The 247572-nt window shown below is 39.9% G+C and overlaps 5 protein-coding genes, 2 non-coding genes and 1 pseudogene across 15 annotated transcripts in view; 4 read left to right on the top strand and 4 right to left on the bottom strand.

Annotated features, from left to right (window-relative positions):
* Nucleotides 1-23216: 23216 nt before the first annotated feature.
* Nucleotides 23217-111405, top strand: FAM169A (family with sequence similarity 169 member A). Of its 2 annotated transcripts, none has more exons than XM_025389123.1 (13): nt 23217-23298; nt 48908-49042; nt 50095-50194; nt 51200-51285; nt 55628-55799; nt 76700-76879; nt 85067-85195; nt 85743-85855; nt 88738-88777; nt 89328-89478; nt 94075-94231; nt 106078-106281; nt 107192-111405. In XM_025389123.1, exons 2-13 carry the CDS (start codon nt 48911-48913, stop codon nt 107735-107737), a joined length of 2010 nt encoding a protein of 669 aa, XP_025244908.1. In that variant the 5' UTR covers nt 23217-23298; nt 48908-48910; the 3' UTR covers nt 107738-111405. The 2 variants fall into 2 exon arrangements, with proteins under 2 accessions (XP_025244908.1, XP_025244909.1); XM_025389124.1 differs by lacking the exon at nt 23217-23298 and adding an exon at nt 23667-23901.
* LOC112626135 lies at nt 90169-91217 on the bottom strand (annotated as a pseudogene).
* On the bottom strand, nt 109049-122470 carry NSA2 (NSA2, ribosome biogenesis homolog). 3 transcript variants are annotated; one of them, XM_025389126.1, is made up of 6 exons: nt 122097-122318; nt 120053-120240; nt 119807-119957; nt 118345-118524; nt 115085-115277; nt 112204-112508 (listed from the first exon to the last, which is right to left on the bottom strand). In XM_025389126.1, the coding sequence occupies exons 1-6, from the start codon at nt 122097-122099 to the stop codon at nt 112441-112443; spliced, it is 783 nt and encodes a 260-aa protein (XP_025244911.1). In that variant the 5' UTR covers nt 122100-122318; the 3' UTR covers nt 112204-112440. The 3 variants fall into 3 exon arrangements, with proteins under 3 accessions (XP_025244913.1, XP_025244911.1, XP_025244912.1); XM_025389128.1 differs by lacking the exon at nt 115085-115277 and having other exon boundaries at nt 109049-112508; nt 122097-122470; XM_025389127.1 differs by lacking the exons at nt 112204-112508; nt 115085-115277 and adding an exon at nt 116655-116835 and having other exon boundaries at nt 122097-122470.
* On the bottom strand, nt 109746-109849 carry LOC112627183. The gene has a single exon (XR_003120048.1). It is a non-coding gene; the product is annotated as a U6 spliceosomal RNA (small nuclear RNA).
* GFM2 (G elongation factor mitochondrial 2) lies at nt 122089-170172 on the top strand. Of its 3 annotated transcripts, XM_025389120.1 has the most exons (22): nt 122089-122524; nt 124308-124423; nt 125655-125741; nt 128384-128468; nt 129948-130005; nt 130428-130525; nt 139341-139466; nt 140165-140253; nt 143112-143200; nt 144734-144794; nt 145044-145223; nt 149288-149368; nt 150764-150912; nt 152258-152398; nt 152483-152582; nt 154220-154409; nt 158377-158453; nt 161017-161155; nt 165269-165448; nt 165635-165750; nt 168785-168967; nt 169598-170172. In XM_025389120.1, the coding sequence occupies exons 2-22, from the start codon at nt 124352-124354 to the stop codon at nt 169724-169726; spliced, it is 2430 nt and encodes an 809-aa protein (XP_025244905.1). In that variant the 5' UTR covers nt 122089-122524; nt 124308-124351; the 3' UTR covers nt 169727-170172. The 3 variants fall into 3 exon arrangements, with proteins under 3 accessions (XP_025244905.1, XP_025244906.1, XP_025244907.1); XM_025389121.1 differs by lacking the exon at nt 124308-124423; XM_025389122.1 differs by lacking the exons at nt 124308-124423; nt 152258-152398.
* On the top strand, nt 166187-166289 carry LOC112627201. Its single transcript, XR_003120061.1, has one exon. It is a non-coding gene; the product is annotated as a U6 spliceosomal RNA (small nuclear RNA).
* On the bottom strand, nt 170091-196858 carry HEXB (hexosaminidase subunit beta). Its single transcript, XM_025389125.1, has 14 exons — nt 196456-196858; nt 192770-192915; nt 188660-188725; nt 185914-185960; nt 185548-185658; nt 179831-179932; nt 177637-177766; nt 175606-175786; nt 174632-174718; nt 172977-173049; nt 172375-172549; nt 170846-170936; nt 170620-170724; nt 170091-170256 (listed from the first exon to the last, which is right to left on the bottom strand). Exons 1-14 carry the CDS (start codon nt 196752-196754, stop codon nt 170199-170201), a joined length of 1671 nt encoding a protein of 556 aa, XP_025244910.1. The 5' UTR covers nt 196755-196858; the 3' UTR covers nt 170091-170198.
* Nucleotides 196859-240293: 43435 nt separating this feature from the next.
* The window catches only part of ENC1 (ectodermal-neural cortex 1), a 14034-nt gene continuing 6755 nt past the window's right edge, over nt 240294-247572 (top strand). Inside the window, exons 1-3 of one of the 4 annotated variants that reach the window (XM_025387011.1) lie at nt 240345-241465; nt 244064-244202; nt 245243-247057. In XM_025387011.1, coding sequence (XP_025242796.1) covers nt 245256-247025 — 1770 coding nt within the window. In that variant the 5' untranslated portion in view covers nt 240345-241465; nt 244064-244202; nt 245243-245255 and the 3' untranslated portion in view covers nt 247026-247057. Of the gene's footprint in view, nt 241466-244063; nt 244203-244631; nt 247058-247572 lie in introns of those variants that run through there. The other 3 variants (XM_025387010.1, XM_025387013.1, XM_025387012.1) reach the window with 3 other exon arrangements.

The following is a 247572-nucleotide window of genomic DNA, read 5'->3' as shown; positions in this document are numbered from 1 at the left end:
AAAAAAAAAAAAAAAAAAAAAAAAAGGGGGGGGAGAAAGAGTAAACATACCCCACACCCCCCCAACACACAAACATATATGTGAATGTATAAATAAATAGACACAGTATATTACAGACATTAGATAGGTCGTCCATAAATATATCAAATATATACGTAATTATATACCCAAACAATTGCTTAGTTTATTCCTATGTGATGTGTATATACATATACATACGTATATGTATATAACCCATACATATATGTGTAAACCAAAAAGTGACTGAGGCAAATAATCGATTTAAAGGTTTATTTTGTCAAGGTTGAGGACACACCCAGGAAGAGGAAACACAAGTCACAGTAGCATCTGTGTCCTGTGCTTTGTCTCACAAAACAAAAAATAAAAATAACCCAATAGAAAAATGGGCAAAGGAAGGCTGGGCACGGCGGCTCATGCCTGTAATCCCAGCACTTTGGGAGGCCGAGACGGGCGGATCATGAGGTCAGGAGATCGAGACCATCCTGGCTAACACGGTGAAACCCTGTCTCTACTAAAAATACAAAAAACTAGCCGGGCGAGGCGGCGGGCGCCTGTAGTCCCAGCTACTCGGGAGGCTGAGGCAGGAGAATGGCGTGAACCCGGGAGGCGGAGCTTGCAGTGAGGCGAGATCGCGCCACTGCACTCCAGCCTGGGCGACAGAGCGAGACTCTGTCTCAAAAAAAAAAAAAAAAAAAAAGAAAAGAAAAGAAAAGCAAAATGGGCAAATGATATGAAAAGAAGAGGAAACCCTCAAAAGAGGGTTTGGAGGACTTCAACATTTAAAGGGGAAATAGCGAGCAGGAAGGGAACGAGGAAAGGGGGAAAAGCGGCAAAGGGTAGGTAATGAGGCAAGCAGTCATATTCTTGTGAGGCCTTTTTTTAGCACCCAGTGAATCTACATTTTACATGTGAAAGAAAAGGAGTCACGGAAAAGGCAATTATGCATTTGACTTGTACTCAGATCTACAGTTTACATAAGACAAAGTAAGCATGTGAAATTACGGCTATCTGGGAACTAAAGGAAAGCAGTTTTTGTGTGACTCAGGTCCCAAGCTTAACTTTCCCTTTGGCATGGTGAGCTGGGGGGTCCCAAGATTTTATGTATACATATATGTAACATGTATTATATACATATGTATATAATTTACATACACACTGTATATAGAGAGGAACAGAGAGAGACAGAGACAGCGAGGTGGATAGATTGGATGGATACCTCTCCAAGTATCAACAGTGGCTCCTACTGTTCCCCGGACTGGCACTCTGCCCCTTCCCAAATTTCCACCTTCTGAAATGCTGCTCATTCTTCAAAGCTGCGTTCAAATCCTGGTTTCTCCATGAAGCCTCCCCATTCCCACCCTCCTCGCCAGTGTTAATCTCCTCAGTGTACCCATACACTTTGTTTCTTCCACTTTGTCATTTCTTTCTGCCCTGTTTTATCTCTAATTCTTTGTACCTCTTAACTAGACTGAAACAACTTTGAGGGTAAGAGCCATTTCCCAGCCATTTAAAAAAAAATCCCACAGCTCTAGCACAAGGCTTTGCATGTCATTGATTCTCAATAAATAATCACTGAATGAAAGTCATTCAGAAAAACTTTAAGATAGAAACCTTTTTTAAGCTATAATTTCCTTTTACCCTCTGTTGATGTTACCTAACAGAAATCTACAACTTTTTCCTAATTTCATTATACTTAAAATTTAAAAACCTCAGAATAACTGCATGCCAAAAAAAAAAAAATCTTATTTTCCCAAACAGTGTTGTGTGATGTCTTACATATTGGCATCTACATTGTGGAATTTCAACCTTGTCTGCCCATAGTAATCACCTGGACAATTTTTTTAAAATACCGTTCCCAGAGCCACCACTTCCGCAAAATCTCAATTAAGATTTTGGATCACTCCAGGTGTGGTGGCTCACGCCTGTAATCCCAGCTCTTTGGGGAGCCAAGGCATCACCTAAGGTCATCAGTTCGAGACCAACCTGGCCAACATGGTGAAATCCCATCTCTACTAAAAATACAAAATTAGGGCCAAGTACGAGAGCTCACACCTGTAATCCCAGCACTTTGAGAGGTTGAGGCAGGAAGATCATGAGGTCACGAGTTTGAGACCAGCCTGGCCAACATGGTGAAACCCCATCTCTACTAAAAATACAAAAATTAGCTGAGCGTGGTGGTGGGTGCCTGTAATCCCAGCTACTCAGGAGGCTGAGGCAGGAGAATTGCTTGAACCCAGAGGCAGAGGTTGCAGTGAGCTGAGATCTTGCCACTGCACTCCAGCCTTGGGGACAGAGCAAGACTCCGTCTTGGGGAAAAAAAAAAATTAGCCAGGCTTGGTGGCACACGCCAGTAACCCCAGCTACTCTGGAGGCTGAGGCAGGAGAATTGCTTCAACCTGAGAGGTGGAGGTTGCAGTGAGCCAAGATTGCACCATTGCACTTCAGCCTGGGCAACATGAGTGAAACTCCATCTCAAAAAAAATAAAAATAAAAATAAAAATAAAAAAATTTGGATCAATTATTCTGAGGTACATACAGCCTAGGCTTTTTTTCCAAAATGGAGTCTCACTCTTATCGCCCAGGCTGGAGTACAATGGCGCGATCTTGGCTCACTGCAACCTCTGCCTACCAGGTTCAAGCTATTCTCCTAACTTAGCCTCCTGGGTAGCTGAGATTATAGGCACCTGCCACCATGCTTAGCTAATTTTTTTTGAGATGGAGTCTCAATCTGTCGCCTAGGCTGGAGTGCAGTGGTGCAATCTCAGTTCACTGCAACCTCTGCCCTGCCACACGGGGTTCAAGCAATTTTCCTGCTAAGCCTCCCAAGTAGCTGGGATTTTAGGCATCCACCACCATGCTCGGCTAATTTCTGTATTTTTAGTAGAGACAGGGTTTCGCCCTGTTGGCCAGGCTGTACTCGAACTCCTGACCTAAGGTGATCTCCCCGCCTCAGCCTCCCAAAGTGCTAGGATTACAGGCGTGAGCCACCACACCAGGCCAATCTTCTTTTATTTTTAGTAGAGATGGCTTTCACCATGTTGACCAGGCTGGTCTTGAACTCCCGACCTCAGGTGATATGCCTGCCTCAGCCTCCCAAAGTGCTAGGATTACAGGAGTGAGCCACCTCGTCCGGCCAAGATATTTATTTATTTATTTGAGATAGGGTATCCCTCTGTCACCCAGGCTGGAGTGCAGTGGTGCGATCAGAGCTCACTGCAGCCTCATAGTCTTGGGGTCATGCCATCTTCCTGCCTCAGCCTCCTGAGTGCTGGGACTACAGGCATGTGCCACCAAACCTGGCTAATTTTTTTTTTTTTTTTTTTTCTGGTAGAGACAGGGGTCTCACTGTGTTGCCAAGGATGGTCTCAAACTCCTTGGCTCAAACAATCCTTCTGCCTTGGCCTCCCAAAATGCTGGGGTTATAGGCATGCGGAATTGCACCCTGCCCTAGATCCTTACTTTAAAAGTTTCTCAGGTAATATTAGCATGCAGCAGGGTTGAAGTTTTACTGATCTAGTTCACTGACTTATGCTTCATGGGCAATTAATCCTTTACCACAGAGAGATCAAAGACTTTGCAGGAGTTCACTTGAGATCCAATCTCACTTGGCCATCTGGCTGACTCTCTGGGTCCTACTCATTTCCACCAAAATTCAAGCAATGTAAACATCTCCCCACACCCACATCAGGAACATTAATCTTACTTTACTTTTGCACCTTTTTTTTTTTTAAAACAAATTACAAGCTTTGTCAGTTTGCTTTTACAGTTTACTACAAATGTCTTTTAATAGTTCTTCAACTTTATTGTTTAATTTAAAAAAATAGTGGGCCGGGCACGATGGCTCATGCCTGTAATCCCAGCACGTTGGGAGGCCGAGGCGGGTGGATCACAAGGTCAGGAGTTCAATACTAGCCTGGCCAAGATGGTGAAACTCCTTCTCTACTAAAAATACAAAAAAATTAGCCGGGCATGGTGGTGGGCACCTGTAATCCCAGCCACTCGGGAGGCTGAGGCAGAGAATTGCTTGAACCTGGGAGGCGGAGGTTGCAGTGAGCCGAGATTGCGCCACTGCGCTCCAGCCTGGGCGACAGAGCAAGTCTCCTCTCAAAAAAAACAAAAACAAAAACAAAAAAGTTAATCAATGGAAGGCACTAAATTAACAGAGTAAAAGAAAACAAGATAATCTTGATTGACACAGAAAAAAAATTTGACAAAAACCAATATCCTTTAATAACAAAAACACCAAAAAATAAGATAGAAGGGAACTTTCTCGGCCTAATAAAGGGCATCTGTGAAAAACCCACATCCAACATCATACTTAATGATTAAAGACTGAAAGCTTTTCCCCTAAGATCAGGAACAAAACAAGGATGTTTTCTCTCATCATTTCTATTCAACATTGTACTGGATGTTCTAGCCAGGGCAATTAGGCAAGCAAAAGAAATAAAAGCAATCAAGATTGGAAAGGAGAAAGTAAATTTCTATTTGAGGTGTCATGATCTTGTACCTAGAAAACTCTAAAGAATCTGCAAACAAATTATGAGTGCTGATAAACAATTTAATCAATGTTTCCTCTCCATGCCATAGACATACTATGTTTTGTTGTCTCAGTTTCTCACCAGCGATAAAGAGTTTTGATAAAGATAGACCTGTATTGCTTATTTTAAAATTCTTTGGTCCCATTCCTGATTTCCTGGATTGGAATCTCATTACCAATAATGATATGCAATATATAAAAATGTTAACACAAAAGTTGGAAATGGATTAGAAAGAGGCAAGACTGGGTAGTGGAATTATGGGATGGGTGGTTTGTATTTTGTTGATTATATTTTTCTCATTTTCCATGCTTAACATACAGTCCTTTTACACTAAGAAAAATCTTAATAGGTTTTTGGTTAAGAAACTTATGACACATAACACATAATATGCAGTGAATACATTTTTGTTTTGATTTGTTTTTTGAGACAGGGTCTTACTCTGTCACCCAGGCTAGAGTGCAGTGGCACGATCACAGCCCACTGCAGCCTTGACTTCCCGGGCTCAAGCTAACCTCCCACCTCAGCCTCCTGAGCAGCTGGGACCACAGGCATGCACCACCATGCCCGGCTAATGTTTTTTAAATTTTTTTGTAGAGACAGGGTCTCCCTGTGTTGCCCAGGCAGTGAGAGAGAAGACTCAGGTCTCTGCATTTTTGATACTGAAGCTTGAGAACCAGGGCAAACTGGAGAGACCAAGGAAGCCTGCCCCACACTGAAGGCCTGGTTCCACTCCATCCCCACCCCAGCACTAATCCATTCCACTGTAGCATTTTCAGATCAAGGCCAGGATGAAAAATTGAGAGACATTGTGTATTGTTTCAGCCTTGATATAGGGGAAGCAAAAGAGTCCCTTCTCTAAGCCTTGGCAGAACATGCCTTTCCCAGTGGGTTGTGTCTTTGTTTGAGCTGAAAGTTCATCTTTGTTCCTGTCTCTCATTTTGGCTCCTTTCCAATATAAAAGAATCCAAATGCTTTGTTTGATCTTTTTTTAAGTCATCCTTGTCAATTTGGAGTATTCAATTTCACAGGTTTTGTTTTTTTGTTTGATTTTTGTTTTCTGAAGTTGGAGTAAAGTGGTCTTTGCTTTATATATATTTTTTCTCCAACATCGATTGCTTCCATTGATTGCTTCCATATGCAAATTTTTACTTTGAAAGCATTTTTAGTTCCAGCATTATCTACAGTACAGAATTTAGCTGTTAATCAAATTCCTCATTTAGGCAACTAAACTGACAAAAAGAAAGCCAAGCAGTAATGTTGCTACTTTCTGCTTTGCAATATTTTTCCAAATTAGTAAATGAAGCTGGTGGTAGAGGAGTGGGGGAATGGGAGGGGCAGGAAGATGAATGGCGGTAGGCAGTTGGGATGATAATGGCTCTCTACCTTTAGCAAACACTTACAGGTATAAATACTACATATGTTTTGACTAACTGAGTGTATAACAATGCCACCAAAAACCAAAATAATGTACTGAAATTAATTTTCAATCATAATGAGTTATGTCTTGTTATGGGGCCCTATAAAAGATGATCCCACATTATCTTGAATCTGCCTGCCAGTGTCAAACCTAATGCAGTTAGGGTCACATTAGCATAGAACTTTGTTTCGATTAGAAAAGGTACTTCCTCTGGGCAGGCAGATTAGGAAATGGCACCTCTTCCTCCGAGTGATGAAGCCTAAGAGTTAGGACACTTGGCTTAGCATGCAGAACCTGGGCAGGTTTTCAGCCTTTTCTGGTGCTCTCTCTGGTATGTGTGTGACCTTGTGTGAGGCCCTGCTGTGTGTGGAGGCCTCAGAACAAGGACAATATGGCATGTGTTCCCAGGATGTCCCTTCATCCATGAACTGACTCTGTGGGGAGCACGGGGCAAGCATTAAAGTCCAGAGACTAATTTATTCCATGATTAACAGGGCAGAGGCCTTTACCCAGCTGGGCAGGAAAAGGACCTACTCTGCCTGTCTTGGATCTGTCCCTACCCTTTGATCATGGATACCTTAGCTCTTGAGAACTGCATATTTGGCACAAACATCTCCATCTAAACTCCTGCTCTAAGAGACTTGACCAAATGCTGACATGGTTTTAGCATTCTAAGGCCGTGTGCCTGGGATGACCTGGTCCACCTTGAGTTCCAGTCTGGCAAAGCTCAAGGCTGCCAAAAGAATTTACCATTTGTTCCAGCAACACCTGGTCACGGGTCCTTCACATCCCTTTCTCAGAGTATTTATTTGAAAAAACTTCCTTTGTCATAGATGTGTATCTTCTACAGCTCAGGAGTGTCTTTGTCAAGGATCTGAAAGCCCATTCCTTTGAATGTTATGAAGAAGGATAAGGCCTCTGTCTCCCAGACTCTGAGGGAGGGTAGAAACCTAACTTGGGTAATGCCAGTTGGCAGACCCAGATGGCCTAATTACATGGATATTGATCCTATCTCACTTCCCCACTTTTTGTAACATTTCACTTCTGTGACGCTACAGGGGCCAGGCTCACTCCTCTTCCCTACTCCCGCATTTTCTAACACACCTCTGTGTAACTCACAGTTGAACTTAGCTGTTTCCCCTTCCACAGTTAATTACTGAAGAAAATGTCTTTGCTGTCTTCAACTAGTGTCCAGCTTTATCTTTTTTTTTTTTTTTTTTTTTTGAGATGAAGTTTTGCTCTTGTTGCCCAGGCTAGAGTGCAATGGTGTAATCTCAGCTCACTGCAACCTCTGCCTCCCAGGTTCAAGCGATTCTCCTGCCTCAGCCTCCTGCGTAGCTGGGATTATAGGCGTGAGCCACCACGCCCAGCTAATTTTTTATATTTTTAGTAGAAACTGGGTTTCACCATGTTGGCCAGGCTAGTCTTGAACTCCTGACCTCAGGTGATCCACCCACCTTGGCCTGCCAAAGTTCTGGGATTCCAGGCGTGAGCCACTGCAACCGGCCCCAGGTTTATCTTTGACAGTTCTTCTAGCAAGTCCTTAGCCTGCATCTTTCGATAAAGTAATATAACCTGCTATAACTTATGTTATAGCACACATATTGTACCATGTTGGTACCTAGTTTCTCCAAGTATAATATTTGATCACTGGGCTGGGCATGGTGGCTCACACCTGTAATCCCAGCACTTTGGGAGGCTGAAGTGAGAGGATCCCTTGAGCCTAGGAGTTTGAGACTAGCCTGGGCAACACAGGGAGATCCTGTCTCTATAAAAAATAAAAAAATAAAAAATTAGCCGGCCATAGTGGTGCATGCCTGTGGTCCCAGTTGCTCAGGAGGCTGAGGTGGGAGGATAGCTTGAGCTCAGGAGGTCAAGGCTGTAGTGGGCTGTGATCGTGCCCCTGCACTCTAGCCTGGGTGACAGAGTGAGACCCTGTCTCAAAAAAACAAACCAAAACAAAAATTTAATCACTGCATATTATGTGTTATAAGTTTCTTAACCAAAAACCTATTAAGATTTTTCTTAGTGTAAAAGGACTGTATGTTAAGCATGGAAAATGAGAAAAATATAATCAACAAAATACAAACCACCCATCCAATAATTCCACTACCCAGTCTTGCCTCTTTCTAATCCATTTCCAACTTTTGTGTTAACATTTTTATATATTGCATATTATTATGGTCTAAATATTCTGTGAATATATCTGTATGATTAAGCATAATTTTAAAAGCAAAAGTGGGATCATAATTTTTAAACAGATGCCTTTTCTACTTAACATTTTCCCATGTCATTAAATATTCTTCAGAAATGTGATTTAAAGATTATACAACATTCCATTGTATGGATTTACCAACATTTATTTAACAACTCTATTACTGTAGGATTCCCCCTTCCTTTCCCCACTAACAATATTTTCCCATTACAGACAGTATTGAAATAGTCTTGTAAGCAAGTTTTTGGGCTTATCCTTAGTTATTTCTTTGGATGAATTCAGAAGGGAGCATTTAACTCCACTGATGACTCACCTCTGTCTCTTGGCTTCTGTGCTATCACACTCTCCCTTGTCTCTCTGGCCATGCTGTTTCTCCTGCAGGATCTTCTGTGGTCCCTATAAGATTTTGGCTGGACCTGTGTTTCTTCCCCCCATTCTCTCTAAATAAGCTCACTCATTCCAAGGCTTCACTTACCATGCCTATGCTGATATCTCCTGATCTATATACCTTAAGTCTACATATTTCCCCTGAAGTCCTGAAGATCTCACTATTTTAGATGTCCCCACTTGGATGTCTTACAAGCACATAAAAACTCAACATAGACAAAATGGAACTCATAATTTTACTCTCCAAATCATTATCTGCAGTGATTGCTATTTGAGTAAACACCACCATTATTTACCCAGTGGCTCAAGTCAGGAACCTGATAGTCTTGCTTGCCTTCTCTATTATATTGCTTGTTTTGCCAGACCCTATTGATTCTACTTTCCACCTTTGAGCTCTAGAATCTATTTACTTCTCTTCATCCTCACTGTCTCCTCTAGATCAGACTGTCATCTCTTTGCTAATGCAAATGTAGTCCTGTCCTCTGAAATTTAAACTCCTTAAATGGTGATACGGTTTGGCTGTGTCCCCACCCAAATCTCATTTGAATTGTAACTCCCACAATTCCCAAATGTTGTGGGAGAAACCAGGTGGGAAGTGATTAAATTAGTGATTAGGAAACACCTGCACTGTTCTTGTGATAGTGAATGAGTCTCAGGAGATCTGATGGTTTTAAAATTGGGAGTTTCTCTGCACAAGCTCTCTCTTTGCCTGCTGCCATCCATGTAAGACATGACTTGCTCCTCCTTGCCTTCCACCATGATTGTGAGGCCTCCCCAGCCACGTGGAAATGTAAGTCCATTAAACATCTTTCTTTCATAAAATGCCCAGTCCTGGGTATGTCTTTATCAGCAGTGTGAAAACAAACTAATACAAATGGCTTCCCATTACCTTTGGGCCTGGGTCCATACTCCTTACCATGGCTGAACAGGAGTTTTTTAAGAATAACAGGTCCTGCCTATTTCTGCAGCTTTATTTTTTCATACCCAACACTCTACTATAAGCCATTGTTTCATAGGTCAACTTCTTGTTGGCTCTGCCTGTTCCATTGTTACATGACCACATCACAGGATATATCTAGTATGGTGTCTGGCATAACAGACATTTCAAAGGATGTGTTGAGTTAATAAATACATAAATATTGGGTGAGAGAGTGTTAATATATTTTCCAGAAGCTACATGTATACTGATTGAAAAACAGTATAGTTAAGTCTAGAATCTAGTCTCCAAAATCTAGAGTATTTCAGAAGAGTCCAATTCCTGTTCCACAGCCTTGGATTAATTTCTTTACTTCTCTAAGCTTCAGTTTCCTCATGTGTTAAATGAGGATCATAGTATCTACATCAAGCCGATATTGTGGGCATTAAATAAGATAACTTAAGTATGGTATTTAGTATAATGTCTAGCATATAAATGTTTGGTAAATGAAATCCAGCAACAATGGCAATGATGATCATGATACATTGCATCCAGACAGGTGTTCCACTTTCTGCCAAACTGTTACAGCGTATACATGTTCCAATATGCTTTGCAAGTTGCTATTAGTAATTTTTATAAAATGTCCCCTGTTGTCTGCAAAAATATAGGTGAAAATTTTATATTTCTTTTATGAATACCTGTGGGGAAAAGAAAGAGAGATCAGACTGTTACTGTGTCTATATAGAAAGAAGTAGACATAAGAGACTCCATTTTGTTCTGTATTTGAGATGCTGTTAATCTGTAACCCTACCCCCAACCCTGTCCTTGCAAGAGATATGTGCTGTGGTGACTCAAGGTTTAATGGATTTGGGGCTGTGCAGGGTGTGCTTTGTTAAACAAGTGCCTGAAGGCAGTATGCTTGTGAAAAGTCATCACCATTCTCTTAATCTCAAGTACCCAGGGACACATACACTGCGGAAGGTCGGAAGGTCGCAGGGACCTCTGACTAGGAAAGCTAGGTATTGTCCAAGTTTCTCCCCATGTGATAGTCTGAAATATGGCCTCGTGGGAAGGGAAAGACCTGATCGTCCCCCAGCCTGACACCCATGAAGGGTCTGTGACTGAGGAGGATTAGTATAAGAGGAAAGAAGGCCTCTTAGCAGTTGAGATAGAGAAAGGCATCTGTCTCCTGCGCATCCCTGGGCAAGGGAACGTCTAGGTGTAAAACCCAAGATCCTATGTTCTGTTTATGAGATGGGAGAAAACTGCCTTAGGGCTGAGGGTGGGACTTGCTAGCAGCAATGCTGCTCTATGTGCACTAAAAAGGTTTATGGAGATATCAAGGCACAGCACTTTTTCTTAAACTTATGTCACAGAGATCTTTATTCATAGGTCTTACTGCTGACCTTCTCCCTACTACGATCCTATTATCCTGCCACTTCCCTTTTTCCAAGATGGTAAAGATAATGATCAATAAATACTGAGGGAACTCAGAGACCAGTGCTGGCACGGGTCCTCTGTATGCTGAGTGCCTGTCCACTGGGCCCACTTTTTCTTTCTCTATACTTTGTCTCTGTGTCTCATTTCTTTTCTCAAATCTCTCGTTCCACCTAAGGAGAAACACCCACAGGTGTGGAGGGGCAGGCCACCCCTTCAAATAGCAATATGCCTATTATTAAATACCCTTTTTTTGAGAGAGAGAGAGAGAGAGAGTTTCACTCTGTTGATGAGGCTGGAGTGCAGTGGCATGATCTCAGCTCACTGCAACCTCTGCCTACCGGGCACAAGTGATTCTCCTGCCTCAGCCTCCTGAGTATCTGAGATTACAGGTGCCCGCCACCACACCCAGCTAATTTTTGTATTTTTAGCAGAGACGGGGTTTCACCCTGTTGGCTAGGATGGTCTCAAACTCCTGACCTCAAGTGATCTGCCCGACTTGGCCTCCCAAAGTGCTGGATTACAGGTGTGAGTCACCGCACTGAGCCTAGACATTCTTGTATTTGTACATTTTGGCTTTCTTTTAAAAAAATGTTTCAGTGGCATCATTCAGTGACATGCACATAACTTTTCTTTTCTTAAGTATTTCTTTGGATAAGTTTCCAGGAGTGGTATTATAGGAAATTTATCCATATTTTCATTACTTTTGATATGTACGCCAGGTTGCTGCCTATAAAACATGGACTAAATATTTTAATTTTAGAGTCCCTCTCTACATCCTGATTCTTCTACTTGTTTTAACTAAAAATGCAAAATTTAATTACGTTTTTCTGTGTATTTGTTTTTCTTTTTCAAATTTTATTTTAGATTCAGAGGGTATATGTGCAGGTTCATTACATGGGTAAATTGCATGATACTGAAGTATGGGGTACAAATGATTCTGTCACCCAAGTACTGAGTTTTGTACCCAATAGTTAGTTTTTCAATCTTTGCTCCCTCTCTCTCTCCCCCAAGAAGTCCCCAGTTTCTATTGTTGCCATTTGTATGTCCATGAGTACCTAATGGTTAGCTTCCACTTATAAGTGAGAATATGTGGTATTTGGTTTTCTTTTTTTCTTTCCTTATTTTTTTTTGAGACTGAGTCTCGCTCTATCGCCCAGGCTGGAGTGCAGTGGCACAGTCTCGGCTCACTGCAACCTCCACCTCCCAGGTTCAAGCAATTCTCCTGCCTCAGCCTCCCAAGGAGCTGGGATTACAGGAGCCTGCCACCACGCCCAGTTAATTTTTGTATTTTTGGTAGAGACAGGGTTTTACCATATTGGCCAGGCTGGTCTCAAACTCCTGACCTCAAATGATCCGCCCACCTCAGCCTCCCAAAGTGCTGGGATTACAGGCGTGAGCCACCACAGCCGGCCAAAGGATGGTAAATATATATGGTATAGTAAACATACTCTAGAAGTATTCTTTTTTTCTAGCTATATGAAAGTGACAGTGTTTAACTTTGAGAATTAGTTAGGATTGCCTTTGTTGGTAAGTAACAGAGAAGACGAGGTGAGAAGCCTGGAATTGGTGTCGCAGCCATATAACATCACCATTGCCCTAGGTTCCCATGTCTTGGCTCGAGCATATTAATACATGGATTTCATTCTCATGATCAGCTCATGGTTCCAGTGTGGCTGCTCTGCTCCCAGACTTAAGTCTTCCTTCCAGACAGGAAGAAGGGAAAAGTACAAATGCTTGAAAAAAGATAAAGGTATATGCTAATTGAGTCTGCCCTCTTTTACCAGAAAATAAAAGCTTTCTTGGAAGCCATATCTAATAATCTTCTGCTTACATTTTGTTGGCCAAAATGACCATATGGCTATCCCAGCTACTAGAAGAGTCTGAGGGAGGAAAAGAGTTTTAGTGGGGCACATTGCCACCATGAACAAAATTCGGTTTGTCCTAAAGAAAGAAGAGAATGGATATTAATTAAGCAACTTTCAGTACCTACCATGGATGTAAATATGTATGTGATTTTTCATTAATAATATGAAAAATTGCACATTTTATTTCTTTTAAATCCAAACTAAACTTACCAAATTCTCTGCCCTTCTACCACATATTAAGGCAAATCAAGCCGCATAACAAATGCAACTGGGCTTCTCAAACTTATTTCTCTTTTCTTCAGGTTCTTTTTTCACCCTGGGGCACAGTATCACTCAGGAATTTGAAATCTGCAGTCATAGTAGTGTTTGACCAATAAAACTCAGTCAAAACACTGCTTTTAATTCTGAAAGCATTCCTGTGACATGTTTTCTTACATACCAAAGGAAGAAATCAAGCATTCTAGGATAGGTGTCCCTTTTTGTCTTTTAGTGCCTGCAGGGAAGATTGTCTTTCTCCATTGCCACGGCTGATATTATTAGTTAACTAGTTAACGGATTGGCTAATAGTTTCAATCTAGAAATCCCTGGGCTACTTCAGTTATTAAAATGTTCTCCTATGGCTCACGCTTGTAATCCCAGCACTTTGGGAGGCCGAGGTGGGTGGATCATAAGGTCAGGAGTTTGAGACCAGCCTGACCAACATGGTGAAACCCCGTCTCTACTAAAATTACAAAAAATTAGCCGGGCATAGTGGTGCGTGCCTGTAATCCCAGCTACTCAGGAGGCTGAGGCAGGATAATTGCTTGAACCTAAGAGGCGGAGATTGCAGTGAGCAGAGATCACGCTGCTGCACGCCAGCCTGGATGATAGAGTGGGACTCTGTCTCAAAAAAAAAAAAATTCTCCCTGTGATTTTTTGTATTTAAAACATATGATGCATTCCAAATCTACCCATTTATGCCGAGACCAGCTCAGTCGGGGAGACCCTAGCCCAGGGGCGCTAGAAGAATTAAAGACACACACACAGAAATATAGAGGTGTGAAGTGGGAAATCAGGGGTCTCACAGCCTTCAGAGCTGAGAGCTTCGAACAGAGATTTACCCACACGTTTATTGACAGCAAGCCAGTGATAAGCATTGTTTCTATAGATTATAGATTAACTAAAAGTATTCCTTACGGGAAACAAAGGGATGGGCCGAAATAAAGGGGTGGGCTCTGGATAGTTATCTGTAGCAGGAGCATGTCCAGGCACAGGTTGCTCATGCTGTCGTTTGTGGTTTAAGAATGCTTTTAAGCAGTTTTCTGCCCTGGGCGGGCCAGGTGTTCCTTGCCCTCATTCCGGTAAACCCACAACCTTCCAGCGTGGGCGTCACAGCCATCACAAATATGTCACAGTGCTGCAGAAATTTTGTTTATGGCCAGTTTTGGGGCCAGTTTATGGCCAGATTTTGGGGGGGGCCTGTTCCCAACACATTTATGTCTTACTGGAGGATCAAAGATGATGATGAATCTTTCTGAGGAAACGTGTCTTTTCCAGGCACTAAATAAACATTACGAAAACTTGTAATTATGCCCTGGAAGTGGGGGGCGGGACTTGGAGAGCAATTACACTTAAATGATGTAAAAATGAAAAATGTGCTTTTCAAAAACCAACAGATTATAAAATTTTGCTTAGTATATACTAGAGGAAGTTTTTACAAGTTCTATTGCCAACTAAGGGTTTAATTCTTCCTTCCTGTCTGGGAAAATACGAGATCTAAGAAATTATTTAAACTTGAAAGTATAGGATATTTGGTATGTTTTAGGCCTTCAAAAGCAAAATCTATCCATATGGCATAGAATTTTGTCCACGTTTAAGGCAGTATGGAATTCTGGCTAAGGGAGTATGCTCTTGAGCCAACATGCTAGGATTACTATCTGTGTGACCAAGGGCAAATTGCTTAGCTTCTCTGTGTGCCTCAAGGCTCCTCTTAGGTAAACTGGGGGTAACAGTGTATACCTGGAAGGATGGTAAGAGAACTAAGTGAATTAATTTCCATAAAGAAGTCTGTAGAGTGCCTGGCAATTTGTTAGCTGTCAAAAATATCAGTTACGATTTTAGCTATTAAGAATTCCTCTTCCCCAGTGCAACGAAAGAGCTCTTTTCTGGGTCATGTGTATTAGTAACCTCCAAAATCCAGGGTTGTGGCAAGCTTTTTCTACTTAAGATGGTTCCACTCCTCTTTAAACATAGAGGAAAAATGCAATGAGAACGAACTCTTAACATGTTTCCTTTGCTAATAACAAAGTAATAATTAAAGCAAGCATTGCAACAACAAAAACCAAAGCAATAATCCTTTTACTCTAAAAACCATTCAGGCAAAAGCCTCAAAGCGTATTTCAAAATATTGTGGTAAAAATTTTTTCAGCATATACTAATCTGATAAAAGCTCATTTTTTTAGTTGTTGTTCTTTGCCTGTAACAGGACCAGCTGCAGACAAAACCCCTCAGACACCGAGATAGTGAAGGGAGTGGCTTTAATCAGCTGGGAGCATCGGCAGGCTAGCGTCTTAAAATCCGAGCTCGTCAGATGCTCAACTTCTGTCCCTTTTAAGGGCTCACAACTCTAAAGGGGTCCACGTGAGAGGGTCATGATCGATTGAGCAAGCCAGGGGGTATGTGACAGGGGCTGCAAGCACCGGTGGTCAGAGTGAAACAGAACAGAACGGGAAGTTTCACAATGTCTTTCCATAGAATGTCTGGAATCTATAGCTAACAACAGTTGCTAGGTCAGAGGTCCAATTTTTACTACTAGGCTTAGGTCAGGCAGGCCCAGCCCTGGTTTTGGGTCTGGTTCTAGGTGCTGCACTACCTGTCTTTAGGTTCACTTCTCTTTCCTTTTCTGAGTATAAAACAATATGAGAGGGTCTCTCTCTTCCCTCATTTGCCCCCTGTGAGACTCTCACTTTTTATTAGTGGGAGTTCTCACTCTCACTTTCGCTATTTATGTCTTCTTGTGCAATATATTGATAGTGATTCATATAGTACACTTGTGCTGAAGCATTCTGGTGAACGAAGGTAGCGATGAGGCTTTTTATCATTTGAAGAAGTACACGTAACAAACAAGGGAGCAGTAAGCAGGTTCCTATTACTATTATAACCCTTATTATAAGAGTTTTAAATCCTCCTAGTGCTGGGAACTGCCTTCTAAACATAGCTTCAGGATCGAATCCATGCTACACTTGTATGGGTACATGTGCCAGTTTTGTCATATTTCTAACTATGTCTTTAAATACTTGCCTTTGATTATCTATGTGAAGACAGTAATTAGTAAGGTTAAATTTCTTATAGACCTCTCTTTCAGCTGCTAGCAAGTAGTCGAGAGCCAATCTATTTTGATAGATAGCATTTCTTATCTGAGTTTCTTGCCGCATCAGAATAGTCAAGGCTTGACCAGTTTTATTAGCGATGATTTCTAAAACAGCTTGCAACTGTATGATTCGGCTGAGCATGTAAATGGGGGTCTGGTATCCCCATGAGCCGTCTTGTGTCTAAGTGGCAGGCCTATAGTATTGTATAATTTTCTTAGGGGGCTATTCATTATTTTTCAGTTTGTTTATAGCTATGCTTTTCTTTTTGCGGGAAGCATAGACAGGGAAGCCGAGGAGTTCACATGTTTTTTATGGGCAGTAGAAAGAAAGATGGTTTAATAGTGCCAATAACACAACTACCTGTCCACTGGTCAGGCAGCTTAGCGTAGGTTCTATGTCCACATATCCAGCATAGCCCAGTGGGGCCGTCTAGTCCCAGTGGGATTCTGGGTGGGCCTAAATGGTCTGCAATTTTGGAAATTTACTGAATGGATTTTTATCTGTATGGTTTGAACTCCACCATGTATTTGTTTTTGTGGTACTATTATACAGTTTTTGTCCTAGGCAACTAAGTCATTCTATAGAATGAGTGAATTATTTCCTTTTTCTAGCTATGCAATATTGTCCAATAATTGAGACTTTTAGAACCTAGAAATGATCAGGGTGATTCTTTAGGGCCGGGAATTCATCAGGAACTGGGTCAGGAGGCACTAATTCTTGGGCTTCTTATGACCATTGATCTTCTATTATAGTTCTTTCACAAACATAACATTTAGAGACTGAGCTACATACCTTGAATAGAATAGCATTATACAAACAAGTTTCTTTTAGAGTCCTGGTACACTTATAATAACCATAAAATAATAGGACTGTAGCACTCTTTTGTCCTACCTCAGTGACTTGATGTGTATACTGGGAACAGTCCTCAATCTGAGGAAGGTCAGTTGAGGTCCTTACTGTACAAGTCCACATTTTAAGGAAAATGAGTCTCGAGATGAGTTTCCTCATGCTTCCGCTGTGCGTGGACCAGTCAGCTTCCAGGTGTGACTGGAGCAGGGCTTGTCATCTTTTTCAGAGTCACTTTGCAGGGGTTCGTGAAGCTGCTCCCATCCACGTACAGCTCCTAGTCTACTGATGTTTAAGGATGGTTTCAGAGGTTGGACCCACTAGAATAAACTGAGTCTAATACTTCTACACAGTTATGTTTAATTGGGCTCTCTGATACCAGGAGTAAGGTGGCCGGGTTTAGGGTGAGGCAAATTTTAATGGTTATGCAGGGATTTTCACAGAGCAAGCTTTGGTATCTAGTTAGCCTAGCACTCATTAGCTAATGATGTCCTTTGGTATTTATTAAAGTCACCACAGCATGGGGGGACTTTATGTTTACATTTGGCCTAAGAGTTAGCTTATCTGCTTCTTGTGCTAACAGGGCTGTTGCTGCCAGGCCCTTAGATATGGGGGCCAGCTTTTGGAAGCGCTGTCTAGTTGTTTTGAGAGATAGGCCACTGGTCTTGGCCAGGGCCCTACAGTCTGGGTTAAAACTCCAACTGCCATTTTTTTTTGACACATAGAGTGTAAAAAGTTTTGTCAGGTCAGGTAGCCCCAGGGCTAGGGCCGACCTGAGTTTTTCTTTTAAGTCATGAAAAGCTTGTTGCTGTTGGTTGAAATAGATGTAGTTTATCTAATTTATATTTTTATTGACTGTCATCTACCAAAATACTGACTTAAATCCTGTAACTATTTGATTTCAAGCTTTAAATTGATCTGGTATTCCTTGCAGGGCTCCAATTGCATCTAAATAGATGTGAGAGTCGAAAGACCCATAAGGAGCTTCTCTCGCTTTACTATGTCTTATTTTTTTTCTTCCTCTGGTTGATGAAATGCCAGGGTGAAAGGGATAGCCAAATGGACTAAAGCACAAGTGCCACTCTAGTTATTCGGCAGAGTGCTCAGTAAAGGTCCACCACAATACCACCACACATCCGCTCAGGGATGAACAAGGGCTGACAGATTGATAAGCTCTTGAAAATTCTTAAGCTCACTGCATCCCTTCAGGTCTCCAAGGAATGCTAAGTTTCCTCCCTCTTGTGAGAGACACGAAGTGAACTTAGTGTTGGGACATGGAAGCTGGATGGCCCTCGGGGGCTGACCTGCGGGGTGCTGGACTTTGGGATATAGCAGAGAGGGAGCTTGGCATGACTTATTACTCCAGGCTGTAGAATCCTGGAAAAGAGCTACCATGGAACCCATGCTTAGTCAACTGGAGGACCGTCTTAGTGCAAAGGGGATAATCTGGGCCTCTGGCCTGCCATGTGCACAAGCATAATAATTGCTTTTGTTGAACGTGCAGATGGAATATTTGATCCATTTCAACCAGGCATTTGCATATTGATATGTCTTTTTTTTTTTATTATTATTATACTTTAAGTTCTAGGGTACATGTGCACAACGTGCAGGTTTGTTACATATGTATACATGTGCCATGATGGTGTGCTGCACCCATTAACTCGTCATTTACATTCGGTATATCTCCTAATTCTATCCCTCGCCCATCCCTTCTCCTCACAATAGGCTCCGGTATGCTGTCTTAATTACCAAACTTTGTTTTAAGTTTTTAACTTCTATGATCCTCTAGTAAAATGAAAGTTTCCTTTAGCACCTATTTTTATTAGTTTTTAGACCAAAGAAAGTTAAACACCATTTTGTATTTAATAATGCTTCTTGTATGATTTTTATACTAGATAAGCTAAATTTTACCTTTATATTAGTGTGTTATTAATGTTAAACTTAATTTTAATAAAATCTTATAGACATATTTATCTAATTTTTAATGTTTGACCATAAGGTAAGATTTTATAGACTCTTTTTAACCTTTTATAATTTTTGTTAAAGAGCAGGTTGGTGCTTTAAGAAAAACCTGTTGCGTTTTTACTTTAATGTCCAGTTCACAGAAAAACTGGATGATACCTTTTTAACTTTAGCTAATATGCTTACACACAGAATTTTCCTTACAATTAACCTTTTAAAACTTGCTTAAACTTTCAAAACAATAATTTTTTTTAACCTTTTAGTGTAGGTAAAAATCCATATTCTTATGCCTCCTTATAATCTTTTTACCAAAGGTATATTTTACTTTTCTTACACATCTTGCACATAAACTGTTTCTTCAATAGTACTCAGGAGACCTTATTACTTTTAAATTATACAACATTTTTTGCATAAATTTTTTATGACTTTTTTCCTTTCACGACTTTTGCAGACAATTCTTCAACATGTCTCAACTTTCTGACTTATTACAAACATTTCTTTCTTTAAACAACCAGTTAATTTATTTCAGGACAAGAATTTACCATATAACACTCTTATTACATAAGTTCTGCCTCTCCCCCCTTTTTTTTCCTTTTTTTCCTTTTTTTTTTTTTTTTTTGAAGAAAACCTTTCCTTTTTTTTTTTTTTTTATAAAGCGAACTTTCTTTATATCTGTGGACTAGACTGTCTAAGGCCACAAGATTAGAAGTTACTGTAATACATGTTACACTGTTAACTTTTAGCAAACTTTACTTTGTTGAAAACCTTGTAAGTTTGGTATTTCAATTATCCTTTCTTATTAATAAGACGTTGTTTAAATTAACTTAGAATTGGTATAGACGGCTTTTAAAGGAATAGGGTACACTGTTTTTTTCTTAACTATTTGTATATTTCTTTCTTTCTCTTTTTCTTTCTCTCTTTGACTTTCTGTCTCTCTCTCTCTGACTTTCCTTTTGCCTTTGTCTCTTTCTCTTTCTGCCTCTCTGTCTCTCTCTCTCTTTTCTTGACTCCTTCTTTGTCTCTCTGTCTCTTCCTCTCTGTCTTTTCCTCTCTCTCTCTCTGCTGGTCTTTCCTTGCCTCTGCCAGCTGCTTATGCTGCTGTTCTCTTAACTACTGCGGCGGGGAAGGGGGTCTAAAATCAGCTGTAACTGTCTATGTACAGAAACTTGTCTGGGTGCTTTGGCTTACAGGTTACCTTGTGCCATACCTTTGAAAGAAGGGACCGGTCTAGGCTTCCTTCTGATGGTCAATCCACCTCTCATGCTGGCCAGTCTATTTCACACAAAGTTCTAAGTTTTCCTGGTGTCATAGTAACACCGTAATCTTCCTTAAATCCTTTCTTGAAATTTTTCAACATAGTTCCTAGTGGGGTGGGCTTACTTTGTGCCTGACCCATGTCTCCTTGAGACAAAACACCCCCCACACACACACTACAAAACACAGAATGGGTAAAAAGGGCACACACACTGTTACAGTTTACATCAAACCAGAATCAAAACCAAAATCAGAGTATCAAGAAATCCAAGCCAGGTCAAAACCAAAACCAAAGTATCAAGCAACCCAAGTCAAGTCAAAAACAAAAACCAAAGTGTCGGTAAAGGCACACCATGGGTGATCAGGCCACGCTTCCACTCAAATGGAGTAGGCAAGTTCCCAAGACCAGTCCTGTCAAGCAATTCAAACCAAGTCAAAACCAAAACCAAAGTGCTGATAAAGGCACGCCATGGGTGATCAGGCCACGCTTCCACTCGAGTGGGCAAGTTCCAAAGACCAGTCCTGTCAAACAATTCAAACCAAGTCAAAACCAAAACCAAAATCCCGATAAAGGCACGCCATGGTTGATCAGGCCACACTTCCACTCAAATGGAGTGGGCAAGTTCCAAAGACTAGTCTTACCAAGTTTCAGAAGTCCAGACTCCAAGTGCCAGTTCCTTCCTGGTGTTCAGCCACTGCATTGATCCTCCACGGGGGCCTGCCACACACTGCTCTGGCGAGGCGTCCCACCGGGGCAAATGCCTACCTGGGAGCGCTCTCAGGATCTGCGTCGCTCCGGCTGGTTGGAGTCCCCGGCAGGGATGTTCCACAGGGCAGGCTTAAGCCGCCTAAGGAGCTGCCTTGACCATCCGTTAATCACCTCGATTCCCAGTCAGGGAACCAAGAAATGTAGCGAGATGAGCCGCAGACAAAACCCCTCAGACACCGATAGTGAAGGGAGTGGCTTTAATCAGCTGGGAGCATCGGCAGGCTAGCGTCTTAAAATCTGAGCTTGTCAGGTGCTCAACTTCTGTCCCTTTTAAGGGCTCACAACTCTAAGGGTGTCTGCGAGAGAGGGTCGTGATCGATTGAGCAAGCCAGGGGGTACATCACGGAGGATGCGAGCACCAGTGGTCAGTGTGAAACAGAACAGAACGGGAGGTTTCACAATGTCTTTCCATACAATGTATGGAATCTATAGGTAACAACAGTTGCTAGGTCAGGGGTCGAATTTTAACTACTAGGCTTAGGTCAGGCAGGCCGAGGCCTGGTTTTGGGTCTGGTTCCTAGGTGCCAGGCTACCTGCCTTTAGTTTCTCTTGTCTTTCCTTTTCTGAGTATAAAACAATATAAAACAATATGAGAGGGTCTCTCTCTTCCCTCATACCCACTAACATAAGCAAAACTTATCTCAGCCAAAGAGAGAAGTCAATGGTGATTTAAAAAGAAAAAAACAAAAACTCTCAAAAATAGTGTCATGTTGCAAGTAGGGAAAAGAGAATCAGGCTGGGCGTGGTGGCTCACACCTGTAATCCTAGCACTTTGGTAGGCCTAGGCAGGCAGATCACTTGAGCTCAGGAGTTCAGGACCAGCCTGGGCAGCATGGCGAAACTCCGTCTCTACAAAATTTAGTGGTATGCGTTGGTGTGCACCTGTAGTCCCAGCTACTCCGGAGGCTGACGCCAGAGAATAGCTTGAGCTTGGGAAGCGGAGGTTGCAGAAATTGCAGGTTGTAGAGGTGGAAGTTGTAGAGACCGCGCCATTGCATTCCAGCCTGCCTAGGCTGTGGGAGTGAAACCCTGTCTCAAATTAAAAAAAAAAAAAAAATTGGACTTTTTTTTTTTTATAGGGCTGGGTGAATGTAGTTCTGTCTCCTACCAGAGTAGCCAGACATTTGGGAGCCAGGCCTCCCTGATTCAGGCACAAATACCCGCACACTTCTTAGACAATAGCTAAGAGTTAATCATACCCAGGCATTTCAAATATTATAAACAAGTTGTACTGGTTAGCTTTACAGTAAGGCCTGAGGCTTCAACATCTGTAGGGTATAGTCTGGTAGCCAAAAAAAGCTTCCCCAAATGGCAATTGTTTGGGATTACCCTGGGGACTCCTACTTACATATAGCTGTAGAAATGTAAATACAAGTCATATAATTTCATCCATCACTGGCTATAGGTAGAACCCAACTATCCAAAATTTCTGCTCTATTAAATCTAATTCATTACGTTTCATTAAAATGGTAAATGATGTGTAATAGTCAAGATTTTGGCTAATTAAATATTATACAAATGAAACAATAGATTCTTACATGGCAGAAAAGCCTATTTTTTTTTTTTTAAATCAGGGTCAAATATATCTGTATCAACAAGTATTCTTTGAAGTATTTTTTGATCTTGCTAATTTTGCTAATCATTAGGAAACTCGTGAAAGTTGGTATTGTGATTGTTAAATATTTCCCAGGAATGAAAGAAGCAATTTCCCACTTTTCTGGATGAGCTGAACATAATGCTACGGTTCTTGCATAATGAGTAAAAGAAAGTCTTGACATTAATACATACAATATTGTTTCTCAATACATTTATTAAATACATTAGACTACAATATGCATTACCTTAAAGTCAATATATCATGTTTTAAATGCAGGAGGGCTAATTTTTTCAGTAGGAATGTGTAATTAGCAAAGGCGCAAGAGGCCATATGACAGTAGAATAGCGCTGGCAGAGGCAGGGGAGGAAAGCCGGATGGAACCCTGCTATCTTTCTGGGTCAGGGTTAGTCTGTACCGGTTAAACGGTGAAAGAGAAAAGGTCAGCGCAGGAATTTGGTATTTTCCTGACATCTCCAGATGCAAGTCCGGACTCTAGGACTTCTCTAGACTGTGAAAGCAGACCACGATTCTTCCTTGCACGCACCTAAGTGGCAGTAGGTTTAGGATGAAGGTGGCGGGGCGGAGGCCGGCGGTCCTCACCCGTGCCCTCTGCACCCCTGTCCCGAGGTCGGGATGGCCGCGCCCACTCTGGGTAAATTTCAGGAGGGCCTGCGCTGGGCTGGAGAGCTCCGCCTGGATAAGCGAACAGAATCCTGCGAAGGTCGGCATTAAAGGAATACGCAAAATCAGCGTTGTAGCCCCCGCGGCTTAACCGCATCTATTTTTATATCTAAGCCAAGGTGACTCTTTAATACCAGGCCATCGCCCTGAGCTGGGCGTCGCGCTGCCGGGTGACGGCGGCCGGGGCGGGGAGAGGGGGCGCGGGTGGCTAGGCGGGGGCCGCGTGGCACCCCCGGGCTGGCCAAGGCCGCACCTGCCGGCCGGCGCTTGAGAGCCTGGGCTGGAGGGAGGCAGGGCGGCGTCGCCGGCTCTGAGGAGGGGCCGCTCCGCGCGGGCGGGTGGGGGGATTCGCCGGGGGCGCGGGCGCGGAGCGGAAGCGAAGGCTGGAGGCGCTGCGGCGCTAGTGCGTCACGTCGTCGGAGGGCACGGTGGGCCGCGGCCGACCCGCGACGAGGAGCCGGGCGTCCGGGGCGAGCGGGAGGCGGCCGCACCAGTCCTGGCAGCCGCACCAACCCTGGCAGGCGCGAGCGGTGCGGCCCGGGACCGGCCGGAGGTCGCCAGCGAGCAGCCGCCGGCTCCATTCATTCGCGCGGCTCCGCCTCCTTTCCCGGGCTCTTCCAGCGGCTCCCGGGGCGCGTCTGAGGTGAGTGCGCTCCCTATCCCCGGCGCGGACGTGGGGTGAGGCCGAGGCGGTCGCGCCAGGCCCTCGCCCCCGCCGGCGCCAGTCCCACGGACACCGAGCGGCGACGCGGGACACCAGCTGTGAATGGCCCCTTGGGGCTGGGCCTGGCGCAGACCAGTGCGGGCCGCCTGGATCCGGGGCTCGCGTCCAGCTGGCGGCGGTCTGCGGGAATCCTGTAGGGCGTGTGGCGCCCCCAGGTGCGCTGGCCTCCGCCTCGGCGCCACCATTTTGTGTGAGGGAATGCTGGTCTTCTCCCCTCGCCTCTGCCGCGGGCCAGTTCGCAGCTGCGGCTGGCCGCCCCCTCCCCTCGTCCTCTCCCCACCTGGATGCTTGGCGTGCGCGCTGATTGCTTTGGCTTGGGGAGACGCGGACTCGGGGAGGTGTGGAACTTCAGCGTTTAGACTCGGTTCACGCGACCAGGTGGCCTCCAGAGATGCTCTGACCGTCTTCCCTTACCTGTAACTACTTTTGGAATAGATACTGTATGATTCTCTTTCCTCTAGAATGCAGGTCGTTGCAGTTTTGTCCTAATTGTGTTCTCAGCTCTCCATTATGCCATTTTTCAAGAGGCCTATGCCTTAGGAGGTAAAGCCTTGAACCCTGGGTGGTTTATGGCTCGGGGGTCTGGATTACACTGACTCCCATGACTGTCCTTGGGGAGAAAGGATGAAGCATTTCACTGGCTTTTCAGCGTCTGGGAAGCGGCGTGGGTATCGTATCGGGGTGGATTCGAAAATAACCACCTGATGCAGGTCACCTTTCCCCGCTGGGAGAGCAGTTCTTAACGTAAATTAAAACGGTGTGTACGGATTTTTTGTGGAGTTGGAACTGGAGGGACATATTTCTAAAACATTTCCAGAAGGGAAACTTTTCATTGTGATTCTCAGAGAACTGTGACACAGTTTGTCATTTTCAAGGTTCCTGAGAATTTGGGAAATATTTTAATTCGTTGGCTCCTCGCGAATTACTCTACTTACGAACTGAGCAGATTATACCCAAGCCATTTGTATTTTGTCATTGCATCACAGACAGGGATTACAATCGGGAATGCTGGCTGTTGCATAATGAACACATTTGGGCCCTGGAGGGAATTCACCGAAGTGGATCTGGGTTTGGTGTGCCATGCGATTTTATTTTTTACACAGGATGTACAGATAATCTTTGCAAACTACGTCCCTTATCCTACTATGAAGTGTTGACAAGAGGAAAGATTTTTAGTGACTAGTATGGACCAGACTAAATTTTTTAGTATTTTAGTTTTGCTTGTTTTGGAGGAAAGGCAAGGAATGAGAAGGCGAGAGGCACCTGGGAAAAGTCCGTTTGTCCTAACACTCGAAGCGCAAACAAAGATAAAACATGATCATCATAGTGGACTTTTCTCCTTAAATTAATGATAAGGATCTGTTTGGGGAACTTAGAAATAGCTTACGTGAATAGCAACGTTGACCTTCCACATGAATGACCATAAATTAAGATGTCTTACCTGTGGATTTTAGGTTCTAAAAGGCTTCAAATTAGTCTGACCTTTGAGATAGTATTCAAGTCATTACAAATGCTATCATTTATTTAATAAAGATGGAATATATATCCAACAAAGGATTTTGATTTGGAGAAAACTAATTAAGTGCTTTTGAGGAAAGATTTCCATGTCACCCTCCTTATTAAATTAAACTTTTCATTTTCTGTTTTGTTGAAAACTCCCACTAATTTTGTCTTCAAACAAGTGATTCCATATCGTGTACCATCTCTGGCAGAAATATCATGCTTCCCATTAAAGCTATGTTTGTTCTATAGGGAGAATTATGGAGGCAAGAAGAACCTTAGACATTTAGAGATGAGTCTTGGTTTAGGGAATTTAAGTAAGCAAAGCTTGCCTGCTAGGGATTGCGGGTGACCTGTCTGGACCTATCCTAGGCCTATGGGGGATGAGATTTTTTTTTTTTTTTTTCTAGCAAATAACAGCGCTGAGTCAAACACAACTCTTACACTTTTACATTGATTCTGTTATTATAAAAGTCAGAGAAGTTCACTGAATTGGTAAGATTGTATTTAATTGACTCCAGTTTGGAAGTGATCTTGGTGTGCTTTTTGCCTTTGAAGTTGCTTGAGATTTTGAACATTATTTTACCAATGGTTGAGAAATTGAAAACAAAAACCTAATATTTTTCTCTATTAGCTCCTGCCTAAATACTCCGTTTTAAGCCTTAAGCATATTATGTTCAGTCGTCTGCCTAAAAATTCAGTAAGATTTACTTTTTAAAGGTAAGTACAACATAAGAGAGTTGAGTATTCATGTAGAGGTTCCAACAGTATCTGTCTAGCTCACGCCTGTAATCCCAGCACTTTGGGAGGCCGAGGCGGGCGGATCACGAGGTCAGGAGATCGAGACCATCCTGGCTAATAGGGTGAAACCCCGTCTCTACTAAAAATACAAAAAATTAGCCGGGCGTGGTGGTGCGCGCCTGTAGTCCCAGCTACTCGGGAGGCTGAGGCAGGAGAATGGCGTGAACCCGGAAGGCGGAGCTTGCAGTGAACCAAGATCCCGCCACTGCACTCCAGCCTGGGCGACAAAGCGAGACTCCGTCTCAAAAAAAAAAAACAAAAAAACCCAAAAAACAGTATCTGTCAAGGATTCTGTATAAAGGATTGTTGGTTGGGTAGGAAGTTAAAACTTGTATGTTCCTTCCCCTGAGATTTTGTGATTCTAAGTGGAAAAAAGGAATTGTGTGATTATCGTATTTAAGATGATAGTCTTCTCCCATGCCATTATTTTTTGTATATTTAGCCCTGAAATTTAAGTTCTAAATTTGCTGTGCCTCAGCGGTAGTAGGAATATTTCACAATTGTTTCAGTGATAACAATAAAATCACCAAGGTAGAATTATTAAGGAAAAGGTGTGATGATTTAAAGATAGTGAAGGAAAAACTAGTAATTTATCAGATATCCTAGAATACTTATTAGACTCTTGGAGTTTTAGAGTTGGTATATGATACCTTAACGTTTACGTGCTCTGTATAGGGGACTACTCATCTATGCTAGCCTGTTTTTTAGGCTAGAATTGTGACTTGCCTAGATTCCTTCCACCCCCACATGTGTTCTTTTTTTTTTTTAAGAATACAGTTTTGGTTACTAATTGTTCCAGTGAAATGCTAGTTTTAGGCTAAACAAAGGTAGGTTTCATTTATTCCACAAACATTGAGTGTCTGTTGTGTGTTGTAGGGCACAAACAGGCCCTACTGTCATGGAGTCTATAGTTTAGTGAAGTATTGTGGATTACAATGTTAACAATTCCTTAAGGTCTAACTATACAAAGGTTTTTGAAAATACAAGTTGGGAACAAATTTAGCAAATTGCATATTTCAAAAAGTGCCAAGTTGCATGTTGTCACACTTTATTTGTAACTTCTCAGGTATAGAATTAGTTTAATTTGGAAAATTCATTCCAGTAGTCCTTGTAATGTGTACTGTTAGGCTGGGTACAAAAACATGAATGTGCAAAGTAATCTAGAAATTCAGTGTTAAAGATGAGACAAACATTAAGGAGATAATCCTGTCCTGTGAGTGAACTGAACAAAGTAATATGGGGCTTGCAGAGGAGGGCTGCGTTAATTCTGTCTGACTGACTCTGGAAGGGCTTTACAGAGGCGGTGACAGTTGAACTTGGTCTTGAACAATGGATGAGTGAGAACTTGTCAGAAGTTTTTGGGGATGTAGGATACGATGAGAGACAGTCCCAGCAAATGCTAAAGCGTAGAGTTATAACCGGTCCTGTTCTGAAAACAGGGAAGTCAGTTGATCTGGCCCAGGTCCCATGGTGGTTGGGGCCTGATTGTGAATGGATGTGTATGAGTTTTGCTCCATGGTGATGGGGAACCAATAATGGGTTTTCGAAGAAAGGAATGAACAGAATGGGGTTCTCTCTCTCTCTTTTTAGGAAGATCATTCCAATAGCAGTTTAAACACTGGATTGGAGTGGAGAAAAGATACGAGCCTTTATGATAATCTTGGCAAAGCCTTGAAGCAAAGCTGTGGCTGTGGAGGTGACAGAGGAGGGGCTAGAGTTGAGACACATCTGCTGAAGTAGAAAGGCAGTATTTGAGGTCGAAGGAGATGTGCTTCGGTGTCACACAGACTGGATTTAAGTCAGGGCACCAGGACTCTGCTGCCATGGTTGTGTAAATGAGGGATAGTTACTTAGGCTTGGCTTCTTTAGCTGTAAAATGAGTATGAGACATACTTTGCAAGCTTATTGAAATGGCCAGAAGTAGTGTATAAAGCTCATTGACTGACATGTGATATGCGCATAATGATAGTATCACCCAATTTTGTTAATGATGACAATGAAGAGTTGTGTTAAGGGAAAAGAATGACTGAGTGGAGGATGACTTCAACAGGTTTTAGCATACAACTGGGTAGGTGGTTGCTTTGTTAGTATAGAATGTGAGGAGAGGAAGAAGAGAGGATTGTAGAGGGAGAGAAGGTAACATTTTTTTTCTTTTGGAAGATGGAGTCCCTTTTTTTGTTTTTTGTTTTCTTTTTTTGGAAGATGGAGTCTCGCTCTGTTGCCCAGGTTAGAGTGCAGTGGTGCAATCTTGGCTCACTGCAACTTCTGTCTCCTAGGTTCAAGTGATTCTCCTTCCTCAGCCTCCTAAGTAGCTGGGATTACAGGTGTCCACCACCATGCCTGGCTGATTTTTGTATTTTTAGTAGAAACAGCATTTTACCATGTTGTCCAGGCTGGTCTTGAACTCCTGACCTCAAGTGATCTGCCAGCCTTGGCCTCCCAAAGTGCTGGGAGCCACCATGCCTGGTCAACTTTGGATATACTTTATTTAGGTTTGGGTTTCCTGAGGGAGAATCCAGGTAGAGGTATTGCGTGAACTGTTGCAAATATGAATCAGAGATCTAGGCAGATGATAGATAGTTGGGAGCTACCAGTGTATATATTTGGTAAATGGAGCCTCTAGACGGGATAAGATTTCTAAGTAAGAGCAAGTGGAATAACTGAGGCTTATAGTTAGGTGAAATATTGTGAATTAAAATGTTAAAAGGTTCCTTAAGTCCAAATGCACACAATTTTTGAAAATATGAATTGGAAACAAATCCATTTATTAGACTGTTTTTATTTTTGAAATGGAGCCTCACTCTGTCACCTAGGATGGAGTGAGTGGTACAATCTTGGCTCACCACAACCTCTGCCTCCGGGTTCAAGTGATTTTTAGTAGAGATGGGGTTTCACCCTGTTAGCCAGGATGGTGTCGATCTCCTGACCTCGTGATCCGCCCGCCTCGGCCTCCCAAAGTGCTGGGATTACAGGTGTGAGCCACTGGCCCTCGGCCTTATTTAGAAATCTTATTCTGTCTAGTGGTTCCATTTACCAAATATACACACTGGTAGCTCCCATATCTGTATTATCTGCCTAGATCCCTCTCCAGAAAGTCGGATTGTCCTGAGTGTCAAGGAAAGACAGAAACTTTTAAGTGACAGAAGGTGGTCAGTTTGGTGTAGTCTGTCATAAGGTCAAGAGAAGTAAGAATGAAAATAATCAGTTGAATTTGGAACTTGGAGGGTTATTGTAGATCTTATGAGTAGTAGCATTAATATAGTGATAAGGACAGAAGCCAATTTATTAATTCATAGAAGTGGAGAAAAAGTCAGTGAGTTTGACTTACTGTTATACAATGAAAGATAAAGTACTAAACCATACTAATAAAAGAATTTTGTAGTCTGAAAGCTTTTATACATGTATACCAGTGCTTTCAAGTTTGGATTGACTTGTGATGTACCTAATTAATTTATTCTGAGACTTCCATCAACAGTAGTTGCTACTCAGTGCAGTTCTACAGTTTAAGCCCATAGGCATAGGCTTGGATCCTGACTTTGCTGTTTCTAGCTGCCTGACTTTTATTAAGATACCGAATCCCTCCTGGCCTCAGTTTCCTCATCTGTAAGAGTGGTTATTACAGAATTCATCTCAAAATGTTGTTGACAGAATTACCTAAATGTGCTAATGTATTAATGGTGAGCTACTAATATTATTATCAGCGGAATTAGGATAGCTTTTAGTATCTAGTTCAGTGATCCTCATCTTCTTATCTTTTCTCCCTTTTATTATCTCTCTACACCCACCCCATGTACCATGTATGACACTTCATTGAGGTTCTCTTCTTTTCTAATAATGATGGGGTGTCGCCTTGTTGCCCAGGCTGGTCTTGATCTCCTGGCCTTAAGCAGTCCTTTCACCTCAGCTTCCCAAAGTGCTGGGATTATAGGCATGAGCTACCATGCTCAGCTGAGGTACATTTCAAAGCAGTAATTTACTTCCTTATTTTAAAAAAATCGTGATGTATCTGTCTCTCATCAATCAGAACTTTTGATTTATGTGAGATATAACCACAAGTTGAGTTGATAGAAATGTTAAAAATTAAGAAAACCTTCATTTTTTGTTAGTTTGTGTATTAATGTGAAGGAGATGTATGTTTTTTGGTTTTTGTTTTTTTGAGATGGAGTCTTGCTCTGTCGCCCAGGCTGGAGTGCAATGGCGCGATCTCAGCTCACTGTACCCTCCGCCTCCCAGGTTCAAGCAATTCTCCTGCCTCAGCCTCTTGAGTAGCTGAGATTACAGGCATGTGCTACCGTGCCTGGCTAATTTTTTATGTTTTTAGTAGAGACGGGTTTCGCCATGTTGGCCAGGCCGATCTCGAACTCCTGTTCTCAGATGATCCACATGCCTCGGCCTCCCAAAGTGTTGGGATTACAGGTGTGAGCCACCATGTCCAGCCTTGTTTTGTTTTTAAAAACTGAAAATAATTCATGTTAGCCCCCTCTATAGTTTTTATGGGTCCCAAACTAAGAGGCTGTCTTCTAATTTTAGATATGGTACTGTTCTCTATTAATTATTTATACTCATGAGTGGAAAATATAGCTAAATTTAGCAAAAAAGTACCCCAATTTTTTTTTACTTTTTAATTTTTCAACTTTTATTTTAGGTTCAGGAGTACATGTGTAGATTTGTTAAATGGGTGAATTGCATGTTGCTGGGGTTTGGTGTACAAAATGATTAGTCACTGAGGTAGTGTGCATAGTACCTGATAGGTAGCTTTTTGGCCCTTACACTCCTCCCACCCTCTACGTTCAAGTAAGCCCTGGTGTCTGTCGTTCCCTTCGTCGTGTTCATGTGTACTCAGCGTTTAGCTCCCATTTATAAGTGAGAACATGTGGTATTTGGTTTCTCTTCCTTTGTTAATTCCTTTAGGATAATAGCCTCCATCTGCATGCATCCATGTTGCAGCAAAGGACATGATGTTTTTGTTTATTTGTTTGTATTTTTGAGACAGAGTCTCGCACTGTCACCCAGGCTGGAGTACAGTGGCGCGATCTGGGCTCACTGCAACCTCTGCCTCCCAGCTTCAAGCGATTCTCCTACCTCAGCCTCCCAAGTAGCTGAGATTACAGGTGCCTGCCACCAAGCCCCCCTAATTTTTTTGTATTTTTAGTAGAGACAGGGTTTCATTATGTTGGTCAGGCTGGTCTCGAACTCCTGATCTCATGATCTGCCCTCCTTGGCCTCCAAAGTACTGGGATTACAGGCGTGAGCTGCTGGCCTTGTTCTCTTTTTTTTTTGGATTATGTAGTATTCCATGAAATACCCAAATTGTAGACATCTTGATATTTGGCTTTAGAATATAATATATATCTAAAAATACTTGAAGTTAATTTCAAACCATGAAAGAAGAAATAGAAGTGATTCTGAATAAATTTTGTTTGGAGAATACAATTTTTTTGTATCTGAGGGGTGGAAAAAAATGGCATACTGGCTTGGATAGACTCAAGGGAAGTTCTTGTGCCTGTGACAGTACTTACAATGGGCACAGAGAAGTTTCTCCTGTCTCTAGCTGGAAACATACCAACTGTAACTAACAGTATTCTTTGACTAGTTTGTTGGCTGGTCATGTTTTTATGCACTGTAATTAATCCATTTTTGGGTAGAATTCATTGTTGGAAAGTCCCAGTTCTTTTACCCTTTAAAGATATGCAAAATAAGTCTAAACTTCTAAACTTTTCATCAGCATATTGATTCTTCAAATATTTTACGGGTAGATTTTTTTTTTTTTTTTTTGAGACAAGGTCTGGCTCTATCACCCAGGCTGGAGTGCAGTGGTGCAGTCTAGTCTTGACTTACTGCAGCCTCTACCTCCCTACAACCTCTGCCTCCCGGACTCAAGCCATTCTCTCTCAGCCCCCTGAGTAACTGGGACTACAGGTGCATGCCACCACGGCCAGTAATTTTTTGTAGAGATGGCGTTTTGCCATGTTGCCCAGGCTGGTCTTGAACTTGTGAGCTCATTGGCTCTGCCCACCTTGGCTTCCCAAAGTGTTAGGATTACAGGTGTGAGCCACTATGCCCGGCCAAGGGTAGCTTTCTTTCCTCCCTTCCGCAGTGGGAATTTTTTCTCCCAATTTCAGTTCCTCATCTGGTGTACCATGGTTTCGAGATCTTTTGCCCTCTTGGCCTTCTCCGTTGGAGGCATTCCAGTTTTGCAGTGTGATTTTTTTTTTTTTTTTTTTTTTGAGGTAGAATCTTACTCTGTTGCCCAGGCTTGAGTTCTGTGGCGCCATCTCGGCTCACTGCAACCCTTGCCTCCAGGGTTCAAGCGATTCTCCTGCCTCAGTTTCCCGAGTAGCTGGGATTACAGGCACGTGCCACCATGCCAGGCTAATTTTTTTTTTTTTTTTTTGAGACGGGGTTTCGCTCTATCACCGAGACTGAAGTGCAGTGGTGCAATCTCAGCTCACTGCACACTCCGCCTCCCAGGTTCATGCCATTCTCCTGCCTCAGCCTCCCAAGTATCTGGAATTACAGGCGTCCGCCATCACACCTGGCTAATTTTTTTTTTTTTTTTTTTTTTTGTATTTTTAGTAGAGACGGGGTTTTACCATGTTAGCCAGGATGGTCTTGATCTCCCCAAGTGCTGGGATTACAGGCATGAGCCACCACACCTGGCCCTTTTTTTCCTTAAGATATGCCCCTTAGAAGGGAATAAAACACTGCAGATACTGTCTGATCCATGAAAAATGGAATATTTTTCCATCCCTGGATGGAAAATTTATTTCATCTTAAAAAAAACCTTGGTTATGGTTCATATTTAATCTAGTATCATCTAAATCTCAAGGTCTTCTTATTTGTCTCTGTCCTGCAATGAATAATTAAAAAACTATAGTGCAATGTAGTGAATTTTATTTTTCCCCTAGCTCTATTTTGGAGTAACTCATTAAAGAAATATTTGGACAAATAAAATAAAATACCTAGGAATAAACTTAACCAAGGAAGTAAAAGATCTCTACAATGAAAACTGTAAAACATTGATGCAAGAAATTGAAGAGGACATAAAAAATGGAAAGATATTTCATGTCCATATATTAGAAGAATCAATATTGTTGAAATGTTCATATTACCCAAAGCAATCTACAGATTCAGTGCAATTTCTATCAAAATACCAATGACATTCTTCACAGAAATAGAAAAAAAAAATCCTAAAATGTATGTGGAACCACAAAAGACCCAGAATAGCCAAACCTATCCTGAGTAAAAAGAACACAACTGAAGAAATCATATTATCTGACCTCAAATTATACTACAGAGCTGTAGTAATCAAAACAGCATGGTATCAGCGTAAAAACAGACATGTAGATCAATGGAACGGAATAGAGAACCCAGAAATAAATCTCTATACATCTACAGTGAACTCATTTTTGACAAAGGTAACAAGAACATATATTGGGGAAAGGAAAATCTCTTCAATAAATGGTGCTGGGAATACTGGATATCCATATGCAGAAGAATGAAACTAGACCTGTATCTCTTGCCATATACAAAAACCAAATCAAGAAGGACTAAAAACTGAATCTAAGATCTCAAACTATGAAACTGTTAACATAAAACATTGGGAAAACTCTCCAGGGCATAGGAGTGGGCAAAGATTACATGAGCAGTACTCCACAAGACAGGCAACCAAAGTAGAAATGGATAAGTGGGATCATGTCAAGTTAAAAAGCTTCTGCATAGCAAAGGAAACAACAAGGTGAAGAGACAACCCACAGAATGGGAGAAAATATCTGCAAACTGTCTATCTGACAGGGAATTAATAACCGGAATATATAAGGAACTCAAGACAACTCAGTAGTTGAAAACACATAATATTCTGATTAAAAAATGAGCCAAAGATCTGAGTAGATATTTCCTAAAAAAAAGACATACAAATGGCAAACTGGTATATGAAAAGATACTCAACATCATTGATCATCAGCAGAATGGAAATCAAAACTACAATGAGGCCAGGCACTGTGGCTCATGCCTACAGGGTGGCTGAGGTGGACAGACTGCTTGAGCTCAGGAATTCGAGACCAGCCTGGGCAACATGGTGAAACCCCATCTCTACAAAAACTACCAAAAAATTAGCTGAATGTGGTGGTGCATACCTGTGGTCCCAGCTACTTGGAAGGTTGAGGTAGGAGGATCTCTTGGGCCTAGGAGATTGAGGCTGCAGTGAGCAGGGATTGCATCACCACATTCCAGCCTGGACAACAGAGTAGACCCTGTCTCAAAAACAAAAGCAAAAACCAACAAAAAAACAAACTACAGGGAGATATCTCACCCCAGTTAAAATGGCTTTCATCCAAAAGACAGGCAATAACGAATGCTGGTGAGGATGTAGAGAAAATGGAACCCTCTTATACTGTTGATGGGAATGTAAATTACTATAACCACTATGGAGAACAGTTTAGAGGTTCCTTGCAATTTAAAAATAGAGCTACCATATAATCCAGCAATCCCACTGCTTGATATATACCCAAAAGAAAGAAATAAATCAGTATATCAAAGAGATTTCTGCACTCCCATGTTTATTGCAGCACTATTCATAATAGCTAAGATTTGAAAGCAACTTGAGTGTCAATCATCGAATGAATGGGTAAAGAAAATATAGTACATATACACAATAGAGTATTATTCAGACATAAAAAGGAATGAGATCCTATCATTTGCAACAACAGAGATGGAACTTGAGATCATTATGTTAAGTAAAATAAGCCAGGCACAGAAAGACAAACTTTGCATGCTCTCATTTATGGGAGCTAAAAACATTAAAACAATTAAATTCATGGAGATGGAGCATAGAGTGATGGTCACCAGAGGCTGGGAAGGGTAGTGGGTGGTCCAGGGAAGTGGGTCTGGTCAGTGGGTGCAAAAACATATTAGATTGAATGAAGAAGATCTAGCGCTTGATAGCTCAACATTGTGATGACAGTCAACAATTTATTCTACTTTTAAAAATAAAGTGTGATTGGATTGTTTGTGACACAAAGGATAAATGCTTCAGGTGATGGATGTGATTATTATTATTTTTGAGATAGAGTCTTGCTCTGTCACCCAGGCTGGAGTGTGGTGGTGCAGTCTTGGCTCACTGCAACCCCCGCCTCCCAGATTCAAGCAGTTCTTCTGCCTCAGCCTCTTGAGTAGTTAAGACTACAGGCATCCGCAACCATACCTGGCTAATTTTTTGTATTTTTAGTAGAGACGAGGTTTCACCATGTTAGCCAAGCTGGTCTTGAACTCCTAACCTCAGGTGATCTGCCCATCTTGGCCTTCCAAAGTGCTGGGATTAAAGGTGTGAGCCACTGTGCCTGACCTTATGTGATTATTTACCCTGATGTGATTATTATGCATTGTATCCTGGATCAAAATATCTCATGTACCCCATAAATATATACACTGTTATGTACCCACAAAAATTAAAAATAAAAGATATATTGGGTAGGCATTTTACTTCGTCAGTTGTTATATTTCCTATTTTTTTTTTTAACTTTAGCTTTAAAACACTTGACTTCATTTTTATTGTGTAGTAACCATTTAAAAATTCTGAAGAAGAGGGGTCACGGCGTTTAGATATAGAAAAGTCTGAAGAAACTTTATTGCAAGGTTTAAAAACAACTCCTAAGGAGTGACTGAATAATCTGGTTGTTATATTCTATAATTGTATTACACTTAGATACATCATGGATTTCGTTGGCCTTTTGTCTCGACCTTTAAACCTGGCCACCAGGTTAAACTCCTCTGGAGACAGATCGTGTAGGCTCATAGCTGAACTCGGCCACTTCCTAGCTGTGTGAACTTGGACAGCTTACTTAACCTCTCCACATCTGAGGCTCCTCATTCAGAAAGTGTGTATAGGAATACCTGATTCATAGGATCATTTCGAGGAATGAGATGTGTAGAGTGTTTCAACACAATGCAAGGTGCAAGATATGCAATCAGTAAATTTGGTGGTTCTCTTGTTATTATCATCAGAAAATACATTGTGAGTTTAAAAAAATGATTGTAAATGACATTTTGAGGTTATTATCCTTTTGTAAATTAAGACCTTTCTTCCTAGTTTCCATCTCCAGGTGAGCTGTAAGTGCTTGGAAGGAAAGTAATCAGTTGTAGACCTGTATGACAGTAATCAACTGTAGACCTGTAGATGGCTGATAGCTGATCATTTGGCTCATCCTAACTTTTTACCTGTGCTGAAAAAGTAGATTATTTCTCTCTGGAGTTCTGAGCCTGGTAGGAGAGACAGATGAAGAAAAATGAACATTATTATGTATTATGTATTGTTATGTGATAAGTATATTAAAAGATTTATGCACAAGGTACTTACCATAACAGTCCCTCAACTTGTCTCCCTTCATTTCTTCCTACCAATCCAATCTATATGTAGCTGTCAGATAATTTGTCTTAAAGAATAGCCTTGAATGTCTCTTCCATGCCCGAGGTCCCTTAATGGCCTGCTGCTTGTATACCAAGTGAGGTCTAAACTCTTTAATCTGGGATTCTTGGCCTGCTATGTTCTGTCCTTAATCTATTTCCTAGTACTTCCACCACCATTTGTCTTTATATACCTTAATTCTCTTGGTAAATCCAACTGCTTGCCATTCTTGATATACTTTCAGTCATCCATTCAGCATATTCTTTTTTTTTTTTTTGTGAGGCGGAGTCTCACACACACAAAAAAGAGGGCACGATCTCAGCTCACTGCAACCTCTGCCTCCTGGGTTCACGCCATTCTCCTGCCTCAGCCTCCCGAGTAGCTGGGACTACAGGTGCCCGCCACCATGCCCGGCCAATTTTTTGTATTTTTAGTAGAGATGGGGTTTCATCGTATTAGCCATGATGGTCTCGATCTCCTGACCTCATGATCCTCCCGCCTCAGCCTCTGAAAGTGCTGGGATTACAGGCGTGAGCCACCGCGCCCGGCCTCAGCATGTTTTTTTTTAGGGTCTTCCCCGCTATCTGCCTGTTGAAAGGCCGTCTGTTACTTTTTATCTAGCAGCATGTTCTTGTTCATCTGTGGCAGCTCTTCCTCCTAGCACCAGTGTGTGGTTTATTTATACAAACTTTTATTCAGTCATTCATTTATTTAGTAAATATGCTTTGAAGTTAAATAAGACTACTATCTCTTGTCCTTTCTTCCCTTGGGCCTGCTACCAATGAGAGGTAAGAATTGTACTGAATCTGGGTAAATAAGCCCACCTGAGTTTGCAAGAGAGTAGCATGAGCAGGTTAATGAGGCCGTGGCTCCAAGTACAGAGTTGGAGAGGCCCAAAAGGACAGAATTAGAGAATCTGTGGTTTAGAGGCTGACATTTTTCCAAATTGCTGAGATACTCTGCTACATAGTGGCAGCCCATGGTTATATTTCTTAGTTGTCTAGTGAAAATACTAGGGAGTTTGGTCGAGTAGTGGTGGGGATTGTGACTCAGCAGAATATTTCGCAAATGGTATGCCAAAATTAAGTGCCAAGTTTTGTTTTGTTTTTGCTTTTGATGTGAGTTAGACATGTTTCCTTTAAAATGAAAACATCAGTCTTCATTGTTCTAAATGCGACAAATCTCTGTGCTATTTTATGTTAAAAATATCTACAACAGTGAACATATAGTTTAGACTCCTGTTTTTAAAAATTGGTTGTATCCTGGAGGTTTACTATGTCCAACCCCTTTTAACTTTAATAAAGTCCCTGTATAGTCAGATACGTGGTAGAGAAGCTAGGATAATGTAAGGAATTTTATATTGTCAATGTTGAAATGGACACAGTTTTATGGTTTATTAATTTAAGTACTTATTTTACCTTTCCTGATCTTTGTACACTGCTGATTATATTTAGTAGTCTGGGTTGTGAAGTACCAGAGTTGCTGACACATTCCACAGGCAAATGTATTACTTTACTGTACTGTGGTATGTAGTAGAGTCATGTGGAAGCTTCAATTACAAGCCCATTTCTGTTTCTTTCTCTCTCAAATATCTATTAATTTATTGTTAGACTTCTGCAAATGTTTCAAGGCGTGTAAGTAGCATTCTCTATATCCTGCTCGTAGAATATAGATAGTAAGATAATGATTTATTATCCATTCTGGGTGTGGTAATTCAGTTTGTATTTTGTGTTCCAGCTGTTGAGCACCTTTGAAATAATCTTTTTTTTTTTTTGAGACGGAGTCTCGCTCTGTTGCCCAGGCTGGAGTGCAGTGGTGTGATCTCAGCTCACTGCAACCTCCGCCTCCCGGGTTCAAGCGATTTTCCTGCCTCGGCCTCCCCAGTAGCTGGGACTACAGGTGCCTGCTACCACGCCCGGCTAATTTTTGTATTTTTAGTAGAGATGGGGTTTTGCCATGTTGGCCAGGCTGGTCTCAAACTCATGACCTCAGGTAATCCACCCGCCTTGATTTCCCGAAGTGCGGGCTTACAGGCGTGAGCCACCGCTCCCGGCCTCTTTATGAGTTTCATTTCAGCCTTATGAGTCCTGCTTTGCCTCCCCAGGGTAGAACACTAAAAGTTCATATTCTGTCTGCCTTGGAATTAGGATGGAGGCATGTAACCCAAATTTTGCCTATCACATGTATCCAAGAGAGACTGCCCTGCAAAGTGAGCTACTGGAGGAAGGAGGCCGTAAGGGGATTTGACTTTCTTCTCTTGTGTTTCCTCCCTTGGGGCCCTCTCGTCTTCCTTCACCTTACCAGGAGTAATTACTGTTAACAGTATAATGTATCCTTCCAGACTTTGCTGTACAAACATATTAATCTTTTAAAAAACTTAGCTGGGTGTGGTGGCATGTGCCTGTAGTCTTAGCCATTCAGGAGGCTAATGTAAGAGGATTTTTGAGTCCAGAAGTTTGAGGCTATAGTGAGCTGTGGTCGTGCCACTGCACTGCAGCCTGGGTGACAGAGGGAGAGTCTGTCTCTAACAACAAACAAAAACAAAGCAAAAAACGAATGCAAGTAGGCATTTTTTCAAAAAAAGAAGTTGAGTGTTTTTGATGTTTGTTTTCCTGTTTTATGAATTTTCTATTCATGCCCTTTGTCTATTTATTTACATCTTAGCTTAAAAAAAAAACACTGCATTATTCGTCTGTATTAAGATATTAGATTGTATAAGTCATATTGGTTACAATTTCCTCTCAGTTTTTTCTTTTTAGATGCAAAAGTTTTGGGCAGGGTGCGGTGGCTCACACCTGTAATCCCAGCACTTTGGGAGGCCGAGGCGGGCAGATCACCTGAGGTCAGGAGTTCGAGACCAGCCTGACCAACATGGGGAAACCCCATCTCTACTAAAAATACAAAAAATATTAGCTGGGCATGGTGGCATGTGCCTATAATACCAGCTACTTGGGAGGCTGAGATGGGAGAGTTGCTTGAACTGGGGGACAAAGGCTGCAGCTAGCTGAGATCCCACTACTACACTCCAGCCTGGGCGATGGAGTGAGACTCTGTCTCAAAAAAAAAAAAAGTTTTGATTGATTTTTCAGTTATTGGTTGCAGCAGTTTATTCCTTTCTCAACCAGAAGGAATTTTCCTCTATGTGTTCTGTATGTTCAGGTAATTTGCCCATGGTTACACAGCTAGTAATCCAGTTTGGCTCAAGAACAAGCTCCCTTAACCAGTATTTTATACCACCTTTCACACACTCTCAAAATCCTTTGCAATATAGCTGGATTTTGCTTTTGAAGGCCTAAAACATGCCAAATACACAGTACTTTTCATGCTTAAATGATTTCTTATCCAGGAGCATTTTCCTGTACAGGAAGAGAGAATTAAACCTTGAGTTGGAGAGAATACTTGGAAGACTTCCTCTGACATATATTAAGCAATCTTTAATCATATTAGGGCTGCCTAAGGTGCTGTGCTTTCAGACATACCAATATAATGGAAAAAAATGGACATCGGAGTCGGACTGCCGGGTTCAAATACTAGCTCTGCTGCTTACTAGTGTGGCCTTGAACAAGTTACTCAGCCACTTTGTGTCTTTGTTTCCTTTTTGGCCAAGTGAAGAGAATTAAAACACCCACCTCATGGGTTTTTGATAAAAGTTACATCAGGTAATACACATGAAGTGTTCAGAATAGAACCTGGCACATAGTCCACTATCGGATTAGTGGTTATAACTTCAAAAGACGGTTTTGCTTCCTACTTGAAATAAGAAGAGCCAACAGGTATGAATCCCATTCAGCTTCCTGCTCCATTACCTAATTTATAGGCAGTCCTAACCCATCCATAATTAAATGTTTTTACTTTCCCAGAAAACAGAAAAGGATTGCTGAACAGTGTTGAGGCCCATCTGAGATTTTGATAGTTGTAGCAGTTATTTTTGTCATATTCAAAAACTCAGCTTTCATAGTAGAAAAAGGTGAGTGGTTAGAGGAATCTAGCATTTAGGACCTTGGGGCAGGAGCGATAGAAGAATAAGTAAGGTAAAGATGATGAACTGATGTAGTACAGGGCCCAGGTTAATTAGAGAAGGAAATGATGTTAGAAAACAGAAAGGCCGGGCGTGGTGGCTCAAGCCTGTAATCCCAGCACTTTGGGAGGCCGAGATCGGCACATCACGAGGTCAGCAGATCGAGACCATCCTGGCTAACCTGGTGAAACCCCGTCTCTACTAAAAAAATACAGAAAACTAGCCGGGCGAGGTGGCGGGCGCCTGTAGTCCCAGCTACTCGGGAGGCTGAGGCAGGAGAATGGTGTAAACCTGGGAGGTGGAGCTTGCAGTGAGCTGAGATCCGGCCACTGCACTCCAGCCTGGGCGACAGAGCAAGACTCCGTCTCAAAAAAAAAAAAAAAAAAAAAAGAAAGAAAACAGAAAAGGGAGGAAGCGAGAGGAATCATAATAAGGTTCAGAAATAAGGTTGAGAGCGTTGCTGATTATGTTGCCTGGATACCTAACCTATTCTCAGTGTTGGAGAGACAATTGTGAGAGGTAGGATCATGACTTGGATTGGTTGAGATAATTATTTTTTTTTGCTTGAGAATTCTTTCAGCTCTGTAGTGTACATATTTTTTTTTTGGATCTGCCTCTCCCCACAAAGCCCCGAAATAATAACAGTAACCTGTAAGAATCATGAAATAACTTAGGAGCTGAACATGTAGAATACGTTCCCCTCTTTGAAGAATATAGTTGGCATCCAGTAATCAACAATAAGTAGGGAAAAAATCACAATAATATAAATTTGTTTTCTAACTCTTTTCATTCTTAAGGGTATTCATTCTGTCAAATATATAATTTTTTTTGGAAAAAAGGAATTATTAAAAGGTAGATACAATATAGCAGATGCTGATGATCTTAGATCTCTTATATAAGAGGTCTTGGTATTATGTCTTTTATACAGCTTACCCTGGATTAATGAGCATACCATTTGCTTAATTTGTAAATTAGTTTGGACACTTTTTACACTTCGCTGTCCATTCTGTGTCAGTTTTTTGATGAGTTCACTTAAGGCTACATTAAGCTTTCTCATTCATGTAGAATCTAGTTAGGCCTTTTGGTTTATCTCATGGACAGAGCATAAAGTACTTGACAGAATTTGATCTGACAGCTTTACAGTTACGTAACATAGAACAGAAGCTTAAAAACAACAAAAAAGAGAAGCAAGGGATTTATCATAGCAACCTATATTTCTCTCTGGAACTTTACCACCCTTCCACTGCCTCTCTAAACTAGTAGCAGAACCACTGTTAGGCTAGCAGTTTACATAGTCTTAAATTAACCAAGACTCCAAAACAAACAAAAAAACAATTCCAAGCATTTAGAGGTGAGAAGGTCTTTAGGATTATCCTGTCCAGTTGCATCACGTTACCAATGAGAGTACAGAAGCCTAAAGAGGGTAAGTAACTTGCCTGTGGTCATAAAGCTAGTTAGTGGCAGAGCCGACCCCACAGCCTAGGTCACAGAATTACAGTTCTACTGCTCTTTCTGGTGTAATATGTGAATAGAATATTTAATGGTATCATTATATTTTACAAAAGAAAATGTTATGTAACCATGACAAATACTATATTTGATTTTGCATATTTAATAAAAAATAATTATATTTAAAAGTATATCTGATTGCCTGGGTTCATATTTCTTTAGCCTCACTAGTGGTATGATGTTAGTCAAGTCTCTTGAATTCCAAAACTGTTTCTTCATTTATCAAATGCGGCAGATAGGAGTTCTTTGTTATATAGTAAATGTGACAGTCTCTAAAGCCTGATAAAGGGATATTTCTCAGTAAATGTTACCTGCTGCTGTTGCTGATTTATAATAATAGTTTCTAATTCTTTCATCTTCCTTTAAATTCAAATAAAATTTAGCACTGAGAATGACTGGAAACAAAAGTAATGGATTTAAGAACAGATTTGCAAACATAAAAATATTTTAGAAGAGAGATATAGGTGTGTGTGTGTCTGGGCCTTTGGAATTAGGGAAGTGTTTTCTGTTTTTTTTAATATTAAAAGCTATGATGGATATAGTTGTTTTTAAACAGTGTTCAGAAATCACAATATCTAACTAAGGGGTTTCTCCCCTGGTGTTCTTCTGTATGCAAATATGAGGGTATCTAAATTGTCAGACTCCAGGACACAGGGTTGTTTTGTATTTAAATAACATTTTGTATATTAAAAAATAATCTTTGACAATAATAAAAATAAGCCCAGAAGTTATTTTTTCTGTTAAAAAACCCTACTTGAAAAAGAGAATGAAGAATCACTAATTTTTATTTTCATACTTTAGTGATGTTCTACTTGCCTTTGACCTGTAGTAGTGTCTTTTTGTATAGTGCTGTGTTTTCGAATGTGCTGACATACTATTGGCAATTTGGTAGATATCTTAAGATTATATGCAGGTGAACACTTCTAGGAAATTTAATGCTGATTAGGAAAATGTATAATCTAATATATCAAATTGGTGGTTTCATAGGTCTTAGTATTTTTCCCTTTATTGTTGCACGCAAGTCTTAATAGTTAAGGGTTAAAATGTTTCTAAAAAAGTGAGTTGAGATTCTGATACATGCTACAACGTGGACGAACCTTGTGACCATTATGCACAGTGACATAAATGTGACACAAAAGGACAGTTATCCTATAATTTCACTTAAATGTTCTTAGAATAATCCATTTCATAAACAGGAAGTAAAATAGAGGTTACCAGGGGCTGGTGGGAGGAAGGAATGGATAGTTACTGTTTAATGGGTACAGACCATGTTTAGGGTGATGAAAAAGTTCTGGAAATGGGTAGTGGTGCTGGTTGCACAACATTGTGAGTATACTGAACTGTATACTTAAAAATGGTTAAAATGGTAAATTTTGTTATGTATATTTTATCACAATTATAAAAGGGGAGCAGGGATGGGATGAGAGGAGTGCTTTTTTTTTTTTTAAGTGAATTGAGAAAAATATTAGATAGTGATATAGGCACTTGACACTCAGAAAAATGTTGATGGTGGTATGCAAATTATTGAAGTTTGGACAACACTGAGATAGAGGAAAGATCAGTGGACTTAGGGATACCTGTCCTGTGTTCCAGTCTCACCCCTGCCATGACCTAATAGGGTGGGCCTGTACACCACCCTTATATAAGGCCTGTTAGGGCCTCACACAGTGGCTTACACCTGTAATCACACTGGAGGCTGAGGCAGAAGGATCGCTTGAACCCAGGAGTTTGAGACCAGCCTGGGCAACGTAGGGAGACCTCGTCTCTATAAAAAAATACAAACTAGCTGGGTGTGATGGTGTGTGCTTGTGGTGTTAGCTACTTGGGAGGCTGAGGCCAAGACTTCTAAGACTATTTGCTACCCTAAAGTTCTCTGATTGTATGTTATGACTTTGGGTCCTTTATTTAGATGACCTAGTTTGCTTATTTAATAGAATTTTATCCTTTTCAGTGATCAAACTAAAATAAAATGCATATTTAGAATTTTAAATATGAAATTAGCATTTAAAATCTTCTAAGAACCATAGTATCATAGTAACAGTAGGTGAAAAAGAAATCACTTGTGAACTTGAACTTGCTATTCTATAAAACTCTTATGTCCATTTTGTATTCTTTATGCTGCCATATTATTTTTACATGGTTGTGATTGACCATGCTTTTATAGACAAAGTTTCTGGAAGCAGTCTTCAAATACAAATTTCCATTTCATGCTTTAGATTACAATTGCTTTTAGTAAATGAAAAATTTAAATGTGTTTCATCCATACTTTGTTTTGGTAGCTAATATTCAGGTGAATCTTTTGAATTGATTTAAGTGGAATGCTGTGACATTAATCCTCTTGAGCCTCATCTCGTCAATGATATGGTATAATAAATGTCTCAGTGCTTTACTTGGATATTTGAGTCTTTGATACAATTATTTGGACATTATATATTTGGGGTCTTCTCTGTAAGAGAAGAAAAACAGTTACTACGTTCTGTTTTCCTAGTCATACTTCTTTTATCCACTATTGACCATTTGTTTTGTGTTTATAATTTCATCTACAGTTTTAATCTTCATTGGAATTGTTAGATCTGACTGTAGAACATAATATTATATTTCCATAGTTTACTTTTACATATTGAATTTGATAGAAATACAAATATTTGCCCAAGCTAACGAAGAAGCTTCCTTCACAAATAGAGCTACTGTTTTATTTTGTGATCGTTTTCTAACTATAACATCTTACTTGCATAAGCTCCTGGTTGATCTCTCTTGAAATTCATAGGCTATTTAAAAGTTGACTGGAAATCTTGTGGTATTACTTCCAAATCATTTCACAAATTTTTCTTACCTTCTCTTTAATTTAGACATTTGCATTTACTAACAGTTGAAATGAATTTGTACTTTGTTTTTAAGTTTTGATTTTTAAAAATCAATTTGATTTAGAAGTGTACATTTTTATATAAAATTAGGCTCCCAACCATATGTACATCAAGTTTTAAAGTCCTTAGGACCTAAATTTCAGATTAGGGTAAAAATAGTTCCTCTTATCATCATCATATCTTCAAAATTCAGAAAAACATAATTATTAACTGTTATGGTATATGTCAATCCTGTGTCTTTTTTTGATGTTTCTCTCATATTTCCGTTAGATTTTCAGTTTCTTGCCTTCTAATATTTTTGTGATAAAATAAGTTTGAAGGTCATTTCAAAGAGGAAAGTAACTTTTAGTTGATCTTCTGCCTTCCCCTTTGTAAAACTGTTTTAAATAAAAATTGAAGAGGTTATTGGGTAAATGCAAACTAGGTAACTTTTAAAAGAAGATATTCTATACAACTTTATACTTCCTTTAAGAACTAATAGCGGCCGGGCGCGGTGGCTCAAGCCTGTAATCCCAGCACTTTGGGAGGCCGAGACGGGCGGATCACGAGGTCAGGAGATCGAGACCATCCTGGCTAACACGGTGAAACCCCGCCTCTACTAAAAAATACAAAAAACTAGCCGGGCAAGGTGGCGGGCGCCTGTAGTCCCAGCTACTCGGGAGGCTGAGAAAGGAGAATGGCGTAAACCCGGGAGGCGGAGCTTGCAGTGAGCTGAGATCCGGCCACTGCACTCCAGCCTGGGCGACAGAGNATTTTTTATTTTTTTGAGACGGAGTCTTGCTCTGTCACCCAGGCTGAATTGCAGTGGCGTGATCTTGGCTCACTGTGTACTCCATCTCCTGGGTTCAGGTGATTCTCCTGCCTCAGCCTCCTGAATACCTGGGACTACAGGCATGCTCCACGACGGCCAGCTAACTTTTTGTGTTTTTAGTAGAGACGTGGTTTCACTGTGTTAGCCAGGATGATCTCCATCTCCTGACCTCGTGGTCTGCCTGCCTCAGCCTCCCAAAGGGCTGGGATTACAGGTGTGAGCCACCGCGCCCCGCCCATATGTTTATTTTTTATTTAACTTTTTATCATGGAAATTTTTCTTTTCTTTTCTTTTTTTTTTGAGACAAGGTCCCACTCTGTTGCCCAGGCTGGCACGATCATACCTCACTGCGTCATCAAACTCCTGGGCTCAGGTAATTATCTCACCTCAGCCTCCTGAGTAGCTGGGACTACAGGCGCATACCACCATACCCAGCTAATTTTCATATTTTTTGTAGAGCCAGGGTCTCACTATGTTGCCCATGCTGGTCTCGATCTTCTGAGCTCAAGCGATCCATCCTCCTTGGCCTCCCAAAGTGCTGGGATTACAGGCATGAGCCACTGTGCCTGGCCTTGTCATGGAAATTTTCAGGAGTAAGCAAATCAGGATACCCTCTGCAATGCATTGACGTGTCTTTTAAGTAACTTTTAATTTATATTTTCTTTCCATCTTACTCTTTTTCTGTAAACTCCATGTCGTATATTTGGAAGAAACTGAGTTATTCTAAACTTGGTTGACTGCATACTTAAGGCATCATTTAACACATTTTTCTAATGGCTTGGTTAGATTTAGGTCCGATTTTCTTGTTGCATCACATCAGGATGCAGTAGGGTGTCTCACTTTTGGTAACATTAGTTAGCCTGGGTATATAGACCTAACAACAATGACCACCTATGTCTACCAGAAAACTCATGCGTGAGTGCTTATAGCAGCTTTATTCATAATTGCCAAATACTGGAAATAGCCAAATGTTCATCAACAGTAGAATGGGTAAATAAATTAACTGATAGATGCATCAGCATTCATGTTTCTCACGGAAGTAGTGTTGAGTGAAGAGAGTTAACACAGTAAAGAGCATACTGAATGATTTCAAATATAAGAAGTTCAAAATGAATAAGCAAATTAATGTCTCATTTAAAAATAAGATAGACGGATGAAATAATACTACCTATTAAAAAAGTCTTTTCCGCGCCAAATGAAGTGTCTCTATTATTACATACTCAATTTCCATAGGTATGTGCATTTCTGTATCTTGTTCCATTTGTTTATTCACGTGCCTGTATCACATTGTTTTAATTATAGAAGTTTTATAAGATGTTTTAATCTCTGACAGGGTGCATTCTTCTAGCTATTTTTGCTTGTCCTTTCAAATTAATTTTGTAATCAACTTTTCTTCAGGAAACAATAAAACCTTAAAGGTATTTCATTAGGATTGCATTAAATTAGTAGATTATCTTAGGGAGATCCGGTACCTTTATGATGCTGAAGCTTCCAAGAACATGGTTTTTCTTTCCTCTTGTTCACTTTCAGGAATGCTTTGTAGTTTTCCTCATACAGATTTTATACTGTTTCTGTTGTTGATTTTAAGCCTATTTTGATTTTTGCTGTTGTAAATGAGGTCTTCATCTCTATTTATACTTTTTTTTTTTCTATTTTTACTTTGCCTCCCCCCCGCCCCTTATTTCTTCTTACTGTTATGTTGTATATATGAAGACCTGGTTTCTGTATGCTAATTTTATGTCCTATTTTACTAAATTTTCTTGTTGTTTGGAATAGTTTTTTCATGGATTTTAAAAAATTTTTCAGTTATTATTTGCAAATAATAGATATGGCAGTAGCTTCACTTCTACCCTACTCCGACCCCGGTTATTATGCCTGTAATTGCTTTCTCTTGTCTAATTGCATTGATCATTGCTTACATAATGTTATATAGTAGTGGAGTCCTTGTTTTTCTAATCTTTAGTGTTAAAACCTTTAGTGTTTCCCCATTAAAGATCTGGCTTAAAAAACAAATAACGACAACAACAAAAAAAACCCAGCTATATAGGCCTGGCATAGTGGCTCAGTGTCTGTAATCCCAGCACTTTGGGAGGCCAAGGCAGAAGAATCTCTTGAGCCCAAGAGTTCAAGGTTGCATAGAACAACAATTGCACCAATGCCCTTGAGCCTGGGCCACAGAGCGAAACCCTATCTCAAAAAAAAAAAAAAAAAAAAAGCTATATATATGAGAAAAATAACTTATATACCATAACATTCATCTGTTGCAACCGTACAATTCAGTGATTTTTTTTTTTTGAGACACTCTTTCATCCAGGCTGGAGTACAGTGGTGCCGATCTTGGCTCACTGCAACCTCCACCTCCCGGGTTCAAGCGATTCTCCTGCCTCAGCCTCCCCAGTAGCTGGGATTACAGGCACCTGCCACCATGCCTGACTAATTTTTGTATTTTTAGTAGAGACGGGGTTTCGCTGTCTTGGCCAGGCTAGTCTTGAACTCCTGACCTCATGATCCACCTGCCTCAGCCCCCCAAAGTGCTGGGATTACAGATGTGAGCCACTGTCCCTGCGGTGATTTTTTAGATTTTTTGTTTGAAATTTATAGGGTTGTGCAGCTATCACCACAATCTAGAACATTTTCATTATTCCAAAAAGTTCCCTTGTGTCCTTTTACAGTGGCTTTTATGTTGAGTGGTTTATGAGAGTATATTTTATATGTGTATTTTTGTGTGTATGTACATATAAATATGTCCTATGCCTGTGTAACCATATTTATTGTTTAAGGAAGTATCTGTTAATTTATTTCATTGCCTGTTTTTAATACAAATGAATAATGTTTGAAAGTTTTCTTTTTGACATACATGGTTAAATCAGCAGGTTCAAGTTGTAGTCTGTGGGCATAGTGAAACAGAAGGATCTTGTTGCAACAAAATATGGCAACATTGTAGTAAAATTTATTTTCTGTGAGTAAAGGAAGATGGCATTTCATATTCTGAACCGTTTGTTCCATATTGTTTGTTAAAGAGGATGGCATTCCCTGTGGATATGCTGGAAAATTGCAGCCATGAGGAATTGGAAAATTCTGCTGAAGATTACATGTCAGATTTAAGGTGTGGGGACCCTGAAAATCCAGAGTGTTTTTCTCTTCTCAATATTACGGTAAGGTGTTCTGCAGTGATTGTCATCAATCTTTTCAGTCCAGTTTATACATGAAATAAATATCCTTTTTTAAAAAAATCCATTTTAAGTGTTAATCATTAATTTTTGAAATCTTTACAGAAATCTATTCAGTAAAATGGATAAATATTGATTGATCAGTTTTTAAAAAGGCAAACTCCACAGGTTATTGCTATTTGACTTTGTCTTTAAAATTATATGTGAGAAGTTCGCCAGTTTTGCTAAGACTGTTTACTATATTTGAGCTACTTCAGATTTACTTTAGATTTGGAATTTGTGAGTTTAGAAAATTTTTTAATTAAAAAATCAGCAAAATACTAAATTATGCATTTTTTGTGCCATGAATCTTTTCTTCCTTTTTCTAAAAAAGTAAAATCAAATTTTCTAGTCAGTAAATTATGATATTTTGTGATAGAAAGATCATTAGACTTGGAATCATTAGAGTTTCACTGTGAACTGTGGTGGACAAATTCCTTAACCTCTCTAGGCCTTGGATTTTTCTTCTGGAAATACTTAATTCTTGAGTCTTCCCCAGCACCAGTATTTTTATAATTCTCTGAATTGTAATGTTATCTCTAAATAGGGAATAAGTGTTGAATTAAGTGAAGGCAAAAAAAATTAAAGCATATTAATAGCATGTATCTTCCCAGAAAAATTAATTTACTTGACTGCTTTTTTTTTTTTAACTAGAAAATGGGATGTCTTCCTCAAGTAGTCTAAATAACAGATAATAGATTACAGTTGTTTTTTAATGACTTTGTGGGCCATATTATAGCTTTGGTTTTTATTCAGATATGTGACTAGAACATAATATTTATTGAAACAACTTTTCATATTTTCCCTAAGACAATAAAATTATTCCAAAAGGGAAGTCTATTTGATTTACTCTTTTTTTTAGAGACTAGAAATAATGTCTCCTGTAAAATAAAGTTAATTAAAATTAACATAGGAAAAGTTTACTACTTGATAAAATATTTTTTAAATGTATTTTCTTAACAGACTGTTCACTAATTTTTATTAATTCGTCATTTCAGATTCCTATTAGCCTGTCAAATGTAGGCTTTGTACCTCTTTACGGTGGAGATCAGACCCAGAAAATTCTTGCTCTCTTTGCACCTGAAGATTCACTGACAGGTCTCTTTTTGCTTAATTTTTATAAATTAAGAAATTTTCCTCCAAACTGTTAGAAACGTATTTAAAAGGTAGCTACATGAAGGAATTTGTTTTTTTAAAAAAAGTGTTTCAAATTGTAATTTTAGGAAAATGTAATTCTTAATTGCTTATAGCTAAATTTTCTCATACTGCTATAAAGAACTTCTTGAGACTGGGTAATTTATAACAAAAAGAGATTTAATTGACTCTCAGCCAGGCACGGTGGCTCATGCCTGAAATCCTGGCACTTTGGGAGGTTGAGGCGGGTGGATCACCTGAGGTCAGAAGTTCGAGACCAGCCTGACCACCATGGTGAAACCCCATCTCTACTAAAAATACAAAATTAGCTGGGTGTGGTAGTGTATGCCTGTAATCTCAGCTACTTTGGAGGCTGAGGCAGGGAGAATCGCTTGAACCCAAGAGGCAGAGGTTGCAGTGAGCCGAGATCACACCATTGCACTCTAGCCTGGGCAACAAGAGTGAAACTCCATCTCCAAAAAAAAAAAAGAAAAAAAAAATTAAAAATTGACTCACAGTTCCGCATGACTGGGGAGGCCACAGGAAACTTGCAATCATGGCAGAAGGGGAAGCAGGCACATCTTACATGGTGGCAGGCAAGATAGAGTGTGGGTGCACATGTGAAGGAGGAACAGTCAGACATTATAAAACCATCAGATCTCGTGATAATGGGGACCCCCATGCCGCCATGATCCAATCACCTCCCACCGAGTCCCTCCCGCCACATGTAGGAATTGTGGGGATTACAGTTCAAGATGAGATTTGGGTGGGGATGCAGCCGAACCATATCAATGAAATAAAATAAAAATGGTGTAAATGAGGCTATAAAGTACAATATTAGTATTTGGTAAGTTTTATATAGATATTCAAATATAAAGTATATGGATACTTTATAGTACAATGTGGCCTTATTAAGTCTAAAAGTGTACTTTAAAACTTAGATGTTAATGATTATTTATTCTTTTTTAGCTGTGGCACTTTACCTTGCTGATCAGTGGTGGGCTATTGATGATATTGTGAAAACATCTGTTCCTTCAAGAGAGGGGCTTAAGCAGGTAACAAGATCCTCTAATTTTGAGTGTTTCTTTTGAGGCCACTTCACAGTGTTTCCTGTAAACAGTGATAGTTTTTGAGCTCTTCCCTATTTAAAAATAATCAGGTTATGTTAAACTCTAGAATTTCATTCTTATGAAGAAGCCAGCATTCAGGTTGGGCTTCCTCTATTTTTATGTGATTCTGTAAGTATCTGAGATTGGGTGAGGAAGAATGAATACCTATGGATCAGTTGAGCTTTGGCTACCTTAAACCACTTTAGCTTCTGATTTTCTTATTTGTTAGAGGAGAAGCTAGTTCTCTTTATGTAATTGTTTAGCTTCTGTCTCTAGGAGAGACTGACCAGGAAACTTGTTTATTAGTAGGGCCTCCTCAGGTGGTCTATACAGTGTTCCTAACAGTGGAATGACCAGGTTCGGGAGAGAACAAGCTTCCAGCCTCTGCAGGGTTATAGTAGAAGCCAGCCAGCTGAAGAGTGTTGCAGGAAGGAAGCTGGTTTTCATGCCAGAGATGAAAGGGTTTAAGAGACATCTCTAGTGCTCTAGTTATTGGAGGATAAATAGGACAGGATGTGGAAAATCCATAGAAACCAAGATGTAACATATTTAAGGAGGCAGAGCATAATAAAATAATGATGAAATCTTTGGTGGCTGGAACAGTGAGATTTATAATATTGGAGAAATAGGAAACTGACTTGGTAGAAGTGCATTAGACTTTGCTTACTTAACAAGAATACTGACTTTTTGGAGAAGCAGTACGATTCATTAATTAAGTATAGAGTTTCTTGTTAATTAATCCTAAAAGAGACCCTTGATGAGGATCATGTTTTGTTTTTTTCTTTTTTTTGGGGTGGAGTTTCGCTCTCGTCTCACAGGCTGGAGTGCAGTGGTGCGATCTCGGCTCACCACAACCTCTGCCTCCTGGGTTCAAGCGATTCTCCTGCCTCAGTCTCCCAAGAAACTGGGATTACAGGCATGCGCCACCATGCCGGGCTAATTTTGTATTTTTAGTAGAGACGGAGTTTCTCCATGTTGGTCAGGCTGGTCTCGAACTCCTGACTTCAAGTGATCCACCCGCCTCGGCCTCCCAAAGTGCTGGGATTACAGGCATGAGCCACCACACCCGGCCAACAGGAGGATGAATTCAACAGAAATATTTATGTGTCTTGATATTCTTCCTTTAGAATACTTCTAGGATAAGCCAAGTCTGTTAAAAACTTGTCACATTCACAGGGTGCCAGCTACTGTTCATTTTTTTGTGGGCAGTTGAACCAATCAGAAGAAACAAGGAAAGCATATCAAGAAACTTTGATCGCGTTGCTCCAATTCACAATAAAGCAAAACTTGATGTTTGCTTAAAGGGGCAGTGGCAGCAGGAAAAAAAGAAACTGAAGAAACTTACAGGTTACTAGGGTGTTTTTATTTTCTTCCCTTTGAGTTGGGAACCTTGAAAGAGATGGGAGAATATGAGAATAACACACTTACTATTACTAAGTATTAGTAACTTTTGAATATTGCATTAATTCTTCAGTGGGTCTTAAGATTCCCAAAGTGGTAGGCCCATCTGCTGAAGGCTAGGAGAATGTGTATACCTGGTTATCTGCCAGTCTGATAAGAAACGTTGAACAAAACCGAAGGGGAGGAGGGAGTTAAATCCCTGCATAAAGCTGTAAAATTGGAGGAGTAGATAGTAATAAAGGAGTATAATTTGTTCTCAGAAACAGTTCTGATAGTGAAAGGAAGTATGTATGTCAAGAAAGTAAACATTTTGATGTGTTTTAACATGACCGAGGTTTGGCACATTACAGATAAGAAAATCAAAGGATGGAGAAGGAGAAGGGAGAATCTTAATATGATGGTATATTGTAGCTTTTCCTATTCAAGTGGAGAAACTATGAAACCTCCAGATATGGATTGGGAAAAGAGGAGGAGTCAAAACCAAAAATAAGACTACAGCTATTAGGACTTCTTCAGCCTTAGTTACCTTAGGGACAACATTCCCTTTCTTTTTTTTTTTTTTGACACAGACTGTTGCCCAGGCTGGAGTGCAGTGGCGTGATCTCGACTCACTGTAACCTCCACCTCCTGGGTTTGAGCAGTTCTCTTGCCTTAGCCTCCCGAGTAGCTGGGACTACAGGCGTGTGCTACCTTGCCCAGCTAATTTTTGTATTTTTAGTAGAGATGTGGTTTCGCCATGTTGGCCAGGCTGGTTTCGAACTCCTGACCTCAAGTGATCACCCGCCTTGGCCTCCCCCAGTGCTGGGATTACAGGTGTGAGCCACCACTCCTGGCCTCCATTCCCTCTTAAATAGAGAAATCAGTGAAGGGGAACTGCTATTCCAGTCAAATCCTGGCCAGTAAGGAAAAATTGGTTGGTAAAGTTACAGGAGGGTGTAACTATTTTTGTACTTAACAAACACTTGACTTGGAGCAAGTGGCTTTATTTTTATAAACCTCTGTGTACCTGGAACCTGATGCTCAATTATATGGAAGGGAGGTCCTCAATAGCATGCTGCAAAACGTTGTCCATTGTGTCCTTCATTTTGTCCGTGACTTAGAGGCATGCTTATCAATTCTGCATGTCACAGTGCTGAATGGAGGAGCTAATCTGTGAAGGGCAGATTGAAGAAGCAAAGAGGAAGATCTAACATAATAAAATTAAATAAGGAGAAATGTAATACCTATAGGTTCAAAAAGTTAACTGTACACCGTGAACACCAAACTGAAACAATAGTACATATGAAAAAGTATTGGGCTTTAGTTAATTAGGAGTAAAATCCAGATAAGCAAAAAAGCTAATGAAAACTTTGTTTATATAGAAAAGCCCCATTGTCTCAGCAGCACCTTCAAAATATCTTCATGAAATCCACATCCCAAACATGAAGAGAGATGTTACGGATATGGAGCAATTTCAAGAGAGAGGACTGAAATGGCAAGAGTATCCCAAATTGTGTTTGATTAGCCTTTTCCTTCATTTTTAACCATGTTTAATGTTGGTGTGAAATTTAGGGAAACATCATGGCTCTATCTTCAAATATTTATAGGCTGTGTGGCTGCACAATATCAAAATTAGTCTTTGAGAAATAGATTTCAGCTCTGAATAAGAAAGAATTGTTGTTGGTCAGACCTGTGGGTTCGGGGAAGGAATGGGTTGCCTTGGAAGCTATTGCTAGTCAGCTGCTATTTCCTGTGTTTGGTATGTGAGATCCCCTGCCTGGGGTATTTTTGAGAGTAGTATATGTATACGGTCAATCTTTTCTCTATTTACTAAACTAATTAGAGGCTGAATTTGTTTTCTTTTAAGAGACCTGGGGGAAAATAGGCTTATATACAGACCTTTTTTTTTTTGAGACACGGTCTCTCTCTGTCGCCCAGGCTGGAGTGCTGTGGTGCAATCACAGCTCACTGCAACCTCAACCTCTGCGCTCAAGTGATCCTCCCACTTTAGCCTCCTGAGTAGCTGGGACTACAGATGTGCACAGCCACACCCGGCTAATGTTTATATTTTTTTGTAGAGACCAGTGGGTTTTGCCATGTTGCCCGGGCTGATCTCAAACTCCTGAGCTCAAGTGATCCATCCACCTCAGCTTCCCAAAGTGCTGGGGTTACAGGCATGAGCCACCCCACTGGCCTGTGTATGAGGAACACCTCACTATTTGATATTGGAAAGTCCTGAGTGTTGGTGGGGTCCCTGTGACCATGTAGCCCTGTGTGTAGGAAGTGAGGCTCTGTTTCTGTTCTATTACTGCCCTAAGTATGTTTTTATTAGACTTTGGTGTCCCTGTCTTTGTTGACAGCAAAGATAGGGCTATTAAATGAACATTTTACCAGGAAAAGATGAGACACCTTTCTTTCCCAAGAGCATAATTGTGGCTTCCCTCACCAAATGATGTAATTGTTCTTAAAGTGTTCAGGGGATAACACTAAGCTGCCCTTTTTTTTAAAAAATGTGGAGACTGAAAAGCAGTTGAAGTAGTTTACTATAGTGAGGGCTGTGATTAGGGTTGGTAAGACCCTGGATCTGGGCAGCTGGAAGCAGAAAGAAGATGGCGAGTGCTGAAAGAGGTGCTAGGAATTGGTACGTTGGGGACCTGTTTTGCCCGATTAAGAATTTTGTTGAAAGGGAGTATTCTATGTATAATATGTGTCTGTGGAAATGGATTGTAATCTGTGTGAATGATTAGTCTCATCTCTGTGGTAATAAAATGTTTTGCAAATTGTTTTGAATGCATTCGAAGTGCTTTGAATGCCAGTATGAGGTATGGGAGCAGGGAGCAAAGTAAATAGCATCTTGTGATTGATGCATATTATAACTGCTGTGCCTGGTGTTTGACTCTCTTTGTAGGTGAGCACTCTTGGGGAGAGAGTGGTTCTGTATGTTCTGAATCGAATTATTTATAGAAAACAGGAAATGGAGAGAAATGAGATCCCATTCCTGTGTCATAGCAGTACTGATTATGCTAAGATTCTGTGGAAGAAAGGAGAGGCCATTGGGTTTTATTCAGTTAAGCCTACAGGTGAGTCTTTAAAAGTTATTTAAACTGTGTATTATGGAAATCTCCATTTTAGACCCCTCCAACTGTATCAATATCTCTGTTAAATTAATCTCTGGCATGCAAATTGAGGTGATTTTACTTAGTATTTCTTGGGAGTACTTTGATTCTACCATCCTGTGACCGTGAGGATTATTGGGAAAGTGTTTTGAAAAAACAAAATAAAAATAAACATTTGATCCTGAAGAAGATTTCTTTACATATATGGAGACACAATTGTATGTTGAGCCTCATATTTGTCTATCTTCTTGCGCTCACATTTCCAAAAGTTGTTGTTTACTTTGATTCCCATTGCTGTTACTGTTACAGGCTCCTTCTAAAACCCGTCTACCTGTGACCCAGATGCATAGCCTGTTTCTGCATAGCACACCTCATTCAGCCTGACATATGAAAGAGCAACTTGGCTAATTACCAAGAAAAACAAAATGCTTTAATATATTTAGTAAATACAAACAGCTTTGAAATTGTTACTCTAAAGTTTGGGTTTCTGATAGTAAGAGCCAACTATACCCTATCCTTAAAAAATAGTGCAACCTCATGCCTGCTTTACCTGTCCTCCCATTCATTCAGCTCCCTAGAGCAGCTGGAGCTGGGAAGCTCTAACCTAGTTACCTTGTGTGCACATACAACCCACACCTTGTTACCATCAAAGAACAAAGTCTGCCTTGTTCTGTACCTTGACCAAAAGACCTTTCGCAGAGAATACACTTAGTTTCTTTTTATTTCCTTTTCAGATTTTCCAAACTTAGCTCTTCTGGTCACATCCAGTCTAAAGATCCTACCAGATTAACTGCTGATCTGATGAACAGTTGTTTTTGACACCTTGATCCCATAATTAGTACACATTTGTGATGAGAATTAGTGCATATAGTTAGTTAAAGAAAGGTCATTTTTTCCCAAGAATGAAAAACTGATGTGCAGTTTAAAATGGTTTTTCTTTAGGTAAATGCTTTGGGTGCCCTTTATTGTCTTTGTTCTTGTATAAATTTGAAATAGAACCAGTAATTTTTGTAACTTCAGAAAAATACTGATTATACGTGAGGAAAAAGAGTGTTCAATGGAAATTTAGTGTGCATTGCAGAAAAGACATCACTTTGTTGTTTTTAAATGTTTTAATTTTTGGAGTTGGGGTGTGAATTAATTGTTTTAAGCTTTATTTTATATAAGGCAATTCCTGTGGGAATTGGAGGCTTTTTGTTCCTTACACTGGCTCCAGGGGAGTTTCCTACCTGAAACTACCTCGTAGACATTTGGAGCACAACTAGTTTATACTTTTTTATTGAGGGCTTCTTTCTATGAAAGACACATAAGTAAAAGGCACAGCCTTCCTATTTAGTATTTCTGATCAGTATTTAACTGCAGGAGTGTGCTCTTCTTATTATGCATGTTGAGGCTCCTTCCCCTCTGGCATCTGGCCTCTATTTCTGCTTATTCTGGTAGTTAACTATTTTATAGCCTCGGGTTTCCAGGTGCTACTGTATATGCCACTTTTAGTACCTTCCATACTTCTCTAATTGTCTTACATCTCTTTACTATTTATTTTAGTTATTTCCCCATTGTACCAGATAACAATGGAGTTAGGTGTGCTTATACTAGCCTTTGAATCAGTAGCCATTTAACTCAGGCTGGAAGTGTTTTTTCTACAAAGGAAACCTAAACATAATTATATATAAAGGATATATATATCCCATTTTTATGTATATAAAGGTATATTTATATAAAGTATATAAACATAAAGTATGTATTATATAAACATCTATTTCATATATACTGATATATGTAAAATACTTTTTTCTACACTGGTAGCAAAAAGATAAAATCTTTATTAAGAAGATTTGTAGTTGAATGAAAGTCTTGTGAAATAATTTATTATTTATGATTTTTAAAATTAAATAGCAAATAAGTTTATGGAGCTATTAGGACATAGAATAGCCTTGATAGAAAAAGGAGACTTTGTTTATGAGGTCAAATTCTATTACAGTACAATGAAATTCAAGAAACTATATAAATTCTTCTTTGCCTGAAATAAAGAGATCACTGTGAGACTGTTTTTTGGGTTAGGTAGATAGTTTTCTTATAAAGATATTTGCGTTTTTTTTTTTTTTTCCTACTGTTACTTTAATGTAATGAGCTCATTATTCTTTTAAGGTATATTTCATTTTTTCTCATTATTTATATGATTTTTTATATTTTCAAACAGTTCTCCAAAGCACCAGATGTTTCAAACTAGTCTTTCAAATGAAGTAAAAAAATTTTTTAAAATAAATTATGTTTATTTTGCAGTTGAAGGAAAGCTTCAGAAAATAGTTGGTTGGGATTCCTGAATTTATCTTAATTTATTGGTAAAATAAGTTTGTATTTATTTGACCAACAGTTGTTCACTTAATGTAATTGATTCTTTCATCAGATATTTTTGAAAAAGAACATAGAGTGAGATTGAAGGTATTGTCACGGCTTTCAAGTCATGGTTAATTCTTGAGATCTGTCCATATCTCATAATGTTTTTGGTTATGATGGCTGGTTCAAATCTGTGCTTAAGCTCTAGGGAGGATGCGGAACAAAGAGAAGCAAAATGATTTATGTCTTAACATATACCACACTCCTTACAAAGTCCAGGAAAGTGAAAGGATTCATAAGAAATTTGAAAATACACAGATTGAATATTTCTAATCTGAAAATTTGAAATCCAAAATGCTCCAAAATTTGAAACATTTTGAGCGCCAACAAGACCCTCACAAGAAATGCTTGTTGGGGCATTTCAGATTTTGGATGTTTGGATTAGGGTTGCCCAGCCAGTAAGGAAAATGCAAATATTCTGAAATTCTCCTCAAAATCTGAAATCCTGTCTGGTTCTCAGCATTTTGGGTAAGGGTTATTCAGTCTGTACCTTAGTTACTCTCTATTCTTTTTCATTTGCATACCTCAAGACTGCTGATGAGTTTGAGTTTGAAGAAATTATTAATGAAACAATTGGAACAGCTTTTTCAGGCAAGTCGATCTGTTCTTTGGAAACTTCCCTATTTAGTCTACTGTACAACTCAGAAATTAAGACAAAATCAAGTATTAGTATCAAAGAGATTTTGGGTTTTGTTATAGTATTGCCATTAACTTATAAGTTGTGTAACAGTCTTTTTTGGCTTTTACTTTTCTCCTTTTAATAAGGGAATTAGGCTTGACCACAGATGATCATTGAGACTTTTTTTGGCTCTAAAGTTTTCTGAATTCTGTAGTTAGAAGTGGGGACTATCTGTGGGCAGAAATCCTTGGTCTCAGGGCTGGCTTTCAAAAAAAAGTTGAATTTGAGAGAAAGGTAGGTAAGTTGAAAGACTATGATAGATAGTAAAGGAAGATTTATTTCTTGCAGTCTTGAGAAGATTCAGTAAGAGTAAATGCATGTAGTGTTTTGTCATCAAAGCCCCAGTGTATGACTCTGAGACATGATGCTATATAGGAATAAAGATTATTTCTCAATAGGCAAAATTAAGAAAATGCAAAACTCTTCGGCTACTTATTTATATATTAATATTTTGGGTCAAATGATTTTATGATTTATTCTTAGTAGGCTAATTTTCAGACTCGATTGTTTCAAGTTTGGGCGTTATCTTACTGTTATTCCTTACATACAGACTGTAAAAATTATGTATTCCCTGACTGTTAAAAAAGTAGATATGTGATAGTCATGATGACAGGTACATGGTCTATAGTGAACTGGGATATATGCAGTTTTTTTAAATAACATTTCTAAGGCGAGGAATTATTTAATGATAGTTCCTAATAATAAACACCCGTTGCATTGTATTTCTCATAATCTTCTGTGTCTATTGGCACCTTCCCCACAATCCACTTGGATAGTTAGTATTGTTTTCTGTAGTTGTCATTATTGCTGAGTGGGGTTAGACCACATTTTCACAGGATCCATAGTTAACAGTCCCTCTACTTTTCAAGTTTGGTTTTCATTATCCTTATCAGTTTTTTAGACTTCTAGCAACAGATCATGACTAGTAATAAAAGGTATTTGTTGAGCACATCATGCTAGACATTGGAGTTATAGTTACTTCTCTCTTTTCCTATATTATAGGTAGTTTTATAGTGATCTGTAATCTAAAGTCAAGTTGCAAGTTCCCCATCATCAAGGACTTCTCTTTCCTCTCTTTTTATGTTGTTCTGTGAGGGGGATTATTATCTAGGTAAATGGAATTATTTAGTTTTTCTAATATTGTACTGTTTACTTCTTCCTAATGACCATTAGATGAACAAAGTTGATACAGTAATTCTGGTAGAACACTCAATGCTACCACCTTAGGGAATAAATCATTAAGTGATCTTTATTTTATTTTCCATATTTCTTTTTTTTTTTTGAGACGGAGTCTCAGGCTGGTTGGAGTACAGTGGCGCGATCTTGGCTCACTGTAACCTCTGCCTCATAGGTTCAAGAGATTCTCTTGCCTCAGCCTCCTGAGTAGCTGGGGTTACAGGCATGTGCCATCACGCCTGGCTAATTTTGTGTTTTTCATAGAGACGAGGTTTCACCATGTTGGTCAGGCTCGTCTCCATCTCCTGACCTCAGATGATCTGTCTGCTTCGGGCTCCCAAAGTGCTGGGATTATAGGCGTGAGTCACCGCGCCTGGCCGAGCTTCTTTTAGAGGGTTAATTATTTTTTTGAGCCAGGGTCTTGCTCTGTTGCCCAGGCTGGAGTGCAGTTGTGCAATCATGGCTCACTGTAACCTCAACCTCCTGGACTCAATTGATTTCACTTCCCTTAGCCTCTCAAGTATTTTAGTTTTCTATTTAAGGAATGAAATCTTGCTATTACTTTTCTTTGTGCCTATGTTTGTATAACTTAATTCATAAAACATGGGCTTAGCAACAAATAGAGAATAGATCTGTGTCATAGGAAAATGGCAAATTATTGCCTATCTTGGATCTGCGTAGTGCCTTTCATTCACAAGAAACCATAGATGCTAAATCCACAGATACCTTTGTTTTATGGCATGGCACTAAAGATGAAAAGGAAAGCACTGATGAAAGATAATAGAAAATGTTCATGGTTGCAAAATCAGGTATTTTATAGTCTTTCCATATGAGTACTTCATGTGTAACAAAAACTTACCTGCAAAAATAGTTTATAAAAGGATGAAAACTGCAGAGAAAGCCTTTTTATGACATAGAGAGCGTAAAAGAAGAAAAAAATTGTTCTATACTGAGTTTTACAATAATTGCTATACTAAGTATTATGTAATATTTTTAGTTTATTCAGGACACTATTCAGAATTCATTGACCTCAGGCATAGAACTTTGTATTCAAAGTCTGTATAAGTCATACATGTATTCTTGCAAAGTTTTCTTACAATTTTACAGTGAAAATTTGGATGGCATGTTGAGTTTACATTGCTAGTGGTAGGCAGGGTATGGCTATAGTGCTAATGCTTTGGTTAAAGAGGGTGGGTTGAACACGTGCATCAGCCTCTACTCTCTCTTCCAACACCACCAGAATAACAAAGACATTTTTAAGCAGCATAAATCCCACATGACAAAGTGAGTAAGAGGGGAGTGTAACAGGAACAAAACTTTATAATCTTGGAAAAGGGTAGATTATGTAGTAACTGAATCCTAAGATGCCATTGCCAAAAGCAGAAAGCACCACATTTATATTGTAGAACCTTCAAAAGATTCAGTCATTATAACACTAGGTACTTCTGGGAGGTGGAGCTTTAGAAAAGGATTGGCTGAAAGTTCCTTCCCTAATGCAGCACAGCTGGGCCTCTGGGAAAAGACATGCTCCTGGGGCACATGAAGACTTTCAGGTATGGTGGCAACATTTGTGTTAGGGAATAAATTATCTTCCTTCTCCCATTGTATAAAATGAAGGTATATCTTTCATCAAACCTTTATCTTACTAATCTGGAGTTGTAAAAAGGTCTGAAAGTCCCTCTTTAATAAAAGAAAAGAGAAGGCAGGGAGAGGGCTCTAAATAGTTTTGTAGTAGTGTAAAAGTGACTGGATATAATTAGATGATATTCTTTTGTAAGTCAGGTGGCTTCTATTTCTTTGTTTTCAACAAAAATGAAAGAGGATTTAATTGAGTTGTGTTTAATAATGCCAGATTATTAAAGATAATTTTTTATAATAGATCACTGTGTGATATGTGGCACATAACTAAGGACACTTACATTGCTATAACGAAGGGTTTTCTGGTTCCTTCTTATTTGAACAAGGTTCTTAAGCACTTACATCTATAAAAATAAAAAAATAGGAGTAGGATTAATGCCCTGTCTCATTCTGGTAGTAAGTAATTCATGAACTCATAAACCAATTAAAAAATGATAAACTCCAGGCCAGGCGTGGTGGCTCACATCTGTAATTCCAGCACTTTGGGAGGCTAAGGCGGGCAGATCACCTGAGGTCAGGAGTTCAAGATGAGCCTGGACAACATGGTGAAACTCCATCTGTGCAAAAAAAAAATACAAAAATTAGCCGGGCATGATGGCGGGTACCTGTAATTCCCGCTACTCAGGAGGCTGAGGTGGGAGAATCACTTGAACCTGGGAGGCGGAGGTTGCAGTGAGCCGAGATTGCACCATTGCATTCCAGCCTGGGTGACAGAGTGAGACTCCATCTCAAAAAGAAATAAAAAGATAAGCTCCATCCATTTCATTAACAGGTGTATTTAAAATAGTTTTTTTTTTTTGCTTAGTAATTAGTTTTCCTGATATATATTTGTGTTTTGATTTGTTGTATACTAATATAATAATTATAATAATTCCAAATTTCTTTTGGATCAGTACTTACAGCATTAGGATCACAAGATATTTTTAAAATTTGTATTTATATACAGATACATTCTTGTAGAGAAAAATGATTGGATAATCAATAAACTTCCATGTGTAAAAATATTACATCAGGATAACATTCTGTGGAATAAATATCATAGAAATATTAGTGCAAGGAGAAGAAGAAACAGTGTAAAACCGTTTTAAGGAGTAGTTTGTTCAATGGATGGTAGCAGTTATCACACTGATTGCAGTTTCTAGAGTCCATTTGATACATATAAAGGAAGGATGTAATAGTTTTGTTTTCTTTAAGTTAATATGATTTATTAACTGCAGAGGGAAAAATGGTAAATTTACAGAGAGAAACCTGGCAGGTACCATGTTAACCAACAGATTATGGTTAACATCACTAGTAATAAGACATATCAACATCATGTACCCCATGATATATGATGTACTGAGAAGGATACAGTGTCATTCTGTAGCATTTTTGCCCAAAATTTATGATCTCAGTTCATTCATGAGAAAACATTAGACAAAGCCAAATTAGTAGAGTTATTCTATAAAGTAACTGACAATCTCCCATAGTATCAAGGTTATGAGTGACAAGGGGAGATGGAGGAGTTATCAAAGACCAGAGTTTAGGGAGATATTAAACTAAATGCAAGAAGGAATTATGGATTGGATTCTGAAACAGAAAAGAACATTAGTGGAATAATGTGTGAAATTTGAATAAGGTCTGTAGTTTAGCTGACAGTATTATAGCAGTGTTAATTTCCTGGTTTGGATAATAGTATTTTGGCTATGTAGGATGTTAACATTAGGGTGAAGGGTATATGGGAGCTCTTTGTAATACTTTTGGAACTTTTCTGTAAGTCTACAGTTATTTTAAAAATAAATAGTTTTTTAAAGTCAACAATATGTCAGAAATCACATTTTTTGTAATTATTGATTGAAACTTAGATGAAAATTTTAGATATCACAAGGATGTGTGAATATATGGCATTTCAAAATTATTTTAATGGCTACATGAGCAAAAATGTCTCCTTTGAGGAGTTTGACTAGGCCGAAAGAAAAAAACTAAAAATACCAGTATAAATGGTTCCCCTAGGAAAGGCTCCAGGCAGCTCATCCTGCTGTGAAGTCCATTGCCAGCAAACCCCACCATACACGCGGAGCTTCTAATTAGCTTTTCAATATCTCATTCTTAATTGTGAACAGATAGTCATAGGTAAGGAAGGTCACTGATGTGAAAAATGGCAATTAAAGCAAAAGAGAATAAAAGAGATTTGGAGGAGAAGACAATGCAAAAAATGTCCTTAAAATTTTTGGAAAAATTAGTCATTGCATTTATGAAATAAGAACAAGAATGTTCATAGAGCTCTTAGAAACTAAAAAAATCCAATACAAGGAACAAAGAGTTGAGGAGATTGATCAGAAAGGAACGCAGAAACAACAAAAAACAAACCCTAAATGATGGTAAATAGGAAGAAATGATAAAATTAGAGGGATTATTTAAATAATACATGTTTCAGAGGAGAGAACAAATTGGAGGAGAAAAAAATCAATGAAATAATTCGCGAACACAGTTCTACAGTTCTACAGTTCTACAGGAAATCCAGATTAAAAGGGCCCATTAAGCATCCATCACAATGAATTAAGATCCACCCATACCAAGATTATTGTGAAATTTCAGAGCATCTGGAATAGAGAAAACATTTTGAAAACCTCCATAAAGTAAGAGAATGATTTAGACAAAAGATCAAGAATCAAAATGTCACTAGAGTTCTCAACAGCAACATGAATACTAGAAGTGGAATACTGCCTTTAAGATACCAAGGGTAAAATGATTTCCAATGTATTTTGTGCCCAGTCAGATTATCAATAAAGAGTGAGAGTAAAAGAAGGAAACTTCTAGATTGTCAGTCATAAAACAATTTACCTCTCATGTACTACCCCTTTTCCAGAAGTGAGTAGAGTTTGTGCTCTACTAAGATAAAGTAAATCAAGAAGGAAAGATGGGATCAGGAAACTAAGAGAGAAAAGAGAGGAGATCCCAACATCACAGCTATGTCAGTTGTGGAGCTGCTCTCTGTTAAAACCACTAGCTTTATGTGGCTGTTTAGTTAAATTTTAAAATTCAGTTTCTTAGTCATGCTAGCCACATTTTAAGAGCTCAATGGCCACATGTGGCTAGTGGCTACTGCACTGGACAGAGTAGATAGAGAACTTCTCCATCATTGCAGAACGATCTTTTGGACGCTCCTTTTTCTAAAGATTGACTGATCTAGATTGGAGCACATCACAAAGCTTTGGGACGTTGATTTAAGAAGATAGAGCTGATAGAATACCTGATATGTTTGAACTTATTGGGGTAAGATTTACATAGTTACTTGAGACTTTCGAGGATAAGGGAGATAAGTAATAAATCGTATTAAGGGAAATCAAAAAGTGCAAGAATAAAGAAACATTCATGGTACACTATATGGCTCAGTGTCAAAAGCATTTATGTAGTCATAATGTAAATACTGAAAATTGATCTAACAAATTACAAATTACTATTTAGGGGTGTTGGGGTTTTTTGTATGGGAAATGTGTTTATGTTGGAGTTGAGATTGGGGTGTGTGAATGTATCTAAGAGCTAAATTCTCACCTTCCAAGTTCTAGCTGTCTATGCGTAAAATGGAAAAATCAAGAAATAGAAATCAAGAAGTATAGTAAGTTACTTAGATAAGTAGAAGTAAATACCAAAAATGTCAGCTAAATGACTTCAAAGTGGTTGCTTTTGGGTTGTAGAAAGTGTGTGCTTGTGTGTGTGTGTGTGTGTATCAGTAAAGTGGTCACAGAGCTGCTTTTTTTTTTTCCTTAAGTCTTATGTGACTATTGTATTCTAAACAATGTTATGGATAACTTTGATTAAAAACAAGAAGTATACATTTAAAAAAATGAGGCCATGTCTAGAGTGTAATCACTATCTACCACAAAACTGGCTGAACTTTATAAATCCTTCTTGACCTGGAATGATCAGGACTATCTGTTAAAGGGCTATGCTAACTAGAAAATTAATGGAAAATCTCATACAGTTATTAAAATAATACAAAACAAATCACTGGTTAATTCAGTGGAAGTTTTGTGACTGTTGGCCTATATCAAGAAGTATATAAAGTTGCAAATTTCTATAAATCACATACCGTATTTTAGTGTAGGTGATCTCAGAGAAAAAACACAATTGAGGTCGCTATCATTAGCCGCTATTTTTGAAGTACTCATTGTTATTTGGCTTCAGCTGTCAATTGCCTTGATCCGATTTGAAGACTTAATATTTTGGGGAAGAACAATCTAGTCAACAACTATTATAAGTCAGTTTAGCTCACTACTGAAGGGATTTATGACCAATAATACTAGGAAGTGTATTTCTGGTTTTTGTAATCTTCATTTGAGATAATTTGTAACGGAAGCATTTTTTCTTGTCCACATTTACTAGTCAGCTTTCCTTGTGGCTTCCAGACCTCTTACTAGGGGCTATATCCATGATCTTCTCTACCTTTTTGGACAGATTACTCACTTCCTGTTCACTAAAATTCAGATTTCTGGGCCTTTTAAGGTTATTTTAAGAAGTAACAAACATTGTGATGTAAAGCAATAAGGATTAACAGTATAACTAAAAGTGATACCCAGCTGAATTTTTTGTTGGGAGAGTGAGGTTTTATTTTAAGGACTTGAGTCTGTCTAGGTGTGATCCTTGTCTTTGGGAAATGTGCAAAGGTGTGTGAGAGTCCCATACTACTCTGTGGCTACCTGAAATGTATCATTGGGAAACGAGATGGCTGCTTTGTTTAGGTGAAGTTCTAGCTATCTAAACAACCACATGCTTGCCAATAAGCGTTCTGTTTATTCGAGAGAGAGAGTTGACTTTAGTGGAAACACAAAGATGATTCGTTGTGGGTTCAGCTCTCAAAGCACCAAAAATCTAGTGGATGAGACAAAAAAAATCACAACATCATAGTTGATAAGCTATATTATTAATCATAATTCAGTTTCATAAGTAATATATTTGAGATATCAACAATACCAGTCATTGAAGAGTGAGTAGTTAATTTTGCCTGGAGGAAGGTGTGACTGGGAAAGTGATATTTAAAAGTAGCTTTGAAGGGTGAGTAGGTTGTCAGTAAGAGAAGCGGGAAGGGAAAGAATATTCTTGGTAAACATATGAATGGAATATAAATATATGGAGAAGGCACAGAGTCATGAAAGTTTTGGGCATATTTGGAACTGTATCCTAAATAAGGTGGTGGGACTAACAAGTAGAAGTAGTGAAGATGGAGGTCCCACTGCAAAGGATCTTAAATGTCCTACTAAGAAGTGTGGCACTTTATTGGCCAGGAAGCTATCAAATAATTCTGTGTAGAAGTAACATGATTAAATATTTTTGGAGCACTTGGAAAATTGTATTTTAAAGTCAGGGAAGTCAATTAAAAGAGCTGTTTTACTAGTTCAGGTGAGTGAAGGACCAGAACTAGGAAAGCACCAGTAGGTGTGGAGCAGGGAACATCCGAGGGATAGTTTCAGGTGAACAGAGTGTGGTAACTCCATAGTGTGTAGGGAGGGAGAGGAGGAACTAGTGATGAATCTGAGTGGCTTTGGCTTGGGTGCTTAGGTATTGGTGGGAGGCTGTTAATTAAGATTGGGAACATAAAACAAGGAGTAGTTCGATAATACTTTAATTCACTTTTGACATAGGCATATGTGTCCCTAAGGCATATATAAGTAGACATAACATAGTTAGAAATGTAAGTTGGAGCACATGGAAGAGGTATAGATATTTATGTGGGCCCCGGAATACTTAAAGTAATTTTACAGCGTGGATGAGATCACTCAAAACTGTTGTATAAAGTGAGTGTATTTGTGAATATTGGTATGAGGAAATTACACTGAAAACAGCCTAAAGTAACCAAACATAACTGGAGGGGGTATCCTGGCTAAAGGTAGTCTCTCCTGAGATGTGACCACTGATGACCTGAGAGTTAACAAGGAAATGCCTATCTGCTGAGAGATAAGAGGAAAGTTAGCTGAGGCTGCTAGCTGTCCATAAAATATTTGTGGTTCGTTTTCTATATTCTAGTCATTGGCCAGAGCTGCCCAGTCAGGGATTCTATTTTCCAGTCTCTATATTACAACTACATGGGGCTGTGTGACTACTTCTCTACAAAATAATGAAAAAGATGATGCATGTGACTTTGCGTCGGGGTGGTTAAGATGCTTCCCTTTTCCTCATCTATACAGAGGACTTTGAAGATGTAAGGGATGAGGAAGCTACAGGATAAAAGGAACTTGGTGGCCCTGGTGAATGAACCACACTTCCCAGTATTTACATCCTTTATAGCCTGTTTGAATCTGGGCTGCCTCTATAACTTGCTTTAACCAGGAGAATGTATAACATTGTGCTCAGCCTTAAGAAGGCTGGCAGGTTCCGCTTTGGCACTCTTAGAAGCTAGTCACCCTGTAAGAAATACAACGACCTGGAGACCACTCTGAGGTGAGGAGACCCCAGCAGCTCCGTTGAAGAGAACTGAGGTTCTGGCTGACAAGTCCAACTCTTCTTCAAGCTGCAGCCAGCACAGACTGTCCCACTGTGAGAGTGAGGCTGTTGGGTCTTCTGACATCCCAGTGCCCTAGCTGATGCCATATGAGAGTTGTGATAAATAGGAAATAAATTTTTGTTCTAAGCCAGTATGTTTTGGGCTGGTTTTTAGTTCCTGTGTGATTGTGAGGAGGAAACCATCCACTTCCCAGGAACGTGAAACTTTTATTATGTTAAACATTCCAGGTTTGGTTTGTTACGGCAGCTAGCTTTGCCTTAACTAATGTATAGAGCATGAAGACTGTAATGAGAATACCTAGTGGTATATGACAAGGTTGCTCATCTGAGGATAATCCCATTGTCTGAAATTCACTTTATGTATGTCTTCAACGGAGACAGTCACACACTGATGGCTTCGTGAGGTGTTAAGTTTTAAGGGGAGAGGAGAGAAGGCATATTCCTGAGTGTACAAAGAATGAACGGTGAGTCTATGAGAAGCAGCAGCTACTCAGTTGTGGCAGAATATCTGTTCTTGAATTCAATACCTAGACCCTGAGTGGTGTCACTGAAATTTATTCATATATTAAAAAGTTGATCATAAGTGCCATATACATAGGGAAAGGGAGGTGGGGGAAGTGTGAGAAAGAGCAAGAAGAAGAAATTGAGAGATAGTTACAGATATTTTGTAAGCTCTGTCCTCTTAGAACTTACATTTTAGAAGAAGACATAGCAAGGAATGGACAAGTAGATGATATGCTGTCAGATGCTGTGAAGACAACCAAAGTAAATTAAAAGAATGGAATGTGTGGGATGGCAGGTACTCTTTTAAATAGAATAGTTAGGGGAAGTCTCTCTGAATGAAGTGGTAGAATAATGAGATCAGGAGAAGAAGTTTTCAGGCAAAGAACTGAAAATGCAGAAGCCCTGAAGCAGAAACAAGTTTGGGATATTTCAGAAATAGTAAGAGCAGTGTGGCCAGAGTATAGTGATTGATAGGGGTTAGGAGAGAGGCAGGGACTGTATCCTGAAAGGTTTTTTAGGCCAAAGAAAGAATTTGAATTTTATTCTGGAGGTGATGGGAAACTGTTGAAGGGTTTTGGGTATATGAGTAGCATCTGGTTTGTCTTTTATTTTTTTTATTTTTTATTTTTTTTTTTTGAAACGGAGTCTCACTCTGTTGCCCAGGCTGGAGTGCAGTGGCCTGATCTCAGCTCACTGCAAGCTCCGCCTCCCGGGTTCACGCCATTCTCCTGCCTCAGCCTCCCGAGTAGCTGGGACTACAGGCACCCGCCACCTCACCCGGCTAGTTTTTTTGTATTTTTTAGTAGAGACGGGGTTTCACCATGTTAGCCAGGATGGTCTCGATCTCCTGACCTCGTGATCCGCCCATCTCGGCCTCCCAAAGTGCTGGGATTACAGGTGTGAGCCACCGCGCCCGGCCTGGTTTGTCTTTTAAAAAGGCAACTCTGGCTGCTCTGTGGGAAACTGGGTGCAGGGGTTCTGGGTGCTGGAGAGATGGCAGGGTTAAGAGTTCGGCTAGCTAAGAGGCTATTGTAGAAGCCCTTGTGAGAGGTGATGGTAGCTTAGACAAGGGAGATGGGGTAAAGGTGGTAAGAAGTGATAATGTTTGAGATTAGTTATGAAGATATTGCTGCAGGATTTCTGATGGATTGTACGTGGGCTGTGAAGGAAGAGTCAAAGATTAGTTCCGAGAGTGGGCGAGTGGGGGTGAGATTTACTAAAAAATTGGTAAACTAGGTGGAGTAGGTTTTGGGGCTGTCTATGCAAAATCTGATTATAAATGGTTTATTGGGCCAGGCACAGTGGCTCACGCCTGTAATCCCAGCACTCTGGGAGGCGGAGGTGGGTGGATCCCCTGAGGTCAGGAGTTTGAGACCACCCTGATAAACATGGTGAAACCCCGCCTCTACTAAAAATACAAAAATTAGCCGGGTGTGGTGGCAAGTGAGTGTAATCCCAGCTACTTGGGAGACTGAGGCAGCAGAATTACTCGAACCCAGGAGGCGGAGGTTGCAGTGAGCTGAGATCTCGCCACTGCACTCCAGCCTGGGCAACAGAGTGAGACCCTATCTCAAAAAAAAAAAAAAAAAAAAACCTAGCTCTTAAATGATTTATTGGAGTCACTTGTAAGTTGATATTTTGTTTATTTACATTTTTAACAACTGAGATATTCATATACCATAGAAGTCACCCATTTAAAGTATAGTTCAGGCTGGGTGCGGTGACTAACTCCTCTAATCCCAGCACCTTGGGAGACTGAGGTGGGTGGATCACTTGAGGTCAGGAGTTTGAGGCCAGCCTGGCCAACATGGTGAAACCCCATCTTTACTAAAAATACAAAAAATTAGCTGGGCGTGGTGGTGCACACCTGTAATCACAGATGTTAGGGAGGCTGAGGCATGAGAACTGCTTGAACCCAGGAGATGGAGTTTGCAATGAGCCAAGATGGCACCAGTGCACTCCAGCCTGGGCAACAGAGTGAGACTCTGCCTCAAAAAAAAAAGATACATTTCAGTTTTTAAAAATACATTCACAGAATTATACAACTGTTACCACAGCTAATTTTAGATAATTTTCATCCCTCCACTAAAGAAACTCTACTCATTAACAGTCTTTCCCCATTTCCTCCCCACTTCTAGGCCCCAGCCCTCAACAACCACTAATCTATTTTACATAAATGGAATCGTGTAATATGTGAATTTTTGTGTCTGGCATCTCTTGCTTAGCATAATGTTTTTAAGTTTTATTCATATTGTAGTGTGTATCAGCACTTTATTCCTTTTTATGACCAAATATTACCTTGTATAGATATACCAGTTTTGTTATTTATCAGTTGATGAATAATAGTTTGGGGTGGTTTCTGTTTTTTGTCTTGTTGCTATTTTGAATAATGCTGATACGAACATTTGTATACAAGTTGTTGTTTGGACATGTCTTCACATCTCCTAGAGTGTGTATGTAGTTGTGGAATTGCTGGGTCATATGGTAACTGTTTCGCCTTTTGAGAAACTGCCAAACTATTCTTTCATAGACCTTGTTACATTCCCACTAGCAATGTGTGAGTTTGCAGTTTCTCCACATCTTAGCCAGCACTTGCTGTTTGTCATGTTGATTATAGTTTACCTAGCAGGTGTGAAGTGCCATTGTAATTTTGATCTGTGTTTTCCTAGTGGCTAAGAATGTTGAGCAGCTTTTCACATACTTATTGGCCATTTGTATATCTTCTTTGAATAGAAATATTTCAAATGATTTGCCTTCTTTTTACTTTGAGACTAGTCTTGCTCTGTCACCTAGGCTAGAGTGCAGTGGTGTAATCTCAGCTCACTGCAACCTGTGCCTCCTGGGTTCAAGTGATTCTCCTGCCTCAGCCTCTTGAGTAGCTGGGGTTATAGGTGTGCACCACCACGCCCAGCTAATTATTGTATTTTTAGTAGAGACGGGGTTTTGCCATGTTGGCCAGGCTGGTCTTGAACTCCTGACCACAGGTGATCCACCCGTCTTGGCCTCCCAAAGTGTTGAGATCTCAGGTGTGGGCCACCGTGCCTAGCCATCGTTTGCCATTTTTAATTGGGTTGTTTTAAAAAACATTTTCCCCAGCTTTATTGTGGTATAACTGACATACAGAAACCTGCCCATATTTAAAGTTTAAAATTGTGCTTTGGCGTACATATATATAACTGTGAAACCATCACCACAATCAAGATAATAAACATATCTGTAATCTTAAGTTCATCTATGCCCTTTTGTAATCTCTTCGTCCCTCCCGTTTGTTCCCGAGGAAACACTTTGCTGCCTGTTAGTGTAGATGAGCTTGCTTTTTCTAGGATTTTATATAAATAAGGACATACAGTATATACTTTTTCTGGCAGTTGGGTGGCAGGGGTGGGGTCTGGGTTCTTTCAGCACAATTTGAGATTCATCCAGTTATAATTCATAGACCATATAATTAACTTTTTTAGAGTGTGGAATTCAGTAACTTTTAGTATATTCATATATTTACACAGCTATCACCACTATCTAATTCCTGAACATTTTAATCACCTCAGAAAGAAGTCCTGTACTAACTGGCAGTCACTTACCGTTTCCCTTACCCCCCACAGTCCCTTGAAACTGCTAATCTAGTTTCAGTCTGGGTTGTCTTTTTATTTTTGAGTTGTAAGAGCCCTTTATACATGTTAGATACAAGACCCTTGTTAGATATATACTTTGGAAATGTTTTCTCCCATTCTGTGAGTTGTCTTACTTTCTTGATGGTGTTCTTGGAAGCCCAGAAGTTCTTAATTTTGATGAGGTCTAATGTATCTACTTTTTCTTTTGTCACTTGTGCTTTTGGTTTTATATCTAAGAAGGCTCTGCCTAACCCAAGGTGACAAAGGCTTGCACCTGTGTTTTATTCTAAGAATTTTAATAGTTTTAGATCTTATATTTAGGTTTAGAATCCATTTGCAGTTAAAATTTGTATGCGATTCAAGGAACCTCTGCCTCCTGGGTTCAAGTAATTCTGCTGCCTCAGCCTCCCAAGTAGCTGGGATTACACTCACTTGCCACAACACCCGGCTAATTTTTGTATTTTTACTAGAGGTGGGGTTTCACCATGTTTGTCAGGGTGGTCTCAAACTCCTGATGTCAGGGGATCCACTCGCCTCAGCCTCCCAGAGTGCTGGGACAGGCGTGAGCCACCGTGCCTGGCCCAATAAACCATTTATAATCAGATTTTGCATAGACAGCCCCAAAACCTACTCCACCTAGTTCTTTGTCAAGATTAGTTTGGCTCTTTGGGCTCCTTATTTTTATATGTCTTTAGGATGAATTTGACAATTTTTGCAAAACAGTTCACTAGGATTTTGAGTCTGTAGGTTGTTTTGGGAAATATTGACATTTTAGCAATATTAAGTTTTTAGATCTATGAACATGAGATGTCTTTCCATTTATTTTAGGTGTTCTCTAATTTCTTTTAACAGTGTTTGTAATCTCTATTTTACAAGTTTTGCATGTCTTTTGTTAAATTTATTATTTTTTGATGCTATTATGAATGAATTGTTTTCTTAATTCCATTTTTTGGATTGTTCATTGCTAATGTATAGAAATACAAATTATTTTTGTATATTGATCTCGTATCCTGCAACCTTGCTGAACTTATTAGTTTTAATGTTTTTTTTTTTTTTTTAAAGTGGATTCCTTAGAATTTTCTATATATAAGATCATGTTACCTGCAAATAAAGACTGTTTTGCATTTAGCTTCCTGATATTGAATGCCTTTTCTTTCTTTTTCTTGCCTAATTATTTTGGCTAGATCCTCTAGTACAATGTCAAAATGCAAGTGGTGAGAGTAAATATCCTTGTCTTTTTCCTGATCTTAGGAGGAAATACCCGGTGGTTTACCATTATCATGCTCTGTTTTTTTTTTTTGTAGATGCCCTGTATTTGAGGAAGTTGAGTATTTTTATCATGAAACGTTGGGTTTTGTCAAATGCTTTTTCTGCAGCTATTGAGATGATCAAGTAGCTTTTGTTTAATTACATTCAGATAAGCTCTTTCATTCTTGATTTTGAAGTCTCATGCTTTACAGAGGTTAAAGATAGGCATTAGTAGTCATCAGCGTTTGGATACATGGCAGAAGGCTTGGGAGTGAATAACAATACTCAGAGCACATAGAAAAGAGAAGGCTAAATATGGAATTCTGAGGAATATAAGCAATCTAACATGTACAATGCTATATTAAATGTAATCTGAGCTAGTAAATTTAATGAAAACTTTACCTAAGACAACAGGTTATAGTTTTTGCTTTACTAGATAAATCCACAGCTTTTGGTGGATCTTAAAAGTCCCTGATAATATGGAAAGTTTTTCTGCTCTTTATTTGATTGCATTTGTATGAGTCAGACCCTGGAGAGCAGAAGTATTAATATGCACAGTGTAGGAGAAGGAAGAGAACCGCATGATTTTCTAATTTTCTGAAAGGAACATGTACATGGCAAGTAAATAGTAGAAGAAATTTAAACTTTGTGAACGCATTGCTTGTTCTGTAAACTGGCCATTTTAACACTAGTCTGAGATGCTGGAATTTCCCTTTTCTCTACTAGAAGGAATGTTTCTGTGAAAATAGAAAAAAAAATCAATTTATGAGAAACTTTCTGCATATAAGTAGTATTCTTTTGCAAGGAGCCTGAAGCATGCAGAGTAATGAACAACCATAGATCCTCAGACTTTGTATTGAGAACTAGAACTAGACAGTGCTTTCTCTTCTCATTCATTTTTGCTTTGTACTTCAAACTTGACTACTACTACTTATAAAGTAATGTCTCTTAATTTTATGATGACTACTGTTGTTACTATGAAAATCCCTCAATTTCAAGGTATTAAAAACATAATGGTTGCGTTAGCTTGTTGATGAGACTGTTACCAGAAAGGGGTCCAAGAGAGGGTTTTTGGGTCTTGCACAAGAAAGAATTCAGGGCGAGTCCATAGAGTCAAGTGAAAACAAGTTAATTAGGAAAGTAAAGGAATAAAAGAATGGCTACTTTACAGACAGAGCAGCCCCAAGGGCCGCTGGTTGCCCATTTTTATGATTATTTCTTGATGATATGCTAAACAAGGGGGTGGATTAGTCATGCCTCCCATTTTTCAGACCATATTGGGTAACTTCCTGATGTTGCCATGGCATTTGTAAACTGTCATGGTACTAATGGGAGTGTAGCAGTGAGGACGACCAGAGGTCACTCTCATTACCATCTTGGTTTTGGTGAATTTTAGCCAGCTTCTTTGCTGCAACCTGTTTTATCAGCAAGGTATATATGACCTGCATCTTGTGCCAACCTCCTGTCTCATCCTGTGACTTTGAATGCCTTAACTGTCTGGGAATGCAACCCAGTAGGTCTCAGCCTCATTTTACCCAGCTCCTATTTAAGATGGAGTTGTGCTGGTTCAAACACCTCTGACAATATTACTTGTTAGATTCGTACAAGAAATCTAGACCCTTAGATATAGCCTAACTGTCAGCAGTTAAGATCTAAGTATATTGGCTGGGTGCAGTGGCTCACGCTAGCACTTTGGGAGGCCAAGGTGGGGCTGATCACCTGAGGTCAGGAGTACAAGACCAGCCTAGTCACCATGGTGAAACTCGTCTCTTCTAAAAATACAAAAATTAGCTGGGTGTAGTGGCGGGAGCCTGTAATCCCAGGTGCTTGGGAGGCTGAGGCAGGAGAATTGCTTGAATTCAGGAGGTGGAGGTTGCAGTGAGACAAAATTGCGCCATTGCACTCCAGCCTGGGTAACAAGAGTGAAATTTCATCTCAAAAAAAAAAAAAAAAAGAAAAAAGAAAATAAAAAGATGTAAGTATATTACCATATGCATTACCTATTCTAAATTTAAATTAGTTGGTAGTCTCGGAGATTGTTCCAGAAGGTTATGTAAGTAATCCAATTCAGTCATAAATAATTCAGATCACTTGGTTGAACTGAAGAAAAGTTGTTATATTGATCAACTCATTAAGTGATATAATTGGTAAGACAATTTGTGAGGTGTTTGACATTTTGTTTCTTGCTTGAACTGCATTATTGGAGTTACCCAAAATCATATGAATAATCTGAGAATAATAGATTATTTTATTTGAGGCAAAAATGATAGAATAATGACTGATAACTATGAATTCTAATATTAACAGGAAGTACGACACACCACCACGTTCCCTCAACTTGTAAACTACCTTGATATATTAAAGGAGTTAATACATGTATTGGAAGGGTCAAAACTCAGATATAGAGCAGGGTTCTTAAAAGACAAATCAGCATGGCTGTATAATAAGGAGAGAGATATATAGACACTACAAATTATTTCTCCTGTTTAACTTTAAACATACAAAATGTATTTAGCATTGTATCTACAGGAAATTATATCCATGTCTAAGACAAATGTTTCCAATTTGCCTCTATCTACAGTCCTCAAAAAATTGGAGAACTAATTCACTTCTTTACTATCATCAAGTAGATAAAAATGAATTGGTACTCATTAGGAACAATGTAGAGGGAAAATATAAAAAAATGAAATAAAATGCAGATCAGAGACATCCTCAAAGAAAAAAAAAGGATATCCAGGTACTAAGGTTGGAATGATAGGCTTGAAATACTCTTCAAATTTGAAATTTCAATAGTTGATGAGTTTTAAAGTTGCTTAAGTCTATAGACAGTGATGGTATATATAATACATATAATGAAATATGTATTTTGGAATATGGTACTGAGCTATTTGTCCTATGTTTGATGATACTACTAGCAAACATAAAATACATAGCTCCTTTCATTATTACGTGTATACATTATAATGTCTAATAGTAGCTGAAAAACACTTTATATTATAACGTTTATTATTTAACATTTTTTGATATGGGAAAAAAAGTAAACATTTTTAGAAAGACTGTTAACTCATGTCACTAGATGTATATGTATATTTTTAATGTGAAAAATTATTGGGTTTCTGTTCTTATTACTGCAGGAAGCATATGTGCCTCTTTTCTTACCCAAAGTTACCAACTGCCAGTTCTTGATACAATGTTTCTAAGAAAGAAATGCAGAGGTAAAGATTTTGGGCTTCACATGCTGGAGGACTTTGTTGATTCCTTTACAGAAGATGCACTTGGCTTGCGGTATCCGCTGTCTTCTCTCATGTACACAGGTAAATGGACTAAGTTAAAAAATGATAATCTTGTCTTTGTGTCACTTCTGACTTGTTTCTCCAGAATACTGTAAATGTGTATATATCAGTATCACATAAATTTGGAACCTTTGGCTCTCTAGAACTTAATTTTGCAAATATGCCCTTATGTATTTGTTCTCTGGGGTTTTGGTAGTCTTAAAAAACTTTAAATGTAATTCGTATACCATAAAATTGCTGGACACAGTGGCTCACACTTGTAATCTCAACACTTTGGGAGGCTGAGGCGGGCGGATCACCTGAGGTCAGGAGTTTGAGACTAGCCTGTCCAACATGATGAAACTCTGTCTTTACTAAAAATAAACAATTAGCCGGGCGTGGGGTGCGTGCCTGTCATCCCAGCTACTTGGGAGGCTGACGCAGGAGAATCGCTTGAATCCGGGAGACAGAGGTTGCAGTGAGCCGAGATCATGCCACTGCATTTCAGCCTGGGTAACAGAGCAGAACTCCATCTAAAAAAAAAAACCAAACCAAAAAAAAAAAAAACCATAATATTTGTCCTGTTAAAAGTGTATAATTCAGTGGTTTTTAGTATATTCATAGTTGTTCAATCATAGCCAGCAGTTCTAGAACATTCTTATCACCCCAAAAAGAAACCCTGTACCAATTAGCAGTCACTGTCCATTTCCCCTTCATCCTGTAGCAACCACTAATCTGTTTTCTGTCTCTGTGGATTTACTCATTCTGGACATTTTTCATATAAATGGAATCATACAGCGTGTGACTTTTTGTGTTTGTCTGCTTTCACTTAGCATGTTTTTAAGGTTCATTCATGTTGTAGCATAAATTATTATTTAATTTCTTTTTATGACTGAATAATATTCCATTGTATGGCTGTACCACAACTTGTTCTAAAGTGATTGCTCCATTTTACATTCCCATAAGCAATGTTATACGAGGGTTACCGTTTCTCTACATCTTCATCCTCATCAACGTTTGTTCTTATCTGTGTATTATAGCCCTCCACATCCTCACCAACATTTTTTATTATCTGTATATGTTATTACAGGCATCCTAGTGGATGTGCAGGGACATCTCATAGTTTTGCTTTGCTTTGATGTTGAACATCTTTTCATGTGCTTAATGGTCATTTGTATATCTTCTTTGGAGAAATCTGTTCAGATCCTTTGACCATTTTGGTCGAGGCGGGGGGGGGTGTTATTTGTTTATGGTAGCTTTTAAAATTAACAAAAATAAATTTCAGACATACAAAAAGGAATAAAGAAACTGGGAATGGTGGTGTATGCCTGTTATCTCAGTTACTCCAAAAGATGAGGTGGGAGGATTGCTTGAGTCTAGGAGTTTGAGACCAGTCTGGGCAACATAGTGAGACCTCACCTCAATTAAAAAAAAAAAAGTTTAAAGAGTAAGGCATTGGCTGGGCATGGTGGCTCATGCCTGTAATCCTAGCACTTTAGGAGCCCGAGGTGGGTGGATCTTTGAGCTTAGGAATTCGAGACCAGCCTGGACAACATGGTGTAAAACCCCATCCCTATAAAAAATTAGCTGGGTGTGGTGGCTTGTGCCTGTAGTCCTAGTGACTTGATGGACTGCAGTCCTGGTGACTTGAGGGGCTGGAGAATTGCTTGAGCCCAGGAGGTCGAAGCTGCAGTGAGCCGAGATTGTACCACTGCACTCCAGTCTGGGTGACAAATTGAGAGCTTATCTCAAAAAAATAAAAAGATATAAAAATAAGATATCAAATACTCATGTACTATGTCAGCATGTACTATCCAGGAGAAATGGCTTGTTGCCAATATGGTCGAAGCCTTCTGTGTACTTCTACCCAATTAGACTCATTTCCCTTCCCTGGGATGAGTACTGTACCTAGCTTGGCTTTATTTTTCTCATACATTTCTTAGACTTGTAATACATATGTGTGTATTCTCAAACAGTATATCAGGTTGCTTTATATATTTAAAAACTATAAATATGTACTGTATGAATTCTACAGTTTGCTTTCTTTACTCATCTTTATATTTGTGAGATTCATCCATATAGATTCATATAGTTCCATTTATTTTCAATGCTGTATTCCATTTTATGGACATATCACTTGGTGGTGATTTAAAACCATTAGTGGGTTTGGTTTTGCATTTGTGTAAAGGTATACAACTACTCAATGAGGTAAGATTTAATGCTGGATAGTGTTTAACCTAGAAACTCTTTTAAAGTATTATTTACTATTGATTTCAGTCTAACAGTAGACATTTATTTCCACTGAATATATTTTTATTCCAAACTTTCCGCACCTTCTTTAATATCAAAAGCAATCCAGAAAACAGGAACAAGTACTGAATTGGATGCCCATCTTGAATCATATTTTCTGTCTAAATCCATACATGAGAGTGGGATGGGCATTGTGTGCCCTTGGATAATCCTAAAATGCATTACCCCCTAATTAGTGCTTTACTGAATTTGAGGAGAGATGCAGAGACATCCACTGCAGGCAGAATCCATTAGTACTTACTCTCTTCTGTGATTTTAATGATAAATAAATTGAATACCAAATGATTTACAGATGATTATCAGCTAATTTCTGTCTTCCCATAAAGTCTTAGCACTTTGGGAGGCCGAGGCCGGCAGATCACTTGAGGCCAGGAGTTCAAGACCAGCCTGGCCAACATGGCGAAATTCCATCTCCATTAAAAATGCGAAAATTAGCTGGGCATGGTGGCACATATCTGTAATCCCAGCTACTCAGAAGGCTGAGTCACCAGATTTTGCTTGAGCCTGGGAGGCAGAATTTGTGGTGAGCCGAGATTGTGCTACTGCACTCCAACCTGGGTGACTGAGAGAGACTCTGTCTCAAGAAAAAAAAAAACCAGGCCTAGTGGTGTGCGCCTGTAGTCCCAGTTACTCGGGAGACTGAGGCAGCAGGATCACTTGAGTACAGGAGTTCAAGGCTCAGTGAGCCACTGCACTCCAGACTCAGGGAAAGAGTCAGATCCTGTTTCCAAAAAAAAAGGCAAATATCTATTAAGTTATAATTTATATACAATAACATGTACCAATTTTTAAGGGTACATTTTTGATGACTTCTGACAAACATATGGACCTTTGCTACTGTAGACACAATCTAGATAGATAATAACTTTGTTTCCAAAAGTTCCCTTTGTGCACTGTTATGCCCAGACCGTTTATTCCCCGAAGAAGACCACCAGAGTCCAGAGTCAAAGCTAAGCAGCAAGGATCTTTATTACAGGTTCGAACCTGGAACTCTCCCTCGCTCGCGAAACGAGACGGGCAGGAGAGCTCCCCCACTGAGCTCCGAGCAGTGTTATATAGTCTAAGAAAAGTGGGCATAGAGTTATTATACAAATCAGATATATGATTGGCTAGTGTTTGAACAAGGCGATTTGGCTAACTATGATTGGTTCCCGCCATTTCTGATATTTCGGTTCAACCTTTGAGGCGGGAGAGCAGGTTTATGGCAGCAAGAGTTTATCTTACTTAAACACGTCTTGTGACCTTGCCTCAGAACTTACAAAATCTCTGGTATGTGCAAAACAAAATCTCTGGTACGTGCAGAAAAACAGGTACTCACAGAACTTACGAAATCTCTGGTATGTGCAAAGATTAGAGAGCAGAACAAAAGGGTGTAGCGGGGGGGGGGGGCGCGGGTACACATCTATCTTTGTGTCCTTTCACACCAGTCCCCCAGCTTCCTTCCCTTCCAAACTCTCACTCCAGGCAAGCACTGATACGCTTTCTGTCAGTATCACTTAGATTTTTCTAGAGTTTCATGAAAAATGGAAATATGCGGTATCTATACTTCTGTATCTGGCATCTTATTTTTGAGGCTCATTGATGTTGCATGTCTCAGTACTTCATTCCTTTTTTAATTTTTTATTATTTTGCTGCGTATTGCTCACTTTCATTATACCACAATTTATTTGCCTGTTGATAGACATTTGGTTTTTTTCCTTTCTTGGCTATTACTAATAAAGCTGCATGAAAATGTCTTTGTATGATGGACATTTGTTTTCATTTGTTTGGAGCGAATACCTAAGAGTGTCATTACTGGGTTTTATGATTGTGTTTAACTTTGGGAAGTTGCAAACATTTTCTAAAGTAGTTATGTCATTTTGCATTCCCGTTAGTGTAAGTATATGGAAGTTCTGGTTGCTCTACATACTCACCAACACTAGATTTTGTCAATCTCTTTAATTGTAGTCATTCCTAGTAGTAAGTGGATAATGATATCTCACTCATTATGTGGTTTCAATTTGCATTTTTCTGAAGACTAAAGATTTTTGAGTATCTCTTCGTGTAATTATTGGATAATCATCTACCCTAAAAAAAGTGTAGAACAAGTGAGGTGTTTGTTCACATCTTTTGCTTATGTTGTATTGAATTGCTTGTCTTCTTATTGAGTTATGAGGTTTTTTTTTTGTTTTTTTTTTTGTGATGGAGTCTCGCTCTGTGCCCAGTCTGGAGTGCAGTGGCGCGATCTTGGCTCACTGCAAGCTCCGCCTCCCGAGTTCATACCATTCTCCCGTCTCAGCCTCCTGGGTAGCTGGGACTACAGGCGCCTGCCACCACGCTCGGCTAAATTTTTGTATTTTTTAGTAGAGATGGGGTTTCACCGTGTTAGCCAGGATGGTCTCTATCTCCTGACCCCGTGATCTGCCCGCATCGGCCTCCCAAAGTGCTGGGATTATAGGCGTGAACCACCGCGCCCAGCCGAGTTATGAGTTCTTAATGTATCCTGGATATGAGTTGTTATATGTGTGTATTGTTAATTGTTTCTCATGTCCTTTTCATTTTCTTAATGTTTTCTTTAGTCCATGTGCATTTTTTGCAAGTAAGTTTTGATATTTAAATGTTTAAATCTCCCATCCTACTATTTATTCTTTATTTGTCCCATTTGTTCTTTCTCCTTTTTTCTTTCCTTTTGGAAGTATTTATCAGTGTTCTATTTTATCTCAACAGTTGGTTTATTAGCCATGCCTTTTTGTTTTGTTTCGTGGCCTTGGTTTTCTCCAGCTTCTTCCTTCCTTTTAGTTTTGGAAACTAAACCCAGAATGTATGAGAAATATTTTCAAATATACAGGGAAAAAAATGATAGACTAGTGTCCTAATTTCTGTACCAAGTCTAGATTGAACAAATGTGAAGATTTTGCTGTATTAGTTTTAGTTTAAGAGAACTAAATACAGTGTTTATTGATTGTAATAAAAGAAGCAATTCATGTTCTCTTTGAACTCTTCCCTAAGACCATTCTCCTTTCTCCTTTCCTCCCCAGAGATAATTGCACTCCTGAAGTTAGTGTTTATTTTCCTACTTATTGTTTCATATTTATGTCTGTAAACATAATAAAATATTATTTAGTGTGCTTTCTTGTTTTTCAAACCACTTTTTGTTGTAAAAAATTATATATAATACCTTATTTGTAGGTGAACCGTTCAGTGGCTCTTATGCACAGTGTTTTGTACCCATCACCACTGTATATATCCAAAACTTTTCAATCATCCGCAACATCAACTTTCTCCCATTAAACAATTAACTCCCCTTTTCCCCTATCCCCATCTTCTGGTAGGTAACCTCTTCAATGCTTTCTGTCCCTATGAATTTGCCCATGCTAGCTACATCATCTAAATGGAATTATATACAATATTTGTTTTTCTGTGTCTGGGTTACTTCACTAAACATAATGTTTTTGCGGTCCATCATGTTGTAGCATATACAGTATCAAAATTCCATTACTTTTAATGGCTGGATAGTATTCCTTTGTTTGAATATACCGTATTTTGTCTGGCCATTCATCTATTGATGGACACTTAGGTTGTTTCTACCTTTTGGCTATTGTGAATAATGCTTCAATGAATGTTGGTGTACAGATACCTGTTTGAGTCTCTGCTTTCGTTTCTTTTGATGTATACCTGAGGGTGAAATTGGTGGGTCATACAGTAATTTTTTTTGAGGAACTGCCAAACTGTTTTCCACTGTGGCTGTACCTCCTCCTCCTAGGTTCAAGTGATTCTCCTGCCTCAGCCTCCTGAGTTAGCCACCACACGCAGCTAATTTTCTGTATTTTTAGTAGAGATGGCGTTTCACCATGTTGGTCAGGCTGGTCTTGAACTGCTAACCTCGTGGTCTGCCTACCTTGGCCTCCCAAAATGCTGAGATTATAGGCGTGAGCCACCACGCCCAAGCCTTGTTTAGTGTTTTCTTAAACTTCTTATATGTGGCATCATTTTGTTCATTTACTGGCCCAGATTTTTACTGAGCATTTTTAAAAGTGTTATCAATATTGATTTAGGTAGCCATAATTCATTTGTTTTAAATACTATATAGTATTTTTATTACATACATATTACAGTTTATTCATATATTTCCCTACTGTTTGACACTTAGGTTACATCCGGTCATCCTAGTTTAAAATTAGTCCTGTAATGAATATTATAAATGTTTTTTGCATTGGTACAGATGGCCCTCAACCTCTGATGGTTTGGCTTTTGATTTTATGATGGTACAAAAGTGATACTCATTCAGTAGAAACAGTCATTTGAATTTTGATCTTTCCCTGTGCTAATGATATGTGGTATGATACTGTCTTATGAAGCTGGGCAGTGGCTGCCAATCACAACTCCCAGTCAGCCAGGTTATCACAAGGGCAACCAACCAATACTCTACAGAGTACTGTATTCAATAAAGTATATGAAATGTTCAACAATGTATCATAAAATAGGCTTTGTGTTAGATGATTTTGCCAGGCTGTAGGCTGTAGGCTGTGTTCTGAACTGTAAGTGTTCAGAACACATTTAACATAAGTGAGGCTAAGCTATGATGTTTGGTAGGTTAGGTGTAGTGAATGCATTTTTGACTTAGTGGTATTTTCAATTTATGATGGGTTTATCAGAATGTAACCCCAGTGTAAGTCAGGGAGTATCGGTATAAGGAATTAGGGTTTTTACCTAGAAGTAGAATTGGATCATAAAGTTCTCTTCTACTTTACTGTTGCAAAATTATTGTCCCACCAGCAGAGTGTGTGTTTCCATTTCCCTTATTCTTCTTGGTGCTTGTCATCCCACAGGTGTAAAAATCATATCTTACCTTTCCTTGGCAGCTAGTGAGGTTTATCATCTTTATCTTTGTTTATTGACCACTCAGATTTCATTAGGTGTGAAACTCCTGTTCATAGTCTCTGTCAGTTTTTCTTTGGGATAACTGTCTTTTGAATTCAATTTCAGAAATTCTTTATATTTTCTGAGTACTACTCCTTTGTTTTACTCTAAATATCTCCTAATCTGTGTCTTTCTGGTATCATTTTCATGTAGAATGGTGCAGTTCAATACAGTAGTCACTAATTTAAATACAAGTTTAAGTTCAGTTTCTCAGTAGCCACATGTGGCTAGTGGCTACTGTATTGGACAGTACTGATAGTAGGACATGTCTGTCATCACAGAAAGTTCTGCTGCACAGTCCTGATACATTAGGTTTTAAATCTTAATAGATCATAATTTTTCATCATGGACTGTGATTTTTGTGTCTTTTGTAAGGAATCCATCTGGACCCTAATGTCCTAGAGGTATTTTCCTATGTTTTATTTTAAACATTTTGTTTTTCACATTAGGTCTTAGAATTTGTTTAGAATTTATGTTGATGTGAGGTCAGGATCTGACTTTATTGCTTTTTTACATGGATTTTTATTTCAGCACAATTATTTTAACAGTTTATCCATTCTTTGCTAAAATATAATGCTTTTTCTGTCATTTGGCAAGTTGTAGTGTATGTGTGGTTCTTTCCTAGTGGAGTTTCTTTGTTACTTATTTGTGGGTTTTTTGTTTGTTTGTTTTTTGGTATTTTTCTTCTCCTTCTCCCTCCTATCCCAGTCCGTTTATATATCCTTATGTCAGTACTAGGTTGTTTCAGTTACTATGGTTTTAAATACTCGGTTTCAAATACTTGGTACTTGTTTCAAATACTTGGTATCTACTTGGACAAGTCTCTGTCCTTATTTTTCTTCTTCAGAATTCAATTTATTTATAAATGAAACTACTGTATACTTGAGTTGTGTTGGTGGTGTTTTGGTATCAAGGTTATGCTAGCTCCATGAAGTGAGTTGGGAAGCTTACTTTTCATCTTCTGTTTTTCAAAACAATGGATATTTGGGATTTCTAGAAAATTCTGAATGTGTTTTTCAGCTTGCAAGCAATACTTTGAGAAGTACCCAGGAGACCATGAACTCCTTTGGGAAGTTGAAGGTGTTGGACACTGGTACCAGCGAATACCAGTCACCAGAGCATTACAAAGAGAAGCACTTAAAATTCCAGGTAAGAGTGTTTTCAGTTTGAGTTCAGTTTATGTATTTATTTTTGGTAACCTGTCCTTGCTGGCTTGTAAGTCCAGTTTAAAAAGCAGTGGCTAGTAATGGTTGTGTCTTGGAGTCCAGAGTAGTGGTGTATTATAATGTGATTGTTCTAGTAACAGACTCTTGTCTAAAGTTTGAATATTTGTGATGTATTAACTTTTGAGTCCCTAGTAACAAGAAGACCTAGAACAGCCCAGTAGGAATTGGTGGGTAAGAAATAAACATAGATTACTGAAATGGCATAGAATAGTCACCAGGGGGTCCAGAGTACCCCCTAATCTCATGCACTTCTCCCCAAAGCTACTAAGTACTTAAAACAACTATTTAACATTGTATATAACGGCAATGTTGCATTATAAGGTATTGGTGAAGAGAACATCTCACACCTAGATTTTTGTGACTCTTTCTGTCTAGGCTGCTCCTCAGAGCTGTTAGGAAAATTAGTACAATGTTACACTTAAAACCAAATACTGATTGGGTTACAGTTTTTAAAATTCCTCTATACACAGCAGTTTCTCAAAATGAACCTAAAAGACCTATGTCTGGAGAATATGGCCCTGCATATGTTCCAGAATATGAAGCAAGAACTGAAGACAATCAGTCTAGTGAGATGCAGCTAACTGTAGGTACACTGTCTGTATGTTTATTGTTGTAAATAATTTTTGTGTTTTTAAAAAATAGATTCAGTTTATATTTGAGTTTTAAATGTCATAGTTCATTCAACAAAGCTATGTAATTTCTACTGTGTTAGTTTTCCTGGCATCTTCTGTTAATATTACTAAAGACTTTAATTTTCTTTGAAAAATAATTTTAATGATGTTAAAAGTATTATGAGCTAATTAAAGGTAATTTAGGACAAACATAAAATAATATAGAAGAAAATAAAAATCTATAATCCCACTATTCAGATATAGCCACTGTTAAAATTTTTGCATATATATTTAATATTGCATATTATAAAGCATATATCTGTATATATTGTATTTTTGTTTTTATTCTCTTGGATTGCTTAACTGCTATTCTCCATTAATGTAATATTGGAAGCATTTTCTGTGGCATTAAATCATTAAAACATGATTGTTAAATAGTAGCACACTATTTATTCTATTATCTGTTTTATGTAACTATCATTATTTGTTTCCTTAACATAGGATCCTTAAATTTTTAACATTTTTAAATGACCCAGGAGCAAACACATTTATATATGAATCCTTGTGCATATGTAATTACTTCTCTTAACATACAAATTTCCAGAAGTGGAATTAGTAGGTGAAAGACTATGAAGTTGTTATGTAAAGTTCGAGGCTGTATATGCTAGGTCTTTGTAGAATGTAATGCACTTTGCAAATATTAGGTATCCTGAAAGTAGAAGGATAGGTCCCACTACCAAACTCCACAGGACTTACCGGGTCCTTTTCTAGAAGTGATGTTTTGTGGTACTTTATACTGCTTAAAATACAGGCCCGTTGATGGGACTCTAGCAGTCTAGGGTTTTGGGGGATGGCATTTATTGCAGTCATATTTTTGTACCTGTTTATTTGTATCTAAGTTTATTTTTGGTGAGTGTTGAATATGTCTATGTAAATGCAGAGGCATATTTTAGAAACAACTACTTTAGGGAATTATTTGTGCTTATTTTCTGTCTTAATTAGCATGAGAGTTGACTATTTGAGTAGAAAATTTGTTAATATTTTAAAGAATAACTATATATATAAGGAGTTAGATTTTTGGGAATTTTTTTCCTACTTTTGGAAATTCAAACTTGAAAATAAGCTCCTGTCCTATTGCAGTCCAAATTCCTCAGATATACACAGATTCATTTAGTACTGGCCAGTTATAAAATCAAGGAAAGTAGAAAATCTACTCTTCCTATAAATGTAATGAGAGCAATGATTTATTTTAATATTAAGCCAAATAATTTTAGATGTGTCACTTGAGTGAGAATATTTTACAGTGGTACTATATCATACAGTCGACAGCATAAATTAGATTTTAGAATCTAACCTATTTAAGATTTTAGAAATTCATATTCTTCATATTACTTTAATGTTTTAAATAGTTGAAGGAAAATGTTTGTTGTTTTAAACTATTTATGTTATATCTCTTTTTGTTAGTACCACAAATGGTTTAGTTTATTTCAACTACATGATTTATTCTTTAGGCGATGATGGTATTGTTATGTGCTTTTTCTTATTTTTATACATAAAACATTACATATATTTCTCTTATACTTTTTGCACCTTTTATTTATTCATCTTAATCTACATTTTAACCTTTTCTTGTTGAACTACAAGTTTCTTGAAGCAAGATTTTTGTCATATGATTTATCACAATTGCTCCCTTGCTTTTGTTCTATAAATTGAAGGCTGTGTGCCCACTATATTGTGGAGTTTTAGTGAGCATGTAATGGATGAACGAAGTAGTTTACTATGGCAAGCACTGGACATATAAAGATACAGTTCTTAGACATGGGAGAACTACATGGTCCATTGTTGGAAATATATAATATACTATAGCATAATAATTGTCTTATTATAGCAAGTAATTGGAGGTACATAGGAGAGGATGACTTTTAAAGGGTGGGTGGGAATTTTGTTAGGACATTCCAGAGGATAGCATGTGAAAAAGTTACAGAGGTGTAAAGGAAATGGCATGTTTGATATGAAAGAGGTATTTGGTATTGAATAGGTAGAGAATTTGTATTCTAAGCAGTGGTTGGCCATTAAAAGTTTTTTCTTGTTTTTTTTTCAGCAAAAAAATGGTACAGTTTGTGATTTGAAAGTATCACTTTGTCATCAGGGTGGAGGGGTGTAGACTGGATGTGATTAGAGCAAGGGATATGAGTGAGGAGGCTGTTGGAATAGTTGAAGTTCAAGAGAGTAAAGGCATAAACTAAAGCAATGGTAATACAAAGGACAGGGCAGTTTTGAGAGATTCTTCAGTTAAAATTGAAAGGCTTTGTGATTGATTAAATGTGGGTTAGGAAGAGGTCATTACTGACTCACTGTTTTCTGGCTAGAATGACTGACTGAATTGTCATTAAGCAAGATAGGGAATAATGTTGGGGAAAGATAAAGTTCATTTTGGGAATAATTGAGTGTGAAATTGGATGGGACATGCACTGGGAGATATTTCATTGGAAATAGAGCTTTGGAAATCAGGAAGAGAGTTTGGAGGCTTAAGTCGTATATTTGAATTCATCAATAAGCAGATACTGAAGTGTAAGCATAGCGAAGGGAGAGCATGTGGACTGAGCAGAGAAGGTGGCTGAGGACAGAACTAGGAGACACTAGTGGACACACTGTGACATATTAGATGACTTGCATATGTTCTCAGTCTTTTAAACTGAAGCTGAACTATAATCTTTTTATTTTTAAAGTAAATGTTCTTAACAAAAAGTGTTATTTGAAAAACATTTTACAAGTTTTTCTTTGAAACTGTAAATAGATCCATAGGGAGAAAAAATAGTCTAAAACTTTGGTTTTGACTCTATCTCTTTTTTAGATTGATTCTCTAAAAGATGCCTTTGCAAGCACTTCTGAAGGTAAGAAATTCAACTGATATATCAGTAAGTATTTGAGACACTTCACATTAGGGCAGTGTGTGTGTATATGCGTGCATGCGTGTGTGGTATGTCACCCTGAGTAAGTGAATACTTAACCAGCTCTAAAATCTAGGTTCTCATGCCACCACTGCCACTGATTTTGCTATGTGAACACTGAGTAAGCTATTGTACCTCTCTCTTTGTTATTTCCTTAGCTATAAAATAGGGATGGTAATGTCTATGTTGTTTGTTTTTCAAGATTATTGGGAGAGAATGCAAGTGAAATACAAAAACACTTTGCAAAGCCCAAGGTAACAGGGAAATGTGAGAAATTAATTCCACAGTTCATATAACTTGACAAAGTTATTATATAATTTAGATTATATAATAATCTAAATAATTTTCTTAGCCTGGTGTGAGAGGAGGGTGAACCTGTGTAATGTGGAGAATATGTGTAAACCAGTGTAGTTCTTGCATTTCTGTGTATTTTAATAGGTAGTCCTTTTAATATATAATCAACTAAGTGCAGTTTTGCTGTTTTTCTCCTCAGGTCATGAAAAAACATCAGTTTCCACTCGTACTCGAAGTAGTAATCTAAAGCGGCCAAAGATTGGAAAGCGGTTTCAGGATTCTGAATTTAGCAGTTCTCAAGGCGAAGATGAAAAGACCTCCCAGACTTCACCTACAGCTTCATTAAACAAGTAAATAATTGTTTATTTTACTCTCATTTTTTGTTTATTTGTACTTTCATATTAGTATTTAGCATTTAAGGTAGAGGCTATTTATTACATTATTTGTGTAGCAGGTTTGGTTTAGGAGGTAATATTTGAATTATCCATATTTAAATTCTTGTACAAGATTATTAGTTGTTTATCAGTGCTAAGTGTTACCTTGACAATGCTATTGGGAGAAGTTGCTAATAAGAGACTGGCATAAACTCACTTCATGTGTGAAAATCTAGGAGAATATCTAGCGATTATATTATCTCAAATTAGTCATTATCACCAATGCTCAATTTGATGGTATGGTTTTAAGTAATGCTGAGATTTAGTCAGTTTTTTCCCCCCCACATTCAGTTCTTTTATTTAATTTTCTAGTGGACAGTTTACATATCTCCCTCACGCTGTCTTTTAAGTTAGTGTGACAATTTTCCATAATAAACTGCTTAAAGAGAAGCTTTGGTCAAGAATGGAATGAAACTGCAAAAAAACAAAAACAAAAAACCATTGCTTTTAAAATACCAACTGTTTCACCAATTTTATATTCAAACAAAACCACACGGTGATATGTGTTTTTGTGTTTCCTTGGGGCTGGCTTCCTCGCCATCGTGCCATGGCGCAGCTGTGGTCAACCACAGTTTGTCATGCTGGATGGTGGAGGCTCACTCAGCTTCACATTATCCAGAGGGCCTTGAAATCCCAAATTGTCATGGCTCCATCGATGCCAGTAGTGCAATATTTGTGACAATCTTTCTTGTCCACCTCATAAATAGAGACTTGAGCGATGCTATTCTGGTGCAGCATCTCCAAAGCCATGTTGCAGCCCTCAGTCATGGCCCTCTTGTCCATATTGCAGAAGCATTCCATGGCAGACATGTTGCGTTGGATGCTCTGTTTTGGAATCTCTAACTTAGAGACAAAGGTCAGGCAGCCACAGTCATCGTAGTTACAGAGCATTGGTCAGCAGTCATGGCCAGCAGCCACGACACTGTTCTCTGAGATGAATGACACACTCAGGAGCAGCTGGAACTCCGTCTTCAGATTGAGACCTGCACACTTTTTGAGGCATCAGCAACAGACACGGTGCTGTCGTGGCTGGCCCAGGCCAGGTGGCTCCCACAGGCAGAGAAGCTGACCCCGTGGACCCAGCCACCAGTGCCACTGCCACCAAACTCTGACATCAGCTGCCCAAAAGGCATCTTGCTGTCCCAGGTCATGCTGCCTGGCTTTTCATCCACTTCTTTAATGTGGGAAGAAAACACAGTGTGTTTGAAGTCACATGATCCTGCTGCCAGCAAAACTTTGTTGGGATGCCAATCCAAGCTGAGGACTGTGGAGCGAATCAGCTTTTTAATGTGCTTGCTCACCCACCAGTCATTTTCAGACTCAAAGTAACAAACAGAAATGAGTTGTGCTTCACTTCCCACAGCAAATTTGTTCTCTGGAGGGGACCACTTCACAAAAGTAGCTGTGTGGTTAATTCTTAGGATCATCAGGGTTGGCTTCCAGACACCATCTTGCTGACTCCAGACATAGGCATTGTGGTCTGACCCACAAGTGACCACACGGTCGCTCTTGGGAGCCCCAGTCAGTACCTGTGATGTGTCCACTGTGCTCCTTGAGTTCATGAGCTTTCACCCACTGGTGTCCCTTCTTATAGATGTGCACTTCGTGATTATTGAGACTGAGGGCAATCTGAGTACGATCCCTGTTTCAGGCATGACAGTTGATTGGCTCTAGTAAAAACTGATGCAGTGACATTATTCTTAGTGTTTTCAAAGGAGAGAAAGCTGGGGTCGAGGCAGTCCAGACGGTCTCAGAGCAGAGGATTCGCAGACTCTGGGGAGTTGACGTGAACAGGCTCTAGTCAGTTTTAAAATACCCTCAGTTTTACTTTATTGATTCATTTTACTGGGCTATTGGATATAATTTGTAAATTAGTGATAACCATAAATAGTACAGTCAGTTCCTTCAGGAATTTAGTTGCTAGCTGAATCAACAGAACACTTGAGTCTCAACTTGTATCCTCTGTCTTTGAATCTTAAAGCAAGACTCTAACTTTTATAATAAAATTAGATTTCTGCCCTAACAGTTCTGCCAGCTGTTCCTGAGTCAACCATTTAGTTAATTCAAAACTTCGCCATTTTAACTGTCAAATTATTGTAGTCAAGTAGAGAATTCTGTAGCTATGCTTATCCTATTACGCAAATAATTTTAAATTTGAGTAATTAGGTTTGTAAATGTTTGTTTTGGTGAAAAATTTGTAATGTTAAAGATAGATATAAGGAAATATTTAAATCTAGTAATTAAAAAATGAATTTAGAAAACTGGTTTTCTCACTGAGCCATATTTTGATGTAGTACCCTTTTTAGAAGGGTAACAATGTATTTTAAATTGAGCCTCCCAAAATTATTGTGGAATTTTGTTTGCTTTTCATAAGCAGAACAGTAGGAGTTTACGCTTGACTGTTTGCTCAAACATATGAACAACAAAACATCATCTTAGCCCTCAAAGGATTGACTGCCTAGGGGTAAAGAGAGATACGAACACAGTTTAAGAGCACCGTAAGGTGGATTGTGATTGTACAATAATGGAAAGTGCAGAATGCTGTGGATACTGAGGAAAGAGTGTTAGATTCTAATTGAGGGAATGGAGAGATTTGGCATTTGGGCCTGGGCATCAAAGGTAAATAGAAACCCAACAAGTGGAGCTGAGACAGAAGACTTTCTAGTGTAAAGGTCCACCGACTATGGCCTGTAGGCCAAATCTGACCTGCCACCTGTTTTTGTAAATAAAATTTTATTGTAAGACATCCATGCTCATTAAGCTTATATATTTTAAATTAAGCATACATATATTTTAATATATTATTAAGCTTATATATTTTTAGTTATGTTTGCATTGGAATGGCAGAGTTGAATGGTTGGAACAGAGACCATATGGCCCACGATGCCTAAAGGAAAGGTTTGCTGATCCCTTTTCTACACCAAGGCTGAGAAGTAGAACTTTCTGCAGTGATGGAAATGTTTTGTATTTACACTGCCCGGTATAATAGCCATTAGCCAGTGTGCCCATTGAAGTATGGCTAGTGCAACTAAAGAACTGAATTGTTTCATTTAATTTTAATTTAAATGTAAAATAGTGAAGTGTGTCTCGTGGCTATTGTATCAGTACAGATTTCAACTAAAGCACTGACATGAGCAAAGGCACAAAGCTAGGAGGAATGTTACTAAGGATAATTGATGAATAAGGTAAATATAAGGGTCTAGGCTGGGCATGGTGGCTCATGCCTGTAATCCCAGCACTTTGGGAGGCCAAGGTGGGTGGATCACCTGAGGTCAAGAGTTCGAAACCAGCCTGGCCAACATGGCAAAACCCTGTCACTACTAAAAATACAAAAATTAGCCCGGCGTGGTGGCACACTTCTGCAATCCCAGCTACTCAGTAGGCTGAGGCAGGAGAATCGTTTGAACCCAGGAGGTAGAGGTTGCATTGAGCCGAGATCACACCACTACACTCCAGCCTAGATGACAGAGGGAGACCCTGCCTCAAAAACAAAAACAAACAAATATGTTAGGCTTTCAAAGAAGGTGCACTTTATTCACTGAGCTTATAGAGAACCACCAGAAGTTTCTGAGCTGGGCTATCACAGGTATAGATAATGTGCATTAGAAAGATAGCTCTGAAAGCCTTGATGAAGATGTACTGTAAGTCTGAAGATGAATTGGGAAGAAGTACAGTGCTCCAGAGAGAACTGGGACCTGAAGCAGAGCTGTGAAAATGGGCATAGAAAGTCAGGAATATATTTGAAAGGCAGCTTTGGAGTTAGAACTAAACCATATAGTGTGTTGTCCAAGGTCACATTTTTGAGAATGAAAGGAGCATTATTAATAATTATGCCAGTATCCATAATTATGGACAAAAGTCTGTAAACTGGGACTGCTCCAGGTAAACCAGGATATATGCTGATTCTAATAGAGTAAGATCCATGGTCCTTCAGTATAAATGAGGTTAAAAAAAAAAAAAGGTATGATACAGGCTGGGCGCGGTGACTTACGCCTGTAATCCCAGCACTTTGGGATGCTGAAATGGGTGGATCATGAGGTCAGGAGATGGAGACCATCCTGGCTAACATGGTGAAACCCTGTCTCTACTAAAAATACAAAAAATTAGCTGAGTGTGGTGGCACGCGCCTGTAGTCCCAGCTACTCGAGAGGCTGAGGCAGAAGAATTGCTTGAACCTGGGAGGTGGAGGGTTGCAGTGAGCCGAGATCGCGTCACTGCACTCCAGCCTAGGCAACAGAGTGAGACTTTGTCTCAAAAAAAAAAAAAAAAAAAAAAAAAAAAAAGATAAGATCCAATAAGATATGGATAGAATAAAAGAAGAAGGGTCTAGTTTACATAATTGAGAAGATGGTAATATTATAAGAGGATGAAGAGATTGGTTTTAGACTTGTAAAATCTGAAGTTGTTGACAACATAGTTGATTCTCTAAAATGTTACTTTAAGAAAGGACTTCTGAGATTTTATATTTATCCTTAATGAAACAAGTGAGAATGGTTTTCTTTTGTTTTTTAGATTGGAGTCCACTGCACGCCCATCAGAGAGCTCAGAAGAATTCCTGGAAGAAGAACCCGAACAGAGAGGGATTGAATTTGAGGATGAAAGCAGTGATAAAGATGCACGGCCAGCACTGGAAACGCCACCACAGCAAGAGAAGCAAGATGGTGAAAAGGTATGAGATCACTTACTCAGTAAAATGAAAATAAGTAAACTAAATTTTACCTTTCGTAATCATATATTGTTAGAAAAGTATACTGATATATTTTAGAGTCTTAGAAATTGTGTGTAGTGTTAAAAAGCATATATATATTAAGCAAGGTCAGGTACTACAGTTGGGGAGAGGATAAAATTACAAGGATAATTTAGTTTATAAAAGTTTGCACTTATAAAAATTTGAATTATATCAAAGATAAAATAGAAATGTTTAGTAAGATCTTTTGGTGCGTTTAAAATATAAGTTAATTTGTAGAATTAAACACACTTACTTACACAAATGATATAAGATCTACTCGTATAGAACCAGTTAAAATGCTTTCAGGTGCAATAAACCTTCAATGGCACCCCCATTTTAGTTAGAGAGCTAAGAATTACTAGTCCAGAAAAAAAAAATTTGATGACTATTGATCTCACAAATTTCTGGAAAAATAACTAAATTCATGTTTTTTAAACACTAGAAAAAAATATATAAACCCTTGGTAAATAAGTAAACTCTTCATCTGGGTTGATTTTTGCAGCTTTAAAGTATTTATCCCCAGCTTCTTTTTTTTTTTATCCATTTCCATGTTTTTCTTTAATGTCTTCCATCTTTTCCTTTCCACAGATTCCCTATTTCTTCTTTCATATGTTTCTTGAAAAACTCTTTCAGCTGTTTGCCAAGTCCAGCAGGCAGGTGAACAAGTGAAACTATAAATTACCGATTTTGTTGTCTTTTTCTTTTTGAGACGGAGTTTTGCTCTTTGCACCCAGGCTGGAGTGCAGTGGTGTGATCTTGGCTCACTGCAACCTCTGCTTCCTGGGTTCAAGTGATTCTCCTGCCTTAGCCTCCCAAGTAGCTGGGATTACAGGTGCCCCCCACCATGCCCAGCTAATTTTTGTATTTTTAGTAGAGACAGGGTTTCACCACTTTGGCCAGGCTGGTCTCGAACTCCTGATCTCAGGTGATCTGCCCGCCTCAGCCTCCCAAAAGTGCTGGGATTACAGGCGTGAGCAACCGTGCCCCACTAGTTTTGTTTTCTTAAGTTACTCTGATTTAGCTCCTGCTTCCTCTATTTCATGAAGTGACATGCTGTGTCAGCTCACTGCAGCCTCCACCTCCTGGGTTTAAGCAATTCTCCTGCCTCTGCCTCCCAAGTAGCTAGGATTACAGGTGCACCAACATGCCCGGCTAATTTGTGTGTGTGTGTGTGTGTGTGTGTGTGTGTGTGTGTGTGTGTGTGTTTTTGAGACAGAGTCTCGCTTTGTCCCGGGCTGGAGTGCAGTGGTGCCATCTTGGCTCACTGCAAGCTCCACCTTCCAGGTTCACGCCATTCTCCTGCCTCAGCCTCCCGAGTAGGTGGGACTACAGGCGCCCACCAACACGCCCGGCTAATTTTTTGTGTTTTTAATAGAGACGGGGTTTCACCGTGTTAGCCAGGATGGTCTTGATGATCTGACCTCGTGATCTGCCGAGACAGGGTTTCACCATGTTTGCCAGGCTGGTCTTGAACTCCTGATCCACTCGTCTCAGCCTCCCAAAGTGCTGAGATTACAGGCATGAGCCACCGTACCTGGCCTCATGAAATGATATTTTTATGTTTATTTTTGTAATATTTCTTTTTCCTTTTTTTTTTTTTTGAGACAAGAGTCTCGCTCTGTTGCCCAGGCTGGAGTGCAGTGGCACAGTCTTGGCTCACTGCAGCTGGGACTGCAGGTGCCCGCCACCACGTCCCGCTAATTTTTTGTGTTTTTAGTAGAGATGGGGTTTCACCGTGTTAGCCAAGATGGTCTCTATCTCCTGACCTCAATCTCAATGTGCCCACCTTGGCCTTCCAAAGTGCTGGGATTACAGGCGTGAGCCATCGCGCCCGGCCTATTTTAGTAATTTTGGGGAGCAGATGGGTGTTTGGTTACATCGATAAATTCATTAGTGGTGATTTCTGAGATTTTGGTGCGCCCGTCACCCAAGTAGTGTATACTATACCCAATGTGTAGTCTTTTATCCTCACCCCCCTCCTACCCTTTCCTGCAAGTCCCCAGAGTCCATTATATCACTCTTATGCCTTTGCATCCTCATAGCTTAGCTCCCACTTATGAGTGAGAACATACGATGTTTGGTTTTCCATTCCTGAGTTACTTCACTTAGAATAATGGTCTCCAACTCCATGCAGGTTGCTGTGAATGCCATTATTTCATTCATTTTTTATGACTGAGTAGTATTCCATGGTCTACATATACCCCCCTTTTTTTTTTTTTTTGAGATGGACTCTTGCTCTGTTGCTGGGCTGGAGTGCAGTGGCACGCTCTCAGCTCACTGTAACCTCCGACTCCCTGGTTCAAGTGATTCTCCTGTCTCAGCCTCCCGGATAGGTGGGATTACAGGCACACACCACCACACCCAGTTACTGTTTGTATTTGTAGTAGAGACGGGGTTTCACCATGTTGGCCAGGATGGTCTCGATCTCCTGACCTTCTGATCCGCCCACTTCAGCCTCCCAAAGTGCTGGGATTACAGGCCACCATGCCTGGCCTATATATACCACATTTTCTTTATCCACTCATTGGTTGGTGGGCATTTAGCCTGGTTCCATAGTTTTTGCAGTTGCAAATTGTGCTGCTATAAACATGCACGTGCAAGTGTCTTTTTGATATAATGACTTATTTTTTTCTGGGTAGATAGCCAGTAGTGGGCTTGCTGGATCAAATGGTAGTTCTACTTTTAGTTCTTTAAGGAATCTCCACACTGTTTTCCATAGTGGTTGTACTAGTTTAGTTCCAACCAGTTGTGTAAAAGTGTTCCCTTTTCACCATATCCACTCCAGCATCTGTTTTTTTTATTGTGGCCATACTTACAGGAGTAAGGTGGTATCAAATTGTGGTTTTGATTTGCATTTCCTTGATAATTAGTATATTAGGGTTCTCTAGAGGGATAGAACTAATAGGATAGATGTATATAAAGGGGACTTTATTAAGGAGTATAAACTCACATGATCACAGAGTCCCATAGTAGGCCATCTGCAAGGTGAGGAACAAGGAAGCAAGGAAGCCAGTCCGAGTCCCAAAGCTAAAGAACCTGGAGTCTGATGTTTGAGGGCAGGAAGCATCCAGCTCTGGAGAAAGATGTAGACTGGGAGCCTAAGCCAGTCTAATCTCTCCATGTTCTTCTGCCTGCTTTTTATTCTGGCCATGCTGGCAGCTGATTAGATGGTGCCCACCTGGATTGAGGGTGGGTTTGCCTCTCCAGTCCACTGACTCAAATGTTAATTTCTTTTGGTAACACCACCCTTACAGCCACACCCAGGATCAATACTTTGCATCCTTCAGTCCAATCAAGTTGACACTTAGTATTAACCATTACAAGTCTACCCCTTGTCAGCTTGAACCCATACACACTTCCTGAGATCATACATAGTCTTTAAATAAAGACAATAATGTAATAATTATGCCTAACACAATACAACTGTCATTCGTACAACTGGAAACCCCCAACCCAAATACTATTATGTAAAGTTAACACTTAATTGCTCATATGAAGTCAATAAATCTTATGTCACATGATGAAGGAAAAGGGAAATAAAATGAAGTTATTTTCTTATTACAAGTGTATACATGCGCAAACATGTTCTTAACCAAATAAGGAGGAAATACTCATGACAATTACAGTCATCATTTCTGCAGCTGGTCACGTGGTTGAAGCTGGTGTTGATGACTACCTTCTTCTGCTACCCATTCTGTATTCCCTTTGCCTTCAGCAAGCACTTTAGCAGGTTGTGTTTTTTTCCCTAGTGTAGTAACGCAAACCTTCATTCCTGAAGAGTCTGGGCCATTTGCAGTCTTGCCTGGATTGGGCTGTTGTAGTTTCCTATTGACCTTAATCACAGGGCATCGTAATACTAAGAGACACCCCAAGGGATCTCCTATATTCCATGCATACTCTTCCTTAACTCCATTGTGGAGTAGTAGACTGATTTCATCTTGATAGCCTGGGTCAGTCACCGTAGCCAACACTGTAGCTCCCTCAGCCTGTTGACTTTAGGAGGAGCCCAAAGTGTCCAGGTGGCAGTCTTAACTTCCAGTATAATGGAATCATTGTTGTGTCTCCTGGTGGCAGCATTCCTCTCTCTGGAACTAATACCTCTAGGCCAGCAGAACGTAATGTTATGGGGACAGGAAGCAAAAATTTTGCTAGTGGATCACTAGGGGTGAAGGTGAGTGAGGCCATTTCCACTTTTACTCCTGGATTCCTGGACCTGTGAATCCTGTCTATCAGAGAAACAGTACCATATACTGAAATGCTGATGCAGAGCCTACACAGCCTGCTAGAGACCTTTGCCTCAGCCCTGCATAGTATTATCACCTAGTTGGTGTTGTAATTGTGATTTCAAAAGGACATTCCACTGTTCTGTCAATCCAACTGCTTCAGGATGATGGGGAACATGGTAAGAACAGTGAATTCCCTGAGCATGAGCCCGCTGCCGCACTTCTTTAGCTGTAAATTGAGTGCCTTGTTCAGAGGCAATGCTGTGTGGAGTACCATGACGGATAAGGCATTCCGTGAGTCCATGGATGGTAGTCTTGGCAGAAGCACTGCATGCAGGATAGGCAAACTCATATCCAGAGTAGGTGTCTGTTCCAGTGAGGACAAACCTCTGCTTTTTCCATGATGGAAGAGGTCCAGTATAATCAACCTGCCACCAATTAACTGTTTGATCACCCTGAGGACTGTCATAAGGGCTTAGTGTTGGTCTGTGCTGCTGGCAAATTGGGCACTCAGCAGTGGCCGTAGCCAGGTCAGCCTTGGTGAGTAGAAGTCCATGTTGCTGAGCCCATGTGTAACCTCCATCCCTGCCACCATGGCCACTTTGTTCATGGACCCATTGGGGTGGCTGGGAAAGGAGGCTGAGTAGTGTCCACAGAACAAGTCATCCTACCCACTTGATTATTAAAATCCTCCTCTGCTGAGGTCACCGTTTGGTGAGCACTCACATGGGATACAAATATCTTCAGTTTTTTACCACTCAGAGAGGTCCATCCACATACCTCTTCCCCACATTTCTTTGTCACCAATTTTCCAATCATGCTTCTTTCAAATCCCTGACCATCATCCAAACCATTGGCTACAGCCTATGAATCAGTATATCGTCACACATCTGGCCATTTCTCCTTCCTCGCAAACTGCACAACTAGGTGCACTGCTCGAAGTTCTGCCCACTGGGAAGATTTTCCTTCACCAGTGCCCTTCAGGGATGTTCTAGAAAGGGGCTGTAGTGCTGCAGCTGTCCACTTTTGGGTGGTGCCTGCATATCATGTGGAACCATCTGTGAAACAGGCCCTAGTCTTCTCTTCCTCTGTCAACTGATTATAGGGAACTCCCCATGAGGCCATCGGTGCAGGCTGGGGAAAAGGAGGCAGAGTGGCAGGAGTGGAGACCATGGGCGTTTGAGCAACTTCCTCATGTAACTTACTTGTGTCTTCAGGACCTGCTCAAGCCCGATCACATATATACCACTTCAATTTGATGATGGAATGCTGCAGTGCATGACCCACTTTATGATTAGATGGGTCAGAAAGCACCCAGTTCATGATAGGCAGTTCAGGTCGCATGGTGACTTGATGACCCATAGTCAAACATTCAGTTTCTACCAAAGCCCCGTAACAGGCCAAGAACTGTCTCTCAACAGGAGAGCAGTTATCTGCAGAAGATGGCAGGGCTTTGCTCCAAATTCTTAGAGGCCTCCACTGTGATTCACCTATGGGGGCCTGTCAAAGGCTCCAAACAGTACTTGTCTCTCAAAAGGAGAGTAGTTATCTGCAGAAGATGGCAGGTCCTTGCTTCAAAATCCTAGAGGCCTCTTCTGTCATTCACCTATGGGGGCCTGCCAAAGGCTCCTAACAGCATCCCTATCTGCCACTGACACCTCAAGCACCATTGGATCTGCTGGATCATACAGCCCAAGTGGCAGAGCAGCTTGCACAGCAGCCTGGACCTGTCGCAGAGCCGTATCCTGTTCTGGAGCCTACTCAAAACTGGCAGCCTTTCGGGTCACTCGATAAATGAGTTGGAGTAACACAACCAAATGAGGAATTTGTTGCCTCCAAAATCCAAGTAGGCCAACTATGTGTTGTGCCTCTTTCTTGGCTGTAGTAGGGGCCAAATGCAGCATCTTACTCTTTACCTTAGAAGGAATATCTCCACAGGCCCCACACCACTGGACCCCTAGAAATTTTACTGAGGTAGAAGGTCCCTGAATTGTAGTCGGATTTATTTCCCATTCTCTGGCATGCAAATGTCCCACCAGTAAGTCAGTGTGCTTGCTACTTCTTGCTGACTGGATCCCATCAGCATAATGTCATCAATGTTATGGACCAGTGTGATAACTTGTGGAAGCAAAAAGCGATCAAGGTCTCTTTGAACAAGGTTATGTCACAAATGTGGAGAGTCGATATACCCCTGAGGTGGGACAGTAAAAGTATATTGCTGGCCTTGCCAGTGGAACACAAATTGCTTCTAGTGGGCCTTATGGACAGGAACAGAGAAAAAGGCATTTGGCAAATCAGTGGCTGCATACCAGGTACCAGGAGATGTGTTAATTTGCTCAAGCAATGAAACCACATCTGGTGCAGCAGCTACAACTGGAGTCACCACTTGGTTAAGCTTATGATAATCCACTGTCATTGTCCAAGATCCATCTGTCTTCTGCACAGACCAAATGAGAGAGTTGAACGGGGATGTGGTGGGAAGCACCACCCCTGCACTGTCCTTGATGTTGGCACTAATCTCCGCAGTGCCTCCAGGGATGTGATACTGTGTGTGTTTGACTATTTTTCTAGGTAGAGGCAACTCTAATGGTTTCCATTTGGCCTTTCTCACCATAATAGCCCTCACCCCACCAGTCAGGGATCCAATGTGGGGGCTCTGTGAGCTGCTAAGTATGTCTATACCAATTATGCATTCTGGCACTGGGGAAATGACCACAGGATGAGTCCGGGGACCCACTGGACCCACTGTAAGTCACACCTGAGCTAAAACTCCATTAGATTACCTGATCTTCATAAGTCCCTACTTTAACCACAATGACGTTTTGGGTCCCCTGGAATCAACGTCAGCTCAGAGCCAGTGTCCAGTAGTCCTCGAAATGTCTGATCATTTCCCTTTCCCCAGTGCACAGTTACCCTGGTCAAAGGCCAGAAGTCTCCTTGGGGAAGGATGGGAGAAAGATTCACAGCATAAATTGTCGGTATTGTAGTAGAGTCCTTCCTCAGGGGGCTTCATTCAAGGGGTTCTGGGTCTATAAAGTGGCTCAAGTCTGGAAATTGAGGGGCTGTGATTCTCTTGTTTTCTGTAATTCAAATTAGTCTTTTGTCCACTTGACCTGGAAGTTTTCCATTTATATGAATTAAGTAGGAATTCAGTAGGCTTCCTATCAATTCTACTTCTGGGAACACTGATTAATTAGCCAGTGCAAAAGCTCTACACAAGTCAGATTATTCTGATTGCTGCTTTGCCTCTGTGGTCCATTATGGTAGCTCGCCCACCCTGCATTTGATGGTTGAGTGCTCCCACTTGGCCCTTGCCACCTCTGGATCCAATTATCCCCATTGTATTTAAATTTTGTAGTTGAGTGACTGTGGTTCCCACTGTTAGATCTGGCATATAGAGAAGAGCAATCATAGAGCTCTTCAAAGATTCATGTGCTGCCCTCACAAATCTCTTTCACAAAGCATTGGTCAAGGGTATATCTTCTGGACCTTCTCAGCTGGGATGAGTAGGTCTAACGTGACTAATTCACTCCACCATCCCAATCTCCCTAAGCCTTTGGATCCCTTCCTCTACATTAAACCAAGGGAGATCAGGCATTTCTAGCTCGCTCAGAGTGAGCCATCTTTTAATCCGTATTTCAGCTAACCAAGCAATCAAGCTATTAGAACCTTTTTAAACTCCCTGAGCAGCAACATTAAATGCAGAGTCCCTGCTTAGTGGGCCCAAATCAATAAATTTAGCCTGATGCAACTCTGTGTTCCTTCCACCATCATCCCACACCCTTAACATCCATTCCCACACCTGTTCTCCAGATTCCTGCCTATATAAATTAGAAAACTCAGTGTTTTTCAAGTGTAGCACACCTCCTTGTGGGTTACACTCTGAACTTCACCTCTAGGGGGCCGCTGGGACTTTAGTCCTTATAGGTCTAGAAGCAAACAGGGCTGATTCTCCTCTCCTGAGGTAATGTTACCACTACTGGGGATGGTGAAGCTGTTTCTTCTGGCAAAAAGGCTCATCAGAGTTTATAAGCTCTGTGTCCCCAGCGTCATCAGGGTCCTCCTACATGTCCCCATTCCAAGTTGCAGGTTCCCATTCTTTTCCAATCAGGGCTCTCACTTTAACAGTAAACACCTGGCGAGGCTGTGCATGTGCCTTTCATTGCAGGTCAGCCACTCACAAGATAAGAGGTTGTGTCTGATTTTCCACAATTTCAGCTCTTTGTCTACAGGAGACAAGACTCTCACTCAGGGCTTTTGAAGTATCTGCTTTTGAAACCTGGAGTTAGAATCCCTGAGTTCATCATTGTTTTTCATCACTTTGTCCAGTGAACTTAGGAGCAGCCAACCAACTTCATTGTGTTCCTTGGTTCTCCACATATGGTCAAAGGTATTATGTGTAGAGTCACCAAACTTTTTCCCTCTCAGAAGCGGTGAATCAGGAGTGTCAAATGCATTTATTTTGCATAACTCTAAACAGTTCATGCCAAGGACTATCAGTGTTTGCCGTACTACTAGAAGTAGAGTCCTTAGCATTTTGGGGTCTGATCATATTAAGGAGCCATCTCCAGAAACCCACCGACAAAAGAACTCCATCCTTAATATTCTGTTCCTCTAGAACCACTCCTGGTACCAAAGTCTGTTAGGGTTCTCTAGAGGGACAGAACTAATAGGATAGGTGTATATATAAAGGGGAGTTTTTAAGGAATGTTAACTCGCACGATCACAAGGTCCCACAATAGGCTGTCTGCAAGCTGAGGAGCAAGGAAGCCAGTCTGAGTCCCGAAGCTGAAGAACCTGGAGTCCTGTGTTTGAGGGCAGGAAGCATCCAGCACAGGAGAAAGATGTAGGCTGGGAGGCTAAGCTAGTTTAATCTCTTCATGTTCTTCTGCCTGCTTTTTATTCTGGCCATGCTGGCAGCTGATTAGATGGTGCCCACCTGGACTGAGGGTGGGTTTGCCTCTTCCAGTCCACTGACTCAAATGTTAATTTCTTTTGGTAACACCACCTTTACAGCCACACCCAGGATCAGTACTTTGCATCCTTCAATCCAATCAAGTTGACAGTATTAGCCATCACAATTAGTGATGTTCAGCATTTTTCCATGTTTGTTGGCCATTTGTGTATCTTCTTTTGAGAATTGTCTATTCATGTTCGTATCCCACTTTTTGATAGGAAACTATATATATGCATGTGTGTGTGTGTGTGTATTGAGACATTCTCACTCTGTCACGCAGGCCGGAGTGCAGTGGCATGATCTCAGCTCACTGCAACCTCCATCTCCTGAGTTTAAGCGATTCTCATGCCATAGCCTCCTGAGTAGCTTGAATTACAGGCATGTGCCACCATGCCGGGCTAATTTTTGTATTTTCAGTAGAGATAGGGTTTTTGCCAATGTTGGCCACTCTGGTCTTGAACTCTGGACCTCAAGTGATCCGCTCCCCTCGGCCTCCCAAAGTGCTGGGATTACAGGTGTAAACCACTGTGCCTGGCTGGAAACTATATTTTTAAATGGCATTTTTATTGTAGAAAATTGAGAAAATGAAAAAAAGCACATATGGGAAGTTAAACCTCAAATTTTTTAAAAACAAGATTTGTATGCATCTAGACGTTTATGGAAATATGTATTTGTATTTGTGGGGGTTTTCTTTCACTTTTTTTTTTTTTTTTTTTGAGACAGAGTCTCGTTCTGTTGCCCAAGCTGGAATGTAGTGGCACAATCTCGGCTTAATTGCAACCTCTGCCTCCCGGGTTCAAGCAGTTCTCTGCCTCAGCCTCCCCAGTACCTGGGATTACAGGTGCCCGCCATCACACCCAGCTAATTTTTGTATTTTTAGTAGAGATGGGGTTTCACTATCTTGGCCAGGCTGGTCTTGAACTCCTGACCTCATGATCCACCTGCCTTGGCTTCCAAAGTGCTGGGATTACAGGTGTGAGCCACCACGCCTGTCCTTTTTTTCACTTTTAAAAAGTTAAGATTATATTGTACATACTTCATGGAACCTATTTCATCCAATAAGCCATATAGCAGTGCCAGTGACAACTTCCATTTTAATTTTTTTTTTTTAACCTGGGTTGATTATTCTCTCTTCCTGAGGTTCTCTGGTCTCCTGACTTCATAACACTACCGCACTTTGGTTTTTTGGTTTTTTTTTTTTTTTTTTTTTTTTTTTTTTTGAGACAGAGTCTCGCTCTGTCTCCTCTGGCTGGAGTGCAGTGGCACGATCTCTCTGGCTCACTGCTACCTCTGTATCCTGGGTTCAAGCTAATCTTCTGCCTCAGCCTCCCGAATAGCTGGGACTACAAGCGAGTGCTGCCACACCCGGCTAATTTTTATATTTTTAGTAGAGATGGAGTTTCACCATATTGGCCAGGCTGGTTTCTTGGTTTTTCTATCTCTGAAGTATTATTTTTATTTTTTGACTCTTCTCATACTTGCTTTTTCCAAAACCCTTATTGTGGACACACTGGAAAAAGTCCTTGATTTTCTGAACTTTGGTTCATGTTTTCTTTTTTGAAAATACATCCAATCTCATGACTTCAACTGTTTTATCTATGGGAATGACCAGTAACTCTAGACTTCTCTCTCTCTCCCACTCTGGTCATTTTTATGAGCTTTATATTACCTTCTGTGTGCACTCTATTCTGTGTATCATCTAGTATAATAAAATAAATATTATTTTATAGATGATTTTTATTTTAGAACAATTTGCTTTCTTACTATAGAAAAATTAAAATCCCTGATTTCTCTTTTGGAAAAATTTCCTTGATATGCTTTTAGGGGTCCTACACAATGCAGTCAAATCTATTTGTGAACACTTGAGTGCATCAGTTTTATAATTTTAATAATGGTAATAAAATTCCCTTTATTAGAATGTCAGGATTAGAAATACTTGACATTAAATATAAGTTAATCGATAAACTTTGGAAGAATTTTAGAAATTGGAGAGTTCATGTTATCAAATAGCATCTCCATACTTTAATGATATGCAAGGAGCAGGACTGTTCAGAAATGACCCTGGCGTTGACTGAGACTGGGACTCTCTCCTCCCAGCAAGCAGCAGCACCTAAACTGAACTTCCCATTAGACCGTTAGTGCTTCCTACGTCTGGCACAGTAAACTGTAATTTCCCATAGGACCCAAAGATTCCAGATGCTGAACAGCTGGTGTTATGTAAAGAACGGGCATCAAGTCTATACTCTGGTGCCTTTTTCCTGAAAAGGTTCTTCCCATGATTGCCCTATAAGAAGGAAGAACAAGAAGTGGGTAGGGTCTTTTCATTGAATCTCCGACCCACACTGTGTATCCACAGAGCATCCTGGTCCTGCGCTATCTTTCCTTAAGAGCAGTGGGAATATGGGGTACTCAGGATTATTTTATTTTGCTGATACTGCCTTATGAGTTTCCCTCTTCCCCCAATAAGACTGTTCTTTAACCCATGTTCTATAATGTAAACTTGAGTCTTGGTATAGGATAGGTAGGCACTGAGAAGGGACCCGTCATGCATGACAAATAAGTTAGTTTGTAATCATGTCCTTTTTTCCCCTCTTCTCATGGTGTAGGAATCTGAATTAGAGCCTATGAATGGTGAGATAATGGATGATTCTCTTAAGACCTCACTTATAACAGAAGAGGAAGACTCCACTAGTGAAATTTTAGATGAAGAATTAAAATTGCAGCCTTTTAATTCCAGTGAAGATTCTACAAATCTTGTTCCACTGGTGGTAGAATCTTCAAAACTCTCTGAGGCAGATGCACCAGATAAGGTAAGGGGGCGATGAGCTATTTTTTAATAAAGTATACCAATGTTGGTGACATTAGGGGGGAGGGTGCATGGTATACATATTTGTTTCCACCTTAACATGTACAGTGCTTTAGGAAGATTAACTTTTATAGTAGATTTGATATTATAAGAAAATGTAATCAGTAATATTCTATAAATTCAAATAATTATAAACATTCATATCTGATATGTGGTAACAAAATGAGTTTTATTACTTTTAATACTTTGTACTTAGGAAATGCTTAGAAAAATGGATAAAGCATTATTTACCAAATATTTGAGTACCTATATTGGTTATATAGTCTATGACTAAAACAGTAATTTATATTTGTGTTAATTAGGCAGACAGATTAAGTTAGTGGGGGAAAAAATCCTGGAGTATTTTAAAAGAAATTTAATTTTGTTACTTTTGAATATTACAGTTTACGGCTAAAAAACTGTTGTTTGGGATTATTTATTAGTGTCTCACCTAAGTAAAAGAATAAAACGTCCATTGCCCTATCAAACTTAAGTGTGGTGGCACAGTGAAGTCCCAAGGTATTTTTGGTTCTGGCTCCAGTAACACCAGGAAACTAAAAAAACTGAGTTGATTGATGATTTTGAAGAATCTTGATATGAAGTTTAATGTGTCTTAATTATAATTATTTCATTATATCCTCAAAGAACTTAGTGTATTAAAATTACCATGTGACACAATTTTGAAGAAATTGAGTTGTATTCAGAATATATACACCTTTAGCAGAACAGAAATTCCAAAAAATACATGATTTTGAGTAATGAATACTGAATTGTTTAAATTGTAGTTCAGTGTCATTGCATATTAGAGTCTGAGAAGAATTTATTTTTAGAACTGTATTACAAGTTTATTTATTGACTAGGTTTTTAATTTTCAGACCCCACGTATACCTGACTCAGAAATGTTGATGGATGAAGGCACATCTGATGTAAAGGGGCACACGGAAGAGAAACTGTCCCTACTTCCGAGAAAGAAAGCACACCTTGGGAGTTCAGATAATGTTGCTATGTCACACGAAGAACGATCTGATAGTGGTTTTCCAAACTCTGTGATAGCTGAATTTTCTGAAGAACCAGTCTCTGAGAACTTATCTCCCAATACTACTTCCTCATTGGAAGACCAGGGTGAGGAGGGGGTATCTGAGCCCCAGGAAACATCTACTGCTCTTCCTCAGAGTTCTTTGATAGAGGTTGAACTTGAAGATGTGCCATTTTCACAGAATGCAGGACAGAAGAACCAGTCAGAGGAGCAGTCTGAAGCATCTTCTGAGCAACTGGATCAGTTTACACAATCAGCAGAAAAAGCTGTTGATAGCAGCTCAGAGGAAATAGAAGTGGAAGTGCCTGTGGTAGACAGGCGGAATTTAAGAAGAAAGGCCAAAGGGCATAAAGGACCTGCTAAGAAGAAAGCTAAGCTGACCTGAAGGAAGAAGAAAAGTGGATGATAAACCCTCTTCTTTGTAACATAATTGTTTTTAAAATATGGTAATTAATAAACAGCATGGGGCACAGGACAAAAATTTCCAAAATTTCAATTTGAACTTATTTACTATGCAGTTTTTCGCTTCCCTTTAGAACGTAGAATTCACCATTCTTTTTAATTATTCAGGCTATTTTTGGTAAATGCAATTTTTTATTTTTATTAACCATGTTCCAATTTTGGAAACCAGATCTCATTATATTTTCTTTATCAGGTGGTACATCTGACCATTATTTCAAAAATATAATTAAAAAACTGAAAGTAGTAGGATTTCCATTACTTACAAGGATCACAGAAATCTTTTATACTAAGGGTTTTAATAGTAAAACTTGGTGAGGGTTCTAGAAGTTTTAAATTTCAAAACCAATCACCAATTTTTTAAAATGTAGGCATACCTAAACAGAAGTGTCAATAAATTAGAATAAATATAACTTCAAGTAAATGAGAGCACAAAAACAGAAACAAACTTACAGTCAAATGTTCATGAAGATATTTTGGTTCTGGCCTCTTAATCCTAGATATAATGCGTTTTTTTCCTTTGACTTCACTATGGAAAGGTACACATAAAATCTGTTTCTGATTCATTCTATCATCTGATGTTAACAGTACTGTCAGGGATTTAACTGTGGCATGTGGGGACTAATTATTTAAAATTTCATTTGAAGTATTAGTTTGCTATAATTTTTTGTCTGCATATGTGCAGATGCCTAGAAGTTTAGACTTCACTTTCACCTTTAATCAGGTAAAAATCACAACTACAATTTAGAGACATAGTTTAATTTGGACTTCTGGTCCTGATCAGACAGATAAATTAAGCTGGAGATTTTACTTTTATCCCAACCCAGTTAACATCTATATTTCAGAAGTGTGAGGCTCCTTCCTAAGGCATCTCCTTAAATCTTGCCACCTCCCTAATTCTACTACAGTCTTATTTCTATTCCCCCACAGCTTTCATCACTTCTCTAACTCATGGAGTGATTCGCCAATCAACAGATCCTCCTGCCTGCCGGCTTATGCCCTGGATGTCCATTTTTGGGTAGGTTTGGAGGTGCACTCCACAATGTTAGACCTATATGGCATGGGTAAAACTGCCTTGGGGAACTATGGTTACAAGGGCTTCAATCAAATTGGAAGAGGCTTCAGTCATCCTTTGATTTGTACTGAGTACTGGTTGCAAGCTGGCCTGTTAAGTGTATATTGTGTTGCCATAGCAAAGGCCTAGGAAAATTTGAAGAAAAAAACCCTGAACTGTTAATTTTTGTAATTTATTTAAAAATGAACAAAATGGTTATTAGAATCCAAAGAAAATCTAAAAACAATTCTACTCTTTGGAAATATTATGTGTACTCAAGTTTGCACTTAAGTTGGAGAATGTTTTGAGACCATTTAGATTGTTTTAAAAATAGCTTGATCTTGATCCTTACGCAAAAGAAACATTACGATTTGTATCATTATTTGAGATAGCTAAGGATCGATGTTGAAAGTTTATTCAGTCTATAGGAAAGCTGATGTCATGTCCATAAATTTTGTTTGGGGATGTTGGTATTTTTGATCTAATTAGTTAAAATCTTTTAGCAGACAAAATAGTAAACCCTCTTATTTGTGTTAGATTTTGAACACCTGTATTATCCTATATTTTCTTTAATTATTAGTCAGAGGTAAGCCAGATTATTTCATACTAAATGAAAATTAAAGTGCTTTGGCCATTTATTTTCTCAACAAATCTAATACTAAGTTTAAAAAAAAGTATGACTACTATTAGTTAATCTACCATTTATGCTGTTTTATACATTTTATGAGAAACTTCTGTCAACATCACAAAGGGAAATACTCTGTTAAGATTCAGTAAATGCTTAACCTTTACATTTTTCATTTCTTAGATTTGAAAACAACACTTTTAGATATTTTATTTTTACTTGGGTTTGTTTAAACTACTTTCTTTTTAAATTATTTTAAACATGGAACGCTTCATGAATTTGTGTGTCATCCTTGCACAGGGGCCATGCTAATTTTCCCTGTATTCCAATTTTAGTATATGTGCTGCTGAAGTGAGCAGTAAAAGACTTTCTTTAGGCAAGTGTAGTTTTTTAAAGATTGAGCTCACTGGCTCAACTCTTGATGTGTGAATATAGTTGAGTTTACAAAAAATGTTTAATCATATATGACCACTGGGGGCTAACAGTATAAACTTATTCTTGTTAAACTTGTTTGGGTTAAATAGTAAGTGAATTCTAAGCAATTTCTAAGGTTTTTGTTTAGCACACAAGAACACTTCTGTTACAGATGATCTCCGACATAAAATGTTATTTTGGGATTTATAGATTATAAAAGGAAAAATTAGATCACTTGGAAAAACCTAACTCATGTTCAGTAACTTGAGTATAGAATTTATACCACAGTTTATCTTCAATAAGGAACCTACATGAACTTAATCAGTTATCTGTAGTTTTTGCAAGGCATTAGAAAAAATTTCACAATTACAGGGGACTGAAAATGTGATTTCAACCAGCTAGTTGTTGAATGTCCAGTCACATTACACATAGTCCTTTGTGAACTTGTTTGTGAAGGAAGTTCACTTTCTGTGTACATACGTGTATATTTCCTTGTGTAATATAAAGCAGATGGTTATTAGCAGTATTTTAGTTCTTTCAAGTTATAAATTATTCAATTGCTAGACATCACAGAAATTAGTATATTTAAGAATTTATTATAAAGCTCCTCTACAACTTTTAAAGGTGAGAGGGTCTATTATGATTTTTTATAAAATCAAACAGCATGATTTAGAACGTCGGTCTTCTACTTAAATGTGTCTATATTCATGGTATTTCCATTCAGTGTAGATGGTAAGGAAAACATCTAGTCATTAAAGATTTACTTTTAGCAGACTCCAGAACACTACTTACAATGGGGTTTCAGTGACTAGAAATCTTGAAGGTTTATGATTGCATCAAATTGAGCCTGTACTAATATCTAAATATCTGCTCTTATGTTCTGCTTTATCCCTTGGGATTACCTTCTAAGGTTTGGTCACACCAGCAAACTGAAACAGATCTTAATGTAAATAAAGAATTTATACTAGTATTACTCATCTGTGTTACAGTATTTTGGAAAACGTTTCAGGTGTCATCTAGTCTTTCATGGGTGTGTTTAGTTACAAGTGTTATGCTTATGTTTTCATACTTAATATCAAGCTTTCTTTGTATCTTACAAGATAGTAATTTTGGTTCTAAAAAAACAAGCAAACTTCATTTTTGTAGTATCCAGAAATTACCTGGAGTCAATATTTTTATTCGCCTTGTAGGACTTGTGATCCACACATCACCCATTTATATTAGTGGCAAAATTATCCGCTAAAATCTAACTGTAAGAAAGGCTTACCTTCTGTCATCAAGTGATTGTATCATCCGGGATTGCCATTTCCAAGGAACTAGCCTTTCTTTTCCTAAGTGTCTGTATGTGTTCTAAAACTTCTAGTATATTTATAGAACTTAGAAAAAAATGTTACATTATTCAGAGTAGCAAGTCTTACTGGAATACTTATATTTGTTTTCCTTTTTCTTTTTTTTTTTTTAAGTTTAAAAGTAGTAATTAAACCTATATTTTGTGATTGTTTCCTGGTCTGTGTTTTGAAATTCTTTTCCTTCTGTTTTCCTCATGAAGATGTTTCAGATACTGAACTTGTTTAGACATTGAATGACTTTGTTAAAGGCACAATTAATCACATTGGTTGTACTCTGAAGACAGACTTCTTAAAAAAAAAATAAACAATTTAAAACAATGTGGTGATTATAGATTAATGTAATATACTGCCACCCTTAAAGCCACAACATATAACAGATCACAAAAGTGCTTTCACCAAGTTACAACCCTAAAACCTCACCTTCTTACATCATCTAAGTAACTGCAAATAAATTTCTCCTCAGGGAATCAGTGCAGTCTTCTTTTTCCTTTTAAAACTTAGCTGGAGTTACTTAAACTAATTCTTAATACCATTCTGAAAATATAAATATACTGTTTAGAATACAGAAAATGCTAAGAAAATACAAATACTTTAGTATTTTTTTTTCATTTTCATGAAATTCAAGTAGAAAATAGTGCCAAGTACATATTATTACACATGGTAGATGAAATGAAAATGTTTAGAATGTAATTCACTAGACCTTTTGCTGTACTGGATTCTCTAAGAGTTTTGAACTTTTAGTGTCTTCTCACATACTTTTAGTGTAAACACTGTAAACTTAACATCTGTATTAATGCTACCTTTTTTAGGATTAATGATTAATGAGGTAGAAGATACTTCAGTTAAATTCTCACATAATTGTGTATTAACCTTTCTGAAAGGCATTTTCAACGAACACTGTGGTGTTTTCAGGAAATTACCGAATACCCACGCACAAATGCAGATATTGATGAGGTAGGGTATTTGTATATTTGCTTTTTTTCAATCATTCAATTTTATGAACATGGGGTCTAGGCAGATTTCAAAATAAAGACCATTTATAAAACAGGACCATTTTACTGTTTACAATTTAATAAATCTCTTCATTGCAGACAGGTATGGCTGTTTGGTAGTATTCAGAAATATCACAGTAATGGCAGTTTTCTCAGTTGGTGTGTAGTCCTCGATAATTATATATGAAATTGCTGTCAAACCAGTAAGACTGCATTTATACATCCATCATTTTCAGGATTGTTGGTAACCTGGGCATATTTTCCTAAGGAAAACAAAACCAAAAAAGGGAAAAGGGAGGGTTGTTACCTAATAAAAATTAATTTTAAAGAATATTAACTTTTGCCCTTTTTTTTTTTCCCGTCTTAATACAGGGTTTCACTCTTATTCCCCAGGTTGCAGTGCGGTGGTGTGATCTCGGCTCACTGCAACCTTTGCCTCCTGGGCTCAAGCGATTCTCCTGACTCAGCCTTCTGAGTAGCTGGGACCACAGGCACACGCTACTGCCTGGCTAATTTTTTTGTTTTTGTATTTTGTAGAGATGGGGTTTTGCCATGTTGCCCAGGCTGGTCGCGAACTCCTGAGCTCAAATGATCTGCCTGCCTTGGCCTCCCAAAGTGCTGTGATTATAGGCGTGAGCCACTGTGCCCAACCATGCCTAAAATATCACTAATTACCACTTTTAATAAGTAAGAAATGAACCGTAAAGGATAAATGAGATTTTACAAAATTCAATCATTTAAGAACTTGAGTTCTGAATACAATTTTCATATAAATAGTGTTTTTGCAAATAATGGTCAGCTCCATGTTATTAGTACATTGCATTAACAGGCTTCTGTGGATTGACCTGAGCATTGTCACTTTTTCACATAATTATTCCCGCAAATTGTATCAAGTTTTAAATGAGTTTCAAGTCAAGGTAACAACGTATCTTAAAACTGAGGTCAGCTGACATGAAGTATAAGCCAATCACTGAAGAAGTTGTAGTGTGTATTCTTCCCTTTCAAAGAAGTTGGATCTGGTAGTTGGATCTGGTACTAAAGGTAGAAAACTAAGCAAATGAGGGCGTTTAAAATTAGTGCATGACACGTTTCTGTTTTATTACTGATCTATTGTGATTACACGTTTGTTGTATGCCTCCCTTCCTCTGCTCATGGTTAACTTATTCTATTTTTTTACAATTTTTTTTTTTAGTTACAACTTCGAAGGCATCTGCTTCCCTTGTAATAAACAACTTTTATTAAAAAGGATCAAAATATCTTAATTTTACTTATTTTTGAGACGGAGGCTTGCTCTGTCTCCCAGGCCGGAGTGCAGTGGCATGGTCTCAGCTCACTGCAAGCTCCAGGTTCAAGTGATTCTCCCGCCTCAGCCTCCCGAGTAGCCGGGATTACAGGCACTCACAACCATGCCTGGCTAATTCTTTTGTATTTTTAGTAGAGACGGGGTTTTGTCATGTTGACCAGGCTGGTCTCCAACTCCAGTCTCAAGTGAACTGCCTGCCTTGGACTCCCCAAGTGCTGGGATTACAGGTGTCAGCCACTGCGCCCGGATAGCAAGGGGGCTTTTTAAAGCCTGGAAGCTTCTACATGATTTCTGGGAGGTCAGGAGAATCCCATTAACAGAATGAACTAAACTGTGTTAAATCAGTTTCAATTATTATTATTATTACTTTTTGAGACAGAGTCTTGCTCTGTCATCCAGGCTGGAGTGCAATGGCACGACTGCAGCTCAGTGCAACCTCGGCCTCCCAGGTTCAAGCAATTCTCCTGCCTCAGCCACCCAAGCAGCTGGGATTACAGGCATGGGCCACCACACCTGGCTAATTTTTGTATTTTTAGTAGAGATGGGGTTTCACCATGCTGGCCAGGCTGGTCTTGAACTCCTGGCCGCAGATGATCTGTCTGCCTCAGCCTCCCAAAGTGCTGGGATTACAGGCTGAACCACCACTCCTGGCAGTTTCAATTAGTTATCAGTTTACCTGCATGGGACAGATAGTTCTATTTCTTTAAATTTAATAGGTATTTTCTCTTAATGTTAGCATGTAAATATAAGAAGTATTTCCATAATATTTGTAAACTTATGGCAAAAGAAATTTTTTCTTACAGAAAACATCTTAAGTCATTGGCTAATACTTCATGTCAGCTGACCTCACTTTTAAAATATGTTTGATATATGCCTCCCTTCCTCTGCTCATGGTTAATTCATTCTATTTTCTTAAAATATTTCTTAGTTATAACTTTGCATCTGCTTCCCTTATAATTAATAATTTTTATTAAAAAGGTTAAAAAAAATTTTTTTTTGAGATGGAGTCTTGCTCTATTTCCCAGTCTGGAGTGCAGTGGCACAATCTCAGCTCATTACAAACTCCGCCTCCTGAGTTCAAGTGATTCTCCTGCCTCAGCCTCCCAATGGCGGAGATTACAGGTGCTCGCCATCACACCCGGCCAATTTTTTTGTATTTTTAGTAGAGACGGGTTTTGCCATGTTGTCCAGGCTGGTTTCAAACTCCTGACCTTAGGTGATCCACCCCCTTCAGCCTCCCAAAGTGCTGGGATTACAGGCGTGAGCTGTTGCGCCTGGCCAAAAAGGATCAAAATAAATCTAACAATGTATTACACCTCATGTAACTAAAACCAGTAAGCTAAATTTTAAAACAATTGTATTTACTACTTTTTCTATAAAGTATTTTTTACTAAAGATTTACATCTGATTTACATTGTTTTAACTTAGCTCTACTGCATTAAAAAATTTTGCTGTGTATTTTAATACATCAACTTGAAGAGTATTTCTATTAGTACTGCAGAACAGCAACAGCCCTATATTCAAAAATTCACTTACCCCAAATAACTTTGCCTCCTTGCGTCACAAGGCCCAATTCGCTCACATTTACCTCAATGACAGTACCTTTGGTAATAACACCCAAAGTTGTATACAGTGGGGATGAGGGATTCTTCTTTACGCCAAGTATCGGTAGGCAAAAGGTGGCTTTCAGTTCAGGATGTGTTACATGGGCTTTCTTGAAACGCAAGCCCTAGTAAGTCAAACACAACATAAGAATGTTCACGTCCAAAATGTTAACAGTGATGAGTAGTGTTGTTTTTGCTTATCTTTTTCAACCATCTCCAAAAAACTATGGTTGCATAATGTCATCTTAAAGCAGCTAACAAAATATGTTTTACAGAGTAAAAACCTGATGGTTACAGTATAAATATGTGGGGCAAACACCCACACATATACTTAAGAATTTTTTTTTTTTTTTTTGAGACAGGGTCTTGCCCGGTTGCCCAGGCCAGAGTGCAGTGGCATGACTTGGCTCGCTGCATCCTGGGCTTCTTGGGCTCAAGACATCCTCCAACCTCAGGCTCCTGAGTAGCTGGGACTAGAGGCACGCACCACTATGCCTAGCTAATTTTTGCGTTTTGTTTTTTGTAGAGATGGGGTTTCGCCATGTTGCCTGCTGGTCTTGAACTCCTGGGCTCTCAACCTATCCACCCACCTCAGCCTCCCGAAGTGCTGGGATTCCAGGCCACCACAGCTAGCCTCCGAAAAGTTTTTTTTTTTGCCCTGAAACAGCTACCTAGCAACATCCTCAGATTTTTACTGTCTAGTCATCGACAGTTAGACTTACTAAGGACTTGATATATACCAGGCCACTATGCTAGCTCACAACTGGCTCACTTAAACACAATAACCTCACAACAAACACATCCCTCTCTCTCCTGTTTTTGAATGATGTAACAAGGAGCAGCAGGTTAAATGACTTGTTTCCAGATTAAATGGTGAGTGGTAAACAGAATCAAACCTAAATATCGTGATTCCAAGTCTTTATATACCTCAGCTACCTTCCATGATGAAAAAAGGAGTGGATTGTTAGCTTTCTTTAGGTTGATAGTAATATGAGACTGGAGAAGGCCCAGAGAGGTCTTTGTTACAGAAACTGGTTATGGAATCACCCAGTCACCTAATAGGGTCTTTTAGGGTGTAGTACTTCAAACATCACAACATTTTGCAGTCTTGATTTCTGCGTGTATGGGGATGGGGAGAAAACAACACTAAATCAGTTTCTTAGTAACAGATTCATTAATGAAGCTCTTAAGAAACTGACACCATTCAGGATGCCATCTGATTAATTCACAATGACAAATCTGTGAAACTACAGAAAACCTAGAGTAGCCTGACTTGTATATTCTCTCCCTGTAGAACTGGTAAGGCTACCAAAATATATTCAGAATATGAATATGAAACCAAAACAAGTCGATTCCATGATATAATCCAGAGGTGGGCAAACACTTTGTGTAAAGAACCCAAAAGGTAAACATTTTAGGCTTTGCCAGGCCATATGGCCTCTGTTACAACTGTTCAATTCTGGGGGTGGGGGTTATGCAATATGTAAATGAACAGGCATGGCTGTGTTCCATTAAAACTTTATTTACAGAAACAGGCTGTTTGCCAATATTTTAATCTATTAAAAATTACTCAGGTTGGCCGGGCGCGGTGGCTCATGCCTGTAATCCCAGCACTTTGGGAGGCTGAGGCGGGCAGATCACAGAGATAGAGACCATCTTGGCTAACATAGTGAAACCCCATCTCTACTAAAAATACAAAAAAAATAGCCAGGCATGGTGGCGGGCGCCTGTAGTCAGTCCCAGCTACCGCAGAGGCAGGAGAATGGCGAGAACCCAGGAGGCGGAGCTTGCAGTGAGCTGAGATCTCGCCACTGCACTCCAGCCTGGGCGACAGAAGGAGACTCCATCTCAAAAAAAAAAAACAAAAACAAAAACAAATAGGTTGAACACTAGGATTTGGGCATGTTGCAACTTTCTTCTCTCTGATACTTTGTTTTTTTGAGGCTGTGTATCTAACTGGGAGAATAGTTCAGTCTCTTTGAAGGGATTTTGCAAAAATACATCTTCAATTATGTTTCTCCCCAGGGGTGGGGAAGTTTGGGGTCATATTACTGTTGCTGCCTTCAACAGAAATTAAGCTATATTAAATTATCTTCCTTTTTTCAAAGATTTTTTCTTTTTTTTTTTTTGAGAGTCTTGCTCTGTCCCCCAGGCTGGAGTGCAGTGGTGTGATCTCTGCTCACTGCAAGCTCTGCCTCCCAGGTTCATGCCATTCTCCTGCCTCAGCCTCCCAGGTAGCTGGGACTACAGGCGCCCACCACCATGCCCGGCTAATTTTTTTGTATTTTTTTTTCATTAGAGACGGGATTTCAGTGTTAGCCAGGATGGTCTTGATCTCCTGACCTCGTGATCTGCCTGCCTCAGCTTCCCAAAGTGCTGGGATTACAGGCGTGAACCACCGCGCCTGGCTTTTCAATGATTTTCAAGAGCATTTGGTTACTTTCCTTACCAAACTGAAACTGACTCTTACAAAACAGTCCTAGTCAAGTTTTCGAACTGTTGTCAAAGACAAGAAGTGTTTTGAGACCTAGACAATATCGGACATATAGCAGATCACTAGTTGAATGAGGAAAATATGAAGAAAATGAAGATTCTAATATGTCATGTTTAAAAGTCAGAATTTACTGACAATGTCTTATGACACTTTTTTCAAATCTCTTACGAAGCTGAATATATATATATATATATATATATATATATATTTTTTTTTTTTTTTTGAGATGGATTTTTGCTCTTCTTGCCCAGGCTGGAGTGCAATGGTGTGATCTCGGCTCACTGCAACCTCTGCCTCCCAGGTTCAAGTGATTCTCCTGCCTCAGCCTCCCTAGTAGCTGGGATTACAGGCGCCCGCCACCACACCCAGATTACTTTTTGTATTTTTTAGTAGAGATACGGTTTCACTATGTTGGCCAGGCTGGTCTTGAACTCCTAACTTCAGGTGATTCACCCACCTCAGCCTCCCAAAGTGCTGGGATTCCAGGTGTGAGCCACCGCACCCGGCTAAAGATTCTTAACTAGTGGAAAAAGTACTAAATAACTTCTATCACTAACTTAAAATAACAAAAATAGCATAAAAATATCTTCCAATCTGTTCCACATCAATTTAAAGAATTTCAGGAAATTATAACGTTCTTTATCCGATTTAACAAAGTAAACTAATATTTCAGTCATTACACTCTTCCAAGGACTTACCATTGGCCTGATAAATCTTTCATATTTAGGTGGTTTTCTTGTAAAGCCATCTCCAACAAAGCACACTTTAGTAACCATCCTCTTCCATGCTTTCTTCTTTCTCTTTCCTGTTCGAACAACTTTTAATACTTCTGTTTCTCCCTGGGCACGTACTTTAGGCAGAGGGACTTCCCATTTTCCCTAAAAATATGCCACAGTTGAAAATTTACATTGTTATTAAAGGACAATGAGAATAAGTCAAGTATGTTTTAGTTGTACAAAGCAGTAGATCTATTTTTTTTTGCTTAACCATCATTGGCTCAACTGTTATTCTAGAGTTCTGTATTGTCTCCTCATAAGCTGCAAATTAAACAGAACAAGTTTATATATCATGGGTACATTAAATAAATGGCTGACTTAAGCTAAAAATCTTATTGCTGTGTTATGGGTGAGAAAATACCACCTGTAATGTGGTGGTAATTTTTTTTTTTTTTAGTTTATTTTTTTTTTATTTTTTGAGACGGAGTCTCACTCTGTTGCTCAGGCTGGAGTGCAGTGGTGCGATCTTGGCTCACTGCAACCTCTGCCTCCTGGGTACGAGCAATTCTCCTGTCTTACCCTCCCGAGTAGCTGGGACTACAGATACACACCACCACACCCAGCTAATTTTTGTATTTTTAGTAGAGGTGGGGTTTCACCATATGGTCAGGCTGGTCTTGAACTCCTGACCTCAGGTGATCCACCTGCCTCAGCTTCCCAAAGTGCTGGGATTACAGGCGTGAGCCACTGTGCCCAGTCGATGGTGACTTCTATAAGCAGTGTATGTGTTTACTAATGTTTAATAGCATAACAATGGACGAGTGTTTCCACCTCTTGTCTCTGTATTTCTTCCTGAAACGGATTTGTAGATTACATTAATAGTAAGACAAAGTCCTCACCAGATGTTTTATGCCTCCCTTGAGTGCAAATTCTATGAAAAAAACTGAAGTAGTGTAAGGCAGTAGAAAGAATTCTTTAAATATAGATACAGCATATTCTTTTATCTGGATTTCTGCTAATCTATTCACAGGTGTTTTAAAAAGCCACATTTTTTGTGATAACTCAGGGAGTTTTTCACCATTCTGCTTTTGAACCAATTTTGGCACTACAGGACAGCACAAATAAGAAGCATTTGTATTTTTCTTTATGACTGCATAGCACTGTGGATTTTCAAACAGGAAGACAAATATTGAATTTGAAATTCACTCCTTATCAGCTTTTTAATTTCATATGGCATTCTAATAATTTTTTTAAAACTTAAATTTTAGAACCTTATGATGGGAAAGCAAGTTTTTTTTATTACTAAATTTACAAAGACCTCAACATCTAAATAATGGGAATAGCTGTACGTCATGTTTGAAATTAAACCAAGAAACAAGAACCTCAAATTTGAATTTAAGTAATTCTCCTAAACAAAACAAAGACTTAAATTGTTATTGCTTACCGCCTTCTCTTTTCGTTTCTGTTTAATCATATTGGAAAGTACTTTAGCTCGAGATTGTCCCTCTCTGTCCAGCAGATAGGCAGGTACTGCTCCCTGTGGAGTCTTTTCATCATTCTTTTGTTTGGTGTTTCTCTTTTCATGCATCTTGATACTACCAAGAAGGAAAAAAGATTCAAAATTACCTGTTTTAATAATGATGACTCAAAAGATGTTAACTTGTTATGACAAATAAATGAGACCACTTACGTCTTTTTCATTTGTATTTTTTCAGCATGGCGCTGTTTATGGTAAAGCTTAGCCTTCAGACCAATCATTTTCTTTGCCTTCTTTGAACGTTCATGAGCCTCTCGACTTTCCTTCTTTCTCTTTTTCTCATGGTAATCCAAACGGTATCCATAGCGTTTACGGTGTAATTCAATATATTCGTTCTGTGGCTATAATGATGCAAGAAATGTTATTTTAGTTTTTAAAAGTACTGACAATTATTCTAAAATGCTTGCTTTTACACAGCATAAAGACCCTGTTTCATCCAAATGTTCACTTACTTGAATGATTATTGCACCATTAAGTCTATTCACATGATGTAAGTTAAATTTTGATCTTGAATGGTATGAGGCATCAGGGTTTACATTTGTAATAATCTCAGTAGGGAATGTTCCAAAATCTACTGGACCACAAAAGGGATGAACTGATTACAGGACCTTTTTTCCTTGATATAATTTGCTTTTTAAATAACATCTTCATTTCACATTAAAAAAATTTAAGTTAGTTTTATTGAAGCATAATTTACACACAGTAAAACCTGTTCTTTTTAGGCATACAGTTCTAAGTTTTTTTTTTCCCCCTTTTCTTTTTTGAGACAGAGTCTTGCTCTGTCACCCAGGCTGGAGTGCAGTGGTGTGATCTCTGCTCACTGCAAGCCCCGCCTCTCGGGTTCAAGCCATTCTCCAGCCTCAGCCTCCGGAGCAGCTGGGACTACAGGCGCGCCCGCCACCGCGCCAGGCTAATTTTTTGTATTTTTAGTGGCGATGGGGTTTCACAGTGGTCTCGATCTCCTGACCTCGTAATCCGCCCGCCTCAGCCTCCCAAAGTGCTGGGATTACAGGCGTGAGCCACCGCGCAGTTCTACGTTTTTACTAACTACATAGTTCGGTAACCACCACAATCAAAATAGAGAATTTCCATTTCCCCCTAAAATTCCCTATGTCACTTTGAAGTCAATCCTCTTTTCCAACCCTCAATTTGATACCTATCCCTAGTTTTGCCTTTCCCAGAGAGAAACAGGGATCAACAGTAGTACATAGCCTTTTGAATCTGGTTTGGGATTCACCCAATTTGTTGCAGGTATAGGTACTTCAATTCTGTTTATTGTTGAGTAGTATGCTATTGTATGGATATACCACTGTTTACCCACTGACCAGTTGATAGGTATCTGGGTTGTTCCCAGTTTTGGGTGATTACGAATAAATCTGCAATAAACTGCATGCAAGTCTTCATGTGGACATGTGTTTACTGCCAGACCATTTTCCAAAGTGCATTATTTTTCATTTCACCAGCAATGTATGGGATGCTTTTTGCATTTTAGACACGTTTTATTTTAAACACGAGACCAGGCGTGTCTATTCGTATTTTAAGGCTGCAAAAATAAAAATGATACAAAGCCAAGTCCGGCACAGAGAACAGTGTTAAGTAACAAATAGCAAGGCGTGCTGCTACCAATTGCTATCATATAAATTTTGCAGCAATCACATGAAGGGTGTATGGAATGCCACTTCGCAAAGAAACGCAAGATGATAGAGACGTAACAGAAAGAGCAAGGATCTGGCAGTTAGATCTGGGCCGTTAAGTCCGGCTTCGCAATTCATTAGCTGTCTGGTCTTCGGCAAGGACCCCTTCATTTTGACGCATTCAGTTTCCTTAACAGTAAAATGAAAGGGGTGGGATTAACATCTAAGATTGTACAAGGCACAACCATATTCCCATTAGGCTCTGGTGCTGATAACCACGCTTGTGGTGAAATCAGTAATTTTTAGGACTCTTAGCGGTGGAGCAAAAAGAAAAAGAGTAAAATCTTGCTCCAAAGCTTGTGTTCTGGCAAATACCCTCTGTGTCTCGAATGTGAAGTTGTTTTCACTCCTCAGAGCGTACCCCACGGAGTCCACCATCCTTTTCCCTTAGCAGTTTTCATTTCCGCCTACCACCGCTCACCCCCTGCCCCAGCGCCCCAGAGCCCTCAGGTCCCACTAACTCAAACGCTATATGTCGCGGGCGTCCGACGCATCCTCCTTACCATGGTGACGGCCGCAGGGCCGCCAGGAGCAGCCCCTGGGGTGCGAAAACGCTCTCAATTTTCGGGGCTCAAAGACCCACAAGCCCACGCCACGCAGGCCGGGACAGGAAAGGGTCGCCCTTTAAAACGGCCGAGTGAAGAGCAAGAACCACGCAGCGGTTCCGAGCCTCCGTTTTCCGCTTTTAGGCTAAGAGGACGGAAGTTGCTGGCAGGCGGCATTTGGCCGGTACACCGCCGGAAGTGTGGAGGTGTGGCTGCTTGAGGCGGCGGACCGGAAAAATCCTAGCTTCATTTCGTTTAGGTACAAGGCCGTTTGTCTAGGCTGGTGTGGAGACTTGAGGCCTTTGCAGACTTTGGCGCGGCTCGCGCCTCCTGCTTCAACAGCCCAGCGGTGACGAGCTGGCCTGCGGCACGCGGCCTAATACCAGGTGAGTACTGCTCCGAGCTGTGAGACATTGCACGCCTGTGACCCTGTCCCGCGCTGGGTATTGCTGACCTTCCAGGCTGCGACAGACACAGCCAGCCACGGAGGAGGACAACAAGGCCTCCGGACTCCCCTCGGTGTTCGCTCAATATGGAAGTTTTTCTCTATCATTCGGCGAGGGGGACTCATCTTTGTTCCGGTCACACTGTAATGTGTGCACGATTGTGAAGGATGCTGAAGAATGAAAACTTAGTGTACAGAAAAATAGAACTACTGGGCCTTTGCAACTGTTAGAAAAGACGAAGATAACATTCTGTTTTTTTGGAGGTACAGGACTGATTCCAGAAATTTCTGAGGCGTTTTGGTGCACCGCATCAAATGCTAAGTGAGTGGACTTGTATTTAGTGGCCCCCTAGAGGCCAAGAAGTAATTCACTACAAGAAAAAGTACGTCTGCTTGAATACACTGCCAATTTTACCCTTTTACTGCACAGTTGCAGAAGTTCCTTTAATTACTTCACAGCTTGTAACGTGATTCAGTTGATGAACAAAAAGAACTGTACCAAAAGAATACTTTCATTAATTCTTAGTGCTTGGATTTGAGGCAGTATTTTGTTTTTGTGGGTTTTTTTGAGACGGCATCTCGCCCAGTCGCCCAGGCTGGAGTGCAGGGGCGCGAGCTATGCTCACCGCAGCCTCGACCTCCCGGGATCAAGCGATCCTCCGAGTTCAGCCTCAAAAGTAGCGAGTTACAGGCTCGCGCCACCACGCCTGGCTAATTTTTGTATTTTTTGTAGAGACGAGGTTTCACTATGTTGCCCAGGCTGGTCTCGAACTCCTGGGTACAAGCTATCCACCCGCCTCGGCCTCCGAAAGTGTTGGGATTACAGGCGCGAGCCACAGCGCCCGGCTTTGAGGCAGTTTTTGTTTTGTTTTATTTTGAGACGGAGTTCCGCTCTTGTCGCCCAGGCGGGAGTGCAATGGCGCCATGTCATCTCCCTGCAACCTCTGCCTCCCGGGTTCAAGCGATTCTCCTGGTTCAGCCTCCCAAGTAGCTGGGATTATAGACGCCCACCACCACACCCGGCTAATTTTTTTGTATTTTTAGTAGAGACGGGGTTTCACCATGTTGGCCGGGCTGGTTTCAAACTCCTGACTTCAGGTGATCCACCCGCCTCGGCCTCCCAAAGTGGTGGAATTACAGGCATGAGCCACCGAGCCCGGCCTTTGAAGCAGTTTTTAAGGCTCCATTTTCTAAGGTGATATCATCATTCTCTTTAAAACCAGAAATAATAACTAGCATTTGTATATTTTAGGTACAGTACGTTATATAATCTCTTTGCCTGTAATGCACCCCTCCCCGCCGCCCCCCCCAACCCCCGAATTTCCTCCCTCATCTACTTCAGGTCTTTGCTTAAATGTCACTATTTGAATGAGGCCTTCCTTGATCTCTACTTCAGTTCTAACTGTCCCAATTCTTCTTTCCTGCTTAATTCTTCTCCACAGCACCTATCATCATAGGAGAGACTATGTATTGTATTTGTTACTTTTGTTTGTTGTCTCTATCCCCTGACTAGGATAGAGGCAGTATGAGGGCAGAGATTGTTGTCTTTTGTTCACTGCAGTAACGCTAATATCTAGAAAGCAGTGGGTAGACAGACACGTAGTAAATTCTTTTTGAATAAATGGGAAGGAATAGGCTTGGGCGGGGGAGGGCTGGGTTATGCAAATTATCTTTTTATTGACAACCACTGAGTTAAAGTAAGAAGAGGAAAATGTCTATTACAGTCGTAACTGTAGAGACTATGAGGCCCTGAACTTTGGCATTACCCATGAAGAGGGAATGGATTCAAGGCCGGGCATGGTGGCTCACGCCTGTAATCCCAGCACTTTGGGAGGCTGAGGCGGGCAGATCACTTGAGGTCAGGAGTTCATGACCAGTCTGGTCAATATGGCGAAACCCCGTCTCTACTAAAAATACAAAATTTAGCCAGGCGTGGTGGCACATGCCTGTAGTTCCAGCTACTCGGGAGGCTGAGACAGGAGAATCGCTTGAACCCAAGAGGCAGAGGTTGCAGGGAGCTGAGATCGAGCCACTGCATTCCCACCTGGGTGACCCTGTCTCAAAAAAAAAAAAAAAAAGGAAACAGATTCAAATATGTTTAGGAAATCAAATGAAAGTATTAGATGACTTTCTAAATAAGAGTAGTGAATGTTTCTTCGCTAAAATCCAGAAAAGAACAGACAGGAGTAGTAATGAGTTTTGACATATCTTAATAACATGGATCACACTGGTTTAACACAAGTGTGTCTAATCTTTTGGTTTCCCTGGGCCACACCGGAAGAAGAATTGTCTTGGGCCACACATAAAATACACTAATGGTAACTAACAATAGCTGATGAGCTAAAAAAACATCGCAAGAAAAAAAATCTCACAATATTTTAAGAAAGTTTACAAATTTGTGTTGGGCTGCATATAAAGCTATCGTGGGCCGCATGTGGCCTGCAGACCATGGGTTGGACAAGCTCGGTTTAACGTGATCTGTTTGTCTCCCCAGCACCCCCAGTCTCAGCTGCATCCTTAGATTTCTAATAGCTTTGATATTGTACTTGAAACGTAGTGAATATTTAGCAAATGTTTTTAAATTAAAGATGCTTAGTTTTTATAATCAGAGAGGAAGAGGACTTTTATATATTTTTTACATGATTCAGTTTTTACATGGTATGGTAGGAAAATCAGAATATACAAATGAACCAGTAAATTTTACTGCCAATTAGAAATTACCAAGTGTGGATTCTTAGTTTTTATACTTAATTCTATTCATTTACGTAACAATGCATTTTGGTTGATACAGTGTTTTGTAATTTCAATAAGTTGATTTCTAATGTATCTCCATGTCTTTCTTTAAACATTACATTAACAAAAAGGGACGTTTTAAGCCTAAGAACCATATTTCTCATATTTAATCAGAATTTCATTTTCTGAATGATGCATTGTATTTTTGGTAGCTAAAAATATCGTTCCAACTTTTTAAAAGTAATAGATTTTACCTTACATATGTCTAACTTACATATGCCTTGCTGACATGTAATACATAACTTTAGTTTTATAATTTTGTATATTTATTTTTTCAGACAATAACAGTTTGGAGGATCAAAATGTTGAGCAACTTGAGGATATGTGCAGTGAGTCATCAGACAATATCCAGTGTGCATATTAATGTAAGCATTTCTTATAAAATTAAATGTCCTTTAACAACCTCAGCTACTTTACTGCCTAAAATGCCCAGTATATCTCATCAGCTGTTGATTCCAGACTTAGTTGAGTCATAACCTTTGGAAATCTTCAAGCCAAACTAATTTGAAAGTAATTACCTTAATTTATTAAGAAATATGAGAGGAAATTACCTTAATTTAAAAGTAAAAGAACAGCTGTAGCTAAATGCTGGTCTCATGGAGTACTAAAATGCCAATTGTTTTTGAAGGAGGGTACAGTTTTATATCTAAGAATGTCATCACTTAATGTACATCTTTAACAGAAAATGTGCTTTGTAATGTTAAGTATCCATAGATTAAGACTTTTATGAAATAAAGTTTCTCTTAATATCGAAGTATAACATAATTGTACGATGGTTGATAAAACTACTTTTGGCTGTCTTCTGCAGAGCTGTTGGAAGCCAACTTCTTGGGCAGTCTGATATTTGTCCCAGGAACATTGTTTTAGTCTTTAAGCTCTGGTCTGACTCCTGAATCCTCTCCGAAACACTATAAATTATTTTATGAACTATCGCGTCTTCAGTATACTTCAGAGATATTAAACCTCAAACGTAATAATACCCCTTTTATCTAGTGCTAAGTGAAAGATTACTTTAAAGGTTGCTTGGGTTATTTCTTTTTATCTTCAGTGACTTAACAGGGAGTACAATAGTTTCCCCTTATTCATGGTTTTGCTATTAGCTGTTTCAGTTGGTCAAAGTCAACTGTGGTCTGAAAATTAAATGGAAAATTCCAGAAATAATTCATAAGTTTTAAATTGTGTGCCATTCTGAGTATTGTGATGAAATCTCATGACATCTCACTTAATCCCACCTGGGAGGTGAGTCATCCCTTTGCCCAGCATATCCATACTGTATACACTCCCCACCCATGAGTCAGTAGTCATCTGGGTTATCAGATTGTGGTATTGCCATGCTAGTGTTCAAGTAACCTTTATTTTACTTAATCATGGTCCCAGAGCACAAGAGTAGTGATGCTGGCAATTTGGATATGCCAAAGAGAAGCCATAAAGTGTTCCCTTTAAGTGAAAAGGTGAAAATTCTTGGCTTAATAAGGAAAAAAAAAAGTCATATGCTGAGGTTGCTAAGATCTATGATAGGAATGAATCTTCTATCCGTGAAATTGTGAAGAAAAAGACATTTTTGCTAGTTTTACTGTTGTACTTCAAACTGCAAAAGTTATGGTCACATAACATGATAAGAGGTTAGTTAAGATGGAAAAGCTATTCAATTTGTGGGCAGAAGACATGAACAGAAACATGTTCTGATGGACAGTAATTAGGTTCAGTACTATCGGAGGTTTCAGGCATCCACTGGGGGTCTTGGAATATACCCCCTGTGGATAGGGTATGACTGCTGTAGTGGAGAACCTGTAACCCTAAGAAGCCTTACCATTTGTCTACTGTTTTGTTTGTTTGTTTTTTTTTTGCTACTTTAAAATCACCTGAGCAGCCTTTTGAAGAAGATATATTTCTATATTCCATTTGTGATCTCATTAAGTGGCACAAGGAGTTACCCAGTTTTTCTTTAGTGCTTTGATTGCTGACACTTTCAGACTATGCACTCTGTGATAGACACTGGGTCTTATCCTGGTCATTATGCAGTGGAAATATTTTCTAAGGATAGTAGCATATTATTTCCAGAAACTTGGTAACTAACCTAGAAATTATATAGATAGCACAGATACGCAGTTCATGAAACAAAAAGCAGATTGTGATGGCCCTAAATCATTACATACACTAACAATTCCAACTATATTGGCAGCTATTAAATGTGTATCTAGTGGTCTGGGCATAAACTGAGGTGGAGAATATTCAGCCTCTACATGAGAACACGAGAAGGTTAGGTAAGCAGCTAAGATGGGGGAGGTAGGCTTGGCCTTAAGCAGACTTGCTCTAACTTAGTAATTCTCAGTTGAATGCTACATTGGAGACAACCTGGGAACCTTTTAAAATGCCGCTGCCCAGCTCCTCCAGTTCTTCTCTTCTCTCCCCACCCCTGTGTCTTCAAGAAGCTTTCCAGATGATTCTAATGTGTAACTACTATAATAAATCCTGAAAACAACTAATGGTTTTAGAGCTCATTGCCCCGCACAGACCTTTCAGCAGATGCAGAGGAAAACCAAGGTGTATCCTGGGTGAGATACCTTATTTAACCTTTCTGACTCGCTCAGCTTCTGACTTTTGGAACTTTGGGGTTGTGGTTCTCAAACTATAGCTATCAGAATCACCTGGAGAGCTGGTTTAAACAGATTGGCTGCATCCCCAAGAGTTTCTGATTCTCTTGTCTGGAGTGGAGCCTAAGCATGTGTTTCAAACAAGCCCTCAGCCCATGCTAATGCTGCAGGTTGAGGAGAACCATTGTTTTAAGGTCAGCCCAAAATAGCAAATCAGTATTAATTTTATCCTTATTCTTTCCCCTAGGATATATTTGGGTTGTCACTTTTTAAAAGAATTGGAGTTAATAAATTAGGACTACTTTAAAGCTATACAAAATAGTTTGTCTTCTGACAAAGCACAATTACAATGTTAAAACTGTAGTAAGTGATGCTAAAATAAAATTAATGTCATTTCTTTTTCTCTTTACTAGAATATATGCTGCTATAAAGTAAGAGCAAGTTTAAAAAGGTTAAAGCCACATGTGCCGCTTGGAAGAAATTACAGTTCCCTACCAGGTACAAATTTTAGATTCTTCTAATTTTATCTAAGCTGTTCGCTTTATCTCTTTTCTCTCTCTTGTTTGCAAGAATCTCTCTTATTAGGGTTCTGAAACCATTTTTTACTTCTTGGCTATTTCCTAGAGAGTATTAGGGGTGGGAATGTTCGGATAGGTGCCAGAAGGAAATACTAGTAGAGTTGTGCTCCTCATCTGAGGAACATGCGGATGAGCTGAGCAAAGGAAAGGATGGTGGCTTTAGTAGCTAGTTTGGAAGTTTTAACATGTGAATGTACTTGTAGAGTAGTCTTATGAAAAATTTTTTTCTAGTTTATTCCTTTTTTTTATGCAAGTGTTTTCTGTCAAGAGAGATTTACTAGAATAATTTATTTTGAGGATTGTTATAAGTAGTTTGGTTAAGTATTTGGGATTGTTTAGGTTAGATACATGGCATCAAAAGCTGGAAGGTGGAGGAGTTGACTTACTTTTGAATGTCCTTTCTGTGTTTGAAACAAGCAAGTGTATGGTAGACTCTGTGAAATTAGTTTAATTCTGTTGCTGTTCTCATTACTGTCTTTGTCAAGTGAGAATAATAGAATAAAAATACTGATTGGCTGTTGACTTACAAGGGAGGATTAATTTAATGGGCTACATTGTTGGTGTGTATCTAGGTCTCTATTTTGCTCATGTGAATTTGACTGTAGTAGTATAGATTATCTTTTGATCTTCAAACCACTATGAAGTTTCAAAAATAATATAAAATTCTCATTTTTGTATCATAGAAACATGGGAGAAATGGTTTAAATAACAGGAGGGTTTTAATTAAATTTATGAATATAACTGCCTTGTTTCTTTAGAATTAGTTCTTAATATTAGTAAACTATATGTTAAGCATAGAATAAGCCATATGGACTTTTTAATTTAAGAAATACTGCTTGGCCTTTCAAAAGTATTAAATTATTACAGCTTCTATTCAGTGAAACCTCCCAGGCTGTCTTTAAAGGTATTGTGTCCTGGGATTGCTGAGGAAGGCAAGTTCCACATTGTATAATAATTCATTATCAACTGACATAAGGATCACTCTTAGCTCTTCGAACCCTGGAAAAGGCAGGTTTATAGGACTGTGCATTTAAAAATTTTTCTTTGATTCAGGATCAGTGCCTTAAGATTATTATTGTGAGCATTTATTCTAATTCTATAGTTTTGTAAATGGAAGTGAAGTAGGTGGCAGAGATTGGGGTGAATCTGTATTTTTCTAAGGATATGATCTAGAACTTGATGTTTAAAACTTTTACCTTGTTGTATTGTCATCCATAGCTTTCCTTATACATTGCAAGGAAATAAATTTTAGTTTATTTTAGATTTATTTAGCTTGAATTTTACTTTACTTCATTTGGAATTACAGTATTTGCTTAAAGTTATTTTAAAGTCTTTCATTTATAAATTAAAGGAAAATTTCATAAATATAACAGTTCAATTTTAACTTTCTTTTCATTAGGCTTAATAGGAAATGATATCAAATCCCTTCATTCCATCATCAATCCTCCCATAGCTAAGTAAGTACTATCATTGATATCACACTTTTCCATAGACTGTCACGAAAATTTGCAGTTTTTCTCTGATGGACAAGAGTGAATGCTGTAATTTTTATGACTTTCTGCCCTAGCCAATTTTAAATAGATGTTGATAATGTATTTTAGCTATTTTTCTCAATTTAATGCTAAAATTTTTTAATGTAACAACAGCACACTTTTCATAGAATGAATATAAGATAGTCTCAGAATTGTAGGTTGTAGTTAGCCCTTTTGTTACTTAGCTATGTTGTCAGAGTAATGTGGATATACTCTAAATGTTTTCCATTTTTCTAGTTTTTACAGTTTTGTAAATTATAGAAATACCAGCTTTGAAATTTGAACAGCATATATACTTTGGTTTTACAATTTTAGTAATGTCTACCTTATTTTTTCCTTTTAAACAGAATCCGTAATATTGGAATTATGGCTCATATTGATGCAGGCAAAACTACCACCACAGAAAGAATACTGTACTATTCTGGATATACAAGATCACTGGGAGGTTAGAATGGATTCCTCCTCTTCCCACTCCCCATTAGCAAAAGCATCATTGGAAAATATTTTGATTAAGAAGTCAACCTACACACCTTGAATATGGCATAGAGCTACTGATGTCTAAACCACAACTTAAAGATAAGGTAGTTGCAATATCCACCAAAGGGTCTTCTTAGATTCAACTAAATATTCAGACTTATAAGACTATCATAGGCCCCATTTGACACTTATCTACTCAGAATGCAACAGGACAGGAACCATAGGTTGCCAACAGAGCAGCATTAGGTGTTTCTTTCTAGAAGAGTCCTTATAGCAGTCCCTGTAGCTACCTGGGAGCTATCTTCTTTGGCTGCCCCAGAGTAACAGATTAGGTGCAAGGTGACAAGATTCACAGGAGCCACCCTAGCTTAGAAGATTCATGCCCTATAGGAATGAGTATCTCTTGCTATAACTTCATAGGCATAGCTTCCAGGTGCCACATAAGGTACATGCCATAGCCAGGGAAGCACAGAGTTCTGTATCTCCATAAGGTACTTATATATATAATTCATTTGTAGTTCTTCGCAATTCAGATTTAGTTTACCAATCAGAAGTTATTTTTCCCATAAGATATATTGCCTAGGAATGTAGTTGACATACCTCTGTTATCTGGTTTCTAGAAGAAAAGAACCAAAAAAGGTAACCAGAAGTTAAATTCTCATGTCAAAGAGGAGAGGATTTTGTTAATCCTTAACCTAGTTATCTTTTGTTTTTTTAATTGTGGTTAAAAAAACATAAAATTTACCATCTTAACTATTTCTAAGTGTACAGTTCAGTAGTGTTAAATATATTCACATTATTGTGCAACCAGTCTTCAAAATGTTTTCATGTTACAAAATTGAAATTCTATACCCATTAAACAACTCCCATTTTCCCCTCTCCCCAGTCCCTTGCAACTACCCTTCTACTTTTTCTTCCTGACTTTGACTACTCTAGGTACCTCATATAAGTGGAATCATAAGTATTTGTCTTTCTATGACAGATTTATTTCACATAGCACAATGTCCTCAGGGTTCATCCATGTTGTAGCATGTGTCAAGATTCCTTTTTAATTTTTTAATTTTTTTTTTAGAGACAGGATCTTGCTCTGTTGCCCAGGCTGGAGTGCAGTGGCCCAGTCACAGCTCACTGCAGCCTTGAACTCTTGGGCACAAGAGATCCTCCTGCCTCAGCCTCCTGAGTAGCTGGGACTACAGGCAGGTGCTACCACACTTGGCTAACTTTTGTATTTTTGGTAGAGACAGGGCCTCAGTATGTTGCTCAGGCTAGTCTCAAACTGGGCTCAAGTGAAGATTCCTTTTATAAGGCTGAATAATATTCCATGTGTTTTTATTTATTTACTTCAAACTATTGCAGTTTACTATAACGAGAAGGAAATCAAGCTTTACAGTAATTATAGTCACTAAGCTGAAAAATCACCTACAAAAGTCATGGCAATAACTTATTTATAGTTAAAAAGGAGAATATCAAGACCTTGCTCTCATAGTAAGATAAACTAGACATGTACACAATCTTATGATGTCAAGAAACTGAATATATAAAAATAGAACCCACATAGAATGTTCTCTCTCTTTTTTATATACACACATTTTCTCTGTGATTGCCCTTAAGTTTATGTCCTTATCATAACTGGTTTATTATATTTATAATTAAAGATAAAGAATCTTAGACTTCATATTCTAAAAAGCAACTAGGTTAACAATTTTCTCCCCTAAGGCTTATTTTATTTTTTATTTCAATTGGCTTCTGGAGAACAGGTGGTTGGTTACATGAATAAGTTCTTTAGTGGCGGTTTCTGATATTTTGGTGCACCCGTTACCCAAGTAGTGTACACTGTACCTAATGTGTAGTCTTTTATCCCTCACTCCCCTCCCGCCCTTTCCCCTGAGTCCCCAAAGTTCATTGTATCATGCTAATGCCTTTGCATCCTCATAGCTTAGCTCCCACTTATGAGTGAGAACAAATGATGTTGGTTTTCCATTCCTGAGTTACTAAGAATAGTGGCCTCCAATTCCATCCAGGTAACATATACATATTTCTTTTGCTGTGTGGAAGCTTTTTAGTTTAGTTAAGTCCTGTCTACTTACCTTTGTTTTTGTTGCATTTGCTTTTGGGTTCTTGGTCATGAAGTCTTTGCCTAAGCCAATGTCTAGAAGGGTTTTTCCAATGATCTTTTCTAGAATTTTTATGGTTTCAGGTCTTAGATTTAAGTCTTTGATCCATCTTGAGTTGATTTTTGTATAAGGTGAGAGATGAGGATCCAGTTTCATTCTTCTACGTGTGGCTTGCCAATTATGCCAGCACAATTTGTTGAATAGGGTGTCCTTTCCCCACTATATGTTTTTGCTTGCTTTGTTGAAGATCAATTGGCTGTAAGTATTTGGCTTTACTTCTGGGTTCTCTATTCTATTTTATTGGACTGTGTGCCATTTTTACTTTTTTAGACGGAATCTCGCTCTGTTGCCCAGGGTGGAGTGCAGTGGTGCAGTCTCAGTTCACTGTAGCCTCTGCCTCCTGGGCTCAAGCAATTCTCCTGCCTCAGCCTCCGAAGTAGCTGGGACTATGGGTGCCCACCACCATGCCCAGCTATTTTTTTGAATTTTATTTTTAGTAGAGATGGGGTTTCACCATGTTGGCCAGGCTGGTCTCAAACTCCTGACCTCAAGTGATCTGCCCGCCTCGGCCTCCCAAAGTGCTGGGATTATAGGTGTGAGCTACCATGCCTGGCCCTATGTGCCTGTTTTTATGCCAGTACCATGCTGTTTTGGTGACTATGGCCTTGTAGTATAGTTTGAAGTTTGGTAATGTGATGCCTCCAGATTTGTTCTTTTTGCTTAGTCTTGCATTAGCTATGCAGACTCTTTTGGTTCCATATGAATTTTAGGATTTTTTTTTCTACTTCTGTGAAAAATGGTGGTATTTCGATGGGAATTGCATTGAATTTGTAGATTTCTTTTGGTAGTATGGTCATTTTCACAATATTGATTGTACCCATCCGTGAGCATGGGATGTGTTTCTATTTGTGTGTGTCATCTATGATTTCTTGCAACAGTATTTTGTAGTTTTCCTTGTAGAGGACTTTTATCTCCTTTGTTAAGTATATTCCTAAGTATTTTATTTTTATTTTTTTGCAGCTATTGTAAAAGGGGTTAAGTTGTTGATTTGACTCTCAGCTTGGTTGCTCTTGGTATATAGCAAGGCTACTGATTTGTGTACGTTAATTTTGTATCCTGAAACTTTGCTGAATTTATTTACCAGTTCTAGGAGCTTTTTGAATGAGTCTTTAGGGTTTTCTAGGTATACGTTCATATCATCAGCAAACAGTGACAGTTTCACTTCCTGTTTACCTATTTGGATGCCCTTTATTTCTTTCTCTTGCATGATTGCTCTGGCTAGGCCTTCCAGTACTATGTTGAACAGAAGTGGTGAAAGTGGGCCTTCTTGCCTTGTTCCAGTTCTCAGGGGGAATGCTTTCAACTTTTCCCTATTCAGTGTAATGTTGGCTGTGGGTTTGTCGTAGATGGCTTTCGTTACCTTAAAGTATGATGTCCCTTCTGTGCCAATTTTGCGGAGAGTTTTACTCATAGAGGGATGCTGGATTTTGTCAAATGCTTTTTCTGAGTCTATTGAGATGATCATGTGATTTTTGTTTTTAATTCTGTTTATATGGTGTATCACATTTATTGACTTGCAGATGTTAAACTATCCCTGCATTCCTGGTATGAAACCTACTTGATCATGGTGGATCATCTTTTTGGTATGCTGTTGGATTCAGTTAGCTAGCATTTTGTTGAGTATGTTTGCTTCTGTGTTCATCAGGGATATTGGTCTGTAGTTTTCCTTTTTTTGTTGTGTCTTTTCCTGCTTTTGGTATTAGGGTGATGCTGGCTTCTTAGAATGATTTAGGGAGGATTCCCTCTTTATCTGTGGAATAGCATCAATAGAATTGGTGCCAATTCTTTGAATGTGTGATAGAATTCAGCTGCAAATCCATCTGGTCCTAGACTTTTTTTGTTGGCAACTTGTTAATTACCATTTCCTTCTCACTGTTACTGGTCTGTTCAGAGTTTCTATTTCTTCCTGGTTTAATCTGGGAGGATTGTATATTTCCAGGAATTTATCCATCTCCTCTAGGTTTTCTAGTTTATGTGTGTAAAGGTGTTCATAGTAGCTTTGAATGATCTTTTGTATTTCTGTGGTATCAGTTGTAATATCCCCTGTTTTGTTTCTAATTGAACTTATTCGGATATTTTCTGTTCTTGATTAATCTCACTGTCTATCAATTTTATTTATCTTTTCAAACAACCAGCTTTTCGTTTCACTTTTGTATTTTTTGTTTGTTTTAATTTTGTTTAGTTCTGTGCTAATCTTGGTTATTTCAATTCTGCTGGGTTTGGGTTTGGTTTGTTATTGTTTCTCTAGTTCCTTGAGGTTTGACCTTAGAATGTCTGTCTGTGCTTTCAGACTTTTTGATGTAGGCATTTAATGCAATGAACTTTTCTCTTAGCTCCACCTTTGCTGTACCCTAGAGGTTTTGATAGGTTGCGTCACTATTATTGTTTAGTTCAAATAATTTTTTAATTTCCATTTTGATTTCATTGTTGACCCAGTGATCATTTGGGAGCAGGTTATTTAATTTCCATGTATTTCCATGGTTTTGAGGGTTCTTTTTGGAGTTGATTTCCAGTTTTATTCCACTATGATCTGGGGGAGTACTTGATATAATTTTGATTTTCTTAAATTTATTGAGACTTATTTTGTAGCCCGTCATGTGGTCTATCTTGGAGAATGTTCTACATGCTGATGAATAGAATATATATTCTTCAGTTGTTGGGAAGAATGTTCTATAAATATTTGTTAAGTCTGTTTGTTCTAGGATATAGTTTAAGTCCATTGTTTCTTTTTTTGTTTTTGAGATGGAGTCTGGCTGTGTCATCCAGCTTGGAGTGAAATGGTGCGATCTCAGCTCACTGCAACCTCCACCTCCCGAGTTCAAGCGATTCCCCTACCTCAGCCTCCCAAGTAGCTGGGATTATAGGCACCCACCATCATGCCTGGCTAATTTTTGTATGTTTTAGTAGACACAGGGTTTCACTGTGTTGGCCAGGCTGCTCTTGAACTCCTGACCCGGGTAATCCACGTGCCTCAGCCTCCCAAAGTGCTGAGATGACACGCATGAGCCACTGCGCCTGGCCAGTCCATTGTTTCTTTGTTGACTTTTTGTCTTGATGACCTGTCTAGTGCTGTTAGTAGAGTATTAAAGTCCCCCACTATTACTGTGTTGCTGTCTGTCTCATTTCTTAGGTCTAGTAGTAATTATTTTATAAATTTGGGAACTGCAATGTTTTTATGTGCATATATATTTAGGATTGTGGTATTTTCCTGTTGGACTAGTCTTTTTATCATTGTATAATATCGCTCTTTGTCTTTTTTAACTGCTGCTGCTTTAAAGTTTGTTTTGTCTGATATAAGAACAGTTATTCCTGCTCACTTTTGGTGTCCATTAGCATGGAATATCTTTTTCCCCCCTTTACCTAAGTTTATGTGAGTCTTTATGTATTAGGTGAGTCTCTTGAAGACAGCAGATACTTGGTGAACTCTTATCCCTTCTGCCATTCTTTGTCTTTTAAGTGGAATGTTTAGGTCACAATGTTAGTATTGAGATGTGAGGTTACTATTGTCACTATTTGTTGCCTGAATACCTTCTTTTTTTTATAGGTCCTGTGAGATTTATGCTTTAAGGAGGTTCTATTTTGGTGTATTTCGAGGATTTGTTTCAGGATTTAGAGCTCCTCTTAGTAGTTCTTGTAGTGCTGGCTTGCTAGTGGTGAATTCTCTCAGCATTTGGTTGTCTGAAAAAGACTGTATCTTTCCTTCATTTATGAAACTTAGTTTCTCTGGATACAAAATTCTTGGCTGGTAATTGTTTTGTTTAAGGAGGCTAAGATAGGACCCCAATTCCTACTAGCTGGTAGGATTTCTGCTAAGAAATCTGCTGTTAATCTGATAGGTTTTTCTTTATAGGTTACCTGATGCTTTTTCCCTACAGCTCTTAAAATTGTTTCCTGTCTTGACTTTAGGTAACCTGATGACTGTGTGCCTAAACGATGGTCTTTTTGTGATGAATTTCCTAGGTGTTCTTTGAGCTTCTGGTATTCGGATGTCTAGATCTCTAGCAAGGCCAGGGAGGTTTGCCTTGATTATTTACTCAAATACATTTTCCAAACTTTTAGATTTCTCTTCTTTCTTGGAAGCACCAGTTATTCTTAGGTTTGGTCGTTTCACATACTCCCAAACTTCTTAGAGGCTTTGTTCATTTTTTAAAAATTCTTTTTTCTTTGTCAGGTTGGGTTAATTCAAAAGCCTTGTCTTTGAACTCTGAAATTGTTTCTTCTTTTTTTGAGATGGAGTCTTGCTCTGTCACACAGGCTAAACTGCAGTGGTACAATCTTAGCTCACTGCAACCTCCACCTTCCGGGTTCAAGCAATTCTCCTGCCTCAGCCTCTCGAGTAGCTGGGATTATAGGCACCCACCATCATGCTTGACTAATTTTTGTATCTTTGTAGAGACAGGATTTCACCATGTTGGCCAGGCGGGTCTTGAACTCCTGACCACACGTGATCTGCCTGCCTTGGCCTCCCAAAGTGCTGGCATTACAGGCGTAAGCCACCGCACCTGGCCTTTGAAGTTGTTTCTTCTACTTTCTTAATTCTATTGCTGAGACTTTCCAGTGTATTTTGCATTTGTCTAAGTGTATCCTTCATTTCCAGAAGTTGTGATTGTTTATTTATGCTGGCTATTTCTCTGGAGATTTTTCCATTCATATCCTGTAATATTTAAACAATTTTTTTTTTTTTTGAGACGGAGTCTCGCTCTGTCGCCCAGGCTGGAGTGCAGTGGCCGGATCTCAGCTCACTGCAAGCTCCGCCTCCTGCGTTTACGCCATTCTCCTGCCTCAGCCTCCCAAGTAGCTGGGACTACAGGCGCCCACCACCTCGCCCGGCTAGTTTTTTGTATTTTTTAGTAGAGACGGGGTTTCACCGTGTTAGCCAGGGTGGCCTCGATCTCCTGACCTCGTGATCCGCCCGTCTCGGCCTCCCAAAGTGCTGGGATTACAGGCTTGAGCCACCGCGCCCGGCCAACAATTTTTTTAAGTTGGTATTCACCTTTCTCTGGTGCCTCCTTGAGTAGCTTAGTAATTGACCTTCTGAACTCTTTTCTGGCAGTTTAGATTTTGTCTTGGTTTGGATTCATTGCTAGTGAGCTAGTGTGATTTTTTTTGCGGGGGATTAAAGAACCTTGTTTTGTTATGTTATGAGAATTGTTTTTCTAATTCCTTCTCATTTGGGTAGACTATGTCAGAGTGAAGATCTGGCACTTAAGGGCTACTATTCAGATTCTTTTGTTTCACGGGGTGCTCCCTTGATGTGGGGCTCTCCCGCTTACCCTAAGGATGGGGCTTCCTGAGAGCCAGACTGCAGTGATTGTCCATGTGTTTTTGTACGGCTATCTTTTGAAGTTCTTTTCTAGTTCAGATCATAGCCTAAAAACTATCCAGGTTGTAGAACTTGCTGACCTAAGGTTGACTTCATTAGTCATATGAATAATCATAAAGATAATGTGAAATAAAGATCTTTATAATTGTGAAAAATCTTAGTACTGTGTAAGTGTTTTTAAAACTTACTGTCTCATTTAGAACTTACAGTTATTTGGTCTTTGTATCCTTAATGATATTATTTTCTTTGGCAGTGATGTTGGGAATAACTGACAGTAATACAATTATAGATATTAACATAGAGTTATATTTGAGTTTCTGTCAAATACATTTTTCTTGCTATTTCCTCCTCTGGTGTTTACATTATGTGTGTGTATACATATTAATACATACATGCACACACACACATATACATGGAGCAACTAGCTACCATTTTAGGGGTTTAATGCTGAAATAAATGATAGTATAAGGCCATGATAATGGTAAAGAACAACTTTTTTATTTCTTTTACTGTCTATAAATTTAATTAGAATAATATACGTAATTCAACTACAGAATTTTGCTGCAGAATTAATTTCAGTGAACTTTTTGGATAAAGTTCAGGGTAATTTTTTTGTGACTTTATACTGTAGAAGTTGTATGAGACTACTTGCACTTGTACAAATAAATCCCTTTTCTTTGGAAAATTTAGTAATGAGATGGGTTTGTAAAGGATAATTTAATATTGGATGAATTTTTTTCTCTATCTCATTCCATGTGGCTATCATTTATCATCTACTAGACTAGGTATTTTATATATATTGTCTCATTTCATCCTTATAACAACCCAGCAAGGATGACTTTATTAGCCTTATTTTACAAACTAGGTTAAGTAGTTTGCCTCAAGATCATAGAGTGCTAAGTGGTAAAGTTGGGATTTAAAGCTATGACTGTATTCTTTCACTGTACCACTCTGCCTCCTATCAAGGGATCAGGAGGGACGGACATCAGATAAAGAGGGGGTAATGATAGTTAAGCTATGTAAGAAATAAATGAAGTATATGGTTCAGTAAACTTAAAAGATTTTCATCTTGGTGAAAAATTACTTTTATGGCAAAATTACTAATCTAGCTGAAAAACTTTTTCTACCATGAGGATTTACTTATTGAAAGAGTAAAGGCTCTATTAAACCAAATATTTTAGGAAAAATTTTTCTTAAGGCAGATTAAACTGTGTCAGGTAGATATCGAGCACCAATAAAATACACTTGCTATTAAGACTAAATTTTATCATCTTTTTCCTGGCTAGATGTTGATGATGGAGACACTGTGACAGATTTCATGGCCCAAGAGCGAGAAAGAGGCATTACTATTCAATCAGCTGCTGTTACGTTTGATTGGAAGGGGTATAGAGTCAATCTAATTGATACACCAGGTATGGTACTATTGCAGTAATACAGAGATGCTGCATCATTTGGAGTTTTTTGTTGTATAGGGTTTTTGTTTTGCTTTTTATTGTGTAAAAAACATGTTACAAAATTTACCATCTTAACCATTTTTAAGTGCACAGTTTAGTAGTGTTAAGTATGATCACATTGCTGTGAAACAGATGTCCAGAACTTTTTTATCTTGCAGAAATGAAACTCTATTCATTGGACAACAGTTCCCTTTTGCCCCCTCTCTTCACCCTTGCTAACCACCGTCTACCTTGTATACCTATGAATTTGACTAGCTTAGATGCCTCATGTAAGTGGAATCATACAGTATCTGTCCTCTTGTGATTGGCTTATCTCATCTAGCATAAAGCCTTCAAATTTTCCCATATTGTAGCATGTGACAATGTGCTACAATAGCTTCTTTTTTATTCTGTATAGTATTCCATTGTATGTATATATCACATTTTGTTCATTCATACATCAGTGGACATTTGGGTTGTTTCCACCTTTTGTCTCCCAGTGCTGCTATGCATATGGGTGTGCAAATAGCTCTTTGAGACTCTGCTTTCAATACCTTTGGATATACACACACACACCCCCACCCCAGGAGTGAGATGTGAGATTGCTGGATCATATGATGGTTTTGTTTGTTTTGTTAAAAAGATTTTAGGCATTATACGTCTTATCTTTTTCTTAGGTCATGTGGACTTTACCTTGGAGGTTGAGCGCTGCCTAAGAGTGTTGGATGGTGCAGTGGCTATATTTGATGCTTCTGCTGGTGTAGAGGTAAATAATATTGCCAGAGTAAAGGGAAATAGAACAGCATGAGTTTTTAAAAAGTAGAATATATCAAATTTAGTTAACCGTAACCATCTATTTGGTAAGTTCATATAAATAAAATAATGGTAAAAGGAAATCAGAATTTAATATTGAGATGTAATCTATATGTGATCTCAGATACTTCATGGTAAAAGGAGAAATATGAAAACTAGTGTCAAGAACTTTGAAGGATCAGAGATTCTACCTTACTTTCGAGCTAACAAATTAGCCTGCCTTAGTTTCATGGATTCTGGCAGAAGACACTATGGTGTGAGATTGATTATACACTGTTATTTCTGTCACTATTTCCTAATAGTTCCACCTTTCTGTTGTTATAACTTTAGATAAATGTGACGCTTAATCATTCAAACAGATTGCATTACTTACAAGATTGAAATGTGCTTGAATAGGAAGTTTCTGAATTCATGAAGGAGACGGCACTTGTTTTAAACAATGGATGCGCTTTTAGCTGGCAGGTGGGATGGTGGAAGTTTTTTGTTTGTTTTGATTTGCAATATGTTTTTGTTCTTTGAAAATTTATTATATTCACCCCCTACCCCTCACATACACACCTCATCATACACAAAAATTAATTTGGAGTGTATCACAGTGTTAAGTTATGTATACATAGCTTCTAGAAGAAAAATATCTTTACAGCCTTGGGGTAGGTAGAAATTTCTTAGAGGACATAAGAAGCACGAAACATAAATAACAAAAGTCGATTCCTGGAACTTTATCAAAATTACAGCTGTTCATTAAAACAAAATTAAAAACACAAGGCATGGACTATGAGAAAATACTTGTAATGTTAGATAAACATATTATACAAATATTAAATTTCCCGAATGCAATAATAGTATTGATTATATAAGAGAATATGATCATTCTTGGAAAATAAATGAAATATTTACAGTACATATCTATAACCATGGATATGTATCCAGACTATATGAAGAACTATAAATCAATAATAACAACCCAGAAAAAAATGGACAAAAACCTGAATGGACACTTCACAAAAGAACACATGTGAATGACTAGTAAGCACATGAAAAGATGCATAATCTCATTAGTCATCAGGAAAATGCAAATTAAAATCACAGATTCAATTTCATACCCAAAAGAATGCTTATAATTAAAAAGAGTGATAGCAAATGTTGGTGAGAATATGGAGCAACTAGAAAATTTACACATTATTGATAAGACTGCAAAATAGAGGCCAGGCATGGTGGCTCACACCTGTAATCCCAGCACTTTGGGAGGCTGAGGCAGGTGGATTTGTTTGAGCCCAGGAGTTAGAGACCAGCCTGAGCAACATGGCAAAACCCCATCTCTACAAAATAAAAAAAAAAATATTAGCTCGGTGTGGTGGCGTGCACCTGTAGTTCCAACTACTCAGGAGTCTGAGATGGAAGAATTGCTTGAGCCCGGGGAGGTTGAGGCTGCAGTGAGCCTTGATCGCACGACTGCACTCCAGCCTGGGCAACAGAGTGAGACCCTGTCTCAAAAAAAAAACAAAAAACTGCAAAATAATGCAACTTCTTTGGAAGACTATTTGGAAGTTTGTTTATTTTATTTTATTTATTTTGAGACAGGAGTCTCACTGTTTGTCACCCAGGCTGGAATGCAGTGGTGCAATCTTGGCTCACTGTAACTTCTCTCTCCCAGGTTCAAGCGATTCTTGTGCCTCAGCTTCCCAAGTATCTGGGACTACAGGCGTGCACCACCACACCTAGCTAATTTTTATATTTTTAGTGGAGACAGAGTGGCCAGGCTGGTCTTGAACTCCTGACCTCAAGTGATCCACCTGCCTCAGCCTCCCGCAGTGTTGCGATTACAGGCATAAGCCACCGCACCCAGCGGAATTTTCTTATAAAGTTTAAATATACTTAAGCAGTTCTCCTCCTATATCTTTATCCAACAGAATGAAGACATTTGTCCACCAAAGACAGATTCAGAATGTTTATAGCAGCTAAATTCACAAGAGCTCCAAACTAGAAACAATCCAAGTGCATATCCACAGGTGGATAGGAAAACCAACTGGTACATTTATATAATTAAAAAGAACTGATACACCTAACAATGTGGATGAATGTTAAAAACATGTTGAACCAAAGAAGCCATGTTATTTTATATGAGGTTCAAGAGTAAGACACTGAAGCTGTGGTGACAGAAATCAGAACAGGTTGCTTATAGGAGACAGGGAGTAGAAAAATTTCAGGAATAATAGTGTTCTATGTCCTAATTGGGGTAATAATTACACAAACATACTTTTCTCAAAACGCATTGAGCTATATATACACTTACTATCTGTATTTTATTGTATATAAATTTTACCTAAAAAATAAACTGGCTTCTTTATAGTACACTGCTATATTTCTTTTACCTCAAAACAAGTATCTGAAATAATTAAGGCAAAATTCCTATTTCATAGATCAGAGACCTGACATTAAATAAGTGTCATATGACATTTACTAGGAAAAGTGAAGCCAAACAAAAAGTAGCTCTCCTGATTCTCAGTTAAGTTCACGTTCTGTGATTCTCAGTACCTCCTAGGTGTTAATTCTCTTTGTGTAGCCACCTAGTTCACCCAGAGTATTCTCAAGTGGTTTGAAGCACACTCCCCTTCACACTTCATCATGTTCTCGGCTGTGTTAACTTGATAGCTGAAGAGTGACCCTAGAAATATAAGTATCGTTGCACTAATTCTCTGCTAGAATAGGGCCCAATTTATCTGACAGTAGATTTTTGGATCTCTTCATTCCAGGTCTAGTAACATCGTAACTTTTGTTCAGTATGTATTTTTTTCCTCATATTTGCTTTAGGCCCAGACTCTCACAGTATGGAGGCAAGCTGATAAACACAATATACCTCGAATCTGTTTTTTAAACAAGATGGACAAAACTGGAGCGAGGTATTTAAAATGTGTTTCATTGGCTTATCAGAGTGAAACTACAATTTGAACTGTTAATGAACTATAGCTTAAATTTAGAAATAGCTGTTTTTTTTTTTAATTGTATTATAGTATATAAATATTCCATGGAATCCCAGTTTATTCCCATAAAAAAATTCAAAGCAGCTAATCCATAGGTTATGTAACAATTTGGGACTAATAGCTGATAGATGATGATGAATCCTGTTTCTAGTATAGAGAGACTGAATCATATTTCTAGGATGAAAGTGGCATCTTGATGATTCCACTGATTCTCTTTAGAACTGTATAGTATAGTCCCTATATTGCTGAAGGTATGGCACTTCCCATCATTGCTAAAGATAGAGAATAGAGAATTGTTTCCTGCACTGAAGGTGTTCTTCCTTATTCTCTGATTTTCTTAGCTACTGGGGAAGATACTCTCAATAAAGAACTGGAAGAAGAGAATGTAGATGCTGTAAGACCTGCATGTAGGGCAGAAGAGAGTTAATGCTGAAATGTAGTGGCCATAGTCAGAGACCATAGAGTGGTGGATACATTGTTCTGAGAACATAATTCAGAGAATCAAGAATATTTGAAAGATTTGGAGAAAACATGAAAGGGAGAAAATCAAGAATATTAAAAATTCTAGAACAAATGTGATAGGGAGAGATTGTGACCTGTGGTAGGAGAATGGCAGAAATGAAACAAACTATACCTCCCCTAAAACTACACGGTAATTAATATGCATTGTGTTTTTCTCCCTCTCTATAGTAATTCTGAGGCTGTTTGTTTAAAGGACCTTGTCTTGATTAATAACAGCCTAGGAACCTTTAAAATGTACTAGCCTCAAGTTCTGACCCTTTTCTGCTTGGAGTTCCTTGTGGTAGATGGAAGTACTTATTTATTGCCAGACAGTGCCTTTGGCAATGGGGAGGGAGATGACTGGATAATAGGCTGGTTCTGAAAAAAACACTGGGACTGGAATGACCTGCATGTATATATAAATCAGCCCATGTGCCAGAGATGGCATGTGTTCTAGAGGTAGCCAGCTGCAGTGTTAGCATAGAAATGAATAGCATAGCATACGATATGAAGAATGCCAAAGACTAGGCAGGCTCTTGGAAGAAAGCTGGTAGCTTTGTATGGTAGCAAACCTAGTAGCGGAAGAAAGAATCCGTAGCTTATCACAAATTTTGCACTGGAATCCCAACTACAATTTATTATCCATGTTACCTTGATCAATTCATTTAATCTTAATTGCAAAATATAGTTATATGAAGCTCACAATAATAATATCCTAAACAGCTCTGTGGCTGGATTAGGGTAATTTCTGATATCTGAAATTGACATAAAAGTTTATTCCAGACATTTTCCTATGGAAAACTGTTAAATAGTGAGCGTTAAGGAGAATAAAGTGGGTTAAAATTTTAGAAAACATTCTTAAAACCTGTAAGAGTTTTCTTTCCTCTTTTGATACCTTTGGTAAATAATTTTTAACCATGTTTTTAACTATAATTATTTTGCTTTCTATAGCTTTAAGTATGCAGTTGAAAGCATCAGAGAGAAGTTAAAGGCAAAGCCTTTGCTTTTACAGGTAAATTGGTTAATAGCATCAGCTTCTTCTCAGTTTCCTCATGAATTTATTTTGTGACAATGCATACATTTCCAAAGCTATCTCAAATCATTTTTTAAGAAGTTGGAGTATAAATAAAAATAGCCACAGATTATAGTAATGGTGATAATAGACATTTTGGGGAAAATGGTATAATTAGAAAAGACTTGTCATCAATGTAGTTTTCAGTGAGTGATCATTTAATAATGTTAATCTCACTCTGACTTACAGTTACCAATTGGTGAAGCCAAAACTTTCAAAGGAGTGGTGGATGTAGTAACGAAAGAAAAACTTCTTTGGAATAGCAATTCAAATGATGGAAGAGACTTTGAGAGAAAGCCCCTCTTGGAAATGAGTGATCCTGAATTGCTGAAGGAAACAACTGAAGCAAGGAATGCCTTAATTGAACAAGTAAAGTATAATGAATGATAAAATGAACACCAATGTGTGCACCACTCATCTTAAATAGAATATAGTCATACTTTAGCTTCTCTGGGGGATTGGTTACAGGACCTCCTGTGGATACCAAAATCTGCAGATGCTCAAGTCCCTGATATAAAATGATGTAGTATTTGCCTATAACCTATTCATGTCTTCCTCTATACTTTCAATCATTTCTAAATTACTTATAATACCTAATACAATGTAAATGCTGTGTGCCATTTTGTGTTCATCTCTCTCTCCCACTAATCATCTACCTGTCCCCCAAACTATTATTTCAGTATTTCTCTTTCATTTGCTTTTTTGCTGTTGTTGTTGAGACGGAGTCTAGCTCTGTGGCCTAGGCTGGAGTGCAGTGGCACGATCTCAGCTTACTGCCACGATCTCAGCTCACTGCAGCCTCTATCTCCCAGGTTCCAGCGATTCTCCTGCCTCAGCCTCCTGGGTAGCTGGGATTACAGGCATGTACCACCGCACCAAGCTAATTTTTTTTTTTTTGTATTTTTTAGTAGAGATGAGGTTTTATCATGTTGACCAGGCTGGTCTCGAACTCCTGACCGCAGGTGATCTGCCTGCCTCAGCCTCCCAAAGTGCTAGGATTACCAGCATGAGCCACTGCACCGGGCCTCGTTTGCTTTTCCTTATAGTTTACCATAAATCCTTAAAGAACTTAGGTTTACATGTTTTGAACTTTACATAACTGAAACGATACTGTTTGTATTTTATGACGTTGCTCAACATTGTTGGAACTTTATCCATGTTGCTATGTGTATAGTCTATTCATTTCAATCTTGTATATTGTTCTAACATATGATTTTACCACACTTTATTGGGTGTTCTCCTGTGGATGGGCTTTGAGGTTGTGCTGTTACAAACAATGTGGCTATGAACATTTTTGTATCTATCTCCTTGTGCACATGGGCAATAGTTTCTTTAGTATTAAACTAAGGAATAGCATTGCTAGGTCAAAGGATATGCATGTCTTTTACTTTTCACCAGATGTCAAATTATTTAGAAAATTTTAAAACCGTCAATTTTATAGTTGGTATATAGCTTTGGACCTCATCCACCTTTAAAATTATAATGGAAAATAGCAAGATTGTTAATATTTGTAATATTTATATTATATTGTTAGTATATATGGCAATAAGTAAACCTTAAATAAATTTCTTGAATATCATGGTAGAGAAAAATGTTGGAATCTGAGCCCTTGATTTTTCACTTCTAAATTGAATTGGTCTAAATAAATTCTATCAGCATTAATTTTTTTTTCACTCATCTTTTGTATGTAGTTTTTTTTTTTTGAAGTATAGTCACGTACTTCATGATGACATTTTAGTCAAGAACAGACCACATGAATGTTGACAGTGCTATAAGATTGTAATACCATATTTTCCTGTACCTTTTCTGTGTTGAGATACACAAATACTTACCGTTGTGTTACAATTGCCTACAGTATTCAATGCAGCAACATGCTATACGGATTTGTAGCCTAGGAGCAATAGACTATAGCCTTGGTGTAAAAGCAGGCGATACCGTCTAGGTTTCTAAGTACACTCTATGATGTTGGTAGAATGACGAAATTGCCTAACACCACATTTCTCCGAACTTATACCTGTCACTAACTGATGCCTGACTGTATGTAGTAATCATTGCAACTTTATCATTAACATAATAATTATTATTTTTGTTATTGAGTCAATGAGGGCCTACTATATGCTAGGTTAAGTGCTTTATGTATACTTTTTAATTTAATCTTCACAAGAACCTTATATTGTCTGCATTTTACAGGTGGGGAAACAGCAGCTTAAATGCTTAAATAAGTTGTCACACAGCTAATAAAGTGGCTGAGCTAGAATCTGAACCCAGGTTAATGTCAGTTTAGAGCTAAAGCTCTTACCTGCTTTGTTATACTGCTTTTTTAATTTGGGGAGCATAGAAAATATAAAAGTGGAACCGATGTTTATTAATAATTCATTCCTCTTTGAGTTTTTTTGTGTTGTTTTAATACAGAAGAACTATAAGAATAAACTTAAGAAGGATCTTGTAATCTAGTTGAGGGGCCAACACACACTTGCCCATATCTCATGGTCTTCTAGGGTGTGACAGGATGTGACAGAAATCTCAGAAAATCTGAGACTGTCAGTAGCTAATCATATGCTGATTATAAGAAGCACATAAGTATGTATACAATTTACAGAATAAGACTACTTCACACCCATTAGGATGCCTACTGTCAAAAACAGAAAATAGGTGTTGGCAAAGATGTGGAGAATTATAACCTTGTGCACTGTTGGTAGGAATGTAAATGTTGCACCCACTATGGAAAACAGTGTGGTGATTCCTCAAAAAATTAAATATGGAGTTACTATATTACCCAACATTTCCGCTTTTTGGGTATGTACTCAAAAGAATTGAAAACAGAGTCTCAAAGAGATATTTGCACATGCATGTTCCTAGCAGCATTCTTCAAAATAGCCAAAAGGTAGAAGCAACCCAAATCCATGGATCCAGAGTAATCAGATTCGGAGACAGAAAGTAGAATGGTAGTTGCTATGGGCTGGGGAAGGGCAGAGAGAATAGAATGTTGTTTAATTAATGTGTATGGAGTTTGTTTTGAAAGTTGAAAAGAGTTCTGGAGATTTATTGTGCAATAATGTGAAAGTACTTAACACTACTGAACTGTACAAGAGTACAATGGTCTGGGCGCAGTGGCTCACGCCTGTAATCCCAGCACTTTGGGAGGCTGAGGGAGGTGAATCACGAGCTCAGGAGTTCGAGACCAGCCTGACCAACATGGTGAAACTCCGTCTCTACTAAAAATACAGAAAAGCCACGCGTGGTGGTGCACGCCTGTAATCCTAGCTACTCAGGAGGCTGAAGCAGGAGAATTGCTTGAGCCCAGGAGGCAGAAGTTGCAGTGAGCTGAGATTGCACCATTGTACTCCAGCCTAGGTGACAGAACCAGCCTCCATATCCAAAAAAAAAAGCACAATGGCAATTTTTATGTTCTATATATTTTGCCACAATTTAAAATTTTCCTTTAAATTAGTGAATAAGATTAATGTGGAATAGAATCAACTTCCAATATTGAAGGTGTACAGTAATAATAGCTAATACTTATTATACACTAGTATATATTCTTAAAGCATAATTTGAATTGGTTATTTAATCCTTATAACAGCCTCAAGAAGTGGATACTACTCTGTGAGTTACGGAGGCAGAGAGGTGAAGTAACTTGACCAAAATTTGGACACGCTAGTAAGTGGTGGAACCATTTCTAGGTAGTCCGATTCCAGAAGTTGAGCTTAACCATCACATATAATGCTTTCCAGAAGGATGGTTAGGTACATTTCTGCTATACTTAATCCTGTTAACAGTGTGGTTTTTTTACCAAGTTTGAATGTTTTGCTCCCTTGTACTGTTAACACGCTTTTGAAGCTGTTTTATTAATTTGTCAGCTGAATGATCCCATTTCGTATAGGCGGATGGTTATGAAAAGAATGTGAAATAGACTATTGCATTTTTATTATTGAAATATTGCCTATGCCTCCCTTCCCTAATATAAATGTATTTCTTCAGTGCAGAATTACAGCAACATTAATTCTTTTAGTTTGACAGACTTGGGAGATCTGGTGAACATTCAGATATTAGAGGAAAACCAGATGAAACTTTTTTATAATCTAAAACCTCCAAATTTATCTTAAAAAGGCCAATCCATTGTATGTACTTTCATTGTAAGTTGCACATTTTCTTTGATTTGAGCACACTGATAGCACTTAATTAAGATGCTTTATCAGGCTCTGACTTTCTGTGAAGTTAGGAAACTCCTAATAGTATCTTTAGTTTTCCATTTCCTTTCCTTTCAAAGAAAAACATTTTTCTTTATCTCGTTAGAAGAAGTGAAGAGTTGCTTGGCCTGGATAAGGTAGCTGTCTTGAAATATTTGAATATTATCTGTTTATGGGGTTTGGACAAGTTAATAGTTATGAAGATAAATGCAAGTTATAGAACTCTAGAACCTTTCTTTATAGGTTGCAGATTTGGATGATGAATTTGCTGACTTGGTTTTAGAAGAATTTAGTGAAAATTTTGATTTGTTACCAGCTGAAAAGGTAAATTTTATTATTCAATAGCTTTGGCAAAATGTTACTAATTGGATGTAGTTTGATTTCTCTGCCTTTGATGTGTGTGCATTTTTTTTTAAACTTTGCATATTGTTAGAAAGCGGTAAGTTTTAAGTTGGGAGAAACATTAAGTTAAAGTCACTACTAATACAATACTTAATGGCAGTGATTTATTAGTTTCACACATACTTTACAAAATTAAAAATTGAATCTGTTTAACTTCTATTGAGTCAGCATCAGTTAACTACTCATTCTCTGTAGTCTTTTCATCCTGATAATTCCTCTAAGGATGTTAAGGGAAATCACAGAAAGTTTGTATTAAAATTTACTGTTGTTTCAGGCTACTACAATGATCATTTTTCTCAGAGCATTGTTTTCTGAATCTTTTTAAATTTTTTATTGAAACTTATTACAGTTCTTTGTTTTTGTCTTTTGACATACAGTAAGCCAGAGAAGAGGCAATTAAAATATTGATAGTAATTGAATTATGACAGATTTCTTGAAGGAAACGCTGTTTTGTTCTGCCAGGGACATTCCCCATGAATTTGGCGAATTTACTCTTTATTTTTCTTTATGAAACGTAAGAATTGCCAAGCAAAGTGTTTCTAAGTAATAATCTGTAAAATTAGCCAAAGATGAGCCTAGCAAATTCACTTAGTATTCATTAGAGTAATTAAAAACACAAGAGCCGAAACATATTTTTGAGCCACTCATAAGTTAGAATGAAAGTGATTTTTTCTTTTGAATGAAATGTCAGTTTTGAAACTGTTTATTTTTGGATGTTTAAATGTGATATTTATTGTACCCTATCTTCACATAGCATGATTTCTGTTTTCAGAGAGCTCACAATCTAAAGTAGGATTGACCCACCAATAATACCTTGCAAACACACTCAAGCTTTTCTGGTTTTTTGAAATCTTTCTAAAAATTTTCCTACTTGGATTTCTCATTTTTCCATTGGATTTTGTTTAATATGGATTTAATTTAATTGAAGAAATGGTAACTCAGATTTATATATTTTATTTATGACCAGTTTCTCTGTTAGACTATCAAGGTTAAATCATAAGTATGTTAATTAATTTAGTCAAGAAATATTTTTGAGCACCTATTATAACCACTTTTCTCATTTCTGGGGATTTAGCAGTATTTCCAGGGGTAATGCTCATATAGATTTTACATTCTAGTGAATGGGAGACAGATAAACTAATAAATATCTAACATGCCGGGTACTGATTAGTGTTAAAAAGAAAAACTAGGCCAACAAAATGATGGAGGTGTGGTGAGGAGTGCTGTGTACATGGCTGGTTAGAGAAAACCTCTAATTTTGAGCTTCTGGCCAAGACCAGAACACAAAATAAATGCTCATTTGTATCTGCTTTGTAGCTACAGACTGCAATACATAGAGTGACACTAGCTCAGACAGCAGTGCCTGTGCTTTGTGGAAGTGCCCTGAAAAACAAAGGGATACAGCCCTTGTTAGATGCTGTTACTGTGTACTTGCCTTCACCTGAAGAGCGTAACTATGAATTTCTGTAAGTATGCAGTCACATATATTAAAATTCTATAGCTTTGAAGAAACAAGTAGGCAAATACTTTTATGAAAAGTAATTAAATCACCATTTTTGAATAATAATGGTGAGCATTATTGCAAATGATATAATAAGGAACCATAGTAATTTTTGCTTGACAGGAACATTTTTCATCTCTTGTAAAAAGAGATATCTTACAGATAGAGCTAAGAGGTATGTCTTTTCACTGTGTAAAAGTTTAAGTGTTGACCCTGCCATCTTAGTCTTAGAAAAGTGATATCCTGGGGATGTTTGTTAAATATTCTGTAGTTCTATTTATATTCATCTAGATTTCAGGATTTTTCATAAGCTCAGAATATTTTGTGGGTATAAAGAAAGTCATTGTTTTACCCCTATTGTCACTAAAAGCTTTGTACTTAAGTAGTAAGTCCTTTAAAATCTGAGTAAGTAATGTGTAAAATGGCAGAGAAATGGACTTTAATTATCTTAATTCTGACATTAATAACTTTCATACCTCTAAATTGGAGAGGCATGATGGTGAAGAGCACAGGCTTTGTACTATTGGATTTAAATCCTAGCTCTTCCAAGTTGCTTAACATCTCATCTATAAAATGCAAAGAATAGGACCCATCTCATGGTGTTCTTATAAGAATTAAATGATTTGTGAAGCACAAAGAACAGTGCCTGGTATAGTAAGCTCTATATTAGTATTATTAAAGTTAAAAATTAGAGGGAATGGGAATAAGATTGGAGAAGTTCTGTCACAGAAGTGTTTAAACTACTTTAAGTTAGGAACTCCTTTGAAACTAATGAAAATATGGAGCTCTCCTTAGATGCACAAAATTTGGCAATTGCAGGAGAACTGAATTCTAAAACTTATCAGTGATCACCAGTTTAAGAACATCATTCTATTGTGAGTGTTGGTTATGTGAACAATTTCAAGTTTATAGTATAGATTTTTATGGTTATGTAATGAACAGAAAGTGGAAGGAGAGCATAAAAGCAATAATTGGAAAGTACCTGTTTATTTACCCTATGAGATTTCTTGATAAGTGGTGTAATATTCCCAGGTATAGTCTTCATGGAGAGAGCTCTTGGCAATGAAATTATTCGCAAATAGAGGTGATATTTGGAAGATAGTCTATTATTTTTAGTTTTGAGGAATTAATGGTAAGATCTCCATTGAGTAATTTAGTCAATGGAAAAAGAGAGTTATGTAACAAAGACATTTAGTGGCTCTAAGTAGCTCTACTGGAAGAAAAAAGAGATCTTTGGGGACATTAAGGATAAGTTTCTGCAGTTATGGGAAGTATATTTTATAGGACTTTTTGGAATGTTTATTTTCTAGGCAGTGGTATAAGGATGACTTATGTGCATTGGCATTTAAAGTTCTCCATGACAAGCAGCGAGGACCACTGGTTTTTATGCGCATTTACTCAGGCACAATAAAACCCCAGTTGGCCATTCATAATGTTAATGGAAACTGCACGTAAGTAGAAGCTTGGGTTACTTTATAAAACTGTACTCATTTCTTTAAAAATACTTTTACTAATATAAAATCATGATTTTACAGGGAGAGAATAAGTCGTCTGCTTTTGCCGTTTGCTGACCAACATGTAGAAATCCCTTCACTGACTGCTGGTAACATTGCTTTGACTGTTGGGCTTAAACATGTAAGTGACCAAATGATTTCTCTAGGAAATAATAGCTTAAATGTTTAATTACAAGTAAGCAACTTGTAATATCAGAAACCCATAAACAATTCAAATGTCCCTCAATAGTAGAATAAAGAATATTGTGGCATATATATAAACATGGCTGAATCTCATACATTTACTAGGAAGAAAAGTAAATTACAGAAGACCACAGACAGGATGGATTGTGTTCATATAAAGTTGAAATCCAAGTAAAATAGCATACTGTTTATAGGTATTTATGTATATACATATATGTGTGTTTTAAGTTTATATAAAATATTGTTTTATTCCCATTGGATTTATTCCTATCTTGAGCATTGCAGAAAATTTCACCTAGACTTACAACTGATCAGGTAATAACAAGTTGTTTTGTTAGTGAAGGCGCCATGAGAGCAAGGATTTTTGTCTTTTTTGTTCACTGCTCTACAGTCCATAGATCAGTGCTTGCATATAGTAGACATTCCATAGATAACTGTAGGATGAATAAATGAAAATACTTGATGCTGTATTTATTTTTGATGGGTTAAAACTAAGGATAGTTCATTTATATGGATTAAATAAAATATAATTTTCTCATTAACCTTTATGTAGTAAACATTGTTATTTTAAACATTTTAACTCTTCATGATTAGTTTCAAGTTTGAAAATCCTTCAGTAGCGCAGTGGCTCACGCCTGTAATCCCAGCACTTTGGGAGGCTGAGACGGGAGGATCACGAGGTTGGGAGATCGAGACCATCCTGGCTAACACGGTGAAACTCCCTCTCTACTAAAAATACAAAAAAAAAAATTAGCTGGGCGTAGTGGCGGGCGCCTGTAGTCCCAGCTACTTGGGAGGCTGAGGCAGGAGAATGGCGTGAACCCGGGGGGCGGAGCTTGCAGTGAGCCGAGATCGGGCCTGGGCGACTGAGCAAGACTCCGTCTCAAAAAAAAAAAAAAAAAGAAAATCCTTCAATAGAAAATTCCTATTTCCTATTTGACTGGTTACTGGACTTCTAGCATTGGAATGTCCCCTCTATCTCCCTGAAGGCAGGAGCTCCGTGTATGTATTTGAAGGAGCTCTACAAATACGTTGGGACTATTGTTCTAGTAGGATTGTTTTTACAGAGAAAGAAACTGGCACAGAACCTCACAATATAAAAGTTTAAAAGTGAAATTATAGTTTTTAAAAGATAGCTGGGCTCTACATGGAAGCCAGCAATCTGCACAGTTAAGGGTATTCTGGTTAATTATTTTAGTTAATAGGAGATTTTCTGTAAAAAAGAATAAATTCTTATGGGTGGTAGAACACTCTAATGAATTTCTCCCTAACCTGTCTTGTCATGATTGAAAATTTAGGAAAGTACATTTGTTTTGTCAAATAATTTTGGATGTGTATGTGTGTGTGTTTTATTGTTTGTTAGAATTTATTACAATAATATTTTGGATAGAATTCTTATGCAAGTTAAATTAGCTTTACTTACGCAGTTATTAATGAGCTTTTTGAATTTTATTTCTCTTTTAAGTTCTGATGAAAAGAAAGTGCCACGAAAAAAATTCTTATATTGTGATTCTTGGTGGAGATGAGTGCTTGCTAAATGCCACTTTTGTTCCAAGTCATCTTGTTTGCTTGCAGACTGCCACTGGAGACACCATTGTCTCATCCAAGTCCAGCGCATTAGCTGCAGCTCGTAGAGCCGAAAGGGAGGGAGAAAAGAAGCACAGACAAAACAATGAAGCAGAAAGAGTTTTATTGGCTGGAGTGGAGATTCCAGAACCTGTTTTCTTCTGTACCATAGAACCCCCGTCAGTGTCTAAGCAGCCAGGTATAAATGGTCCTACTGTGTCAACTAATTAGTGCTCTGATAATTTATATAAAATAGTTACAATATACCCTCAAGAGATTTCTTATGTGATTGAGGTAAATTTTATGTGAATATATTGGTAAACATTTCCTGTGGTTGGTCTTGTTTTTTAAGATGTTTCCATTTTTACAAATGCCTTCATTTTTTTCTCTTCTTATTTCTTGGCCATTCTTCTCATATTCTTCCTTACTCTTGTAGTGCTATCTATGGGATTCTAAGTAACTGGTCTTAGAACTGCCCTTCTAGTATATTAGATTAGACAGTAACTGATTCATAACCCATTCAGTTTCTCATCATCATGTATAAAAATGCTGTTTTACCTTGTTTTCTACCTCAACCTCTAGAACTCAATGAAGAAATTTGTATACTGTGGATAACCTTGTTTGAACTTTCGTTAGTTACTTTGTTCTTTAGCATTTTAGCTCAGATTTTTTCAGTGGCTTCTCATTACTTCTAGCACACACCCAAACTCTTTAGTGTGGTATGTAAAGCCCATGATTCCAATTATAATTTCCAATTAGATTTGGTTACATATAGCAGAAAACCTCCAAATAACAATTGCTTTAATAAGAAAAAAATTTATTTCTCTCTATCTCATAACAGAAGCCTTGAATTGGTAGTCAGGGATTAGAGTGGCTCCACAGTGTTGTCAGGGATCCAGGCTCTAATCTTTTTGTCTTACCTGAGTGCATAATTCCTGCAGCCTCGGGCATCACCTTGGAGTTGCTGACAACAGAAAGGAGTAAGGGGAAGGAAGAAGATATCCCTTTTCTCTTAAGATTTCTTCTATATCATTGGCCAGCACTGAGACATATGGCCACCTGTTGCAAGGAAGTCTGGTAAAAGCAGCCTTTTAAGTAGGCGGCAGCAGAGTAGAGTGGAAGGCTGCTAGTTGTCTCTGCCACAGCCTTCTTGTCTGGCTTCATTTATTGAAACTTCCGCCTTCCTTTTGACCCTCTTCTTTAACCCAAAGAAAAATAAAACTATAGTACCTAGCCACACGTTATGCTCCCACAGTAAAGTAATTGTGATTTCCTGAAGATACTGTGCTCTTTTTTGCACCGCTATTTCTTTTCTTCTGTTCTCTCTTGCATTGTAATAGTAGCCCATGAACTTACCTGCCTGGAAAATGTTTACCCTTTTTTTTTTTTTTTTTTTTGAGACAGAGTCTCGCTCTTGTTACCCAGGCTGGAGTGCAATGGCATGATCTCGGCTCACCACAACCTCTGCCTCCCAAGTTCAGGCGATTCTCCTGCCTCAGCCTCCTGAGTAGCTGGGATTACAGGCATGCGCCACCACTCCTGGCTAATTTTGTATTTTTAGTAGAGATGGGGTTTCTGCATGTTGGTCAGACTGGTCTCAAACTCCCGACCTCAGGTAATCCGCCCACCTCGGCCTCCCAAAGTGCTGGGATTATAGGCGTGAGCCACCGCACCCGGCCCTGTTTACCGTTTCTTTAGGTCTCATCTCAAGCATCACACTTTATGAGGCTCTCACTGAATTCCTATATTAGACTGTTTAAGGACAAACCTTCTGGTTCTAGAGGTGGCATTAGAAGCTCTTTTTCCTTTGAAAACAAGTTGGACTCACAGATTATAGGAGAAAAAAAGCAATCTCTGTTGCCTCCCCTTGTCTTCCTGAGGACCCTGTGGGGAGAAAGAAAGAAGATCCCTAGCCCAGTAGAGGTTACAGTTGCTCACCTCCCCAGATGGAGTTCACATGAAAGAAATCTGAGTATAGATGTAAGACAGCCCCCCAGTACCAAAGGAAACCGAAACTGAATCTTTTTGTGTCCACTTTGCTGAAGGAACAGCATTTAAGTTAAAAAGGGCCTAACAGCAGTTTTTCTGTTACTTTACATGCTCTGAGGCCAGTTAGGTATAGTTTTTACTCTAGTGGAAAAGGATCAGGTGATGATAAATCTGGCTGCCTAATTATCAAACTTAACCAAGCTGGTTATATCAGGAGTGACCAGGCACTTAAGAGCAGGGGCTGCCCAAGCAAAGTAACCCATGGATTCTTTGAAATATGTTTGAGAGTCATTTTATATTTCAGATGCAGCATGAGCACCTAAATTCAAATTGTGGGCTTGCGGTTACATTGCACCAGCCAGTTTTGCACCTGAGAATTTAAGCCTTTAACTACTTTAGGAGAAAAAGTTTGGTATCCAAAGTCTCATTAATGGGCATTAGCTTAGGGGTCCTGAGCCCCCAAGAGGAAGGGATTTACCAAAGCTCCCTTATATAGACTTCTTTCAGGCAGATCTACGTGTTTCTTTTTTCTGTGCTTTTATTGTACTTACCCCATAGTCTGGTTATAACCCTGGATACCTGTTACAGTGCTAACATTGTAAATATTTTTAAATGAATTTATTTTACAGTAATTTTTATTCCGAAAGTCACTTAGTGTCATACGCATGTACTGTCTTTGAGTATCTGTATGTGCTTAAAATAAAATATTATCTACAATAATGCCTCTTGACCTTGAACATGCATACGCATCTCTTGGGATTCTTGTCAAAATGTAGACTCTGACTCAGTAGGTCCAGAAGCTAAGATTCTGCATTTCCGTCAGACTCCAGGTGTTATCAGTGTTGCTGGTCCTTGGTGCCCACTTTGGGATGTCAGGGGTCTAGAACAGTATCGTCCAGTAGAAATATAATGTGATCTACATATACAATGTAAAATTTTTTTATAGCCACAGCAAACAAACTGGTGAAATAAGTTTTCATAGTATATCAAAATATTATTTCAGCATATAATCAGTATTAAAATGTATCGCTGAGATATTTTACATTCTTTTTTTCATGGTAAGTCTTGGAAGCCTGGTGTTTATTTTACATTTACAGCACTTGGCAGTTAATAACATTAATACCTCCAAATGGCTAGTGGTTACCATTTGGATAGTGTGGGTCTAAAATGCCTGGTTTGTATACCTAAGATACTTTGAATGTGTGACTGATAAGGTTAGCTCATTAATCCAGTGCTCAGCTCTTTTCTTTAGCTACACTTTGTGGAACTTCTAACATATTTCTTTTATAAAAAGAGGTAGAGTATACTTATCAGTTAATTGAGTGTATTAAAATATCACTTTAGATGGCATACTTAATGCCATCTAAAATATGCATTATTTTCTCTGTGGTTGTGATAATTCATCATCATAGAGTTATACTAGTACCTGTTTATTCATGATGTAATTTTAGCCTCCTTTTGGCACTTCATTATTGCCAGTTTTTCTGAAGGCATTTTACTTTTTTGTCAGCTCCTAAATTGATCTTTGGAAAATATAATCAGATGATGTTACTGTTCCTTTTAAAACCTTTCAGTGGCTTCGCAGTACAGACCGAAACTTTTCACCATGGCCTACAAGACCTTACACGATATGATCCCTGCCACACATCTCCTTCCTCATCTGATGCTATTCTTCCTTTTGTCCACTGATCTCTAGCTGCTAGTTTTCTTGCTCTTTTTCCCAACAGCATATTGTTCCTTGTATAGCCATTCCCTCTATCTGGGATTCCTTTTCTTCAGGATTTTGCTTATAGTTTGTTTATTCATTTCTGTCTTTACTTAAATCACCCCAGAGAGGCCTTCCTAGACCACTCAATCTCAAGTAGCCTCCCATCATTATTATGTCAGCTTGTTTTTGTCTCTGCAGTATGTATGGCTGTTTGAAGTTTTCTTTTTTCTTTCTTTTTTTTTGTAAAGACGTGGTTTCGCTATGTTGCTCAGGCTGGTCGCAAACTCCTGGGCTCAAGCGATCCTTCTGCCTCAGCTTCCCGAAGTGCTGGGATTACAGGCATGAGACACCACACCTGGTTGAAATTTCTTTTTCAAAATTTGTTTGCTTATCCATCTATTTTACCCACTAGACCATATAATTATTTTAAAAAAATGAAATGTAAATATAACAGTTGTTTATCCCATAGATTTGGAACATGCATTGAAATGTCTTCAGCGTGAAGATCCAAGTTTGAAAGTGAGGCTAGATCCTGACTCTGGACAAGTAGGTATATTATTGCTTAACTCCAGAAGCCTTTCTATAAGAATGTGTGTGTGTGTGTGTCTGTCTGTCTGTCTAAAGCACTGATTAAGTCTGTGCTCCGAAAGAAAAGCCTTTTAAAATTCTCTCATAATACTAATTTCTGCTTTTATGTTGACTATCAAGCTAAATAAGCACATTTTCCTTAATTCTCTATGTAGTTAATTACACTTCACATATATAAACTATTCCCCAACATTTTTTACCCCTCCTGAAGACAGCTTTTTGTGAAATTTTGAAATAAGGTTTAATCAAGACAAAGCCTTGAGCCTTTTATGCTAAGGTTTATAAAAGAAGCATACTAGGAGGATTGGAAGGTGCTTTTGAAGACAGTAAAACACCTAAAATGGGAGAGAAGTGATAGACTACAGTGTAACAATGTGAGAGGAAGTGGAGTTTTAAAGTAGGTGCAGAACTGCACTGTATAATGTAGCACAGTAGAACAGATGTTTTGATTCATCAAGAAAAGATTAAATTACATTCTGCATCCTCTTTTTAGGAGGACAGGGTGATGTTTATATAAGATTTTAGAAGGAGTTTCTTAAAAAGATTATAAATTTGTCTTTAGAAAGGATAAACTGATATAGTTAACCTGGAAAGCATGGAGTACTTTATTTTCCCAAAATGCCAGCCAAATGAGGTAGTAATTTAGTTTAATTGATACTGAAGGGTATGATAATCGTAATTAAAACAGAAATGTTTTATTTTTAAAAATCTATTATTTAAATAATCGAAATGTAATCCTAGCACTTTGGGAGGATCGCTTGAGCCCAGGAGTTCAAGACCAGCCAGGGCAACATAAGGAAACCCTGTCTCTACAAAAAAGAAATAAAAATAAAAATTAGCCAGGTGTGATGGCATGCACCTGTGGTCCCAGCGACTCAGGATGCTGAGGTGGGAAGGTTACTTAAGCCTGGGAAGTCAGGGAGGTCAAGGCCACAGTGAGCTATGATCATACCACTGCACTCTAGTCTGGGTGACAGAGCGAGACCCTGTCTTGAAAAAAGTAAGTAAAAATAAATGAAATAAAAACTGGCACTACATTTAAAAATAACGGCAAATAATACACAAATCTACCAAGTAAATAATTAAGTCCCTTTCTCAGTTCCTCCATCTCATTCTGCAGGGTAGCAGAATGAAAACTTGGTGAATAGCCTTTCATAGTTTTATTTATTTTTTTGAGACAGAGTCTCGCTTTGTCGCGCAGGCTGGAATGCAGTGGCGCGATCTCCCGGGTTCAAACAATTCTTCTGCCTCAGCCTCCCGAGTAGCTGGGATTACAGACATGTGCCACCATGCCCAGCTAATTTTGTATTTTTAGTACAGACAGGGTTTCTCCATGTTGGTCAGGCTTGTCTTGAACTCCCAGCCTCAGGTGATCTGCCTGCCTTGGCCTCCCAAAGTGCTGGGATTACAGGCATGAGCCACAGCGCCTGTGCCTTTCACACTTTTTACCCAAACATGTTCTTCTGCTGTGCTGTGTTATGCAACATAATATATTTTTGTAAGTATATATGTACAGATATCTATAAGCAAGTAATTTTATTTGTATTATTTTACAACTATTTTCCCCAGATAGTTCACTTTGTAACTTAAAGTATAGCAGTCCTATACCAAGTGATTTTTTAAAATTTGTGATTACAGTTTTATTACAGCAAAAGTATTTAAATTAGGATCAGCCAAAGAGACACATAGAGCGAAGTCTGAGAGGGTTTTAAACCTTTGCAATGCTTCCTTTATCCTCAGGGACATGTTACCCTCCTGGCAGAGTACTGCCAACCAGGGAAGCTCACCCAAACCTTTGGTGGCCAGAATTATTATTAGGGCTTGATCACATACTGTCCATGTCGTTGACCTTTAGTCTCCAGTCCCTTCCACAGATCCAAGCTAATACACTAATACCTTTAGTCTTCATTGGTTCAAAAAAGATAAAAGTCAGTTTCTCCCTCATATGAAGGTTCAAGCTAGTCTGAAGGTTTTGACTGCTTACAAAGCTGTAAAGTGCCCTGGATGGTTGGGAAATGCCCATGTTGTTGGGAAAGGTTTTGGAGAAAGGTTCTTCTGCCCATTTACAAGGGATAGCCCTCATTCTCATGTGTTATGTCAGTTGCCTACATTTTCGTTAAGAAAGGGGCTTTACCCTCCTCTTACAGGCACCACCCAGAAGCTGTCCACATCAATTATATTCGTCTTCCATGGCCAGAAATTTGGCTTTGTGGTTGGGAAATGTTGGTATCTAGCTAAGTGTTGGCATCATTAGTCTTAGCCAAATGCCACTTGCCCAGCAGATAATTTAACTGTCAAAGAAGGAGGAGAGAATGGCTAAGTAATTCACTTTTTATTGATTCATTATTCCAGTCAGAAAAGTCAAAAGCAATGTTTTGATGTAAGAGCCCCTGGCCAAAAAGAATTACAAAGGAAACTAATTAATGAAAAATAAATATATATTAACATCATACTTTTATATAGTATTCTGCAATAAATATAATTTACCCTTAATCTTTTATTTCCTTCCTCTGGTAACCAGACTGTTCTGTGTGGTATGGGGGAGTTACATATAGAGATTATTCATGATCGAATCAAGAGGGAATATGGACTGGAGACCTATCTCGGGCCACTCCAGGTGGCATATCGAGAGACCATCCTAAACTCAGTTCGTGCCACAGGTAAAAAGTAAAACATTTAGGATTTGCTTTTTCTCTCTGTCTTTCTCTATTTAGTTGCTTAAAGCAGTGTTCACAGTCACTAATGTCTTTTATCAGAGGAGACGGTTTTTACGTATGTGGGGTTTTTGTTTTTTAAGATTTTGTTTTGAATACAGAAAACCCTATTTCATTATCACCCATAACATCTCCTGGATGACCACTCATCAACCAAATGTGCTTTTCAGTGGTCATGGAATAGAGTAAGCCATGGAAGTCGACGGCTTGTCCCAGTCCTTACTATCAGAACTAGTCTAAGAATTTGAAGTCAATGTGTTATTTTTACTCTATAAAGTAAAAGTAGAAAGTCAGTTTCAGTACTTAATAAATAGGATTATTCTATGCTGATAGTAATCTTGAGTAGGTATAGTTTTTATACTTCAATTCCCAAATGTAAAAATTCATAATTTTTCTACATATGATTTTAATTTGGTTCCCTTAAGCCAAAAAACATGACAACAATTATTGCTACTCACCCCCAAGAAGAAAATGTGGACAGGTTTGTGGGAAATTGTTAAAAAAAAAAAAAAGGCGTTTAGGATAACCAGGTACTTTGAAGCTGCTCATTAGTTTGTGAAAAGTCCTGATGGTTACATTTCATTGAAACTTGAAAAATTAAGCAGAATACAGGAGCAAATAGCATGAGGAGTGCTCTTTCTGGACTGTTTATCTGGAAAAACTAAAAATTCTAGAGAACTCTAACAACTTTTAATATCTGAGCTAACTAGAATGTAATAGAATTTTCCAGAGGTCAAAAAGGAAGCAGGAGTAGTAATCTGGGAAAATAAGTCAGCAATATAGGCTATAGTTATTCTGGAAGAATCTGTAATCATCTCTAACCTAGTGCTTGAGAGCCATATCCTCATGGAAAGAATTAACTAGGAAAAGTCCTTTCTGCAAAAGCAGAGGGCAAGTAAACTTGCTTGTCTGGCTCTATGGTGAGGGGACAAGGTTTCTGAGAATTTGTAATCATAGGCTTCTGATACAGGTCTTTAACCTAAGTTCATAGAACCAGTGTGCCCTGAAAAACTCCAGACCAAGGAGAACTTAGTTCTTCAGTGTAAAGTGCTCATGGCTTGGTAGTATCCCAGGGAACCTGGAGAAAAGGGCTTCTCCAAAGATATCAGTCAACCCAGGCCTCAAAGAAATGCCATACATGGCCAGGCGTGGTGTCTCACGCCTATAATCCCACCACTTTGGGAAGCTGAGGTGGGCAGATCACGAGGTCAGGAGTTCAAGACTAGCCTGGCCAACATGGTGACCCCGTTTCTACTAAAAAAAACAAAAACTAGCTGGGCATAGTGGTGAGTGCGTGCCTATAATCCCAGCTACTCAGGAGGCTGAGGCAGGAGAATTGCTTGAATCCCAGAGGTGAAGTTGCAGTGAGCTGAGATCGCGCCATTGCACTCCAGCCCAGGCAACAGAGCGAGACTCCATCTCAAAAAAAAAAAAAAAAAAAGAACTCCCACACATAAAAGAATATTACTCACAATAAAATTCTCTTTAAATCACAAAACCATGAGAAAAAGCACAATGAGCAAAAAGGCAATAGAAACAATAGATAGTCACACCAGCAAAGGCTTCAGTTATTGGAGTTACGAGATGTAGAATATACAAATACTATCTTTGAAGAAATAAAAGAGGGGATGGAAAGTACAGTTGACCCTTGAACAACATGGGTTTGAAGTATGTGTGCAGGTCCAATTATACATGGATTATTGTCCTGCCTCTGCCATCCCTGAGACAGCAAGCCAAACCCCTCCTTTTCTTACTCCTCAGGCTACTCAATGCAAAGATGACAAGGATAAAGACCTTTATGATGTTCTACTTTTACTTAGTAAATATATTTTCTCTTAGATTTTCTTGGTAACATTTTCTTTTTTTCTAGTTTATTATAAAAATACAATATAAAATACATATAACGTGTTAATTGACTATTTATTGGTAAGACTGACTTCCTGTTAACAGTATTCTATAGTAGTTAAGTTTCAGGGGATTCAAAATTTACACATGGATTTTTGACTGCATAGGGATTTGGCACCCCTAGCCACCACATTGTTCAAGGGCCACTTGTGTTAGTAATGAACAAGAAATTATCAAAACTAAGTGCAACGGGCATGATCTCTCACATATGTGGAATTTCTAAAAGTCGAACTTGCAGAACAGTAGAATGATGGCTACCAGAGGCTGAGGGTTGGAAAGCTGGGGAAAGGAGAGATGTTGATGAAGTGGGGTACGGAGTTTCAATTGGACAGGAGAAATAGGTTCTCGTGATCTATTACACAGCACAGTGACTATAGTTAATAATGTATATTTTAAATCTTCTTAGTACAAAGAAATAAGTTTTTTGACCTGATAGATGTGTAAATTTGCCTGCTTTTTATCATTCCACGATGTATACATGTATTGAAAGATCACAAACCCCATAAATATATACAATTATTTGTTAATTAAAAATGAAATAAAACATTAAAAAGGATAATGGAATATCATGCTATGTGTGAGAGAGAAAATGGTCAAAAAACGATGGTGAGGGGGGTATATAAGGACACAGGAACCAGCTTGAAGAGACTCTGCTGGCCAAATCTGGATTAATTTGAATACCAAGATAAGTACAGACCATTGTGAAAAAATAATTTCTAAGTTCATACTTAGAATAATACATAGATAAATAGGGAAGAAGAGGGAGGGTTATTCCTTATAGTGGAATACCAAGTGCTGACTGTTAGATGTTGGGGAGTAGGGCTGGAATCGGAAAACAGTCCAGACAACTCTCACAAACATGTGGAACAAAAAAATTGCCATATACATATAGCATAACAAATTCAAAATGAAGCAGAAGTAAACTATTGCTTAGTGATACATGCATATGTGATGTAACACTAAAGAAAATAATGAGGATAATATATGATAGTGGTTGCTTCAGACGGCATCTAGATATTGGTAATACTCTGTTTCTTTAGTAGTTTTAGGTTTCATGAATGCTCATTTTTAGCTTGTACATAAATTATGTGTATAGTTACTCATATATAAACATGTATATTTATATATAAACACATATATATTGAGACAATGTCTTGTTCTGTTGAGCAGGCTGGCATACAATGCCAAGATCTTAGCTCACTGCAGCCTTGAACTCCTGGGCTCTAGCAATCCTCCTGCCTCAGCCTCCCAAGTAGCTAGGGCTACAGGTGTGCAGTACCACACCCGGCTAATTTTTATTATTTTTTTACAGAGACAGAGTCTTGCTGTATTGCCCAGTCTAGTCTCAAATTCCTGGCCTCAAGTAATCCTCCCACTTTGGCTTCCCAAAGTGCTGGGTGGGATTACAGGTGTGAGCCACCACACCTAGGCCTGTATAATTTTAAATAGAAGATGTTTCACAGTATAAACGTGAGCTTGAAGAGGAATTATGAAGAATTATAGACTATAATTAATTCTTAGTTTTGAATTTGGGCCATGAGTCATTGCATTACATGGCCCCTCACATAAATACGGCATAGTTCTGTTTTAGTAAAATATTGGAGATTGTTGGTTGTTGGCAAATAAGAGATACTGTTTTCAGTCTTACCAAAAACATTTTACTAGTTTTTGGGGAAAGAAATAGTAAACAGTAAGTGCATAAAGTATTGCTGGAAAAATACGCAATGTAAAACTTTTGTGGGTTGTCAGGATTTAGAGTTAATTTTCATTAGCGTACCTTTTGTACTTTTAAAGGTTTTATCATTTAATTTTTATTTAAAAGTTTGTAACTAAAAGGATTTCAATCACCTACAAGACATTTTGAAAAGTTTAAAAGTATAATCTTCATAACATGTGCCTCAGCATACCTTAATGTTAAAATAGGTGATACAGAACAGGTTTTTAACATTGATCAACATAGAAGCAGAGGCTTTGTTGGTAGAGCTCTTTACTCTGATTTTTATACTGTATTTAGTGCCATTCCCATTGTTAATATTCTCTCCCACTTTATCTTGTATGAGACCCTGAGCTTGTTGATGATAATTTTGCTGTTTTATAGCACCTTGATACCTTTCCAGAATTAATTCTGAGGTACCATATTCAATTTGTTTACAGATATATTAGATAGAACTTTAGGAGACAAAAGGCATCTGGTGACCGTAGAAGTGGAAGCAAGGCCAATTGAAACATCGTCTGTTACGCCAGTGATTGAGTATGCTGAAAGTATCAGTGAAGGCCTTTTGAAAGTCTCCAAAGAGGCCATTGAAAGTGGAATTCACAGCGCATGCCTCCAAGGTAAGGCACTCAGATGAGAGAGTAAGCATTAGTATCACACTCAACCATTTAATCACTCCTTATATTATAGATTATTTCAGTCTTTTTCCTAACTTTGTTAGTGTTTTCTCCCTGTTCCTTTGCACTTCTCATTACTTCTCAATACACATCGAGCATAGTATGATAGAATTTTTTTCCCTTGTCTAGGACCATTGCTTGGATCCCCAGTTCAAGATGTAGCAATTACTTTATATTCCCTGACAGTTCATCCTGGTACCTCCACAACTATGATTTCTGCCTGTGTCTCAAGATGCGTGCAAAAGGTATAGAACTATCCTAATCTTTATGGCTTTCAGGTGACTCTTCTGAGTATAGTACCACTGATCTTGCAGACAGCTGTGTTTACAGAGCCTTATCTTGTGTCTTTGCCTCCTCAGCCTTGTGGTCAACAAGAGTTCTTATCATGGAGAATCTTTTGATTTCTTAATCACCAGGCTTTTATTTCAAAGAGGATCTTAGAAATTACTATCTAACATGGATTGCTATTGGAATATACTCTGATAAAGAGGCAAGCTTCCTTAAGTGGCATTTCTGCTTTCCCCATCCCTGACAGACAGCTATTAGAGGCAAGCATGGTAGGTTTGACTGGAAGACAGATCTGAGGCTAGCTTGGCCCAAGATGAACTGTAATCTGAAGAACATTAAAGATCCAATATTGGTTCCAATTTTGGAGATTGTTATTCAAATAAGATTGCTTTAGTGCTTGCTTCAGCAGCACATACACTAAAATAGGAATGGTATAGAGATTAGCATGGCCCTGCACAAGGATGACATGCAAATTCGTGCAGAGTTCCATATTATTTCTCTACTTATATTAAATTATAAGATTGCTTTAATTAAGGATCATTGAAACTAGTTAAGTCCCACTGAATAACAGATTCAGGCTAAGCACCTTCTCTTCTCAAAGCATCAAGCAATGTGGTCTTCTTGGTATGGTTATCTGGGGAGTTTGTCCTTAAGTGTCATGGACTCTCCACTTCCTGCCTCATTAACCTACCAGAACTGGATTAACTCCCAGGAGTGTGGTATGCTGAATGCTGATTCCATACATTCCTCTCAGCATTGAACTACCCTAATTTTTTAGGTGATTGATTTTGCATTATTTATGCTTGCTTTTATAGCCATTTTCTAATACGTGGACTGTGTTTGAGACCCGATTTTCTGTAATTGTACTTGAATCTATAATTACAAAGTTAATTTAAGTATCCCAAGCCCCTGACTTAAGAAAGCCAAACTTAATATCTCTTTCACATGAGTTTAAATTTATACTTCTTAAATAGCTTTTTGATTAAAAACAAAGCTTTGAAAAAAGTTTAAGTGTTGTTCACTTAATAGTTAGAAATGTTACCTGCAAAGTAGTTATGACTATATTATTGAGAAAATTCACCCTAAATTTTTTTTTTTTTTTTTTTTAAGAGACAAGGCCTCACTATGTTTCCCATGCTGGTCTTGAACTTCTGGGCTTAAGCAATCTGCCCACCTCAGCCTTCGAAACCCAAAGTGCTAGGATTACAGGTGTAAGCCACCATCATTGCCTGTCCCCAAGTAATTTTTAAAGTTTATGGGAATCTGAAAAATAATGTTTCTAAATTGACCCCAAGCCCCCAATATATCGGCCTGTCCTTCAAAGTGTAACATGTCTTCTAAAAATAAAGTCTGTATTTCTGTGTTCATTCACCTTTTTAATAAGATTATGCCAGAGAACAAGAATTAACTTTATGGGGGCTTACATTTAGTCTCTAGTTTTAATTCATTACTTCAAACAAAATACTCCTAATGGAAGTACTGCTACCCTTGTTAAGCTTCTTGTAATGGGGAGTCTCCTTCTCTCTGCTTGTAAGTGCTTCATGTATTTATTGAGTCATCTGTGTTGTGCTTATAGTTCACCAGGCACTGAGAAGGACACAAATAGGATTAGATTTTACTCTACCTAAAGGAGCTTGTGATTTCGTAAGGGAATTAAGTATAACCAAAGTATTAGATAAAATGGGCAAATGCCATGAAAGTAGGAAGCAGGGAATTGGGGAGGATTCTTGGAAAGATTTATATTTGAGCTGAGATGATTTTGGAGGACTTGGGCACGGTGGGGGACCTTCCAGACAGAGATGAGTCCTTTTAACTGTATTATCAGATGAAGGCAGGGGAGTCCGTGTGTTGAAAAAGTAAAATAGTGTCAGACTGTAGAGAAATCTTTAAAAACTACATTAAAGAGTTTGAACTTTGTTCTGAGAATAGTGGAGCATAATTTAAAGGTTTCGAAGGGAGAAGTATCAAAGTACAGAAGGAATTTGAATAGGGAAGAGATAGTTGAGGACAGGAAATGGACTAAGTTTGACATAGGATACCAGCAATAGGAACAGCGGAAAAAAAAATCTTACAGCTTACTTGGGGAAAAGGAAGTCAAAGGTGAACTGAAGACTACTGATGTCATCATAAGAAAAAGGGATGTGTGTAGAAGTGTTTGGAAAAGAAAATGATGAGCTCAGTGTGGGACATGTTGGAGAGCTGTAGATACTCAGACACTATCCCAAAGCAGGCCAATGGAGTACAAGACTGGAGTACTCAGAAACTATGGGCTGCATAGGATTTAAAGCTTTTGAGGAAGCCATGTTGAAGGTGTTTTTGAAGCTCTCCAGATAGGTAATATTGCCAGGGAAAAATTATGAAAAGAGGACTAAGAACAGTTCTGTGACCATGGTATGCCCTAGATACACAGAATTCAATCCTTTTCTTTATTGTAGCAGTTTTTTCTCTTAATTTTTACATCTTTTTCAATTCCATTATTCTGAAAGGCATTTTCAGTTTCCACAGTCTTTATATGCGTGTTCTTCTTGGCCTTTGAAATCTAAGATTCTAAATAAAAGATTTCACATAATGTTTCCATTACCTTATTGCATTACATTTTTCCAAGCTCTCCCCTTTATTGCTGTCTGTGGCATGTGGCATGGCATGGACTGTAATTATGGACATCAGGAACAGCAACATGAGGTTTAAATATGAACAAATGAATCTTTGAAAGGAGAGGACTTCTGTGACTCTGACCACATGTTCACAGTCATTTTTTATAATCAGACTTTACTAAACACCCCTCCTTGCATCATACCATACAAAAGATCTATAAATTATGTTACCATGCTTATTATACCAGCAAATATTGTAGTTGTTGACGTCTTATAAAATGTTACCTTTAAAGAGAGAGTTAAAACAAGCTTATGTCTTTTTGTATGAGCTCTAGGCTTAAGAGTATGGGCAATATTTATTTATGAAAGATAAGTTAACATTCTTTAATTTCTTTAGGCTCTGAAGAAAGCTGATAAGCAAGTTTTGGAGCCTCTGATGAATCTTGAGGTTACAGTAGCTAGAGATTATCTCAGCCCTGTCCTGGCAGATCTGGCACAAAGAAGAGGAAACATTCAGGAAATTCAGACTCGCCAGGACAACAAAGTTGTTATTGGATTTGTTCCCTTAGCAGATATTATGGTAAGTACTTTGTAACGGAAAAGTACATATTCTTCTTAATTCAGGGGTTATAATATGCCAGTGAATAGACAATCAATAACCTGAAAGGAACATTAAGGCTTTGATTTAGGGAATAAATGTTACGTTTCAACCAGCAGGAATGGTTAGGACTTTGAATTTAAATTGTTGGGAAATCCAGGGATTCTACCATTACAAGGGGGTATTTGTAGTCCTACAAAGCTTGACATGTGCTGTACCAAAATGTGGTGCCAGTTTATATGATCATTTTTTCCCTGCCAAGCATTTATCTTACTTCTACCGTTGTCAGTTTTAAGGCAAGTTATCATTCTTCTCCCCTATCAGCCTCTTCTGCTCCAGGACAGGCACCTGGGTTGCCAGCAGAGTAGTAGGAAGGGCACAGCCATCTAATGAATACATCTGTAGCATACTTGCACTACTGCTTTCTGTCCTCGATATTTTTATATCTAACTTACCCTGAAAAAAGTTAAATGATCTGTTTGAAGGAAGTGATATGGCTAAGCCACATAAGTGGCAACATCACTTTTCCCTAATAGTCAAAAGATAATCAGCAGGAAGAGAAACCTGAGGCTTAAATTTGATAATATAAATGACCTAAATTATTTTTCTTAGGGTTATTCAACTGTGCTTCGAACGCTAACATCAGGCTCAGCTACTTTTGCCTTAGAACTATCTACTTATCAAGCCATGAATTCTCAAGATCAAAATACACTGCTCAACCGGAGAAGTGGTTTGACCTAAATGTTTTAGTTTTTGAGAGAAATTCAGGAGCACCTAGCTACTTCATTTTCAGTAAGAACAATTTTTATTGCACAAATAAAGTACTGTTTCAGTACATTCAGAGAACTAGATAAAAGATATAACTTAAGCTTAGATAGTGGCGCTGGAGCCACCCGTTTTAATTTAATGAGAAATATGCTTTGATGTTTAAAGCCACTGTACCTGAATCATGCTGTTCATCTATGAAGTTATTACTATTAGTAGCAAACACTCAACTCTTCGGAAGAGTGCTATCACGAAGTTGTGTTTCTTTTGTGTCTTTAAGCTTATCTCAAGAAAGATGCCAGGCCTCTATATGTAATAAGAAATAAGAGGGTCAAAGGTCCAATCAATAAAAATATTTTATTCAAAAAAGTCTTAATATCTTATTTTACATGATTTCAAAATAAAGTTGACTGTAGTACAGATTGCTGTGCCTTTTTCCCTTTCATTTTTACACGTTCTCATGGTTACAATATCCAGCATAAAGAGGTTGTGCAGCTATTCCACGTCTGTAGATAGATAACATGAATAAAGATATTTTAGGTATCATTTATGTCATCTTAGAAATTTACATTAGAATCACTAAATCACAGCATTACTGAAAATAAGGGAAGAAAATTAAAGCAACTCAAGATGGAGTTCGAAGTTACACCAAAATTTTTTGTATCTATAAAACAGTTGTAAGTCTGAGTATATCTTCTTTACAGGTATTATTACCTACAAAAAATAATTCCTGGTTTCTTCTAATTATTATTTCTTAGGTAACACACATTTCTATTTATAGCAAAAGAAACTAGCTAACACTGAATTGGAAGGCTAAAAATCACACTGGACTTAATAGTATCCTAGCTTGAGAAACAAATATTTCTTACTCGACCATCCTGCAGCGGTGCCTTGTCAGTCTGTCATAGGCGCCATCCATATCTCTGACATCTTTGGAGCTCCAGAGTCTCTCACCAACAGCACTTGCCCGAGGCCTAAAATTTAAACCACACATCCCCCCAAGCAGTTTATGTTTAGTACTTTTGTGTTTAGATGGAGAAGGAAAGCTAAGGCACTTTAATTCTTAACTCAAATGTTATCATGTAAATCCCATACCATAATCTCGGAGTGAGGTTAGTTGCATCCACATATTCTCCCCATAGACAAGCTTCTCCACCAATGAAAAGTTGTTTCTGTTCCCGAGTACCTAAATTAAAATCATTGAATTGATATAAGTTCAGAAGCTCAAAGCTTGTGCACAGAGGCAATATTAATTTCTTCATCAAGATTTGTTTCCTCTGTCTTTATCCTAGGGCAACATTTCTCTCCTGTGGTCAGCAAGACCTTGGGAGATGTTAATGGTTGTGGCACAAAAAAGGTGGCCCCTCTTCCCCCTCCCAAAAAATAATGGTTGCAAACTTTATTCCCAGCCCTGACCCATGGTTCACAGTGTGTGTTAGCCCCATAGATTAACGTAGTGGGCCAGTATTAAACAGTTTTATTTTGGTTGTATGCAAACTTTTCTGGACACCGGAAACCATTTTTCAAATCCCTGGTTATCTATTTAGTAGTGTGCCAGGGAACATAAGTTGGAATACTAGTTTTTTAGTGGACTGTGACCATTCCTGCCTTTAATTTCTACCTCTTGGCATTTAAAACAAAAATTGAATACTTAATTTTTTTTTTTTTTGAGATGGAGTCTCGCTTGGTCACCCAGGCTGGAGTGTGGTGGCGCAATCTTGGCTCACTGCAACCTCCTGGGTTCAAGCAATTCTCTGCCTCCGCCTCCCGAGTAGCAGGGATTACAGGTACCCACCCCAACGCCCGGCTAATTTTTGTATTTTTAGTAGAGATGGAGTTTCACCATCTTGGCCAGGCTGGTCTTGAACTCCTGGCCTCATGATCCACCTGCCTCAGCCTCCCAAAGTGCTGGGATTACAGGCGTAAGCCACTGCACCCAGCCACTTAATGCTTTTTAAAAATCAGTAATTAACACTTTTTGATCCTCATAAAATTCATTGCATATAAAATTACCAATTAATAAGACCTATGGTTCTGAAACGTTTTTAAATACCAAAATCCTTTTTCAAGGATTTTGTACTAAAGGTTGATGTACAAAATTGGACAAAGTAGAGTGTTCTTTAGGAAGGAGATCTGAAAGCCTGAAGCTCCACCCTTCAGATGTCCCATCCACCAAGGATTCTACTCCTCAGAATCCTAAGACAACACAGCCTGAAATCCACTGAACTAAAACTGTAGCTTTGGTTAGGTGTCTTACATTGGAGAAGCAGTTCAGAAGAGGGCATATAAGGTTAATGCAATCAAATAGCTTTAGAATGTAGAGAGTGAGGAGTCATCATTGAAAATGGAGATAAAATCTAGGGGGATCTATAATACTTTCGAAGTTCTTGAATTTAGGCAACTATATGGTTTCTTGAGAGTTTAAAATGATACTGAGCTTAAAAAAAAGTACATAAAATCAAGGATCAAACATAAAAGATAGGTAGGTGGTAGGTGATATCTAGGTAAGGATTTTTGGGGTGGGAGGTTAGGGAAGAAAACTCATAAAACAAAGGTAACTGGTTGCTTCACTTACCATCAGCTTCACAGTAACTCACAACACTTGGACCAACTGCTTCACTTACCACCAAAATCAAGAGGTTCCACTGTATAGTATTTCCTCCAATCTTGTCCATAACTAATCAAATCTAAGTACCAAGGAGCAGAAAGGATTACAGGGAAGCCAGATGCTGTGACTTTGCTGAGTTCCTCAGGATACGCGTTGTCTTTCCATACTTCAACTATTGTGCCTGGCGCAAGCTATTAACGTTACAAATTGCAATACATATTATTAGGCGTAGAACATAGTAGATGAAAGTTTAAGGCATTATTACTAGGAACATAATTTTCTAAGATCCTTAAAAAAAAATCTGCACTTCCTTTTTCCCCTTCAGAGTTAGTGCCATGTGATATTCATTTTAGGGACTTAAAATGAAAAGTTTCATCAACCTTAAGTTTGGATATTTAACTTTTGCTTATATATGGATACTACTTAGGTTCAGTTAACTAAGGCTGAGACTTGCATTTTAGTCTCATTTCTACCAAACTTACCTTGGAACTATGAGGTCCAAAGTGGTCACTAACCACACTGGAAAGGTAATACTAGTAGTTAGACTTGCAAATTCCCAGTTGCCCCAAGAAAAATAATTCTCTTACATTGATCAGATGCAGTCTTCACAATGCTCACCTTCACTTTATCATCAAAAACCTCCTGCCAGACAATGGATCCCTTGTTTATGGTTGCAATAATATCCAAAACCCTAGTATTACAAAAAAATTATAGTTATTTTAGATCACAAGCTTAACAATATGTTTAAAACATGTATTTTTCTATCAAGGATTTCTTGCATTTTGAGAGGTGCCTTTCCGTATAGTACAGCTTTATAGCAGAAGCAGCTAAAGTTGGGAAGTGTCACAAGTAGTTCCCCCTTTTTAGCACATGATATAGAACCTAACGTAGTTTGGGGGTTTAATAATTATTTGCTGAATGAATGAGTTAAACATACCCCTAAGAAGTGGCCTCAAATTGAGTTGGTAGGCAACTCAGGAAATTGTATAAGCAGCAATCTCTTAAAATTTTATGGCTGTCTTAAAATGATAAGGACCATGATCTAGCCTGTCATATCACATAAATTACATGTAAAAGTTGCTGACAATCAGTCCACAAATATTTACAGATATTTAGACAATGCCAGGTGCTCTGCAGATAAATAAAATTTAAATGCATCACACAAAAAGCTGAATAGGCAAAGGCTGGAACCTGGGCTTGCCAAATAAATGGTACGGCATAAGGGTTGGCAACTACAGCTTGCAGGCTGTTTTTGTATGTCTTATGGGCTAAGAATGGTTTTTATATTTGTAAAGCATTTTTTTTTAAGTTTTAAAATTTGTTTTTTTTTTTTTTAAGTTAAAAGAAAATTGTACGTGGCCCATGAAGCCTAAAATCTTTACTCTCTGGCCCTTTACAGAAAAAGTTTGCCAATCCCTGTAGAGAGCAGCATGGTCTAGTAAAACTTCCTGGGATGGAAATGTATATATATGCACTTCTCAGTATGGCAGTCACTAGCCTCAGCTGGCTACTGAACACTTGACATGTGGCTAATGCAACTGAGTAGCTGAATTTTTAACTTTCATTAATTTTAATTAATTTACATATGGACAGACACCTGTGGCTATGGCTACTATACTGGGTAGCACAGCTATATAGTAAAATAAATGCTCCTGGAATTGACAAAATGGAATGAATTCCGGGGGCTGGATGGTAGTGAAGACTTCACAGGGTAGCCAGGGCTTCAAGCTGAGTTTTATTGATTGATTGATTGATTGAAACAGAGTCTCACTCTGTTGCCCAGGCTGGAGTATAGAGTGCAGTGGTGTGATCTTGGCTCACTGCAACCTCCACCTCCCAGGAGATTCTCTCTCAGCCTCCCAAGTAGCTGGGATTACAGGCACCCACCACCACGCCTGGCTGATTTTTGTATTTTTAGTAGAGATGGGGTTTCACCATGTTGGCCAGGCTGGTCTCACACTCCTGGCCTCCGGTGATCTGCCTGCCTTGGCCCCCCAAAGTGCTGGGATTACAGGCGTGAGTCACCATGCCCAGCCCAAGCTGCATTTTTAGAACAGATGACTGCTTTCCTATATTTCAACAGGTATTGGAAAATACTTGGAGTCACCATGTTACTTATTTAAAACAAGCAGTAGGTACTGCTTCCTTTAGTGATTTTTCACATCTACACTTAGGCAAAGGATGTAGAGAAAATGTAAAAATAAAGCACATTACTAAATAAACTTTTACAAAAAGCATTAATAAAAACAGAAATAGGCTTTCAAACAACTTACTTTTGAATGTAGAAAGATTCTAGTTTTTTAAAATCTTTGCCAAAGCCTTTTTGCTTCATGAAATCTTGAATTTTTGGATTTGATTCCCTACAGCAAAAAGTGATTAAAATTTCATTAGAAGTTTGATATGCTCACTTTATTATTTAAAGCAGTATATATCCTTAATATCAGTTGTGCAGACTTAAAACTATTAAAGTTTGTAGGTAGTAAAAAGCCTAAAAACTTAATTACAAGTTATCTTAATTATCCATTGCAAACAGTGTTTTCAAGAAGCTGACTTCCTGTAAAAATGGCTTTCTTTACCTTACCACCTTTCTCCTCCATTCAAAGCTATTTGCAGAGAGAATTTTTATTTGAAAAATCTTTCCTATTTAATCATCGATTGCCCTCTTTCACTAAAGTTGTTCTCATTTCACAGTAGTCTTTTTTTGAATCTCCATTTTCTTCTGCATCTTGTTTTTCCTTAAGCTTTACTTTGCCATACCACCCAAATGTACATTCTACAAAAATCTACCATCTCAGGAGTCATGTTGCCCAATTTAAACCCTTACAAGCAGGCATGTTACTCTTAAGTCTTCCTTACGGTGTGGAGCCCTCTACAGCTACTTCAATGCAACAGGTTTTTCATTCTTTTTTTTTTTTTTTTTTTGAGATGGAGTCTCATTCTGTCACCCAGTCTGGAGTATAGTGGCATGATCTCAGCTCACTGCAATATCTTCCTCCCGGGTTCGAGATATTCTCCTGCCTCAGCCTCCTGAGTAGCTGGGATTACAGGTACCTGCCACCAAGCCCAGCTAATTTTTGTATTTTTAGTAGAGACTGGGTTTCACTGTGTTGGCCAGGCTGGTCTTGAACTCCTGACCTCATGATCCTCCCACCTCGGCCTCCCAAAGTGCTGGGATTACAGGCGTGAGCCACCGCACCCAGCCTCTTTTTTTTTTTTTTTTTAAAGAGGTTTTAAGGAATCATCTTACCAACATTTAAATTCCACTTCATCTCCTCCCAAATGAATGAATTGATCTGGAAACACCTCACTAATTTCTTTGAAAAATGTAGTAAGGAAGCTGTATGTTGTATTCAGAGTAGGGTTTATAGGTCCAAAAGAGTCCAACTTGTTTTGTCTACTGTAACACGGAGTCAGGAGGTCTTTCTGACCTAGAAGAAAATATTATTAAGATTCTTTTTAAAAGAAGTGAACTCATTATAAAGATCTGGTTTTCCGCATGATTTTATTATGTCATTTTATTGAAGCTACAAGATTATATACACAAAAGATGAGCATGTTTACTAAGAGCTAGTAATTTCTTCCAAATAAGAAGGAAATGTTTCCTGAATCCTGTTCTCTTTGCCTCTTTGTTTCCCATTATATCTGAGATTTTATCTATGTCAAATGTTAACTCCTAAATCTTCAGTTTGCCTCAACCCTTTTTCTTGAGCTTCAATTCGTATTTCAAATTCCATGCTGGATACAACTGGAAATCCTAACTGTACTTCAAATACAAGCTAACAAAACACAACATCTGCAGTCCCTAAGCTCCCTTTCTCTAGCTTCTGATTTTCGTATTCTAGCAAGGGTACCATCATCATCCTAGAGTATATACCTCTTCTCTCTCCTGGAGTGCATCAGTTGCCAAGTTCCATGGATAGTTCCAGAATGTCTCTCAGTTCTGTCCATTATTTTCCATTCCCACTATCACCCTCCTGGTCCAGAACTCCAATCTGTCACTTTCCCAAAGGTTTTCCAAAAGTGTGGTTCCCATCATGTTACTCCTCTGCTCAGAAATGTTCACTGGTTTCCAGTGTGTCCTGATGAAGTTCACATTCCTCACCAAAGACCCTCTAATGTACTCTTCCAGATTTACCTCTCACTATTCCCCATGTCTACTCTAATAATATTGAGCAATTATAAATGTTGGTACTGTGCTATGTGCTTTACATTATTTAATTCTCAAAAAAATTACATGATAGCTACTACTAATTCTCATTTTAGAGATGGAGAAACTGAAGATGAGATATTGTAACTTGCCCAACGTCACCTAGTTTATAATGGCAGAAGCAAGATTCAAACCCAAGCTGTCTGGCTCCAAAGCCAAAGTTCTAATCATCACCCTATAATGCCTCCTACTCTGCTACACTCTACTCCAGCTACATACCTGTCAAGCATATCTTACACTTTTTGCACGCCTTTCCTTATGCCATTTCCTCTACCAGAAACGTGAATATATTCTGTGATCACTCAAAAGCATTTTAAGTGTCACCTCATCTATGAAACCATTTCTTGAATTCACTTATGTTCTACTTTTTGTAATCACTTTTTGTTTTCTTTTATTCCCTTTTTTATACTTTAGGCAGTACCTAATCACAATGACTTGCTCACAGTAGACACATAGTAGTTACTGAATTGTATCTGTCAATAGCGTTACTGATAGACCAATCACAATTAAGAACTAAATGAGCAAACACTAGGTCATAAAATAAATGCAGTACCTCAAATATTTACTTTTGCAACTTATAAAATACAACTCCTGGCCAGGCGCAGTGGCTTACGCCTATAATCCCAACACTTTGGTAGGCCGAGGCGAGCCGATCATGAAGTCAGGAGATCAAGACCATCCTGGCTAAAATGGTCTCTACTAAAAATACAAAAAATTAGCGTGGTGGCGGGCGCCTGTAGTCCCAGCTACTCAGGAGGCTGAGGCAGGAGAATCGCTTGAACCTGGGAGGCAGAGGTTGCGGTGAGCCAAGATCACGCCACTGCACTCCAGCCTGGGCAACGGAGCGAGACTCCGTCTCAAAAAACAAAACAAAAACAAAAATTAGCTGGGCATGGTGGCGCATGCCTGTAGTCCAGGTACTCAGGAGGCTGAGGCAGAAAAATTGCTTGATCCTGGGAGGTGGAGGTTGCAGTGAGCCAAGATTGTACCACTGCACTCCAGCCTGGGTGACAGAGCAAGACTCCATCTCAAAAAATAAAAAATAAGATAAAATAAAACACAACTCCTTACCTTTTCCCCAAGATAGTGTATGCCCAGGGGTATCAAATTCTGGCAGGACTCGAATTCCTCGTAATCTGGCATATTCAATCACCATACGGACATCATTTGGTGTATAAACATGAGACAAAGAATAGCTTCCCTGTAAAAGTCATATTTATTCAAGTTAAAATGTACAATGTAGATTTGATCCTGGAAATTAAAAATTGTGCTTGCATTTGATATCTGACAGCGAAGTTTTTCACTATGAATTTTTTCACTATAACAATTGTGCTTGCATTTGATATCTGACAGCGAATTTTTTCACATATTAGTTTAATGTGATATTAGAGGACTCATTTAAAAATAATATAGGGCCATAGTTTCAGGAGTAGGAAATTTCCGAAAGAAAATTTCTACTAAGTCACACATACTCAAAGGATGATAGCCGTTTTGGGGCTTTTGTCAAATCATTTGTTTACCATATTTTAGCAATAAATTCTCAGTATACTTTGGGCTAATCCCAGATTTACTGGTAGAAATATCTGTCTCCATCAGTGCCTCCTGTTTCAAGAGTGTCTACTATCATGCTGTTTCAACTTCCATGTAGGCATACAACAAAACAAATGTCTCCAAAGTGAGACTTCTGAAAACACTGCTCTTGTCAATTTTAGAGTCAAAATGTACACCTTATTACAAAGCATAGCTATTGTCCTGCAAAGGACTATCAGCTTGAATTACTATCAGCTTGAAAAATTCCCATATAGACTCTGTAATAAGTGACTTGGTTTTTAATGATTACCTCAGTCCCTTTATAGGTCACTTGAAAAATTAGAACTCAATATTGTAACTAAAGTTCTATCAAAGCTGTTCCTTAGCACATTTCTCAAACTATGGGCTATAAGTGCTCAATGGCGGAAAAGTAGTCTTGTCTCCCAGCACCGCATATCAAATTTCTATCAAGACTAGATTTAACTGCCAGTTTATAGTAAATACAGGGACATGTTAATTGACACTATGGGGTGCTATCAGCAAAACCCAGACTGTGGGAAACTGTAGGACACATGACTCAGTTTCTTCAACAACAAATTACAGGAGAAAAAGGTGGGAAGAGGGGACCCATAGATCAAAAGAGAATTACTAGACATATTAACTCACCACAATTATGGAGCTTATTTGTATCCCACTGCAAATTTTTTAAAATAATTTTTTAAATAAGAGGAAAAGACACTTGGAGAAATGTGAACACTGATTGGCTGTCTAGATTACTGTTAATTTTTTAGCTGCAATCATGTATTATGGTTATTTTTTCTTAAAGAACGGGCCTTTTGACAGTGAGATATGATGATGGATTTTATTCAAAACAACAGGATGGGGCAGGGCTTGTCTGCAGGAGTTTAAGTGATACAAGATTGACCATGTATTCATGTTTGAACCTGTGTGATCAGAACATGGGAATTCATTAAACTATTCTATATCTGTATATGTTTGAAATTTGCCATAATAAAAAGTAAAACAAAAGGAAACAAAAACATAAGTGCTGTTAGCACATTTTAGCCTACATACATAACATTGGAGAAAGTTTTGGAATTATGGCCAGAGGACAGAATTTAGACTCCTGGCTCTGTCCCATCCTAACCACAACTTTAGACAAGGCGCATCACTTCTCTGGATGTCAGGTACCTTCTTTGTATTACAGGGATATTAAACTAGGGGACACTGAGGGTCCCTCCCAGCTCCACTGGTCCGTAATACAGTCAATTTGAACACTGTTAACTGAGACTACCATTATTTTCTAAGAAAACACTCTCACCTCTAAAATTCCCTACTTCATGTAGTTTCTCAGAGAAAAATAGTCATTTATGGATTTCCAAACAATTATGTTTAAAACAAATACACTGTTGGACAACTTGATAAACATATTATCTTAACCATATGTAATTTGAGAATTATTCAGGGATTCTACCTTAAGGTGTTAAATTTTGATTTATACTTCCCCAGAGATTGTTTATATTCACAATAACAATTACAGTAACAGTTATAACAGTAACAAAAAACAGTTTTATGGATGTAAAATGCTAAGTCACAGCCAAAAAAAATTAAAAACCATAAACATCTGATTTTTACACTTTGATTCTATCCATAAGAACAAACATTTAAGTTACAAACTTGTAATGAAACTATACCCAGCGTTTTTGTAGACAGAGTACAAATACAATTTACTCACTTTATTGCTTAACTCAGGAAACGCGATGCTCTGATATGGGAAAGACTGGTCATCGACTATGTGCCAGTGAAGAACATTAAACTTATTAAAAGCCATGGCATCCTGCAAGCAAACATATTTAAAAATTATATACTGCAGGTATCATATACAATCCATATTACCTATCTACATTTGGAATTGCTTCCAATACGTCTGCTTCCTTTAAAAATAATTTTTTTTTTTTTTTTTTTTTTGAGACAGTCTCACTCTGTTATCCAGGCTGGAGTACAGTGGCACGATCTTGGCTCACTGCAGCCTTGACCTCCCAGTCTCAAGTGATCCTCCCACTTCAGCCTCTTGAGTAGCTGGGACTACAGGCACCCACCACCATGCTCAGGTAATTTTTGTATTTTTTGTAGAAACAGGGTTTTGCCATGTTGCCCAGGCTGGTCTGGAACTCCTGGGCTGAAGCCATCCAAAGTGCTGGGATTTGGCTAAAATTTATTTTTCAGCGAAGAAAGAATGAGAAGAAATAGAAATTCTTCATCATACATACTTCACATGACACGTCAGTATACAAAAAGCCTCTGGAGATGTATTTATTCTAGACTGTGAGTTGTAACTTTGCTCTATGGGAGGAGAGCAAGCTTATAAATTCCAAGTATGTAGGGGACTGCCAAGAATGCAAAATGGTTCTTGGCTGCCACTGTGTTTGGGAATAGAGCAAAGGGAAAATGGGGCATTCATTTAAGTACCAGGACTTATAATTCCCACAGTTCTGAAATTTGAGTCCCAACCAAGAATTTCATTGCAAACTCAATACAATTCTCCCAGAGAAATTTTTGGGTGAATTGAGTTATTAATTTTATGTATACTCTAGAGGAATAACCAATATAATATTTATATAAAACATAAACACTACTTTTAAAAGATGAAAAATAGTAAGGGAGAAGATTTGTCCAACAAGATCATCAAAACTTAAAGACTCCCTCTTCATCAAGGCTGAAGGGATTTGGCTGATGGAGTTAGGAAATCTTTTACATAAAAGGGGATTGTGCAGATAAATATATTGAGGATTAAAGGAGGATCTTCACTCTCAGAGAAGGGTGCTAGAAATAGAGGTGTTAATTGGAATTGAGCTTATTAATACAAACTCATGGTTTTTAACATAGACTAGGGGTTGGCAAACATTTTACATAAAGGGCTAGACAGTAAATATTTTGGCTTTGCAAGCCAGAGAGTTTGTTACACCTACTCCATTCTGCAATTGTAGAGTGAGACAATATGTAAACAAATGTATGTGGCTATATTCCTGTAAACTTTATTTGTGAGGCCAGACATGGTGGCTCACACCTGTAATCCCAGTACTTTGGGAGGCTGAGGCAGGAAGATTGCTTGGACCCAGGAGTTTGAGACCAGCCTGCATGACATAGTGAGACCTCATCTCTACTAAAAAATTTTTAAGAAATTAGGCGGGCATCGTGACACATGCCCGTAGTCCCACCCATTCTGGAGGCTGAGGTGGGAGGATTGCTTGAGCCTAGGAGGTTGAGACTGCAGTAAGCTGAGCTCATACCTCTGCACTCCAGCCTGGGGGTGACAGCGAGACCAAAACCCCATGTTTGTGAAAATAGATAGTGAACTGGATTTGACCTTTGGGTTACAGTTTGCCAACTCCTGATATAAACAGATAAAAAATCGGAAAAGATGTGTGTATGTTCATATAAATGTATACATACATAGGTACACACGTTTTCTAGCTGTCTCTGCTCAGAGGGTCTACAGTGACACCCTAGTAGCAATGAGCACACCTAGAGCCTAGATACTGGTTTCAAAATGTTGTTCACCACTAAAAGGGTTCCCTGAAGAAAAGTCTGAGGACACAGAAAAGACTGGGACAGGGAAGACAGGCCTGGAACATCATGTGCCAAAAAGAAAGAAAGTGCTCCAAGATTAAAGGGAACCTGCAAGGGATATAAGAGGCAACTTGAAGGACTTCCAGTGACCAAAGCTGAGATAATTTGACTATTAAACAGGGAAAGTGGCCGGGCACGGTGGCTCACGCCCGTAATTCCAGCACTTTGGGGGGCCAAGGCAGGTGGATCACCTGAAGTCAGGAGCTCGAGACTAGCCTGGCCAACATGGTGAAACCTCGTCTCTACTACAAATACAAAAATTAGCGGGGCGTGGTGGTGGATGCCTGTAACCCCAGCTACTCAGGAGGCTGAGGCAGGAGAATCACTTGAACCTGGGAGGCGGAGGTTGCAGTGAGCTGAGCCCGCGCCATTGCACTCTAGCCTGGGCAACAAGAGCAAAACTCCATCTCAGAAAAACAAAAAACAAACAAACAAACAAAAAACAGGGAAAGTAACAAGATTACAATCCTGAATAACATAGTAACCCATGAGTCAACACTGATAAAAATAATGAATACTTAAATAAAAGAGAAGGGATTGCTCTACCTTACACGTAAATGCCAAGTAATAAATGATAGAAGGAATGATGGAATTAGAAACATCACCACTGGGTAGCTACCTTAGTAATAACTGATTTAGGCAAGAACCATCTGTGGATGCTAAAACTAGTGAGTGAATGCTGGCTGAAGAATGGGATTTTACACGGTCTCAAGATCTCTTCCCACAAGATACTTAATTACTTGTTAAGTATGAAACGCTTTTAATTGACATCACAGTGGAAAAACCTGGCAGATGACATCTTAGGCAAGTTATAAGTGAACAATACCAGATATAAAATAAATAAGACATGGTGTCACCTGATATGCACTGAGAAGAACACAGCATCCTTTCTGCTTTATTCCTGCCAAAAAGGCATAACTGAATCTTATCTTCAAAGATGACAAAGTAAACATAGAAAACAAACATACAGCTGGGGACAGTGGCTCATGCCTGTAATCCTAGCACTTCGAGAGGCCAAGGTGGGCAGACTGCCTGAGCTCAGGAGTTTGAGACCAGCCTGGGCAACATGGCGAAACCCTGTCTCTACTAAAAATACAAAAAATTAGCCGGTGGTGGTGCATGCCTATAATCCCAGTTACTCAGGAGGCTGAGGTTCGAGAATCATTTGAACCCAGGAGGCAGATTACAGTGAGCCAAGATCGGGCCACTGCACTCCAGTCTGGGTCACAGAGCAAGACTGTCTCAAAAAAAAAAAAGAAAAAAAAAAGAAAAAGAAACTTACAGTTTATAATATAAAATATACAAATAACTAAAAAGTAAAAAAAAAAAAAAAGGCTTATATTCACTAAAAAGCAAGGAAGTGCATATTAAAACAAGGAGATATATTTTATCATTAGATCAGCAACAAACGTGGCAAAGATGTACCACACTGTTGGCCAAGCATATGTGGCTATGACCGACCTGTCTAGAAGGCAGCCTGACAGTATATACCAAAAGTTAAAATGTACCAAAAATTAAAATATATACATCTTAAGCCCGGAAATCCACTTCTAAGAATTTATCCTCAAGAAATAATCTTGACAAGCGTACAAATATGTATGTGTAAAAACACTCTGCAGTAGCATTGATAATAAATTAACTTAGATGTCCATCAGCATGAGACTAGTTAAAAAAAGTGAAATATTCAACTGTTAAAACAGTGGCAAAGGCCAGGTGCGGTGGCTCACATCTGTAATCCCATCACTTTGCAAGGCCAAGGCAGGCAGATCACTTGAAGTCAAGAGTTCAAGATCAGCCTGACCAACATGATGAAATCCCATCTCTACTAAAAACACAAAAATTAGCCAGGTGTGGTGGCGGGCGCCTGTAATCCCAGCTACTTGGGAGGCAGAGGTAAGAGAATCACTTGAACTCGGGAGGCAGAGGTTGCAGTGAGCCAAGATTGTGCCACTGCACTCCAGCCTGGGTAACAGAGCAAGGCTCCGTCTCACAAAAAAAAAAAGTGGGGGGAGGTGTGGGGGGTAGCAAAAGTATGGTCTAATTTAAGTTTTTTAAAAAGTCACATTGTATATGTTAATATATTCATTTTGTTTGTTTTGAGATGGAGTCTCGTTCTGTCACCCAGGCTGGAGTGCAGTGGCGTAATCTTGGCTCACTCCAACCTCCCTCTCCCAGGTTCAAGTGATTTTTGTGCCTCAGCCTCCCAAGTAGCTGGAATTACAGGTGTGCACCACCATGCCTGGCTAATTTTTTGTATTTTTAGTAGAGACAGGTTTCACCATGGTGGTCAGGCTGGTCTTGAACTCCTGACCTCAAATGATCTGCCTGCCTCCACCTCCCAAAGTGCTGAGATTACAGGCGTGAGCCACTGTACCCTGCCTAATATATTCATTTTTTAAGTCTAAAATGAGATAAGTAGGACATAAAAATGTATGTCGATCTTTGGCAAATGAAATTATGGGATGCCTGCCTATTTTTGCATATTTATATTGTTTAAACTTTTTACACTAAGCATTTATTTCTTAAAAGTGACAAGAGTGTCTTTTGGAGAAAAATTGCAGAGTATAATGTGAATGTAAAAATAATTTTTAGGCCGGGCGTGGTGGCTCATGTCTGTAATCCCAGCACTTTGGGAGGGTGAGGCAGGCAGATCACAAGGTCAAGAGATCGAGACCATCCTGGCCAACATGGTGAAACCCCATCTCTACTGAAAACACAAAAATTAGCGGGGTGTGGTGGCAACACACCGGTAATCTTAACTACTTGGGAGGCCGAGGCAGGAGAATTGCTTGAATCTGGGAGGCAGAGGTTGCGGTGAGCCAAGATCGCACCACTGCCCTCCAACCTGACGAGAGACTGAGACTTCAACTAAAAAAAAAATAACAATTTTAAAATAGCATATAGCATAGTGTCATCATAAATGATCAGGTGAAGGTGCAAAAAAACATGGGAGGAAACCTCCCCACCCCTACAAATTGGCAGGTGATGGTGGGGATTAACCAATAAAAAAAAGCCCATAGGAGAAAACAGTTATTGTCAACCTTCTTCCTAACCCATACCACCCCGGAGGTTCTGTATTCCTTTGGAATAGTTCCCTAGGTATAAAGCAGCACCTGGACTCCTTTCTAATGCCACTTACAAAAAAAGTAAGAGGAGGTCACAAAATTTAAAGGGCACTAACTAGAAGTATGGTGGCCATGTTTTCTTTTTTTTTTTTTTTTGAGATGGAGTCTTGCTCTCAGGCTGGAGCACAGTGGTGCGATCTCGGCTCACTGCAACCTCCACCCTGGGAGGGTTCAAGCAATTCTCCTGTCTCAGCCTCCCTTGTAGCTGGGATTACAGGCACACACTACCACGCCTAATTTTTGTATTTTTAGTAGAGACGGGGTTTTGCCACGTTGGCCAGGCTGGTCTTGAACTCCTGACCTCAGGTGATCCACCTGCCTCAGCCTCCCAAAGTGCTGGGATTACAAGTGTGAGCCACCGCACCTGGGTGGCCATGTATTCCTAACCAAAAGTCTAGACACATGATTTGAGAAAAGGGAGTATATGTAAAGGGCCAATGGGCAGTGTTTAAACTTTCTCTTTACAGTCTTGGCTAAATACGTGTTATACATGGCTCTCGCACTGAAAACAGGAGGGTGACTCTCAAGGGGACCTCCACATCACAGCTGAGGAAATACACTAGGGACTGAGGAAAGAATGTCCGGTGCTTATACAAATTCCCCCGTTCCAACCTACCAATAGTAACCAACGTAAAGTTACAACACAAAGGAGACACCTTCAGAATAGACGATGGATTAGAATGAAGTACTTACTTACCAGAGTTTTAAGAATAATCTTAACTGGCAGATAGTGTCTGGATGTATCAATCAAAATTCCTCTGTGAGGAAACCTTGGAGAATCAATAATGGTGGATTCATTGATGGTGAACTATAAGACAAAACAAAATTTTGGTTTAGTTTTAGAATTTTCTGTTGTCTTGAACTCAGTGAAGACTACAGCTACTTATACAAGCATTTCATAAAATATTAATTTAGAACAATAAAAAGTATGAAATTTACATTTACCAGCTAAGATAAATATCTGGGGAAAAGAAACCTTCAGGAAACAACAGCTAAACAGGTTACATTTTTTTCTATTAGTAATTTGTCTAACAATTTTTAGTAACATAATAATCATACTTACAGTCCCACAAGAATCTTGATAAACTAACTGGCTAAAGGTCTCTAAACCTGAGGAAAGTAAAATTTATTGCATTAATTTATAAACAAATTGAGATGATAAAAGCTATATTATTCAACCAGACTCATAACCAGGTAAGGCAAATATAATTAAATATAGTGTTATACCTGTATCCTCTAAAATATATCGTTATACCTACACCTACAGCCTCTACCATAATTTCTAAAATCAAAGCCAAATTAAAAAAAAAAAATCCATTGCACTTCTCTACTCATCTAATAAAAGTGCTTTACTTCATTGTACCCATACCCTGGGGTTTGTTTCAATATACACAAAAGAAGAATAGTAATTTAATAAAATACCAGTTTCTTAATAAATTTATAGCATTATGAGAGAATTTTTATAATCAAATATAGTCACTTTTAGAAGGTACCTAAATGTAACAGGGAAAAATGGCTGGAAAAACGATGAAACTATAAATAAAGGCCAATTTACAATATACAGCGTTTTACTTATAACTGCAAAGACTAACTTCTGAACATTTTTTACTCAAGTGGATTATTCCCTGAATATACCAGTTGACAGCCTAATTCTTCTAAATGGCCTTGACTTGATTCAGATTCCTCATTCTAGCTGACAGCTATATAGCCAGGGAATTTTTATCCTAAGAACAGTACAATCATCTTTCCTATGCCTTCCTCTCTCCCCAACCTCGTCAAGTACAGGTTCATGCTGGGAAGAATAACTTTGAAAGTTTCTGTTAAGTGACACTACATTCAATAATGATCAGTTTAGAGTACACTACTCCGAAAGTCTGATGGTAAACAGAAAATATGGACTTCTTGGACTAGAAATCTAGCCACTGCATACTCGCAAGACTGGTTTTTTGTTGTTGTTGTTTTGGTTTTTTTTTTTTTGAGATGGAGTCTCGCTCTGTCACCCAGGACAGAGTGCAGCGGCGTGATCTCAGCTTATTGCAACCTCCGCCTCCCGGGTTCAAGTACTTCTCCTGCCCCAGCCTCCTAAGTAGCTGGGACTACAAGCATGCACCATAACGCCTGGCTAATTTTTGTATTTTTAGTAGAGATGGGGTTTCACTGTGTTCACTAGGCTGGTCTCCAACTCCTGACCTCAAGTGATCCACCCACCTCGGCCTCCAAAACTGTTGGGACTAGAGGCGTGAGCCACCGTGCCCAGCCTTGCTAGAGTTCTTTATTTTGGTATGGATCAGAACAAACATCAGTAAGTGTCTCTTCTCCTTAGCAGACGCAGACAAGACAGGCAGATCGGACTAAAAAAAACTTAAAAAGCTTAAAATCACTAACATTATACATAAATAAAATTACATTTGTGGTAAATCTCTAGATATTTTCATATTCTATTTTGAATAAAATTATAATCTTCTTATGGTATAAAAATATATAGCATAACAATGATTATTTTAGGTAACACTCTGAGTCAAATTCCAAATGTTTATTTATTTTGTTTTTTTTTTGAGACGGAGTCTCGCTCTGTCGCCCAGGCTGGAGTGCAGTGGTGCCAGCTCAACTCACTGCAAGCTCCCTCTCCCTGGTTCAAGCAATTCTCCTGCCTCACCCTCCCACGTGGTTGGGATTACAGTCACGCGCCACTATGCCGGGCTAATTTTTTTTTGTATTTTTAGTAGAGATGGGGTTTCACCATCTCTAGTCTGGTCTCGAACTCCTGACCTCAAGTGATCTGCCTGCCTGGACCTCCCAAAGTGGTGGGATTACAGGTGTGAATGACTACGACCGGCCCCAAGCCTTTATTTTAATGACTATAAATTGGGTTAGTTCATATTTTTTAAAATTCCATTTCTAAAAACTCTATTTGGAAGTCAGTACAGTATCTTATCTGCCTAGAAAGATAAAAGAAACTTTTGAACAGCAAATGTCCTGATGTCAAACTTTGAAGTTCAGACCCTGAAATTCTCAGGAAAAGCTTTTCAAGTTACTCCCTGCCCACTGCCTCTAACCAACTCAATAGCACATTTGCCTTTTATACTGCTCCTTATACAAACTTAGTTATGCTTCTAAATCCACAGGAATTTGAAATTAGGGAAGAGAGATGCTTGCTTCTGGAGTCAACAGAAGCGATAGCTGAAACAAAATTCCCTCATCAGAACAGGTTGGGGCCATGTGTAGTGCTATAAACATTACAGTCCCAAGAGCATCAGTGAATTACAGCACTGTAGGAATGTAATAACCTTCAAACAGTTTTTGAGAGGTCAAATGAGTTTTCTCCCATGCTATATTTATTTACTTGTATTTTTTTGAGACAGGGGTCTTGCTCTGTTGCCCAGGCTGGAATGCAGTGGTGTGATCTAGGCTCACTGCAGCCTCAACGTCCTGGGCTCAAGCAATCCTCCCACTTCAGCGTTCAGAGTAGCTGGGACTACAGGTCCACGCCACTATGCCCGGCTAATTTGTGTATTTTGTAGTGATGGGGTTGCGCCATGTTGCCCAAGCTGGTCTCAGACTCCTGAGCTCAGGCAATCATCACCCACCTCAGCCTCTCAAAGTGCTGACTCAAAGTGGTGTGAGCCACTGTGCCGACCTCTCCCATGCTTTACGAAGTATATGTTCAATGGAAATAATTTTGGAACTACATAACCAAGCATTCTGTAAAGGATCCAAGGCAGCAAAGGTTTGCTGTGCTTGATCTCACAAAGCACCAACTGAAAATTTTCCTTTACTGGAAAGTAACGGTGAAACTGCACGAAACTTACCTCGTAATGCTCCCCAAACTCTGTTGGCCTTAAGGACAGCCACTGGTTCTTTCACAAGTAGAGTATCTGTATTGGAGATTTAAAATCACACACATACTTTTGTTAATCCCTCAATGACACACAATAAGTTTCCTAAACATGTCACTGATATTTCTGGACTATTATTTTCTCCCAAGCACATGACCTGTTTCTCTAACTGCCTCCTGTACATCTCCATTTGGATGTCCTGTGGATTCCTTCAACTCCACATGCCGCAACAGAACTCTTCCCTCCCTCCTCCGCACACTTCAACCTGCTGGCCTTCTGCGTTCCTCATTTCAGTGAGTCACAGCACCACCATCCAGTCACTTGAGTCACTCAAGACAGGAATTTGGGTGTCATCTCCATGTTTCTTCATCTTCCCAAGAGAGTTAGTCTCTCCAACTTCTCAACAGAGTAGGGTCTTAGTTAAGCTAATAGTTGAAAATGCAAAAATTCCTCAGTTCCTACTAATCCTTGGTAATGTCCTAGGTGTCACTCAAATCTATTCCCTTTGAGGCCAGAGAGTTATCTCCACTCTTTTGCCTTCAGAATTTTCTACTTGCCCTGTACCCACCTTCCCTCAGTATCATCCAAACCTGCCTTAAGACTTACTCTCCAAATCCCTTTAGCTTAGTTTAGCTTTGTCCCACTCAATTAAAAGTTCACATCATCCAGAATGGAACTCCAGTTAGCTGCTTCTGGTGAGAGGCTAATCTTTCAATCTTTGAAACACATTCTAAGGTTGGCCCAATAGTCACTTAGTCTTTTAGAGAGGTCTGGAGTGGAATCAACCAGACATAGTAAACCCACAGATGGTAAAGAGATTGAAAGCTAAAGGGTGTAACAGCTGTGGACTTTGCCACAGCAAAGATGCTTAAGGGCTGGTGGTTAATGATTTAATACTGTGTCCTCTATGCTGGTTTATCACCTTCTACCACCACCACCATTCAGATACTCACAGAATAGTTAGCTGCAGGTAGGCAAAAGTGCTCTATCAATAGTGCGAGCATCTCAGGTGACAGTCTTCTGACAAGATAGCCTTTTCCATTAGATAACCACATTCCATTAGATAAGTCAGCCAGTGCCAGGCTAAGAACTATATTGCTATTTATGAGCATAGTCTAATTATGTTTCCTCTACATCTATAGCAAATTCTTGGGTTGTTGTTGAGACAGTCTCACTGTGCTGCCCAGGCAGGTGTGGAGTGGCATGATCACGGTTCACTGCAGCCTCGACCTCCCAAGTAGCTGGGACTGTAGGCATGTGTCACCATGCCTAATTTTTCTTTTTTCTTGTAGAGACGAGGTTTTGCCATGTTGCCAGGCTGGTCTTGAACTCCTGGGCTCAAGCCATCTACCAGCCCCAGCCTCCCAAAGTATTGGGATTACAGGTGTCAGCTACTTCACCCCACCTGTATCAAATTCTTAATCAGCTACCTAGAGCTCACTGCTCCATTGGTCACTGTTTAAAAACTTTTTTTTTTTTGCCACATTCTAGTTTTGAGATCTTCCAGAAATAGACAGAGTCACCTCAAAAACACTAATATATTACATATACTTAATACCAATTATTTTCTAATAGCTGACAACTGGCTGATATTAAAAAGGACTAATTCAACTCAGTGGAAAATACATATAACAATTAGAAATTTGGTTTTCTAAATATATGAACACATAGCTACAGAATTTCCATTTTTACTTCACAACCAAGTTATTAGTGTTAACAACGATTACTCCCCTGAAGTGTGAAAGGAATGATATCACTGACTTTTCAGTTAGCCCATTCTGTATCTTTTTGCACCATAAATACATTTGTTTTGGAGGGTGAATATACAAATAACGTATCTATATATTCTGTTTAAAAACAATACATTATAGATAAGGCTAAAATCTCCTTTGAGATACTCACCCAACTCCTCCTACCTTCCTCAGAGGAAATACTTATCGGGCCTTTCTTAGGCTTGACATAGATATACATGGAAGGAGAATAGTATTGCTTTACGTGTGTGTTGATATATAAATGGGGTCCACCCCTATACATAATTATACAGCTTCCTTTGTTCAACTCAGCAGTTTAACTTGGCAGTTCTCCATGTGTGTTCTCTGTAATATTGCTTCTTTATTCTTAACTGTTGTGATCATACTATTGAGTAAAGATTGACAAGATGCATTCAGCCATTCCTCTATTGATGGATATTGAGTTTTGTTGACAATTATTCACATTACAGGGAAACAGAATCAAACATCCTTGATTTATGTGTCCATTTATCTGCAGTAAAAACTAGTCCACTCCTCAGGGCATGCATATTTTTATTTTTAATAAATAGTGGTGCTTTAACATTGTCACCTCCTCCAACATGTCCTCCCACTCTGGATGTTTGATATCTTATTTCCATTCATATGTGTTACTTTTATCATCATCATCAACTAGTTTAAAGACTAAAAACTAGTTTATTCTTCAGCCAAAAATTTCACAATCACCTTGTATCAAGAAACTTCCCTTTCAGAATAAAGAGGGTTTGTAGAACTGACTGAAAGATAAGCTATGACTCTCCAGTCTCGAAATTTCATTTTGTGGAATTTACAATCTGTTATCTGTATTGCCAAAGGACAGCAAAGATTCCTTGGCAACATAATGACCATTTTCATCTCAATTCAGGTTGCAAATGCTACTTCACGTGGTGTCAGTGCTGAGTATCAACTGAAATGATACCTGACGTTGGTGAATTTTCCTATTTCTTTTCTAAGAAGAGCTACAGAATTGAAGAGAAAGCAAGCTGTTTTTCAAAGAGATGTATTATTGAGAAATCTCATCTAAACCAGCAGGATGAAGACATGTACTTAACTGTGAGGCAGTCTGGGGGTAATGGAGTTGCTCTTTGCTCTAAATTTGTGGCATCCTATCTTTTTTTTTTTTTTTGAGACAGTCTCACTTTGTCCCCCAGGCTGGAGTACAGCGGCATGATCTCAGCTCACTGCAACCTCTGCCTCCTGGGTTCAAGTGATTCTCCTGCCTCAGCCTCCCGAGTAGCTGGGATTACAGGTGTGCACCAACATATTTGACTTTTTGTATTTTTTAGTAGAGATGCGGTTCACCATATTGGCCAGGCTGGTCTTGAACTCCTGGCCTCAACTGATCCACTCACCTCGGCCTCCCAAAGTGCTGGGATTACAGGTGTGAGCTACAGTGCCCGGCCTCTATCTTTACACTCAGTTCCCCTGTCTGCTGTCTCTTGCACGAATCTTATATTACACATATCCTTATACTGCTCTTCTTTGATGCCTTGGTGCAATTCCACATTATTCTCAGGCAGTATACCCTACAGAAAAGGCACGTCCACTTGTTTGTTCTAAAACAATTTGGGAAAAGCCCTAGAGAATAATGTTTTAGGTAACAACAAGGACAAAATCATACAGCTAAAAGTCGATTATATTGTCAATCAAATGAAACTGCTGTACCCACCCTCTCCCCCAAGCTCTGCATTATCTTTTGTAAAATTATAGATTATAAATAGAGATCATGGATACAAACAGATGTTTTCAAAGACAAAAGTTAAGAAATTACCTAGATGTTCAAAAGAGATTAGCCAATTCAGCTTATCCATACAGTGACAGAACATTATTCAGCCATTGAAAATGATGTCACAGAAAACTAGTGAAATTCATGTTTATAATGTATTTTGCAAAAAAGCATGATACAAAAATATAACAAAAATACAAGCACATGTACAGAATTACTGCCATTTTCATCTCAATGCTTATCATGTTTGTATTTATGTCTATGTAAAATGTTTAAATGTTTTACTCTGGAAAAAAAAAAAATACACCTAAAGTGACAGTGATTAATTCTGTCTGCTGGGACTATGAGTGATTTATTTCTTCTTCTTCTACACTTACTGTACTTACAAATTTTCCACAAAGGCTATGTACTACTTTTATAATCAGACTTTAAAGGTTATTTTTAAAATAGGAATCATAAACTCACTGGTTGAGAACTCACAGTGGTTCCTAACATGGAGCCAGTTTTTGGCACTGAAGTCCGTCAGTGAGCACCTGGGCTATAATACACTCACATTGCAGAGGTACTTACAAGACTCATCTGAAGATATGTTGGGGAAGGCGTCACACTCTGACTGCAGGGTGATTGAGACAAGAAGTTGCTGAAGCTGGGCTGTAGCCTGGGATTCAGCAGGTTCATGATCCCACTTGTAGAAACCAAAAATATAGCCATGATATCTGTTTGAGAAATAAATGTAAACACATTTTAAAAGGATTTTAGCCAAATTTTAAAAATGGATGTGCTAGTAACATTGCAGTTAACGCCTCAAATCCATGCTGCCCATTATAAGTCCAACTAGAGATTCTCACCCTAAGTTGTACATTAGAATCACTTGGGAAGTTTTTCGAAAATGCTAATGTCCACGCCTTCCGAATCAGAATCTATGAGAATGGGATTCAGGCATGGGAATTTCAAAAGCTTCCCCACACTCCGAAGTGACATATGAAGCCCCTGTTAATAACCAATAATGAAACCATCATGGTAATCCATCACTCTTGGGAATGAAAAACCAATTCTGCCCAGTGATAGGATGTGGGGGTTAGGGGGAGTTCTTCTGAGCAAATCACAAGAAAACTTTGTTTCTCTGTGAGAGCTGGACCAGTTGCTGCTACACTAAAGTGGACAGAGCAGAGATGGAAAGAATATGGATCCCTGGTAACACTGTTGAGTCACTTAGTCAACTTGCCCTAAATACATTCCTACTTTTGGACATCCTAATGTGTGAAGTAAGTTTTCTTATTGTTTAAGCCAGATTGAGTCAGGGTTCCTGTTACCTTCCTACAAAAGTATCCTAGCTTATATATAAACCCCCAAAAGAAAGTCCAGAATTCTCATCAGAGCCTTTAAAATTAACTTTTTGTTGGCCAGGCGTGGTGGCTCACGCCTGTAATCCCAGCACTTTGGGAGGCCAAGGTGGGAGGATCATGAGGTCATGAGTTCAAGACCAGCCTGGCCAACACAGTGAAACCCCATCTCTACTAAAAATACAAAAAAATCAGCGGGTATGGTGGCGGGCACCTGTAATCCCAGCTACTTGGGAGGCTTAGGCAGGAGAATCACTTGAACCTGGGAGGCGGAGGTTGCAGTGAGCCGAGATCGCACCACTGCACTCCAGCCTGGGTGACAGAGTGAGACTGTCTCCAAAAAAAAAAAAAAAAAAAAAAAGGTACCTTTTGTTGGTATCCAAAAACCAGGGAATATTAAATAAAAAAGATCAGATAGGCTTCAGAGCAATTGTTTTTGGTATCCAAAAATCAGAATATTAAATAAAAATGTAAAGGCACTAAATAAAAAAAGATCGGATAAGCTTCAGGACAATTGTTTAAATATTTTACAGATTTTGGCAAGCCAGAAGGTTATATATGCTACTTATGTGTAAGAACATCTTACGCTTTTTTGCAGAAGAGGAGGTTGGAAAATTGTGACATGTTTGGGAGTGTATGGAAGTTAACCAATGAGAGAATGGAATGGATGAAGGTGTTGACAGAAAACCTTGACAGATTAAAAAGGAAATTAAGATCACTGAAATACATACTTACAAAAGGTTAAGATGGTAAATTTTATATTTTTTCCATAGTTAAAATTTTTTAAAAAAGGAAATTAAAGCTGCCAACAGCTTCGAGATCAGAGTTGGAAACTGGCTTAGAACCTTGACCCTAGGTAGTAAAATTCTAACAGAAAACTCAAAGGGCTGTGAAGCAGTATGTCAAAGGTATGTGGGTTAGTTTAGCCTTCCAGGAAATGAAGGAGTGAAGCTATTTGTTTATTTTTTAAAATGAGTGACTAACATGTGATGGACGCTGTCCTAGAAGCTGAAGAAGCAGCTATGCATCTAACAGCCAAACTCTCTGCCTGCAAGAAACATACTGTTTCAAAGCAGGGTTTGTGATACAACTTGGGCTCTTCAGAGACAGGGGCTATGTGATTCTGAACAATCTGGGGCCCAGGCTGTGTGTTCCTGACCACGTCACACTTTCTGAACACCCCATATTTCCAAATCTTTCCAACTCCACTGTGCTTTTACTCTGAGATAGCTACCGCCCGTGCTGAGCTCCTAGAATGCTCACATGCATGCCTTCACGTCTTAGCCATAAGGGCTAATACATTTTATGACCTGCTTCCTAATAACGCCAGGCATAATTAATGGCTGCTCCACTCAGAGGCCATGAATTAGGCAAACTCTTCAGGTAATCACCCGCACCTGCCTTGAAATGCCAAGCCTTGCCTTCAAATCATCTCAGCTGATTCAAGTCCTGGTTATCTACCTATTGTTAACTTACATCACCTATGCTTTCTTGTCATCGTCAGTTCAGCGTATTACCAAGTCCTTGTTTTACTTAGCAGTATGACACAGAAGGAAAATCCAATTCTACAAGCTGAACTCCAAGGCAAACATAATAAGGGTGTTTGTTTTTAAAAGATTTCCAACCCTAGTCGTGATCTTCTGAGACAACCTTCGTGTACCTTCCATGCAATCTTTCTGAATATCCCAATGCAACCAAACACTTTGATTCTACATCTTAACCCCCCTCTGGCCTTAGCAGATTGGATACCAAAGGCTCATTAGTGTGTGTGCCTAAAATAGGGACTGATAATACCCATTTAGTTGTACAAAACAGAAGGAAACCGTGAGCCTTCTGATTGTAGAGAATGAACCATCTCTGCCATCAGCATCTCGGGCCTCTTCAGCTTGAGCTTAGGCACCTGTCCTATCTGGGGTCAGAACACGTTGTTCAGTTAGTTTTGCATTTCCTCCCCACCTGTTCAGTGTCCTGCAAGCACACTTAAGCTCTATAGTATCTACTGGGCACAGCGACAGGCTTGGGGAATGCCAGGAGGCAGTACAGTTAGCACCAAATTACAGTTCTGCGGGGCACGATACGCCTTCAGGACAGTCCTACCTACACAAGTCTCACACTGAAGGGACAGTGTGTGGCTTCTTCAAACATCTCCCCAGGGGAAACTGTCTTCTCTATGGTGTGATTGGCTGACTCCCATGACAAAATTCACCCTGGCTGCAGCCAAAGGGTGAGGGAGACAGAGGCGCTATCTAGGGCTCTGTAAAAGAGGAAGCAGGGAGAGCAGGCACATGATTGGTGTTGAGAAACAAAGTTGGATACTGTCTAACCACTGGCCGCAGAAACGTAGTTAGATGCAAACATCTCACATTTTATGTGGAAGAGATTTTAGGTGAGAGGGGAGTTTAGGCAGTGCTCGAAACTGAGGACTTCCGCCATTTGAGTTATTACCAGGAGATTTGAGGAGAGGCAAGGGGGTGAAATTGGCCTATAAATGACAGTCAGCTTTGGGGAATTCCTGGTCCCTCAAGAGAGCTTGTCTAAGCCCTTCAGGTAACTTATCCCTTTGAACGTCCTTCAAATAAGGAGCTGTCACTTTCCTCCCCAGCTCTGGAGCTGGGGAACCGGGTGTCCCCTCCATCCATGTCATTTGCCCAACAAGGCCTCAGAGCAAACTCCCTCTTCCACTTAGTATCCTGCTCTCAAACCAGGGTTCCTGAGCACCCAAGGTGTCCCTTAAGAAGCAGTAGGAGGGTGGGGGCAAGAGCGTGGGTTCAGTCCGTGTGGCGCTGGGCAGATCGCCTGCCCGCTCCAGGGGCCGTTTCCTCGTCTGGGCAGTGGGGTGGTGAGGGTCTGCAGAGCGCCCCGGGGTGGTCCACCTCCCCTCCCCCAGGACACTTCCCGGCCGGGAGCGCTCACCGCCGAAACGCTTCCTCCAGCAGGGTGCAGGAGGGGCCCGCCGTGGAATTGGGGCTGTGGCTGATGTAGAAGTTCTCCGGGGCAAGATGCAGCAGGTTCGGGGTCATCTTCACCGAGAGCGGCAGGGGCCACAGCGCCGGCCCCCGCGCGGCCGAGACGCCTGGGGCCCGAGTCGCCTCCGCCACCTGCACCACGAGCGCCACCTGAGTCAGCAGCGCCAACATCGCCGCCAGCAGCGTCGCCAACAGCAGCGCCAGCAGCATGGGCGGCCGGGGCAGCCCCAGCCCGCACAGCTCCATGGCCGCTCGGCTGCTTTCCGAGCCGGAGCCTCGGGACCCGACTTTCCGCCCGGCCAGGTCAGAGGAAGCGCGGCCGCGGGTGAGTCACCGAGTCAGATGACGGCGCGCCCCGCCCCCGACTCCGCCTCCAGGCCCCGGGCGCGCCCTCGCCCAGCCCGCCCTGCCCAGGCCACCTCGAGAATTTCCTCCGGGGTGCCCTCGGGTAGGAGCAGAGCCCAGACAGCAACCTCAAACACGGGATGGCTAAAGTAAGAAAAATGCCCGGTGCTGGCCGTACGTGGCGGCTCACGCCTGTAGTCCCAGCACTTTGGGAGACCGAGGCGGGCGGATCACCTGAGGTCAGGAGTTCAAGACCAGCCTGGGCAACATGGTGAAACCTCGTTCTACAAAAATACAAAAATTAGCCGAGTATGATGGCGGGTGCCTGTAGTCCAGCTACTCGGGAGGCTGAGGCCGGAAAATCTCTTGAACCCGGGAGGCGGAGATTGCAGTGAGCCGAGATCGCACCACTGCACTCCAGCCTGGGTGACAGAGCAAGACTCCGTCTCAAAAAAATAAAAAATAAAAAAAAAGAAAAGAAAGAAAGAAAGAAAAAGAAAAGGGCCCAGTGCACAGGCTGGGGATGCCAGCCCGGCACCAGGTCGCTGCCCGCTCACGCTGGCGACACTGGCGCTCTCCTTTAGGTCCCTGGCTTTGGTGAAGCTGGAGAAGCCAAGCTTGGGGAGCACTTTTCTCCTCTCAGCTCAACCACCAGATAACTGATGAGAGCTGAGTTTATTTGCTCCTAGGTTGGGGCTTTTCTGTAATGGCACTTCAGCTGTAGTCAATAAAGCCTTCCCGTCAGAACTCCTTGGGGCAGAGCATGCCCAGGAAATCCTGAGAGAGAACGTCTTGGCTTATCTGTGTCGGTCCCGATAAAGGATCCCAACTGACTAGTTTGATTTCATAACCCATCCCTAAGAAAGAGCCAGTGAAGTCACATGACCAACACGGACTGGCCATGCCAAAGGGAGAAGAGGTGTTCTCTTACTAGAAGGAAAAAACGCTAGGCTGACCAAAGCCACAGATCTGCTCTAGTAAGTATTCTGAAAATGAGGGTGGAAGAGCTTTAAGGAAAGACTTCAAAAAAAAAAAATGTAATGATTAGGCCGGGTGCGGAGGCTGACACCTGAAATACCAGCACTTTGGGAGGTGAAGGTGGGTGGATCACAAGTTCAGGAGTTCGAGACCAGCCTGGCCAACATGGTGAAACCCCGTCTCTATTAAAAATACAAAAATTAGTTGGGTGTGGTGGCGGGGGCCTATAATCTCAGCTACTCAGGAGCCTGAGGCAGGAGAATCGCTTGAAACCGGAAGGTGGAGGTTTCGGTGAGCTGAGATCGTGCCACTGCACTCCAGCCTGTGCAACAAGAGCAAGACTCCATCTCAGAAAAAAAAAGAAAAGAAATGTAATGATTATTGGGCCTCAGAAAATGAGACCCCAGAGTGTGGCACTCTGGCATGTTGAATACTTGGAACTGAAGAAAAGAGGGTCAGAAGATCTTTCTGACCTTCTCCTGCCTTTCTTTCTCCTGCTCCCCTTTCTTCCCCACAGCAAGCCATAGAAACTAGAATTCCTCTTTCTCAAAATGGGTCAGAGAAACTAGAGCCACTGCTGGGCACGGTGGCTCACACCTGTAATCCCAGCACTTTGGGAGGCCAAGGCAGGTGGATCACTTAAGGCCAGGAGTTTGAGACCAGCCTGGCCAACATGGCAAAACCTCATCTCTATTAAAAATACAAAAATTAGTTGGAAGTGGTGGCACATGCCGGTAATCCCAGCTACTTGGGTGGCTGAGGCACAAGAATCACTTGAACCTGGGAGGTAGAGGTTGCAGTGAGCCAAGATGCACCACTGCACTCCAGCCTGGGTGACAGAGCAAGACTCTGTTTCAGAAAGAAAAAAGAAACTAGAGCCCCTTTGCCCTCAAAGCCAGTCATAAAATCTAGAAATATTACTCTAATCTTGCCGTACCTTTCTGTAGGAGCCGGCCATAGTGGCTCTCAAGACTTTTGTTCTGCACCACATCCTGAAGGAAGGAATACCGCACACAGAGGCCAAGAAGAATTTGAACAGACACGTCTTGCCAGGTTTCTCCTCTCTATTACTGTTGGGTTGGTCATATCCTTTTTGCCCAATTGCATTTCTGCCATACAAGCTCTGCATCAAACCTAAACATCAAAATAGGCAACTTTTCCTGGGTCTTTGAGTCTTCGTTTCTGAAGGCTCCCATGTCATGTAAAACTGATTAAATAAATCTGTTATGCTTTCCTTGTGTTAATCTGCTCTTTTGTTATACAAGTGTCAGCCATGACTCCTGATGGACGAGGAAAGGTATCACATCTTTCCACCCCTACATGGTGCATGTTTAAAATTCTTCCATAAAAGCAAACTTTAGTGGCACACTATTCTCCCCTCTTCTTATAATTAAGACAAATATAATTTGCAGTATCCATCTTCACTGCCACTTTTTACTGTCAATGGAAGCACGGCATAATGTTTCCAAGAATCAATCTTCAATTTACGTTGTTGCAATTACTACATACTTAATTACAACTTCACATTACATACTAGCTATCTATTGCTGTGTCACAAATTACTGCAAGATTTAGGAGCTTAAAACAACAACAGATAAGTAATAAGATAAATATCTCACAGTTCTTGTGGTTCAGGAATTTAGGAGTCTTAGCTGGGTGATTCTGGATTAGATTATCTCATGAAGTTGCAGTTGTCTTAAGGTTTTTTTCTCTAGGCTTGGCTGGTGTCGAAGTATCTACTTCTAAGTTAACTTACATGGCTGTTGGCAACAGATCTCAGTTTCTTGCTGGCTACTGGCTGAAAGCCTGAGTTACTTGCCATACCCACAATATAGCAGCTGGTTTCTCCCAACCAAATGATCTGAGAAAGAGAGACAGCAAAGAGGAAGCCACAATGCCTTTATACAGCTTAATCTTGTAAGTGACATGCATCACTGCTACCACATTATAGTCCTTAGAAGTAAGGCACTGAAGAGTTTAAGAGCAGATCTCAGATGCAAGGAAATTGAAGGCTAGAAGCCTAGGAAGAGATAAATTATTGGTGGGAATGACTGTGGGCATTTAGGAATTAGGGTGATGGAGGGTGGTTTCAGGAAGATTTGGAGTTATATTCATCAAGCCCTGAAATCTTGTGAAAGTATCAGATCTCTTTCTTATTGCACCCCATTATTAACTCTGACTCATTATTTAAAAGGGTGCTGTAACACCCTTTTAAATAATATGGAATAATATTAACATACTTATGGTTGGGTTCTATTTTATTTTTTAGAAATGGGGTCTCACTATGTTACTCAGGGTGGACTTGAACTTGGGCTCAAGCAATCATGTCTCAGTCTCCTGAACAGTTAGGACTACAGGCCTACACCACTACACCCGGCTTGGGTTATGTTTTAAAACAGGGTTTCTCAACCTCAGCACTAGTGACATTTTTGGCCAGATAGTTTTTTGTTCTGGGGAACTGTCCTGTGCATTATATGATGTTTAGTAGCATCTGGGCTCTACTCACTAGTCATCAGTAGCACCACCCCCAACCCCTGAGCCTCAGTGGTAAAAAACATAAATGTCTCCAGATATTGCCACATATTGTTGAGCACCATTGGTCTAAGCAATAATCACTGCAACTTAATCACCAGCAAGGTGCCAGGCATATTATTATCATTCTCTTGTTTTATCCCCAAACAACTTAAGAGGTAGGTTTTATTGTCCCCGTTTTAGAGGACTATGTTGAGGCTCCAGGGCCCCGAAGAACTAAATGCTTTTCTCAAGATACCACAGCTAATTAAAGCTAGCGCATGGAATTGAAACAGCATGGAGCTGAAACGAAGTTTCCCCAGATGACTGAAATACAAAAAAGTGGACCGCTATGGATTTACGGCAAATGTGTTACCATTGAATTCATCTGTATAGTATCTGGTTTCCCTGAGGACCTTTCTAAATATGTAACAACATTGCTTATAATGCATCACTGGATTTTTACTTTCTATAGGGTAAAATCAAACCTTCATTAAAGACCATCAACCTACTAGTCTAATCAGAATCGGAATCAAGTTTCTCCGCCTGGGTGCATTGTGTGCTAAATACCCCCAAAATGGAATCCTAATCCTAACATGTGTACCTGCTGTTATTTTTCCCTTGCTTTTTTTTTTTTTCCCACATTCAAGGGGAGGGGAATTAACTTCCACCTTTTGAAGGGAGTATACTTTCTGACCACAAATTATTTCTATTTATTCCATGTAAAACACATTCCCTTTCTCCCAAGAACCCCAAAAGTCTCATCCCTTTAGAAAAGCAGCTTGAAATCTAGAATGTTAGCATATAAATTACATCCAGGTGTGGATGAGATTCCTTGGATGCAGTTCCTTAAAGTTCTTCAAGTACAGTTCCTCTCAGTCTGAAGACCTGTGAACTAAAGGCAATCTGCCTCCCACTCCTCCCCCACACAAAAATACAGCGGTGGACAGGCATAAAATAACCGCTGTAAACATTCCTGTTTAAAAAGGGAAAAATGAGAGGCAACAACGAGTCTGTAGCAATTCCAAAATCCAGCCAGGCAAATGTTGAAGTTCCTTGATCCAGATTCAAAGACTGAAAATAATTCCCTATGGCTCTTGATGCCACCTTGTGGGCAGTTCTGACTTTCCAGTCATCCTTCCTTTTTCATGAAAGATAGTATCCCTTTCAGTTCATGCTGGCAGTGTTTCTGCTGTTAAAGACTGTGTTGGTTCCCTGTGAATCTCACTGAAGTTCATGCCATTAGACAAAAGCCACATCCACACATCTCTTCAATATATGCTCTATTGTTTGAGAGGATTTGTCAGTCATACTGTTAAAATATTTAGAGGACCTTCTGTCTGATTGAAAGATACTCTAAGACACCACAGTAGATCTTTCTGAGGTCTTAAGGGATTTTCTAATTACAACTTGGGTTTCCTATTTAGACCATGTTTTCCTAAGGGTGCCTGGACTTGATTTCTGTCTGAAAGCCATGCTCGCTTTCTTTCTTTCTCTCTCTCTCTTTTCTTTTCTTTTCTTTTTTAGACAGAGTCTCGCTCTGTCACCCAGGCTGGAGTGCAGTGGCCCGATCTTGGCTCACTGCAACCTCCGCCTCCCAGGTTCAAGCGATTCTCCTGCCTCAGCCTCCTGAGTAGCTGGGACTACAGGTACACACCATCACGCCGGGCTATTTTTGTCATTTTTAGTAGAGACAGGGTTTCACCATATTGACCAGGTGGTCTCAATCTCTTGACCTCGTGATCCGCCCACCTCGGCCTCCCAAAGTGCTGGGATTACAGGCGTGAGCCACCGTGCCCGGCCAGCCATATTTTCATTCTAGTGTTGTTGGCTGTCTAAAGAGTCTGGATGTTAACAACAACAACAACAAAAACATCAAGTTTGGCTCCTTTATGTTCAACAGTACTCCTTTTATTTTTATTTTATTTTATTTTTTGAGATGGAGTTTCACTCTGTCATCCAGGCTGGAGTGCAGCTGCAGGATCTTGACTCACTGCAACCTCCACCTACCAGGTTCAAGCGATTCTCCTGCCTCAGCCTCCCAAGTAGCTAGGATTACAGGTGTTGGCCACCACTCCCGGCTAATTTTTGTACTTTTAGTAGAGACAGAGCTTCCCCATTGTTGGCCAGGCTGGTCTCAAACTCCTGACCTCAAGTGATCTGCCCACCTCGGCCTCCTAAAGTGCTGGAATTATAGGCATGAGCCACCATGCCCAGCCAACAGCCCTCCCTTTGGCTTATCTTGCACAGCTCACATGCTAGAAGTCACCCTGAACACTAGCTGGCAATCTCCTTAGTTAGATGACAAATTCACTTAGGTGGACACATCTACTTTCCACATTACTGCTGGCTACTGTGTTGCTAATCTTTCTGCTATGGCATAACAAGGAACTATTTCTTTGAGTTTCCAATAATATTGTCCTCACTGTTTTAAACTGAGTCTCTTCAAGTCTATACCTCTACTAAAAGTCTTTTCAAGGTACCTCATGCTTTCACTAACCCTATCTTCAATGTCATTCCAGTTTCTGTCCACTGCCTGATTCCAAAATCACTCCCATATTTTAGGTGTTTGTTATGGCTGCATCCTACTTCCAAGTATCAGTTTATATATCCCAAGTATTATTTATCTGTTGCTGTGCAGCAAATTACCAAGGCTTAAGATATGTACAATTCAATGTTGGTAGATACGCCAAATTTCCCTCCAAAAATGGTAACAGTGTATGAGTATCCATTTCTCTACAACCTCATTCCACATGATTAATCTTTTTCAATTTTATAAGTTGTTTTAATTTGCACTTCTTTGATTACTTGTGAAATTGAATAAAATAACCATTTTATAACTTCTACTAAGAACCTTTTTATGTCCTTTGGGTTGTTTTCTTTTCTCTAGTGATTTGTATGGGTGATTTTTAAATCGAGTATCAATCTGTGCTGTATATTATAAATATTTCCTCCCTGTTAATTTTCTTTTACCTTTATTTATGTGATATGTTGTCTTATGGTAGCTTTTAACTATTTTTTAGATCAAATTTGTCACTCTTCCTTTTATGGTTTTGGGATTTGTCCTGATTAGGATTCATGATTATTCAACGATGATAAAAATTTCCTTTTGTTCCCCAAGGCTTTTATAGTTTTGTTTTTGAATTGTATGCTTTACTCCAGCTGATGTTTACTTTTGTACATAGTTAAGGTAAGGCTGTAACTTTTTTTTCCCAAAGGGCCAGACAATCATGAAAACACCATATATTGAATAGGCTATTCCTCACTGATTTAAAACATGTTGTGTAGTTTATTCTAAATTTTCATAAAGCTGTATAGTTCTGATGAGGCTCTTTATTCTGTTCTGTTGGTCTGCATATTTCTTTCTGAGCCGCTTGCTATGCAGTTAATGTTGCATGGTATTTATTTATTTATTTATTTATGAGATGGAGTTTCGCTCTTGTCACCCAGGTTGGAGTGCAGTGACGTGATCTCAGCTCACTGCAACCTCTGCCTCCCGGGTTCAAGCGATTCTCCTGCCTCAGTCTCCCAAGAAGCTGAGATTACAGGTGCCCGCCACCATGCCCAGCTAATTGTTTGTATTTTTAGTAGAGACACAGTTTCAATATGTTGGCCAGGCTGGTCTCGAACTCCTGACCTCAGGTGATCCACCCACCTTGGCCTCCCAAAGTGCTGGGATTACAGGTGTGAGCCACTGCTCCTGGCTGCACTATTTAAATCATTATAATTTTGAGTTATGCTTTGATATCTTGAAGAACATGCACACACATTGTTTTATTTCTAAAATTTCTTCCTATTTTAAATAATTTTTCCTTCCATATACAGAGCGATATAACGGACTGTAGAGACTCAGAAGGGGGAGAGTGGGAAAGGAGCTAAAAAAACTACACATTAGGTACATTGTACACTACTCAGGTGACTGGTACACTAAAATCTCAGAATTCACTGCTATATAATTAATCCTTTTAACAAAAACCACTTGTACCCCGGAAGCTACTGGAATAAAGCATGAAACAAAAAAGACTTAATTTGAGGTAGTTTCTTTGGAAAATAATTCCAAAAAGAAGCAGTGACAGTGGGGAGAGACACAGGAAAGGAAGAAGATTAAATAAAACCTGTTATGAAAGTGCACTGTTGAATTGCTGGTGTTGGCAAAGAGAGCTAAACTTGGCAAGGACCTCTGAGAGTAGTACCAAAAAAAAAAAAAAAAAACCCCCCCAACCCCACACAAAAACAAAAAAACCCAACACAAACCATTTAATAGAATGCAGTACAGCTGTCCTGCCCCAATAGAATCTGAAGGTAAAATTGATATTTACCATATCTCTCCTTTACCACCAGAGAAAATGAAAATAACCCGGAGCAGTCTGAGCTGTATGAAATCTACAGACCGGAGAGACAACAGTTTGGAACTTAGTCATGCAAATGTGTAACAGGCCTCCCTTTATGCTTGGGAGCAATTGTTTATTTTGTTTTTTTTTCTAGCTGCTCCATTCATTATCTTCATGTTTCTGGAATTTGTGATGCAAAAAACAACATATGCAGGGTGCAGTGGCTCATGCCTGTAATCCTAGCACTTTGGGAGGCTGAGGCGGGTGGATCATGAGGTCAGGAGATCGAGATCATCCTGGCCAACATGGTAAAACCCCGTCTCTACTAAAAATACAAAAATTAACCGGGCATAGTGGCGGGCGCCTGTAATCCCAGCTACTCAGGAGGCTGAGGCAGGAGAATGGCGTGGTTGAGTTCATTGAGAATGAACTCAAGCCTGGGCAACAGAGCGAGACTCCGTCTCAAACAAAACAAAACAAAACAAACAAAAATCCAGAGAACAACGTTTAGCCAATCAATAGGTTACGTTATTTTAATGTAAATTCTGGGTAAACAACTAGGAACTGCCCTTTCTTCCCCCTCTCCCCAGTGCTCCCCCTTTTTTTTTTTTTTGGAGAGAATCTCATCTGTCATGAAGGCTAGAGTGTAGTGGTGCAATCTCGGCTCACTGCAACCTCCGCCTCCCAGGTTCAGGTACTACCTCTGCCTCAGCTTCCCGAGTAGCTGGAATTACAGGCATGTGCCACCAGACCCAGCTAATTTTTGTATTTTTACTACAGTCAGGGTTTCACAATGTTGGCCAGGCTGGTCTCGAACTCCTGGCTGAAGTGATCCGCCCACCTTGGTCTCCCAAAGTGCTGGGGTTACAGGAGTCAGCCACTGCACCCAGCCCCTTCTTGCCCTTTAAAAATTCACATGTGGGCATGGTGGCTCACACCTAAGGTCCCAGCACTTCGGACTGGGACTTCAGTCCACAGGCTGAGGTGGGAAAATCAACTGCTTGAGGCCAGGAGTTTGGGACCAGCCTGGGCAACATAGCGAGACACCATCTTTACAAAAAATAAAGTGCAGTGCACTTGTAACTGTTGGTAATCAGAGTGTATATTCAGGGCAATTTGAATCTATGCTCCTGGGTTGCGCTCCTCAAGCTTGGCCCAAATAAATTCCTCTACTTGTATTAATAATAATAACAATAATAGTTTTTTCTTACATATGAAATTAAAGACTTGATTGACAAGGTCCAAAACAAAAAACAAAAACTGCTGTTGGTAGGAATTGCATTCACATTATAGATCAGTTCAGAGAACACTGACATCTTTGCCATATTGGGGCTTTCCACTTAGAAATACTTCCTCTTAATCTATAAAGTTATTTTACGCTTGTCACCAAAGTCTTCTAGTCTACTTAACACAGGTCTTTCACATTTCCTGTTAGGCATGCTTCATTCTTTTTGTTGCTGCTATTAATAAGATTCCCTCCCCACTCAATTTCCTCACAGAGATTATACAAAAATGAAGTAGAATTTTAGGTGTTGGCCTGGAGAGATCTGTCCACTTGCTGCTTATACCACCACCTCAGGCCCCCCACCCCAATCAGCTGTGGAAACACAGCTAACAAAGTCATCTTTGTAAAATGTAAAGTCAGTCATATCACTTCCTTGCTTAAAACGTTTCAGTGGCTTGTTCCTCATTGTCCTTAGAAAACATACAGGATCCTTAATATGGCCTGCACAGTGTGGCAGAATCTGGCGTCTGCCCACCTCTCTGACCACATCACTTGCACCCTCAATTGTGTGCTCCAGGGGCAGTGACCTTCATTTACTTAAATCTACTGAGCTTTCTCCTCCCTCACAGCCTGGCCTTACGTAATAGCAAAATGAGGAGGAAAAAGAGAACTAGTGGAGCCTCTTGTTGCTCTGTGCTGAGCACTCTTTTATATATCAACTGACGAAGACTCTCTCTTGACCAAACTTTAGTCAGGCTCTGAGCCCTGACTAAGCCTCTTCTGGACTAGATTTCAACTTTGGCCCCCATTCTCCCTGGGCCTACATAGCCCAGTTCTAGCAAGAATCCAGATAATTCAATTTAGTAAGAATCCCCCACCCTTGATATTTAATTGCTCTCAATACATGATTAAATTTCTCATCTCCATCCTTGATGTCTGATCACACTGGCCTGCCTTCAGCAAGAATCCTTTTACCCTTGATGGCTCCTTTTAATAAGTTTCCATCCACTGACCCCCTCACTCTGCTGGTTGCTTATAAATCTCCAGCTGTCTTTGCAATATTCAGAGTTCAGCCTGATCTGACTCCCCTATTGCAATAGTCTTGACACCTATTGGAATAGTCCTGAATAAAGGCTTCCTTATCATTTTAACAAGTGTCAAAATAATTTTTTCTTTAACACAACTTATTTAGATAATATCCTCACAATATCTGTGGATCAGTTAGCTATGGGAAATGAGGGAAAGAGGAATTTAGGAAATTTATCAGATTTCTAGCTCAGACTTATAGGTAGATAATCTATCAGTCATTCAATGCTTAGTTACAGAGAACTGAGAAAATAAAATTTAGAAGCTGTTGGAACCTCCAAAAATGCCTTAAGCCTTGACAGAGATGTGACTGTGATCTGCATCACATATGCTTACAACTTCTGTTCTCAGGTTATAGATTAGCTTGCTTTCTTATTTTTCTCATTCTGTATAATGACTAGCGATAAATAAATGGCATCTGGGATAAAAACCTCCTTTCTTCTTAATTGATGACCCTTGGACTCTCACAGATTTAACTTCCCCTTTGTTCTAGATTGTTTAGACCAAACGACAAACAACCAATGATTATTACACCCTCTGTTAAAAAATGTTAAATGTACCCTTCTCAAAAAGAAACGTGGCCTAAAGCCAATTAAATTGCTAGAAGAATGTGCCAGCCTTATATGAATAATAATGTTGAAATCCTGCTAAAAATTCCTCTGTTCCCGCCTATACAAATGAAATCTTTACTTCCCTACTTCTGAATGCCAACTCCGTTCCTTTGGAGTTGGTGTTTCTTGGTGGTTCATCCTCGCACTTTGAATACAATTCAGTTCTGACCCTTTTGATTATTTTAGATTGACAGAACGGAATCCGCTCCAGCTAGCTTTAGGAGGAATTAACTAACTACAGAGTATCCAGTGGCTCACAGAATCCTTGTGAGAGCTGAAGAACTTGGCTCTTGGCTGAAATTCCTCGAGCAGCTGCTCTTGTCATGACCAGGAAGCTGCATGCTGGATGGAGAAGCGTCTCCTATAGCTGCTAACTCTAGAATTACACCATTTCAGCTCCAGTCTACACAGCAAAGGGATACCTCATGCCCTGTCTCAGTCTCCACCTAACTCACCGCTGAATTCAAGGCTCATGCAATCACATCTAATGAGCAGAGACTAAAGAACATGGAACCCCAGCAGCAAGGGAGTCTGGGAAGTGTAGTTGCCAGCCTCTGTTCCACAGGAGGACACACTAGGAGGAGGAGAGATGGATGGATGCCTAGTGAGCCAATTCAGCATCCCCATGGACAGTGATGCAATTTGTTGAGGTGGGTGGACAGCCTAGGACTTGGGCAGATAAGCAAGCAAAACTGCCTAACTCCTGAAGAAGTGGGAACATTCTGTGGCAGGGATGGAGCTCCTGAAATTAGATGATCACATTTCTCTACTCTCATGACATATCCATAAGCAACCCTGAAATATTTGTGAATTCTGTCACTGCAATTATGAAAACTGAGGTTGAGTGCCATTTGGCAAGGAGAGGCTAAATTGGCCTGTCAGGAAGGGCAAGAAAAGGGCTTGGAGTTAAATCTGCTCTGGCAACTGGCAAGCATTTCTCCCTGCTTTGCTAAAATTAGCCACAAAAACAACTTTCTCTTCCTTATCTATTAAACAGTGCCATCTGGTGGGAATCCACACTCTATCTTGTTCCCCAGTTCTCTACCTTTTGATCTATTAATGCAGACCAAGTACCAAGATGCTGAGAAAAAAAAATCTGAATCCATCTGGAAACATTTTGGTGACCAAAGGCTGCTCTGATGCCACAAGAAGCGAACCTTCTAAGGTTTCTAAATCCAAAATCTCCAGATTGGGGGCAAAGTTCATGTTGGCAACTGCATGTCTCCTACCCCTCTTAAAAATATTCCTTCTTAACCTTCCTTCCACCCTCCACAATTTGTCTTATATATGAGATGATGGAAGAAGCTGAACCGGGAGGGGACTGGGAAATGTAATAGACAAGGGACTTAATTTGATGTGTGGATATGAACAAGGAAGTGTGACAGGATGTCTCTCAGGGGAGCAGAAATGGCACTAGCTACCCAGTGCAGGGTTTGCTAAGAGGACATTGCTATTGGATGGCATGTCAGCCTGCCCTTTCCTCCCTTTTAAAGAAGTCTAGAGAGAGGTGGGGAGTTTGTCTTCTTGAGAGAGAAAGTTCTTGGGGGCTAGGGATTGCAATTTGGTTCTGCTCTTTATCAGAGGCATTCAGTGTGGTCTATAGCTTCAGAGGCTGTGAGCCTGACTCTGGGATATGGGGTGAGGGCTCACTTCTCACCAGGACTTATAGGCAGGCAGCTGGCACTGGTGGAAGTGCTCTGGGCAACATTGGCACGAAGAGCTGTGTGATGTGCAAAGGACCAGAAAGCTCAGCTGGAAGCCTCCAGAAGCAAGTGGAAAAATAACTGCTTCTTTTTTGTTGAAGATGTGCTGGTTAGCAGAGGGGACAGTGGGCTTCCCTGGAGAGCTGCCCAATGGGAGCCAGGAGTACATTCCCTGAAGGGCTCGCAGTGTGTACCACAGGCAGGGAGATGGATAAGGGGCACATGGTGACCACTTTGACAGTTCACCATGTCATGATGCTAGAGAGGGGTCAGGGTGGGGGATGTTGCCTGAGAAGAAGCATCACATATATTGGGATAGCAGAAGCCGGGATCAGACAGCAAGCTTTGCGGGAACAAACTACACAGACCTCATCAGCCCAAATCCCAGTGTGAGGCACAGAAGCAGGAATAACCAACAGCAAAGGAGGGGCCGCCGCCTATTCTCACTGAGGCGCTGGTCTCTATGTGAGGAGAATACTTTCCTAGCATTCACCAAGGAGTCCTCCCATTGCAGACAGACAGAATCGGACATCCAGGAAGCATCTCAGGTGTCATGGGACCCGGGATTTTTAACCTCACTGTGCATCAGGCTCACCTTGAGAGCTTTGAAAAAATATCAGTGCTTGAGTTCTGGCCCAGATCTATTAAAAAGTATCAGCAAGTATACGATAAAATGTATTTTTACAGTTTTATTGAGTATGATTGACATACAATAAATTGCATATATTTAAAGTATACAGTTGGGTAAGTTTTAAATACATGGTGGTGGAACCATTGCCACAATCAGATATTGGACATACCCATCACCCCCATTGTTTCTTCAGGCCCTTTTGCAATCTCTCCATTCCACCCTTCTCTCCCCTCCCTGCCCCCAGCCCTACCTTCCATCCAGACAAGTACTGATCTGCTTTCTGTCACTACAGGTTAGTTTGCATTTTCTAGAATTGTATACAAATGCATCATATGACTTTTTTTGGGGGGAGGGTGTCTGGTTTCTTTTACTCAGCATAATTATTTTGAGATTCATCCAGGTTGTAGTGTGTATCCATAGTTTATTCCTGTTATTGCTGAGTAGTGCTCAGTGTGTGGAATTTGTTTATCTATTTACTAGTTGATGGACGTTTGGGTTGTTTCCAGTACTCCAGGGTTCAGCGGATGTAAGGTCCGATGAATAGATAAGATTAATGAGGAGACGATTATTATTTTTATGGGTCTTGGCACACTTTGTTGCTAGCACTCTTGTGGCATTGTTGTCCCTCACTGTAGTTTTTTTTTTACAGTCAGTCTTTCTGTGTACAACCCTATCCCTTGAGGACAACAGTAATGTTGATATAGGACTTTTCTCAGTCACTTTTGCTGGCTGGAGACTTCCTGTCAGGAGACTTCCTGCCCAGCCTTGCTGGGACCTGGGATTGCTGCAGGCGATGCTCCACTTGGCCCATTGGGCTGCACCTGGCCAGCACTCTAGTGTAGATCCTGCGGCCACCATGACTACGCGCTTGGCCCCTGGTCAGAGGGGGTGTATGAGTGAGCAAGTGCAGGGTCCGGCCGATTGTTCCAAGCACCAGCACAGCAGCAGGCTCTGTGTGGGGCTTGTGGCTGGACCAGATGTGTTGCAAGCCACTCCCACAGTAGACTACAACATCTAAACAAGACCCAGAGTCCCAGAGAGGGTGTTACACAGTGCTAGTTAGCACTTTTAGTCTTGCCATCCACAGCCTGACTGACAGCGGCATGTTGACAGTTCTATTAGTATCTTGCCCCACCCTGGCTGGCAGCTCTGGGACTGGACTGGCCCTGCTGCTGCTTCCTGTTGCATGGGGCAGCTGCCCTTCACTGGCAGAGGGCAGAGGGTCACAGTATTACAGCCTTCTGTGTACTCCCATTCTGCGGGTCTCAAGTTCTTGTCCCGTCTCTGAGAAGAATAAAGTTGGGCTGACAATTGAAGGGTGAGGAGGGTGGAGAATAATTTTATTGAGCAATGAAACAGCTTTCAGTGGAGAGGGGATGTGAGGGTGGTCTCCTACCTGAAGTTGATGGTTTCTCTCTCAGCGTCGCTGAGTCCGGGGCTTTTATGGGCTCAGAATGAGGAGTGTGTGCTGACTGGTTTGTGAGTAGGCAAAAAAAAAAAGGCTAAAACAAAGGCACCCTCACAGGTGGGCATGACAGTGTAAAAGAAAAAAAACAATTAGGGAAGGGTAGGTATATGTAAAATAGGTGAAGGGTAGGGATAAATCAGAGGAAAGTGCATCAAACAGGAAGAGAGGTTCTCAATCAGTCTGTGGATTTATCCAAGACTAGTAGCTTGGCTTTCAGGCTTCAAACTCTCTTTGGTTTGAAGGTCAGGTTTCACTGGGGACTCGCCCCTGTCTGCCGAGGATTGGTCTGCCTCTATCAACATGTGTTCCACAGTTTTATATCACTTACGGTGTCGCACATGGGAAGATCTTGTTAACCTGGGGCTCCTGGCCTGTCTCTGCATCACCCACTACCTTCCAGTTCTTTTTCTCCCCAGTCTCTTACTTATTTCCTCCACTGTTCAGCCAAATTGAGATATATACTTTTCATCGTCTTATGAGGCCCTGAACTTCCCCTTTGCCCTCTTTATGCTAAGACCACACTATCTTCCCCGGAAATCCTCCCTCTCTCCTCTGCCAGCCACTTGGCACCCTGATTCCCCAGCTCTGCTTATCAACATTCTATAGTCAGCATGGTGCTGGTTTAAGAAAAGGCAAACAGATTGATGATGTAGGATTGATATCCTGATATAGATCCCATTCAGTGTAAAAATTTAATTTATGCTGGAGGAGACTTGACAGATCAGGGAGAAAGAGAAGGATTTTCAATAAATAGCACAGGAAGAATTGATGAGTTCCTTAGGGAAAAATCAATTTAGATAATTATCTCAGTCCTTCCAAAATTAATTCTAGATTTATTGATGAGGTAAGTTATTTAAAACCTAGAATAAATTGAAAGTGCATATTTATCAAACCTTTGGTAGAAGGAGGACTGTCTCCCTTTTAGCTTAGATTTGAATAATGTTCATAACAGAAAAAGAATCAATAGTTAAACAAATTAAATTTTGTCTGTCAAAAAAGTAACCTAAATTTAAAGGTACTCTTTGAACTTTAAAAAATACCATGGCAAACACAGCTAGTGATGGCATAGTATATTTACTATATAAAGTGCTTACACTTCACGATCAGCCTGGCTAACATGGTGAAATCCTATTTCTACTAAAAATACAAAAAATTAATAGGGCATGGTGGTGCGTGCCTGTAATCCCAGCTACTGAGGAGGAGAATCGCTTGAACCCGGGAGGCAGAGATTGTGGTGAACCAAGATTGCGCTATTGCACTCCAGCCTGGGCAATAAGAGCAAAACTGTCAAAAAAAAAAAAAAAAAAAAAAGTGCCCACACAAACCAATACAGATTATGTAGAAAAATGGACAGAGGACTTGCATCCAAATAAGGAAATGCAATTGTTCGATGAACATAGAGATGAATGTTTAGTCTCAGTTTCTGCACTTGAATATGCATACAGTTTAAAAAAGGAGATACAATCCTTCATTGGCTAAATTACTCAAGATTGCAGACCATCCCAACATTTAATGAATTACACTATAGTTACCTATTCTTGATCATGACTTGTGTTTCTTTGTGTCTTGATGGGTCCTCTGCTTACAGCAGGAGGTCCCTGGGGGCTAATATAAGCCACTATTTTTAAAGCCTTGCTATATATCAGATTATTTACACACAGTATCTCAAATCCTTATAACAACCCTGCCAGGTACATAGGACTGGTCTCGTTTCACACATGAGGAACATGAGGCTCAGAGAGGTACTACTAGGAAGTTTGAGAGTCAGGATTTGAACTCCACTTGGCCTAACTACACATCCTATTCTCTTGCCATGGGGGCCAGTCTACCTCTCTGAAATTCTCTTACACAGCAAAGAAAAAGTTAGCTTCTGCTGTTGCAGCCTGAATCTGCACTGCTCTTTCCTCTTCTACCTTCAGTCCTGAAGATATATGAACAAGTTATAAAAAAACAGAACTGAGAAGAGAAAAGCAGAATTCAAAATCAAAGAACAAAGAGTGCTGAGAAACACACATACACACAAACACACAAAACAAAACAAAACAAAACAAAAACAAAGAAATGAAACAAATAAAACAAAAAACCTAGCTGTGGAAGAGGCATACGGCTGCAACTCTCCTGGTGCCCTCTCCCAGGTAAATGTTACTTGTTCCCATGAGGTAATCCAGCCTCCAAATTGACTACAATTAAGGCATTTTATGGCTGGATATTGAAGAGCCAGGCTCTATCACTTCGTGGAGCAACAGGACAGGTTGTCTGTCCCCTGAGAACTATTTATCCCATCCCAGTCTTACTCCTTGTGGACAGTGGATGTTATATAACCTGTGTGGTAATTTATGTTAATATAATCTATTATAGACAGTGTGATGGGGTGACGGTGGCTAGCATTTGAGGGTCCCTTAATCAGGAATCCACACTGAGGGATGATTAGTGACTCTGAAGTGCCCTAATCAAGAGGACACACTCCAGAAGTACGGATCTGAATACTGTTGTTGAAATCTAACAACGCAGTGTTAGGGAATGATTGGATCCGTTAGTGAAATGCAAGTTGAAATCTGTGGCTGACTGCAAAGGCTGTACCAGCCCTGCTGCCCTCACACAAGCAAACCCAGCAAGCCCAGCCCGAGTCTTTGTAGCAGCACTTGACCTCTGGACATTCACTTGACCCTGTCTTCTCCCACTTCCCTGTGGACTCTGTCTCCTGACTGAACTTGAAAACTGACTAATTCTGTGGTTAGAATATTTTGTTCCTCCTTGGAGTGAAGCTCTCAGGCAAAGAAGTATTATAATGCCTGAAGAGAGAAGAGACCTTTCCCAAACTCACAAGAACGGACTGTATGGTAATTTTTTTTTTTTTTTTTTTTTGTTAGACAGAGTTTCGCTCTTGTTGTCCAGGCTGGAGTGCAGTGGCGTGATCTCAGCTCACCACAACCTCTGCCTCCCGGGTCCACGTGATTCTCCTGCCTCAGCCTCCTGAATAGGTGGGGTTACAGGCATGCACCGCCATGCCTGGATAGTTTTTTTTTGTAATTTTAGTAGATCAGGGTTTTTCCATGTTGGTCAGCTGGTCTTGAACTCCCGACCTCAGGTGATCTGCCCGCCTCAGCCTCCCAAAGTGCTGGGATTACAGACGTGCGCCACCGTGCCCGGCTGATAATTTTTAAATTAATACCTGCTTGTTAATACATATTGGCAGAATGTGGTGTCAGATTCGCTTTCACTGTAATATACACAAACTGGTAGCAAGGTTGTCAGGCAGAGGATATATAGACCCTACTGTCTCCAATGCCAGAGGCTACCAGTATTTACGAAAATAACAACATAGAAAAACGAAATTCCCCAGCACTTGCTGCTATACACATTGACTTAGATGAGTTTTCAGTGTGGCCTAAGAACACATCTCCATTATGTCCTGAGAGCTTTTCCCTATATATATATGTGTGTGGAGCAAAGACGGAGATGCTAACTTCAGATGAGTGAAGCTAAAAAAGATTCTGCTCCCTTTTCTAGTCCCCATTTCTGCTCTGAGCAGGTTGATTGACAGAGGGAGAGAATTTATCATGGTGAGGTGCCTTCTAATTAGCAGCAATGACTGTGGCTGCCAGGGCCAGCTCTGCCAAAGCCCCAAGGCTGCTGCTCTGCAGTGCAGGCAGGGCCCCTTAGGGCTGTGACTTTGGGGACGGCAGGGAGTGGGGTAGTTGGGGAAAGGGTGGGGAGGCGGCACCTGCTCCTGCTGAACCTGATCCTGTTGTCTTTACAAGGACAAGACTTCCAACTGGCCCAAGTGAGAATTCTGACAGCTTGTAGACAATGAGAATCAGGTCTCCAATCAGAGCCAACCTGGGCCATTTTCAATGTCACTGCCAACTTGACCTACTATTATGAAAATTGCTCCAATTACGTGCATACGCATTTGCATGTGAAATGACAACTAAGTGCTTGCCTAAGAGGCAATTTTTGTAAATGAAGCCTGGGGTTTCTAAAATAGGGTGTTTTGTCCTTTGTTGGTATTATTTGTGACCCAATGAGATGACAGCCTTCCTCAAGCATTGCCTTGTGGCCTGTCATAAATTACTTGTCCCTCAAATGCTTTCTATGGTTTGCAGTCGAGCCCCTTGAAATAAATGGGCTTCAATCATCAGTTTCAACAATTCTCCTGTCTCCAAGTAATAAAACATCTGGAAAATTGGGCTAAATGGATAAAACAGTTCTCCATAATAAGTGTCTGGCATCCGTACAACTCTGTATAATGCATTTTTTTAATGACCAGATGTGGTACTTCTGTGTTATAAAGAACAGAGGCATGTTTAGTCATGCTTTTTATTGCATTTAAAATGCAAGGTATATTTTCATAGCTCTCCAGAGAAATGCTCTTCCATTGACTGAGAATTGTTGATGTGTTGGTTTATAAACTTGAAAAGTAAGGGAACCACTCAGAAAATTGCAGGTCTAATTTAAACGGTCATTAAACTGGACACTCACAGGGAACTGGCTTAAAAAAAAGAATTCGGTATATAAATTTTCTTTCTCTCCTAGTGAATTTGTTCCACAGAGTCTTTGATCTTGCAGTTGTTTATGTTCTTATCTGTCTTCTGTAATATTTATAGCTTTCTGAAGATATGATTTCATCAAGCTTGCTATTACTTCTTCCCAGTTTCTCATTAAGAAAGCTTAGCTGGTAACCCACCTGTGTAGTCTCTATTTTTATAGCCCTTTGTAGGTTTCCAACAAGATGTTTTTAACATGTGTGTGTAGGAAAGCAGGGGCATGGGAGATGCCTAGAACACTGTCTATGGGGCTACTATTGCACAACTCTCCTCCTCTTACACACACACACACACACACACAGAAAAGCGTGCGTGGGCATGAGGATGTGTATAGATATCCATATATATTTTTAGAAAGTTAGGAAAAAAAGTACAAGAAAGAAAAATTTAAAAATCCTATGGAATTCTATTCAGTTATAATTGCTGTTTACTTATGTACTTTTCATTTTGTATAATTTCAGTTATGCTTCCTATATTGCTTTGTCACTTGCTTTTGTCACTTCAAATACCGAAACCTTTTTCCTTTTATAAAATATTCCCTTAAGGTATAAATCTGGATGGATTAATTTTTATTGAACCACTTTCTTATTTGGGGACATTTACATTTTCACTACCATAGTCTGTGATACATATCTTTATGTGAAAATCTTTTTGTAGACCTCTGATTCGTTCTTAAAAGTAGAGTTACTGGATCAAAGGGCGTGAGCTCTTATTTTTGAGTCTGTTTTGGTATGCACTGTCCCAAATGTGCTTCTCTGAGAGTGTAATGGGATATGTCGTACCCTCCCACGAGAGTGTGAGCATCCTGTTTTCCTGCAGTTGCTAGGTCCTCTCATTAGGAACAATTCCATAGTAAAGATATTCATCCTCTGCCTGCCCTATTAATTGACATTATCTCCTTAGCTTGATACTTGCCTCTTAACTTGGACGATGAGCTGGAAAATTTTATTTGTTTTGCCAGATTTTTTTCCCTCTTTCCTTCCTTCTGACCCTCTTTAGAAGTCTTAACCTTCTCTTCTGTAACCTTTTCTTTTATGGAGTCCTCTTCAGTTTTTAAGCCTTCCCAGCTTGAAATCAGATTATCAATTTTCACTTTTCTTAAATTTGTTTTTTTATAGTTCATTTTTATATTTAACGTAAATCTATCCAGAACTGATTTTGGCATACTGCATGAAATGGGAGAATGTAATTTATTCTTTTTTAAATGGTTAACAGCACCATTTATTCAGTATTCTCTCTCTCTCTCTCTTTTTAGAGATAGAGTCTTGCTCTATTGCCCAGGCTAGAGTGCAGTGGCATGATCATAGCTACTTCGACCTTCATCTCCTGGGCTCAAGTGATCCTCCCACCTCAGTCAGTGTACTGAGTAGCTGGGATTACAGGGGTGCACCACCACACCTGGCTAGTTTTTAAATTTTTTTTTTTTTTTTTGGGATGGAGTTTCACTCTTGTTGTGCAGGCTGAAATGCAATGGCACGATCTCAGCTCACTGCAACCTCCACCTCCCAGGTACAAGCCATTCTCTTGTCTCAGCCTCCCAAGTAGCTCAGATTACAGACATGTACCACCAACCTGGCTAATTTTTTTTTTTTTATTTAGTAGAGACGGGGGTTTCACCACGTTAGTCAGGCTGGTCACAAACTCCTGACCTCAGGTGATCCACCCGCCTTGGCCTCCCAAAGTGCTGGGATTAGAGGCTTGTGCCATCACATCTGGCCTAAATTTTTTTTGTAGATATAGGATCTCACTATGTTGCCCAGGCTGGTCTTGAAATCCTGGTCTCAAGCAATCCTCCTGTCTCAGCCTCCCAAGATGTTGGGATTACAGGCATGAGCTCCCATACCCGGCTCCAATATTCCATTTTTAAGTAATCCATCTTTTAAATGTTAAAAGTGTAGGTTATTTCTCCCTCTGGATCTTTCTTAAATGTGTTTATTTTCACGGATAATTCACTAATTTCTTTCCCCTTGATCTATATGTAATGGATAGGATTGATCTATTTTTGCTGATTGCAAATCATAATTCTGCCTGACTTTGAAACTCTTGACTCCCAACAGTTCTGTTTAGAAACCAATTATTTTCTGTTTTGCTCTTAGCTTGCCTGTTGTATTTCTACATGGTATGAATCTCCATCGTGCAAGCATCTAAAGTCTTATGCCTAAGAGCAGTCAGACAGCACATAATTAGAAAGAGGTCATCTTTTGCCAGGCACGGTGACTCATGCCTGTAATCCCAACACTTTGGGAGGCCTAGGCGGACGGATCACTTAAGGTTAGGACATCGAGACCAGCCTGACCAACATGGCAAAACCCTGTCTCTACTAAAAATACAAAAATTAGCCAGGTGTGGTGGCGGGCGCCTGTACTCCTAGCTACTCAGGAGGCTGAAGCAGGAGAATCATTTGAGCTTGGGAGGCGGAGGTTGCAGTGAGCTGGGATTGCACCATTGCACTCCAGCCTGGGCAACAAGAGTGAAACTCTGCCCCCCCTGCCCCAGACCCCCCACCCCCCCAAAAAAAGAAAAAGAAAGAGGTCATCTTTGTAATCAGACACTGACTCTAGGTCTGTAGCAGATGCCCATGTGGGTTCTTGGGTCTTCATTTACTCAGTTCTGAACTGGCAGAGAAGCTATGACTTGGAAGTGTGTATTTTAAAAAGTACTTATTTTGTTAAATCTTGCAGATAGGTTTGAAGAATTAAAAAATCCGTATGATGGTGGTGGGGAGGGGAAATCACTTAGGTCAGCTTCAAAAAGCCTGAGTTGGATTCCTCACTTAGGCGGTTTAGTAATTGTGTAGCCTTGGGGAAATGGTTTAAATTCCTCCAGGTTTTGTTTACTCAGCAGTAAAATGAGGTTTGTTTCTGTTCTAGGACCACATCCTTTACAAAAAACAAAATTATAGCTGGTTAATACATTTCTGGAAAGGTGTTCAAGCTCAGTGATAAAGCTATGCACATTGATATAATAATAAAATATGATTTTTACCTACAAATAAGCAAATGTTTCTTAAAATGCTTACTCCATGCTGGTGAGTGTGTGGTCAAAGGGATATTTTGAGAACATAGGTTTTTACAGTCATTTTGGGAAGCACTTTTGCAAACAGCACCTTAAAACATCTGTTCCTTTTGGACCAGTAGCTCCATCTCCAGTAATTTATTCTAAAAAAATTCACCTTAGATATAGAAAAAAGAGTTATACATAAAGATGTTTATCAGAGAATAATTGGTAGGAAGCAAACTCAATAATATGGAGAATGATTAGCTTGTTACATTTTGTAGCAGCATAATTCATTTACATTTTTGCTTGAATGACACTGACAGAATAACTCAAAAAAAATGGGCAAAGAAGCATTTCAATTATTAGAAATAATTATGGAAATTATACTGTGCAATCATGAAAAATGACAGTAAGAGTAGCTTAATATCCTGAGAAAATCTTCATGTTACAATGTTAGGCAAAAAAAGTCTGAAAATAAAATTGTCTAGTGAGTATTATCATGTCTGTGCACAGCATGAAGACTGAAAAAAAGTTTAAAATCTTGGTAGTTTTCTTTGGGGTATGCAGGATTTCTTTTTTTCATTCTACTTTTCTACAATGAACACATTAATTTAATGCTCAGCTAAAAGTAAGCCTATTTTTTAAATGAATGTTTGTTCTTTGAACAAAAAACATTCTGGAAAGAGTATCTATTCCTCTCGTAATCGTAGGGTTGTTATAAAGATCAAATGAGGTTGTCATGAGGACAAACATGTTATTTTGTGAATCAAGAAGCACTTGTTATTGTGGCTACATGTGGCCAGGCTGCTCAAGACTCCTGCTTAATTCAGATCTTGGAGTAAATGTACTAGGAAAGCTCATTTTATGAAGAAACCCGTGAGCTGAGATCCGGCCACTGCACTCCAGCCTGGGCTACAGAGCGAGACTCCGTCTCAAAAAAAAAAAAAAAAAAAAAAAAAAAGAAACCCTGCAGTATGAAAAAACGAACTATCCACTTAAGAAGTTATTGATCTTTCAATTTGTTTTGTAGGTTTGGAATTTTATGTATTTGATTTCCTTTAAGTAGAACTCAGTTTCAAATACAAGTCATGCAGACCAGATGTTCTGACTTGCACCCTTAACCCCAGCACTTTGGGAGACCGAGGCAGGAGGATCCCTTGAGGCCAGGGGTTTGAGATCAGTCTAGGCAACATTGGCAAGATGAAAGACACACACACACACACACACACACACAGAGGAGAGAGAGTGAGAGAGGAGAGAGAGAGAAAATGAATTCATGACTTCTTCTTTGTAACACCACTGTCTTTAATCAAAAGGTCCTAAAACAATAGAAAATATTATTTTTTAAAAAATATGAGTCATGCTGTTCAGGACTAAAGGAGTAAAGATTTCTGAAGATAGAGGAAGACATGGTCCCCAGCTGGCTTTCCTCCTCCTTTTCCTGATTTTCCTTTCCATTTTTGTTGATTTCACCCCATTCTTGTTCTCAGTCAGAGGATAACTCTTGAGTTCAAGGACTGTGGATTTCGATTTATATTCAGCTTCTGGAAGGCTAGGGGAATCTAATGAATGCTTATTACGGAAGCAACTGGCCTCTGCTACAGCTCTGGGCTTGTCATCCCAAAAGCCAGAGAGGCGACTTCTCAGCAGCCCCCGACACCCACAGACATGTGGCTCACTGTGGCTCCAGCTGGTGCTGTCTAGAATGAAGGGTGAAGGCCATTCTCTCTCTCTCTCACACTGACCCATGGATTTCTTGTTGCCATGTTCCCTCTACCAGTGAGATGCTGTTATACTCAGTGCCTTTTTCCTATATTTTTGCTTTCTTGAGTTGATCTTTTTCTTCCAGTCAATGCCTTGTCTTTCTTACTTGTCTGTAGTTGCTTCTCTGGCCTAGTTTGGTTCTTCTCCAACTGCAATTTGTGGATCCCCAGGGATCAGAGGCTTCTTTGATGAGATCTATGAGCACTAGAACATTTTTTATGGGTTTTTTTCCAGTGGTAATCCAAAATATGATTTTACCAGTCATAAAGGCAATATTTTCTTAGAATATGAGTTTTGATTGGGGTTGCATTCAGCTGCTGCTAGGCAGAGCAGATGCAACCAAGGGTAGCTTAGGCAAACAAGTTCTAATTTTTCTCATTGACTGGGAGTGGGAGCATCTGGAGTGGGAGCTGATGGCTCCATTTAGTGGCTTGATGGCGCCATTTAGTGGCTCCATTTAGATGGCTCCATATTATGGCCGGTGTCCCTGTGACACTCTTGTTTTGTCCCTTAAAGCTACAAGCTGGCTGCCGCAGCTTCAGACATCATGACCTGTGTTTGAAGCAGGAAGAGAGAAAGAGGTGGCATCAGCCGTATCAGCCTCTTTTAACAGAAAAGCAAAAATTTTCCCAGACACCTCCTAGCAGGCTTCCTTTTACATTTCATTGGCACAAGCTGAGTCGCGCAGCTACTCTTCATTAAAAGGGAGGCTGGGAAATCAACTGCCTGGTAACAGGAACAGGATTGCAATCATTGGCTTAGATCAGTCACAAGTCCATTATTTAGGGCTGAACATATTGTTTGGGATACAATTAGAGTTTGGCTATTAGGGAGGAATGGCTGTTGGGCATGAGATGCGTGGGGCCAGCTAAGTTGAGGGTCCGTGCACCCCACTGCCATCCTCTTTCTTCCTTTTGCAAATGTCCCTTTATTTATTTATTTATTATTATTATTATTTTACAAAGATTAGGGTCTCTCCTCTCCCTTTGCTTCTTGCTGAATAAAGGTGGTGATGTCCTCTCTGTCTTTGGCTCCTCGTCCTCTCCATTCCATCAGTTATAGACAGAGCATTTCCCCTCACCCTCCCCTTCTGCCCTTCATCCTCAAGGTGGGAAAGAACATTATTTCTATGCTAAAAGCTGGCTTTGACTTCAGAAGTATGATACTAAATTTCAGATATTTATCAAACTTTTAAGGTTTAAATTTCATTTATTCTCATCAAAATTCAATCTCCTGGGTTGACGAAGAGCACTTCATGTTCAGTTGACACTAAGGTAATATTAGTTTTTGCTAAAGTTAAGTGTTGGCTGATTGAAAAGATAAGGGAGAAAGAATTTAGCAAAATCCTTGGTTTTTCCCAGAGCAGGAATGAGCTGGGCTTATTCTCCAGCTCTCATGCTTACCCTTCTTCTATTGGAGACCCACTCCACTTTTTCTCCATATTCACATCTTCTAAGAACCTTCCCATCCTTCTTTACATCTTTTATTTTTTCTTTCTACTTTCATGTCTGTGGCTGACTGGAACCTCATATTTCACTACCCTGCGATCACTTTGAGTTTAGAATTACCTGCAGCTTTCCCTCTATCACTTTTGTAATTTCCCCGAGGCAGACAAGTGGCTTTGTCTCCTCCAGGATCAGCCCTCTACCTGCCCTGCCCTGGGGATCGTGTGCTGTCCAGCATGTTCCAAGCTTAATGTGCTCTTGGCCCTAACCATGGTCTGGAGGGCAGACTAGGAAATCAGGCACTGCATATTCTGTTCTTAGTTTTGCCATGAATGCTGTGAGGTCTTAGGTAGGTGACTTGTGCTGAAAAATGTATACTTCTTTGGGAAATAATTTCAAAATTCAATATTCTCGAAGTATGTTGGGATTACTGATGCAAATATCATATAAGTACCGAAGATAAGGTTTTTTTTTTTTCCAGTTTTTAAAGTCTCTTTCTCCCACAAAAGCTTTTAAATGTGATATAAATATATGTTAAAATGAAAGTTAAGTTCAAGGAGAAAGCTACATATTGTACTGAATTGAAATACCTTGGAGCAGAAGCTCCAGTCTTCTCAGTGTGTGGGGATACACCCACAGTTAGCCAAACTTCGAGGCTCAAGGACGTGGTATCCAAGATTGGCCTTACTTCTGACACCAACAGGGGGTGGGTCCCCTAAATCATTCTCAGATTTGAGAATTCACTAGAAGGACTTCAGAACCCACCAAAAGCTATTATGCTCCTAGTTACGCTGTATCGCAGGAAAAGGATACAGATTAGGATACAGATTAAAGTCAGCCAAAGGAAGAGATGCAGAGGGCAGCGTTTCGGAAGATTCCAAAAGTGAATCTTCTGTCACCCCTAGGACACATTATTTCCCTGGTACCCAAGTGTGACAATATGTAAGGAGTATTACCACCCAGGGAAGCCTACCTGAGCCTTAGGGTTCAGGAGTTTTACTGGGGTCCTGAGACATATGCATGACTGATTGATGGATTGATTGCCCACCTACCTGATCTTAGCCTCTAGGTCAACTGATACCATGTAACCCAAAGCCTCTACTCTAAATTACATAAATGGCCTCTATGGTGTGGCTGGCTCTACCCTAAGATCTGGTGGGCCTAGGCCCTGCCCTAAACAAAGAAAGCAGCTCAGGGCAAAGGCTGACCTATTTTTGGGCAAGGCCAAATTCTTTACCCTGCAGGATGCTTTGCTTTTTAGTTATTATTGACATCAGTGCTGGTGCTTCTGGGAGAGTGCTCAGTGAGAGAGGCCATCAGGGACATTCTGGAGGCAGAAATGTGTTCATGGGTGCCAGCCTTCAAATGCAGTCGCTTTGAGGCCCATTTTCCTTCTTGCCAGGAATGCCCTCCTAATGCTGGGAGGCACATGTGCTGAAGCCCCCAGCGCTGCTAGTTCCCAAAGCTCACAGACACCAGACATGCTGGCAAGACAAGGGCTCTGGGGCCTTCAGTATTTCAAGATGCCAGGACCCTAGGGATTCATAGGCAATTGACATTTCTGGAAGCTGATGACCTGCCATCAACTAGGTCACAGTCTGTGAACACTTGCATTGGAGAGTCTTGGGAGCAAAGGCTTAGGGGATTCAAAGAGACCAAGTAGCTTGAATTGGAAACTGGACTGAAAAATCTGGACTTTATATAAAACTGAAGGGTGACACAGGCTGAGATCAGAAGATGCCACACGACATGTGAGGCACAGAGGCCACAACAGCAGCAAAAGGAGCATCTAGGACACAGAGATCATTAGAAACCATGTGACTACACAAATAACTAGCGTCAAGTGTTCAAAGGAAAACACATTCTTATTTAAGGGTTTATTAGCTTTCTAATAAAATTTTGATGAATAGCTAACTATGCATTCATTTTATTTAACAAATTTTTTTTTGTGCATGAGGAATCAGCCGAGAGCAAAGTAGACGAAGTTCTTCCCCTTGTGGAGCTTGCTTCCTCGTGGGAGTTGTAAATAATAACTAAACAGACATTGTGAAGTGGTGATAAGTGCTCCAAAGGAAAATCCAGCAGGGTGAAGGGAAGGAGAGCGAGGAGGTTGCTATTTTAGACCAGGAGCTCAGGAACAGGCTCGCTAATAGGAGATATCTGAGCAGAGAGTTGAATGAAAGGAAAGACCTGGTCATGTGGTTATTTATGGTAAAACGTTCCAGGCAGAACAGTAAGTGCCAGGGTCCTGAGGCTGGAGAGTGGGGGGTATCTGTGGACAAACAGGGCAGCCAGTGTGGCTGGAACAGAGATGAGACCGGATAAGTAGGGCCTTGTGGCTCATGGAAAGGAGATGGAAGCCACTGGAGGGTGTAAAGTGTACATTTATCAGGGACAACAAAAATCACACACACCGCCCCTCCCCACCCACGGTCTGGGAGGTTCTGTGTTGCCTTCTGTTCTTGTCACTGTGTTGACCAGGGGTGACTGTGGAAGAGCCTTAGAGGGAGCTGAGAGGCTAAAGCTGTTCCTATCAGAAAGGTTATGGAGTGACTGTGGAACAAAATGGAATCCGGAGGGCACAGCCAGCAAGGGGGCTGCCACTGAGATGAGAGAGACTTTGGGAAAAGGTTTTAGAGGCTGGACGTGGTGGCTCACACCTGTAATCCCAGCATTTTGGAAGGTCAAGGCGGGTGAATCACCTGAAGCCAGGAGTTCAAGACTAGCCTGGGCAACATGGCGAAACCCTGTCTCCACTAAAAATACAAAAATTAGCTGGGCGTGGTGGCGTGCGCCTGTAATCCCAGCTCCTTGGGAGGCTGAGACAGGAGAATTGCTTGAACCTTGAACTCGGGAGGTGGAGGTTGCAGTGAGGCAAGATCATGCCACTGCACTACAGCCTAGCAAAAGAGGGAGACTCCATCTCAAAACAAAAAGATTTTAGAATTTCCACTGTGTGTCATGCAATGTGTGCAATGTGGTTCCTCATCTGCTTCTCCTAAGACTTTTTTTTTTTGAGACAGAGTCTCACTCTGTCATCCAGGCTCGAGTGCAGTGGCGTGATCTCAGCTCACTGCAATCTGCGCCTCCCGGGTTCAAGTGATTCCCATGCCGCAGCCTCCCGAGTTGCTGGGATTACAGGTGCCTGCCACCACACCCAGCTAATTTCTGTATTTTTAGTAGAGACGGAGTTTCACTATGTTGGCCAGACTGGTCTCGAACTGCTGACCTCAAGTGATCCACCCAGCTCGGCCTCCCAAAGTGCTGGGCTTACAGGTGTGAGCCATCTTACCTGGCCTCCAAGAGACTTCTTATATTAAGTTGCAAGGCTTTTTTGGAGTGGGAGTCATGATTCTTTTGGACATAGTGCTCTGCTGAGACCAACCCCAAGGTGGCCCAGCTTTATTCAGGATTCATTTCTGTTTACAAAGTCCATGAAATGATTAATGAACTAGCTACTTAATAGCCTTTTCTAGTCAATTCTAAATATTTTGCTTTTCCTTGAAGAATTGTGTCACTTCAGAATATTTATGCAACTGTCATCATGCAACAGGTAATCTCAGCAGGAATCTCAAATTTGCTACTGACAGCTGTATTATCTCAGGCATGTCACTTGATCATTCCAAGTGCCAGTATTCTTACCTATAAATGGAGATAATTTTTTTCTAAAACTCTAGACAGAATTTTTGAGGATAAAAAGATATTGTGTATGTAAAAAGTAATGTAGATGACAATCATTATTTTAACTGATTTCTTTTAATCAGCAATTTGGAGAGTAACATGCTCACTAAATATATGTGGAGAAAATTTAAGAAATAATTAAAATGAATGATTCTGAGGCCAGGCATGGTGGCTCATGGCTATAATCCCAGCACTTTGGGAGGCTGAGGCAGGCGGATCGCTTGAGGTCAGGAGTTTGAGACCAGCCTGGCCAACATGGTGAAACCTTGTCTCTACTAAGATACATTTAATAAAAAGCAAACAAAAAAACAAACTTAGCCGGACATTGTGGTACAGGTCTGTAATCTCAGCTACTCAGGAGGCTGAGGCAGAAGAATCACTTGAATCTGGTAAATGGAGGTTGCAGTGGCAGAGATCATGCCACTGCTCTCCATCCTGGGTGATAGAGCAAAATCCTGTCTCAAAAAAACAAAAACAAAAACAAAAGTTTAATGTTTGAAGGGTTATTATCTCCGTGTTTGTCCAGGTATTTGTTAGAACGTTCTTGAAAGCTTGATGTTCTTATTGCAGCCCTTTTTAGTGCCTGGTATGAATAACCATATCATTTTCTATCCCTTTCTTAACAGATACTTGGTGCAGTTGCTAATGAGAAGGGGCACCCAGAACCAAAGAGTAACTAGTATGGCTTTCCCAGTGCTGCGCTCACCTCCACCCTCTCTGGGAGCCTCTCTGTGGGGGCTCACCTGCTCCCATGCCTGGGCCCCTGCTCCTGTGCCTGTGGGGTCCAGATCCGCCTGCAGGTCAAACACCAGCTTCAGGTCCCTGGACATTTCACCTCCCAGATTCAGCCATCCTGAGCTCACCATCTCTCCACTCCCCCGCTGTCCCAGTCAATGGTGTCATCTGCACATTGTGTGTGTCCTGCCTCCCGGCCTCTCTCTTAGTGTAGCCCCTCATCATCGCCTGCATTCGATTCACAGCTGCCCCTGGGCTGGCCTAGCTCCCCTCTAGTGCACTCCCCACACGGCAGCCAGAGTGTTGCTCTAAAATATGTCTGTCCAGTTTAATCTTTCAGAGGCTCCCTGTGGCTTTAGGCCCCATGTGCCTTGTGAGGCTCATTCTTCATTCCCCGTTTCCCCGTCTAGATCCACTAAACTATCATACCCAGCTCAGAAATCACCTCTTTCTGAAAGCCTTCTCTCATCTGCCCAGAAAGTCTCTCATTCTCCTACATTGTATGCAATGTATTTATTTATATATTGGACCCTCTTAACCAATGAGGGTTTGCCTCACTTCCAAGGAGGCGTTGTTCCAGGGAATTGGGGAGCTGTTAGTACATCTCGGGGGAATGTCCTTGTGTGATTCTGTGGTCACAGCCATCTTCTGCAATGCTGTGTCTTGTCAGGCCTCTGGATTCGTGTGTTTTGCAGACCAGTAGCATTGGCATCACCTGGGAGCTTGTTAGAAATGCAAAATTTCTGCCCCTACCCCAGACCTCCTGAATCAGAATCTGCAGTTTAACAAGTTCCCCAAGTGATTCGTGTGCACATCAAGATTTGAGAAGCACTGGTGTGAATAAATACCTGCTGTCTTGGAGACAGATGTTTTCAGTGAGCCACATTCCAGAGATGCATTGGCTCCTCACACTCATGGGCACCTAGTGTGAGCTGGCTACACCTGGGCCCATAAGCATGATCTTGGGCAGGGCAAAGGGAGTGAGGGCAGCTTCACCAGGAGAGAGCTAGGAGGACTCACTGTCTACACCATGGAGCCCCTCAAGCTGGTGTCTATAGGATAAGCGACATCTTGATCTTTTTTTTTGCATAGGAAATTGAAATGGTTGGCATGGGCATGGCCTTACCACTGATTTAGAAGCCTTCAACTAGAACACACCCCTACTAGTCTCTGAGCTCTTTGAAGATGTGACCTATCGACCTCTATAACCAGACACATAGTAGGCATTCATTAAATTTTTTTTTGTTGAATTTTGGCTTATGTGCTATCTTTCCATTGTGCCTCTCATAACTCTCTGGTCAGCAGAGTGTACAGTCCACTGATTTTAACAGAAGGATTTCAGTCATGCCAGGTTTACAATTCCACGAACTTTATCAGGGCTTGACAGGATCACTTTTGGCCAAAAGTAACTACGACATCAACATCACAACTCCTATGGAAGCATCCCTTAGCAAACTGTAAATCTATATTGTACATTCAAGCAAAGAGAGAGGATGTATTTAACGGTCTAAAGTTGAGATCCTGCTGGAATTGATCACAGAAGCCCTGAAACCATGGCCTAAAAGGTTGACTTTTGGAGCTTGCTGACCCAATGGTTTCATATGCTTTGCTGCCTTCTGTTGTTTCAGGTGGGAGCGGAAAGTGGTTCCCTGTTACTTCATCTTGGCCAGAGGGGAAAGTTGCCCACCTATATTTTTTACGTAGTATTTTTGTAGTGTTTTAATATTCACTGAATTATCCAGGAGTGGGATTACTGTGTAAATTGAGGGACAGCTGCTTTTTTTAAACTTTAGCAAGAATTGATCATTTTGTAAAAATTACTTTAAAAAATTACTGATGTAATGTGAGTCATGGCACTTGAAGGGCTAATAGAATACCCAGTTTCAGTCTGCATTTGCACACGCGTATTCACAATAATTCTGCATGTGTGTATAACCACCTGACTCCTTTTATAATGCCTCCTACTGTAGTCAAGCTAGAGCATTCACATATTTGAGTACATATGATTTTATTATAATTTTCTATTGGGTCCTCCTTTACATTACAGTTAACAAATGTTAAAGTTTCTTGAAGTTATATTCAATAGAGTATATTATCTATACATTCCATTTCAGTAAAGCAAAGAGGGCATTAAAAATGACTGGTATATAAAGGGATACGTGTCACTAGTGTAGACGTGTGTAGTCACTCGAGAGGGAGGCTTTTCCCCCTTGCTTCTTATGGGATGGGCCTGGGATTGCAGTGAGACAAGACTGAGTAGCCACCTTGTTGGAGCTCAGAGAGGGTGATGGTTATCTCAGAGCTGGTGCTGTGGGCAGATGTGGGAGGACCAGATGAGCCTCCATTCCTGATCTTTGGCTCCTCAGCAACAATTTGGAACTTGGACACAATCCTGGGGGTAGTGGGGGCAAGGGAGGGAATCCTTTACGTGACTCAGATGGAGTTTCCACCAAACTAGCAGATTAGGGGCTTATAGTAAAAAGTTCTGTTCTAGAAAAATTAAGTTACATTTTCTTATGGTCTGTTCGTCCTAACTATACCCAACTATAAGGACTCTTTTGAGTGTAAAACATTTTGCAAAACATCCCAACACATAGGAGCTGTTGCAATTTTCGTACCATTGATTGAGAAAATATATGAAGGCAAAAGGCTACTGTGTATTCAGGAGTAACTTGCTTGCTGGACACATGGACCAGGAGGCCCATGCACTAGGAGAGTACAGTTCTGAAAAAGAAAGCAAAGAGTCTGGATTCTGCCATTTAATAACGAGATTCTTGGACAAGTTCAAATGCATCATTGCCCCTGTTTCCTCATGAGCAAAATGGAGATAATGATAGTATCTACCTCCCGGGATTGTTGAGAGGTAAACCGCTGTGACTCTAAATGGACATTAATTATTATTTATGGGTGATCCATGCATATGTATTACCTACTCACATAAAAGATTCATCATTTTAATTTCCATGTTCATGCCAGAGTTGACTATTAGACCAAGCAAAAGAATGCAGAGTCTGACTTTTTAGACATGTCCTAGTTTGTCTGGCATAAGAGTAGTTTTACACAGAGCTGGTGAATAGACTTACCTACCTGACCACAGGCCAGGAGGATTTGTGCTGGCATGTCCGAATTAATAACCCGTTACTTATTGTGAACCTGGAGATATGCTCTGGTTTTCCATTACCTAAGTCTTATCATTTCTAGCACCAAGAAATACAGACCAATTAATCACCTAGGAGCAGAAATAAATTACCTCGGCCTTTGGGTGACTTGCTGTTTGGGTGATTTAACACTTCTTATCATGAGAGGAAAAGCACAGAGATGCTGGTTAGTTTATCCATAGAATGGTTCATGCTTCAAAAGAGACCCCTGTTATTTGCACAGGTTTATTCATCATGTGTCAATGATTGTCCTTGCTTGGAGATTTGGGGAATCCTCTTTTAAGTGATATCCCTGAATGTGGCCCTATTTCTTGAGGCATCCAATGAAACTGATTAAGCAAAATATTCTGGAAATGAAGCTTTCTAGATAGCATAAGGCAAATCATTTGGGGTTAGTCCAAGGTGAAAATCTATTTGAAATGTTTTGTTAGACTTTCTTGCCTTAGCAAGTATAGAGCAAAGGGCGTAATTTTGATATTTCTTTGTGAGGTAGTAGGAAGAGCCATTCATCCATTTGTTAAACATATTAAATTTATTCATGCTATAAATAGTTATTATGTTACTACTGTGTGGTGTGCTAGGGGTTAGACATACAGTGGTGAAAAGACAGAGGGGTAGTCTAATGGAGGCCAAGAGAATCCATGTTTTGGCTAAAATGCCACCATTTAGCAAATATGTGATCCTGGGTAAAGTATTTACTCTCTCAGACTCAGTTTCTCATCCATAAAATGGGGCCCAATAATTATAATATCCACCTTGCAGGGATACCTGAGCATTACAAAGCATAAAAGCACTCTGAAACTGAAGATCTCTATGAATGCTCATATTACTGAATGGTTGAGAAACTTGCTTTATGAAAATTATCCCAAATCATCCAAACATTACATCATTGTAAGAGATAAAGCCATGAAGCCATTTCTTCTATTGTATTAAAAAACATATTTCTTTTTGCAGTTGACTTTTTTTTTTTTGAGGTGGAGTCTCGCTCTGTCGCCCAGGCTGGAGTGCAGTGGCGCCATCTTGGCTCACTGCAAACTCCGCCTCCTGGGTTCACGCCATTCTCCTGCCTCAGCCTCCCAAGTAGCTGGGACTACAGGTGCATGCCACCACGCCCAGCTAATTTTGTTGTTGTTGTTGTATTTTTAGTAGAGATGGGGTTTCACTGTGTTAGCCAGGATGGTCTTGATCTCCTGACCTCGTGATCTGCCCGCCTCGGCCTCCCAAAGTGCTGGGATTACAGGCGTGAGCCACCGCACCCAGCCTGCAGTTGACTTTTAAAACTTCTTAATATTAGTCAAAGTAGTAAGTACACATGGAGGCACACTCAAATAGTACCGAAGGACAAGAGGAAAGGTAGCAGCCCCCTGACACCTCCAACCCCCTTCTCCAGCCCAATCTGCAGAAGGCGCGATGAAACAGTTGCTATTTTCTGTTCTTCAGCTTTACCCATAATAATATTGCCCTTATACTGTTAATTCCTGTTTATCAAGTAAATCTTACTAATTTGTTGCTTAGGTAAACATCATTTGCTTTTAAGAGAATGCTCCAACAGCGATATGTTTTTGTGTGTTTAGTATCTGTCCTCTAAAAGTTCGGTATAGGAAAAATGTTTTATCAATCGTTCTAGCGAGTCAGCTTCTAGACAATTGAGGTTTTACTGTGTTTGGCTTCTTCAAGAAGTGAAAGGCATTGTAACATGCTCAAGGAGGTTCCGTGTCCACTCACTGACAGCATGCTTTGTATCTGTAAACCATTGTCCTGTATAAAGACTTCAAGAGGCCGGGCGCGGTGGCTCAAGCCTGTAATCCCAGCACTTTGGGAGGCCGAGATGGGCGGATCACGAGGTCAGGAGATCGAGACCTCCTGGCTAACACGGTGAAACCGCATCTCTACTAAAAAATACAAAAAACTAGCCGGGCGAAGTGGCGGGCGCCTGTGGTCCCAGCTACTCGGGAGGCTGAGGTAGGAGAATGGCGTAAACCCGGGAGGCGGAGCTTGCAGTGAGCTGAGATCCGGCCACTGCACTCCAGCCTGGGCGACAGAGCCAGACTCAGTCTCAAAAAAAATAAAAAAATAAAAAAAATAAAAAGTCAAGTAAACAAACAAGAGCTTAGATCAGAGATCAGCAAACCATGGCAAAGTCCAAAGACCANACCCCCCCCCCGGGGGAAAAAGCCAGACTCAATCTCAAAAAAAAAAAAAAAAAAAAAAAAAACACAAAAAAACTTCAAGATTCAGCTGAATCTGTGCATCATGGGTGTTTCAACATAATGGCACAGTCATTGGCTACAGCCAAGAAGTTAAACACTTCCTTCATTTTCCATTGCATTTTTGCTCCAGGTCCTTCCAGGAGGATACCCAGAGCTTGCCTGGACATTTGGATTACAGATTTCAAAGTGGGAAAAAGATGCTTCTCTCAATATTTGGGATTTGATCATAGTTGGGGATACAGTGCTTCATTCCATAGTTAAGGAACTATGTCCGATCTAAATTTAAAAGAGCAATTTGATTAGGACATTCCTTTGCTTGTGAACTGATGTAACAATCTCTTGCGGGTACTGTGTGCCAGAATGAAAGAATGATCTGGTAAGACATTCAATCAACTATGGTAAAAAAGTAAAAGTGGATTAAAAATACACAACTATATAATTTTAGTCAATTGATTCCAGCTTCTCATTTGTCACACCTTTATCAGGCCTGTCAACATGGAGCAAAGTAAACCAAGAAATTCATTTCTTGTAAATCCACTGGGTATGTGCCAGGTGTTCAAAGCTGGCATTCCAGAGAACAGAAAAGAATGAGCCTTAGATAATCAGGAAAATAGAGGAGGCAATGTAGTTCAGTGGTTAAGCACTCAGCTCTTGGCTTCACCCAAGTGAGACATTATTCTTTCAGAGTTGCTGTGGGGATTAAAGGAGATAAGCATAAAAAGTGCCTAGCACATAAGACCATGTAAATGTCAGGGATTCTAGTCATTGTTACTAGCTCCAAGACCATCCCGTTGGACAAATGAGTCCCTGTCCAGGGGCCCTCAGGACAACTTATTATTGTGCGCAGAGGGGGCAGTGGCACTGGGTTGGCTGGTTGGAAATTGCTCAGTCTCTGCTGAGAAAATAGATGACCCAGCTGTGCCCTCTACTAGCCAGTCTAGAACACAGGAGCTCATAGCATTGTTGCAGGCTGGCTGGACCCCAGATTACATTTGGCATGGCTCATTTGAACGCAGTTTAGGGCTACGACGGCAAGAGTGGCTGCTCAAACGGATCCACAAGGGTCGACACACAATGTTCATTGTTTTATTTTTCAGTAGGGTTGCTTTGAACATTATCAGACCCTTCTGTAGTTGGTTCTTCATTGTAGCCAGAAGAGGGCACTATTGCTTTACCCAAATTCTGTGCCGTGGTCTATGGAAACCGGCATTTGTGTTCTGTGCTACAGTGTTCCATTCCTGGTTTTGTTGAGGGTGGCAGTTTCATTCTTAGGTGACTAGCACAAGAAACAAACAAACAAGCAAAAAAAGCAAAACAAACTTTTGTCCATAATAACACACATACAAAAAATTGGGATGTGGAAAGTTGTTTATATTTTATCAAGCCATAGAAAATTAGGTATGGAATTTAAAAAATGAACATGTATGCCGATGATATTGATCAAGATTCTGCCTGGAAAACCACTGTTTGGAAAATTAGAATGTACCTAGGTGTTCCTGTTCACTTTCAACAAGTGTCCCAGAAGAGGTGTAGAAGAAATTGTTGCAGTTTTGGAAAACCCTGGGATGTTTCCTCCCACGGTTAAGACAGTATAAGGGCAATATTACTGTGGGGTAAAGCTGAAGAACAGAAAATAGCAACAGTCACATGGTTCTTTCAGCAGATTGGGCTGGAGAAGGGGATTGGAGGTGTCAGGGGACTGCTGCCTTTCCTCTTGTCCTTCGGTACTATTTGAGTGTGCCTCCATGTGTATTTACTACTTTGACTAATATTAAGAATTTTTAAAAGTCAACTAAAAAAGTAAATATGTTTTTTAATACAATAGTCAAAAGAAATGGTTTCATCTCTTACAATATCTAATGTTTGGACCATTTGGGATACTTTTCTTAAAGCAATGCAAGTTTCTCAGGCATTAAATAAAAGCCCATTCACAGAGATCTTGAGTTTCAGAGTGCTTTCATGCTCTGTAATCCTCAAGTATCCCTGCAAACTAGATATTATAATTATTGGGCCCCATTTCACTGATGAGAAACCGAGTCTGAGGGAATAAATACTTTGCCCAGGATCACATATTTGCTAAATGGTGGCATTTCAGCCTAAACATGGGTTGTCTTGGCCTCCATTAGACTACCTCTGTCTTTCAGAGTTGAAAGGAGATACCTTCCAAATGCAAATACAAGTACACTGATGGCAGGCCAAGCCTAGACACCGAAAGGCTGGGAAAGAAGCCTAGTGAAACTGGGATATTCCTTAGCACCAACTATTAACACGATGCCTGTAAATAAATATTTGTTGAATGAATGACTGTTTGATTGGCTAAATGAATGAAATCACAACTTCTCACATAACTGTGGGTATGAAAACTGACATATAACTATTTGAATATACATAATTTTAAAAAGTTACCATTTCCTCCTGATATTTCAATATTTCCAAATATCCTCAGATAAAGAAATTGCAAGTCTTCCAACTTTATTTGGGATCTTATAGTGAATGCTTTCTAAAATTACTTATGAGGCTAAGGGAAATTTGAGGATGCTTGTATATATCCTTGTTCACGTTCTGTTTTCAAAATCATGAGGAGAAACACTTCTGGGAACTTTCTTTCTGACAACACGTGCATCAGTGTCTCTATCTCCTTCTTCATTCTTTGTTCATTCTGCTAATGTTAACTTGCAGCTTCCTGATTTCAGACTCCCGCCCAAGCTGAGCGGTAAGCAGTGAGTAGCATCTGTGCTTGCAGAGTACCATAAAATCCTTTTAATATTCATTCAAAGGTGCAAGCCCTTGGACCACAAAGGTCCCTTCTTCTAGTCCCTTCTTCATGCCCAGACATGCTCAGAGACTTGGCATCGTGCCCTAGAAGCAGAGCATATAGGCCAAACAAAACCTTCATTTTCATTGCTTCAAACAACGGTCAATTGTTGAATGTAATTACTTAGAACAAATTAAGAGTTTGGATCCAGGAGCCTTGGGGTACTCAAAAGATTATGAAAACCAGGGAGAAAAATGGTTCAAGATTCCCCTGGGTTGTGCAAGGCCACACCCCACAGAGGCCTTGTGTGATTCTGATAGACCCGAGTGAGCTTTTAGCAAGCACACTCTTCAAGATCTTCAGGGCAGGAAAAAGTAGGCGCCTATATTCCATGTATGATGTGTTTTGGCAGGGCTACCTTCTCCTAAATATAACTGGCTATTTCTTTTTAAAATGTGTGATTTCTTAAATTCTTTTCCCTTTGCAGCAGCTTAGTTTTTTAAAGTAATGGAGAATGAAGAACGAATTGTTTCTTCATCGTCAACTTAAGACCAGTGGTCCCAGTACAAAACAAGAAGACAGTATCAGTAAGAGATGGGAAAAGGCAAAGGCAGACTCCTTGAATTTGAGCTTTTGTTGCACAAGCTGTCTGCTTCTTGGGTGCGCAAGAAGAGCAGAGCCTCAAGTAGACACTATAAGAGATCTGTGAACTCATACAAGACACCAGCCTGTCCCTTAACCCAGTGCTACTGAGCAGATGTGGAAATAAGAATTTGATAAAGATTCAAGTCACTTTTATTTAGGAGAGTTACTCGGAACGAAATATCTACAGGTTTCGGGAATATTATTCTCCTTAAGCAGTTTACTAAGGAATCATGATAAAAGCCAGCATTATATAACCCTTCTCACGTGCCAAGCACTGTTCTATGTACTTTACACATACTAGTTTATTTAATCCACAAAACAACCTTCCAGCCAGGTACTGTTACTATCCCAAACTACAGATTAGGAAATGAAGGCACTGAGGTATTATAATACTTGCCCCTCAAACACCCAGCTACTAAATATAAAAGCAGGGATTGAAGCTTGGTTTTATTTTTAACACAACTGTTAAAAATAAAATAGTATGCGGCCATAGGAAGACTGGAACTTAAATGGAGATTAATGGATGTCATTATCTCCAAGTGATAGGTTTGTGGCTCTTCTTTTGCTTTTCTCTGTTTTCTATATTTCTACCATACATTGCTTTGAGAAAATCATAAGTGCTGTTTTAAATCCTGACCCTAAAATCTGTAACCTACAATAGGCTGTGAAGATAACTGTCTTGAAAGGCTCTGGAGTAGAAACAACATAAGCAGTCTAGATCACTTGATTTCCTAATGACCAAACTTTATAGAGTAACACAAGGAAAGTGACTCAAATATGTTTCTCTCCAGTCCTGTAAGCAGCCAATAAACTGTCTACTCCTTGAAATGTCACTTGGGGCTGTATAAGATGAAGGAGTCTCAAAGGAAGAATGAATTTCCCATCTATAACAAGCCCTAATAGAGGAGCTCAATATGAACAGTGGCGCTTAGTACTTACAGGACAAACGCAGACTTTCACACAAAATTTTCCATTAAAAATCATCATACAAAAGTCAGTTGTATCTATATGTAGCAGTAGTAAACAACTGGAATTTGAAGTTAAAAATCATACTATATGGAGCCAGGTACCATGGCACCCACTTGCAGCCCCAGCTACTCAGGAGGAAGAGGCAGGAGGATGGCTTGAGCCCAGGAGTCAGAGGCTGCAGTGAACCATGTTGGCCTGTGAATAGCCACTGCACTCCAGCCTGGCAACTTAGCACAGGCCCACCTCTAAAAAAAATCATACTACATAATCCAGTTTAATTCACAAAATACACATAAAGTGACACACATAATGGATGTAGGAAGCAACTGAAATGTTAAAATATGATCAAACCAATTTGGATGCAATCTTAAGAATACTCCTAAGGAGGCCAGGAGTGGTGGCTCACACCTGTAATCCCAGCACTTTGGGAGGTCTACATGGGTGGATCACCTGAGGTCAGGAGTTCGAGGCCAGCTTGGTGAACATGACGGAACCCCAGCTCTACTAAAAATACAAAAATTAGCCAGATGTGGTGGCAGGAGCTTGTAATCCCAGCTACTTGGGAGGCTGAGGCAGGAGAATTGCTTGAATCTGGGAGGTGGAGGTTGTAGTGAGCCGAGATTGCACTACTACACTCCAGCTTGGGCAACAGAGTGAGACTCTGTTTAAAAAAAAAAAAAGGAAAAAAAAGAAGAATACTCTCAAGCTTTATCATGATATCATGATGGATGTTTAACATAAACATAACTTTTTTTTTAATGCACAAAGATAGAAGATGGCAAACCAAAATTTCGAAAACTATCGATTTAGACCACTTGTCTTCCCCAGACAAAAAAGTGATAATTGATTTATAAAATGCTGATAACTTCTTGTATTGATTGACCTGTCTTTTTCATTATTCTTATTTCTTTAATAAACAGCCAGACTTTCCTCTCTCTCTCTTTTTAAAAATAAGAGGATTGCTGATGGAAGCTGAGGTCTCATTTTCCTAGGTTTACGTATCTGTGTTCTCACTGTTCTGAGGTTCTCAGATCCTCCTTTGGGAATGGAGTGCTTATTCCTCCAGCCTTTGGGTGTGCTGTGCTGGCAGCTCCCTCTGCAAAAGAGCGCCACCTTGCCCAAAGCCATGGTCCCTTCCCTGAGCAAGCTGCATTCAGCAACTGGGTAACGTAGCCCTATAAAAGCTTAGCCTTCTTGCCTCAAATGCGGACAACACTGTGAGGCCATTTCAGCTCCAGAGGTCCCCATGGGGTCAGCCAAGTCTTGGCTGACACCACATTCCAGCTTAGCGTCTCCATCTGTCCACCCTGCTTCCCTCCCTTCCCCTTCAGGGGTGTTGATCACAACATATGTGCTACTGGGAGGTGTGGTCCCTGGCTGGGCGTCCACTTGCCAACACGAACTTGACACTATGGAAGAGGAGCACAAATCTTTGGTGGGCAGTTGGCCTCTCTGCCACACTGTGTCTCCAGTACACGCTTTGAAGTCCATCTAGCAAATAACACGGGGAAGGAAAGCTGTGCTATCTTCCTTGCACAGATTCAGAAAGTGTTCTCACAAAACAAAGAGGGCACTTTTGGAATACCAGCAGGGAACATGTCTGAATTTGGGTGGGGCTTCAGGAGACCACAGGAGGCAGGATGGCAGCTGCTTAGCCTACTGTTTGTTCTAATCCCTTGAGCTGTCCTGTCCCTGGTACCATGATCGCACCGTGTTAATTAAATCATTCTCATTAATTCAGCCCAAGTGTAAATTAGGAAGGAATGAAGATAAATTAGGTTTGAAGGCAGCTAATACATTTAACCCCATGCTGCTTATTTTGCGGCCTAACAAAATAACATTGTTAAGGGAGATAACAAGCCCAAAGCCTTGGGCACAGCTTCTTAATAGCATTAAAAAATGAGACTTTGGTTTGATGTCACAAGACAGAGGCAAAGACCTGCTCCCGGGGGCCTACAGGACTGGCCTAATATCTTGTGTGAAGTGTTGGCTATTGTGTAACACGGATACAGTACAAGCAGCATTTCCTGACTTGTTTGTGACTCAGATATCTGCTATGTCTATGGCCATCCAGTTTTGATGACAGCCCTGTTTAGAAGTTTCTTCCAGTACAGAATGAAGACTTGCTCAGCTTTTCCTTGTGTGAGTGGGGTGATAAGAGTTACCTTTAGGATTGGCTGAGAGATGCTGTGGGATTATACAGTTTGAGTTGCTATGATCATAAATTTGCTAACTTGCAAATCATTTTCAGCTGAGATAAACATTAAAAACTGCCCAACTGCCCGAAAACTAGTCATACATTGGCTCAAGCAAACCGGAGTACAGTTTGTAGGAGGTCATCAGTAGCACACATGATTTCCAAACTTGCAAGTTTAGTTCTTGTGACTTTCAGCAGGAAAATGTTTTCCAGATTTTAGAACTTACATAAGCTAACGTCTTTTCTCTTGTGTTGCTTGTCTACCCGAGGCAGATGAAGCGAATGTATATGGTCACTGAATGCATTTCAAGATTTTCCAGTCTACAGCTTTTTTTCTTTCTTTTATTGAAGCATAGAAAGTGGCAACATTGGGTAGAAAAGATACAGGAAACTGGCACCAGTGGATGGTGATACAATGGCCAGAGGATTTCTTTCCTTTCTCAGCCCTGCCTGCTTAGCAAAGTTCTTTGCAAAGAGATCTGAACTTTGCTGTTCCCTTGGTTAAGGACATCCCGCAGTTTCCAGGCAGTAAAGATACATACCTGTCCCTAGTTCGGTCGCTTCCAGTGCCAAAATCTCCAACCAACCAGCTGAGCTATGTACAGAGTCCATTTCTAGGCAAGGGCGTCTAGGTGCCGTTTTAGGTAGATTTGACTCACAAAGGAGGCAGACAGAGCAGGTCTAGGAGGTGTCTAAAAGGTGCGTTAGTCGCTGCCTTGATGAGCTCCCCCACACCTTGCCACAGGCCACAGAAACATGTTTTAAAAAGACACATGTGCAATAGTTACACATTTCCACCTCCCATCTTTTCAGCACCTATCTCTGGAGTCTGCAGAGTTTCCATCTGTCTGGTCTTCGCTTCAGAACCTGAGTGCTGCTTGCCCACGCTCTGTAACCTCGCAGCCCCTCTGACTCGCCATTCGCGGTTCTTGCCATGAATTGATCCGGGCTGTGTCTGTGAAGCAGCCTCAAGCCGAGACTGACTCTGCATTAAAAAAATATATATACAGAAAGGTTCGTGGTGAGGCTGCCGAGTTAATGCTAACAAAGGACTTCAGAGGGCACTGTCTTTCTTTGTTTGCAAGGAGCGAAATTTCTCGGCGCAAATACCAGGAGGGAACAAGGGTAAAGGAAAGTGAAATTAGAGTGAAGAACTGACAGTCTTGGTTTCAGCAGTCTGGACTCTGGAAGCGCCACGGTGGGTCCTCCGTAGCCAGTTTAAACCGCTCCTGCACCTAGTGTTTTAAAGCAAGCTGGGAGGCGAAGCGCGGGCGCTCGGGGACGCGCGGACCCGGGGACGGAATTAACTCTGTCGTGGGGCCCTCACTCTCGAGCTGCAGAGCTGGGACACTGTTGCTAAGTGACTACGAGCCAGGCAACTCACATCTCCCTGGGCCTCGGTTTCCCACCTGTAAAACAAGGGGGCTGGACCGGTCGTCTATCCCGTTCCTTTATACACTTAATTCCAAACACCAAATAAAAAACAGACATTTTAGCTCCCAGTGGAAAGACAAGTCTCTAGTTGCAAAGATAAATGGGATTCGTAAAAGTGATCACCACGCGAGATTATTTTTCGAATCGCCTTCCTTTCTCCTGGCACGCGGGGCTATTAAACGTGTGTGTGCGCTGAGCCATTTCTTTACTGAACTCCAAACTAACACCACCGAGCGATAAAAAACAGGAGAGGGTGATGGAGGCTTTATCGCTAGGAGAGGAGGCGGCGTGGCTGCTGCTTTGAGGAGTTCACTTTGAATCAAGCGGCCGCGGCGATTGGCTGAAAAGCACGTGGTGCGCGCCCCGCAGAACTGCACCCCGGCTGCCGCTGCAGTCGCCTGGCTTAGGGCAGAGTCCAGCCGGGGGTGCCGCACCCGCTGGGGAATGGGGAGGGAGGACACATGGGAAATGCCTGGGGCTGGAGTCTCTTTGGCTCTCTGCCAGCAAGAAACTTAAAAGTCCTGGCTTGCTCAACCCGAGTGTCCCCAAAGCTTTCAGACTTTTGCCCTTCCATTGCCACTATCTCTCCCCACTCTGGGCGTCCTACCCAAGGAGCTATCTATGCGTGCCCAGGGCCTGTCCTGTGGATATCCAGCTCGCCCCTTGCTGCCCTTTTTAGAGCATCGCGCGGGCTCTGGCATCACCGAGCGTACAACGCCGGGCTGCGCTCCCCTGAGGTGCGTCCCTCAGATTCGGGACTGTCCATTAACCAGGCTGGCTCAAAGAGGCGCAGACACACTCGAACCCGGGAAAACTTATTTTATTCTCGGTTCCCGGGGTTGCAGCTGCCAGCGGCTGAGACAGCGCGTCCGCTTTGTCTCTCTGCAGTCCCCGCAGCCCCCCCTCTCCCGCTTCCTCTCCCGATTAACTCCCCCGACACGCTCTTCCCCAGCTCCTCTCCTCCTCCCACTCCTTCTCCTCCTCTTCCTCCTCCTACACCACGGGCCGCGCTAATGCGCTTCCTCCCTCCCCCGGTGTCGGTCTCTTTGCATACGCGCCCCCTCCCCTCCCCGCCGCGCCACTTATAGCGGGGCGCACCGCGGCGGGGCGCAGACTGCTCTGGCAGCCGGAGAAGAGGCGGTGCGGCGGTGGCGCTGCGGAGACCGGGTCCAGACGCCTGGCGGCAGCCGGCGCACAAGGCGCTTTCTAGCTCCCTCCCCCGAGCGCACAGCCCGCCTCCTTCCGCGGCGCCTGCAGTGGCAGGCTTGCTCTCCGCTCCGGTGACGCGCTCTGGTAGACGCTCTGCGGGTCCTGGACGCCGGGGCGCGGCGTGGGGACAAGAGGCAGAGGCGAACGCCAGCGGTAGCCAGTCCGCGAGCCATCGTTCGGGGCGCAGTCCTCTCCCCGGCTGGCGCTCCTTTCTCCGGGGCATTCGCCACCGCTTCCCGGGGCTGAGACGACCGATTCGTCGCCTCCTTGCCCGTGACCGACGCTAGAACTCAGTTGTGCGTTGCGGCCAGTCGCCACTGCTGTAAGTTTCCCCCACTGCCCCGGACCTGTTGCAGGCGCTGCCGGCTTCAGGGGCTGCTTCGGCTGCAGGGGTGTGTTCGCGAGGGGTGAGCGTGCTCCGGGCAGCCGGCAGCTTCCACTTGAGGCCAGGGGGAACTCTTCTAGGTGCGGAGACCATGGTGCCCGCCGCTGCCCTTCCACAGCAGGCAGGAGCCGGGCATCGCCAGAGAGGTCGACCGGCGGTGCAATGTCCGGGGCGAGCCGCTGGGGAAGCGAGGAGCAGAGCTAAGGATACAGTCAGCCTCTCTCCTCCGCGGAAAGCAGCGCTTTCCTGGGGGTGAATGTCGCGCTGCGTCGCTCCCCGCAGCCTCCAGGGCGGAGCGCGCGGAATCGTTGGCCCACGTTGCATCCTTCCCGGCTCAGAGGAAAGTTGGGGCCACGCACAGACACCCTGAGAGCGGGCATGTTCACTGCGGCGGAAATGTCTTATAGAGAATGAATGAAAACTGTTTTCTGAAAAACTAGTTTCTTGATCTGTCGTGTTAACATTATTAGTTACAAAGGATAGGAATTGGTGGGCGGGGAGATGAAACATTGAATTTATCCACATGCAGTTTGGTGTCACACAGGCATGGCCAGCTTGTTAAATAGCTTTGCAAGTGTTAATAAAAAGACTCTGGCAAGAAGCTACTTTTGTTAACAAGATCTTTATAATGTTCTGTTGTTACTGGTAATATAAATGCCCAGAAAAAAATCTGCCTAGTTTCTCTTTTGATTGGATTGAGATCAGGTTCAAAACCTGGAGAAGCGTGCGGGACGCTAAGCATTGGAGGCAGAGAGCCTGAATTAGGAGCATGAAGTGAACTGAAGTTACTGTAACTGAAGCCCTTTTGATGTTCACAGTAATAGCAGCCCTTTTCTCTGTCTTCTTTGTAGACGCAGGTTAAGTATAAGTGTGCATTTTCTTGGCCACTTACTTGATATGCAAAAATGTGATTTCTCTAGGGGCTTAAAAATGCTGGAAAGATGATTCATTTTATGTTGAAGGTGTGTTCAGTGACTTGTATACATGGTTTCTGCTGATATTTTGAAGTTTGCACACTTTTAAAGCAGAAAGCAAGTATTTCCCCTTGGGTTTCCAAGTTTACTTTTTATTTTAATCAAACATTTTTGCAAGAATGTTGATTGTGATTTTGGCTGTGACGTGCTTTTCCATCTGGATGGTATCCAAGATGACAGGCTAGGCTCTTCCTTCTGGCTTGTTGGGCCAGCCTGGAACATACAGGAGCATAAACACAGGATGTGGAGAGATGTAGATCCTATATCCTAAGGTCTTCTAAACAAATTGTTTTCTTAGCTGTAGGTCTGGTTGTGAATGTTGTTTTGCACCATCCTGAATCTAATGTTCAGGGAAATGTGTTCTGGGCCCAGCATGATTCCAGCTCAACGTGTAAGCATTTTGGTGTCTGTGCACCTAGTTTCAGGGAACCTCATTCTTCCTTCAGTCAGGGCAGCATTTGCTCTTAGCCTGAGAGGCAGTAGCTTCATAGGAGTATGTAGACAGTCTATCCAGGTTTAGACTTAAAGTCTTCCTCCAAATACTTCAGACTGAATGTACTAATTAAAATAACAACTATGGTGGTGGAGCATTGAGAATGCTAATGGATGTTTTAACCCTTTGGAAACCTGATGCATTCCCCTAGGTTCACATGGTCATTTTCCAGAACACTGGGCATTGGTTAGAATGGAGTAGACAGTAGACACTTAGCCTGAGGTGGGAGTGAGGCTGGCTCCTCACCATTTTTTATATCCCAAGTCACTGTGGAGATTACTGGGTGCTTTGTAAAGTCTTCCTAACACTGGAGCTCTAGGACTTTGTTGCTTCCTTTCTTCCACTAAGCCATGTTTACTCATCATAAAAAATTACATTCCAAAAAGGAAAGAAAACTAGTTGCATCACCTAATGGCATGAGGTATATGTGTCCTGCCTCTGCCTTTGTGGTTTTCTGTGCAGTCTCACAGCGGGGCTCACATCTGGTTGGGGAGGTGCAAGTTAGTATTTTAGCCCATGAATCTGTGGCAAATCATTCATTTGCATTTATTAATAATTCTTAGAATGTAAATTTAAAAATATCTGAATGGTTAAAGGAAACAGAGTTTCAGCTGCACTTTCAGGACTGGCTGTTCTGTGTCTGGAACAGATACTGTAACCAGCCACACAGTTTACCCTCTGGGGATAAACAACGGGATAAACAGCTTCCTTAGGAATCCTTGGACAGGCAGCTTCTTGAGGACTTCATTCCTTTGAAGTAACAGAGGGGTGGTATAAAAGAAAAGGATGAAGGCATGTGATTCAGTTTTTGAAGATGGATGACAAGCATTTCCTATGTCTCTAGCCTACTGTTTTCTTACTGAAGAAAGCCAAAAGATAGCATTAGATTCTACTATAATTTCATTGTAGATACTGAGGAAAGCACTGTAGTCGGCAAATAAATTCTGAGGTGGTCCTAAATGAACAACAGCTGGCAAAATACACACACACACACACACACACACACACAGACACGTATTTTTTGATTTAAATAAAGCAGTGTTTGCATTTTGAACTCCCTCTATGCAGGTGCCAGCATTTGCAGGTATATAGGAACAGTCCTGGTGATGCACTATTTAATCAAAAGACAGGGGTGGATCTTTTGTTCTTGCAAATGGTTTTCCAAGAATTGATATAAAGCGGGAAGAACAGAAAACAGCAGTCATGAGTATGCTACTCAAAATATTCTTCTTTTTATGTGCCAAATCCTCACATTGGAAGCTGTCCAGAGCAAGACAGGTAGTTGGTGATTACGGCCAGAATTTATTCCGTGCTTTGACTAAAGGCTTGCTGATCAATATATGGGTATTCAAATTGGGGTGCTTTTAGGACTCCTCAGTGGTAGAGCTGTGTGGTTAGAAATTAATCTTTAACTTGGGATGCCGAGGTGGGAGGAGCAGGAGTTTGAGAGCCTGTCTCTACAAAAAATAGAAAAAATTATCTGGGTTTGGTGGTGCACACCTTTAGTGCCAGCTACTCGGAAGGCCGAGGCAGGAGGATCACTTGAGTCCAGGAGTTCGAGGTTGCAGTGAACTGTGATTGCACCACTGCGCTCAAGCCTGGGTGACAGAGCGAGACTTGGTCTCAAAAATATGTACAAAATGAAGTACATTATCTGTAACATTTAAATAAAGGTCTGATCGTTGCAGAAGTTGGCCTTACATTTCCCATTTACTGTATGTGCCGGGAGATTGGGTCTTACCAAAGGAATTAATTAATTATTAGGTGTTTGTTTTACACATGGCTTTATGTTGCATGAGGCATGAAAGCCAGTGCCCATCCTGGCATTATGAGAGCAGGAAACCTGGCATTTTAAGTGGCCCGCAGTGAATCAGCTGGACTACAACAGGGAGCTGTGAGAATGAGACCTCACTCCTCTTGGCTTTTGCTGACTTATATTCTAAAAGACTTCAATGGCCTGAAAGTTGGCAATCAGGTTTTCCAAGATCAACCTGCTTTTTATGCAGTGATTTTTTTTTTTAAATGGTGCAGAGTTCAAATAGCTCAACAGTATTACAGTGAATATCTTTCTTTCTGGGTAGCTGTCTCTGGCTTTGTCCTGGAATGGCCATACACTATTCTAGAATAGTAGGTGGCATGGTCAACTACAAAGTGTTCTGTTTTTTGTCCCAAACCATTGTTGCTTTTGTTCTGCTGTTGTGAACATCAGGAGCATCATTTTTAATTTATTATTATTATTATTTTTAGGAGTGGAAACAAAATGTCAGTCAGCGTGCATGAGAACCGCAAGTCCAGGGCCAGCAGCGGCTCCATTAACATCTATCTGTTTCACAAGTCCTCGTACGCTGACAGCGTCCTCACTCACCTGAATCTTTTACGCCAGCAGCGTCTCTTCACTGACGTCCTTCTCCATGCCGGAAATAGGACCTTCCCTTGCCACCGGGCAGTGCTGGCTGCATGCAGTCGCTACTTTGAGGCCATGTTCAGTGGTGGCCTGAAAGAGAGCCAGGACAGTGAGGTCAACTTCGACAATTCCATCCACCCAGAAGTCTTGGAGCTGCTGCTTGACTATGCGTACTCCTCCCGGGTCATCATCAATGAAGAAAATGCAGAATCGCTCCTGGAAGCTGGTGACATGCTGGAGTTTCAAGACATCCGGGATGCATGTGCAGAGTTTCTGGAAAAGAACCTGCATCCCACCAACTGCCTGGGCATGCTGCTGCTGTCTGACGCACACCAGTGCACCAAGCTGTACGAACTATCTTGGAGAATGTGTCTCAGCAACTTTCAAACCATCAGGAAGAATGAAGATTTCCTCCAGCTGCCCCAGGACATGGTAGTGCAACTCTTGTCCAGTGAAGAGCTGGAGACAGAAGATGAAAGGCTTGTGTACGAGTCTGCAATTAACTGGATCAGCTATGACCTGAAGAAGCGCTATTGCTACCTCCCAGAACTGTTGCAGACAGTAAGGCTGGCACTTCTGCCAGCCATCTATCTCATGGAGAATGTGGCCATGGAGGAACTCATCACCAAGCAGAGAAAGAGTAAGGAAATTGTGGAAGAGGCCATCAGGTGCAAACTGAAAATCCTGCAGAATGACGGTGTGGTAACCAGCCTCTGTGCCCGACCTCGGAAAACCGGCCATGCCCTCTTCCTTCTGGGAGGACAAACTTTCATGTGTGACAAGTTGTATCTGGTAGACCAGAAGGCCAAAGAAATCATTCCCAAGGCTGACATTCCCAGCCCAAGAAAAGAGTTTAGTGCATGTGCGATTGGCTGCAAAGTATACATTACTGGGGGGCGGGGGTCTGAAAATGGGGTCTCGAAAGATGTCTGGGTTTATGATACCCTGCACGAGGAGTGGTCCAAAGCTGCCCCCATGCTGGTGGCCAGGTTTGGCCATGGCTCTGCTGAACTGAAGCACTGCCTATATGTGGTTGGGGGGCACACGGCCGCAACTGGCTGCCTCCCGGCGTCCCCCTCAGTCTCTCTAAAGCAGGTAGAACATTATGACCCCACAACCAACAAATGGACCATGGTGGCCCCACTCCGAGAAGGCGTTAGCAACGCCGCAGTAGTGAGTGCCAAACTCAAGTTGTTTGCTTTTGGAGGTACCAGTGTCAGTCATGACAAGCTCCCCAAAGTTCAGTGTTACGATCAGTGTGAAAACAGGTGGACTGTACCAGCCACCTGTCCCCAGCCCTGGCGTTACACAGCAGCAGCTGTGCTGGGGAACCAGATTTTTATTATGGGGGGTGATACAGAATTCTCTGCCTGCTCTGCTTATAAATTCAACAGTGAGACTTACCAGTGGACCAAGGTGGGAGATGTGACAGCAAAGCGCATGAGCTGCCATGCTGTAGCCTCCGGAAACAAACTCTACGTGGTTGGAGGATACTTTGGCATTCAGCGATGCAAGACTTTGGACTGCTACGATCCAACATTAGATGTGTGGAACAGCATCACCACCGTCCCGTACTCGTTGATTCCTACTGCATTTGTCAGCACCTGGAAACATCTGCCTTCTTAAATGCAGTACATTCTAAAGAGAGTGAGCACGAGGTAAGAAGTTTAGCTATAGATGCAAGTCTGCATATAATGAGGCTATTGCGTAAGTTCAGTACATGGGGTGAGATCTGATCCACAGAGACTGTACTGCAGAGGTACTACCAAAGCTGTAAAAATAAGAGAGCTGGTGCCCCTAGAACCTACCAACTTGTGTTGACCACAGCCTCAGCCCCCCAATGGCATTAGCCAGTGGTTCTCAGCTTTTACTGAGCCTCAGAATCTCCTGAAGAGCTTTTTATTTATTTTATTATTATTATTTTTTGAGACGGAGTCTCGCTCTGTCACCCAGGCTGGAGTGCAGTGGCATGATTTTGGCTCACTGCAAGCTCCGTCTCCCGGGTTCACGCCGTTCTCCTGCCTCAGCCTCCCGAGTAGCTGGGATACAGGCGCCCATCACCATGCCCAGATAATTTTTTGTATTTTTAGTAGAGACGGGGTTTTACCATGTTAGCCAGGATGGTCTTGATCTCCTGACCTCATGATCTGCCCACCCCAGCCTCCCAAAGTGC

This window comes from Theropithecus gelada, chromosome 6, assembly GCF_003255815.1.
Source record: "Theropithecus gelada isolate Dixy chromosome 6, Tgel_1.0, whole genome shotgun sequence".
NCBI classification, from domain to species: domain Eukaryota; kingdom Metazoa; phylum Chordata; class Mammalia; order Primates; family Cercopithecidae; genus Theropithecus; species Theropithecus gelada.
This window is presented reverse-complemented; position numbering and strand designations above follow the sequence as displayed.

Coding starts and splice junctions, on each gene's coding strand:
- FAM169A (XM_025389123.1), top strand. CDS start 48,911: ATGGCATTCCCTGTGGATATGCTGGAAAATTGCAGCCATGAGGAATTG. Junction 49,043..50,094: donor TTTCTCTTCTCAATATTACG/GTAAGGTGTTCT, acceptor TCGTCATTTCAG/ATTCCTATTAGCCTGTCAAA. Junction 88,778..89,327: donor CTTTGCAAGCACTTCTGAAG/GTAAGAAATTCA, acceptor TTTTCTCCTCAG/GTCATGAAAAAACATCAGTT.
- NSA2 (XM_025389126.1), bottom strand. Junction 119,958..120,052: donor AAAATACAAATGAAAAAGAC/GTAAGTGGTCTC, acceptor CCTTCTTGGTAG/TATCAAGATGCATGAAAAGA. Junction 115,278..118,344: donor AAAGATTTATCAGGCCAATG/GTAAGTCCTTGG, acceptor TTGACTTACTAG/GGCTTGCGTTTCAAGAAAGC.
- GFM2 (XM_025389120.1), top strand. CDS start 124,352: ATGAAGAGGGAATGGATTCAAGGCCGGGCATGGTGGCTCACGCCTGTA. Junction 130,526..139,340: donor ATATACAAGATCACTGGGAG/GTTAGAATGGAT, acceptor TTTCCTGGCTAG/ATGTTGATGATGGAGACACT. Junction 152,399..152,482: donor AATGTTAATGGAAACTGCAC/GTAAGTAGAAGC, acceptor ATGATTTTACAG/GGAGAGAATAAGTCGTCTGC.
- HEXB (XM_025389125.1), bottom strand. CDS start 196,754: ATGGAGCTGTGCGGGCTGGGGCTGCCCCGGCCGCCCATGCTGCTGGCG. Junction 173,050..174,631: donor GAATCTTTCTACATTCAAAA/GTAAGTTGTTTG, acceptor TTGTAATACTAG/GGTTTTGGATATTATTGCAA. Junction 170,937..172,374: donor GGAACCTCTTGATTTTGGTG/GTAAGTGAAGCA, acceptor ATTTTAATTTAG/GTACTCGGGAACAGAAACAA.